The sequence below is a fragment of the Podarcis liolepis genome, assembly GCF_965112155.1.
Source record: "Podarcis liolepis genome assembly, chromosome: 1".
Lineage (NCBI taxonomy): Eukaryota > Metazoa > Chordata > Lepidosauria > Squamata > Lacertidae > Podarcis > Podarcis liolepis.
Window position 1 is genome coordinate 86,133,983 of NC_139554.1, and position 212,056 is coordinate 86,346,038.

Genomic DNA, 212,056 nt, shown 5'->3' on the forward strand with positions numbered 1-212,056 from the left:
AAATTAACATACCAAAAAGGCCATATTGTAAGAGATGTATTTAAGAGTACACTTGTTGTTTCTCTTACACCCTTCCTAATCTATATATCTTGCTCTGAACATTAAGGATGCTCAGAACAGATCACATGGGAAGCCAGAAGTAGCTCTCAAGTAGACATTATTACACTGGTCAATATCTGCTCAACTTTAACAATGGCACTTCATACCTTCCCAGCTATTCACTTTTATCTCTTTCTCAGATCACACTGGTCCATCTTCTGCAAACCAGAACATTCAAATTATTTAAAGATCTTGCTAAAAGTATGCCATGCTCCCTTTATGTCTGTGATGCAGTGAAGAATATTTTATTGTACTCTTTTTGTCATCTGCTTAAAACATTTTGTTAAGGCAACGCTATCCAGACATGTAGTTGTTTTGATCTCTTTTACTGTTCATTTTAATTATTTTAAAATGTTTTCAATGGTTTTAAATTTATCGATAATTTTAATATTTATTGAAAACCGCTTAGGGGTTTTATTGCACTCAAACGGTATATATATTTTGTTTAAAAAGTGACACTATACTCTTGAACCATGGTTCTCAAAATAAAGCAGAGTTGCCAAGCAGAAGCATGTGACTCCACCTTGGTTTACCAATATAGGCTATATGTGACACACACACACACACACACACACACACACGTTGTGAACTGCTACCCAGCATAGTGACACTCACTCCAACCCAACAGCTAAGGTCTCTCTGGGCAAAAAGCACAGCTCTCTCAACTGGAGGGAAATGCTATATTGCCCAGTGATAAAAGGCTTTGAGAGGACATTTTTGGTAATGTCTACAATGCTCCCTGCCATTCTTCCAAACCATTATTTTAAGTCAAAGAGGATCCAGATTCATTTGGCTTATTTTTTATTCAAGTTACAAAACAGAAAGCAGTTGGTAAAGTCCACTCAAGGCAGGGATGGATAAAACAAGGCTGTTATAAAACGGAGCCGCTGTAAGAGCAAAAGCAGTCCATGGAGAGGGAAGAGTTAAGACACCCTTGGCATGGCATGGCCAGCCATCAGCAAAGAAAAGAGAGGAAACGGAAGATAGGTTCCTACCCAAAACAGCAGCAGGTGCTGAGGCCAAGGGATCTGGCAAGGGACCAGAAGCCACCTGCTCCCGGCCTTGTTGTGCAACTGACAAACAGCTTGGATGATTTCCCCCTCCTTCCCCTTCTTTTTGTTTGCTTCTCTCATTTAGAGGGCAGGGGAGAAGATGTCTCTGCTGACTGCTTAATAGCTCCTCATCCATCGCAGACGCCAACAAACAGGAGCAGGTTCAAGGTGATAAATTGGATGCACTTAGCCTGGTAGCAAGGGAAGGATAAGATAAAGAGCATGAGAGCCCTTGCGTTTTGCAGCCATTATGCTTTCCAGCACTAGCCAGCAAGGCTGAAATACCTGCAGCCTTTACCGACTGCCTGAAATAGCTCTTGGTCCCTGTCTGTTTTGTTCACACTTAGAGTTAACCCTACCCTAACCAGAGGCATGGGCTGCTACAAAGTGGAAGGCCACATGGCTTGCCGGCCATGGCATCCATGCAACAACTTTCTCCTCTGGCACAGTTTGAATGCTGAAGGAATGTTTTGGTGGCATTCTGGATCTTACTGACTAGGTGGTGGAGGATCATCCATAGAGCATTTGACACTGGTTCAAATACAGTCACAGAGGCAGGGACTGTTCTAATGTGTGGCCAAAGGAATGGAGTCCAGGAAGTCTCTGCCTTCTGACATACCAGGAAAAATCCTTTAAGAACCTGTGGATATACTATGTTATTACCCCTCTCCCAATCCCCCCGAGATTGGGCTTCAGCCCCAAAGGCTGAACTTTTTTTTTTTTAAAGGATCAGTGGGGCTCCTCTTATGAAAGCGCAATTCCCAGCTGGGAAAAGGGAAACAGGCCTCCTCTGCTTAGAGCTAGATTCAGCTCAAAAGGTACGCCTAAGAGGGTCAAATGATCAGACCAACCTTTATTGAACTTACATGTAAACACTGAATAACAAAGAAACTGAGGAATACTTCCCAAGCCTGCCGCACTGAACCAGAAAGGTAGATACGCCATTGGTAGCAGCACTGCCCAGCTTGGTACTCAACTGATCATCGCAACAAAGCCCACACCCTAAAAGAGGGCTTCTCTGTCCCAACTGTGTTTGCTGGTGTCATAATCCTCAGAGGCATGGTGAATGTTGCTATAGAAAGGGCCTGCAGTCCAGGTAGCTACTGACAGTCCAAGGAGCTGCCCAACCATGCCTGACGGGATCTGGAAGAGGTCATTGGTTCCTGGCTCTCTGTAAACCTGAGCTGTTTCCTCCTGGGTTCTGCCACCTCCTTGGCTGTCACTGCGGAGGAAGGGGGATGCCCCTGGGGTCGGTGACTTGGCCTTCCTGCAGATTCTTGACCAGCTGTGCCAGCCAACGCTTGGTGGTAGTATCGTCTTTCAGAACCTGGGCAAAGGTGGTGTCTTTCAGCTGGTCAGGAAGGCACTGCCTGAGGGCTTCCCGTGCCCTACATCAGGAGACAAGAAAGAGGGGGGCCAACAAATAAACTCACATGGACAAGAGGGGAGCAAGCCCCCCTCTTGAATACTTAAGGCTACAATTGCTGTATCAGAAGCACTTTGTATCAGAAGCATCTACACATACCTGCAGGGTATAACCATATTCTTTATACCAGGGGTGGCTAAACTGTGACGCCACAGACATTTGCTGGACTACAACTCACAGCATCCCTGACCACTGGCTATGCTAACTGACACTGATGGAGGTTGGAGTCCAATGACATTTGGAGGCCACAGGATAGTCACTTCAACTCCATACGCTATCCTGCATCTTCTCCACCCTGACCAATGGAGTCAGAATGTGACTTATGAAGGAAGATTAATGACTTGCCTAATGTTAGGCATCCAGAGCAGTCAAGCACATGATGACTGCTGGCTGGCTGGCTTAATAAACACAGACATTTTTGCAGTTAAGAGATTGAAGAGGAAAAGATTATAAACTCTCTCATAATTACTGTCAATACATGTTCCTGAACAGTGAGAAGACTCTGGTGCTAAAACAAGTTTGCTTAAATAAGTATAATCTTGCTTCAGTCTTCAGAATCTTGATGAGGCGGTCAGAAAAAACTACTTGGACTTTAAGCTCCTGGCATTTATTGTAAGAATTGCCAGGTTATGTTGATTTGCTCTGGAGATACAGAAGGAGCTGGACCCCCATCCTGGCACTGCAAAGTGCAACTGTCCCTGGTTCTGCAGCACAACACCAACCTGCACCCCACCCCTATCAGGAGATCCCAAGAAACTTCTAAGGTGTCTACCTTGGATTATCAGAAAGGCGGAGGTAACAACGGACCACATGTTTCAGCAGCCTGGCAGAAGGCTCCTTGGAAAGCTGCAGGACCATTTTACCCTGGTTTAAAAACAGAGAATTTAGAACAAGGACATTTGCTGGTTAAGTATGTGTAACAGCATTTGTTCACGTTTATCCCTTGTTACCTTTTGCTACTCCTCATCCCCACCCTAGTTTAATTTAGATTATAAAGTATAAGCTCCTAAAAAGCAAGGCAAATGTCTGGAAAGCTAATTCTGTCTCTAATATGTCTCACCCCACGAAACACTGTCAAGCATTAGCAGTGACTTGCTCCTCAGGTGTTGGAGAACCAATCTCCTCAAAAATGGGAGTGCTTTCACACAGCCATAACACCATGAATTGTGTTGCTATGGAATGCTCTGGCATATTTCTTCCTTGAGATTAGAAGTATGAAGAGGTGGCCCTGTTGTTATGATTAGACGTGACTACTACAAAGATCCAAATTACATTCACTACACTTTCCACCAAAGAGCATTTAGCTCCTCTAAATGCAGGAGCAATGCTGAGTTACCAAGCCCTTTACAATCAAAGCCACATACCAATATCATTGCAACGTGAGAAAATCGTTCGTAAGTCTGACAGATATAAGCCAACCCCGTATCATCCAATAAGATCTTTTGTAGAATAAAAGTAGCAACCTGAAAGACAGAAAAGAATAGGGTTGAACAAACGCTTGAATTGCAGACTGTGCAGGATTAGGGTGGGATGTCGTATTACCAAAAACTCGGGAGAAGACCTATGAGAAGAGATTTTGCCCACTATGAAACCAAATCAAAACCTCATATAGCACTGACAAGAGGAGAAGCAGGTAATGAAATTATCTATCTTGGTGCTAGCAACTAAAATTTTATTGATCTTGTTGACCAGAGGAAGAAACCTGCTTAAGTTTTGCAGACAAATGGTGACAGGTTGGTGGCTAGATAAAATTAATAACCTAATGAAGAGTGACAGATGCATAAAGGTGTGACTAGGAATAAAGTGACTCGTGAGTGTGACATAAAAGATGCTAAGGATCTTGAGAAGCACACAGGCACCACCTGCAGGCTTCTCAAATAACTGATACTGGGACGGCACTTACACAATAATAGATCCTTTTCATACAGTTGCTGGAAAAAGTACAGCAGAGTTGCAGCAAGAAATGAGTACAAAAGCACCTTGGGTGAGAAACTGCACAAAAAGAGAATAAATGTCCTATCCAGCTTTCCTCTCATAATAGTGTTTTGAAAGAGGCAGCCAATCATGACAATTTGAAGTGGGTACATCTGCAATCACTCCTCAGAGAGAAACAGCCAGCTAACCTCAGATGGAGAAGTCTGCTGCATGTAGGAACATGATGCATTGGAAAGTAAAGAGAAAATAGTCAAGAAACTAGAACCACTTCATTACACTAAAAGCAATACCGTTTTGGAAAGTTCGCTGCCAGACTCCATGATGCGTAAGCACAAAGGGATAATTTCCGTTGTCAGTAAGAAGTTGATTACTTCTTGCTCATCTGTCTTCACCAGGGCCCCTTTGAAATATAAGCAAAAAAACCCAAACTGCTTCATATAACTTTGCAAAGGCCTAGCAGAAACATGCATATAGGAAACAGCCAGGGCTAACAGAAAATCAGTGCAGTCTGGAGAAGAAGTGGGAAATTACTGGATAAGCACATGGTTGAGCTCCCAAGAACCCAGGAGCAAATACTAAGGATTATTATTTTATTGAAGCAGCAGCCTTTTAACCTTTCCTCCACCAATCACAAATTCCTCCTTTAGCCAATGAAATATCTAAAGCCTTTTACACTCTTACCTATAGAACAGCAATTCCATCTGTCATGCTTGCCAAGGCAAGTACAGCACTACCTTGTGACAAGTATGACAAGCAGCCAGTCATGCTTTCCATTGTGAAGCTGCAGCGGCGGGCAGAGATTGCTCTGACAGTTGTGCTGTGATCTCTGCCTTCTCTCCAGCTCCAAGGTTCAGAGGAAAGGTGAGAGTTGTTGGACAGTGGCATGGCTGAATGTTACTGCTGCAAGATGCTCTGTGCATCTTACAATTGTGGTATCCAACTGGCTGCTCTTCTTACTGGTGCTCCACTCACAAAAGACAGATGGGGGGGCACTGTTCTGCAATGGTGCTAGGATGCTTTTAAGCAGTGGTACTCAAGCCAGAATACTCTCCTTGCACCGTGTGTGTGGTTTACCAGGGTAGGATGGGTGTGAGGGAGGTTGGGAACTACAAGTTTTGGATTGTCCAGCAAAGTTAATCATGAAGACCAGTGAACATAATACATTCAACTTTTTTAACTCATTGGGTTCAATCACCCAAAGAGATGCTGCTATGATCTTAATAGAGCTGCTAGCCCTGTCAGCTGGCTAGGAGCCTGTGCAGCTGCTTCTGCATTGGCTGACTATGTGGCTTCTCAACGCCAATAAAAAGGCAGCTTGTTGCATGCTGCACCAAATAAAGCTCCCTGAAAAATTTCTGATGAGGTTACAATACACAGTTGCAAGTACTAACCATTACATCTATGAGCACACTGAAGTTGTGATTGGAGAGATAGGATGTGCATCAGTAATGATCCTTTCAGTGTTCTAGGATCCCCAGCCCTGCTATTTCCATCTTTCCTTAAGGTAATTTGGGAGAATGGGACTGGAAATTTGTCATTCATCCGAGGATCACAGGGTGATTTACAATATAAAAACACAAATATACATAACTTTGAATTGGGCCCAGGACTGGTGTACTTCCCAGAATCCCAGATGTTAACAACAGTAAAGAGGAACAACATGGAAATTATTTCTAGAAATGAGAGTCTGCTACATGATTCTCTATTTCTCTGGAATGTTAGAATTCCCTCTTTTACAATGCATGGCTAAGTCTCAGAAGAGTTCAGATCAGATCAAAACCCTTTTCTGACCTACAAACTGATGAGGACCTACCATTCCCAGCATCACAGTCACTTACCAATTACTCCAAGACTTGTGAGTCGTAGGTACTCGAAGGGTCGAGTCTTGCTGACAGTGTGCAAGAAGGGATACAAGAAGAGAGGGATGTGAGCAGCAAGGAAGGCTGATCTAGACAAAGGAAGAAAAAAGCATTTAGAATGTGTCTTTTGGATATTTGCTTACACAGAGTTACTTTGTGAAGGCTAGGGAACTGAATTAGGACCTCACCTTTAGAAAGAGAAGAAATATGAGGAAATATGCCTGTAAAACTAGTTTTCTTACTGACAAACTGACCAGTAAGACAGGCAGCTTGACTGTTTTATTCACTGAGTTGGCTCAAGTCACTAATGCACTCTAAAAACGGTGTAAAAACTAGCAAGTTACAGATACGATGTGCTTCTAATGTATGGTGTGGATGTGACTGAGAATATAGTTCTGTTGACATACAGAGCCCTGCAGATAAAGAGGCTTGGCGGCAGCATATTTTCTCTAGTCTGGGCATATACCACACTAACCAAAAGTTATTTTTCCCAGAGATCCAATACACTCGAGTATATTAACCTTGTTTCTGGATGCGATGCAACACACTGCAGAAGTGCCAGAGCATTGCAGACTCTGTTGGACTGATGAGCTGTCAAAGTTGGTGGATTTATAGATGGATAGATATTTACAATTTCCTATGAAAGAAAGAAAACAGGAAATATTTGTGTGAAAATTTTTCCACACATTTAAGCATTCCAATATTCAGAGTCAAAATCCTCCCACTAATTATTTGTGATTGATGTCTCAGTTTGATAGAATTTCTGCCCCTACACTAAGAGCACAGAGCTAGCTACAAAAGCTGTAACATATCAGACAGGAACTAAAATACATATGCCCCAATAAGATGTCCTTACTTGGGTGGCTCAAGTTCTTCATTGCCATCTTCTATTGTCCCAAACTTTTATTAGGTCAAGAGACAGAATTTCAAAACCCTCAGTATCTCAAAACTTTCAGAAAGACATCTAGCAGATTGCTTGCAAGAGTCTAGCAAGCTATTTCAGTTAAAGGTAACATGCTACTCACCTGTAAGAGAGCTGCAATTGTACCAAAAGAGTGCCACAACATTGGTGCGAGATCAGGGACAGACTCTCGCTTTTTACTCAGCTCCAACAATGCATTCTCACGAGTCTCTGGGCTGGAAAGCTCATTGATCCACTGATAAATCTTCTCTCGATCAACCTGAGCCAGTGCCGTTGGCACAGGCTTTAAAGGAAGACAAAAGGTTCAAGTCAAGGCCTTTGGTCCCAAGTCAAATCAGTCTAAACAGTAATACAACCTTGTACAAAACTGGAAGGGTGATCAGGAGTGATTAGTAGACACTTCCAGGTAAACATAGTTGAGATTAAGTCCCACATATTTTAGTGGGACTTGCTTCTAGCCAAGGCACAGTAACAGCACAGGGGAAGGAATATGTCACAGCACAGGGGGGGGGGGGGGAGTTGCCGGATGATAGTTCCATTGGTTTGTGTGTACTCACTGCAGCTGTGCAATCATTTTACCATACTGCAGCAGCTGAATTATTAAAATCATCACTGTTAAATATAATAATAAATAAGTAAACAAAGTCGTTTGGGCACCAAACAAAAATAATATAGCAATTTTAAAATGACTGTCAACAAAACTGGTTAATACAGCACAAAAGGCTACAAATCCATGACAACAAAAACAAAGCAGAGAATCAATACCAATTCAACTTCAGCAACTATCATAAAGCAGTGGAGCATAAAAGCCTTCCATGCTCAAGATCTTGAGATATACTCCCTCTCTCATAGCTACCACTCTTTATCTCGGTCTGCTCCAGATTAATTAATCCAAAACACTTCTGTGTATGGCTCTGCCTCTGCCCATTGCTGCTGATACTTCTCACTCCCTCAATACCTGACAGAAAAAAGGTTGCCCACTCCTGCTTCAGGGGGGTGCAAAGTGATGATTAAAGTTAATAAATGAAATAGTCCTCTACTACTGCATCCAATGAGGAGTAGTAGTCCAAAGCATTGCACACTTTTTCATCAGCTGTGCAAAAAATCCCTTGTTCAAAACTCTAGGGCTGCTCCACAGCAAATGAATCCTCAGTGCTTTGTGTCTGCTTTGTTAACACATTCCTTCTATTATGGGACTCTGCTTTCTTTTGGGACTTTATTAAAGGCCCAACATCTCTTACCTAGAAAACTATTAGTGAAATAATTGTGTTTAAAATGGCTCATAGCGTCATCATGTTGAACAGTTGGCTCCAGTCACAGAACAATAGATTCAGGGACAAATACAGGAGTGGAAAGTTGCAGGAAAGAAAGGCTGATAACACCCCATGATCCAACTGTGGCAGTTCAACACGAAGATCAGAGCCTGAAAATATGCTTTATCCGAGCAGCAGCACAAGAGACGAGCTTATCTTTCCATTACTTACAGAAATTCAGGCAACCACAGTAATAAAAAATTGAATATAAGCGACCTTTTTCAGGATAATTGCTACAGTATTGCTTTTGTAAGCTAGACATTTCTAGTCACTTACTATTTCACTTGCCTTAAAGCATATGAAGGTACTTTGCAAAGGAAATTATTTTTATAGCCCTTCAAGAGGCCTCATTTCATAATTACCTTCATGGTAAATGGAAAGATCTTTAAAATCATTTTTCCAGTGACAGATGCTGTAGTGGTGTGCCTACCCTATCCACAGTTCCAGAACTTCAGCATAAATTTGATAAAAATAAATGCACTAATTAGACTAAAGTCTGCTATTAAGACTGTCAAGACCTGAAAAAGTCAATTGTGCACCATCTGAAGTAGCAGATCCACTTAAAACTACAGTAAGTATAATACAAGTAAGAAAATGCCTAAATATTATGTCAGACAGAAGTACTGCTTGTTAGTGGAGCTAGCAAAATTCTGTTTCACCTGAGTGAACTGTCAAAGACCAGAACTAGGTAAGACAAGAGCTGCCACAAAAATCAGCAAACCTGTGTGAAGGTCTCTCTACCCTCCTACATACCGTATTTTTCGCTCTATAACACGCACCTGACCATAACACGCACATCGTTTTTAGAGGAGGAAAACAAGGGAAAAAATATTCTGAATGAAACAGTGGACGTATCATTTTTGTGCTTCATGCTGTGGCCACAGACATGTGATCTGATGGTGAATTTGGGGTGACCCAATGCAAAAATCCTGAGAATCCCTGTGGATCCATGCTTTGTAACCACGTTTTTGCACCATTGCAGCCCCAGGCAACAGTGGGTGCGTGATTTTTTTGGGGGGGGGGACAGGCTGTAGCCATGGACATGCTATGTGCTCTGATGGTGAATTTTGGCTGACCCAATGCAAAGATCCTGAGGATCCATGTGGATCCATGCTTTGTAACCACGTTTTTGCACCATTGCAGCCCCAGGCAACAATGGGTGTGTGATTTTGGGGGGGCAGGCTGTAGCCATGGACATGCTGTGTGCTCTGATGGTGAATTTGGGGTGACCCAATGCAAAGATCCTGAGGATTCATGTGGATCCATGCTTTGTAACCACGTTTTAAGTGGGGAGGGAAGGAAAAACACAGAAGGCTAAGAATGCAGGAGAGGGCTATAACGTGAGGAAAGGAAGGCAAAAGTTTCCCCCCACCCACCCACACAAGCCAGCCACTGTTTAAGGATTTCATCCTTTTAAATGGAAGAAAGCATATTTGAATGCTGTGTGTCTCCAAAAACAAAAAGCAGGAAGTCAAATCAGAATTTTAAGCCGAACCTGTAATCTCTCTTCCCTTCACAAACATTGTTCCCTCCGGAGCAGGGACAGGATAGAGCGACGCTCTGCTTTCCTCTCTTCTTGCCTGGAGGGGAGGGGCTTTCCCTGCTCTTTGTTCCGTTTGAGCAAACACAGCAACGAAACAGAGCAGGGTGGGCAGTAAGACCCTGAGGCAGAATGCAGGAAAGCAACAGCTTCCTCTCTCACGGAGCTCCCTTCTCCCTGAAGCGCGGTTTGATTTTTGCCTTATTTTTCGGCTCCAGGGACCACACATTCGCTGCATAACACGCACAGACATTTCCCCTTCCTTTTTAGGAGAAAAAATCTGCGTGTTATAGAACGAAAAATACGGTAACATGATCAGTGATATGTATTGCAATATTATTCTATCCAAAGTTAGTCACACTCAGGACAGACACATTAAGGTTAGTGGACATGGCTAACTTATGCTCATAATTTTCAGTGGGTCTACTGAGTAGAACGTAGCTGGATACAATTCATTACATGTTTATTATTTTATTAATTTTATTTATTTAATTTCTATACCGTATTTCAATTTCTGTACAATATAGAAAAGATAAGGAGGGTTTTAAGATGAAACTGCAGTTTTTAGAAGCAATTCCATGTTCTTCGTTATGTACAGTTTCCCCCCAAGTTTATATAGTGTTTACTATATATGTTGAAAGCTGCCCAGAGTGGCTGGGACAACCCAGTCAGATGGGCAGGGCACAACTAATTAAATTGGTATTATTCTTATTATTATTATTACTACTACTACTGGTGATTTTTACTGGGCAAAACCCATAAATACGTACTGAGCCAGAAGAGACAAACTACCTAAGTCAGCCTAGCAAAATAAATCAAGATATTTACATATCTCTACTTAGCAAGCAGCCTTAGAGTATTAAACTCAAAGCATACAAGCAGGTGCTCAAACTAAATCATTCTGGATTCATTCCTCTACTGTTGTCTAGAAAGGAAACGTTGCACGGCAAGTCCTGTGAAGATGCTGCAAAGGGGTACCTAGTTTTCTAATATGGGGTTTTAAAAAAACTTATTGATAATTGCAATACTTACAAACACAAACCAGAACACTAAACAAACTTACTATACATAGATACATACAGCTCTCAACATAGATTACAAAAAAGAAAACAAACATACAAACTAAACATACAGACATAAATCTTGACTTCCCTCCACCTATGTTGCTTCCTTTGTTTCTTTTCTTCTTTTCGATGTTATCAGTATTATTTTTGACTATCTCATCTTATACCCATTTCTTCTTAATTTTTTACTCTGTAAGTTTCATCCATTGCATATCGATATATTAATACCAGAACAATGTTTTCCTTCACACAAGTCCACTCCTCTATAAGTTTTTGGTTTGATTGGCCTCTTACCACTGCTCTAAGTCTTGCTGAGTCTATATATTCACAAAATCTTATTTGCCATTCTCTTATTGAGGGAGCTTTTCTCCCTTTCATTTTTTTGCTATAATCATTCTGGTTGCAGCAGTTGCATATAAGAAAACTTTTTTCCTGGTGGCAGGAATGTCAGTCAATATAATTCCCAAGAGGTACGCCACTAACCAAGTTATTTTACTTCCCGTTATCATCACCACTTGTCTCATTACAAGCAACGCACATGAGCCATGCCACTGTTAAATCAAAACATGAATGTCCCACGTGGAATTTTTGCATTTTAAGGTTGCAATCGTAAACACAGAGAGAAAAATCGAATTCAACTCAGTGTGGGGGTTACTTTCACGCTAGCGCGGTTATAAATGGACTTCCCAGACAACAGATTAAAGAGAAGTAAAGCTGTTTTGTGGCGGCACATTATTGCAGACGTGAAACTCTAGAAGAGAGAAGCAAGCCTTGTTGAGAGGCGCTTGAATGAGAGTGGTCGGGGTGCGCCTGTCAGGATACGTGTCTGTCTATATGCATCTGCATCCAGCCTCTCGAGCCACTTTTTTATCCAGCAGCATTGAGCCATGGGCAATTAGGAACCCGCATAGATTAGCATATGGAAAACGCACACAAGTGACGCCTGGCTCATGCACAAGCACCTGAAGGGAGAAGCCTGCGGAGAAGCTCCCTTTGCCTCCCCTTAGAGGACAGCAAAGGCCGCCGCCTCGCGCAGGAGGAAAGGCCGTTAGGAGACGTCCGTTCCTTAGGAGGGCAATTTGGCGGGAAAATAGAGCCCCGCCGTTCTGTGCCCCCCTCCCCATATCTCTCCGACCAATGAGGAGAGAGAGAGGGAGAGAGAAGGGGGAGGGTGCCTCTCACGCTTCTCAGCCAAGGCCCTCATCGCCCTGCGTGGAAACGGCAAGCGACTTACCGCGGCCGTTGCCAAACTGTGCATGGTCGGAACTTCTGCGCGAAGTAGAGCTCAGGAGGCCTCTTCTACTTCAGCCGCCGCCATCATGGATCGAAGCAGAGGTCGCCGCCTCTTCCTCCTCCTCCTCCTGGCTCTGTCGCCGCCGCTGCTGCTGCTACCGCTGCGACCTCTGACCTCTCTCTGGGCCTCAGCGGTAGGCCCAAGGAGACTGGCCGGGCGCATGCGCCATGGTATCTTTAAGCGAACTAAAAAAAAAAAAAAAAGCACGAGTTTGCGCGTGCGCAGAAGTTACGAGCGTCGTCGTCACTTCTCGAGTAAAAGTTGCTTCTTTCGCTAAGGCTTGTCGACGGCGGAGAAAGCCAGCCAGCCGTCGCCGTGATGACGTAGGGATTCCCCCCTCGTCGCTCCTGTTCCTCCCCCCTCCTCCCGTCGCGCAGTTGTTTTTTTCTTTTTGCGTGCTGCGTGCTTGCGTCAGGCGGACCGTGGCGCGGCTGATCTGGTTCCCGCCATCTGCCCTTTCCACTAAGCTAAGAGGAGGCCGGGCCGCGGTGGGTCGAGCCAGGCCAGGCCGGCGCCGGGGCTAAAGTGGAGAATAACCCCGAAGTAGGAAGGAAGGAAGCGGCGGCGGCAGCAGCAGCAGCAGCAGGGAGACAACGTCCAGGCCGGGACTGGTCTGTGAGGAAGCGGGAGGTGGAAGGGAAAGCCGCCACCCGCCCGCCATCGCCGGTGAGTGCGCCCGGGCAGAGGCGGTGAGTCTTGGGGCTTCCTCGGAGCGGCTGACTGCGGGCGAGGGCACGAGGGAGCCCCATTGGTACTCGCGGAGCAGGGAAGGGTCGGGGGGCGGCTGTGCGTGGGCGGCGGCCGGTCGGCCGTGGAGGCGGAGGTGGGGTCTCCGTAGCTGCTGAGGGGGGGGGGTGTCGTTGCGCCTCAGCGTCTCTCTCTCTCTCTCTCTCTCTCTCTCTCTCTCTCTCTCTCTCCCCCCCCCCGCGCCCTTGACCTTAGCCTGGCCCCTTTCGCTTCCTCAGGCCCAGCCGGCTGGCCGCTCTCCGACTACGGTGCGGCTGCTCCAAAGCTGACCCTCGGCCCTCCTCCCTCTGTTGCCTTCCCCCCGCTGGTTTAGCTGCCTCTCCCAGGCGTACCCAAGGCCCCAAGACGTAGCGGCCGGTCGGGTAGCCAGCTAGCCAGATTACTAGCTTTGCCCCAGGCAGCACGTAGAGATAGGACGAGAGCTTCTCGTGAGGAATTTCTGCCTGCCGGGCTGTTCGCAAACACGACAAAGGTTAAAAACAACGCAGCGTCGGCAACTAGCGCCGTCCTCTTCTTCGGTTGCTTTCCCGCTCCTGCTCTGTTTCTCCTGGGATTGTTCACGTCTCCCTTCTGAATTGTAGACTTGGCTGGTTTTAACTTTGTCCCGCTGATCAGAAATTTACTTGCAAGGGTCCAGCAGCCACTTTCCAAGTCAGTGTACCAGATGCTGTACAGTATTCAGGTGACTGGGTTCCTGCTTGCTTTTCAGTGAAAGCATTCACAAATGCAACAAAGTTTGGTTAGGAAATGATAGTAGGGGCACAGATCTCCATTAGGGCTCCACCATGTCTTTCACCACTGTTTCTTTGTTTGCCTTGAACTCTTTGCTGAGGTGATATATGTGTTGAAAATCCACCCAACATTCTTTACTGTTGCCCTTGCACGTACACTGTTTGCCCTAAACAGTTGTTGTAGATTATGATCTGTATGGAACAAGTGGTTCCTATTTTGTGGAAATAGGCCGGGCTGAAAACTTCAATGTCTCTTGTACCTGTTAAAATAATGGATTGTAATGCTGTTATATTTAGAACATTAAGGCTCCTGATTGGCTTTTTGAATGCTGTGGAATGTAGGCACTTTTTGTGGATAGTTCTAGTGCATTTAAGGATTTACACTCCATTTTTTTCGGTATGTGCTCACTTATTGTGCAATTTTGTACATGCCTGCTCTGAAGTACCATAAGTCCCACTGAATTCAGTGATGCTTACTCCTAAGTAAGGATTGCAGCTTTAATTTTTCATTTTTATTTGTTAAATACACATATCAGGTTTTATGGTTCCAGAAGGCTCTCAAAGTAACTTGCAGAATTTACAATTAAATAAAATGCTAAAGAAACAGCTGTTTATAGTTCATGCTGATATACTCAAATTCTAATAATGAACCAGACAAGCAAGAAGACAGGACTTGGTACATGTTCCCTTAACATATTTTCACTGAACTTTATGTAGTTGGGTTTCAACTTGGGTGACTAAACATCTGGAAGTTGTCTCCCCCCCGAAATTGGGGATACACCCCTAACTTTTAGGGAACTGTCATCATTGAATTTTAAAACATTAATGGTATTTATAGGGCAGTCACATTTGTGCAACAAGGAATCAGTTCAGCTTTTGCAGCTTGAGAGCATGCAGTGGTTTTAACCACCATGGCGTGTGGCTAACAAGAGCTAGTAGGGAGTGGTGAATGCATCATTGCATCAGGAGAAATTTCCCACTGCCTTGAAGGATGCAATGTTATGAGCCGTGTAAAAGCCCTCTCTGGACTCCTTGTCAGTCACAAACCTTTTTGGGCAAGATGCCTGAGAGGGGGGTGGCCGCTCAGCTGCAAATGCTCATGAAAGAGACTGGTTATCTTGATCACTTTTAGTCTTGTTTCAGACCTGTTTGGGACTAAAATTGCTTTGGTCACCCTGATAGATTACCTCTCGAAGTGAGGCAGAGTAGTGTGACCTTGTTGAGTCTGCTGGATTTCTCAGTGGCTTTGGTTTAGTGGAGGATATGATTTTGCACTGGTTGTACTTCAACTTATGGGACAGTACTAGAGAGGTGCAGTGTTAGAAACTAAGATATGAAAGCCAGGAGCTAAATGGCACCTTAAACCTAGGTTATGGGCGCAACAACAGTATGTCAGGCGAGCTTTTTTAAAAACAAGAAAACAAAGCTGAAAATGAATGAACTGCAGCTAAAATATTATGTTCATTTTTCACATGGTCTTGTCCTTCCCCTGCCCACCCACTAATTATTAGCGTGTCTCTTCTCCAGTCTTCAGAGAGTAGCTGGAAGTGGGGAGGCAGAAAAAGTTCCTCCTTTCCTTCCACTCTGCAGTTTTAATCTGAAATCTTAGGCACAGTGCTGTGCCCAGAGCTCAGAAACTGCTCACACCAATGAAATTTCCTGTTGCAAAATGCGCCTAGAACAATGGGAGTTTCGAACACTGGAGGGGTGGTATTGCAATATGTTGCTCATCCGCATGGAAGTTAATCCATGGAGTTCTTCAGGAAATTGAGTGCCACCAATATGTGGATGACTTTGAGCTTTACTTACATTAGTCAGTTGGGGTTGCAAGTTCTGGACCCATTGCCTGTAATGGACTGGGTGAGGGCAAACTGAATTGAAGTTGAATCCTGCTAAGACATGAGATGCTGTGGCTTGTTGGTTCCAGGAATTAGGGGAATTACCTCTTGATGGGGTTTATACTGCCCTTGAAGGAGCAGGTGCATTGACTGGGCGTACCCTGGATATAAATCTCTCACTGGAGGCACAGGTATCTTCAATGGCATAGAGTGCCTTTGTTCAGCTGCAGTTGATGCAGCAAATACAACCAAAGGAGAGCTTGGCCACAGTGATTACGGTAGCAGTGTGACCTGCTGTACATGGAAACTTGAAGAGTTCCCAAGTTTCCCTAGAAAGATGTTGGTCTGTATGCCTGTTGCATCAACTTCAGCAGTGGCTAAAATGTGGGTGGTGCTAGTAAATTGACAAGTGTTATCAAGTTTAATTCCATACTCTATTGTGTCTTTTTTTGTGTGATACCTGTTCTCAATTACCTACTTCGATTTTTTAAAAAAAGACTTAAGTAACGTAGAGCAGATTTAATAATCTCTGGGAGACCAATACTCATATTTCAAAAAGTCCATGCACACTGAGTACATACCCTGAAAGATGAGATAACAATCTGTAAAAATAATATAACTCTTTGATTTAAAACAGTTGCTTAGTTTTGAAGATGGTTATTGAGAAGCTGCTAACTTCGTTCCTTTCTTTCTAAAACAGGATTTGTGTTTAAAAGCAAACTTCATTATTTTCATAGACTAGTTGTATGAAAACATGGCTCCACTGAAATTACGTGGGACTATTCGCTTGCGCAGCATACAGACTGGGACTACAAAATGGAAAGAAGGGACATTCGAAATAGTTGATAAGGATAGCAAAGTGACTCTGGCGGTTCACTACAATGCTGGAGGAATGCCAAAGATTTTTCAGGTACCTCAGAATCTCAAAGGCCTTTTGTTTTGAAGTTGTGCAGGAGCTGCATGCCTCTGAACAACTGTCCTTTTAAAGTCCATTTAGCTGTCACTTGAACTTTCCTTAGAGACTTATTCTTTTTTCTTCTTTCTAGAACACTGATCCTACTGTATTACACTGTGAATTATTGAGGTGTACTGTTCAATGTACAGTGGTACCTCGGGTTACATACGCTTCAGGTTACATATGCTTCATGTTACAGACTCCGCTAACCCAGAAATAGTACCTCGGGTTAAGAACTTTGCTTCAGAATGAGAACAGAAATCGTGCTCCGGCGGCGCGGCAGCAGCAGGAGGCCCCATTAGCTAAAGTGGTGCTTCAGGTTAAGAACAGTTTCAGGTTAAGAACGGACCTCCAGAACGAATTAAGTACTTAACCCGAGGTACCACTGTACTCGTAGAGCAAGGATGATTTTAAAAAACAACAACTAAACCTTGTGAGAAAATAATACCTAGATGTTTCATTATTTAGTTATTTAGAATATTTTAATCCTGTTTTGTGGCTCCTAGAGGCCCTCAAGCTGGCTTACAAAAGATTTTCAATGAGATAAAATATATTATGTATTAGGATACTACTGGCACTGGTAGTAAATAAAAGTTTATTTGTTGTCTGTTTCATTTTCTGCTGGTTATAATATTGAAAATTCTTAATGTAGATTCATTGTTAGATTATTTCTCTGTATACACTCTTCCCATAATTAGCTGTGAGTCATAGTGGCATTTTAGATTCATGGGGATTTTGTATCCAAGGCTACAGTCTTATCACACTAATCTGGGAGTAAGCCCCAATGGCCACAGTAGCTCCTGCATAAGATTTCACTTCATGTCTAGCTGGCTGCTGGTGCACAGCTCATCTCTTTTCTTCTATTTACAACGTTTATATGTAGTCTAGTCTGGAAAGATAACCAGCATTGCTGCTATTGCTTTTGGGGGGAAGAAATTCTAGAGACTAAAACAAATTTATTATGGTTTAAAAGTCCTTCATAAATGGAAACTAAAATTTTCTTTAGTAAGTGTTTTTTGTTATATTCACTATCCTTAATGTGTACATATAAGTGTTTCAAAATTGAAAAGATAGGAGCTGAGGGAATTGTTTTTAAAAGTGTACTGAGTAGGAATTGTTTACTGGTGTGGGATAGCATATGAACATACATAGTCTTTGTCAGTGTGAAGCATATTTAAATGTGTCTTTCTTAGTATGGAAATATGTATCTTTTAAACTATCCATATGATACTTACTGTTTTACAGCTAAACCATAATATAAAAAATGTGACTGTGCGACCAAGTAGAGGGAAACTGTGTTCCTTGATTATATCATTAAACGATAATAGTTACCTGACAGTGGATAAAATATCACCTAAGGATGCAGAGGAAATGAAGCAGTTTCTGGAAGCTGTTCAAAATGGAGTTCATACAGGTTAGTGTTAATTGTAGATTTAGAGTGTGGGGAAATGACTTCACTACTTGTTTAGGCTAAAATCAACTTTTATAAACAAAGTCTACTGTTAGTGAAAAAATAAAATGCTAGTAAAACTTCTTGTATATACATTTAAAAATCATAAAATGGTGTATTTTTGTTGTAGCTGTGAAATCATCCCAAGGGTCTGGCAGTTTTGGTGTTCTGGGCAGTAGAACCACACAGAAGGATTCTAATAGGCAATTCCCATATATTGAAAACCAGGTATTTTAATCTGTTTCCTTCTTTACTTATGCTCCTTTTTCTTTATCTGCTGTATACAATAAATACTATCTGTCCACATATTTAGTAGTGATAAATGGGGAAAAATTGAATTTGTGTATTTAATAATCTTTAATATCTCCTGATAAATTTCATTCCAAATAAAACAGCCTGTGGTCATTCCCACCAGATATGGAAAAAGTCCCTTTATTCCCACAGGTTGATGATTTCACTGATCTCAAAGGTTAAAACTATCTTATACAGAATACAGTAACTCTGCTTCCCGTCCTTCTGCCCCAAATTGTTGCACCTAAGAGAGATTAGGCAGAACCTTCTTGGTGTCTGTCGGGAAGAACAAAAGACTTTATTATTTCATTCATCTATTCAGGGAAGACATTTCTAAGTTCACCTTCAGTAGGTGGGTCTGTCAGCCTTGGCTACCAGTTTCAACTTCTTCCAATCCCAGAAGGTCTCTTGTCCTGCTCAGTGTGGGGAGCAGCCATATTGGTGGCCTCTGACACATATGCTTTCCTTTTCCTGAAGTTTCAGATCAATTTAGAATGTCACATGGGACACATTTGGGGCAATTGTTTCTAAATTTTGTCTTCGAACTAGAAGGAGACAGCCCCCCTGCCCACCAAGAGTGGAGATAGGAAGTTTAGTGTAGCCCTTCGTCTGGAGACTGATGGGTGGAGTCACTCGCAGGATGCTTTTCCATCTCCAAGGAGAAGGAACACTCACGATAAGTTCAAGGTTCCGTTTCAGGCCACTGTTCTTAAAGAATATATATTGCTTCTGACTCTGTAGCACTTGTAGTCTAGTCCGCCAAATAAAGGAATAGTAGTAAGAGGCTGATTGAGACTAAATCTGAATACCACACCTGTATCTTAACTTTATTTGGACGGTAAGGAGGTGCCTCCTAAGATCTTGTTCTTCAAACTGTTCTACTATTCTTTTTGCCTTTCATTTAAAATATGCAACCCGGCCAAAGAGGATTTCTGGTGTGAGGTGGTTACATACAGCCAGGCATCTAGTTAGCCTACACAGGTAGTCTAGCAGGTTGGGATCCTATGCGTGAATCAGTCACTGCAGTGAAGTCTGCTATCATGGCAAATTGAAATATGGCTACTGCAGTAAAATTATGGCAGCTGCTTATAAGTTCTGTATGAAAGTGCCAGTTACTACAGATGTAATCCATATGCAGTGTTTGCTGGGTTGCCAGGTGGCCTGCTGATTGCATATGTGCCACTGACTCTCTGAAATGGGTCCATGATTTGAAATGCAGTATGCTGTACTGATTACAGTGTTTCTGATTCTCATAGACTCCTTCAAAAAAAGGGATTGTAGAAAATAAAGATGAAACTCAACTTCGTAAGGTGCTGGGCAACCCAGGAAGGGCATCCATTAAGAATTCTTCAGTAACTGGAACGCCTGGCTACCGAGTTACCATTTCTAGTCCTTCTGCTGCTTCAACACCTCACAGAACAGGGCTGTTGGAAAACCGGTATGAAAATAAACTTTTAAGGCACTGCAGCCTTTGATATGCATTCATTAAAACATGAATAGCTTTGAGCCTAGTAAACTGCTTTTCCATGTCTTTATTAACACTCTTTGGAAAATGTACTAAAAGCTTTAACTCTAAACTAGCTGGAAGGCAGTTAATTTTTGCATTTTATGATAAGGTTTATGGAGGTTGGATGAGAATGTGAGTTGGGCTCACATTGTTTCCCTGTTGACTAAAGGATTTCTCCCCCTTAATAAAACAGTGAAAGAAGGAAAAGGACACCACCTACCTCCGAGATGAATGAAGATTACCCAAAAGAGAATGATTCATCAACGTATGTTGTTATGGTTCTTACTTTTTATTCCCCTCCCACCACATTAATTCTGTTGGAAAAAACTCCTTAATCTCTCTTCACTCTTATAATGCCTTGCAAACATGAAGCACTTGAAAATTGTAAGGATTCAGAAATATGGAATGTTGTATGTTTTTAATTTGGTATGCCAGTTAAAAATGTTCTTCATAGTTGCCCTTCATGGTGATTACTGAATGAGTGATTTGAATCTAATGGTCTTTTATAATTTTACTATTAAAATGTAAGTCTAGATTATTATTTTTTAGCATCAATGAGTGTAGTTATGGTATTTTTAACAATTTGTATTGCTGTGGTTGCCAGTGGAATCAGTGGCATCCTTGAGGACTTCCCCTGAGGCCCACAAAGTCTTTGTACCTTCTCCTCACTCTTGCAAACTATATAGAGCTTAAAATGAAGTTAGAAGAGCAACACCCTTTCCTTTTAATTTAAGCTCTCTGGTTTTTCAAAGTTATGAATAGGCACCTAAGCAGCTGAACAGAAAGAAGAGTGACTGAGTAGGATAAAGGGAGTGTTCTGTGAGAATATGAGTTGGAGAGAGCACAAATGGGGAAGAGTGCTGTTGCAGTCAGGTCCTGTTTGTGGACTTCTTAGAAGCATTTTGTTGGCCACTGTGAGACCAGAATGCTGGACCAGATGGATCATCGTTCTCATCCAGCAACACTTCCTATGCTTTTAAGTTCTAGATGGGAAGAAGAAAGTGGGATCCTATATGAGTCAGGAGGGAGAGCATGCCAAAGAGAAAAAGAATGGACGTTAGAAGTAATGTGCACGCACACACAAGATGGATCTACAGAAATGATTCTCTTGAAATTGTTTTATGATTTTTCAGGAGCCCCCCAAACCACAGGTATCTGTGTCCATTCACTAAAACATAAAAATCATGCAGATACAGTGGTGCCTCGCAAGACGAAAATAATTCGTTCCGCGAGTCTTTTCGTCTTGCGATGTTTTTCGTCTTGCGAAGCACTGTCCGTCGCAACTGCGCCTCTTCAAGTGGCTTTAAGAAAAAAGCGTAAGACGTTTTCGTCTTGCTAAGCAAGCCCATAGGGAAATTCGTCTAGCGAAGCAACGCAAAACCGAAAAACCCTTTCGTCTAGCGAGGCATTCGTCTTGCAAGGCATTCGTCTTGCGGGGCACCACTGTACGTTGCAAAAACGTGGATCAGAGGCACAGATCCTTATAAATCATAATTTTTACAATGTATCTCCTCAAAATTACAGTCATAGGTCACCGTAGTGTCCAGAGGTGTGTTTCATTTTTCGTTATCATATCCTATACACAAATCATAAATGTCTATGCATTGGGTCATTATTTTTGTGGTGCTAGCAGTTTCTGGATCTCTGACTTTAGTTTTTAATTGTGTGCTCTCCCATTGTAAACTGCAATTTGATGCTTTCTTTGGTAAAACCATGCAAATTCAAGAGGATCCGTTTTAGTTCCAGTAGGTCTGACATTTACTCAGACCCTACGGAAAAGCAGAAGTTTGTGTGTACACACCGTCTGTCTGAGGGAGTGGTGGGGAGACAAGTGAGCAGACAGGCTGGTGTACCCAGCACCCTCTCAAAATTCCATATGGGCCCCCAAAATTTGACAGCCCCCGAATAGTATACAGTGGTACCTCCGGTTATGAATTTACCGTATTTTTCGCCCCATAAGACGCACCTAGTTTTTAGAGGAGGAAAACAAGAAAAAAATATTCTGAACAAAACAGTGGGTGTATGCTTTTTGTGGTTCATGCTGTGGCCACAGACATGATATGTGATTTGATGGTGAGTTTGGGGTGACCCAATGCAAAAATCCTGAGGATCCATGTAGATCCGTGCTTTGTAACCACGTTTTTGCACCATTGCGGCCCCACGAAACAATGGATGTGTGGAATTTTGGTGCAGGCTGTAGCCATGGACATGCTATGTGATCTGATGGTGAATTTGGGGTGAGATTTTAGGGAACTTGTAATGGTGGTTAATAAATGTAAACCAAGGGAAGTGGTGTACAATATTGTTTTACATAACTTATTTAAAGTTATATGGGTTTATCTGCAGCAATAACAAAGCCATGACTGATCCAGCACGGAAATTCTTATATAGCAGCAGGGAAAAACAGATGAGCTTGAAACAGACTGAGGAGAATAGGACATCAGGTAAAAAAATGATACTGTTTTTGACCATCTTGTACAATGGCTAACTAGTTAAAACTAAACACATTTTGTTTTTATTTAGAAAACTGAGCTTCTAAAAGTCTCTGTATAATGAAATTATCTTTGTTCTCACTTGAGGAACATTAGAAGGGCAAAAATTAAAATGTAAACCATATGCTTGAGGATAGCTGAAAGCAAGGAAGTCCAAATGAGAGTTTTATCTTGATAATTCTTTAAATGGGGGATTAGGAGGAGGAGAGAGTGCTACGATTGCATATTACAGAAATGATTCTGCAATTTTTTTTCTGACTTCCCACTGACTTTCCTTATTATTCCACCATGGTGATCAATAAATTAATTCCCCCTGGAGATAGTAACTAAATTAGACATTCCGTATTTACATTGAAATTTAGGAGATAGCATTTTAAATTTATTTTGGTAAACAATGCACTGTGTATTTTCAGTAAAAAGTAATGCTAAAGTTGACTGTTCCAGGAGTATTATAATATCATCACTCAGTAGATGTTTGCTGGAAACTATGTTGGGGAAAGACATGCTTCTTTCTTCTTCTGGATTTAAATCTGAAGTTTCCAGATTAGCAAAGCAACCCTAATAGTCTACATTGTGCATCCACATATAATATAAAAGCACATATGTCCTGTCTTGGAGGGTTTTAAAATACTTTGTGTGTAATATAGTTACACAAACACCCACTTATATTGCATAAAACTAAGCTTTCTGGAGGTTAAGTGAAGCCATGACGTAGCTTATAAATCTCATTGCTGTAGCATAAGAGTTTTGAGACGTGATAAGGGCAAAAGATTCGCAAGGTTCATATGATATGAAATATCTGTATTTTGCCTAGCAGATATATCCATTGCAGTATTTTATAGCAGGGATGAAACCTTTGGCAGAAACTAATCACAGTTTAATTGTTGCATCTCCTTTGAAATGTTGACTGTTGGACAGTTGTATAGTTTACTTTCTAAGACAGTTCTTACAGAAATTGATTTCTTTTTCCTTTTAAGGAGTTTTGCCTTTACAATCCTCTTCATTTTATGGAAGCAGATCATCTTCAAAGGATTATTCAGCTGGGAGTTCTAATTTGGACAGGTAAGTACAGCATTCCTTAGCTATTTTCTTTCAAATTCTTGGTCATTGGAGTGCTCCATTCATCAAATGGTGTAGTTCGTTCATGAAAACATCTTCTTATGTTACTCTTAGCACCATTTCAAACGTTTTCTGCACAGGAGTAAACAAATCATAAAATGCTGGGTGCTGTGCTAATTGAATACATCTAGGTGATATAAGAGCTCATACCCTGTCCTGTATAAATGGGTAAATACACATATGCAGTTCAGCCTGATACTAGTCAGCAAGACATTTTGGCAGACCTTTGTACCCAAGCAAAAAAAACTGTGGCTCTTGAGTTGTTGCATCTTCCTCATCTACTAGCTGCGGCCAGGGAAGCTCCTTTTCTACGGTGACAGAAAACCTCTTGGTTGTTTAGTATGTACAAGACTAGAGTACCTAATGGTGCATATAGCTTATGGCTGCCATCTAATGCCTTGTCCAAAAGGTAGTAATCAGCCACTACAGTCAAGGAAAACCTTTATGTTAAACTTTCTTGGGTAGAGTAATACTAATTATAGTCTATAGAAATGTGCACAAAGGGAAACTTGGAATGGGTGGCCATAATTTATAAACTCCATGTTGCTGTAGCTAGGAGGAGATTAGAGCAGGGGTGGTAACCTGTGGCCTGCCAAAGGTGCAGCAATAAAACGGTTAGTACATTTGCAAAGCTAAGCAAGGTCCAGTATAGTTTCAGATTGGATGTGGGGGGAGCGTGTTGAGATTCCTGCATTGTAGGGGATTTGACTAGATGACCCTTGGGGTGCCTTCCGGCTCTACGATTCTATGACTAAAACTCCCTTCAGCCTCATCCAGTATGACCAGTAATCACATCCATGGGTTAAAGAGATAGAAAGCAGGTATTATTTTTGCTAAGACTGGTCTAGCCTGCTTCATCTAGTACCTGCTACAACTATGTATTATGCTTCAAACTCCCATGCCTGTGGGGTATTCAGCATGCTAGCCAAATTTTATTTCTGCTCATCTTCTGCTGGAGTATGTTTAGCACTGTGAGCAGCAATGGAAGTATACATATTTTAAGTGTTTGGGGAACAGATGGCATTTATTTACAGTGGTACCTCGGGTTACATACGCTTCAGGTTACATACGCTTCAGGTTACAGACTCTGCTAACCCAGAAATATTACCTCGGGTTAAGAACTTTGCTTCAGGATGAGAACAGAAATCATGCTCTGGTGACGCAGTAGCAGCAGGAGGTCCCATTAGCTAAAGTGCTTCAGGTTAAGAACAGTTTCAGGTTAAGAACGGACCTCCGGAATGAATTAAGTACTTAACCCAAGGTACCACTGTATTTTGGGGGAGGGGTATTGGTTTTTGTTTCATTATGTATTTTGTATTCTTCTGTTATGAACCACCCTGGGATCTTTGGATGAAAGGCGGTATACAAATATAACAACAACAACAACAACAACAACAATTTCATTTCACAATGCTTTATTTCAAAAGTGTGATTTTCAAGTGTAAAGTATTTTTAAGGAGAACTTGTTATACATACTTAAAAACCGTGCAAGTTGAAAAATGAATTTAGAATTCTTTTTACTTCTACTTCCAGCAAGTTTATCTACAACAGGGAGCTGGAAATGTGTTGCTCTTTAGTGGGGTCTGTGACTAATACTCAGAGGAGTCTTTGTAGGCTGTGTAAATGTGATTCGTAATCACATATGGCCCTTCTGTGGATGCAAAGCATCCTGCATGTGTGAGAGAAAGAGGAAGAATGAACAAACATTTTGGGAGGCTGTCCACCTTGTGATAACTTCCTAGTGATGCATCCGCATTCGAAGCATCCTCAATGCTCATGGAATATGACTGCTGCTATATCACTGGTGGCAGTAGCCGGCATTGTTATTCTTGAGATGGATTTGATGGCTATTTATCCATCTCGCCTTGTAGGACTAACCTGTTGAATCAGACTCCTTCTGCGAAAAGAAGCTTGGGGTTTCTCTCTCAGCCAGCCCCTCTCTCTGTTAAAAAAATGAGACCTAACCAGGATTACATGGGATGGAACAAGCCACGAGTCCCCCTTTCCACTCACCCACAGCAGCAACTGCAAGGGTAAGTTTTTAGATTTTCAGTATCTGTGTGTGGGCACACTGTGTGCTCAGTTTAGGTATTGGTTACATAGAAATAAATCCAACTTGTCAGCTTTTTCTAAAACTAGATATCCTTTCAGCACCATATCTCCATGTCTTCATTTTTAAAAACTTATTCTTCGTGTTTGTGCTGTGTGTTTAACATTAAGTTAGAGTCCCTTTGAGCAGGGGCTGCCACTTACGTTCATGCAAACTCAGTATTTAACAACTTAATAGCTTTGTAGATTGTTAAGACAGTGAGCAAGGGCGGACCAGAGTTACCATATTATTCTGTGTATAAGGCTAGATTTTTTTCCTTTAAAATAATGTCAAAAATTAGGGGGCGTCTTATACACGGATACATCTCCCCCCATTTTCTTAAATCCGAGTCCGCCAAAATAGGGGGCATCTTATACATGGGGGCATTTTATAGACAGAAAAATACGGAACTTACATTCTTACAACATGCCCTGTTTTACAAGTAGGGTTTTGAATGTATTTCCATCGTCCTAAATCTTTTCCTCTTCTATTTCCTTTTTTACCTCTGCAAATTAAACATGTGAAGTAATGATTCCTTGTATTGAGGATTGCCCATCAGGTTTCTAGAAAAAATCTGTGATAATAAGGAATCTCAGTGTGTGACAGATCTATTAGTTTCCCCCTCTTCTGCATTCCTTGCATGGTTCGTTTCAAGAGCCTTTTTGTAAAAAAGAATTTTTTTTTGTTATGTTTGAAGAAAATTAATAAATCTTCAGATGGATTTGTCACAAGCATCTTCTGGGTAGTTTGGATGATAGTTTATAAGATTATGCTTATAGACCTTACAAGTACAGGTCTACTACTTAAGAAGCCTAAATGGAATCTGGGATCTAATTGGTTCTTATCATACAAAGGTTTGTTTAGAAATCTTTCCACACTCTGAGGTGTATTGTTATTATTGTTTTTTATTGCATACTCCAAGCAGACAGACTCCTACTCCTAATCAGTGTGTGTATGCATGTGTGTGCACACTGTAGTCCATGAGCAGGCAAACTAAGGCCCGGGGGCCGGATCTGGCCCAATCGCCTTCTAAATCCAGCCCGCGTATGGTCCGGGAATCAGCGTGTTTTTACATGAGTAGAATGTGTCCTTTTATTTAAAATGCATCTCTGGGTTTTTTGTGGGGCCTAGGAATTCGTTCATTTATTTTTTCTCCTAAATATAGTCCGGCCCCCCACAAGGTCTGAGGGACAGTGGACCGGCCCCGTGCTGAAAAAGTTTGCTGACCTTCTGTAGTCAGTGTAAAATATCTGTGTTGGAAATGTTCCAATGTAACAACTTTGTCACCTTGTGCTTCTTCACAGGTTTACCAACTTGGGGAATACCTGTTACATGAATGCTATTTTACAATCTCTATTTTCAATTCAATCTTTTGCTAATGATCTTTTGAAACAAAATATCCCATGGAAAAAAGTTCCAAACAATGCACTTATCAGGTAAGCACCAGCTTTGTGAGTTACGTAAACATTTTTTCCTAGTACAGCTTCAAAAGAAGCATTCAGATTTGGCGTGCTATTTGTAACTCTTCTTGCATATATTTTTGATAAAGTCCTATATTTTCTAAGGTTGCTGCTTTTATTACTGCAGTTCCTCATTTATTGAGCCTCTGCTCTTTCCTCTTTCTTTGCTATGGTAATGAATAGATGTGTGCATTGTATTGAAAAAGGTTTTGCAAGCACAATAAATGGATGCTTAGAAAAACAGTAAGTCATAAGTTTCCTGGTTATGTGAAGAGGGGCATGTCAAAGTTTGAATAATACATTCCTATAAAAAGGGTATTGGGCCAGTCATTTTTTTACTGCTCATACAAGATCCTACTAATAAACATAACATATTTTATGTGAGTTGATTTTAAAATACATGCAATATAATGGAAGGGAGTGCGAACAAATTTCTAAGGGTATGTTAACTTTGCTGATATTTTTAGCATTAAACAATGCCTAACTTGCTTTTTGACATTTAAATGTCACTGCATTAATTTGTCCAGGCGCTTTACCCATCTACTTGCTAAAAAAGATGTTTGTAGCCCTGAAGTAAAGAAAGACCTACTTAAGAAGGTGAAAAATGCAATTTCAGCTACTGCGGAGAGATTCTCTGGTTACATGCAAAATGTAAGTATTTCACTTTCTAGCAAATTGCATGTTGATAGGTTAAAAGTTTGTATTTGACCAAAATATCAATATACAAATAAAAACACTGTAGAATCTAATAATATAATAATGTGGTGCAGAAAATATATCAAAGGCCTGAATACATCTCAGCTTCAAAAGGTGTTCATCCTCCTCCTCTGGTTTTTCTTAACAGGAGCTGGTGACTTGATTTAGGCACTACAGTGGTACCTCAGGTTAAGAACTTAATTTGTTCTGGAGGTCCGTTCTTAACCTGAAACTGTTCTTAACCTGAAGTACCACTTTAGCTAATGGGGCCTCCCGCTGGCACGCAATTTCTGTTCTCATCCTGAAGCAAAGTTCTTAACCTGAGGTACTGTTTCTGGGTTAGCGGAGTCTGTAACCTGAAGCTTCTGTAACCCGAGGTAACACTGTATAAATGTTACCAGACTTTTTACTTCTTGGATTTGGGTTTTTCAGTAATTTATGGGTTTGCTTTTTAAAAATTGTACAATTTCCCACTGAAAAATACCGTTTAAGCATGAGATGCATTTGGTCCCGTTTCTGTATACACATAATGCGTGTTTTGGTTTAGTAAAATGTTTGGTTTATTATTATTTTTTGTATTGTTTTTTCCTTTAGCCTCTCTCTTAATTTGCTTTTGTTTGGTTATAGCTAGATCTTTTTTTCTGTTTTGTTGTTCTTAAACTTAAATAAAGTTGTGATTATGTATTGGGGGGAAATGAAAACTACAAGTACGCAGAGCTAGTTAGGAGAATTTTAGGTTTTATTAAAACTATGTTTTAAAACTTAGTTATTTGGGATATTTATAATTCAAATTGAGTTGAGTGTGTGGATTCTGGTATGAATGTATTGTTTGGGACCTCACCCTCTTTAAGAAATTGAGGTAAATTTGGTTTATATATAAGATACATTTAAATGTATGAATGGGTCTTGAAAGTCACTATTCTAAGGAAATGTATACATGGTTTTAGGATGCTCATGAATTCTTAAGTCAGTGCTTGGATCAGCTGAAGGAGGATGTGGAGAAGCTGAACAAAACTTGGAAGACTGAGCCAATTTCTGGTGAAGACAGCTCTCTAGGACGTATATCTGATGACTTGTCAGCCACCAGAGTGTACACATGCCCAGTAATTGCAAACTTAGAATTTGAAGTTCAACATTCTATCATATGTAAAATGTAAGTATTTTAACAGTCCCCCCCTTGTTTCATTGTTCTACGCTTCTGTCTCCTCCCTTCTTTCCTTTTCCTCTGCTCCCCCAAAATCTGCTCCAGAGGTCAGGGTGGGTGGGAATTCCATCACATCCATTGGGGTGGTGCTGGATCTCATGCCTAGAGAGCTATACCATCTATGCTGCTGTCATGTAATACCCATTACTACTAGGCATTCCCTTTGTAATTCTAGCTCTTTTGCCCCAAATGATAAATACTTTTCTACTTTTCTCGCACCCTTCTTTTGTAATGTTAATGTTAGAAACAACTACTTCATTTTAATAAGTGCTATTGTTGTCAAAGAAGTTGCAGTTTGGACCTCTTTTGATATCCTATTCTATTTTTAATGTTTATTTTGGTTTTTATAATATTAAATAAAGTAACTGCAAAATACAGCAATATAGAATTCCTATCAGTATAAATTACATGTTTCATTGGTTCAATTACATATCCTCTTCTATCTTTGGTAGTTAATTCAGTGAGAATATTTCTCTTACCTCTTCCACTAAATATATGCCAAAATATGTATTTATTTATTTTACTTGGTTTTTTACAGACTGGTATTACATCTTTTTTGTAATGCTTATTCTTAAGGTATCTGAGTATGACTCATATACTCAGAAATTTGGATATATTCATGAGTTACTAATACAACTTGTAATGAATAGGGAATATGTGGGTAGACTAAAATACACGAGGACATTTCTTTTCAATGCAGGTGTGGTGAAACAGTTACCAAACGGGAGCAGTTTAATGACCTTTCAATTGACTTTCCAAGAAGAAAAAAACTTCATCCATCTCGATCTATCCAAGATTCCTTGGACCTCTTTTTTAGGGTATGCAATATATAAGGCTTTTTAATATCATTCAGCATATCTTTCATTAACAAATTTCCCCCCCTCATTTCACCATCGAAGTGTCTGAATACTTCTTGCTATCCATTCTTTTCTTCATGCAAAGCTAAGGATGAATGCGTAGATTTGCATGGGTTCCCCCATCAGCTCTAAGTGCAGACCTATGTCCTTTGTAGGAATCACTGTTTGGTCAGGTGCTGTGCTGGCACTAGTTGAACAAGACTCCAAATATTACAGAAGCCCAAGCTTCTGCAGCAATACTCTGTTCTATATGTTATGATTTATTTAAATATTTATAGGCCACAGTTTTCATAAAAGTACAACATGGTAGTATATACCACATACAAAGTTGCAATAAGATCAGTAAAAACATTAATAAAAACTGCTAGGGTGAAAGAATTTTGCATTTTGAAGGCCTGTCTGAATAGCACTGTTTTCAGGAAACACCTAAAAGTAGGCTGGGATGATTCCTGACAAGTCTTTACTAGCAAGGAAATCCATAGGGCCTGCCACATTAAAATCTTGGTTCCTAGTAAAGGCCAACTGAATCACAGGGGCATGGGGAGCCACCAGAAGTGCCCCATCAGAGGATCTCAGTGATCCAGGTAGAGCACGAGGAACTGGATGGTTTTTAAGTTACTTTGAATCTAAGTAATTTAGGCCTTTGTGAATTATGCACGGAGATGGGGAGTGGAATGAGAGAGAGAGAGTCAATGAAAATTGGTATATAAATCTACCTTTGACACTGGGTGCCCAAGTACAGGAGAAGTTGCCCTTGGTTAGGAATATTAGAATCGTCTGTCCAGTTTTTGTGTTTGAATCTCAGATAAGCGACACTTCTCCAAGTATATTGTAGTACTTACTTTGGGCAATAGTGCAGAGAACACATAATGAGAAGAAATAACTTGATTCTACACCGCTCAGCTTTGACCCCACACATGGCAAAGCCACCTTTCCAACACTAAGCTTATTTGTCCCACTATTATTCTAATTATTTATTGAATTTATATACCTCCCTATACCCGGGGGTCTCAGGGTGGTTCACAGAATAGCTAGTTGGAACGTACAAGGCAACTTATGTAACCATTTAGAGACCAGTAGCAAAATTCGAACCAACAATATCTAACACATATGCTGATCAGACCTCAGCAGTATCCAATCACATTAATGAAACCTATGCTGCACATTTACCTGGGAGTAAACCCCTCTCAAAGCAGAGCAACTGCTGAATGAAGATACATGGGATTGTACTGGTTGATAGAACAAAACACTTCTTTCAGTGCTGCCATACTGTTGGGTTTAGTCATATATCTGAGCTGATTATAGTTCCCATAAAGCTGGAGTCCATAGGGTAGCCTCTGCGCTAGACAGACACCAGCCTCCCGCAGAGCACTATAATCAATGTGAACCATACAATTTATTTGCCAATTGCATTCTGAAATAGAAAGTGGGTCTCTGCACTTCTGAGATAGAAAGTTACGTGTTCCTAAAATAAAGTTTGATAGATTACAATCCTTGTATTGTATTCATTGTTTGTATTATGTTTCTCAGGCAGAGGAGATAGAATATTCTTGCGAGAAATGCAATGGAAAATCTGCTCTTGTTACACACAAATTCAGTCGGTTGCCCAGGTAGGTATATGGGTTTGGTACAAAATTGTATGAAAATACTAGTAACTTTCAGGATATATAGATGAACAAAATGAATGATGTGTAAAAGTTTAATATTGGTTTAAAAGTCGCTGCCTTCCTCAACTGTAAATGTAGAACAAAATAATGTTAGCCCTCAAAATAGGAGTTCAGTAGATGACCTTGAGGATGCTTTATAGCATCACTGTTTGACAGAAGGGACTTGCAGCTGCAGAATTCTCATTCTAACAAAAATTGTGGCATACTTTGATGCTAGATGAAAAACTATATATTCTCATGACCTTTCCCACCCACACAGTTTTACTATGTATTGATAGCAAGCTGGGGAAAGAGCACCAGGTCTCTGTGTTGCGGGAGAAGTATTCTGTCTGGGAATGAACAACTCCTTTGTATCTTTGTTTAAAAGACATTTATGAAGTTTCCAACTGTTTTTGTGTCTTGAAGGGTCTTGATTCTTCACCTGAAACGGTACAGCTTCAATGTGGCACACTCCCTCAATCACAAAGTTGGACAGCAAGTGGTTATACCAAGATTTTTAACCCTGCAGTCACACTGTACAGAAAGCACAAGATCCCCACTTAATCTGGGGTGGAGTGCACAGTCAGCAATGTAAGCTATTCCTTTTATTCCTCCTTTACCTACAAGCCTACAAACATCTTTGAAATACTTCATGATAGATACTTTTCTTTAGGAAAAGGTTGTGATCATTTCCTTTTTATATTGCGTTTAACCAACTTGATCTTAGAGGTTTGACTCAGTTGTCCTGTTCTGCAGGTCGTTCTCGCTGGTCTATGACTTCCAGGGCATAACAAGGAACTTGAATAAAGTTAATTGAGGGTGCTAGTGGGGGGTTGCTCAAGAATGAGGATAACTATAAAGTGTAGATTTGGAAAAATTAGTTAGACAGGAACAGGCTTCAGCAGTGCCCATTGCAAAAAGTGTAAAGGGATAAGGTATTTTAACATATTTTGTAGCATTGTATTGTTAATCCAATGCAAAGGTCTCTTGTCACATTTCTTTAAAGATATAGACTAGAGTTTGGGGTCACCATCAGAATGGTCATGCATAGTAGGCTTTCAGATGTCATACCGTAAACATCTGCTTTTGTTTTAATTAGCTCTCGACCACTGAAAGTATCCCAAATGGTGAATTCCTGTTCCGCCAGCATTTTCACGCCCTGTCGGTAAGTAACAGGTTTACATGGCTATGGAACCTGCAGTGAATAAGTATACAAAAACAACCCTGATTCCCCTTACTTTTTTATTGTACATCCCTGCTTTTATAATCAGATTAATTCAGTGTGGGGATTAGCAAGCAGGCTGAAGCATGTTGGACATTTGGTAGCTGTATTTTCTCCACTTGGTTAAATTGTAGATAAAAGTAATATTTTACTGCTGTAGCTGTTTCAAGCTAAGACCCTGTCTGAAACAATCCCAGTCTGACAAATTGTTTCTCCTCTGTGTGGGAATGAGCCATGTTCCTGTGTGAGCCATGTTCCTTCCCAAATGCACCTGGCTTCAGCAAAACATTTTGGTTTCTTAATGCACAGCTTTCCAAGCCGACTGACCCAGCTCATTTCATATTCATAATGACAAGTGAAAAGGATGTGTCATGTATTTTATATGGATTACACTGAAGTAGTAAATTTTAGCATGAAGCATTCTATGAGCAGATCCACACCGTACACTTAAAGCATATTTACAGCGCATGGCTTCCCCCAACAATCCTGGGAACTGTAGTTTATTAAGGGTGCTTGGACTTTTAGCTCTGTTTGTGAGAGAGGAATTACAGTGGATTCTTTGGGGAAGGTCATGTGCTTTACACGTATGGTGTGGATTTGCCCTTTGTATATTATATCTGAACCAGTTAAAAATTGCTGAGCTGGTTACCAAACCATTTTTTAAAAAAGTTGTTGAGTGACCACCATCAACCATCAGTGACTTGGAAAATGCCATTGAACCAGACGGAAGTTTGTAATCTTGGTGCTCAAGAGCTGCAGGAATACTAATCCTTACCTTGTGCAGAACATTCTAAATGTGGATTAAGAAATTTTTAATATCTTATTGTTAAGAGTCAATGTTAACTGAACTGTAGAATTGCAGTAGGTTGATGGATTTATTTGAATTTGTGTATTAAAATTGTATAGCTGTTATGTGAAACCTCCTTTTTTAACCTGATGTTATTTGTCCCTGGCAGACTTTTTCAAAGGTAAGGAATAAAGGTTCTGTGTTTACTTTTCAGAAAGTACTCGTTCAAGTTTAAATGTCCTAATCTAAGCACCCTGGATTCAGACAGTGAAGATGAACCGCTGAAACGTCCTGTTGCAAACAGCCAAAAACAATGTGATTTCCAAAGCAGGGAACAGCAACGAGAAGAACTAGAGAAAGTAAGGAGAGGGTTAGGGGCAGGAGAAGTAAACATGCTTTGTTACCTGTCTTCCCCAATCTAGTGCTGTTCATATACTTTGGGCCACAACTTCCATCAGCCCCAGCCAGTATAGCCTAGTTGGGGGAGCTAGAAGTTGGAATACAAAACAACTAGAGGACATCAGGTTGAGGAAAGCTGCTTTATTGCCCATATGCAAAGCTGATGATTGAGAGGACAGGAATAGGGAAAAGTGCGCTCTCGCTCCTCCTGTCTTATCTGCCTGTCTCTGTGTGGGTGTGCACAACTGTGAAAAGCTATGGCCGGTGCCAGGCCAGTTGGGAGCAAGTGGCACTAAAGCCTGAAGAGGAATGAGCAATCCAGGTCCATAAAACATGGTTCACATTGCCAGACATCTCATTGCTGGTACCTTCTGGCTCTTTTACACATTCTTTTCATCTTGAGCTGCTTTGTGTGGAGAGATTTTCAAACATTTGAAGTGACTCATGGACTGGTGTAAATACTAGATTAGTTCCAAATAGGCATAAGTTGGTGTGGACATGCACTGAAAAGATACACTGCAGTGTATGCAGCAATGCATCAGGTGGTAACAAATGGAGAAGCCCTTCTCAGGGCATAACTGTGCCTCTTGAGTCCTGAAAACCCGACACTTGTAGATCTGGTGATCAGAGACAGCTTTGGCCCTCAAGAAAATGTCGCACTAGTTTTGTGAGTGGTTAGCTCAGCCTCTGTGGTAGCCATACATACCCAAACCATTGTGCCTTTATCACCTGCAGGGTTCAAAGAAAATCAAAACAGAGAGTGATAAGGCTTCAGAGCCAACAAATGCTGGCTTTGATGGAATGAGTGAGGAGGAACTTCTAGCAGCAGTCCTGGAAATCAGTAAGAGGGAAACATCACTGTCTCTGAGCCATGATGAAGACAAGCCCACAAATAGTCCAGACACTGGCTTTGGAGATGATGAACTGCAGGAATTGCCAGATCATATGGAACCTATGGATGTGGAGAAGCCAAAAGCCCTTGCAGAGCCAGGTAAAAGTAACATTTCAAACAGTTTTTCAAAAGTACTATATCATTTTCTACATTTCAAAAACATTTTACAAACTTTAAAATATCCAATGACTTCCCTTCTTTTCCTTCCATGGTTCATATTATATATAATACTTTCCTGCATATTTTACTATAACCATTAAAATCAATTTTCCACTTTTACATTGATCAAATATTGTTTGTTGAATTTATCTTCATGCTGCCAGCGTTTTCAGCTGTGTACAATTATTTTCCATATATTCAATAAACATTTTCCACTCTTCTTTAAATAAAATCCTTTATTATTTTATTCACATAATATACATTCTTTAGAGCAAACAACTCCAAAATAAGCAGACAACCTTTCTAAAACTTTTTTAACTGCTCATCCATGTTTTTGACCAACCTTTTGGTTTTGTCTGATTTTTTTAAAAAACCTGCCACTTCTCCAAACCTTTTAATTTCTTCCAGCAGTTTGGGAATGCTCTCCAATGGTTGTTTCAATGTTAACACCACATCATCAGCAAATGCCCTCAATTTATAGACTCTACATCCCACTTCAATATCTTTCATTTCTCCTTGTATTCTGAAGCAATATTTCTAACATCAAGAAAAATAACAACGGAGATAGGGGACAACTTTCTCTGGTTCTTTTCCTTACTTGACATTTGTCTGAGAGAATATTATTTACTAATACGATGAGAGTTACCTGTAGCTCCATAAATCTATTCTCTTGGTTTTCCCAACACTCTGGAGCAGATTTGGGCAGGGCACAGGGAGAGGAAGTAGGTTTTTTTTATGCACTAACAGAACCATTTTGGATACTGTCCTATGTTGATCCTTTCACATGTAAAAATATGGCTACCCATTTTAAGTTCCACTTTTATTATAAAAATAAGCATAGGTTACTTAACTGTGATGGCTTATAATTGGAAATGGAAAAGAAGACACAAAAAAGACAACCCATGTGGAGAATCATGCAAAAATTGCCTTCTATTTCTCTTCATTCTTAGAAACTTAATGTAAAAATAAAAAATGGGAATACCAAATTAAATCAGAAGTCCAGAAAGGCAAAGTTTAGGGTGAGCTTGGTCTCTCATGCTGCATACTTCAGGCACATAAGTGCAAATAATCTTTGCTCAGTGTGATTTTTTTAAAAGGTGTGCAATAAAATACTTAATACTACTCATTTTTAAAGGCTTGATCAAGTGGAGAAATGTTCTTCACTTCAGAAAACACTCCCCCCCCCCCCCCGCTTGATAGAATTCATCCTGAAATACCAGTAGATGTCACTCTGCTCCTGAGACTTGGGTAGAATGAAAAGGACTTAGCTGGTGACCACCAAGAAAAGTTCACCCTGCAACTGCTGCTAAAAACAAAATTAAAGCATCAACGTGGTATTTTTGTTTCCATAGGTTTTGCCAACTTCCCTGAGATAACTAAAGATTTTGATGAGAATAAGGAAAATAAAACTCCGGAAGGCACTCAAGGGGAGGTTGATTGGCTGCAACAGTATGACATGGAGCGAGAAAGAGAGGAACAGGAGCTACAGCAGGCTTTGGCTCAGAGCCTCCAAGAACAAGTAAGAGCCAATGCTCTTTCACAAGCACTTGGAAATCAAAGCAGCCAACCAGAGATTCCTTCTCTGGTGATAGGAAACCACAGGGCACAGTTAGTGTCTCCTTTAAGAAGACGTATGAGGGGTTATTTTAGCCTGCTCCATAACATGGTACAAGATACCTTTGTTTACTAATCTTTGGCGGGGAGTGGGGAGCATTGAAGAGCTTTTGTAAAGTTGGATTTGAAAGCTTTCATGAATACTTTCAAACTGGTGAGCTGAATAGGCATAGTAGTGTTTAGGGAAACTTTTAATGTTTGATGCATTACTGTATTTTAATATTTTGTTGGAAGCCGCCCATAGTGGCTGAGGAAGCACAGCCAGATGGGCGGGGTATAAATAATAAATTATTATTATTATAGTATTGGGAATTATTGTGAATTATGAGGGAAAATACTCTAAAATAAAAGGGTTTGTCTTATAACTGCCCTGATTGAAGTAAGTAAGAGGGCTTTTGGGGAATGTAGAGCCACTTACCGATGAAATCTGTTTTTTGTTAAGCTGCAAGCACTGATACTCTTAGAATTCTTCTTAAATGCAGCAGATTTTTCCATTCTTCATTAATGGCTTGTGTCCTCATTTAGCTTTAGGCAGAGAGTAGCATACGTTTTGCTACATTGTGGGAAATTTTGTTCAGAACTATTGTGCTTTGCAAGCAGTTCACATTCATTTCAAGACTTTTCAAAAGAAAAGCTGTAGAGAGCTTGTTGTGGCACTTGGGGACTTGCTGTGTTGCATACCAAACTTGAGCAACTTGAACAACCTTTTAATTAAGGCTGGCCCTGTGGAACATTTGGGCTCTGGCTGGTCTCAAACGTGCCTGCACAGGGAATTAGGTTTGTTGTAGAAACTAGAGTTGCATAGTTCTCAGTGGCAGTAACAGAGAACCTATAAAAAGAACAGGAAGTGTCTCAGTGAACTAAGTTTGGTTCTCTACCCCAGCAGGAGGCGCGGGAACAAAAAGAAGATGATGACCTTAAACGAGCCACTGAATTAAGTCTGCAAGGTGAGATGTACAGGAGAAAATAGGGATGAGTTTTCATATCATTCCACAATTGCTCACAGTACTTGAAAGGAAGCTGGTATTTTGTTCTTTGCCTCATTTGTATTACTTTGTGCTCCAGTCCTTCCAGTTTAGGTTCAATATAAAAGCACATTCAGCTGGTAAACTCTGAAACACAACATGCAGATCAGTGGAATTGTTTTATTATTCTTTCTTTTTTTCTTCCCTTGAAATTCCTCATTTTCTGTCAGAGAATCCTCATTAAGTTCATATTCCAGTTTCATTTTCTGCAAATTTTTGGCAGCAACTCTGCTTAAAAGCCTTTGTAAAAAGTAAATGGTTTAAGCTCTCCCCCAAGTGAGTTTTCTTCCAATGAATACAACGGGGGGAAATGTGTTTGTTTGGTAGACAGTTACAGGACATAAAGGAATTGACTCATATCATTGCTGCATGAAAGCACAGATAGTTAAGAGATGCAAAGTACTGGTTTTCTACTGAAGGCTTTTGCTACTAGAGAGAGGTAGATACAATGCTGGTAGGATTTGTGGGCGTAGCAGAATTCTCTATAGGCAATCATAGCTTGTTTTCTGTGGTTCCTTCTCCCTTTCAGTTTGTTCTGCTGACCAACTGTACTGTGCCTTGTATGTAGGCTGATCTGTGATCCACCAATCCTGACCTGTCTTACCGAGTCAGTGGTAAAAATGTGAATGTCAAATTTCCAAATCTGTAAAACTTAACAACATGGGGTTTAATCCTGGTTTAGGTGATCCACAGCAAAAGCTATGACAAGTGGCATAACTTTCATATGCAAGTAATTAACTCAAAGCAGAACTTTTTTATTTAGCAGTAAGCAGAGTTGGCTTCAGAGTATTATTATTGTGATGATGGTGGTGGTGGTGATAGTTCTGTGAAAACTAAAGCAGAAATGTTACAGAACCTCAAAGCTTAAAATTTCCCGCTACTTAAAAAAAGTTGCATGTATTTTGCTCAGTCCAGCAACTATTAAATTTCTATATTTTGATCACTTCTTGCCATGAGCGAAGAGGCAAGATGCTAACACCCTAGTTGCATTCCACCTTTTAACTGGAGCAGCAACATTTGAGAGCAGTACCTCAATGAAGCCTTAAAAGGATGTTTCCTTGCATAAAATTGAAAATACAGAAACTATTTGCAGTGTGTATATAGAATATTTACTTGATGCCCATTATTACAGTGCTTTATTTAGCAAAGGAGAGGGAAATATTTTGGATAAATGGTGTGCTGGTATATTGTCAGTTTTGTGATATGCTTATGATCAAGGGTCTTACACACTATCATTTTCATGGTGTTTAGAGTTTAACAGCTCTCTTCTGGACAGCCTTGGCTCTGATGAGGACTCTGGGAATGAGGATGTTCTGGACATGGAGTACTCAGAAGCAGAAGCTGAGGAATTGAAAAGAAATGCTGAGGTGATGGTCTGGGCTATTGGGACTAGCTCCCATTTTATTACTATACGTGGAGTAAAAGCATCTATAAATGCTTACGGGGAGCTTTTCTGTTTTGATGGTTCAGGTTGTTTGGTATGATATCCTTAGTTATCTTTGAGACTGTTTGTAAAGTTCTCTCAGTGGGTGGTGTTTGAGACTTGGGTTTAAATGCCTGCCTCATCATTTGGATGAGTTACTCTTCCTCTTGGAGCTGAGGGTGGAGAAATAGTGATTTCCCTTTAGAGAGAAGGATGGAGTGGGGGAAACGCACATCTTGATTTGTTGGCTAAGCAGGGGTGGGGGGACTTGTGGCCTTGTATAGATTGTTGAACTCCAGTTCCTATCAGCTCTAGCCAGCATGACAAGTGGTCAGAAACTAAGGGAGCTGTAGTGTAGCAATGTCTGGAGGACCACAGGCTCTGCTTCCCTGGGTTAATTAAGCTGGTATTTCACGCAGCACAGTAATTACATTATTGGTAAGAGAAGTTTCTTAATTGTGAAGTAATCATACAAGCACCTGTTTAGTATTGTGTTGAAGTTTTGTTTTGTTTGTTTGCTGTATAAATTGAAAAGGTTATTTTTATACTCAAAGGAAAAGGTTTTACAAGCCCTTCAACCTGCATTCCTAAAACCCAATTTTTAACATAGTGAAGTGTGACAGTAACTAGCCTTCCCTTTTAGAGAATGCAGGCAAACAATTATTTTTCCACTGTTCCTTCATATATCTTGAATATGGTTGTAGAGATGTTTGAGACAGTCTTCTTCCTCACAATTTTCTGGCTATTGTGCCTGTTGTATTCTGTTGATGTTTCAGAATAGTTTCTTTGTGCTGTCTCTCTTCCTGCTGGTTTACACATGCCCTCTAGGAAATCTTCCTGTTAGTGCATTGTAGGCTGTGACCTAGGTAACACCCAGTAAGGTCAGAGTTTCCGTACTGAGCCTTTTGGAGCTCTGCATTGGCACATTGACGGCATTCCAGTTTCTGGGGTTTTAACAATGATGAGAGCTAGTTTAAAAATGAAAGGAAGTTAAGGTGTATGTTCTCTGCTCCTGAGCTACCCGTAAGCTTTGACCTGAGCAAATTAGCAATATCTCAAAAGGTTTACTCCAGTGTTTGGTGCCATAAAGATTTTATGGTAGCTAAACCATAATCTACCTACCTTTCTCAGTCTGGTAGAAGAGCAAACTTAAACTAATAATTGACTTTTTCCTCAGACAGGAGAGCTGCCCAACTCCTATCGACTCATTAGTGTTGTCAGCCATATTGGAGACACTTCCTCCTCAGGTAAGGCAAAAATCACTTCCTTGATAGCTCTGCTCTCTACAGGAAAAGTGTGTCTCTTGTGTTTTTTCAGCAACCAAAACCACAAAGGAAAAAGAAGAAGATTGTTAATATTTCATTTTGTGTGTTTGGGGAAAAAAATCAGTTTTCCCAGAACCAACAGGGTTGTTGCCTAAATTCAGCAATTGAGTTAAGCTCACTGAAGCCCATAGAAATAATTATCCAAGAGAAACCAGCTATTTTAAGTGGAATTCATCTTGCTAATTTAAATCAATCATTTTCAAAATAGCAAAATGCAGTTTGTACTAGGGAGTGTTATTGTCTTTCAGTTTATTAATTAATAAACAAATTGGCTTGAAAATACTTCTGGCACTTAATGTAGTCTGGAAGCTACAGTCTATGGTGTTCTAATATTTTCTTTCTCTTTCTCCCCCATCATATTGAAGGTCACTATATTAGTGATGTGTATGACATTCGCAAGCAAGTATGGTTCACATACAATGACTTGGAAGTATCCAGAACTCAAGAAGCCTCTGTGCAGAGTGACAGAGACCGGAGTGGCTACATCTTCTTTTATATGCACAAGTAAATGTACTTTATGTGTCCTCCCCAAATGGTCCAATCCTTTTTTATTTGCATTTGCATTCTCTAAAATGGGCTCATGTGTTTCTAATTCCTGTTTTCCTAGTTGCTAGTTATAGTTATAGTATGGTCCTGAATAACTTATAAAAATTATTGGAACCTGTTTTATAGCCCCTTGACTGGGAAGGTGCAAAATAGCGAGGCTGTAAATCTGGAACCTGAGCAGATTCTCTTGCATGCATTTTGCCTGTCTTTTTCACCCTCTACATCAGGGGTGGGGAATCTCCAGTCGACAGGCCAATCTTGACCTGCCAGGAGGCCCAGTTTTTTCCTTGAGGCTATCCCCACTTATCAGCCAACTGATATCACTGTGTGATGGCAGCTGATGGATTGGGTGGAACGGGGTTCAATCCTACTGGATACTGCTTCACCAGCACATTGCCTGTAGTCCCCTGCAGAGAATATGATTGAACCCTACACTCAGCAGCTGGTGAGCAGAGAGTTCAGTCCTGCTAGGTGCTGCTTTGCTTGCAGGTTTCTTGTGGGAAAAGCAGACCTAACCCTGGCTGGCCAGCTTTGACTAGTAAATGGGACCTCTCACCTATCACTCATCTAATGTCATCAGGAAGTCAGCTGGTTGACAGGTGAGTGGCCCCACCTGTGGGGTACAGGAAGATAAACATCTGGCTCACTAGGCCCAGAAGGTTTCCTACCCCTGCTCTACATCTTTGCTTCCCCATTAAAAGCTTTCCTTCTTCTTTGACATGAACCTCTTTTGTGTTTCCCAGGGAGATATTTGATGAGTTGCTAGAAACGGAAAAGAATATGCAACTGCCTTGCACGGAGGTGGGGAAGCCAGTTCGGCAGCCCATTTGAAGCACGTTGCTTTAACTGAGCACAAGTGATTTCTGACCTTTTGCCTGACATGCAAGAGCCACAAACCCCCGAGAACTCAGGGCGTAGTTGAGACAACCCCATGGAATAGGAGGAATGGACCACTTCACGCCTTCCTTTTGAATTTCAACCATGCAGCTAAGCTTCTTTTACCTGGGATTTCCTTCTTATTCTTTTGTTTTAAATAGTCAAGGAATAATTGTGCCAGCAGCCATGGCGTTAATCAGGCCAGAGGATTGAATGGCTCCTTCAAAAACTCATAAAAGGATGGTGTGAGAAGCGACTGCAAGTTCGCCCATTTACCTCTCACAGGGAAACTGAGAAGATGCTACATATTGGGTGGTTTTCTATGCCTTCCCTACTCGAGAGCAAAATAAGCAATAGTCTCGAATCTGGTAAATATTGTGTACATAACGTGAATTGGAAAGTGCTGAAGGCTGACTCAGCTGAATGGAGTACCCTGGCATTGCTGAAACTGGGACACCCATGGTCTTTAATAAAGGATCACACAGATCCAGGAAACAAACTGTCGGTGCTTTGGAACCCATGGATTACATCTTCACATAGTTCACTTTCGTCCTTGTTTTTAAAGTTAAAATATATACTATATAAATATATATATATATAATTTTTAAAGTTTTTATTCTTTTTTGACTGTGTTCTTTTCTAAGTACTGCCATTTGCAGAAAGGTTTTATTTCTCTGTGAGCATTTGTGTGTATAATCTGTATTAGTCTGTGTATATATATCTAGATATATATTAGCTGTGTTTCACTGAAGACTGTCCCGGTTTGGCAATGAGAGAGGCAGCTAACTGGAAGTACAAGTCCTGGCTTTTGGCAGGCCTTTTTTTTACCAGTGCCCAGCTAGTGCTAATCAGTAAATGAAGCACGAACGAGAGTTCTGTTTTCCCTGTGTTTGTGTTGGCTTTCAGCCCTGAAAAACTGCACGTGCTTGAAAGGTGTGTGTGTGTGTGTGTGTGATATCTTTCCCAGCTTTACTCTGTTGGGCAAGAGTTGTATGCCAACAGATGAAATATTAAAATGTACCTGGATTTATTCTAGTTGTGTGGTAAGTGCAGTTAAATGAGTTGAAAAAATCAGAGAACTCTCAAAAGTGGTTATTTGATGTTTTCGAGACATTTCAGGGTGTAGATGTTAGGGTTTGGTTATTTAATAGTATTTGGATAACACGAAATTCATTTTGTAGCTTGTTTGACAAAAAGAACAAGAAAAATACTATCTAGAATTAATTTGTTTCAGTTCCTCATTTTAATACTGGAAATTTATTCCAGTTTTTTCACTTTTGCTTTTGTGGCAATAAAATTGCTAATTATTGAGGTGCCTCTTGGTTTGCCCCTAACTCAGACTTTTCTTTTGAAAAGGTTAACAGGTGTTGAGAGGGTTGTCGTCCCCCCTTCTTGGCAATTGTTTTTAATTACAGTTAGAACTTCCTAAGAAATATAATCCTTTGACTAGAAGACACAAACCATGGGCATTAGTAGGCAACAGGGATTACCTGTTGTGGAAGGATTTCCCTACAGGGCTTATAGAATTACAGGCTGTGTTAGGCAACTCTGAATGACATTTGCTGTGTCAAGGGTAGTAGTAGGGTGATAACTTTATTATTTGCTTGGCTAGTCTGCCAAACCAAACAAAAGTTCTCCCAAGTCATACTGCCAAAAGCATAGTGTTTAAATTTATTCTATCATTGTGATTTTGCACTGTTGACGGTCAGAGTTATTTGAATGCGCTTTTTAGTAAGGAATAAGGGGTTTTTCTTTAGGTGCAAAAGAGGAACCTCAAAACGAAATACTGTTCTGGAGTAAGGCTGTACATCTCTTACTGATTCTGAGGTAGTGCTGTCCATCTCTCTCCCCACCCACCTCTCCCTCGAAACTCCCAGATAAATGCATTAAGTAGTTGTCATGACACCTACAGGTTCATATTGATAGCATGGTCAAGATAAATTAACTCCCATTTTTACAGTCAAAATATTATAGGTAGGTGTCATAATAAGACAGTATACAGCATCTAGGTTCAGAGTCATCCGAATTGTCAGGAATGAGGACTCATTAGAGCAATCGTATGTTTTTGCTTCATCTAGTATTGAGAATGCAACTTAGCCAGAAGTGATTGTAAGCCAGTGATTATGTCAAGCTATGGCAACTTTCTAAATAGTTTTTTGCCCCCTAAGGTGAAATGTGCTGGCAAGGAAGGTACTATCTAGCGCTCCCTCTATATATGTAAATTTACATTTACATCCTTGTTGGCATTTGCAGTCCATTAAAATCTGTAGAATGTGTTGTGCGAGGGAGATTTTAAACTCAATCAGTTTTTATTGTCTACTGTTTTAACATGAAGTGCTGAAACTGTGCAAGAGTTTATGTTTGTACAGTTTTCTCGGCCATTCAGGATTACATTTAGAACCAAATTTCAAGTATGTGGTTTATAGCATTTTGTACTATAGGTCATCTTGAGAAATACAGAAACTTTGGGGACCTAAACAGCAGTGACTTCCTGCTGCTGTTTAGAATCCTATTGCCTGCTAAAGGGAAGGTTTGTTTTTAGAGCGGTGTGATATGTAACTTTCTGAGACATTATTCTTGGGTTCAAAAGAAGGAAGCAACTAAACATGAGTTCACCCAATAGAATTTATAGTTTGGTTCATGCCTGCATATTTTAAACCTCACTTTTCTACATTTGCCCTATTTTTGCTGTATTTTTCTGCTATATTTACTTTTGATAAAGAAAAATAGCCATATATGTGTTTGCACTAAGTAACTAAACTCTCCATAACCTCCACCCCTCCCCAACAAATCCTGTATATAGCTGGATTAATAAAATAGCTCAGGTTGTTTGCTAAAGAAAACTTTAGAAATCACCATGCACCTATTTTTAATGAAGATTTTTCCTTATATAAAAAAAGCTTGTTCTTTCTAGCCATGGACTAGAAATTGAAAACCTAAGCATGCAAATATAGCGCATTAGGCATCAGTGTTTCACTTAAAGTTAAATCTGTCCATCAGTTTTGCCCTCACTACTGGAAGATGAATGCTCAGTGTTTTATAAATGGAGTCTGTGGAAATAACCTTGAAGATACAGAGGATTCCAGTGATTTCTCTATCCTGGGCTCCCCGCCCCCTTCCACCATGGGGGAGTCAACAGCATAAGGTGTACTACTTGTTTCAGGCATGCAGGGTCTTTCAAGTACTAAATGGGTTAACAAAACCTGCTTGCCCTGCAGCTAATTAAAGCTGGATTAATTATAATTAAATAGTATTTCATTGGAAATCCATGGAATTTTTCAGATCCCTGTGATGGGAGTTTGGGGTAAGATGCGGAGCTGAGTTTCTGTACAAGAATTGGTGTTCTTTTTGAACCAGTGTAACATGGGGAGTGAACCGTCTCGGAATGAAAATGAAGTGGGTGGGTTGTTGCCCCTATGCTACTTCCCAGTGTTAACCTACTTCTTTGCTCCCCTGCTTCTTTAATAAGTTATTCTCTAAAAACTTAGGGGGAGTGAGTGAGTTGGGGCGAGAGTTCTTGTCATGTGTGTTTGAGGCAGTTGTCTTGGGGATTTTTTTTTAATGTTGGGAGTCACTTTGTGTCCCTTGACACTTAATGTGGAGCAGCACTTTTCTGTGTTTTAGCAGACTTGTTTCTATGTATTCTTTACTAAATTCTGCCTTCTTTTCTTCCTCTTTAAATGATGTGTAGATTGATTTCAGAGAAATTAAACACTCTTCATTAATGCTGAATCTCGTTTCTTTTTTTTAAAAAAAAGATTCAGGTGTCTTACAGCTTTGTTTAGCACAGAGTTACATTCTTCCCCTCCCTCTGCAGTGCATTGCACACCCTCAGAATATGCTTGAGAGGGTTGGGTGGTTCTCAGATTTCACTGCTGTTTATTGTTGTTGCAGTTGATACTCTCAATTTATGGCCGCCTATTTTTATGATTCTTCAAAACGTATTCCATTCCTTGGGGTTTGTATCCAACACAGCTGGTTTGTTAGTACAGCAGGCTTCCGCTTGCGTAATGGACTTTTCCCCTCCTCTCCCCTCTAGCCCCCCCCGCGGACCCTCAAAATCTGCTCCAGAGGTATGGAGGACTCTCAGAGCAGATTTTGAGAGCATATGGGGAGAGGAGAGGAAGGAGAAGTCCTGCTTGCATAAAAGCTTTTGATACAGTCCCTAGTGTGCTTGGCTTAGTTTCATTTGAAGCGTAAATCTATTAGAGAAGATACGTTTCGAAAAGCCATTTTGATCCATAGAGGAAAGAAATATGCATTAGAAAGCTGACTTTCTCAGAAAGTCACCAGGCCATCAAATGTGCAGTAGTTCTTGCATTTCCCTTCAGAGAAATGAAGCGCTACTTCTGCCAGTATGGAATAGGTATAAACCATTCTCTGAACAAAGTCTAGCTCCTTGAGACACAACAGCAACTGCCTGAGGAAAATCCATCCTAGTTCTGCTTTTGTCCTGTAAGGTAAGGTATGGTGAGTCGCTTCTCAAGTGGGGACAGGTCCTCATTTTGAAGACCTATGTATCTGCATTATAAAATGCATATGGTAAGCCATATGGAATACTTTTCATTAAGGAAACTTCAGCTTGCTCTTCTACTCATTGCTTAAAGCCTGATAAATGGAAGTAACTGCAGTTGCTAGTCCTGTTGTCAGCATTTTCATGTGTGATTATTGAATAATGGGAATTTGCAGTCATGAATTTTCTACAAAATTTATTTGAATTGCCTATGATTAGCCCTAGCCCACTAAATGTGATCAAAAACCACACTTCTGTGTGCAGGCAAATTGGAATTCACTCTGCACTTCTGGGTTCAGAGAAAAACCATGGAAAGTGGTGTGTATGTAAAGAAACAATTTAAAATTGTGTGGAAATGTAGTTGCATCAATTCCTGTTTCACAGGGGCAGGGTAGGGGGACTCCTCCCTATAGTATAATACTGGGGTTGGTATAACAAAACTGCAGAAATTTGTCAACACTGAGCATACATAATGTAGATCTTAGTGATGTCATTGCAGACATATTGGGGAAAACAATGTGGAAGTGCCAAAATTTATTCAGGAATTCAGAGAAGGGAAGATCAAGGGGGAAATGGGGTGATCAGCTACAAGACAGCCTGGTGTTGGTGACTCACTAGAATAAATCACTACCTTGTTTCATAGGTGGAGAAAGATGATACTCAAGTGGGCAGACACAAGTTTAAAGGCTCCCTTTTCCTGCCTGGGCTGCCCTGTGTTTCTGGTAACTCAGAATTTGACCACCTGTAGGGTTAATGAATAAAATCCCCTTTGTTGCTGCATATAATCCAGTGGCAGAAAATGCTTGATTGTTCATTCTGGGACACTCCAAACAAACTTGGAATTATTTTTATTTTAAGTAAAAATATCCACTTTGAGGCAATGACAGCAGAAAGTTTACATTTTTAGAAAAGTCCTTTTTCCTTCTTGAGAGTCTGTTGCTTCCATTGAGGAAGGGCAGCAAAGTTTTGTCGGGACATTCCAAAGACAGCAAGAAAATCTTCATCTGATATGTAGTCCTATGGGATGGGGGGAAAGGGCAAGGATGAGAGAGAGAGCAAGTCAAATCATAAAGGTAACACACTGTAGTGAAAACACTACGTCCAGATTTCCTGTGAGTATTTGGGGGCACAGCCTGATAACACTTAGACAAGATGGCATGCTCAGAACAAGTATAAGGAAACTGGAGATTGTTCTGTATTTTCCTCAAGTTGTTGCCACCTTATGCTGGAGCAGAATGAATGAACAGTGGGAGGTATTCAGCTAACTTTTTACGCCAGTGCAAAAATTAGCACTGGCACAAATTTTCTTCCTCCCCCTTCTCCCACACAATCTCCAAATCAGCTCTGGAGGATCGGGGGAACCACCAGAACAGATTAGGGGGGGAACACATGGGGAAAAGAGGGAGGGAATGCTCCATCTCTCACTCACAAATCCTTGTGCTGATGGTCTCCCAGCCTTAACACTATCTTGAATACAACCTAATATTAATTGGGGCAGATGGGGGTGGCTTTGGAAAGGAACTGTGCATATCAAATGCTTCAGCACATTAGCAAGCTTTTATTCCTACACCCATTAGATGTTTGTAGCCCTGATTTAGCATACGCTAGCCTATTCTGTATCTGGATTTGGTGATGTGAGATTAAGCTGTGCCAAGATCTGCATAAACCACCACTTTGAGCTCTTTGGAGGAAAGGCAGGATATAAATGCAATAAATAAACAGGAAAAATGTGAATGCAGCCCTGGGATCCTCACCTCCTTCCTGCTGGGGTTTACATCGCTGGGTAGTTCCTCTGCAGACACATTCATCAATTTCTCCAGAGGGTAGGTTGACATTGAGATACTACCCAAGGTTGTGTTGGCAGTGAAAACTGTTTTTGCATCAAGGATTTCCTGAAAGAGAAATTGGAAGGGGGAATCCCCAAAGCTCAAATATGTCTTGTATCTATTTAAACAAGAGTTGAGGAAAGGCTTTTTTTCAGCCTCAGCAGAATTCAGTTCCGGCACCCCTCAAGTGGGTGCCATTGCCATTATGGGAGAACAAGGGAGGTGTTCATGGTGAGTTCCAACACCTCTTTTTATAGAAAAATAGCACTGAGTTGAGGGAAGGTAAATTGGCATGGTAAGCTGAACTGTTTTAGATCAATAAATGCATTTATTGATCTAAAATGCAGTATTGTGGGTTCTGGTACACTTTGTAAGAAAGGAATTTAAAAATAAAAATTCTAGTGCCACCCAGAGGAATAAGAATGGTAGAGTTGAAAGGGACATGTTGGTCTGTTGCGGCAGAAACAGTCTAGTGCACAATCACTTGTGCCATAATGCTCTTGTCTTTAAGGTGCTGCCAAAAGGTCAACATCAGAGGAACAGTGAGGGAGGTGGAGAGGGCATGCTGTGGGCAATGTTCTCTACAAGCAGTTAACATCCTTAAAGAGGAATGCAACTGTTCATATTCAGCTGTGATCATACTTACTATCCCTCTAAAGGGAAGTTTTTCTGGAGTAAGTATTGCAGCCTTTTATACTGAAATGACTTTAAAAGAAGGCCTTACATCCCCCAATCAGATAGTACAGGCATGAAAAGCTACACAGCAGTTACTGCTATAAAATGAACTTGGGTCCTATTGTTCCTGGTTTCCTATAAATTAAATGGCAACTGTGCTACCTCCACTTACATATGATCAAACACGTGTTCAGTAATACTTACAGAAGTGATCTGGCCAAGGTTGTCCTCATTTACAAGTTCAGCTTTTAACTCTTCATAGGATTTCTTCTCCTGCATGAAAATAGACCACAAAAACCCTGGGAGTTACCAGACTACCCACACACACATGAACATTTTGATTTGACTGAAGGCTACAGAGTTAAAATAGGATTCCTTAAAGCGAAGTTTGCAGAATCTTAAGCCTGCTAACCTATGTTCTCATCATCATTTGCGGATACAGACAGTCTGGATGTACCTAGCTACACTTCAGCATGTTGAAAGTTCATGAAAGCTAATTCTGATGAAAATCTGTAGGTGGGGTGGGTAACGTGCTTCCAGCTCCCATCGTCTCCAGTCCACCTGGCCAAAGGTCAAGGATGATGGCAGCTGTAATCGAACAACATCTGGAAGGTTAGAGGAGAGCTCTAACAAGGCAGAGCAATTAGAGGGAAAGTAATGTTTTCTACACATTTCAAACATGTCTTTGAATTCACATGGGATTAACCTTTGTTGCACAACGTGGTGTTCTCAGCTGCCTTTTGTTAGAACTGAAAGAATAAGGGCCACTAGGTCACTTACTGTCCCTTTGAGGGGGTCCCATGCTAGGAACCAGCCAGTGAATGTCGGAGGCTCAAAGCCTTGCTTCACAATCACAATGGGAGTGTCAAGGTCACGTCCACCCGGGTGAGTTCGCAGGTACTCCTGCACCGTTACGGCTGCTGCCTCCTTCTCAGCCTCATTTGCATCTTTGCCGATCCAGAAGTAAACCTGGCCGGATAAAAAGCTCTTATGAATGGAAGCGGACATGCAGCTCATGTGCCGGAACTGGATCAAAAGGGAGAAAGGTTCAGGGAATTCTGCCCTTGCGTTTGTGTTTGTATATCTCTCAACCATAGACTTAAAGCTTCTGTGGCAGACCATAACCCCCTAAACCTTAGGGAACCTTAGCTAACAGTTTCTAGAAGGGTAGTGGTCATATTCATTTCTTACCCCAAAACCAACAAAATTGTGGTACTTTAAAGGCTAACCAGTTGGTTAAGACAAGGTTTCGTGGACTATAGTTCATATCATCAGCTGCATGGAGTGTTAATATAGCACAGTAATTATATCAGATGAGAAGTGTGTGTGTGCGAACAAAGCTGTAAAGAAATTCCAGCGTGCAATATTAGCCATGAAAGTAAAATTCAATAGCATTATTACGGGGGGGGGGGGCATTCATTGCCAATGTGCTTCATTGAGCAGCAAATGCTTCCTCTCCCTATTCATTCTTTACCCCCCACCTCAGACCCACCTGGTCCCAGGCATCCAGTAGGAACACATCATCTTCTTCCAAGTCATCTTGAGTAAAATTTGTGATCTCCATGGCAAGGAAGCGCCCCGTCTTATTGGAGCACTGAAAGAGCCGAGGTGTGATGGCAATTGTTTCCTCCTGTAATCTGCACAAAAAGAGGGAGAGAGACAGGCCAGGTGGCAGGTCAGCTCCCTATTTGCACACAAGCACATGGAGAAAAAGCCATATATCCAGCTTTTCTACCAGGCCACATCAGATGCAGCCGTTCTCAACCTGTGGGTCCCCAGATGTTGTTGGACTACAACTCCCATCATCCTTGAGCTCTGGCCTTGGGGTGATGGGAGTTGTAGTTCAACATCATCTGGGAACCCACAGGTTGAGAAAGGCTGGATTGGAGCAATCTAGAGTAGAGAAGCAGCCAGAAAGGGTGTGCGAGGGCTTCATTTCCCTCTGAAACTCCTTGCCAGTTGCCTCTAAAATAACCACCCTCTGCAAGTTGATTTGGAGGGAGGGAAACTGACACTTGAGGTTTTCTTGCACATGCCTTAAAAAGCCACCAGAGTCTTCCGATTTTGAGTGGAGATGGAGGCTGTGGCTTCTTCCATCCAGTTCAGACTTTGGCATTAGGAGACAGTGGCGTAGCGTGGGTTGTCAGCTCCCGGGGCAAGGCAAGTAATTTGCACCCCCTAACCCGTGGATTTGCGCCCCCTAACCAGTGGATTTGCGCCCCCTAACCCTAACCCTCAGATGTTGCGCCCGGTGCGGCCGGCCCCCCCTGCACCCCCCACGCTACGCCACTGTTAGGAGAGTAAGGATTGGCGTGTAAGAGTGCATTGCCTAGGCAGGACCGGCCCTGCCATTAGCCAGTGTGAAGTAGCCATTTCAGGCAATGGAGGCTGGGAGAGATGGCAACCACACTAAGAAAATTTAACTATGAACCCCCAAATTTGGAATCCTGTTCCAAACCTGTACCAAAGGTTTGCATGTCTTTTACAGCAAAATCCCAGCATTTTGCAGCACGCCATAAACTGAGCAATTGATACATCAAACACAGGCTTCATGCTTTATATTAACTATGAACCACAAATCAGTGCCAAACTGGTGGAGTTCTAGCCCCCCTGAGTGGAAGCCTCAGTAGCAGCTATGCTGCCTTGTTGGTGGCCTGGGCTGGTTGGCTTCCTTGCCTCACAGTATTCTGCAACCAGCATGCTGGAAAGGGCCCCTTGCCCAAGTGATCAGCTGTAAGGTAGTCAGTGGAGGCCATGCATTCTGGTAGCCATGGTGTGCACTGGTAGCTCTGATGATGTGATGCAGGCAGCTAGCACTGCCCTTGCAGAGCAGCACTTGCCCAGGTGCCAGATGTTACCTTTTGTTGTTGGCGTACTGGGACTTCCCGCCTAGTGCAATCCAGAACTCCGCAGGCTCCTGTCCTTCTGCGATCACTGCTTTCTCGGTCTTGGAGATCAGGTCAGCCACACTCCTGGCCATCTCCCTCTCATCCCCACTGCAACCCTTCAGGAAGGAAAACCAGACTGTGGTGTGGGGGTTGGGGGTTGGGCCAGCCTTTCAATTAACTAAATTCCACTCCCTCTTCCAGAGCTGAGGATGTTTGTTCTGGATCACACTTGCTAGTGCCCTCAGCCTCCAAATCACCCACCAGCTGTGCACTTCTCCTGGAAAGGATGCCTACCTTCCCATACCAGAGGTAGCAGCAACTCTGAGTCTTGAGGATAAAGACATCGTTGGAATTGAGGGAGGAGGCCTGGGGAGGCACCTCAAAGGCCTTGGTGTTGAACTCGTTGGTCCCATGCACCTGGAAAAGGCGGATGGTGGGCACTGGAGCTGTGCTGCCAGCTCGGGAGGTACCACCCTAGGTGTAAGGAGGAAGGGGAAAAAGAATTTAGACAGCTATAAGAGTCCAGGCATCACTCCAGGCTTCTAGGGCTTGGATACTACAAGAGCAAGAGAAATTATGCAAAATTCATGCACACTTTCTGAATGGGCGCTGTGTTGAGGAATTCCACAGCCTCTCAGCTATGCTTCTATAGAGCATGAGCATCACTGCACTCCAAAGCCCAGTGCACTGGTTATATCCCAAATAAAGGTCATAGGACTGCATGAAAGCAAGATCTATTCGTTAAGCCTCAACCCTCCCCCAGAGACATAAACTATTTTGTACAAGCTTTGTCCCATCCATTATTTCACCTTCCACTGCAGAACTATAGGAACTGGTCCCAAAAGGCCCCTTTCCTGACACAGGTGAGGTCAGGTCACTCTGTGACTGACGCATTCTAGGTTCCCCTTTGCCTTGATAGCTTCCCATTCCGCAGTAGCCTTTTCTGCCACTGGAACTTAAACCCGCTGCTCCTTGTTCTGTTCAGGGCATGGAATGAATGGGATATTTCCCCCTCCCCTTTCTGAAATCTGACAGGAGGGTCACATCCGCTCAATATACAAAGCGCCGCCACCAAAGGAAAAGGGATGAGGAAGCGGTAGAGTGCTCAACCACAAGCAGCTTACAAAGTGGCAACAAGAATACAGCCTGTCATAAAACTCCCTTGAAGTGGTATAACTCCAGATTAGGAAGCTTTGAGACCAAAAGACATGTGAAGTGGGAAAGATGTGTTTTGATTTCCCAGTGGGCTTTTAATATTATTATTTAAAGCCCCTCTGGGATCTCAGATTTTGATTGGAGAAGTACTGCTGGTAGAGCAAGTGTTCACTTCTCTGTGATTTTCCTAGTCTAAATTGCTCCCCAATCCCCAAAACTATGATTATCTCCACTGGGGGAGGGGAAACAAGGAAACCTGTATTGTGCCTGTTACACCCCCCCCAAAATACCTACTTGGATGCGAAACCTAAATCCTCCTTAGAACTATTGTTCTGATCAAAATTAGAGCCACCACTGGATACTCTAATGTTCTCTTTGGATTTCCTGTTTCGTATCTGTTTTGCTCCCCATTGTACATCTGGGAAATGGAAAGGGAGGCAATTTTAACCACCGAGTCTGTCCCTCTTGTGCTCACCGAATACACCACCATGCGTCCCTTGAAGATGGCCATAAGATGAGCAGGCTCCTTGCCCATGGTCACTCGCACCTGCACAGGTTCACCATTATACTGTTGGTCCAGAATGACAGCCTGGTAAGCAGAGGCAGTGATCTCATCGGGGCTGGCGTGGCGACCCTGGAAAGCAGCAACAGAGTAGGCTGACTTAAAAGGCTGGGGTACAGTTCCGACTGTCTCTCAGCTACAATTCAATGGAGAAAGGACTTCAAAACTCATGACAGTGTTGTGAGCAATGGAACACAGCATCTTACAACAGAATCCAGTGGCATCTTTAGGGTCCTGAGAACTTTAGACTCCTTTGGAAAGGCAAATTCCTAGTACTTGTTGTTGTTGTTCTGAACATGCAAATGGTTTCTACTGCTCCTTGGTGACATGTAGAAGGTCTTTCTTCTCTCTCCATCTCCTTGGCCTATACTCTGCTTCCTTTGCCGTAATCCCTCCTGCCCACCTCCAGCTGCTCACCTGCCAAATGTAGATCATGTAGTGCATTTTACTGGAGACTAGATACTTGTAGAGGATAAGGTAGCAGTCGCCGCTGTAGAAATGACCAAGCCAGCGACCCTCCACTGGTGCCAGTTCCAAGTCCTCAATTCGCCAGACCTGTCAAGGCAAGTGGAACATGAGCAACAGGGTAGTAGTAGATATTCAAGGGGTAGGCAGGGGTTGGTGGGTGGAGGTTTCCTCAGTATAGCCAGGAATATAGTGCTTGGCAAAGTTAGCTCAGTTAGCAGTTAGGTCCATCATAACTGGACACTGCAGATTCTGAGATTTCCTTGGAGAAAACAGGAGGGCAAATGGAAGTGTGAGCAAGCCCCTAGAGTAGTGGTGTATATCTGAATTTCTCAACTGTGTACATTTGGGGTGATGGTGGAAGGAAATGTGGCACTGGATACAGAATTCAGCCTTCTAAGGAACTCGATTCTCATTTAAAACACCACCAAAGCATCACTTTTCAAGTCCTTATGGCTATGGTGATATGCTTCAACTTTACTGTGTGATGCCTTGTGAAGTCCCAGAGAAAGAAGTAGTGATGAAGAAGATGGTCCTCAGTTCCCTTAGGTTCCTGCTGATGTTGTCCTTACAGGGTCTGTGGTGAGCCCAGGGCAAAGACCTTCCCGAGCCTACAAACCTAAGGAGCACCAAAGCATACCCCACAGCCCTACCAAAGTTATAATTGAATGGTATTGAATTTATATCCCACCCTTCCTCTCAAAAGTGTCCAGGGCCTTATGTTATGTGGCATTAATGCTGCTGTTCCCCAACTAGCCAAGTCACTGGCACTGGATATAATTTCGCAGCTTGTCCTCCTTTCAGAAAGGCAAATTTGGACAGCTGTAACCAAAGAGATTTTCAGTCCTTTTGTTGCCACAGGTTCAAAAGGTGTGGCTAGTTTGGGGCTGGTCCTGCTAGATTTATTGCAGTTGCTCACCTTTAACTCCAGCTCTACTTTCATAATGCTAGCATGGCAATTCATTTTGCATATTTGCAGAGCTGAGGCCAAGAGGAAGCCTTTGAGATAGACCTCTCTTGTGCTCTTGTGTCTCACAACAGGTTATCCCACTAAACTCAAAGCCAAAAGGGGGTGGGGACTTGGGTGGGCCTGGTTCTTACCCAGGGCTTTTTTACCCCAGCCGGTATGAGCTCAGTTCTGGCACCTCTCAGGTGGGCACCATTGCCATTACAAGAGAACAAGCATGTGGTGATTTCTGGCACCTCTTTTTCTAGAAAAATGGCACTGTCCTCACCTCTACTTCTCCAGAGCCGTCATCCACCATCTTGTGCAGGGCAGCCATCTCCGGCTTGGCATGGAGAGTGGTGGCATCAAACTTCACTTGCTCTACTTTGGCTGTTGGGCAGCCAGGGAAGAAAGTAGGTAGGTTTGGTCTTAACCAGCACATCTGCATCTGAGGGACCGTGTGGCCCCAAGGATGGGCAATTACAAGCTAAAGAATAAACTTTGATGGGATGGATGGAAACTGCATGTGTTACTCCTACAGGAAGGAGGCACCACCATGTATGGTTTCCACAGCAGAAAGCAGAGGATAGCAACCCACATGCTTATAAAACCCAACGTTTGGGATTCTGCTGAGAACTGCCCTGGGTTTGTCAGATGCAGGGCAGTATGCAAATTTTAACAACAGCAGCAACAATGACGTTTCATTCTAAAGGTGTGTTTGTTCATATACAACACAAACCCTCAGCAGCTCTTGTCAAGGATGCTGCCAATATTAAGGAGGGGGTTCACAATAAATGCTTCCTTCAACCCACATTCAAGGCCACAATTACCCAGTGTGGTGCTCTCCCATCATTCCTAACCATTACCGGCCATTCATTGTACACCTAGTGGATGGCAGGAACTGGAATCCCACAGCTAGAGGGCACCATGTTGGTTACCACTGCACTAGACCTCCGTAGTGGGGGTTTGTGTGTGTGTGTGTGTGTGTGTGTGTGTGTGTGTGTGTAAACAAGAGTGAGTCTGGCAGAACTTTAGCTCCAGAATTCCCAGAACAGTTTCACAACCAATTCCTCTTCCCAAAGGACTCTGGGAACTGCACCTCTGTGAGGGGAAGAGGGGTTGAATAAAAACAACTGTAAGCAGCCTTAATGAACTACAGTTCCCAGGATCCTTGGTGAAAAGCCATGACTCTCAAAGTGGTATAATAGTGTTTTTAAGGTATTGTGCAGATATGGCCCATATTAACTATGTACAGTGGTACCTCAGGTTAAGAACTTAATTCATTCCAGAGGTCCATTCTTAACCTGAAACGGTTCTTAACCCGAGGCGTGCTTTCGCTAATGGGGCCTCCTGCTGCCGCTGCGCCACTGGTGTGTGATTTCCATTCTTATCCTGGGACAAAGTTCTTAACCTGGAGCAACCACTTCCTGGTTAGTAGAGTTTGTAACCTGAAACGTCTGCAACCTGAAGCGTCTGTAACCTGAGGTACCACTGTACTTAAGTACATATTTAACTGTGGATTTTCAATTTTCTTTGCAAATTGAAACTGTGGGTTTTCAAATTTCTTTGCAAATTGATACAGAAACAGGAGAGAATGAATTGAGGAATGAACACAGAAACTGACACAGAACAGACTGATCTGCCTTTTCACAAAAGAAACAGGCCAAAACAACATTCTTTCCCACTTCTTCTTGTGCGGCCCATACCTGTCAGAAGCAGCCTCTAAACCATCAGCTCCACTAAGTTGATCAGGCTTCAGCACTTACCTATTTTCCCAACTGCGTTGGTCTTGCCAAAGCCAGTGCTTTGATGGGGGAGAGTCCATTTCTTAAAGAGCTGCCTAAAGACAGCAGATTCAGAACCGTCATTTTCAGTCTCCACGCTGGTGCTGGGTGGGTAGTTCTTTGCCTTCATGTAACCCTGAGATGACAAAGAGAAGACCAGAACAGAGCAACTTTCACAACAAGGTGAGGAAGGACTCCACAGAGACTTCATTAAGCAGAGCATATTTGGAAGTATCCTAGACTATCACCCTCAACAGGCCCAGTGTTATCTCTTTAACACCTGGGGCCTGCAACAAAAAATGATAAGTGTATTCCTCGCCTACTATAACAACAGTGCTCATGTACATGGTGCCAGCCAGCCAGCAATGCCCCCGGTAGAACGCTCCATTCCATCCCTCTGCCACCAGTTTTCTTTTTCAACTAACACTCAGCATTCTGTGGTTACTGAGCATGCTTAGTCCTCATTGGTCAGGATGTGGGTTTTTTGTGGGGGGGAGTGTTGCCTCTTACATTTTGTTGGTTTTTAAAGCTCTATTTTGTTGTATGGTATCTTCCTCTTGTTTCTCATTAGTCCTGTTGGCCCTCACCACCTGCTTTGGCTATTAGAGGGGCTAAAGATGGCTTTGGGTTCATCCAGGCTTTATGCTCTTACATTAACTTAGGCTAAAAAGGAAACAATGTAGAACACAAACTAGCTTGAGCTCCAGTCTTTTGCACCCCTGATTTCTAGTGTAGCAGATGCAATGCGAGACAGAATTGCTGCATTTTTAAATACTGTATATTCTTCAAACTGGAAAATGGAAGGTCTAAAAAAAAAAAAAAAAAGGATGAGTTTACTTGGGGTTTTTTTGCAAATGGTGTCCTGTTGAATAATATCCACCAAGAATTTACCGTAATTTATATGATTTATTGGGGCATTTGTCTGCATTGGTACAGTCATTTTTTTCTGTTGACGGAACATTAAACAAAGGACTGGTGGAAGAATTCCTTCGCAGAATTTGCTATCCACGATTTCACTTTGCTTCATTATAAGGACTGTGATTAAATTATTTTTTTTAAAGCCTGTAAAGTTTTTTCTGTTTTATATACTTGTTTCCCTGATACCCTCCTTAAGCCTATGAAATGGATGAGGCTAAAAGGAAGACAGGCAAGTAGGCAGAAGGTAATATCCAAGCCCTGGTCCAAAATCCAGACAGAGAATATAAAAGAGTTGGTAGCATTCATATTAGTCAAGATCTGGAATCATGGAGCCAAAAATGGCTTTGATCCCTTGAAATGGCAGAAGAGAGAGTGGGGGTACTTTGTTCCAGTATCTCCAAGAAGTTCTAGAACATTGCAAAAGGTCCTTGCCCAAATATGAGACTGTATGGGCTCAGCTTTGCCTTATCCTCTCACTCACCAGGGCCCGTGTCATCGCTTGCCGCTTTTCCTCCTTGCTTGAATTCCTACCCTTCCACACAAAGATCTTCACACCACCTTGGTCCAAGATGAAGCAGTCCTGAAAGGAGACAAAACAAGATCCAGTTGTTTCATTACAAAGAAGCTGTTTAGGCCAGTATAGCCTTCTTCCATTACCAGGCTCTCTCTTACAGCATAGGTGGGTAGCCAGTAATCCTCTAGATGTTGATGGACTCCAGCTCTCATCAACCTCAGCCACCATGGTCAGTGGTCAGGGATGATGGGCATTGTAGTCCAGCAACATCTGGAAGGCCACAGTCTCACTAGGCAGAACGGCTACAACTGTGTTAGATGACATTGGATTAATGTCTCCTCTGGTCTTCCCTTCTCTCCAACCCCCAACCTACGCTTTAAGCTTGTCATGGTGCAACCAATCCCCCAGGGATGAGTCTTACCTCATTCTTGAGAAGGTCCTGGGTGAGGGGCTGGATGGCAACTTCTTGGATAAGAAGGTTCCCTTCTATCTCAGAGACTCTGGGAGAGGAACAAGAGGGTAGTCATGGGACCAGCTCTCCAAAGTGATGTTGCTAGTCTACACTCTGGGATGAAGATTATGCAAAACTATAATGGTCTTAAAAGCTAAAAATCAGGACTGGGCCTATTCAATATATAAAACCTTGCAGAATTCAGTTTTCTAGAGAACCTCACAGCCAGTTCAGTTAACATAAAAGTGGGGTGGAAAATAATGATAAATTACTCCTGCTTCTTTTTTTCTGTATTTCTCCTATGATATCTGAAGCAGAACGTCTGCATCTCACCTGCAGTGACATCACTGAACCCCAAATTGCCTTGGTGCATTCACACACTAATTTTAAAAAGGGGAGGAAGAGCCAGGAAACTAGGAGGATATTTTCTTACCTTCATGGTTACAAGGAAATATTTGAAAATGGGGGCAGTGTTGGCCAAAACAGCCCAAAAGCCAAGGTGCCCAACTGTAGGGTCTCCTTCCCTTTTGAGATTTATCTCTAGTTTATTTTCTTTCCTTCATAGTTCCAGGCTCCTGCCCTATTCCTGAACTCCCATTGTCCTCCCTCATACATCCCTTCTGGATGCCTTTTGCTGTCACAGTTCTTTCCAAATCACTTTGAATCCACAAGAAAAAACCCAAACATGGCAAACAGAATTGTACTCATTAAGGAAGGTCACACAGGTGCTCTCAGGAGCAGTATTGATCCCATGAACAGAATAAATGGAACATTTGCTTTCTTGACCAGCGTGTGTACTTCCATCAGAGGCTTTCTCTCCTACATTCCCCTGTTCCTGCATCCATCAAAGAGATGTTTGCTCCTCTCTCCCGCAGCTGTGCATCTTTCCACACAACCTCTTTGCCTCACCGTAGTCCCCACTACCACACACCCCATGTCACTCACTGGTAGAGCTTGAGAGAAGATTTCAGCTTCTGGTCCACCACGGCATCTGGGATGGCAGGCTGAATGTTCCTCTTCTCCCCCAGCACATACTCCATGATCTTCATGAGAATAGGAGATGCAGCTTCATCCTCCCCATCCACCACACCTACCTGCGCTCGACCCCCACGCTCCCGGTCACGAATGTCCTTGGCTAGGGTCATCCCCTGCAGGAAACAGGTCACAACCACAAGCCAAGGTCAGGGGGTGGCAGGAGGAAGCCTGAATGGCATTAGAAGAATGAGAAAACCCACAAATAAGAGCATGGCGGGTGTGAACAAGAAACCCCATGCAGGATCAGGCCTAAGGCTTATCTAGTCCAGCATTCTAGTCTCACTTCAGCTATCACCCAATTCATTTATTTCCCTTTTTGTCTTAGCCAACTCAGACACAGAACCTAACACCTTGAAGCACCTTGTAGTCATGAATTATTCCTACCACCCTTCCTAGGAAGGGGAGATATACTAAAAAGAATGATGCCCAACAGCCATTTTAATATGCTGAATTTATTAATGGCTGCTGAACTACATGGAACTATGAGCTGATCATCACACAGTGAATCTATCAATGTAATATAATCCCAAGGCTATTAGGAAGGCCATTCAGTGTCATTAGCATGTCCCACCACTGGGTTGTTATATGATAAGTTGGTGGCTTCACTTGATCCTGATTCTCCCGTTTCCTCCCAATCCATATATTTTTTTTGGTCAGCAAAACAACCCTCCTTTTCTTACAATAGAAATGTTACATTTGGATTTCAAATGTCAGATGTCCCACCCAAGAAAGGACAGGCACCAAAACCCTCCTTCTTTGCACAACTCCTGTCTCTCCTGCTTCCCCACTTCCACCACCCATGGCAGACTTTGCACCTTCAGTCGCTCCAGGCGGTTGCTCTCTGGACCGTTCCATTGGATGATGAGCTTCCCCAGGTCTAGCAGAAACACATCGCCCAAGTTGAAACTGCTCCAACTCAGCTCCACCTTTGCAAGAGGGGAAAAAAACAGCTGGTGGGAAAACCTATGTGAGTTTACTGAAAGACAGTCATACCTGGACTCTATCAGTCTGGGGACCTCACACAAGATGATCCCTGTTGGATCAGGCCAAAAACCACATCTAGTTCTCATTATGGCCAACCAGATGCCCGTGGAAAATCTGGGAGCAGTGCAAGATATATGCACAAGCTAAGGAAGCTACAGATCAGGGCCTCAGATTGCAAAGGACCTCTAAATAAATTTAAAAAAACATATTTATTTCATAGATTGTTGGCTTGCTGTTTGTTGGTTTGTAACTATAAAAGTTATTTCCATTTCCACTGCGCTTTCTATTAAAAGAATACCTATAGTAATACAGGTGCAGAAACAGGATGGGCCGCCCCTGCCAGCAGCACACCGCCTCCAACAGTGGAAGTAGAAACATAGCCACTGTGGCTTCAGTAGCCACTGATGACCTCCACAAGCACATCATTAAAAGTGCATCTACTGTACTGCTCCAACAAAAGGTCAAAAGCACTGCAAAATGTTTGATTTTTGTAAGATCTGAGTGTGCCTTCATGGGCTGCAACACTGTGATGAACCTTGTCTTCATGATCACCCACAAGTGTTCAAAGACCCCAGTGTCTAGATCTGACAGTTTTACCAGGCGCTAAGCTACCAGCCCTGGCCAACCCTTTCCCAACATTGCCAGCCCATCTTTGACCCACCTCTCCTGCCATAACATTCTTCTTGCCCTTGACGTGCAGCAGGCGTCGTACATTGTACGTGTTGGTCTCCACGTGCTTCATGCCAGAAGCCACTCCACCCTTCTTATAGCTGCAGAGGAGAGGCAGGGTCAGGGTCTGGACTGTGGAGGAGAGCACCAACATTCCCAAACAGCTAAGTCTTCAGCTGCAGACACACTATGCATCTAAGGCACATATAAAGCACACAACATCCCCCAAGGAATCCTGGGAAGTGTAGATCGTTATGGGTGCTGGGCATTGCAGCTCTGTGAGGGGTAAATTACAGCTCCCAGGATTCTTAGGGGAAGCCACGTGCTTTAATATAGAGTGTGTATGCAGACCTCCCATAGAAGGAAGGGTTGACCTCTACCCAGTATGCCTCATAGAAGCATGGGGCAGAAAGGGGCGGGGGAAGAGCTTCTGCCTTCCACAGCCACTCTGCTTTAGTTTTTCCAGAGCCTCTGATGTTAAGAACATTACGTTAGTTACAACACACATTTCAGGCCCTTAAATGGACAGACCTCTGTGGGGTGGAGGACAACCTTCTGCTGAGCATTACATTCCCCCAAGTGTAATCTGTTGGGGGCTGCATATCAGCAGTGGGCATAGCTGAAGCCAAATGTGGGTTGGGACACCCCCACACACATTTAACTCCTCTTTGCTACTTGCATGAAACTAGGACTGAGGACCTCATGAAATTGGACCACAGGCTTCCAAGTTTCCTACCGCTCCTATAAGGTGTCAACTTTAGACATTTTTTTGTCCCCAAAGCAAAAACCAAAATGATGCCCTTTGCTTTGGAACCCATTTTTAAATTTTATTATATGTAGTCCTGGTTCAAACATAAGATGACGAGCCCCGCATATCTTCAGGCTCCCATTCCTCTCCCCCACCTGCCCTGGCTCTCCTTCATATGCAAGGCGGGAAAGATTGAAAGCTCCAGTTGTTGGTTTTGAACAAACCTCAGTTTATGTCTGCAGTTGGGACATATGGTTTATTTGCACTGTGGTTAGTTCAAACAAACCTAGATCAGAAACTACAGTTAGATCCTCATTTGAGCTCCCTAGCAGTTAGAATAAACAACAGTTTTCCAAGTTTAGAATAACATGAAACTATGGCTTATTCAAAACCAAAAAAAGGAAGCTTTCATTAACCTCTTACATACAAGGAGCAGAGGGCAACATACAAGGCCAAGTCTCAATGTGGTTTTTTTTTAATGCTAAACAAGGAGCGGCAAATCTCTTTCAGCTGAAGTCTGAAGTCTGAAGTTGGTCACCCCTCCAGTGACATGTGCCAGTGAGAAGTGTGGTCAAAGCACACTTACCACACGTACACACAGAGAGACCCACCATGCAAGCAGGGACATACACTCACATGCCCGGCAGAGGGGAAGAGACACACATACGGTATATTCAGGAAGGCAGGCAGGCAAATTTACTCAGCAGATGGAGGTCACACACGCAGGCAATCACGCCCACACTTTCAAGTAGACAGTCACATACAATTCACAGAGGAAGAACAGGCAGGATTGCTAAACCATGGTTAGTGTCATGTCCTCTGAACCTGGCCACACAGAGAAGAAAGGTAGTGCAATGGAGCCCTCTCTGGAATCTGCCACTTTGAAACAACTACTTTGTAGTAAGGACAGCACTGTTTCTGTCCCTGTCTATTTTTCCTTTTGACCATTTATCTCCAGTTCCTCCCAGCTGCCCCTTTTCCTCCAGCTGCTCACTTTAGGGAAATAGATTGCTTTGTGTTAGGCTGCCTGCAGGGATTCGTCAAAATCTGCTGGGCTTCATTCCCCAGCACTATCACTGAACTGGCTCTAAGCCCTGTCCCCTCGGCCCACATGGCCCCACCCAGATATCCAGATTTTTAATTTATTTCAAGAGTTGTCAAGTACCTATAGGAAACACTGGAAGGGCTGGTGTGTGTTTCTAAACACACAGTGGACATGGACCGGAGGAGCCATTGCCAATTGAGACTACCTAGCATGTGTCTCAGGCACAACACATAAAAATGTAGAGTGGCTCAAAGAATAAGAAGCTGTCATTGCCTGGATCAGCCACCAGAAGGCAATAAGGAGCATTACATACATTAGCCCCTGTTTGAAGTAGCTCCGGAAGGCGTCACTTTCGTAGCCCTGGACCTCACGATGCTGTACAGCTACTCCTCCCAGGTAGTCATCCATCTGGGTAGTGTAGATGGCAGCTGAGCCCTGCTCATCCTGAGATGATGAACTGCCCAGCCAGAAGTGGACGTCGTAGGTGAAGTTGTTCCCAGTCTTATGCGTCTAGTTGGAAAATTGAAGCTGGTTAGCAGGCCCACCAAAATTGCAGAGACCTCTCTGTCCTATGGCGCTTAGTCAATGCCACAATGCTGGGCATTTTGATTCACACACTCAGCTCTCCAAGTCCACCTACTAGAAAGGGACATTGACTCAGATCTCTACTCTCAAACACAAAAGGGTTTCCTCATGCATGGGCGGATCAGTATCACTATCCTATCCCCGGATCTGTGCTGAAAGTAAAAGCAATGGGGAAAGTAGCTAATTCTAAAACAAAAGCAAAAACATTAAGAAAAGTCACGCTGTGACATTTCAAGACCAGAAAGCAAGCAGACATCTTTGAGGATGGAGCTGTTCTGTTCTCTTAGAAACCTTGCAATGTTTATCCTCCTTCTGTAATATATATCACGCAGAGGAGCAGGGTTCTTGCAAGGAGTTCTGCTTTGATCTACCCACTCAGCTCATTCATCTACCCATGCCTTATCCTCATATCCAAACCGTATGCCATTATCCAGTTATCCAGAATACGTGCAGTACGACGATACAGGTGTTCACAAACAGGCAGGGCATGAGAACAGAGAAGGGTTGGGAATGGGAGGGTAGGATGTGAAATACAGTATTATTTATTGTTTTATATCGACCCTACCTTTTGACCAAAACCAGCTTTCAAGGCAGCTTCCAATACACAGAAATGCAAGAACAGCAATTAAAAAAACATGAAATTAAGTGACTGTGTTAAAGCAGCTAATATAAAAACAGCTCTGAAATGAAGCAAGCTTTAAAATAGATCAGCAACAAAATAAAAAAATACTTAGCATTTTATGTATCACTTGAGAATGAAGTGTACTTTATCTTGTTATCCCTGAGCTGAGAAGGAGTGACACTTAAGCCCACCTTATTATAAGATCATGGCAGAATGGAACTGGCGATGTTTTCATTCAGAGCTCCATGTCTTCTCTTACCTACCATGCAACATCAGCTCTCGAAAGGTATTTAAACCACCTGACTCTCCAACTAGGGTAATAACTGGTCCTGTTTATTAAATCAATAAAGCGGGTAATTGTTTAAAACCCCAAACTTGCCTTGCTTATGCTAATAGGTGATATTTGAGAGGTAAGCAAAGCCATTGCAACAGATGCTGAACAAATGAATACAGCAAACCCAGATATTTTTGGATTCACAAAGTGGCGTGAATCAAGGCCAGCTCAAGACCTTTGGTACCTAAGGCACCCCCTCCCCATTCTAGGTAAAGGTCCTAATTGGACTGGCAACTGAATATGACTTTAACGCTGGTCATGGGAGTGTGTTAGGGGAATGGCCATAGCGATAAAGCATCTGCTTTGCCTGCAAAAAGTCACAGGTTCAATCCCTGCCATCTTCAAGCAGGGATGGGAAAGATTCCTTGTTTGAAACCCTGGAGAGCCACTGCCAGTCAACATCAACAATATTTAGCTAGATGGACCATTGGTCTGACTCAATATAAAGCGGCTTCCTACGTCCTCTAACGCACCTAAGGCAGCAGACTACTGGTAGTTTAGAGGAGGCCGGGAAAGGAATCATTGCTGTCCTCTTACAGAAGAGAATGGTTAGTGAGGGGCAGAGGGGGTTGCTGCTGCTGTTCCCCAGCATCTGCTGCCTAAGATGGTCACTTTGCCCAATGGTAGGGCCAGCCCTGGTCTGAAGGCACATAATGCGGTCCTAATGCTGAAGACAGCCCATCTCTGGGAACTGCTCCTGACTTCAAAAATTATGTATTAATGTTGTTGCTACTGTTGTTAAAATCTAAGTAATAGCAACTTAGTGTGGCCTTTAGGGTGGTAGCCTACTGTATACGTAAGTTTGACAGGACTGGAGTACATTTACTCCTAGCCACATAGAACGTTCCCTTGAAGTATCCTTCTTTGGTCTCATCATGCTCCATGGTGCACCTCCCATACTTAACATGAGGCAAGTTCCTGCTTTTTTCTTGGGCTGAGCCTCGTCCTTTTCTCCAGCTGTTTTGTCCCATCAAGCGTAGTGACACAAAGGCCTCCACCATTCTTAATTCCTCTTACCGAGAGAATGATATAAGCATCTCCTTCGTAGAAGTTCCCATATGTTTTTGGTGGAATAGGCACCATCTCCATATTCTGGAAGGGAAGGGGGGTGGGGTGGAATTAGCTGGAATTATATACAGTACTAAAGATCATCACACACCCTTGTGTTGTGTAAAGAGCATTCTTCCTGCCTTTATCTTCATTTTAAAACATTTGTCCTGCCTTCCTTTCTTCAATAGTCTATTTTTTACCAAGTCCCATCACCTTAATTTTTTTTAGTTTTGCCAAATCCCATCACCTCAGTCTTCTGAGGAAAGGCCATAGGTCAAGGTAGAACCACAGATGAAGAGAAACAATAATTATCAGGATCAAAGAACAGGAGGGGAAGGGGGGGATTAACCCTATCCTCCCCTGTTGCGGTCTTGATGAAAATCCATCATCCAAAGCTGCTATTTGCATTGGGAGGAAATCCCCCCATTGATGGCCAGCTGTAACCCCTTCTTTTGCCCCAGCTCAGCTGGTGGAGGCTTCCCAGTGCTTACAGCAGCTTGTGAATCAGGGAGTATTTGGGTTTGGGACCATGGCTGTAAGTGAAAGGATTAACCCCCTTTCCCCTTGTGTGATCCTAATGCTGACCAGCCTCTCCCATAGCTGCTACTTCGTGCACATCAATTGCATTTATATAATTAATATCAATCTAGTTTGGCCCTCAGAATAGGAGATTCAATACAAGGACTCTGCACCACTGAGTTGGGAGTCTAGAGCAGGGCTAGGAAACCTTTTGCAGCCTGAGGGCCACAGCTGTTGCCAGTTGTGGGCAGGGCCAGAGACAAAAACCGGGTGGAGCAACAAATTTGTTTTTTCCTTTGCTAGTTTCTACACATTCACACAGACACACACCCCGCCTTTCCTCCCCACCAGGACAGGGACTGAAGGCTCCATATAGAACCACATACCCACACAGGCAAGGAAGCAGCATTATTCGAGTTCAAGAACACATTCCAGCCAGGCAAAAACACTCAGGGTGGAGAGCAGAACCACTGAGTAGTGTGGCCCATGGAGAGTTCTGAGGCCAGGTAGAGAAGCCATGGGGGCTACATTTGGCCCCCCAGGTCTGACATCCCCCCCCCACTCCTGATCTAGAGTGAATTGTGTTTCAGCTTCTCCTGTTTCTCCTTTAAAAGGCAGGAGATCCCAGGAGAAGGTGGAATCGTGGGAAGAGAAGAAACACATACAGAGACATGCCTCCAAATGCTGGTCTCTTTCTCACCTTTATACTACCACATACTTAAACAAACACTCACCTCAATTCTCCATATCTGAAGTCCGGGTGTGGTTTTGTTCAGAGTCCTGGTCACTTTGGCACTAAGTTCTGCTGACATGGTGATGGTCAATGTTTTGTGGGGAGATCTGCCCTTAGGAATGGGAAAGTTCATTAGCAATGCAGCCAGGTTACAACCAACCAATGTTTAAATATTGCAGAAGAATGGTCTATGCTCGGACCCCAAACTTCACATCGCTACTCCCCACCTCCACATTAATGTTGTTAAGAAAACCGGACTATTACTCCTTGCATTCATTCAGATCGCATTCCTAAAAGTTTGCTAAAGGGGGAAGTATTAAGATGGTTCACGCTGCTGTGCTTTAGGACTTTGCTCAACCTGAGCTGCTAGATAACTCCTAGATCTAATTTCTCCTCACAAGAATTTAGAGCGGAACTAAGCAATTGGTAGCTAGTTTAAAGGAAACTAGACATTTTAACTACCATGCAGATGAACTGAGATCTTGTGATGTCTGTGTCAAAAGCCCAAGGGCTTTGCTTAAGTCAAACTAATTCAGCTCTTGCCAAAAGACTTGTTATTACAAGGTTATTATTACCAAAAACATTGTTTGGGTTCACTCAAATGAAAGGTAAAGATTTTTACAGCTGGTGGGAAATCAGCCTTAAACCTGTGTCTCCTGAATGAGTAATTATGTATGTACACACATGCCTTCAATATTGCCAAGGATGTCACAGCTGATTTCCTTTAAGTTTATTTCCTATTTCCAGAAGAGAGAGTGAGAGAGCAAGTGTGTAGGTGTAGGAACAGAAACATTGGAAGTTTCTGAGTAAGATATTTGGTCCATCTAGCTCAGTATTGTCAACATTGACTAGAAGCAGCTCTCTGAGCGACATGGAGATGGTGGGAACTGAGCCTGGGCCCTTCCCCAAAGAGTATGTGAGAGAACGGTTGAGGGAGAGAGGGCATGAGCCCCAGCCCCCTTCATCCCCACAGTGAGTAGGATGGAGCCATGTGTCCTACTTTACACAGTAAAGAGTTATCATCTGAGGACAGGCCGGCCCAAGCCCAGTTTAAAGAGAAATAATCTCCAGAAGGGACAGCAGAATTGGACCTTGAAGTTGCCCATCCAAAGTGAGCACCTGGATGACAGACAGACTAAGCAGGCACACACAGGTCACCTGATCAAAGTTTTCTCCACTTTGGTGAGATGTACTTTATTTCAATTTAAATTGTAGTAATGGTTTCTAAATTTGAACCTATGCACATGAATTAACCTATGCAAATCTTATGGAAATTGGTGCCCTGGGAAAACAATTTGCTGTGATTCAAACCTAAACGTGCCTCTCATAACAAAATACATGCCCAGCTCTCCAGCTCCTCCTCACTTGAGCTCCAGGTATTTCCCTAGTCAGCTAAGTTTGGCTTTTAAGGGGTGAAAAAGGCAGCAGTGGCTTTCCACAGACCAGCTCAGGATATTAGGGAGTGCAGTGCAGTCTAGCTGTCCAGCTCAGGCACGCAAATCATAAAGTCCATAGAGGTGATGCACACCTGTAATTTCTCTGCCTGGTGCTAAAATTTGAATGCTTATAGGCAATTTATAGGCAGGCCTGTACGCACGCTGGCAGAAATGCAGAAAAGCCATTGGACATATCATTGGTCACAGAAGTCAGCTTCTGAAAGAATCTTAAGATTTGCTTAAGGGGAAAGCAGCTTTCAAAACCTTAAGATTGCAGAGCTATGCTTGGAAGTATGATGGAAAAAATGCTATGAAGATTAAAAGTTAGAAAATGGACTGAATTAGATTTTTAAGGGTCATTGGGGAGGAGGACTTCCGTGTGGGTTCCTTGCTCCTCTTCATGATTAGCAAAAGCAAAATAAATTATGCAAAACAAAACAAAACCCAGCAGTTTGCATAATTCAGCTTTCATCAGAATTTGGGATATCTTGGTTCAAACCCTTTTTATTTTTTTAAGTGCTATGCATGCAGACAGCTCTGGATTTGAGAACTTGAGAAGGCTTGGAAAAGGGATTTCCATTTATCCCTTCACTCTACATCACTGCCACAGATTTCACTTCCAGGCAATGGGTTTTAAGATGAATGTGTTAAATTGGGCAATGAACATGAAACGTGATTTCAGGTTTGCAGGAAGGGGCCATAGCTCAATGGCAGCACACATGGCCAAATGCCTGGCAGCCTCCAGTTGGAATCTCAAAGAGGAGAGCCTAGAAAGACTTGCCTAAGACCAAGAATCCTTATGCTCTCTAGCTGATGATGAGCTGCAGCTCCCATCAGCACCAGTCAGCATGGCCAATGACCAAGGGTGATGGGAGGTGTAATCCAGCAACATCTGAAGGACCACAAGTTTCCAATCCTGGTACAGCAAATACAGGACTAGATGGGCCAATAGTTTGATCAGGTATAAGGCAGATTTGTGTTTTTATCAATTAATTGATTGCATTTTTAAATCCCTGTTCCATTAAAAGGAGCTCAGAGGGATGTAAAATAAAAGTTTAAAAACAACAGAATCCAGTCAAAATAATTGAACTACTCACACAAGTACGTCAACATTTAAAAAACCATAGCACAATCACAAAACCAGCATTAGAATCATAGAACTGTAGAATTGGAAGGGACCCCAAGGGTCATCTAGTCCAACCCCCTGCAATGCAGGAATCCATAGCAGTCCCTGGGTGGGCTTGAACCACCAACCTTCTGGTTAACAGCCAGACACAATTAGCATGCCTTCATTCTGCTAAGGCTTAAGTAAACAGATGCATCTTTAACTGATGCTTAAATGTTAAACAAGGAGGAGAACCACAGCTCTAAGGGGAGGAGAGTGCCATAGTCAGGGTGCCACAGCGAAGAAGGCTCTGCCATGTGTCTTTAAGATAGGCAGGGGAAAGCATATCAGAGATTAATCCTAGCAAGGCACATGAGTGAGAGCTTCTCTTGCCTATCTTAAAGACTAGATCCGCTGATATAGAGGAACTCCTGTGGGTACTTGGGCCTTGAGCCATTTAAAGCTTCACAAGCTAATACAAAGCCTTGAATTGGGCCCAGTAGCTCACAGGCAGCCATTGGTGCCTTTCTAGGATCAATGTCTTATGTTCCCGTTTTGCTGCTCAACAACTGGGCACTCTCATGCAGTTCTTCACATTTCTTCAGCAATTTGCTCTGGATCCACAATGCCCCCTGGTTCCTATTAACATTTTTAAAAACCAGGAGAGGTCCTCTCTACCAGGAACAGGGGAGAAAATCAATTCGATTTTCATTTAAAACTGAACTGATCAGAATCACACTTTCTGAAATAATATGAGACGGAAACACCGCCACTCTTCAAAATCCACACTTTCCCAAATTTTGTAATGCAGTTCTCCAGCGTTTACCCAAACGTGTGCTAGGGGGAAATGAGCATAAAAATGAATATATTAGTGGAAATAAGATACAAGAAGGCATTACGTTAGGGGAAATTAGTTGCAAAAACAATGTGCACATTGGTGAAAACTGCATGTAAAAATGTGTTTCTTAGGAGAAATTCGCACAAAAATGCTGAATAATTTTCATGAGGATTTTTTTAAAGCACAAATTGCTGCAGAAATGTGAAGGACCAAATTTAATTTCCCCTAAAATGTTCCCACTCCCCCCCCCCCCAGTCTTCACACCTCTAACCTCATGCAGTGTGGAGTCCATAGAAAAATGAGTTCAGTCCAAGCAGGAGGCATAAGCATCATTTTTGCCTCAGGAGAAACCTTGAAATTTGGGTCCTAGACCCTAGCTTCACTATAAAGGCTCAGAACCTCTTCTCGCCCCTCAGAAACCTGAAATCATTTGACAAGAAAAGCCACCCAGACTAAGCAGGGGGGGGGGAGGAGGCTGCTTGCTATCTTCTCCTAGGATAGCCTTCTTCAAGCTGGTGCTCTCATCGTCTTTTAGACTACAGCTGCCATCTGCTTTCGCCTGCACATTCTGCTACCCCCAAAGATCTAGAAGGCACCAGCCTGGGGAAGGCTGCTCTGGGCAAGACAATGCTGGCATGAAGCCGAGGGCTAGAGCAAGGACAGATGGGAGTCCAAAGCAGGTTCTGGATCTCCCCGGAACCACCTCCTTACCTTTGCTGCGGTATCTGTTTGGTGGGCACACAGCACCTTGGAGACGGACTGTGCCTGAACAGAGCAAGCAGCGGGGTGACCTTTGGACCCTCCTTCCCTCGGCACGGAATGCTATCGCCACCTGCCTTCGCCATATAAGGGCAATCGTGTCTAAGAACGGAAGAATGGCAGAGTGAGCCCAAGGTCCTTTGGCACACGAGCATTGGCACACGAGCCTCATGTCACTCCCCATGTGTGCACACACCTGAGCGGAAATTGCTGAAATGTCCAGGTGCATGGCAGTCCATGTCGGTTTAGTACATTTCAGCAAAGTTCATTAAAAAAGCTCACTTTCACTTTTTGAAATATAGCAACCCTAGCCCAACCTCCTACAATGCAGGAATCTCAACGAAAGCATCCATGACCACCTAACCTCTGCTTAAAACCCTCCAAGGAAAGAGGGTCGACAAATAGAAACATTGGAAGAAAGAACTGGGCAAACCTTTGCAGTTTTGATTCTTAAAAATGACAGCTAGTTTTGGCAACAAATTAAGATGCAGGTAGAAATATATCACAATCAATGCACCAGGCTTGTAGATGTGGGGGACGGGGGTAGGGGAATAGTGGGAAAGTATTATTAACAGTGAGCCAGCAATCCGTTGACTTTTTGAACTGCACCCTTCTTCTAAACACATTCTATCTTTTACCCTCAACATCAGTCAGCACCAACTGTCCATTCTGCAGGGGAGCATATTGTGATCCTTGCACACAGTCATAAAAAAACCTGTAGGGTATGGCATGCTCATCTTAAATTTTCAAATTAAATTGTCCTTCAGCCAGTTAATGTTGCACATTAAGATGTATTTATAATTCATATACATTCTGAAGAGTCATAATTAAATTTATTTTCATAATCATGTTTCATCTCCAATCAGAAGGCATGTGATTGGATATTCTGTGTGGATGAGTTCTCTTATAAAACTTAGGGAACTTCCAGACCACCTGTTTGGTGAACATTCATCCTTGCGTGGGAGATTGTATGACATGGCTAACTCCTCCTGACCCTGGTGAACTGGAACACACACAAAACATGGAATGGGCTCCCCAGCTTTGTACACATTACATAGCAGCCCATCTGGAAGTGCCCTTCTACTCTTGGCAGAAGCAATATCTTCCTTTGCAGCCACACCTAGCTCCGAAAGTCTCCCTCAGTCATCCTACGCTCTAACCATGCGATTAACAGCTGTCAGTGACCCCTTGAAGGGCCAAAGGCCTTCTCTTACTCTGGCAGTGATCTTTTTATGGCTCTGGGGAAACGCTCCATTTATCTTATCTCTGCTGTTGAGCTAGCAGAAATAAATCTCTCTCCAATACAACTCCTGCTGTCAACCGCTCATTCCTATCTCCCTAATTGACAATGTACTAGAAGGGAAGGAGTTTTAACAACTTTCAATCCACAGTTCAAGCCACGATGAAGGCAGCTTACAACATGGAAAAGAAAGGTTAACTACAACATAACAAAAGTAAAAGGTAAAGGGAGCCCTGACCATTAGGTCCAGGCGTGGACGACTCTGGGGTTGCGGCGCTCATCTCACTTTATTGGCTGAGGGAGCCGGCGTATAGCTTCCGGGTCATGTGGCCAGCATGACTAAGCCGCTTCTGGAGAACCAGAGCAGCGCATGGAAATGCTGTTTACCTTCCCGCCGGAGCAGTACCTATTTATCTACTTGCAATTTGACGTGCTTTCAAACGTCTAGGTTGGCAGGAGAAGGGACCAAGCAATGGGAGCTCACCCCATCGTGGGGATTCGAACCACCAACCTTCTGATAGGCAAGCCCTAGGCTCTGTGGTTGTACCCACAGAGCCACCCACATCCCATAACAAAAGTAGTCATAAATAAATCTCAAGATCTAAAATAAAGATACAAAAAAACCAACAACACCCAAGAGCAACAATAACAAAAACCTACCATCAAAAAAACCAAACAGCACCCCAACCCCAGACTCTGTATTTGCTTATAAGGAAATGCCAAGCGATAAGCGATTGATGGTGGAAACAATCAGGACTCTCATAAGCAATGCTCAGAACAGCATTGTAGCTTAAAATAATTTCAGCCCTCTCTGGCCCAAACCAGCCCTGAAAGGGAAATCTACCATTAGGCTCTCCCATGGCTACTGTTTTGCTAACTGGCAACCCCACTGAGTGGTTCTGAAGATCAAGGACAAGGGTGTGGTGCCTGTTATCCTGTTGCTCCAGGACAGGGCATGTAACTCTTTCCTCCGTGTAAATTTCCCCACCTCCCCCACCTCCCAAGCTGCTATGAGTGGGAGGGGCATGGGAAAGAGAGGAGCAGATGAGCTTCGTGCATCTGCAGTGCTAATAGGTAGAGGGTGGGAGGAGGAAACAGCCTCTCCCAGAGCACAAAGTCCCAGTCTTCAAAGCAGCCACTGAAAATAAATCACCAGCACCACCGGACAGCAGAGTCACATTCAGAAAAGCACACTCTGGTAACCAGCAGCCTTGATTACCAAAATGTGTTATATGTGGGGATGCCTTTGAATACGTTTTAAGGAACTTCAGTTAGTTTAAATAAAGCAGCCATGCTGCTAACAGGCTCCTGCCCTAAGGAACATATCCTGCCCGTTTGGAAGTTGCTTCACTGGCTGCTTATTTGTTTCCATTGAGCTTCTTGTCAACTGCAGATTTCAACCCAGATCTTACTCCATGGTCAGCCCCACATTCTACCCCTGGCATCACTCCAGCTCATTGAACTATTGCATTAGCCTAACACAGACGAAAACATCATCTAGGCATCATTTGTAAGAACATGATTCCATGCAGGGCAAAGAGGAAGAATCTTACGGGACAGGTGACTGAATAGGCTTGCCATACTTCTGGGAAATCCTGGACGTGTCCTTTTTTGGGGGGCCAACAAGCCCATCTGGGGGAATTTTTACATTTTAAAGGGAATGTCCGGAATTTTTGTTTTTTTGTTGTTTTGGGGAGGCAGGGGTGGCTTGGGCCCTCGGGCATGGGCTGTCTGATTTTTTTGCTCTTAAGATATGGCAATCCTATGACTGAAACCTTTGGCCCTCTAGATCAGGGGTCAGCAACCCGCGGCTCCAGAGCCGCATGTGGCTCTTTTACACCTTTGCCGCGGCTCCGGGGCAGATACTAGCAAGGGGAGGAGGCGCATTGTGCGCCCCGACACTCCCCACTGTGGCGGGCGCTGTACTGGCTGTGACGTCGCATGGGGGCGGTGCGTGTGTTAGTCACACACCGTCCCGACGTCACCTTCCCGCCCGCCCGCCCGCTACATTGTAAGGGGCATGTACGCTGGTCACTGTTTTGAAGGGGAGTGAAGAACACACACAAAAAGGTAACTTGTAAATTTAACGTTTATTTCTATGAGGAGGAGTTATTCTGAGGGGTCAAACAAAGAAATAATAAAAAAGTGACAAAAAAGTTATTTTTATAATGATGAGTTTTGCGGCTCCCAGTTTTTTTTCCCTTTGGAAACGGGTCCAAGTGGCTCTTTTTGTCTTAAAGGTTGCAGACCCCTGCTCTAGATGGTGCTGAAGTACAACTCCCATCATCTTTGGCCATTGGCCCTCCTTGCTGGGGCTGATGGGAGTTGTAGTTCAGCAACATCTGGATGGCTGAAGGTTTGCCACATCTGGTTACTGACAAGGTTACTGACAGGAAGGCCAGGATCTAGGATACTTGTGGGTGAGGGGAAGATGCTGGAGTGGTCTTATTTAGGAGAATACCAGTGGTTTCAGATGGGAAGAAAGTCTGTTCCCCATTACCTAGCTGATCCTCAGCAGCTTATTCAAATATTAACAAGCAATTTCCTACTTTTATTACTTTTATCGCTTGAGGGAAAACAAACAGTGTATGGAGAAGAGAAACCATTTATGATGTCGACTCTGCCCCTGGCCTGTGGACTATCATCTTTTGCAGTGCCTTGGAAGGATAAAGGAATTAGAGCATGTGTAGTAATCTTAGGACACCCACACTAGAGACAGGATAAAATTTGAACTAAGATTTTTGGCTTATTAAAGGGACAGTGTGTACACGAAGGACTACTGATACTCACATTGGGGTCTTAAAAGTGTTGACTGTTTCTGAAGACTCAAGAGGCACGGTTGCTGCCACTACCCTCTGCCACTACTACAACTCAGTCTGGCTGCTAGGGGCAATATATCTCCGTACCAAATCTTCTCCAGTTGTACCTCTGGCTGCTTGGACAGTTTAGCCAGTTTAGATATTTATTCAGGGCACCCTCTCAGAGTAACTCAGCTAACCAGCTCCCTTCCTTCATCTTCTCTAGGTGAGTGTTGATAAAACACAGAGTATTAACATAAATCGTAGGTCTCAATTGCTGCCTGGAGCTAATGGGAAATGGAGTGCAAGACCATCCAAAGGGCCACAGGTTTCCCACCTCTGCTTCAAGGCCCGAATTAACCCAACTATATTTCTTAAGCAATTACTGTTGCTACAACTCCTGCTAGCAGTATTTTTTTAAAACAATTATGCAATAGCTCAGGAGTATGACTCATCAAACATCAGATAGTATCTTGGTTCCATAGGAATGCAGTCTCTATCCTTGAAGACAACCCTATCAGCCAACAACCTGGCAATTGCATCTACAGCTATGAATTGGCCTTTGTTACTCACAGTGCAGAACACTACATTACAATGATCAATTGTGAATGGTGGGGGGAATATTTTTTGCCATTTAAACATTACTGCGTTAGTTTAATCCTTTTGCATTATAGTAAATGAATGCATCGTCTAGTTTCCTCATTCTGCTCATGCTTCTTAGACCTTTAGAATATATTCCTGCCTTGGGGGTGGGTGGGGGTATTCCAGATAATGACTGTTGGGTCAAGCCTCCTCATTTAAGAAAATGGGTGATGGAGAAATCCCAGGGTGAAATGCTTTGCTGCATTTCCATTAATTTGAAGGCTGCACCTCCCTCAATCCATTGCAGAAAGTGCTGGAGCACAACTCTCAAATGGCATGCTGATGCTTCAGTGGCTACATTGAAGATATGGCATACCGGGGGCGCCAACTAGAATAACATATTGTGGGGGCCTAGGTAAGCCCCGCCCTGCATAAGCGATCACATGACATGGAGCACACACACCATTTGAATGACAATGCCCATCACCTTTGTGGGGACCCAGACCCCTGAAATATTTTATTGCAGGGGTCAAAGCCCCCATGGCCCCTAGGAGTTGGCTGCTATGTGGCATACAATGGAGCTGCTTCTACTTCAGTTGTTTCTGCAGTCAGGCCTGCCTGTCTCCTCTTTCCCCTGGCGGTCTGGACCGCTGTTTGGTCACCCACTCTTGTGATGATGGGCTTCACTTTAGCCTCACTCAGCTTTTCTCCCACATAAGAATCTTCTAAATACCTGCAACATCTCAACAAAAATGCATGTCCTCCAATGACCCCCATTTCCTGCTTGTTAAATCATAGTTCCTATTTGGGTGCTTTTCAAAATGCTGTCTGAATGAACTGCTTCTCCACCATCTCATCCCATAACTGTCTATTCAGATAAGTAATGGTGCTGATTATGTTTCTGAGTTGCCACTATTCTGTAATTAGCGCAACCAGAATAAATTTCTTTCTTTTTCTTTATCTTTTCTTTTCTTTCTTGCATAGGAAACACCACTTTAAACCTCTCAAGGATGAAAAAGTGAGGCATACATTAAAAATAAAAAGTAAAACTTATTATCCATGTACTAAGATGTCCACTTTCAGAAGTCAGTACAAGGTGAGTTGTCGGCTGTCAATATGATTTAATATTGCATAGTGAGCAAAGAGCCTCTAGCAATATGTGGTGGAAGGGCTGTAGTTTAGTGATAGAGCCTCTGCTTTGTATGCAGAAAGTTCCAGATTCAATTCCCAGCATCCCCAGAAAAGGCTGGTAATGTCCCCTGTCTGAAACCCTGGAGAGCTGCTGCCAATCGCCATCTCTTCAAAAGGCAGAAAATCATTGTTTCGCGCAAAATTCTGGTTTTCCAGTGATTGCCATCTGACCAACCCATTGGTTGCCAACTCACAAGTAAACACAAAACAGCCTGGCCTGCTCTTGTGATGTTAACAACAGCTTGATATGAAGAAATCAGAAGGTGAAGCTTTTCACAGCAAAGAGATAAATGTCACCACTGACTATCTGGATCCTAAGCTGTTTTCCAGAGAGACAGCTACAGTGGCCAGCAGATAAGTTGGCAATCCTACCTGCCCCACCTTGTGACATTCCAGTTCAAAGACAACAGCCTCACAGCTTACCTGATGCAGGAGCAGATGCCAAATGTTTTTAATACCCCCAAATTATTAATTCGGTTCTGTAGTTTGTTGCTGGTTGTTGTTGCTATGCCCTAGTCTGTGTGGGAGAAGCAGAACGGTCTGGGTGACGGAGGGTGGCAAAGCCAGCAGCCTAGGCATGGATTATTCCTGCTCCAGTAGACAGCCAGTTAACACCCCCCTTCGTGGCCCCCAGTGAGCTGAATTCCAGCAAACACTATTTAAAAGGCGGTGTGGGGAAGACAGAAGCTCATGCAGTGGGGGGGGGGGGAAGAGAACAGAGAAAACAAAGGCCAAGTCAAGCCTAACTAGGAGGAACAGAGCCAGAGACTGAGGAACAAACAAACAAGATGAAGAAAATTGGCCTTTCTGCAGCCTCTGGGTGGAACTAATGGGTTAGATCCAAAGCACAATAGAAAAGATGAACTGAATGTGCAGGGACAAAACTTCAGGGCTGAACCATCCCTCTTCACTTGACCGGCCCTATCATTAGGCAGAGGGAGGCATCTGCTTTAGGCAGCTGGTTTGTGGTGTCAGAAAAAAGCTACAGATTTTTTTATTTTCACTTTAGGTGCAAAAGTAACTTCTGTACTGGCCTTGGGTACTATGGCCCTTGATTAGGGGCAGCAAAATGCCTTGGTCCAGAACGTGGCTGATGTTGATTCCTGGTTCCGTATTCTGAGCATGGACTCTTCAGAGGCATGGTGGATTAAACCATTGCACCCAGACTCCCAAACAGGTGCAGAGAGGGACACTCAAGCTTGTAGGATTGTTGGGTCCAGACCCTCAGGCAGCTTCTGTAAATTAGAGAGTTACTTAGCAAGGGAAACCATGCATGACTTCTCTCATCATCATGAGAAAGGAATGTGCAACAGGTGAAATTCTCCCCACTAAGATGTATAGTGGTACCTCTGGTTACATACTTAATTCGTTCCGGAGGTCCGTTCTTAACCTGAAACTGTTCTTAACCTGAAGCACCGCTTTAGCTAATGGGGCCTCCTGCCGCACCGCTGCTGCACGATTTCTGTTCTCATCCTGAAGCAAAGTTCTTAACCCGAGGTATTATTTCTGGGTTAGCGGAGTCTGTAACCTGAAGCGTATGTAACCTGAAGCGTATGTAACCCGAGGTACCACTGTATGTGAAATGACACTTAGCCCTGTGACGAAAGAGGCCAACCCCACTTATCCTGGTGCTGGGCAATGGGCACAAACTCTCTCACAGAGAAGCAGTAACAACAACTTTGCAGTAAGCTGATGCGGGTGGCGCTGTGGTCTAAATCACTAAGCCTCTTGGGCTTGCTGATCAGAAGGTTGGTGGTTCGAATCTCTGAGACAGGGTGAGCTCCTGTTGCTCGGCCCCAGCTCCTGCCAACCTAGCAGTTTGAAAGCACGCCAAAAAAGTGCAAGTAGATAAATAGGTACTGCTCCGGCAGGAAGGTAAACGGCGTTTCTGTGCGCTGCTCTGGTTTCGGTGACCCGGAAAAACTGTCTGCAGAAAACACTGGCTCCCTTAGCCTGTAAAGCAAGATGAGCACCGCAACCCCAGAGTAGTCTGTCAGGGGTCCTTTACCTGTTGTTGTTTTTTTACTAACTTTATATATTAGTTAAATTTCTATCCCAGTCTTTCTCCCTGGCGTGGTTGTCAGGGACTGACTGGACACTGAGGGCTGGTGGCTGGATAGTGATGAGCGGGCATTGGGAGAAAGGGGGGTTGGAGACAGACTTTGAAGCAGGGATCAGTGAACTGGGGGAGCCTGTAACAGCCAAGAGATGAGAGTCAAGCAGCAGAAGCTGCTGCAGGACTGAACAGTGAAGAACAGGGGCAGGAGGAGGAAGAGATACCGTATTTTTCGCCCTATAGGGCGCATCGGCCCATAGGGCGCACCTAGTTTTTTTTTGGGGGGGGGAATAAAGAAAAAAAAATTATTTCCCCCCCAGGCGCAGGGCCCCTGACCCCAGCCCCCAGAACAGGCTGCTATCTGCAAGCCTGGGGAGCCCGGCGGGAACTCCCGCCGGGCTCCCCAGGCTTGCGGATATCAGCCCGAAGCCCGGGGCGTGCTCCGCTGCGCTCCCCGGGTTTCGGGCTGCAGGCTGCTGTCCACAAACCTTGGGAGCCCAGAGGGAAGTCGCGCCGGGCTCCCAAGGCTTGCGGATAGCTTCCTGAAGCCTGGAGAGCGAGAGGGGTCGGTGCACACTGACCCCTCTCGCTCTCCAGGCTTCAGCGAAAGCCTGCATTCGCCCCATATTTCCCCTTCATTTTTGGAGGGGAAAAAGTGCGTCCTATAGGGCGAAAAATACGGTAAGTCAGACTGGTGTGGAGTCAAGGGTTTCCACACCTCCCCCCACCTCTCCTGCTCCCCTGTCTCCCAGGACCAGAAGAGGATTGAAGAGGGAGGAGCAGAAACAGGTTACACGCAGGTGTAGTCTTCGCCTGCTTGCCTGCAGCTTTGGGTGGCGGAGATACATAAGCAGAAGGTTGGGGGTGGAGGTGGGGGCTCCCTGTTGCTGCAACTGCCTCATTGGGTACACACATAGGACTGATGGACATGCCTTTTCTTGCCCACCCACTTTCTGCAACAAATATTGCAACACCTTTCATATCAGCACCCCCAAACCACTTAGACACAGTCAAGGTGGAACCATGCCGCCTTTTGCAATGGTATTGGTTGTAAAGTCAGGGATAGGGAAATGTTGCTTCCCCAGTGGCTGTGTTCTGCCTCCACTGTCAGTGGCATTATGCCTCTGAATCCTAGTTGCTGAGAATGGCAGGTGGGCAGAGTGCTGTTGCGCTCAGGTGTAGCTTGCAAGCTTCCCACAGGCATCTGACTAGTCCACAGGATGCTGGACTAGATGGACCACTGGCCTGATCCAGCAGGGCTCTTCTGGTAAGTTCTTAAGGCTCCAGCTTCCTTCACCCATGACTATTGGTCATGCTGGTTGGGGCAGCTGCGAGTTGAGAGTCCAAAAATGTATGGGGGGTACATATTCCTCATCTATTTTTCTGAGAGACAGAAACCAACTAGGATATTTGGAGGCTGTGCGCATAGATGGGAGATGTAGAAGTAGCAGGGAACCCTCTTCTGTAATGGAGTAAAACTATTATCATTTTCTGGGAGGAGCATGTGTGTTTCCCTGTGTGCAAAATGGCCTGGCCCACATCAGTGGTTGTTTTCTTCTTTTGTAATCCAGTCCCATCCAGCACCCTTACCTCTTTGTTGCATAATTGGGTTACTTCTGTTGGCCAGTTGAGTCTTTTTGAAGGTCACCCCGAAGTCCAGTTCAAATTGAAAGCATATGCTCCACCACTGATCTACAGTCCCTCACCACCTCTAAATATATCAAGAAAATGGTTAAATATCCTGCCTGTAGTGAGTTTCAGATTCAGATTATCAGATAACTTGTCACTCGCTTTGTCAACGGTTTTAAGTTGTTACCTCCAGAACTTTCTACACACGTCAATTTGGATTTGGTTTGTTCAGTTCCAAAGTTGGGAAGCTCTGTCTCCACCACCAGATGTTGGTGGCTTCAGTTCTCATCATTCCCGACCGTTGGCCAATTATGCAGATGCGAAATGGGGTCTGGCAACACCTGGAGGGCCACAGGTTCTCCATCAGTATGTCATTCATTTTTATTTGATTTCTCACAAAAAAGGCATCCGGCAACTTTTTCATTCTTGTTGCTCTTTTGTGCATATTTTCCAGTTATAGTGAGAGATTTTTAAAAGATGAGGTGACTCTACACAACATTGCAAATGCAGTCACACCACAGGTTTATATAAAGATACTGATGATCCTGCCCTGTTCATTTGCAACCCCTTTTCTAAAAATTCCTAACATATAATTTGCCATTTTTTGCTGCTGAGCACTCAAGATGAATTTCAGACATCTTCCAAATATGACCCAAAGATCTTTCTCATCCTGCCACAGCCAATTTAGACCCTGTCTGTGTGTTCTCAGTTTCTTAGAGGGCTTCCAGTATTCAAATGTGGAGGGAATAGTTGGCCAACGAATGTTCAAGTGTGAGGAAACAAACCTTCATAACTGGCTTTATACTTTCAAACTGCTCAGAAGCCCTTTTGACAAGTAAGCGACATATAAATTAGACAGTAACTGTAACAACCCTAAATCATAATCCTGTTTTAAGGACTATTGCAGTAATAAAATGAAATTCCCTTACCTGTATTGCATTTCTTCTTATCACCCATGATCAGCAAAGAAACAACAGCTTATGCTTTGTTCCCCAACCTTGGGCCTCCAGCTGTTTTTGGACTACAATTCCCATCATCCTTGACCACTGGTCTTGCTAGCGAGGGATGATGGGAGTTGTAGTCCAAAAACAGCTGGAGGCCCAAGGTTGGGGAACACTGCTTTAGGTTACACAGAAAAAAAAAACCAAGAGACTGTTCTCATGAGTTTGTAATTTTTTTCCTTTAAAGATTATTTTACAGTTTGAATCACACAAAAAGGCACTTTTGATCTGGAATTGTGATTTTCTTACACTCTCTCTTCCATTTGTTAAAAAAGATCAGCTTGTGGTCAACAGAAGATACACAGCATGAGTCTGAACAGGTGTGAGTGGAGAGGATCTCCATCTCCTCCTCCAAAGGCAATCGCTCGTGCGGGGGGGGGGGGAGCTAGGCATTGTGGCAGGGATGGGGAAACCTGTTGGACTCCAACTACCATCAGCCTCAGCCAATAGCCAAGGATGATGGGAGTTGTAGTCTAGCAACATCTGAAGGGCCACATTCTACCCCTTGCCAACCTGCATTAAGGACCTTCCAGAGGGCAGTAAGGCATAGCTTCAATAAGAAGCTTGTGGCCTGAGAATCTGATGGGACAACTTTCTCTGTCACCCCAGAAAACTCAAGAGGGCAAAATGAGCCATAGTGACATGGCTAGTTGAAAACGTGTGGCTCTTTGTAGTTTCCAGGTTGGCACTGAAAAGGTTATCAGCTTTTACTTTTCCCAATAAAGCATGGAGTTTCCCCAATACTGCATTAAACTTGCTCGCTGTCACTGAATCTCTGCCCCAGGCATGAGGAACCTGTAATTCTCTCTTGCTGGACTCCAACTCCCATTGGCCCTAGCCAGCACTGCCGATGGTCAGGAATGATGGGAGTCGGAGTTCAGAAATGCCTGGAGGGCTTCAGGTTCCTCGGTACTCTTCTACTCTCTCTCCTTTGCTGCGAATAAAATAAACGAGAGGAGAGAGGGGTGCAATTTAATGGGAAAAGGAGAATAGCTTCACTCTTGAGCAAAAGCCATTCCCCTGTAAGGATGGGCTTGCTAGCTACTACCTCCGCAAGTATCATTTTTGGTGTAAATAGCTAGCATCCAGTGAGAAGGGGGTAGAGGTGGATGGACAGAAACAGAGAATGTGTCTGTAGTGAAACAGGGAAAGGGAGATGTGAACAGGTTTGGATCTTCCATAATCTGATGCAGGTGGAAAAACAAATTAAAGGTGGAATAAGTGTCTTATCCTAACTACTGGCGAACTACGCTTAATTAATGCTGAGCTTATTGATGTGTTAAAAATGAGGAAGGGGAAATCGGCAGGCGTTTGGAGAAGGGGGAGCATACTCTCTGACAGAGGTGTCCACTCATGGGCAAAGATCACTCGCACCTTTTACACCAAGAATAATGGCAACCAACCAAACAAAAACAATCACCATCTCCCAGGAACGTTGTTAAAAATACAGCTATAAAAATCCTCAGATGGTTTCCTTCCCCCCCCCCCAATCCCGTTTCATTGTTTTTTATTTTCCATTTTCCCTAAAATATATACACATTATACATATTTATATAATCTAAAAATGTGCCCAGTTAAAATTCTTCTTTCCACATTCTGTAAAAAATTAAAATATGTTTTTTCTGCGGGGGTGCACAGGGCAACTCCCCACACAGAGGGCTTGTCTGGATGAAGCTCAGACTAGGAGCATTTTGTCTGTTGGGCATTGCAGATCATGAGTGACTCACGGCCTCGAGCAAACGAGCACCTCAACACTGCCAGACTAGAACAATTGCTGAATGTTCTGTGCAGAAGGATGAAGAGTTTCTGCCATACCACGCTGCAAGAGACTGGAGAGGCCAGTGGAATTTGATGCAATTCGGATGGTACAAACTTGGCCAAATGTAGCTACTCCAATGGGAGAGCACTGGGTAGAGCAGGTGTTTGTGGCAACTTCAACTCAGAGTCAAAAACAAAGAGACATGTAGAGCAACTCCATGGAAGTTTAATCAGAGGCAAGCCCCAATGCATTAAATGGAACATGTCTCTCAAGAAAGGGTGCACTCAGTTACAGCCGCAATTCCCCCACAGCCCCAAGAGTGGTTTGCATCTTAGACTGTTGCTGTAAAAACAACAAAGTGTTAGCACCTAAGGTACCACCAAACTCTTTGTTGTTAATTTCACTTGACTTTGGTACAGATTAGATTAAAAGATATTATGCCTAGGAATCTATTTTGTTTTGTGCCACTTTGGCATGATTTTACCCTTGCATTTAAATAAAAAAGTCATTTGAAAGTTCACTATTTAAATACATATTTAAATGTGCATTTTCTCTCAAAATACCTATTTATACATTTAAAATGCTGAGAGAACTGTGCTGCACATTCAAAGAAGGGCTGTGGGGAGCTGTTTTGATCCATCTGTGAGCCTAGGAGGTGCAAATCAGGGCTTTTCATGTAAGAACCTGCAACCTTCCTCAGGCATCCTAAGGAGCGACTATGGATAATGGGTATCCTGCATCCTACTGGCATAAATGCTACAAATATGCAAGCAAGAAAAAGGAGGGATTTTTTTTTTTGTTTAAGAACATTTTCTTTCTAGGGAACGCTTGGGATTTCAATGGAGAGTGGAGGTGTATGTGTGTGTTGTGGTAGTCTTATTTTTACTGTTCCACTGGAAAAAAAGTTTATACACAAGAAACTTTTTCTGAAAAGATATTTCCCTCCTGCCTGCTCTCATTGCTTGGTTTTAAATTTGGCAATACTAAACACTGCACATTCCAGAGGGATAAATCCAGCAGCAGCTCAGGTGTGGGGAAGCTTTGGCTTTCCAGGTGCTGCAAGCATGGCCAGTGGCCAGGGATGCTGGGGGTTGTAGTTCAGCAACATTTAGAGGGACAAAGGCTCCCCACACCTGCAGTAGCTGCTAGAAGCAGGAACGGCCCTCCAGTTGTTGCTGGACTGCAACTCCCATCTACCTTGACCATTGGGCCAGGGCTGGTGGGAATTGAAGTCCAACAGCATTTGGAAGGGCAGAGGTTCCCAGCTGCTGTGTTAATGAATGCCACCCCATGCTCAAAGGTTTCTAAGCATCCAGTATCCCCCATAATGTCCAATCTGGCAGTGATGAGGTACTTCCACTATGTTACAACAGCAATTTAGTAAGACTTAAATAGAAGGTCATAGTTTGCTGCAAAGGACTGCTTGCTTGCACCCTGGCAGTGAGGTTCAGCAATGCGCTTTGCTCTGACTCAGCGGGCTACTCCAGGAGCCACTACTGAGAGCCAAATCCTGCCCCATTCCTGAAACATTCCATCCTGAATGGGCTGAGGCTCTGAAGAGCCCTGGCATCATGTCCTTTCTTAACAAAACAGCCAAGAACAATAGTAAAAAAAAAAAAAGGCACAAGGTTTTCTTGTATCCAAAAAACATTTTAAGGCAAATTCAGAGTGGCACTGGAAAGAAACCAAGGCAAATCCATTATCTTGCAGAACAGATTGGCAGAGGACCAAGGCAATTCTACTCTGACTTAAAGATTCTCTTTCCTTTTAAAAAACAGGCTTTCAAAGCTGCTGGGCAAAGTGGGGGGAAATATGGTTCAAAGGGAAGGAACGGCCAGCTTGATTTTGGCCAAAACCACCTTTGGGAACTTGAAGTGGCTGGACTGTCGGCAAAGCATTGGAAACAGAGGCGCCAGCCGCCAACACAACCCAGCATTGTGCGTCCATCCACTCTTGTCTCTTTAGGATACCAACAGGTCCATCACTTCCAAAAGGCACAATTTCCCCCACATGCCTCAAAAGTCCAGGAGGAGAATTCCAACCACAGCCCAAAGGCAAGAGTTGCACCTCAATGCCTTGTAAGGTTTGAAGGCACTACAGCATAAGAGGAAAACAAATAAACCCACAGCGGCAGAGAAAGAGATTGACCCCTCTCCCTGTATGGCCTATGCACATGTGATTTATGGTCACAGGAAGGGCTGAGTTGAAGGAGCTGAAGAATAGGCCTTGGAAAAGCCAGAGGCTGAAGGAAGAAAAGCTCAGGGCTGGCGTAGAATATAGAAAAGCATCAAGGAGGACAACTGAAGTGAGTCATACATGGGTACTGCAGGTCAGTGTCACCAACCCACACTCTTAAGCCTCAGAGTCTTTGAAGAATTTATTCTGGGTCAAACCTGATTGTTCAAGGTGGCGGCCTTCCTCCCTAGCACAGATCAACCAGCAGCACTTACTTTCCTCTCAGCCATCTTCACAAACCCATCTCTCATCTCAGACCCCTTCTCTACTAGCGATTGATATTGTGAACCATCTTTCTCTTGCTCCAAGAAATCAAAGCTTCAGGCATTCTCTCCAGATAGAATGAAGGATGGGGTTAAGGCAGGCGATCTGGGGCTGGTATAACCACTGGATTGGTCACTCCCTCCCCTCTCAAGGCACCTGTCACAGGGCCCTGTTGACAAAACTGACAGAGCTAGTTTTATCTTGCGTCTCAGCGGAGAAAAGCTTCTCCCCAAACACACCAATTTCTTCCCTCTCACTCCTCAAGTATCTCTTTTCCTCCTCTGTTGGGTTGCTACCAGTTCCAAAAAGTTAAGTAAAACTTGGGATTTTCCTCTCCAAATCAGGATTTTCTCCACCAAGGGGAGGGAGAAACAACTCCAATCCAGTATGCACCCCAAAGGAGAAAACTTATTCAACAATGGCAAGTAAGCTGCATCCAGTTTAGGACCCCTCAAACGTTCAGCCAAAACCCACCAGCTTTGCCTGTCTTTCTGAAGCAGAAATGCCCTCTCTCTTTGGCAAGATGCAACAGAGTCCCTCTAAATGTTCAATCCACTTTGTATTTCCCCACATCTTTCCAGCCCCCGCTTTATCCTGAGTCCTGCCTGTTCTCTTTCGTCTCCCCATCCCAACTTCTCTCAGATACTTCCCACCTGGGGTCTCTCCCTGCCTCCAGTCAAGTCAGTGGCCGCCACCACCACAAACAGAGCTGGGACACTTATAAGCCCAGAAACCTAGGCCTCAACACCTAATAAAGAAACAGGAGGAGAAGATGCAAACAGTGGTGAGATGCAGTGGGTACCTGGGACCGGTTCTTGTGTAGCACCCCCGACCTGGTGGCAGGGGAATGGGGTAGGGTTCTGGTTTCCCCCCCTTGATTAGAGGAGAAAGGACCACAGGTTTGGTCCCACTTGGTATGAGAGGGGCAGGGAAAACTGGGCTGAGGTCATAGTCTCCTCAGCCCATTATTCAAGGGGGCAAACCGTTAAAAACACAGCGTCAAAAGGGGTTTCCTCTCTTTGGAGATGAAGGTCACACTCGGACACTGAGAGAGAGGGGTCCTGTCCTGCTGCACCACCACGGAAACAAGCGCTCTCTGATGACGCCCCCTGCAGGGTTTCTTGTGCTCTGCACTGTGCGTTGAGGCTGCCAGGGGCTAGGCTGAGGGAAGGAGCAGGCTGTCCTGCTCAATGAAAGGGAAGCAGCTGAGACGGGCAAACGCCCCTCCTCTCCTCTCCCCTGCCCAAAGCTCCCCTGCGGTCACTAGCTGCTAGTCCGGTGCTGCTTTAGCACTGTATAGACGTCGTCCACTTTGCTGAGTCTCTCAAAGAACGGCAGCAGGTCCAGGAGCTCCGTGTCAGCCATGTTGTCAAACCACGAAGCCACAGGCACCTGCCACGGTGGGAGAAGGGAAGCGGTTAGGAGGCAAGTACGTAATGCATACAACAATGATAATGAGTTGTAGGTAGGCGTGCTTTGAGCCCAGAACACTGCTCTGGCTGCCACCAGTGTGCAAACAGTGAGAACAGTGGGGCCAAAACCAGGAAGCAGAGCCCCACTCTCCCCATCATGGTGCATTGTGGGAATGGAAGAATGCCAGCCTAGTGCAAGAGCAGCCCAGACACACAGAGTCTCCCTCCGCCTTTTGTTGAGGCAGCTCTGCATAAACTGTGTTTGCCCAAATGTAAGGGGAATCTTGTAGAGCTGCTTTTGCCAACCTGGCCCCCTCCAGCTCTTTCCGGAGCAATTTTAAAACATCCCTGTTTACCCCAGGCATGTGATATCTGAAAATATGCTGCTTCTGGCAACCGCTGGCTGAGAGTGTGTGGTTGTTCTTAGCTATTTTTAAAATGCTTTTCAATGAGGTTCTTACAGGTGTGTTTGCTACCCTGGGCTCCTGTGGGAGGAAGAGTGGGATATAAATTGAATAAATACGGTGATCCTAGTAATCCAACTCCCCTCGGCCGCAGCCAATGAGAGTTGTAGTCCAAAAGAGCTGGACGGAAGCAGCTTGGTGAAGAGGAAAAGGGAGAGTGCTGCAGCCAAGTGCAAGAGGTCATCCCAAAGAATGGGCACGTGCACCATCGCACTGAGGTCCCCCCCTTGCTCTGTTCTCCACCTGTATATTTTAAGCTTTGCTCTAGCATGCAGCTCTGTGCAGCAGGGTGGAGAAAGTGAGCCTGTACAGCTACACAACCCCCTCCTCCTGCTCCGCATTCCCAGCAAAAGCCAGGAAGCTGATGGCTACCTGGCCACTTACAGCATTATCTGGGTGGAAGACATAAGAAGCAGGCGAATTGTCCACTATGATGATCCGCGTCAGGTCGCGGCCCAGGCGGCTGAGGTCCTTGACGTAGTTTCCACGGTGGAAGACGCACGACTCGCGGAAGAGGCGGGCACGGAAGGCTCCCCACTTATCCAGCAGGTCAGCCACGGGGTCTGCATACTGGGGTTGGGAGGAGAAGGAGAGTCAGTTTGACCACACTCAGGTGTGTGTGCCTATTGCAAGGGATGGGACAGGATGGAACTGCTCCACTTGCATCCACGGAAGCCCGCATCACCTTCCTCTGATGATTAGATTTCTGTTTCTTCCATCCCAGCAGGTAAGTGTGCGTATTCCCTGGGTTCTCGGCCAGTTTCCCTTGCCCAGGTAGAAGAACGGGGGCTAGGTTAGAGGAAAAGAATCGCTGCAAACCCTTTCCTCAGAGTGCTCATGCTTTACATTCAAGCTCCTCCAAATGCTTTATTGCAACGCACTCACTTTAAAAAGTTGTCCTCTCCTGACGACTTAATCCAGCTCTAATCCTCGATGGGAGGCTAACCTCTCTACTCCAGTTTACAGTAGGGATGAAGGGCTCTGTATTTCTGTTTGACAATCCACTGCAGAAGAAAAACCAGTGCTTGCCTGCCCAATGCAGCTTGCTTTTTCTTCCCAGCGCCTCAAGTTTCCCCAATGAGCCCACTATCTGGGAGTGGTAGGAGCAGGGGAGGAGTCTGAAGTCAACAATCACCCTTTCCAGTGTGGAGGTGGGAGGAGGAGAATCTCACCTTTGCCAGACTAGCGGTGAAGAGCACACACTCGAAGAGCTCACCCATCCGTCGTAGAAACTCATCCACATGCGGTCGCTTCAGGACATACACCTGGGGAGGGGAAGGGAGAGTATGGAGGTGGGGTCGCAGGGCACAAATCTGCTCACTAGCTAGCTGAAGCATGGGGAGTTCCCACCCAGTCTTCCTGGCTAGCGAATACCACGGGTACCATGTTGTCCTTCTCTTCAGCAGGTTTAGGTTGAGCATCAGAAACCCCCACCCCCAAGAGTGGAAGAAGAGACTGGCTGGTGGAACAAGTTGCCCAAAGAGCACACAGAGATTTAGGAAGGTGTCTCTCATACCAGATCAGGCTATTTGTCCATTGAGCCCAGTGCTCCGTACTCTGACTGGCAGTGGCTTGGGGAGTGGGGTGTTTGTCACATTATCCTTCCAGACTTGAGATGATGGGGTCTGAATCTGGGGCAGGTGCTCTGTCCCCTAAGCGATGACTCAACCACAACATGCGGCTGTTCAGGTACAGACGCCTGAGTCCAAAACACATATGTCTGGCTGCAAGTGCGACAAAAAACAGCCAGTCTCCAAAGCTTCAGTGGGAAGAATTTGGAAAAGGAGGATACAACACAGATTTAATATTAGTTCTTAGTATTTGAGGACAGGTTGGCAACTGATGCGAACTATCAAGATGGCTTGTGGACATCAGAAAGGAATACAGGTTGGAGAAACTTCTGTGAAGGATAGTTTATCCAGGCCTACATGAAAGATTGGCTCTAGAGGTCCTTGTTAGCCTTTGGAATCCAACTCTAGGATCTCACACATCCCAAGACAAGATACTCTATGACTTTTCACCTAGTATCCTGATTCCACCCAGTATCCTTGGCCTGGCTCCCATGCACGGGCAACTTGGTACATCAGAACAAGAGGCTCCTTTACTTCCTACATTTCAACATGCAGCACTCCATGGTTAGATGTCCCCTCTGAGATACAAAGTGTGTGATAAGAAATGGTGTGGCTGGTCTAGATCACCCAGGAACCATTCAAAGCACCTGAAAAGTGTCTTCAGTGGATAAATTCCTCTTCAAAGGCTGATGGTACGGAGCTGTAGTATCCATCCTGGCTGGTGCTGCTGGCTGCCTCCAAGGCCAAGTAATCGAGAACAGGCTGACTGCAGTATTCACAGCCTATCCTGGATTACTTGAACCTGGCCACCGCCTTTCTAAGTAGGGATGGCAAATATGAACGAAAGGGGTGCAAAAGTTCAGCCCCATCCTCCACCACAACTGACCCCCAAGCGGTTTCCTTCCTTTTCCTGAGCGCTGCATACCAGCGCCTGCCACATAGTCACCTTTGGCGATTCAACATCAGCTATGAAATGCAGCAACCCCCTTTTGAGAATAGCACTGCCAATACCAGAACCCCTCTTTTTACCCATTAGGCTCTCCCGGCAGCATCCATACCTGGTGCATGACCCCGTCAATCTCCACTGGGATGATGAAATCTGCATTGTTCACCGGCTGGGAAAGGACAGAGTTGGGAAGTTAGACCTCCTCTGCTGGGTTCCTCTGCTCTTCACATCTTCCCCACTACCAGGGTTGATTCTCATAGCCGTACTCTCCCATCATATAAGATTAGGTTTCTGCAACAAGGCCATCTCTAGACTTTGGTGCTTCCTGCAAGTGAGCCATTTTGCTCCCTCACACCGTACATCCTCTCCACCTGCCACCGTCTCTCAGAGCAACTGGCACTAGCACACATCTTTGGCAGCAGGAACTGAAGATGGCTCCTCTCTTACAGAGTGGTAAATGGAGCCTTCTCCTGGCCAGCAGAGCTAATGGTCAGCGGTGGTGGGAGTCTGGCAGCATCTGGAGGGACAGGTTCCTCACCGCTGCCTTACCCACTGCTCCAGAAGAGCTGGTGGCAGCTGGTTAACCAGCAGCTGAAAGGCAGCACAAGGTCCGTACGGTGTAGCGAGGGCTGTTTCTGTGCAAAGCACAACCAGGGCTCTTGGGTTTGCCAGGAAAGGAATCCAGAGGCCTTTACTTCCAGGATTTATATGCTACCCAATAACAAAAGGTGGCTTACAACAAAGAGAAACTATTACATTTTTAAAAATGTTGTCATGGTAGGAGAATAGGTAATGGCAAAAAAAAAAAAAAAAAAAAAATCCCTCCAGATTTTGCAAACCTGAATGGCAGATTCCATTACCTGGAAAATATCAAATTGTGCAGCCTGGTTATATCATGAAACTAAAGACAGCTAGGTAGAAATGCACTTAAAATGCGGTGCAACTCAGGATGAGCAAACTGAGAAATGGAGCTACACATTCTGTAGGTGCTTCACCTAGCTCTGGTCCAGAAGGATGAGAATATTGGATTAGGGAAGAGAAAGGTGGGAGTGACACCTCTGGATTTTATTCCCAAACTTGGGAAGCGGAGGAAGGGGGGCGCGTGCGCTAGTCATTAAAGGGACGGAGGCAGGAGTTAAAAGTGTCTTGGATTCTGCACTAAGGAGAGGATAATCATGTGAACCTCCTTGATTTCCAAATAGTGGGGATGTGGATTATAAATTCTCTTAAAATTTATAAATAAAGCTGTCTGGATGGAGAGTCAACAAAGGCTAGAGCAGGCAGTGGGGTGTTTGTGTGCAAAACAGTTGAGAAAGGACTAACCTTAAAGGAGCTATGTACCAATGTCTCATCCAGGTCAATGACCACACAGATTTTGCTGGAATCTTGAGGCTTGGTTTCTGGCAGGAGGTATTTGACAGTAGCCTGCAGAAGCACATACACACACAGGAGAAAATATTGTGAGGAGGAGTGTAGGGCACAGAGTCATGCTGTAAGGGAAGCTGGCATCTAGCAGGGCAGTGGAGATGGTGGGCTCAGAACCTGTGTTGACTCCCAAGTCTTCAAATCAGTATTTAGGGATGCTGTGGCTGGTATAAAGACCTTGGACACAGTTCTCCTGGAAAGCAATGATGAAGTCCAAGGTAGCACCAAGATAAAGGGACTGGGGACTGGAGCATCTTTTTTAAAAAAATCTCCAATCCATTCCCCATCTTGTGAACCTGCAGTTACAAATTCTACTTTGGGGAGGACATTGCGTTGGGGTGACATTGGGGTGGGAGTAGGATCTGCTCTGAAACAAAGCACAGACATTTGCAATTACACAACTGGGCACCAGAGGGCACTAGTGACAAGGATCAAGATGCTCTAGTATAGAATCCACTGGACTTTTGACTACCTGTTTGAAAGGAGCTGGTAGCTCAGCAGAGCTGGCTAACAAAGCCCCCAGTGCTCTTCCTAACTTGGCTGGCAACCTAACCCAAGCATCCTGCCATGTGTTTAGGCCCCCGGCTTCATGAAAAGAGGAAATCTAACCCAGCAACAAACCTGGAAAGGACAAACAAGAAGAGGGCTTAAATAGTACATAACCAAGGGGGTGGGCTCTCTTTCATTAGAGGTTTTTAAACAGAGGTTGGATGGCCATATGCTAGGGATTCTTTAGCAGTGATTCCTGCATTGCAGGGGGTTGGACTAGATGAACCTTGGAGCTCCTTCCAAATACCATGACTCTATAAATGCAAAAGCTCCATGTTGTACCAATAGTTAAGAATCCTTAAAACATCAGAGCACTACAAAGATTAAAAACAGACAAAAGCTAGTCATGGATTTGCCTAAGAGAGCCACCAAATGTTGCTTGTTTCACATGCAGAATATTGTGTTTATTCCTTTGGGGGTGGCTCATTGGTTATTTGTCTGTTTTCATACTCCATAGTTATAAAATGTCTGCACAGTGTTTGTGTAACTGGAGAGCTCTGCATTTCTTAATCATTAGCCCTACACACACACACACACACACACACACACACACTTACTTTTCTTGCTTCTCCTTTTTTTTAATTCAAGGCAGCTGCATCTGGGGCTCTCATCCATTTCCTTCTCCCCCCATCCTGTCACTTGCCCCCCTCTCCCTTACCTGTCATGTGGCACATTGGAGGTCCTGCTGAGCTCAGCAAGGGAGTGCAGAGGGCATGTGACAGGGCCAGCAGGGGGGTGGAAATGGGCAAGAGGAGCTCAGCCTGCTTCAGCTCCTACAGCAAAGGAAAATGTAAAGGTCTATTGCCCCGATGCCTGGGGTACCAAGGTGGAAACCTTGCCTCTGTAGAAGTGCCCTCGCTGCAAGGACGAGAGGCCAGTTAATGTGTGGAAAAGGGTAACTAATGCATATTAAATGATCTGTAATGTGCACTCCAAGTCTCTTGTGAGGTGCACAGGGGCTTCATCTTGCCACATGACCAAGCCCATTAAGATTTCTAAGCACTCTCCTAGCTGCAGCCTGGCCTGAATGGTTTTGACACTGAAAATATTTGCATCCATTCAAAAGGCTTGGGAATTTTGCCCAAAATGAAATTTAAAAAAGCATCACGACTATGAATGGATGGGGAGAAGCAGAGCCTGGGAGTTGGAGGGGAAAGGGAGGCAATGTTCCTTTTTGTAAAATCTTGGAACTCCTGTAATCAACCAAGTTTGCTGCCCTAAGGGAGGGGTGAGCAGAAGGCAGATCAGGATTGAATGGTAGATCTTTGGGTCATCTGCAGAGGATCGACAAGGGTTCTTACTCCCCAAATGTTTATCAGCGAGAACAGCAAAATGGCAACATCTAAATTAGGCTGCTAAAACGAAGGAAGCTAACCAGAAACGAACTTTTGTGCGAAAGGGCTATGAGGTCCGTTCACTTCTGGTGCTGAAAACTAATTCCTAGGCTCAAAGGCCCCCTGCTCTTTAATTCCAAAGCTGTCTTTTGCACCCAGCTTTGGTTGGTAGTTCTTGGGGTTGCGGTTAAACACACACACACACACACACACACACACACACACACACACACAAACACACATACACAAAAACCGAAAGTAGATCCAGCAAAAGTCTAAAATGTCAGTTCACCCAAGAAACCAGCCCTGGCCTGCCCCACTAGATACTTAACCCTTCCCTTGGTCATTTCAAGCAAGTGATCTGCCAGCCAGCTGGGGCCTACCTTGGGCACCGATCCATTTTCCTCCACCAGGAGTGGGGCGTTGTTGTTGACAGGGATAGGCTCCGAGTTGTCATGGCAAAGGCAGCAGAAGAGGGACTGGAAGATGCTGCGGTTCCTGGGCTTCTTGGAAGGTGATGGGTTCTGAGCACCTGCATGAGAAGGAGGGGAGGGGGATGAAGGGGGGGGGGGGAGACAGAGATAAGTATAAATAAGAAGGGAGTGCTGTCTTGTCAAACCCTCGTCTTTATTCTCCCCGCTCCCAGGCCTGGCTGCTTCAGAGGTATTTTTCCACAGCCCTGCCCATAAGACTCAATCTTGCAGGTGAGACATGGTACAGATTGGGTCACTGTTGAATATACTCTGCACTTTGTCCATCTTATCCCTTTGGCCCTTTGCAGAAGTGCCCTAAACACAGTTGGAAAACTCCTGCAAGTGTCTTAAAATCTCAACAGGGGGCGCTAACAACAAGAGCTTCCTGGCCCAAGGGATATTTGCTTTCCCTCCCCTTTGTGGGTCGTAGTTTTAAGGTGCACACCAAATAAACACTTTGCACGTTCACAGAGCAGGTGTGTTTTCAACCGTGTGTATGAGAAGGACACATCTGCCATGGAACCAGTACTGGCTGTGGCTTCCTGCACAAGGCCAAGAACGTACACTTGCCATTCTGAGAGAGAAAAGAATAAACCATGGGAAGTAGAATCAGCCACAGGTCCTTGGAAGACATCCAAATCAACCCATCACCAAAAGCAGGCCACAGTTCTGTCAGCTAGAGAGGTCCATGCATCTGGCCAATTAGAGAGGAAGATGGAAGGCGGGAGGTGCCAAATATAGCCAGGCCAACTGCTCTGACACAGATGGGGAGCTTGCAGCCCTCCAGATGTGACTCCAAAACTCCCATCAGCCCTGAACCAGAATGGTCAATGGATGAAAGCAGCTAAGGAAAAGGTGAATTTTATGCTAGGGAGCACTAGGAAAGGAAAACAAAAGTGCCAATATCATAATGCCATGGTAGAAATCTATGGTGCAACCGGACTTGGAATACTGCATCCAGTTCAGGTTGCGTCACCTCAAAATGGAGTGCAGAGAATTTGAAAAGGTTCAAAAAAGGGGCAGCTAAAATGATCGAGGGCATGGAGCACGAGGAAAGTTTGCAGTATTTGGAGACGTTTGGTTTAGAGAAAAGGTGACCACAGAGATCTATGAAATTATGCATAGTATGGAGAAAGCAGATCGAGAAGAGTTTTGTGCACTCTCTCGTCATCCGACACCTCATAGACATCCAGTGAAGATGAACTATGGAAGATTCAGGACACATAAAATAAAGCACTGCTTCACAGAGAGAACAGTTAAACTATGGAACTCACTCCTCAGGAAACAGCGATAGCCGCCAACTTAGATGGATTTGAAAGAGGATTAGGCAAATTTGTGGAGAAGGCTCTTGATGGCTACTAGCCACGATGGCTATGCTCTGCCTCCACAACCAGAGGCAAGCATGCTGCATGCTGGAAGCCACAAGAGGGGAGAGGCTCTTGCGCTCGGTTTCTGCTTGAGGGCTTCTTCCCCCAGGCATCTGGTTGGCCACTGTGAGAACAGGATGCTAGACCAGAGGGGCCGCCGGGTGGGATGTTGATACCATCTAGGTAAGGGAGGAGGGTTTGCCGGTGGGATGGGCAGTGAAGGAACAAACCAACTAAAAAGGCTCAAATCCTACCTGGTAAAAGACCTGCCAGGATTCAAATATTTGCTATTATTTCCAAGGTTTTGGCTTTTTCAGTAGAACGGATGTGCTGCAGGGGCCCCTTCCTTTTGCCTATCAGAACAACAACAACAACAACAAAACACACAAACCACTCCATCTTCTCTTCCTACTTCTCACACAAACATCCTCTTCTGGGTCTAGGCAGATGGGAAATATGGTCTCGCTTTTCCTGCCACCTGCCAATCTCTCTCCTGTCACACACATGCTCCAGGCACCTGGAGTACTTGAGGAGTTTTTAATCACATGCCATTGCCAAGGTTCTGGATTAAATTCACTTTCACATCTAATCCCTTTGCTTGTGAGCAGCTCCCGCTCCATAATCCGGGCCCCAGATAATGAGATTCTCCTCTTGGAACGGCCTGGATCTTAAGACGCCAAAGCTGTGGGCTGGGAGCGAGCGGCCAAGGAGGTGCAAGGGGGCGGGGAGTTGGCAGGCCCTCCTGCAATCCCCATCTCTGCAGGCGCTGCCTTTTCAGCTCCCTGCTGTTCCAGGTCCCCAATTCTGCCAGTCCCAACCAACAGAGCTCTTGCTATTCCGGAAACATCCAAGATGCAACGGAAGAGCCATAGCTTACTGGCAGGGCGCCTGCCTTGAGCGTAGAAGGTCCTGGGCTCAATTATTGTCACCTTCGGTTTTATAAAGAAAAGAGGCAGCAGCAGGTGATGGGAAAGGGTCCCCTTGGCTTGAGATCCTGGAGGACTGTGGGCTGCTAGTCTCAATAGCTATGTTCTACCTTTAGTGTCAAGAGGCAGTATTGCCCCCCGAATTCCAGTTGCTGGGAATCACAAGCGGGGAGAGATGTCCTGCTTGTGGGCTTTCCATAGGCATCTGGTTGGCCACTGTGGGAACAGGATGCTGGATTAGATGGGCTGTTGGCCTGATTCAGGAGGGCTCTTCTTATGGTCATCAGTGGGGAAGAAATCTGAGCTGGATGGACAAGGGCAGAACTGGCATCTGAACCAGCTATTTAGCCTGCTATATGGAAGCCGCAATGAAGGCTCATGCAACCCTGCGTCAAGGTGGGTTCCTCTGCCTTTACTTTGAACGACTGCCTCAACACTATGTGAAAAACAAAAACAGGTATTCTCCAAAAATTAGTCAGTAGCCATGAGGGAGAGGTTGAAGAGGGTGCAAGCGGGCGAAGTGTAGGCAAAGAGGGGGACAGCCTTTCAAATCCTGCAAGATCAGAGAACCAAGAACCTGCACAAGACACGGCTTCAGATATCTAGAGTTGCCGTCGGCCCTACGTTGCTGCATGTAAGATGATGTGCGGAGCTCTTTTAGCGAGTAAGGTCATAAATTGATGTGCACAAACAAAAATTGGAGGGAAGGACTAGCCAGAGGTAACACACGTCTTGCAGTTTTATCTCTTGCTGGTTGCGCTCACATACATTATCTTTCATGTGTGAAGGAGGAAAAGGGTATTGCTTCTCTGCATCTCAGAGCTCTCACTAAGGGGACGCAGCTGGGGTGCAGAGATGTACCACTTCAGGCTGTAGGTGGAGGCTTACATGACTAAGCGTTCATCTCTTTGTGTGTGTGTGTGTGTGTGTGTGTGTGTGTGTGTGTGTGTGGAAATATATGTCCAGAAAGACAACTAAATGTCAAGGTGAAGAGTTCCAGCCTACACTTCTCTCAGACAAGCTAGCTTTCCAGGCACAATGATTGATTGATTTGCTTTCAAGTTACAGTGGTACCTCAGGTTACATAGGCTTCAGGTTACATACGCTTCAGGTTACAGACTCCGCTAACCCAGAAATAGTGCTTCAAGTTAAGAACTTTGCTTCCGGATGAGAACAGAAATCGTGCTCCGGCGGCACAGCAGCAGCAGGAGGCCCCATTAGCTAAAGTGGTGCTTCAGGTTAAGAACAGTTTCAGGTTAAGTATGGACCTCTGGAACGAATTAAGTACTTAACCTGAGGTACCACTGTATATTAGCTCCCATGTGCACGCTAATGGAGCACAGTTCAGTTGCAGGTTTACCACCACAGTGAGGGCCAAAACGGATGTAAAAGCAGCAGGGGCACAAACTCCAGGGGGTTGAGCTCTTTTGGCCTCTCCAATAATTTTTTTTTGGGGGGGGGCTAGAATCCCCCCCAATGTTCCCAAATGTCAGGAGACAGAGGAGGCCGAATGCGGTGCCAAGCGTAGCTTCAAGGTCTGGCTGCCAAGTGTGAGAGAGGAGGAGCTGCCGGCTACTGCATTCAGCTCCGCCCTCTGGTTGCCCGTTGCGTGCATGGTGTCATGCGCGTGATCTGGGCCCCTCAATCTTTGGCACAGCTTGGCACCCCTGAAAAGCAGCAAACCTGTGTGCAGAGTAGCGGCTTGCCACCTAAATCCCATAAAGCAGTGGGGGCACATATGCATGAGGTTTGGCTTTAGGTTCACTTGCAGCAAGTGTCTTTAACTGGGGGGGGGGGAGTACAGAAATACAGAAAGAACAGCAGTAGGGGAAGAACAGCATCAGGCTACCCTAGTGACTTATGCATTAATGCCCACTTGTAGTTTGCAGGTTATGCAAATGGTGTTTCAGGACAAGCAGTGAGATGTCAGAAGGCAGAATGGCAATATTGGACATGTTGATCCAGAGGTGACACATTGTTCCTATGCCAGCGTATTTGCAATCTCGAGAACTGTTTGTCTTGTATACTTAATCACCATCCCTGCATTGGGCATATTTTATTAGGTACACCATGTTCTTTGGTTGGCAGATATACATTGTAAATATGCAGCAAGGGGGAGGGCTATCCCTCTTCCTGTTTGGTCCTCATTTTCGCAACAACACGGTTGTTGTTCTTTTTACTGTCAAGGGCAACCGGAAGGAAACAGCACAACCTTTTTAGCCCCTGCTGTTGGGGAATTTTTGTTAAAAGCACATTTCTGTATTTAAACCAGAAGGCCGAGTAAAGCAGTTTCAGCTAACCACCTATACAGCCTTTTAAAAAAGAAAGGAAAAAGAGAGACCTGGGACGCGTAACATGAATACAAAACACCACCTGAATATTTGCTGGGGCTTCAAAGCCTGAATACTGAGCAGCTGCTGAAGCATAAATGCAAGGCAATGTGTCAGTCACTGGCCAGACACTTGTGAAACAGTCACACACACCCCACAAAAAGAAAAGCACAGCTCCACCGCCTCCCCACGGCCTGCCATCCTGGTTGAGAAACAACATCCCAACTCAGAATCTGCTGTAACATCTGATCCTTACCAAAAAAAATAAAAAATCCCCAGGGAGAAATCACTTCTGATTTCCCAATGCAAACCAGAATACTGCTATTGTAAGAGGATGGTGTGGATGCTATACATTGAGTTTCCCTAGGCAGGATAACAAAATGATGCATAGGAAGCTGCTTCATACAGAGTGAGATCACTGGTCCATCTAGAGTAGCATTGTCTACACTGATTGACACTGGGACCTTCTGAATGCAAGCCTGGTGCTCCACTCCTGAGCTACAGCCCCTTTCCTCTCTTCGTTTTGTTTTTGTTGTTCCACATCTGGCTCATGGCCACTCTTTTCAGCAGATGCCACAGATTTGTTTCTGGGGGGAAGAAATCAAAAGAAAAGGTGGCACCGCCACAGAGAACTATGTCAAATTATGTCCCCATAGGGAAATATGCAAATCTAAAGCAATATCCCATTAAGAGCAGAACGCAAAGCAGGTGACCATAATGATTCCTTAGAAGACAAAAGCCTGTGCACTCGAAAGAAAACAAAATCTTTATCATTTACACTTCAGACATAAAAGCAGGCAAGCCCAGTTTCTGACCCAACAAGCTGTGTTTTATCATTGAATTTATTTATTTTTTATAATTGTACGTTCAATTGTTGTAACGTACCACATTATGCTGAAGGGCGGGGTAAGAAATTTTATAAATAAATCAATAAGCAAATGGATGCAGCTTACTAGGCCTCCGACCATTCCACTGCAGCAACCATTCCGTCAAGAAACCCTGAGAATTCATGCTCCAGTCAGAATTCTTAGCAGGGTAGAGAAGCAGTGTGTGTGTGTGTGTGTGTGTGTGAGAGAGAGAGAGAGAGAGAGAGAGAGAGAGAGAGAGAGAGAGAGAGAAAGAAAGAAAGAAAGAAAGAAAGAAAGAAAGAAAGGAAGGAAGGAAGGAAGGAAGAAAGAAAGTGCCAGTGTTATTTAATGGATGTATAGAGAGTCTCTCTCCTTTGCTACTTATTAAATTGGGAAAATAAAAGAGTCTCACTCTCTCAATATTCTGGGTGACAGTCAAGTCCTTGGACGTGCTGGTGAACAAAATCTTGAGTTTGTCATTTGTGACATTTGGGAAACCAAAAGGCTGAATTACTGAGGGATGAGATTAAAGAGTGCTGAAAGACTCACAGGAATGTGGAGTTTGTTGATGCCTCACAAGATTCCTGCTGCTCTACTTATGTCTAATAATAGTGGTACTAAATATTTTAATAGCATACTTCAAGTTTTCAAAGGGTTTCAAACAAACCCTCTAAGTAATTCTCACAACAGCCCTGTAAGGCAGGGCAATATTATCATTCCCACCTTCAGTATGAGTCAGATGGAATAGCAGTTTGCCTTTAGCCACCCTCAAATGTTAAAAAATTATTGTCTGAAATCCTGGACACCCACTGCCTGTCAGTGTAGACAATGCTGAGCTATGAATGTGAGAATGAGTCTCGTATTCAGTTCTCATCTCACAGTGCTGGGCGCACAAACAAAAAACTGTGCAGGGTGTCCTGCTGACCACTGTGTGCCAATGAGCAGAGCCATTCCCAACAGTCCACCATGTACCCAGGTAGTCTGCAAATTTCCCCTAAGCAACAAAGACTCCATTTATATACGATGCAATTCGTGTGAGTGGAGTGGCGTGTCATAAGCTGTACATAAGCCGAGACCCAGTGTGGTGTACCGGTTAGAATACTGGACTAGGACCTGGGAGACCAGGGTTCTAATTGACCTTGGGCCAATCCCTAGCTCTCAGACTATCTGAGGTCACAGGCTTGTTGTGAGGGTGAAATGGGGAGTAGGAAAACCATGTGTGTCACCTCGAGCTTGGAGGAAAAAGTGGAATATCTTCTTTTTTAAAAAAAGAAATGAAGGATGAAAATAATTTCTAAAAGCAACTCCTTGTGTGGCAGACCTCTAAGTTTTTAACCCATGCAATCTGTGTGGAGGCTTACAAAAGGTTTATCGCATGGAGCACTGTCCATTTGGTTGCTTTGCAGATACCCACATGGACCATTGCACCTATTAACTGTTCATTACTATCAATAGAATTGGTAGTAATCTTGGGTGTTATCCAGTTCAATTCCTTGGCCTTAGGCAATCGCCCCTACAATTATACTGTGCCTGAAAGGCACTGATCCAGATTCTTAATAAAAATCCCCATAGAAGGAGATGCAAATATCATTTTCCCTGGAATGCAATAATCAGAGAGTGGCTGGATGTAAACAAGTCTGGAAGATCATTTAATCCTTTGCCAGCCCAGTTCCTTCCAGATGTTTTGGACTACAATTCCCATCACCCCCGGCCAGCCCTGGAATGAGGTTGGCAAAGGCAGCTTAAGATAGAGAGAAGCAACTGTCTTTTGACAGCTTTTCTGCCTCACATAAGCATGCATGACCCTTGAAAAGGTCCCTTCAAGGACACACGTCCTTCCCCCAGCCCATCACTTAACCTGGTTGGCTTGAGAAAGGAGGAGGAGACCAAATTACCATGATCAAGGGGATAGGAGTTACCCTACGCGAGTCCAAGTCCAGGACAAAGCCCTGGCCATCCCAATCAGAGATACAAAGCATCTGAAAATTTGGAAGGCATGACAGTGGTGGCAGGTAGGGGTAGTATATTGTGGGGAAAGGGAAATATTTGCCATACTAATGAACTGAATTATGAAATACAAAATGTACTACTTTGAGAATGTGAGAAGCACTTACTACTATTTAGTAAACAGCACATAAAATTGTGCTTCTGCTATTTGGTATATTTTGATGGAGAGACAGAGAGACACAGCCACACACACACACACACACAGAGAGAGAGAGAGAGAGAGAGAGAGAGAGAGAGAGAACACATTCCTTCACTTTAATGGAAACAGAAACCTTCAATGCTCTGGTAAACAAAAGTGAAAGTTATACTTTGGGCTTAGAAATACAGCAGCCTTGCCCAACCAAGTACAGTACTTTTCTGACACTGTGTAGGACTTCAGCCTTGGCCAACACAACCAATGGTGAGTGACTGTGTGAGCTGTAGTCTGTAGAGCTGTAGTTCATAGGTAATGATAATGATAATAATATTATTGTACCCCAGCCACTTTGGACAACGTCCAACAGGATATCAAAGAACACACCAAAATATCAAACATTAAAAGCTTCCTGAAACAGAGCTGCCTTCAGATGTCTGCAAAAAGTCATGTAATTGTTTATCTCTGACATCTGATGGGAGGGTTTGCCACAGGGTACACAGAACTACCGAGAAGGCCCTCTGCCTGATTCCCTGTAACTTCACCAGAAGGGCCTCGGAGCTGGACCTCAGGTTCTTCAACTCGGACCTAAACAGACCTAGAAGAATGCTGAACTCTCTGTCTTAGCCAGCCCTCCTCAACCTGATGCCCTCTAGATCAGGGGCCAGCAACCTTTTTCAGCAGGGGGCCGGTCCACTGTCCCTCAGACCACGTGGTGGGCCAGTTATATTTTGAAAAAAATAATAATGAACTAATTCCTATGCCCCACAAATAACCCAGAGATGCATTTTAAATAAAAGGACACATTCTACTCATGTAAAAACATGCTGATTCCCGGACCGTCCATGGGCCGGATTGAGAAGGTTGCCTATACCTGCTCTAGATGTTTTGACATACCACCCCCATCAGCCTTGGGCTCAGCATGGACATGCTGATTGGGACTGATGGGGCCATAGTCCCAAACATCTGCCATGTACCGAGCTGGGAGATGCCCATACATAGTATGCCAACCGCTGCATTATCACGTATCTCCCAACAACATTTCTATTTTTTCCATATTGGACTTTGGGGCTGGAAAAATGGCACACTCTCAATGAAATCTGCCACTGTGCAGATAATCATCTTCTGCAGGTTGGGCTGAGACAAGGAGGTTAATTCAATCAGTTAAGGGTTCCAACATCAACTTGCCTAGGACATTAGTACTTAGCGGGAGGGTTGTTGTTGTTATTTGTTGAATTTATGTACCACCCTATACTCACGGGTCTCTGGGCTGCTCACAGGTTTTTATTATCCTTACACACTTTGCGTAGAATGAAGCTGCAGACTGAGGTGGTGGGACTCTGGGGTGCTTGCTTCAGAATGTAGATGAGGAGCTTGTAGCTTAATGCCCTTTCACATTTAAAACGGCATGTGATAAACTAGCATATCGTGGTGGAAGGTTAAGAGCAGCTTCCTCCACCCCATCTGATAATTTATTAAAATAATATTTAACATAGTGCTTTCAACGTACATCGCATTCTCTGCTCAGTTGTAACCCTTTCAGCACCCCTGCAAGGTTAATTCAGTATTATGCTATTCACTGTTGCAGGTAGGGAGAGACCCTGAGGGGCTGAGAGGCCTTTCCCAAAGGCCCTCTAGTGACTTTGTGGCAGAGGCCAGACTCAAACTGGGGACTTCCTTGACTTGCAGCTCAGCCTGCAGTGCAACAGCACAGAATTCTGCCACAACTCATAAGTCAGCATAATAGGCAGAGCTACTCGGAGAGCTAGATTTGTGTGGTGTGGGAAGAGAGGCTACAGAAGCTCATCCAGAGGCTTGAAAGTTGGCTGAGACACAGAAAGAGAATGTCTTATGGAGCCTACAGAAAAGCAGGTAAAAGAGCTGTACTGAATGATTAATCACCTTTTAGAGAAGGTGGGAGACAGAACTGGGCATTAAACAACTTTCTGGTCAAGCAAGAGGAAACAGAACAGGAATTGAGTGGGAGTTACAAACATGGGCACTTCCCCATTAAAATTCATAAAGTACTTTTTAAAACACACATACACACACACACACAGAGAGAGAGAGAGAGAGAGAGAGAGAGAGAACGAGAGACAGACAAACACTAGTGGAGGAAGAGGGGTGCGGGGGGAGCGCACCGCCCCCGGCAGCGCAATCCTAGTGGGGTGCCATCGCTGCTGTCCCCCCTGCCCGTGCTGGGCGCCACACCCCCCAGGACGCCCCCCAGCCCCGCCTCCGCCCCCGCCCCCGCCTGCTCTCCACCCCCTGTGCCAGAGCATGAAGCTCCGCCACTGGACACCCCCCCCCCCCCGCTTTGGAACAGGCTCCTTAAGGGGCAACCTACAAAAAGAGTCTCTTTGGTCAGCTACTGTTCCACTCACAAAACGCAGCCAGCTCCGCTTGGATGGACAGTGTGGCCTCTTGGGCGTCTCTTCTGATCTCATTACTACAGACTTTGTGTGGCACTTTTGGAAACCAGAATCGCATTGGCAGGTCCAGATTCAAGAACAAGGGGACTGTATGTGGGCAATAAGAGAAGTCTGCTATATTCTGTGTTCATGTGACATTTAGATTTACAGCCAATCCTCTAAAATAGGGCAAAGCTTTTAAATAAAGAACGTTTGGGCTATCAGGAGGTGAATTAACACACATACCATCTGCCACCAGCAGTGTCTGCACTGGAAGCAGAACCATCCTTTGAGCCCTTTACTGAAGATCCTGTGTCTAGACATGACTCTGCAGGACACTGCTTCATACAGGACCAGTACTGCACACTTTAACTGGGAACAGCGCTCCAGGGCCTCTGGAACCACCTGCTCTCCGCTACTCTTTTAACTGGAGAAGCTGGTAAAATGTGGGCTGGATGAGGTAACTGTTAGGTGGATTTGTAGCTGGTTGACTGCCCGAACCCAAATACTGCTCACGAATGGTTCCTCGTCATCCTGGAAAAAGTGACAAGTGGGGTGCCGCAGGGTTTTGTCCTGAGCCGGTTGTTGTTCAACGTCTTTATAAATGACTTGGATGAAGGAATTGAGGGGATGCTCATCAAATTTGCAGACGACACCAAACTGAGGTTAGCTAATGTTGCAAAAGACAGAATCATGATTCAGTATGATCTTAACAGATTGGAGAACTAGGCCAAAACTAATAAAAATGAATTTCAGTAAGAACAAATGTAAGCTTCTACACTTGGGCAGGAAAAACCAAATATAAGATGGGGGACACTTTGCTTGCCAGTAGTACATGTGAAAAGGTGGTCTTAGTAGACCACAAGCTTAACAGGAGTCAACGTTGTGATGCAGCAGCAAAGAAAGCTAATGCAATTCCAGGCTGCATCAACAGATGTATAGCTTCCAGATCAAGGGAAGTAATAGTACCGCTCCATTCTGCCTTGATCAAACCACACCTGGAATACTGTGTCCAATTCTGGGCACCACGTTTAGGAAGGATATATTGACAAGCTGGAACATGTGCAGAGGAGGGTGACCAAGATGATCAAGGGTCTGGAAAGCAAGCCTTATGAGGAACAGTTGAGGGAACTGGGTATGTTTAGCCTGGATAAGAAGAAACTGAGAGGATATATGACAGCAATCTTCAAATATCTAAAAGTCTTTCACTTGGAAGATGGAGCAAACTTGTTTTCTCCTGCTCTGGAGGATAGAACCCGAACTAAACATCAGGAAGAACTTTCTGACAGTAAGAAATGTTTGACAGTGCAATGGACTCCCTCAGAAAGTGGTGGACTCTCCTTCACTGGAGGCTTTTAAGCAGAGGCTGAGTGGCCGTTTGTCAAGGATGCTTTAGCTGAGATTCAGAACTGGACTAGATGACCCTCGGTGTCCCAACCTTACAATTCTATGGTTCTCTGATTCTATGCCAGGAATTGAATCTAGGAAGTTGCTCTATACTGAGTTAGACCATTGACCCATCTAACTCAGCATTGTCTACACTGACAGGCAGTGGCTCTCCCAGCCTTGTGGGGATTCCCAGCCCTACGTGGAGATGCTGGGGATTCGACCTGCAACCTTTTGTATGCAAAGCAGATGCTCTACCACTGAGCTACAGCCTCTTCCCTCTCTTTGTTTTGTTCCACATCAGGTTCATGGGCAATCCTTTAGGGAAGAAGAACAGCTCAAGGGCAGAAGGCATGTTTTGCATCAGAGAGAGTTCAGATTCAACCCTTGACCTCTCAAAAAAAGGCTGGAGAAAATCTCTTTCTGAAATTCTGGGACTGTTGCTAGACAGTGTAGACCTAGGGTAGCCAAAATGATGCCCTCCATATGTTTTTGGACTACAACTCCCATCAGCCCTGACCAATGGTCATGCAGGCTGGTGTGATGAATGCTTAAGGACCCACCAATATTCAGAGGGGACCACGTTGACCACCCCTGTAAACACACCATTGAGCCAAATGGACCAGTGGTTTAACTCAGTATACGGCAGCTACAGTGCTAGGACTCAGTACCTCACAGATTGTAGTGTGGCCCAAGCTAAACACAACTGGCCAGCCACATATAGTGGCAAGATAAAGCCCTCATTTTGGTTGTCTGCTCAGAACAGTTAACACGAGAAGAGCCTAGGTGCATCAGGCCAAAAGCCCATCTCATCTTCTCCCAGTGGCCAGCCAGAAACCCATAGGAAGCCTGCAAACAAGACCTGAGCACCACAGCAGTCTCCCAACCTGCAATTACCATAAACTATCCCACAAATACATGTCTTCCAGGGTGCATTTTTTTGTCCCATCCCTGTTGTGCATAAACCGCCAGCTTTAGGCTTTACCTTCTTGCTTCAGACAGAGAGTTTGCAAAATATCACCAATGAAAAGGAAGGCTGATAGCACCCCAGAACCCTGTCACACAGGCCTGCTCATGCCCAAACTCTCACCCATCAAACCATACACACAACACCAGCCATTTATCATCCCCTACCAAGTACATGCCAATCAGAAGGTCGGCGGTTCGAATCCCCGTGACAGGGTGAGCTCCCATTGCTCGGTCCCTGCTCCTGCCAACCTAGCAGTTTGAAAGCACATCAAAGTGCAAGTAGATAACTAGGTACCGCTCCGGTGGGAAGGTAAACGGCATTTCCATGCGCTGCTCTGGTTCGCCAGAAGCGGCTTTGTCATGCTGGCCACATGTGTATGCTGGCTCCCTCGGCCAATAAAGCGAGATGAGCACCACAACCCCAGAGTCGGCCACGACTGAACCTAATGGTCAAGCGTCCCTTAACCTTTACCAAGTACATAATCACACACCCCCACTCATTTTGGGAGCTGCAGGCAAACAGCATTTACTGAGCCCCTAGTGGGGCTTTAATATGTGATTGGGTGAAAAGTTGGCTGAGGGAGTTACACGTTGCTGCAGACCCTTTTGTGCACCACCACTACCCGCTGTCAGATATCTTAGTAGCCCAAGAGAAATTCCTGTGCCTCCCCCATTCAGAACAAATGTTGTCTTGCACCAAGGTCAGCTCACTGCCCACCTCTCTCAGCACTCTCTACTAAATGGCATTGGCTCTACCCAACTCACCCCACCTACCTTCAGCCAGAAGGCATTTTTGTTGTTGTGTTTTTAAAGATGGCCGAAAGCAGATGGGTCCAAGTGGGCACATGAACATGGGGGAGCAGCATCCCCTTTCTCACCCGCCACCAACACATCTGACCCAAGAAATGCCCCAATTTCTTAGTGAAAAGGCCTCAGGATTTCTTAACCTTGCCAGCCAGCTTCCTTTCCGACAGAGCCAAGATCACCAGGAAGCAGTGGGAGAAAAGCTAAAAGCAGCTAGCAAAACACCACACCACACTCACACCATCTTGGGCTATTCCACTCCCCCCACCTTCCACCAGCAATGTTTACAACTCACCCAGCACCAAGAGAGGGTGCTAGGAATGGCATCTTTCCTCAGCCCTATCAGAGCAACTCCTTCATAATCGCCTATCTAGTGAGCCCACGTGTGCCTCACCTAGAATGGAAAAAGGGAGGTGTAAGCTAACACCCAGGGTCAAGAAAATGCTGCTCTTGCTGGTAAGTCAGGCAAAATCTCTGGATCTCCAGGAAGTTAGAGAGAGCCACCCTGAGTCTCAATCCTGAAATAATGTTGAATTGGGAACAGCTCCCTATCTAACATCTCTGGCGCCATCAAACAAGACTCCTCCTACAGACGTGTGTTTACTAACACCTGGCACAAATCTGGGTGCAGCCCGCCCCACACCTGCTCAAAGGGGGCTTTCCCCTGCTCAAAATCTCCCATAGCAGCAAACAGCTGAACCAAAAAAACCTCACCGGTGAAAAACGCACTTTCGCTTTAAAATCCTCTAAAGCAACAACTGCCCCATAACACGCAAAGGGAAAGATGGAGGGAGATGCATCCAGGATATAGGGTGTGGGGGTTTTTTTTGTTTGTAAAAAATCAATAAGAGGATACCTTATACGCCTCCCTAATGAAGCCTGTTGCCGAAGCACAGCTTCCTCTTCGCTCAATAATGCCACACACAGTGAGGAAATCGGGGTGGGGGGAAGGAAAGCTATAGGATCCAGAATATAAAAGGGAAGGGAAGTAGGACCCCGCCAAAAAAACACACCCAGTTTTTCTCCTCACCCCACAAAGCCCTTAAAGAAATAAAAACTCGAAGGAGCTGCTGCGCCAATCCAGCATTTCAGGGCACCCTCCAACCCCACGGGGCGAGGCGGTGATTTCGAGAGCCAATACACACAGACAACACATACACGTGTGCAACGCGCCGCGCTCGCTACCTCGGTGCCTCCGTGTCCAGGGCGCAGAGGTGGACTGGACGCAACAAATCGGACAGGTTTCCTGCCTCTTGGGCCGACCACGCACCAGGGCGTTGCACTGTGGATCGATATATCAGCGCAAGAGAATGGGGAGACGGGGGGGGACGCAGCCGGAGGCAGCGCGCGTCGCCAGAAAAGCGGCTTGGCCACTCTTCTTTTCCTGCCACCGGAACCTGAGGCCGGCGTGGATTGATTTGCTCGTTCGAGAAGGGCGCGCAGGCTCCCTCAACACCCCGCTACACCCGCTTATAGACGCGCGCAAGGCGATCCTAAGCTCCCTTGTCACCGATCTGTCAAGCTGAAGAGGTGGCGCGTTATGGGAACAAGTGGCCCCCAGCCCCGTTTCTTGGCGATCTGGAGGTGGGCACCGAGAAGATGCCCTCCCGGCCCCGTCTTTGACCTCTGCCCCTCGGGGAGGGCAGTTCGCGCGGGTCTCTTTACCTTTCTCCTGCAGAGGCGTGTTCACCTCTTCCTTGCTAACCTGGGTGATAATGGACCCGCTGTCCATTAGACCAGAAGGGCAGGGCGCTCTCTCTCTTCCTCTCTCTTCCCTCCTTCCAATTGTGTCTCCGCCGCTTTGAGGAATTTTCCAGGAGTTAACAGATTGTTGTTGAGGTGGTGGGGTATTTTTTTTTGGTGGCGGGGAGCTTTTTTAAAAAAGAAAAGGAAATGAAAACGGAAGGGGAAAATAAAAGGGTGGGGGAGGGGCGGGGGGAGATGGGGAAAGGGGAAAAACAAAACAAAAAAGGGGGGAAAAGAAAAAGGCAGCGGCGGAGGAAACTTTGTTACAACATGGAGTTCCCTCTTCACGATTTTCTGATACAAACATGGAGCCCAGGCGCGGTTTCAAGCTACCCCTTAAAAGGGCAATGGCTGCGGGCCGCCCGGGATAGCCGGTGGCGGCGGCCTCCGGAGCGACCCCTCTTGGCCACCATCCGAGGGGAGGGGAGGGATTTTGTCCCCCTCCGGTCCTGGGGAGGTGGGAGGGATCCGTTTGATCCGAGTTTGAGATCGACCCGGATCGGACCACAAAGCCGCTTTCATCCTGGTGTTTCGTCTGTTTCCGTTTTGCAAGGCGACGCTCGCGGGCCCCGCCACCGGGATTAGTCGTCGTAGTAAAAACCGCTGATTTCTCCAAGGATCTTTCCCTGCCCTCGTCGCTGTGACGCCGCCACCTCTGCGCCTCTGTAAAGAGACCCGCCGCCTTCCTCCTGAGAGGGGGTCGTTTTAATGAAAGAGACACTGGATGGATACCATCGATCCAGTTGCAAGCACAAACCCCTTGCCCCGTATAGAGCAGGGTTACTCTGGACCAGATGCACCAGAGAGAGATGCAATTGTGAAGTGATGCAGCCATTTCCTCTTTGCTCACTCCTGCTCAGATAATATGAGACCCATGCAGGACCCTGCGTATCTAGGGCAGCGTGGGGGGGGGGGAGAGGCATAAAGCTGGTTGTCCCTATAGAGATCCGTAATCCTCTGCAAAGATGGGCTCCAGAAGAATAGTCATGTCAGTCTGTGGGAGCCCTGATATTTGGGTGTGACCCTCTACCAGGCAATGTTTTCAGATTATCAAATTGGAATTCCTGGAACCAGAGACAAAGCCTCAAAATCCTCCCTGGGGAGGGAAGCTTGAAACCAATCACCAGGAACCTGAAGTGTACAGTCCAGGACAAACTTTACTTGAGTCTGACCCTTAAAAGCTCAAAGAGGTTTGTCAAAGCAGGAGCTTTCATAACAGGTGCTTACATTACGTGATACCTGAAATAGGTATCTAGATATTGTTACTGGTCACCCCAATGTCTGAGCAGTGTGAGATCCCAGGGTCTGGGCACTCACCTAGGGGCCGTGTTTCCTTGGGAAATGAGGTGCAGATAGAGACCACGATGTTTTTATGACATGTGGTTTATTTATACATACAGTATATACAACCTGAGCCTACAATGGAGGGGCTCAAAGCATTGACACCCCAAGAGGTTCTTGCTTCTCCCTATAGCCACAGCAGCCTTGGATTCAAATAGAAATCAAGCATGCTCCAGAACGTGGCTCTGACCCTCTCTCCAGCTTGCTGACTTTAACAGAGTGACACTTTTTCTCACATCGCAGCAAAAACTCTTAAAATTCTACTGCATAGGCTTTTGTCTTTCTAACTATTTTTGGGTTGAGGGAGGGGTCCCTCTCTTGCCCTCTGGGGCACAGAGCCACTCCCTTTGTCCCCTAAAGAGCCATTTTAGCAGGCCATTACCAGGCTGACCTGGCAATCCAACATTTGAATCTGTGCTGGATCCAGGAATTAGAAGAGGAACAAGGCATTCAGCCTAACCCCTTCCTCTGAACATGATTTCCTGAACATGGGAAGCCAGCCTGGCTTCTTTTTTAACATGCAAAATCCAGTACCTGGCACCCAGGAATTAGAAAGAGAGGGTCCAGGCACCCCACAATACACATAATAGAGGGTAGATAGAATTGTGTATTGCACAGTGTATAAAACCCAGGAGATCCTTCTGCGTCCTCATATGTGTGCTTGTTTCTGGGGTTGAGAGAACTGTTCTGCTGCTGTGGTGAAGTGTAGGTGGTTTCAGAGCGGTCTTGCAACCAGCCTTCCCTCCAGGCTGTGTAGGTTGGACCGTTTCAGAATTCCATCCTTGGCAGCAAAATTAAAAGCATAGGAATTACGCTGTAAAACCTTGTTTTGAGCAAGTCCAGCTATGAAGTAAGCTGGCGTCCCCCTTCTTCCTTCACTTAACAGAGAATCAGGCAACAACTTGTAAATTTGAAAACAAGATTTACTTACTTTGTTCTCATGCACTGGTTCACAGCAATGGCACCAGTAAAAACGATGGAGGCAAAATACTTATATTTACAGTATAACCAGCTTCAGGCATGTGCCTAAAGCTGGAGGAAGTGAAGGCATGTCTGCATCCCACACTGGTCAAAGTAAGAGAGAGAAGAACAAGAAATGCTATACGCTCCTTCCTCTCCAGGAAAGCAGCAGAAGTGACACCACACAGAGCCCCCTTCCATGGTCTGAGTATCTGCCCATTAGCAATACAGCTCTGTGGACTTGGCCCCTTCTCATGCTGACTAGTAAGAATATGTATTTGTTAGGTTTGGCTGCTGATCACATACAGTACAGTGGTACCTCGGGTTACATACACTTCAGGTTACATATGCTTCAGGTTACAGACTCCGCTAACCAGTCTATTAAATTGCCTCGCTTTATCTTAAGACTAAGACCAAGGCAAGCTTCAACATCAAGCCAGATTCCCCTCCCGCAAAAAGAATTCCGTTTCGTTTGCCATCTTGTAGCCTGATGAAGGGCTCTGTAGGACTCTGAAGCTTGCTCACTATTTTGTGACATTGTGTTTGTCTGAATAAAGGTATGGCCCTACTATGGATTTGGGTTTTTCTTCTTTTTCTTATCTCCTTTTTGCACTGGCGCCCACGCGAGGACACACCAGAAACGCTTTTGCCGAGTTCGACCTCGCCGCCGACCGGCCCCTAGCGCAACAGAGCCATTGCCCTTTTAAGGAAGAAGAAATTCTTCGCATAAACAAGCTTTTGGGCCTGGAAGCTGGGTGCCCCGTCCTCGCAAAATTCCGGAGCGATGGGGAAGGCAGCGGTGCGGGGGTCGCTGGGTGCTGGGAGCGCGGGAAACTTTATCTTCCCAGAGAGAGCCGGCGGCGTAAGAGGAGCAAATCCGGGCGCCTTTGGAAGTTGATCGGGAAGGGGAGGGAACCGGAGGGGGGGCGCAGGGGAAGACTTGAAACGGGCAAGGGAGCGTCGGGCAAGAGCGAACCCCGGCCGTGGGCGAAGCGGCTCTTTTGGGTGGGGAGGAGCAACGGCCCAGGCCGGGAAAGTGGGACGCCCCTGGGCGCAAGAGTGCGTTTCTCAGCCAGACGGTCCCTACGAAACCCGAAAGGCCTTTCCTCCGCGCCCAGCTGGCGCCAGTTCCGCGCGCCTCCGCTCTATTTTCTCTTGGGAAGGTGCCAGGCGCGGGTCTCGCTCAAGTTTCCCCGCTCGAAAGGAAGAAGAAGGCAGGTTTCCCCCCGACGTGATCGAGGGTGGAAAAGCAAGAATCCCTTTGCGCCCTTTGGAAGCCTTGATGTCCCGGAGTTAGCAAAAAGCAGGAACAGGAGGGAAGGGTTTTACAACCACAGGAATGACGTCTTTTGAAAAAAGGGAAAGTGGGTGGGGGGAGGAGAGAGAGAGAGAGAGAGAGAGAGACCTCGCAATCCTATCAAAGTTCCCTATTATGCCTTAATGGCGCCCTCTACCGGCGAGTCCAGGTACAGCAAGGTCCCTTGCGGGGCCCGCGCTTCTTTTTGCCTGGAGTTTACTTGGTCGTATCCCATCCTGCTTGTCTCCACGTAGAGGTTTTTGGTTTTTTTTTCCACCGTAAGGGACCGGTTAAAAGTTCCTTTCCTGATTCTGGAGCGCAGAAGTGCTAGATTCCCGGGTTAGCTGTCGCTGCCCCGCTAGAGGGTGATACGTTTTTAATTTTTCCTTTTCGAGATCCCCTTTTCCCCGAATCTCAGAGGCACTTGGAAGAAATCCAAGCGTGGGCGAGCGGGGACTAGCCTGTGTTTACAACCCATCCGACCCGACGCGATCCAATAAGCTTCTATGGCTGTGCGCAACGCTAGCCCGGAAAGTCTGGGTTCCTCACTTCGGCTATGATCAAAGAAGGCCTCCAGCAGCCGGTCCCTGAATATCAGGGTTATGCTGTACATGGCCGCTCCTGCTCCGGTTGTGACCCAAGGCAGAGGAACACGCCCCTGGGTGGGGCATAATTGGGCTGTTGCGGATGTCCCCAAGGGCTTTGCCGCTTTAATTGCGCCCACGCTTAATTCTAGCGCTGCTCTTCCCAAACCGCTTGCATGATTGCCTCTTATAGCGAGCACATCCCACGCGCGTCTTAAGGAGCAGTTTTCTTCTAAACGGTTCAGCGGGCTGTTGTAGGAACGCTGCTTTATACTGAGTCAGCCCATCATCCATGAAGCTGATATTGCCTGCACTGACTGGCAGTGGCTCTCCGGGGTCCGGAAACCCACCCAGACGGGCGGGGTATTGATAATAATGATAATTCTCAGACAGGAAACTTTCCCACCCCGACCTGGAGATGCTGGGAGTCGCATTTTACATGCAAAGCAGATGGTCTAGTTACAGCAGAAATTGGCAGGATAAATGGGAACCAAGCTGGTATTTAAAGAAAAATCGGTGCCCCCTCCCCCCTTCAGAATGCATTCTTATTTGTTGTTGTTATTCTGTATCATCTAAAAGGGGGGAAATCAGGCTCCAAACTGCTCCACTCAGGTTGCAGACTATTTGGTGGCTTGGGGTGGATCAATGGTCAGTTTCTACTGCTTCCCTTTACATGCCCACTACTTCCTTCGTGCTTTCATTTCTTTCCTGGCTGTGCTTGTAACTTTTCAGTGCACTCCTGAAGGATTTCCTGCCCGTTCTTTTGATTCCTCAGATTTGCACAAAACCAGAAAACCGCACAAGCTAGTTTACAATTGCCTGACTGTGTGCTTTTGCACACTTCTTGTATGAGATTTAAACAAAAATAACAACATGTGCATGCAGCTACCTGCATGTATCCCGTGCTAGTTCTTGATTGGCATAATGGAATAAACAAATTAGGAGGCAGAGACAAACACCAAAGGGGACTCCTACTGGTATGAATAGGAAATATCAAGTTGCTCTTCATATACGACTTCAAATATGCACAGCTGTGGACTACTTAGGTCTAATTGGAATATGGAGGGGGAGTGGATTAATGCTCAAATGTGGACAAGCGTTAAGTGTAATTAACTTAGTCTGGATACAACACACCCTCTTTTATGTTTTAGTTATTGAAGGGCATTGATTTAACACAGTATAATAAAACACAGTTTTAAGAATTCTCTGTCACATTTAACTGTAGCTGCTGAACACTGGTTCTACTGTACTCCGGCCACAGTCTGCTACCCGGTACTATTCATGAAGACACCTTTTGATTGAAGACAATTGCTGGCTATCTTTCCCTCTTTGGAGCTCCAGCAGACAGCAAAACTGTAGTTTACAGGACCTCAGGACGCAGCCTGCAAGTGATACTTTGTGCGATTAGATTCCATTTTGTTTCTATCACTCCCGTTGTTTGTGAGGTCAGCTGGGTTGTCCTGCACAACTTCCTGATTCTTCCCAATGCTAACAATGCCTTTCTGCTTCTCACAATCAGCTGATTTTATCCACCCCCTTATTTCACTACTACTAATGAAAATGTTGAATAGATTGCTCATGAGCTCTTAGCAAATTCTAGACTTTTTTTGCTTGCCTTATCCAGCTTTTGCTGCTTCTTAGTTCTTACAATACCTATATTGACACCTGTCTCTGTTCTGTTTAAGTTGTCGTAATTTTACTGTGTTGGGTCTGAATACTTTTGAAACGGTGCAAACACATGAAACAATCTGCACATTTTTCCTACGCCTGGAAAAATCATTTTATACATTCAATAGAAACAAGTGGTAAAGTTTTTCCTGAACTTTAGCATCATTTTAGGCTATAAGTGTGTCATATATTTAAATGATTTTCCATGTGAAACCACTCCCACCCCTAATAATAATAATAATAATAATAATAATAATAATGGCCAAACTTATCCTTTAAAAAGATATTTCCTGGCAGGTAGTTATGTCACTTTCCCAGCTTCAGCTTAATTTCCCTGATGACCATCTGCAATGTGGGGCTGGTGATACTTGACTTTACAAGGCTGCTGTAAGGCTTTGCTGAGACAATGTACAAAAATGATTTCAAATATTTGAAATGCTGGTGCCAAACATATTGCTTTGCTCTACTTTGGACCACATCAGTGAGACCGAGAGCAGGGTCTTGTCGTCTGGACAGCCCAGGACCTCCAGACACACTGCCCAGGCTTGCGCCCTAGAGAGGTCACTTTGGCACACTCCATTGTCTCCCCAGACAGACAGATACCAACAACTCTATAAGTGCTGCTGCTGCTATTAGTAGTAGTAGTGGTAGTCATAGTATTAGGAAAACTGGTTGACACAACTGCACACAGCCTTTCCATGCTTTTTGGATTGCTATAGGTGTTCAGTCTTTGACTCTCTCTCTGTCCTGGGATTGACTTTTGGGTTTCCTTTTGGTTCAGAGAGGATTGGGATATATCCCTTAACTGTGTTTCTTTACACGGCTACATTTACCACTGGGAGTGAGGAGTAGCAACTGTAATTTGGTGCCCGTTCAGCTAAGGAGGGTAGACAGCAGGTTTAGTGGAAAGCTTAGCCCTTAGAGACACTCTGAGACACAAACTAATTGGGACGGGATCATCTCTGGAGGCGGCTAATTCACTTAGACCTGAGCTGGAGTAGCTATGGTGAGGGCCAAGAGGGATTCACAAGTTGCTTGCCTGGAGGACACTTAAGAATGAGCATTGTTCTTGCCAGAAAAGGCTAGGAAAGTGTCCAGAGAGGGTGTGTGTATGTGGTCTCAGGGACAATAGACAGGAAGGGAATCCTGTGAAAGCAATTAGCAGGCACATCCCCCCCCCCCACTGTAAATAGGAGTAGCCTGAGCACCTCTGGGAGCAGAGCTTCACTTTCCCTCCAAAGATGCTACTTGGTGATTCCCTTGAAATGCAACGTATAGGTATTGGTGGGTAGAGCAATCCAAATTTGGGAGCGAACGACGTGATGGACAGCTTGACACTTCAGAGGTGGCTCACATTGGCATGGGCATGAAGTGTGTGTGTGTATGGGGGGCGTTGGTTCTCATTCCCAACTTGTTTCCAGTGTGGGGGATAATTTACACTGCTAACTTTGAGGTACAGTTGATGGGCCCAATCCTGGGGCCTAGCTGGGGAGCTTTGGAGACAGTGGATCCTAAGCCAACTCCGTCCCACCCAGCCCATTTCAGACCCTACAGCTGGTGAAAAGAAGCATAGGTGGTAAATTTATCCCTGCAAAGTTGTTTATGGGTTTATTACTGGTGGAGCCTGTTTCCTCCAGCTGAGGGGCCACTTCTGCCCTACCCTAACTTCCTGCAGGCAGTGGCTGTGGGGATAAGGACTGCTCTGTAAAGTGCCGGTCATATTATTGTTGATTGACAATGCAAGCCTTGTAAGCCGGATGCTGAATTTGGGCATGACAAGCCTTATCAGGTTCAACTCTCTACTCAGTTAATTACGTTTTGATTTCCTTAAGGTAGGCTGCCTGTATAGTGGCACCTTGGTTCTCAAACGCCTTGGTACTGAAACAACTTGGAACCCAAACACTGCAAACTTGGAAGTAAGTGTTCTGGTTTGTGAACTTTTTTCAGAAGCCAAACCTGCTCCGTTTTGAGTGTTACGCTTCTGATTTGAGTGCCACTCTTCCATTTTGAATGCCACACTTCTGTTTTGAGTGATACGCTGAGGTCTGTCTATTTTTGCTATTTATTCTGTGTTGTTGTTGTTGTTTTGCGGCTTTTTCGTTTTGTTTTTGTGACTGTGTGGAACCCAGTTCAGCTACTGATTGATTGATTGTGTGACTGCAGTACATTGTTTATTGCTTTTATTTTATGGATCAGTGGTGTCGTTAGATAGTAAAATTCATGTTAAATTGCTGTTTTAGGGGTTGTTTTTAAAAGTCTGGAACAGATTAATCCATTTTGCATTATTTTCTATGGGAAAGCACACCTTGGTTTTGGAACGCTTTGGTTCCGGAACAGATTAAATTTGAGAACCAAGGTACCACTGTACTTGCTGAACCTGTTGTAAAGATGAAGGGAAGTAAATACAAGGCACTTAGTATACTGGAACTTTCTGTAGAATTTATAACCAATCTTTAATTTGACTTTAATTAAAGGGTGCTCCCTCTGAATGTTTCATTTATGCAATTGTTTTCAGCAGACCCATTAGCACAGAATACACAATCCAATCTCTTTTGGTATGAGCAAAGCATTTTATTGTCTTTTCCTCCAAACAGCCAACTATTTATTTATCTTATTTACTTTAAGAAGAAGCTCACCCCCCCGCCCTAAGTAGCTATAAAATCCTTCTTACACTGAAATGGTCATATTTATTTCCATTACTTCACCCATCAGTTAAAGAGTGAGGCAGTTAACAGAACTGAAGACAAGATGTAATCAGTTCACCAGCCCAGAGATAAAACCAGAAGTGCAGGGAAACATGAATATGCTTAGGCTCTTTAAATCAGCCTTCCCCAACATGGTGCCCTCCAGATGTTTTGGACCACAACTCTCCTCAGCTGCCAGCCACCACAGCCTTTGGGGAAGACTGCTATAGACTAACCCAGTGTTTCCCAACCTTTTTTGGGCAAAGGCACACTTGTTTCATGAAAAAAATCTCGAGGCACACCACCATGCCAGATGGGGAAAGGTCACTTTTTACTTATGTAAAAAAAAAATAAAAAAATAGTAACAGCATAGAAGGTAATGGTTAGGCTAGCATCCCTCTTCCAAATATGCTAGGTTTTTATTTGCAGGGACTGTTCTACATGGGAAAGCATTCAGCACTGTCATTCTCCCATCTGCCATCTGAATTGGTACTATTCTGGGTCAACTTACTCTGCTGCATGTGTAGATGAAAATGGCACCAAGTGTGGGGGAGGGGGCAGAACAGGTTTCAGATACAGGATATTAAGCATACACGTACTTCAGATTGAACTGGTTGCTTGCTTTGCAAGTTTTCATTTCCCAAATGACTGCCTTGGCAAGCGCAATACCTACCAGGCTCAACGCCGGTCTCGCGCTGCCGCTTCCCGCGCTCTCAAGGACCCGGGAGGAGGAAGGCATGAAGGGAATCCCGAAGGCGCGAAAACCTCGCGCATGCGCAGGCCTTCCGCCTGCGACAGCCCAGTAGGCCGGCCGAAGTGAGCGGCAATGGGATGTGGGAGGGAACTCGCTCGCCGCCCCGCGTGTGCCTATGTGGGGCACGTTACAGCCCCGTGACGTCAGCGCCACGCAGGCAGCCAGGCAGGCAGACAGCGAGAGCCCCGCGCTGGGCGGCCTCTCCTCGCCGCCGCCCCCCGCCTCTCGCCGCCCGACTCGCCCGCCTCCCTCCCACGGCACACCAGGCAACGTCTCGCGGCACACTAGTGTGCCGCGGAACACCGGTTGGGAAACACTGGACTAACCTTCTGGTGAATGGCAGTTGTCTTCAGCAGGTATCAAAGGGACAGCTATCCACCTAGACCCCTCCCCCAAATTTAATTGGCTCTTACGCTTCTGTCAGTCAAAATCAGCAGGTGAAAGTTATTTGCAGTAGGAGATAAAATCTACCACCTACTAATATCGGCACATAAAGCTGCTGTTAGAGGCACAAGAGCAGAGTCAAGTATAAAAGCAGGCAATCCTAAATGGTGACAACTTTAGGTGCTGGCATTCTGCTCTCTCACAAATGAGCAAAGGGACCTTTAACAGCCGTACAGCTAATTTCAACAAGTGTAGTTTTTCGTATCCTAGGACGATGACAACTTGTACATACTTTGCCAGATTTTCCTCTTCCGTGCAATTATTAAAGGCACACCAGCTCCACCAGCCTTTCAACCTAGTAATTCTGCTTTTCAGGCCATGAAACGTTCAGCTTTTGCCCCAAACGACAACTTTTTGTCTCTAATTCCCCATTTCCTCTCTTCTGTAACACTACGGGCAACCTACCTGTGTCCTGCTGCCATTGCATGATGCAAAAATAACGCAGAGTCTTGTGGCGCCTTTAACAAACACCATTTGTTAGAGGTGCCACAAAGACTGCTTTTGCTTGCTATGGCAGACTTAACGCGGCAGCCCACGAAGGGCAAGAGGCCTCAAAAAACCCTGCAAGGAGGGTTGCAGCTGCATCAGCTGCTCCTTCAAATAAAGTTGAATAGGCCACTGTGCAGGAGCAGCCGGCAAGTAGGGGCAGTGCCCAACTTCCTGGCAGTGTCCTTGCTGGGACACTTTCAGAGGAGGAACACTACTGAATGGAGGTTGCCGAAAACTGCAGGGGGGAAGAATGCTGTTGCGCTCAGGTGTGGGCTTTCCCTGGGTATCTGGCTGGCCACAGAGAGAGCAGGATGCTGGACCAGATGGGCTACTGGCCGGATCCCGCTGGGCTCTTCTCATGTTCTTATGGCAATGCAGGAGTGGGGCAGTGAGGTTGGGGCAGGGTGCACACACCAACCGGGCCCGATGCCACCACCACCTTGCAGCTGGTGCTTACTGTCTCAGTAAGCAGCAGTGATGCCCCTGTTGGAGGTCAGTGCCACAGCACCTCCCTGCTCCCATCACTATATGTAGCTTGGAGTAGGGGGTAGCGTAGGGAGCCAACAAAAGAGTTTATTCGTTGGACTGTCTTCCCAAGAGAGTTTATTCCAGCTAAAATACAAACAGCCATCTTGTGCTGAATCTGGGCATTGGCCTGTCAAGTCCAGGCCCACCTGCATGGGGGCGCTGACCACAGCTCTTTCGCAGAGTCTGAAGATTCCTTGCAGGATACCGGAGATGAACCCCGGAACCTTCTGCACGCAAAGCAGTTGCTCCACCGTGGATTGCTAGCTACCAGTACTTAAGTTCATCTCTTGCCGGTGGACACCAGTGTCCTGGAGCCTCTGCCTTTCAGCAGATCCAGAGGGGCAGCTGCTTCCAGTCCAGGAAGGAGGAGGATGATGATTTAGCAGCCTCTGGCATGTGTGAGAGAGGGATGGCCTATCACTGCAGCCCATAACCGAATCGAGTGTGGGGCCCACGGGCCAGGAAATGAGCTCCATGCGAGATGAGACATGTCCAAATCTAGAACGGAGAAAGAGCAAGACGAGGATCCAGCATCAAACTTGGGGTCTTCACAACCATACCAAAGAGCCTTCAGGTTTTCCTCCTACCTGCAATAACAGCCCGATCATTCTCCCCGATCTGCCTCAACCAGACCCCCCCCCCATGTTTTTTCATGACTCTGTTAAGTCATCCAGCAGTGGTTCCTCACTGTCCTTTGGGAGACACTCACTTCAGGGGCTGCCCCTTCACTATCCAGGGGCTAATGGTCTGTGCACCTCCATCAGGATGCTATGGCAGCTCTATGCTTTATAAATACCTTCCCAACCCTCATGTGGCTACACCATTGATGGTTATGGAAATAGCATTTTCTATGATATTCAGTGGATCGTCAGGGCTTGCAAAGCACCATGGGCAGGCAAAAATGGGTCACATGGTGTCACTATAATGTCAGTTGACAGGCAGTCCCACCCACCCCATCCGTGGGGTGGGGGAGATAAGGATCTAGCCCAGACCTAGTTCTGCAGGTGTTCCTCATAACAAGCTTGCAATATAATCCTAGGGCTAGGATATGGGAAATGATGAGTATCTTTTTTGGGGATTTTTCTTCAATTGTTTTCAGTTTCTTCCCCTTTAAAGCTAAGAATGAGGAGCAACCTTATCAGATCAATGATCTACTAGTCCTTGTATCATCAACCGTAATTTGGGAGGGGCCTCCAGCCCAGCCCTACAGATGGTGCCCCGTTTTATCTATGATCTTCATACCAGGTAGCAGACGAAGGCCACGTATGCAGCTAGCGCCAATGATATGGCGATGTAGTATGCCAGATGATTCAGGCCCATTATAGCTGTCACCACAAAGTACAGGTTGATTGCACAGATCAGTCCAGTGATGAGGATCATAATGATCTTGCTAATGCTAAGAAGACCAGAGAGGGAGAGGGAGTTAAAAAAGAAGAAGAATATTCAAGATCATGACTATAAAGATGGAACAATCCTGATAGTCAATTCACAGATTTTTACATCCACATCTGTCCCAATCATTGTCTGGGGGCAGATGGTCCTGTTTAAAGAACTAAACGAATATGAGGAGTGTTGCAGTCCTCCCTCTGCTTGTGTAGGTTTTTATAGTATGTATGTATGTATGTATGTATGTATGTATGTATGTACAAACCACATTTCTTATATGAAAAGTTACGGGAGTTCATCGGAAAGTTACAGAGTAGGCCCTGAGTGAAGCAGTAGCAGTATGACTGTGCCAAAACATTTGCAGGCACAAATAAGACTGAAAGCCGGATTGTGTGACCACCCTGATAGCATCATGAGCACAAATCATCATCTATGCACAATGAAAAGGACACTTGGGAGGGTCCTGATGCCACTTTCCAGTATGTTTGCTCCTCACTTTCCTTACTGCAAAAGCTATCTTTTGGGGGAAGCAGGTTTGTTGTGCAAGACCTTCTGGGCAATTATAACTGTCTGACCTGTGTTTGCCAGTATGACATTGAATCCCAACCAACATTAGTCTGGAAGTGCCCTGGGTGGCAGATGCAGCAAAATCAGGTCATGGATATTGTAGAGTGCATTGCATGTGCTAAGAATGTTCCAAATCAAACATTGGCAATAGGAGCATACACATCCTTCCTTAGGGAAATAACTCCTCACAAAACGAGCTTCTCTGTGGAGCAACTTACATCCCATTGACAAAGTCCTGCATGAGAGGCTGCATGCTGGTGAAGGTGAGAACAGGTATGACAGCAAAAGGTAGCTGGAAATGGAAGGAGAAACAGGGGTGAGTGTGGAGGCATATTTTCAAAATGAATACTTCTGTCTGTTCTTTCTTCACCACTTATTTTGTCACCACTTATTTTCACTCGAGGACCACAAAAATGTTTGCTGCCTGTTTGGTCATTCCTACTCCTTTCCCAACCCATGCCGGTCCTATATTCATTTTATTCCATTAATATCCCAGCTTCTCCAAGGTGGCGTACGTGGTTCTCCCCCTCCTCATTTAATCCCCACAACGACCTTGTGAGGTAGGTTAGGCTGAGAGGCAGTGACAGGCCCCCAAATCACCCAATGAGTTTCATGGCTGAGTGGGGATTCAAACTCTGGCCTCCCAGGTCCTGGTCCAACATTCCAACCACCATACCATACTAGCCCAGCCCTTGGAACCTGAAGGTATCTTGCCTTTCCCTGTGACACTTCTACATGCACAGGAGCTACTCAACAGGCCAGTATGAAATAATAGATTTCTAGAACGACAGAGATGGAGGGGGTTTCACAGGGCAGATTCCTGAGGCCCCTGCCTCACTGCCTAATGGCAGTTTCGGTCCTAGTAAGGAAGAGAGGTATGGGCAATTGACATGGGGCTCCTCAGCCGGTCATGTCTCATGCAACCCACTGCTTACAGAGCGCTGCAGTGTGTGTGTGTTTCGGACATCTCACCAGGATGCTCTGCAGCACATTGAGAACGTCATTCAGGCTCGTCAAATCTTCTATCCTCCTGAAAGCAGCAACGAAGACCGTGGGAAGGATAGCGAAGGCGCGAGTGAAGACCACCCGGGCAAAGCGAGACCAGCGAAGCTTCAAGAAGCCCTGAGAGGGGAGGGGGGAAAGCAGCTCCTGGGTTTACAGAAGTCAACACACAATCACCCATTGAAACACATGCTATTCATCAAAGATCCTCTCCTCTCTGCTTGACACATTGGTCTTGAAAGAGGCTGCCACCTGGTGGCCAATATAAGTCACTAGAAAAAGGTGAAGAACTGAGGAAAACGGCTCCAGGCTCTACATGCCTCTCTACTGGGGAAGATGACCTCCCTTTGAACAAACATACCCCCTGAACAGTAACTGTAAAACTTGACATTACTAGTATACTGAATCATCCACACTCTGAAAGCATGGGCTAATATTTTTTAAGCAGGTGGCCCTCACTGCTATCTTTCTGAACTTCTAAGTTGAGGGAATAAATGCATTTCCTCACTTCTGTCTGGTGCCCATAGTGCAACTACACATTTGTGCTGGACCAGAGCAGTTAAGTAGGAGAAATTAACTGAAGATGATGGTGGATGCAGTGGGCAAGCCTCCATGTAAAAGAAGCAGCATGCCTCTAAATACCACTTCCTGGGGAACAAAGAGACTGTTGGCTTCGTGCCTTGCTTTTGGTGAGCTTCCTGGAGGCATCTGGTTGGCTATTGTGGATGCAGAAGTCTGGACTAGTTGGACCTTAGGGGTGCTTCCAGTCCAGGCATTTAGTGTGGAATTTTCATGCTTTGTCCACTCATCCACACAACACTGTGATCCAATCATTAGCATGCATTTTCCCTGTGGTTTTCCCATCTTTTCTCAGATCACAGAAAGACACTTTGTAAAAAAGAGAGTAGCACAGTGTCTACAAGTGCCTTTAACATGACTCTTGCATATTATTATTATTTTTTAAAGGACAGGATTTTAAAATAGGCCATGATCTATCATTAACCATCATGCTGCTGATTATTTTTTTTAAGGAACATTCTGTTTAAATAAATTGTTTTATGGTTGTGTATCACTATAACTTTTTTCATTTAAAAATTATGGCATCTTGGCAGAAATTAGGAGACTGGTATTAAAAATTAAGGAGGATCATCCAATGGCAATCACTGGATCTTTGTAAATGTGTGCTGAGCTTCAGATTCAAGTTCTGACCCCCTGAGAGGAAGTATGTCACACCCACCTGTGTGTACACAAAGAAAAAAATGAAATACTCCTGGAAGTCAACTGCACTTCTGCTTGTGGTTTAGAATGTGAAACTATAACTGGCTAGCTCTAGGATCCACCTGCCTCAAAACAGCCTCAGCCATCGGATCCAGGAAGCCTCTTCCTATGGGTAGACTTGCAGGTGGAGCAGCTTCCCGCTAGATGTCAGCACTACAACTGTAGAGTGCATGACCCACAACCTATTTACCACATGAGTGTGGGTTGTTTCACAATAAAAATGCAGCTATGCCTTCAGCCTGCTTTGGCTTGACTTAGAGACTACAGTTTTGCAATAAGGTCCTGCCCTGCCTTGCAAAAGAGGCACATTTTCTTAACCATCATACAGAAAGCCTTTTGGAAACATAGCGTTTCTGGCCTTTCGTGAATAGTGGGACAGCAAAAAACGGATCAGTTACGGCTCAAAACTTTGCTGCTCAAGCAGAGGGTCTTGATATTGCACAATAACGGCTCCCATGACAAGGCACACAGATGCAGGCAAAACGTACTGACAGGATGTGGTCAGTCGTGGTGAGGAAAAGTTACTCTGTACGTTCACAGAGAAGTCTTGTCTTTATCATTGCTTGTTACCTTCTTGGACTAAGCAGTGGCACTGCAGCCTAATACTCATCTTGCTCTAAGCCCAGCAAGCAAGATCCTCACCCCAGCCTCCACATGCCAAATTTGACAGTTGAGCAAGGTTGCCCACCTGTCAATCAACTGGTGCCGCTATGACATCAGGTGATGACCATCAGGACTTCAGGTGCTTTTCAGTGCTGCCAATCAGCTGAGACTTTAAGCCACCCCACCCCACCCCAAACCAGGGAAGCAGCACTCACACTGCTTCCTGGAGCCCTGCATCCAAGTGAGCCAAATGTTGGCTGCAGGATTGCATCACATCATCATCCTAATAACAACACGAATAATACTAACAATAACTATTGCTTTTCCTTTTTCAGCACACGCCACAATAATATCGACAACCGCTTCTTTCCGTTTGAGCAGCACGTAGCAGAGCCACACCTTTGAACTTGCCTGCAAGGTTCTATCAAAATCAGGATTAACCAGCCCCACAGAAGACAGCCCCACATAGTTTCTCACCTCCATCACAAACTGCCCGGCGTATGTCCCTGTCATGGTTGAACTTTGGCCTGCAGCAAGGATCCCAATGGCCCAAATGTAGAGAGCAATGGAGCCAAAGTAGCATCCCAGGATGAGTCCCTGGGCAGGAAAAGACACAGATAAATAGGATGCAGATAGTTAAGCCAGGGTGACCAGGTGTCCTACATTACAGAGTACAGTTCTTTATTTGGAAGACAGTTCATTTTGTTTTGGGAAGGTGTTCTCTGTCTGAAGGGCTGCCCAGTCCAAGTCCAGTCTAAAGTGCAGTAAAGAACCCTGAGATGGGAGAGCAGCAAAGGGGGCCTAGAAGCAGCCCATCCATACTGAGCAGCTGGACAGCAGACTGGGCACAGGTTACCTGGCCAGTCTTCCCCACTGCAGTGATATGTGTCATATTTCCATCTAAATTATAGTAATTATGTTTGCATTGGGAACTCCATATATTACATAGCACATGCAAATCATTGGTTTGCCTTTTTGTTTTGGGATGGGGGTAAGTGGCTACCCTAAGCGAAGCACCGATACTCTTAAAAGCTAGACACCATCTTTTTCCTATATTTATGTGCAAGCTTATCTTTTTTTAACTTCTTTCAAGCTGGGGAAATGACATCATTCCGCCAAAAACTTACCCCCTGGTAGATGTCCACGGAGACAGTTTCATTGTTGTCAGGAAAGTTTGGGAAGAGGCTGCCATTGGCGAAAATGCTGGCATTGGCACAGATTTCATGCTGTCATACATGGGCGGAATAAAATGAAGATAATTTTTTAAAGGACATCCATTGGGGCCTCAGAAAGGTCACATCCTTTGCACTAGAAGGTCAGGGCAAAATATTTCCACGCGCTGATGGCCCATAGAGACAAGTCTACAAGGAAGAATGCCTCAGAGCACAGCCACCAGGAATGGCTGCCTATACACCATAAGTTTAAAGCACATCTCTCCCCTGAAAGACCAATAATGGGAAGTGTAGTTTGTTATGTGTACTGTTAATTTTAACTCTGCGGAGTAAATGACAGTTCCCAGGATTCTTTGGGAGGAATGTGCTTTAAATATATGGTGTATATGCAGCCAAATATGCCTTAAACAGCTAAACACTTGGGTCCTGTCCCTCTTTATTCAAAGCTATTCCCCTCTTTCTTGAATGAATGCACTGCCCCAGAGCAGATGACAACTCAGAGACACAAACCGGGAGGTTTCTTAACTCTGGAAGAATAATCCCAGCTGGTTCATAGCAGGAGTTTCCAAATCAAAAGTCCACAAGGGGAAAACACTAGGCCTATGCTGCATGTAATACAAAGTGTATATCCCTTAAAATAAAGGCACACATCATTTTTAGTGACGAATACTGCACTCATAGGCACTCACGAATGAGACTAGCTGGGCCACAAGGCCACTGCCTCAATTAGGAGAAGAGTGGCAGTCCAAATGGGTATTCCTAGCCTTTTACAGACCTCGTCTGTTTCCTCCAAATGGAGAAAGCAAGCCCCTTTGGTTGCCCTAAAAAGTTTCCAATGGGAAACTGATTAGTGCAGTTGCTTCCTAGCATTGACAGGGACTCCCACGTGCAAAGGAACAATCAAAAACTCCACTTAAGTTCCCAATTGTTCCTTTGCAGCTCAGTCTGTACCTGCCCCACACATGACACTAGGCAGCTGTGGTTTTTGTGGAATAGCCTCTCAGGCCAAATTGGGACCTGTGCTAAGCCTTGTTCAGTCTGCAGCTCAGAGGTTTCCCACTGCTGCCCTAATTTATCACCATAGTGGTATCACTGCTAAGAAAGTGAGCTCCACCCTTGGAAGTTTGATGGAATGAGCAAAGAGGAAGAAGTTGGCCAATCCCTGACTGGCTAAAGAGAAACATCACTCTTCCTTTCCAACCACACGCCGTCCACTCATGGGTAATGTAGTGAAATAAGAACTCTGAAGTGATAGAGGAGGAACTATGGGACCTTAAGTCCCAACCACTCTCAAGTGAGCAGGGCCTGGGGGCAACGCAACGCTATGTCACTCACCACATCATGGTTCTGTTTACGAAAGAAGGCCTCTCCAAACACAGACATAACGAAGAGGTTTATGAGGAAGGAAACGAAGAGAGCAATGGTCGACTCAACCAGAAAGTACATGTTGGCCTCCTTCACTGCCTTTTTGTCAGCGCGGTCAACGTCTCGGGTCTGCGGAGAAAGCAGACAGTGTCTCATAGCTCTATCACATGAGTACTCCTTAACCCCCCACTCCCAAAGGTACTGGAGCCAGGAAACATTGTGGCTGGGGCTGTTCTTGTGGCTGCATGGATGGTTTTTCCTAAATTCCTATCATATAACCTCAGGCTGTGAGCTCACCTTAATAAGAGAAATAAGGAGAACCCTCCCTTCAGATGGCGTTTGTTTTCCCCTTTCCATTGTTATGGGCTGGCTCAAAATTCCCTCATTGGGCAACATTCAAGACCTCCCTTCAGCGGAGGCAATGTGCTTTCGAAACAACTGTTTGCTTGTTCTGGTTAAAAATATTGCCTGTTATTTATTCCAACACAGAAGAAATGAAATAAACCATCCCTAAAGTATTATTAAAAAAAACCAAACCAAAACCTAATTAAGGTACTACATGTTCCAAGGAAAACACAGGACTCCAATCTCATGCTTAGAAACATAGCCAGCTGCCTTCGTCAGACCATTGATCCCTCTGGCTCAGTACTGTCCACACTGACTGGCAGCAGCTCTACAGGATTTCTGGCAGGAGCTTTTCTCAACCTTATCTGGGAAGATAAGGCCCTTCCATAGTTAACAGGAGGGGCATTTGCAGGGGAGGATCAGCAGGTCTGTGCAGAATTCTTTCCCTCCCCTCCCTTTCTTTCTAATGCAAGATGTAGGTACAGTTCAGACTCTTCTCTCCTGTGCTTCCATGGCTGGGATAGCCTAGCCTTTGGCCAGTGGGGCAGGGCTTGCTTGCTCCAAGACGCAAATGTCCTTGCTGTTTTATTTGTTTGTGCTGCACTGCTTCAGCCAGGACCCACTTCTAAACCTCTGCCACTATGTTAGAAATAGTGTTTGCAACCACTTATAACAATGTCTTTTATGAAACAAATGGACTTCCTCATGCTCCATGTCTATGTGCTGTTTGCTGAGTCAGATCGTCTCAATCTGTGCTTTTGCTCTGTGCTGTGGAGTTACACTTTCTGTCAGCTACCCCACTCTCTTACCTAGTTCCACATACATTAAGGGGGGTGGGGTTTAATCTTTTCTCCACCAACTGATTCTTCCTTGCAAATGTTCCTTTACAGATAGTAATATTTAGCCTTTCCCCGCAGCAAAAGCACCAAATTACAAGTAAAATTAGATGAGGGGACAGCCTTAACAGCAGCAACAACCGCAGCAGCAACATTGTTATTTATACCCTGCCCATCTGGCTGGGTCACCCCAGCTACTCTGTGTACCTTTCAACACACATAAAAACATAATCAAACATCAAACACCAAAAACACCAATACAGAGCTGCTTTCAGATGCCTTCTAAAACTTATATAGTTCTTTATCTCTTTGGCATCTGCTTGGAGGTCATTCCACAGAGAGGGTGCCACTGGCAAGAAGGCCCTCTGCCTGGTTCCCTGTAACTTCACTTCTCGCAGTGAGGGAACCACCAGAAGGCCCTTCAACGGAAGAATGGGTAACCAAGGGAAGGACTGGCCACTTTCCCTTCTCATTTGTCAATTCTTCCCTGCAAGGTCTCCCTTCCTCTGTATTTGTAATCATTGTTGTGAGTTTGGGAATACATGTTTGTTGAGACTGAGCACATGCCTCCCCCATGAATGAATGGGAAGACAGGTCTGAAGACAGCCAAGAAACCTTATCCAAGACTAGGAGTTTCCTACGACTGACCTTCACGAGGGAAGAGTGCAAGTAGATGTTATGGGGCATGATGATGGCTCCAACCAGTCCCACGGCCTGTAGAAGTTCGTTGTGTCCACAGCCCTTGCAAATGGGGAGAAACATCCCCTTCATCACCTTTCCCTGGTCAGGACGCACTACCACATACTGCAGAAGGGAAAAGGAAGGAAGGGTCAGGCCGCGCGCTCTGAAGGCGGTCTGCAAAGCTAAAACAGCAAGGTTGATGAGGAGTGGGGCAAATCTGTCACTTTTGGTTTTTCTCTGTTTCCCAGCCTTGTTTATTTCACCACATTTCTGCACCAATTTGCAATTATTATTTTTAAAGTTCATCATGAAGATTTATCAGCGTTTTAGCGTACACTTTTCCTAATTTTTATATGTAATTTTGCACAATATACTTAATTTTGCAAGCAATTTCACCCAGTATATTTTTGTAGCTCATTTTCACTAACATATGCATTCTGTATGCACATTTTCACCCGTTGTTATAAGTAATTGTTTTGTTGCAGAATGGCACTGCAAAATTCAGAGAAGTGCGAATTTCCAGGGATCAGTGTACTGTATTTCAGATTGTGTATTATTTCGGGAAGTGTGAAAATCTCACCCTCTCATCCCTATTTGCAATGGGGTTAGGTTTCCTTTTACACTCCAGCCTGTAATTCTTGCATGTTTAAAATGGGAGTCACTCAAGGAACAGGAGGGGGCAGAGCCATGTAAAGGTTCCTGGGAAAATCCCTTTTGAATGCGGAGCGAAGTCCAGGTAAACATGCTCAGGTTTAACTTAGCTCCACTGTTTGAGTGCTATTTGGAAATCAGAGTACACACAAAAATCTTTTCCAACACTTGTAGTTTGAGTGTACTGTTAACTTAGGTATTCATTGCTACTTAGTGTTGGTGTGTTCATTACCCTGGATTGATTTTTTAAAAAACTATTAAACAAATCCAGAGCTTCTTTCCAGCTGGAACTCTAAGGTGGACGCCATTGTGTTCATTTGCATTCTGGTAACTCTTTTTCTAGAAAAATAGCACTAGACAAATCCATAGAGCATAACTATGTAAATGTTTGTGTAGCCATGACAGGTAATTGGAACCTCTGCATTCAGAGACAACACTAGAGTACCTCAGAATACCAAATACTGTGGACAAATAATATTGGCTGCAGTGTGTGGGTGTGTTGCTGCCTTCATATTGTTCTTATGAGCTTCCTGGAGGAATCCAGTTTTCCAAAACCACCAATTAGATCAGCCTTGAGATGTTCTGGACTACAACTCCCATCAGCCCTAGCCAATATAGCCTTGGTAGCTGGGACTAATGGGAACTGCAGTTCCAAATATCTTGAGGGCTTAGATGTTTGGGGAGGCTTAGATGGACCACTGAGGTGACCTGACAGTGCTCTTCTCAGATAGAAAGGGTCAGGCCCTGGCCAGAATGGAGGAGAGTGGATGAAGGCATTGTTTGCAGTGGAGCCTGGGGGGGTGGGGGCTTACCTCATAGCCAAATGTTAGTGCCATGATAGTGATGAGGAGACCAAAAAAGGCTTCCAGCTTTCTGAGACCTGGGAAGGAACAGAAGAGGCCAAAGCAAGCTCATTAGGGGAGGTGTTGGGATTCAAACCTGCTTCAGAAATCATTAACTTTTAGCTTGAGTGCTCTTTGTTATGCAACAAGCACATTTCCTCAAGAAATCCCCTCGTAACCTTTGAAACACTTCACTAGCTGACTGAGTCACACATTCAACTATTTCCCCCTGTACAGATACATACCATATTTATCTAAGAAGAGGAAAAAGAAAGTGTCCACAATGGTGATCAAGACTCCACCCCACAAAGGGATACTGCAAAGGAAAACCAGAAGTTACCAACCTGATAGAGGGAGAGAGGACACTACGCCCTCTTCCCCCTGAACACAGTTAGCTTCTTAGGGCGCAATGACTACTCAACATCTTGCTGCCACAAGCAATATCTCTGTCTGAAGGGAAGAGGAGACCTGTGCTTTTTTGGGGGGGGGCAGACTATGGGTTACCAATTCATTTCTTCTCTGATGGGCCTCTTCTACTTGTTAGTAGTTCTATATGGGCAGAAATCTAATAGATGTACATCTGTTAAAAGGTTCTGCTTTGCGAGAAAAGAGATGGCAACCTTAACAAGGTATCCCAAGAGCGGAGAAAAGCTTCTAGGCTTCCTGTAGTAAATTCTTACATTTAAGAGATTATAGGAGGCTGTGGAACCAGATTGCTGACCCACCTAGCTCTGTATTGTCTACACAAGCCTTTGACTTGCTGCTCTCCCTGGTGTTTTGAACTACATCTCCCATCGTTCCTGAGCTTTAGTCATGACATCTGTAGGGTACCATGTTGGGAAAGGCTGGTCTGCACTGACTGCCACTGGTTCTCTGAAAGAAGCCTTGGTGATGCCAGTGGTCAAACCCGGGACTTTTCATATGTAGAGCATGAACTGTTTCACTGAGTTGTTTTCTTTCCCCCAAGGATTATCCCTTATTCAAGGTCACTATAGCTTTACAGCTTTACAGCAGGGTTTCTCAAATGTGGGTCTCCAGCTGTTTTTGGACTACAACTCCCATCATCCCTAGCTAGCAAGACCAGTGGTCAGAGGTGATGGGAAATGTAGTCCAAAAACAGCTGGAGACCCAAGTTTGGGAAACATTGCTTTATAGGATCCTTTGTTTCTATAATTTTCCTTTAGCGACTCAGAGAGACATCTAATAATCAGTTAGAGGAAGCAGGCATCTGCACTATTAGTACCTTATCCCAACCAGTTTATGAGGAAGGTTGTTCACTATTAACTGGGGAAAGATTATACCTGATGTAAAAAGAATAAGAGAAAAGTCAAAACTGCTGTCATTGTGTTGTATTTCAATATCTGCCAGCATCATCTAGTCTGAGGAATCTAATTGCTTAACCCAGTGCAATATGGTTGTGGTGCAAAAATGGTCAACATCATCTTGGAGACCTGCCCACTCACACATGGCCACAGAAGAATGGGGAACTTACCGTCCAGCTGACAGAAGGTTGAAGGCAATGGCTGTGCCTATCACTTCCTGCATGTCAGAGCCAATGATGGCAATTTCTATCATGATCCAGAGCAGCACACGAGGAACCTGCACCAAACAGAATGGGAGTCTGTCAGATACAACATGGACAGGAGCTGGTACCCCCAAACTGCTCTATGGCCAGGTTTAAGCAGAAGCTCCCTATGCCTCTAACAATGATCACAACTCCAGAAGCTTCACATGTGGCATGTACACCACTCGATATCGTACCACTTGTTCAACCCTTTTCAGCGCAGAAATTGGCATCTTTAAAATCAGACAGCCCTCAATCAGAGCATGCCTTCAGATAGAGGTAAAGCTGATTCCATGTTCAGATTGAGAAATGGTTGGGCTGCGTGGTTCAATTCACAAAGCCCTCCCTTCCTTGCTAGCTAATTCATACTGGATATTTCATTCATTCATTCATTCATTCATTCATTCATTCATTCATTCTTGACTTTGAGGTAATCAGAGAAATGGAGGATATTTAGTTATGCCTCTAACGACAGTGGCATGGCAGACCAGAGTCCCTTCCACCAACTCACAGGAAAGGGGGATGCCGTAGCCAGTGTTTAGTACCTAATCATGCAGTTCACAGCCTGATTCTTCATTCATACTCACCTTGGGATAGTAGAAATGGCATATCTCTCCCAAATCTTTGCCTGTAACGACCCCGAGCCGGATGGCCAGTCTTTGGCAGAGCAAGCCCAGGATTGTGGACCAGAGCAGAACCCAGAGCAGCTGTGTAGGGAGCAAGGGCACATGGCGTCACTAGGTATTTGGGGGCTTCTGCAGCAATACAGCAAGAGCACAAGCCCAACCTCAAAGCTTTTGCTTAGCCTCAGGCTTATAATTCAGTGGTGGATAATACTCAGATGCTATTGCAGCATGGGATGGATGGAATAGTGCCAACTCTACTAACCCCTGCTGAACCAAGAAGAGGACAATTGCAGATTGCAGCAGTGCAGGTCCTATCCCACCCCCACTCTTGGCTGAGCGATGATGTTCCTAAAATGGGGTGGGAAAAGGCTGCAAATACTGAGTATTTAGAATTGCCCCAGCAGAACCCCAAGAAGACAAGGAGATGGGTGTGTGAAGCCCAAGGGCCTTATATTGTCCAGGCACACCCTACAACAAATGCCTGTTCTCTCCCGTGCTCACCTGAAAGCCGGCAACAGCTCCACACTGCAGATCTGATTCAATGTTTCCTGGGTCCAGGAAGGCAATGCTCATGAGGAAGCCAGGCCCGGTGAATGCCCAGAGCTTCCTAAAACTGAAACCATACTGGGGAGGAAAAGGTGTAGCAGAGTCAATGAAAAGGGACAGGAGAGAAGAGAGAGAGATTGGAGGTCACCTTAGCTCTACTACACTGATTCACACTTTGCTCTTCATTCTGTATCAGGTCTTTATTTAGGGGCAGCTGCTCTGAATGCTGCTATTTTTCACACAGTTTAGGAGAGCAAGTACCATAGACACCATTGCTTTCAACCAGCCAGCCAGAGCAGGGCAGGGCCACTGGTAGGGGGGCACAAGGGGCACACATGGACCATGCTCTGAGTCAACATGAGCCCCGACCTCTGAGCTTGCTTTTTTTTAAAAAAAAAAGTAAATTAATCAGACATTTAGAAAAAAAAGTTAGAAAGCAAAACCTGGAGGTAAGATAAACAAATAATAATATATTCTATGGTGCAAATATATAAAATCCACACAATTCTTTCTGAAAGTAACATTTTGGAATAAGCTGTACTCAGCATTTCTGTTTAGTTTTTGTAAATATGGAAGCTCTGTTCTTCTCAAACAACCTGTTAAATGAGGCTGAATTAAGGTTGGGGAATTGAGGCTGCAATCTTGTAGCCTCTTTCCGAGGAGTAAACCCCATTGAGGAGTAAACTTAATGGGACTTACTTTTGAGTGAAGATGCAAAGGATTGCATGCTAATGGTTGCAATCATATGCAGAATTGGGTGCCATAGTTCATCTGTGATGATTGCACAATTGAGCTGTAAGGTTGCAATGCCACACACATTCCTGCTGAACAATCACTCTTAGGGGAGCTGGCTGATAGCGTCACAGAAATTCTGTCTTGCTCTTCTTCTCACACTGCCCCACAGGGGCCTGGGACTTGTATGTCACAGAAAACACATGATTGCATTGGAACTAAACACTTGTTGCAAAACCACTTCCTCAGTGTGAGAAAGGAACTGAAATGTCCTACTGTTCACCCCAGATAATGACTCCTCTTTCTATTCCTTCAGCAATTCATTCAGTTCCAGTAGCCCTCTATCCTCTCCCCCCACCATGGAAGGAGAGTAGCCTTACAGCAGGGGAATAGCCATTTACCATGCTTTTTAAAAAAATCATCATGGAAGATGCATGCTCCAGCACTGGAGTGGAAGAGTATACCGACATCAGATGATGGGCAAAGCAAACTTCCACTATACTATATCCACATTATGCCAGGATTGGAGATACCTTGCCAGCTGAATGCCCACTGTATCCAATGTGTGCTCAGCCCAGAAGGAGGAAACCACATCAGAGAAAATACAAAATGGCAGGAAAGCAATAGAGATGCTCACAGGATCCCTTGAAACTCTGCTGGTGCTGTCTGCATGGAACAGGCCAATGAACTCACAGGGACACCCACACTCCACATGAACACACTACACCAGATGTTTTCAACCATTTTGAGTCCATGGCTCCTTTGACCAGCTACATTTTTCCTACGGCACCCCTGTGGGGGTCAGGTGCCCAGTTATGTCACCCCTTGCCTGCGGAGCTGACAGGCTCTCACGCTTTTTCAAACACCCTCCCTTCTGGAGTGTTCCCTCAGCCTCCACTTCTCTTCTTGGGAGTCCTCTGGGCAGTCGCCACCACCACCTCGGTCTCTGAGCTGGCCCCCCCCCCAGCCCCAAAGGGAGGGGTGTCTTCTCACACTGCCCCACAGGGGCCTGGGACTTGTGTGTCCATTCCCAACAGCAAGGGCTGGTAGACTGGCTGGCTGGGCTCCCTTGCCTGCCTGCCTGCCTGCCTGCCTGCCTGCTTACTCTGAGGCTGCCTCAGCTCCTGGCAACTAGTGCCCCCTGACCAGCCCCAGAGGCACCATTTGCCTGCAGAGCTTGTAGCCAAGGCTGCTGCAACAAACAGCTGCACAAGCCTTTGGGAGGCAGAGATGCAAGAGGGCATCAGAGGAAGGGAGGGAATGAAAGAGGGACAGAGGTCAGTGTTGCCCGCTGCAACCCTAACCATCATTCAAGGCACCCCAGGTTGCCCCACACACTGGTCGAAAACCACCGCACTAGACCATTTTACACGGCATTGATATTTATTAAAAGGATCCATCTATCGCTCTCAGTTCCCCATAACAGGCCAACAGTCCAACCCCAAGAGAACGAGCCATGTGTTAACCATCTGACCAATGATTTACTTCACTCGTCAGGATGGATGAATCTCTCAATTTCAGCTTCCCTTAGCTCCTGATTTTTCCAGTCGTAAACATTTTGCATGCAGTTTTGACTAATACACACATTTCTGCAAGCCACTTCCCCCATAGAATGCATTTGTGTATGTTATTTTCACTAATATATGCATTCTGTATATACCGGTACTTCCGCCTAATATATGCATGTTTGTACACGTTGGCTGGAGAAATTAGAAGTGTGAATTTAAAAGGGGTGACTGTGTTTCGGTTTGCATGAAAATTGGGACATTTCTCATTAAAATACAAACAAAGTCAAATTCCCTCTCCAACTCCACTTACTCCAGCAACATCTGGAATGGCAATCTTTTCATCCAAGTAGGTTTGATCTCCGGCCTCCTGCTGATTATTTGGTACCAGTGAATTAGTGGCGCCATATCTTGGTTTCCTTCTGATTTCACCGTCTGTGAAGAGCCCAAAGAAAAGAGAGGGAGCTTGTAGCAGGCATTAAAAGAAGGAGAGAATCTTAAAGAGAGACTGCTTAGTGACTGAAATGATACAGCATTATTATGATAATCAGTGAAAATAATACTTAGCATTTTGCAACACATTTGAAGTGCCTTGAGTAGTCCTCAAAAAAACTTTGCAAGGAAGGCAAGTATTATTCTTCTCACACTGCAAATGATGGGAGTGAGATGGGAGCCCTATATTGTCCATGATGCTGCTGAAACCTCTCCGCACTCACCGTTATATCTAACAGCACTTACCTGATGACGTAATATCATTACACTGCAAATTTCACTGACCCTGCCAGCAGCCACAGCCAATGATTTGAAAGGGGGTGGTGGTGGAGCCACTCGCAACAAGGTAACCATTAGAAGAGCCCTGGTGGATCAGACTCAAAGGACAATCCAATCCAGCAAGCTGCTTCACACAGGATCAAACCAGATTCCTCTGGGAAGCCCACAAGTAGGATGCAAGGACAATATCCCTCTCTGGTTGTTGTTCCAAGTGACTGGCATTCAGATGCATGCCGATTCTGATCCTGGAGGTAATCTAGGAAGCTGCCATATGCTGAGTTGGACTTCTGACCCATCTAATTCAGTATTATCCACACTGATTGCCAGTGTCTCTCCAGGCAGTAGATATTCCCAGTCCTACCTGGAGGTGCCAGGGATTGAACCTGGGATGTTCTGCATGCAAGGCAGATGCTCTACTACTGAGCTATGGTCCTTCTCAAGGGTCGTAGGAACATGCAAGCCCACTCACCACGACAAGGTGATGATCAGTGTACTGCATAAAGCAAAGATCACCAGTGTTGAAGCAATGATTCTTCAACATCAACTTCACTGGACTGGTCATGTTGTGCGGATGCCTGATGATCGTCTTCTAAAGCAACTACTCTATTCCGAACTTAAAAATGGAAAGCATAATGCTGGTGGTCAACAAAAGAGGTTTAAAGACTGTCTCAAGGCAAATCTTTAAAAATGTAGTATAAACACCGACAACTGGGAAACACTGACCTGCGAGCGCTCCAGTTGGAGAACAGCCTTTACCAAAGGTGTCATGGACTTTGAAGATACTCGAACTCAGAACGCAAGGGAGAAATGTGCTAAGAGGAAGGCACGCCTGGCAAATCCACACTGTGATCAACTCCCACTTGGGAACCAATATCCCCACTGTGGAAGGACGTGTGGGTCCAGAATTGGCCTCTACAGTTACTTATGGACTCATTGTTAAAACCGTGTTTATGGAAGACAATCTTATTCGACTGCGAGTGATCGCCGAAGAAGAAGAAGAAGAAGAAGAAGAAGAAGGGTCCTTTCTCACTCATATAATGCCATCATGACTATATCCTCTTTGTCTAATTCCATCACAAGGCAGCACTGTCCCATCATTATATTATAACTCTTACCTACTCCTGAGATAACAGTGGTTTTGCCCCAAGGATATCTGACAAAGGTGAAAATTGAACAAGGGGATTCTGTCTAACGGTACAATTCCAGTCCAAATTCAATGGCGCTTACTCCCAGGTATGTTGAGGTTCAGATTACAACCCAAACCACTACACTGTACCAATGAGTCGCCACCATTGGGACTCAAGCTCACAGCCCCGTTTGGCTCAGTGACTTGGCTTGCAGTCTTCTCATCCATGTTCTCAAGGGACAGGCCCATACAAGTGAACCATGCTCTTGGAGGAAAAAGCGATGCTACAGCGACTCTGTAGGAGCTGCTACTTGCATGAATTCCTGCAGTGCCTGTCACAGCTATTATACACCCAACAGCCTATCTCTTGGAGCTGTGCATTAAAAGAAACTTGAGACAGAAGCTCTCTGTCATTCTGGGACCACTGCTTTTATGAAGTTGTGTTTACGGATGCCAGTTCTGCTGAGAAGAGAGACATGCAGAATTGCATTAAACAGAAACAGGAAATAATTCATAACTCACAGGTTCAGAGAAGCATACAATAGATTTGCAGGTGACGCTGTAACAATGCTGATGTTTCTAAAGTCAGTTCTACGCTAGAAAATACTTTGGCAAATGTCAATATCCTACCACAATATTACCCATGCCGTCTATCTGTCCTGCATGTGCTTTCCAAGCTGAGCTCCTGCGCAGCCCAGATGAGATGCTCTGCTTGCCGCTCAGATGCATATAAGCCAAAGTTCTGTTTTCTGATGAGACTGAACAATCTGGAGAAACCAGTCTAGTGAGTCCTCACTCCCTTTTTCACTGCTCCATGAGGCGAAATCTCATTTGCATAGTCAGCTAGGGATACATACCAGCAGGTCTTACTGCCAGATCTAAGATGGAAAAAAACACCCCTACCCTGACACAGGGCTTGCACTTATCCTGACACTTAGGCTTAAAATCATCATTGGAGGCCAATCTTCGTGTGCCTTCTCCAGAAGAGGTCTGGAGGGCAGCACACAAGAGGGGGCCTTTTCTGCAATGGCTCCCTATTTGTGGAATGCTCTTCCCAGGGAGGCTTATCTGGCAACATCATCATATATTTTTAGGCACCAGGCAAAAACTTTCCTCTGTAACCAGTCCTTTGACCTTTAACTATCTGTGGCCTTTTAGAAGTGGGTGAGATGCTTTTGAATGTTTTTCTCTTTCCTCTTGGTTTTAATAGATCCATGTGAGATTTGTTGTCTCTTTGTTGGCTGTGCTTTGGGTTGCCCTGGGCAAGACTGGCAAATTTAATGAATAAATGAATGAACAACAACAACAACAAAACTATTTTAAAATGAGTAGATTTCCAGTCATTTTTGCACCATTCCAGGAAACTCCTTAAAATTGCTGTCAAAATAAAGCAGCTGTCTGTATTCCTATGAAACTGCAAGCTTCTGCATGCAAAGCAGATGCTCTACCATTGAGCTATGGCTCTGCTAATTTCTTCAGGACAAAAAACAAAATGTATGGGCAAATGTTAAATGAGGGAATTTGAATGTTGCTTTTGCAGGTGTTGGTAGATTATGTATCATGGCAAAACAAACAAATCCCTGCGTGCATTTTCTTATATATGGACTATGACGATGCCTGGAAATCTAAATTCCTCTCAGCATCAAAGGCTGCATGCACAGCATACATTTAAAGCACATTGCTTCTCCCTAAGAATCCTGGATACTGTAGCTTACCCATAACAGAGCTACTTTTCGCAGCACCCTCAACAAACTACAGTTCCCAGGATTCTTTGGGGAAGTCATGTGCTTTGAATGGGTTTTGAATGTATGGCATGTATCAGAGGCTCCAACTTCCAAGGAAGAATGGGGGGGGGTGTTTTGAGGTCACATGGTGTGTGGCGTTGCACATGTGATGTTGGGGTGTCCGAGGAGCTGGAGGCAGAGCTGAACGCAGAGGCAGTGTGGTTTCAATGACTGGCAGCTCCTTCTCTTCCTCCTCAGAGGCCAGGGGCTGCTTCCCATCCACGGCAGAAAGAGGAGGAGAAGGAACTGGCCACTGAAGCCATGCCACATTCAGCTCTGTGCTTGGTCTCCTCCGTCCCTTTTGAACATTGCGGGGGCAACCCCCTCCCCAAAATTATTGGGAGGCCCCAAAGGTCTTGTCCCCTAGAAGATGGCATCCCTGGTATGTACGCAGACTCAAAACTGCAGGAGGTACTAAACTTTTTCAAACTGTCCCTTTACTTTTACAATAAAAATAAAAGACTAACCATCTGCTGCCCTTCCATGATGCCCCTCTTCCTCAGCTGACTGAGGCAGCTGCCTCACTCTGCCTAATGATAGGGCTGGCGCTGAATATTTGGTACATGGCATTCAGATACAAAAAAGCGTTAAGTGCAGAAAAATGGAGGGGCCACAGTCTTCCCCATTACTAACTAAACTATAGTCATTATTTCTAAATTTGCACTTATACAAATACCTTATTCATTTTTATTTATTTCGCAAAATTATTTTATTTCTTGATTGTAAAAAACCCCAAACAAACCTCAAAGAGGTTTACAAAAAGAATAAAAGAGAGAAATTATCATTAAAATAAAAGCCCAGTTAGAAACGACTATTTAAAACTTCCAAAAATAATTAAAATCCACAATAAGCTAAAAAGCAGATTAAAACACACATCAGCATTCTATGTGTCTGGCTAGGGTTTGCCTAAGCAAATTTTTAGCATGTGCCAGAGAGAGAACTGTGAAGGTGCCAGCCTGATATCAAAGGCAGGGAGTTCCCTAATTACAAACTGAAAGTCTTAAGCAAATTTGTTCTCCCCCCCGCCATCCCTTTCTTGCTGAGGAATTTCCTGTCTTTTGTGTGATTCATCAGCATTTATTTAATTATAAACCACCCTTGATATAACCATACATTTTAGGGTGGTATCAACTTCAGTTTATAGGCTCTCATTCAGACAGTGGTGCAGTAGCACCTTAGCTGAAGTTCAGTAATAGCTCTCCAAAAACCATTACAGTTGTACCTCGGGTTAAGAACTTAATTCGTTCTGGAGGTCTGTTCTTAACCTGAAATGGTTCTTAACCTGAGGTACCACTTTAGCTAATGGGGCCTCCCACTGCCGCTGTGCCGCTGCTGCTGCACAATTTCTGTTCTCATCCTGAAGCAAAGTTCTTAAGCTGAGGTACTATTGCTGGGTTAGAGGAGTCTTTAACCTGAAGCATCTGTAACCTGAAGCATCTGTAACCTGAGGTACCACTGTATATAGTTTCCTCCTATCCTGCTTCTTGCATGATTTACCAACCCGTTTTCCTCTCTTATGGTGCTAACCAGATAGTTTGCCCAGGCTTTGCATATGGCAGAGACAATTCAGCATCCTTTGAACGAAAGACCAACTTAGACTTGATGTTACATCTTTAGCCCAAGCTATGCATGCTGACATTCTCTTTTCCCACACAACTATTAAAGGTGCAAGAGTCCTCTCTCCTCTTTTTCAAGCACTCAACGTCTGCCCTCCACCAGTTCTGGATTCATAAATAATCCAGAATAAACATAGACATCAATCATGCCCTTACATGTGGATCACAACTCCACAGAGGGTGTCACAGACTTCAGATGAACCAGCTCAAAGCCTGCCATGAAGGATTAGGTTGCTGACACAAAGCAATGTGGTTAACATGTAGAAAAAGGCAAGATTTCCCCACACTGTCAAGTTCCTGGAATGTTTACACAATGCTATAGCAATCTCTGCTATTTACTGTACTGTATATAACAGTAATTGTATTCATTTACAGTTGTCACAGTTGTTTTTAGCAGAGCCCCTGTGATAGGCAGACACTAAAAGATACATATATTTCCTTGGCTGGAGATGCAGCGAAGAGGAAAGTTGTGCTTCTTTTCCATTAAGCAGCCAGTTGGAGGCACAGGAAAAAAAACAAAGTTGCAGGACTGCAGCACCAACAGTACTTAGCCATCTCATGGACAAACAATGTAAGCTACCATGGTAAGGGATATTTATATTTTCATATGTCCTTTTTGTTAAAGTCACATGGATTTGAAAAAAGGGGCAGTAAATCAGATGAGGACAGGCAGTGTCAAAAAAGATCCATGCTTAAAAAAAAAATGTTATCGTCACAACAGAGGGAAGAAGTAGAATGAAACTTACCTGGTTCCTGTGATCCCATTGAGAATTTCTTTCTTTCTTTCTTTCTTTCTTTCTTTCTTTCTTTCTTTCTTTCTTTCTTTCTTTTCTTTCTTTCTTCAGAACTGATGTAAAACTGGGTATCTACAGATCATGGGCACCAAATTAAAGCAGTCCACATGTCTAAAGAACACAGAGTGATCAGAGGAGGGCAATTCTTGAGAGTGAGCTCAGTTTAGTCAGTCCGGGATTTTCATAAGGAAGCAAAAGAAGGAAGTCCTCCCCTGACCGTAAAAAGTAATAATGGTAATACAAATCTCTGCCCCTTTCTCCTATCTACCCATGTACAACCCTGGGTATCTTTGCCTATCCAAGGAAGAAGGTATGTTAGATACACTGCTGGTTTTAGTACCACAAAGAAACCTTTCTGAAATATGTAGTGGACGTGGGGAGGGAAGGTTGGCACACAATGTCAGAGTCTAGGGCTTATCCACACTTACTTTTTGCTCCACTCTTTCCAGGCAGAGTTCCACATTTTAACACTTTGTATCAGCAAAAGCGTGGTTTCTTACATGTTTGTGTATCGGGCTGCTTTTAAAAGGACCAGCTGAAAATGTGGTCATCCTAAAGCAAGTGCATCCTATAATCGTGGATAATCTGATAAATTTGAGAAACTAAGTAACCTGAAGATGTTTCATTAATTTTTAGAGCCAGTTTGTGCTGCCCTTGATTAAATCTGAAAGTATGCAAACACCCACACTCCTCTTTCTTTTTCTTTCTCTCTCTCTTTCTGCCACACACACATACACCACTTTTGCAACTGGGATTCTAATAGCTGCATGACATCATCAAGAGCTCCATCAAGTGCAGCTTTCATAGTTATCCAGCTAAATATACTATTAGATCACAGCATTTATCCTCAGTTTATGCTGGCTCTCTTGTTTCCCATCGAAGTTTTAACAACCTGTCAGGGGACTGCCATTGGAACAAGGGAGGGAGGCAGGGGGATACAGAGAGCCTCCCTGAGGAACAGCTCCTTGTCCAGCAGTGGGGAAAGCCACACCTCCAGTGGAGCAGAGGGGGAAGGGGACAGCCAAGCGAGGGGAGGGCTCGAAGATGCTACGGAGAGCCCAAGCGCCTCACCTAGCCCGGCTGGCCAGGAGGCAGACACGCCGTTTCTGTCACCCAGCTTGCGCAGAGGGGTGAAACGTAAGGAGGGGAGGCGGAAATTTGGGGTGTCTAAGTTCTTATGTTGGGGGAGAAACCAGAAGGGGCCACTCCCGGAATCTGCAAGTGGCTAAGACGGACGTGAATTTTATGCTTCTGCACTGTAAATAGTTTGCACCAATAAAACCTGTTAAAGACAGGTCAGAGTGCTGCCTGGTTACTCACGAGCAACCACCACCAGCACCCAGTGGCATAGCGTGGGTTGTCAGCACCCGGGGCAAGGCAAGTAATTTGCGCCCCCTAACCCATGGATTTGCGCCCCCTAACCCTAACCCCCAGATGGTGCGCCCGGTGCGGCCGGCCCCCCTGCACCCCCCACGCTACGCCACTGCCAGCACCTGACACAACCCTATTTGAATTGCTCCTCCATACACCCCACAGTCCAATACAAACAAGAGCTGTGAGCTTTATAACCTGACCTGGTTGTGGTATATGGAATAGCTTCAAGGACACCTTGCCATAAATATTTAGCAACTTGCAGAGTCCCCCTGGAAACCTGCATTTCCTGCTAACACAAAGCAGCCCACCCAGCCCACCTCCTGAGCTGTGCTAGCATGTCTGAAACCACTCAGTCACACAACACAGAACCAAGCATCACCTTCTGTTGCCTGCTCTCCACTCCAATGGCAAGAAACTGAGGCCAGCATTGTAAAACCAAAGATGTGCCAATGATCCTGTTTTTTAGTTAGTGTATTTGGAAGATTATACATTTGGTAGTTTGTCACACATACATATTGTTGCAGGCCACCCCAACCTCTGAGTGGTGCCAGATTCCAGGTTCTGGTTTTCTTGAAATGAGGGACAGTGGAGACTGTGGTGTCTTTATGATATATGGTTTATTTACACATATATAAAATCTGAGCCCACGATGGGGGGCTCACAGCATTAACACCCCTAGAGGGTCTTGCTTCTCTCAGAGCCAGAGCCTTGGATTCTAGCAGAAATCAAGCATGACTCTCTGGCTTCTGTCTGCTTCTAGCCCAGCTCACGCACTTTCAACTCTGGCTATTGTTATTTGCACTACCAGCCAAAGGAGCAGAGGTGGATTTAGGGCAGCACAACCTAGCTCATTTGGTTAGAACATGGTGCTCCTAATGCCAAGGTTTCAGGTTTGATCCCTATATGGGACAGCAGCCTATTTCTGTGTTGCAGGAGGTTGAGAAATGTCATAAAACAGAGAATGTCTAAGATAGGGATAACGACCCTGTGGCCTTCCAGAGGTCACTGAACGTCAGCTACCATCACCCCTGCCCTTTAGTCACACTGGCTGGGGGCTGATGGGAATTGTAGTTCTACAACATCAGCAAGGTCACAGTGCTTTCCCACACTAGCGTAGGAAGTGAGATCTCCTGCCCACCCCCTGTGGCCTATGCTCCAGTGTTGAAACAGTGAACAGCTTCTGCATTCTGATACAAAATTCTTATTCAGGTTCTTGTCATCCTTATTTAGCTACTTTACTTCCCACTGTGCAATGAATAAACTCCAAGATTCTGCACGATCTTTTGAGGAAGTGGGGGGAGGGGAGACTCTTGGTTTCATTCATCCCTTTGCGCTACTTGCTTTACCATCATTTTTCTCTAGGTTTGAACTATGCCTTGTAACTGTCATCAACTGGCCGAATGCACAGGGATAGTGGAAGGCACTAGCTGAGGAACCCCCAAGGGAAGAAGGCTCAGAGTGGTGGTGGGACGACGATGAAGGAGAAGAGGGAGAAGACTGGGAGGAGAAGGCGTTGGAAGCTGAAGAGGCAACAGGATTTAGTGAGAAGGGAGAGTCTGGGGCAGAGAGAAGTACAAAGTCAGAAATGGAAGCAGGAGAGGAGGAAGGCCAAGAGGCAGAGATGAGTCAGGCTGGTGAAGAAGCCAGGGTGTCTCTCCCTCCTGCTGCAAAAAGCTCCCCATCCCCCAAGTCTCCCAGAACCAGGAGAGGCATGAAGTGGGAGGAGCAAAGGCAGGCATGCTGGTGTAGTCTCAGATAGCTCCGACTGGGAAAATCCCTGGAAAGGAGGGGATTTAGGCAGCTGTGGGAAGGCTGTGGGAGATTTTTGTCTCTGCCACTGCCTTATAGAGGCAAGACCTACAGAAAAAGTGTTGTGTGCTCATCTATCATTAGTCCTAGCATTCCTGTGCAAATTCTGTTTTTATAATAAAGATTTAACTTCACCTGCTCCATTGAGCTGTCCTGAACCTTCCAACTTTCAGCTTCATGTCCATGAATTATAGCTTTATGAGAGAGGGAGAAAAAAATCTTTATCCTCTTTCCCCGTGACTCACAAATTGTGCTTTTATCATGTCACCTCTTACTTGTCTATTCTCTAAACTAAAAAGCCCCAAATGCTGCAACTTCTCGCACGGGAGTTGTGCCATCTGCTGGAAAATTTTGGCTGCCTGCATTTGGCTTTCACATTTTTGCAAACCAGTCTTGCAGAGGGGGTCCCTCTTGTTGTGGTCCTCTTTCCCACAGAGGCGTGAGGGTAACACAATGACACAAATGTAAACGCACATGAAAATGGAACATGAATGTTCAGTAACGTAACCGGCCTTAGTGAATGAAGTTATCCTATTCTTTTGATCTTTGTGTGATCATTGCTTGCATTTTGCATTCTATGAGTTTTGTAAACCACTCGGAAAGTTTGGTTGGAAGGTAAATCTGACAACATAGAATAGTGCTTTGTTTGCAAAAGAGGAATTATTTTGTTACATGGAAGATGGAGCAAGCTTTTCTTCTGCTCCAGAGGCTACAACCCAAACCAATGGCTTCAAGTTACAAGAAAGGAGATTCCAACTGAACAAGAGGAAGAACTTTCTGACAGTAAGAGCTGTTCAACAGAGTGGAATGCAGTCTCTCAGAAGGCAGTGGACTTTTCTTTCTTGAAAGTTTCTAAGCAGAGGCTGGATGGCCATCTGTCATGTGCAATTAGTTGAGATTACAGTGGTACCTCAGGTTAAGTACTTAATTCGTTCCGGAGGTCCGTACTTAACCTGAAACTGTTCTTAACCTGAAGCACCACTTTAGCTAATGGGGCCTCCCGCTTGCGTGCAATTTCTGTTCTCATCCTGAAGCAAAGTTCTTAACCCAAGGTAATATTTCTGGGTTAGCGGAGTCTGTAACCTGAAGCGTATGTAACCTGAAGCATATGTAACCCGAGGTACCACTGTATTGGATTGCAGGGGATTGGACTAGATGACCCTCAGGTTCCCTACCAATTCTACAATTCTACGATTCCAGGATCCTGCTCCTGTAACTTTCCAAGCAGTTTGATTTGTGGACATTTGGAGCTGTTGGCATTTACCTCTGCACAATGAAAAGTTTTACCTGATTTATTTTTGCCCATAAAGCTGTTCACAGAAAAGACAGAGAGTTCACCAAGGAGGTGCTTTCCTCCCTGGCCAGCTGATAACGTTTGTAGGTAGAATAAGTCATGTGATTTCCAAGCTGAAGAACTGAGGGATTTTATGGTGTTTGTGTGGTGGAGGAATTATCCAGATTTCGCCACACTTTGAGACACACAACTGCATTAGTCATCCATGAACAAACCTCATATTCCTGGCACTCAACGAGTGCTCACCTCAATAGGAACAGTCGCTTCTTTGTTTGAAAGCAAACTTTCCCTGCCATGCCGCTACTCTCCATTAAGGCACCAGGCCAAATTGAAAGCAAGCAGCCCCCATAATTAAATCATTATCTCTGTACTTGTGTTTTTCCTGTTTGTGGAGAGAGATCGAGAGAGAGAGAGAGATCCCTGTATGCAGATATAAGTGGGGAAACATTTACCTATTGAATTTCTGCTTGTCTCACAGGTGTTAAAAGGCCCAGGCACAACCTTAAAATGCTAGGAATGATTGAGAGGATGGTTAAAGAAGGGAGGATGAAATAAACATTGGGCTAGAAAAATGGTGGGTTGAGGAGCTGGAGGAAAAAGAGGTTGAGTGGAGAATGTGAGATGTGCCCCAAAGGTTGCATAGTTCCCAGTGACAGTGGGACTGAAAGGCTGTGTGCAATAGGCTGGGAAGAAGTGGATTAGCAAGGGATCTTTTGAAATCTGTGGACTATGGGGCAGAAAGCCAAAAGAAATTATTACCAACTGTAGGTCCTAAAATAGGGTTGCCATATTTCAAGCAGTGAAAATCCAGACAGAAAAGTTGTTGAGCTTTAAAATTGCAGTTTTTGAGCTATAGTCGCTTGTACATTGGAAGTCGAACAGTATCCGTTCCAGAAGTTTGTTTGACTTCCAAAACATTTGAAAACTCCAGCACGGCTTCTGATTGGCTGCAGGAAGCTCCTGCAGCCAATTGGAAGCTGCGGAAGCCCCGACGGACATTTGGCTCCCAAAAATCATTCGAAAACTGGAACACTCACTTCACGATCCAAGGTATGACTGTATTTTTATGGGAAATTGACAAAAATGGCACTGCCAACATGAGCTGCCATACTGCCATATGTCCAGATTTTCCCGGACATTTTGCTGATTTCCGCCCAGACACTGCTGCCAACTGCAGTATTCCGGATATGTCCAGGAAATTCCGGACGTATGACAAAAAGGAGTCCTATACTTTTAGGCATAGGAGACTTCTGCCGATGGTGAAAAAGCTCAAAAAGGTTCAGAAAAGGCTGATTAAGAAACTTATTAAGAAGCAGGAGTAACTCTGGGGAGGCTATAAAGTTTTGGGATTCTTAGTTCCGAAAAAGTTGAGCAAGGGGCAGACACCTTAGAGGTTTATAAAAATGATGCATAGTATGGTGAGAAGGTGGATGAAGAGTAGTTTTTCTCCTTCGCTCATAAAGCTAGAATGAAAAGTTACCCAATAAAGTTGAATGATGGGAGATTAAGAACAGACAAAACAGCATTTCTTCATACAGTGCAGTTAAATAATGCAGATTTCACTTCTACTCAGTGTGACAATGGCTATAAATTAATATGGCTTCAAAAGGAGATCAGGCTAACCATGACTATTAGTAATTATGGCTGTATACTACCTCTAGTATCAGAGGCAGCATGCCTCAAAATACCAGTCGCTGAGGAACACCACTGGACTGGGAGAGGGACCCGCCCCCTCATGTCCTCTCTGTGAGCTTCTGAGAGGCATCTGGTTGGCCCTCTGGGAAGCAGGATGCTGTACAAGATCCAGGAAGGCTCTTCTGAAGACAATGAATTCCTTACAGAGGGGCAGTGAGGACCATGACATAAAGCGAATGTCAAGTTCCTTGGGGAAGAGACCAGCCTTTTTTTGGTTCTCTGTAAAGCACCATGTACATTGATGGGTGTGATGATAGTGGGTTTTGGTAACAGCTGCTTGCTGTTCATATAATGACTTCAGTGCTGCATTTTTATTGTGCAAAAGATTGTCTTGTATTACTGATTGCTTCAATTTTTGCAAGCTACTTTGGATGCATGCTACAGAAAAGTGGGTATAAATAATAAATATAATTTTTAAAGTATTCTTATGATTTTTTAAAATTCACTATTTAGACAGTTCTTTGGCTGCAGGCAGGCTACCAACTATGTACAGCTACGCTAAGCTTCAGCATATGGCTGTATGTAAATGCACATATACTTTTATAGCTCATATAAACACAAACATTGATAGGGTTTGACAGGCCCTAGGCAGTCACTGACCCCTTTTCTTTGTTCTCATATTACACAAGGCCTTCACTGATGCAAACCTAAAGATCACATGACAATAACCTCTATTGAAATGAATTCCTTTTTGTTGAGTAACTATAATTGAAGTTTGGGGGTGTTAATTTTCTTAAACCACAAGTATCCATTCCATCTGTACAAGAGCGTTATCTTTGATTCCAGAGAGCCCTGTTTCCTCCTTTGAAGAAACATAAATGGTTGCAAATTGTCTTTATCACATTGAGCTTATTTGTGAAGGACGTTGAACACTGGCCTCACATGATGCTGAGTCATCATCTCAGTCACATCCCCAGTTCTCAGAACCTGTCCGCCTCCTGTTTAAGGGGACAAGCTACACTCCAAGCTCCCTGTGGAAAACAGATGGCAAGCATGCCATCCTTGTACCCGCCATCTTACTATTGACTGGTTTTGATGAAGGCGGGCAGCTAAGTACTCCTCAGCAGGTTGGATTTGGCACCTGGACCATTCCTGGCCTAGGAGTACAAATATAGGTGAGCAAAAGAGCTATGTTTCGTTTTGCTGTGAACATTGGTTCTTCTCATATCTCCCAACTGATCTCCTTTATTCTTCAAAGGGATCTTTCTTGGTTTATTATTGCTCCCTTCACAGCAGGTGTGGGGAACCTGTGGCCCTCCAGACGTCACTGAACGACAGCTCCCATCAGCCCCAGCAAGCATGGCCAATTGCCAGGGACAATGGGAGTTGTGGTCCAGCAACATCTGGAGGACCAATGGTTCCCCATGCCCACTAAAAGAGGTTACTACAATGGTGTGGGAGGTATGTTTCCATAGTTTCATCCCACAACATTGGTGTAATGTTTAAAGGCCCAGCACAACAAGGGCATGTGCAGTTCTTTCCCACAGAATTGTTGCCCATCTGGGACCAGAGTGGCCACTGAGTTGAATCATTCAAAACGCTGAATGATTATCAAGCTTGAGGGACTGACTGTATGAAGGCCGTGATTCTTACTAATATGCTGCTTTCTTTCGCAGCTGGAAAGGTTCTGGTTTCTCAATAGGCAAGAGAGATGGAGGAAGGAGGCTAGTAAGTTCAAAAGCAGCTGGTTTGCCCCCTGGAGTACAGATGTAAAGGCCTGGGGGAAAAGGCAAAAAACCCACCCCTGCCTCATAACTCTCATCCAGGGTGACTCAGTCAGAGCCCTGACACTGGAGCAAGATGAAATGGGTATCTGCCCTGTAATTTTGAGGAGCAAAGAAGAGTTGCCCAACACAAAGGGGATCAGAGGGACTCATAGCAATGTTTTCAGGAAAGCTTTTCATTTTCCTGTTTTGTTTTTTAAACAGCATGGTGGCCAGTGCTGAAATGGCACCCCTGCTTCAAAAATGCAAAACCAAAGGAAAATGTGAGAAATGAGTTACAACGCACTGTAAGAATCCCTGTTAGCTATGGGTTACTGCGCTTATGGAATTGAATATCCCCATTAGTAGTATCATCATTTATCTATGGATGGCTGAAGGCTATCCCTGTACACTGCTTTTCCTATGCAGACATAATATTTTTGTACAGAAAACATTTTCAGTCAGTGAGCAAACAAACAAACAAACAAACAAACAAATATCCCTTTATGGAACAATTACCAAGGGGGATGAGATACTGTGCTAAAAGAACTGTGTTAAGAATATGCTGTACTTTCATAGTTTGATAATAGGCACAACATTTCTTTTTAAAAAAACCCACATTTCCTGTGTTCTCTTTCCCAAGACAAAAACGGCCCATGTAAACATCGCCCTTCTCCTAAGTAAGTACAAAAAAATTATCTGCCAGCTCTAGCTACATGAAGAGAACATAACTGGTGCTCTGTAAAATGTTGAACTTTCAGGCGGGGTATTGCGAGAGAATAGCTGAGGACAATTTCAATTTTAAATGTTTTAAGGTTTTGGTGCATGTTTAAATGTTGTAACTTCTAATATTGATTTAGACAAAACAACAAAATTGTGTTTGATGGGGATCTTGCTATTTACATGTTTCAAATGTAAAGGCTGGGTCCCTACAGGTGTAACTGGAAAAAAGGACCTGCCTGAGTGAGAATGACTGGCTCTTAATGTTGACAGATATACTAGAAACAGAGCTGACGCCACCTTTTCCATCTCCTTCCATTCTTCAGAAAGGATGTCTACTTCTTGAATTTTTTTTAGAACACTTGCAGATTTATCTGAATTAACGTTTGTTTGATACCTTATTCAAGGTTTGATTCAAATATAACAATGCGCAGGTATGAGCCATCGGTTTGTACAGTCACACCTACCTTTCTCACCTCCTCCCCCTCCTGTGGGAGGAGAGGAGATGCTAAGTTTCTAGCTGCAATAAACAGTAGCTTCCCACTTTTGACCATAGTTTTCAGTTACATCTGAATCAAGCCAGTGCATCTTCTTCCACAGCCATTAGCTGTTCCTCCACACAGAAGTCTACATATTTGGACGCACCTTTTAAACTCATTGTTTTCAATAATAGGGGAAAAAACTTTATTTGGTCTCACTTTTTGTAAATTTTCTATCAATTGATTCAATTATTTATTGGCTGAGCTTTCGTCTCTAAAGCCAAAAATTTAAATTCAGAGAAGTCTGTTATAAAGTTTAACTCCTGCCTTCTTCTTTTTTCTTTTTTAAGGATACATTTGATCCAAAATGTCACATTCTGGAGGTTTTCCACCACTTCCCACTTTGCAGAGTCGCCAGCTCTGTGCTGGGTGTGGAAATGCTAGCGGTTTCAGTTCCTACTCCCTGCAGCACTCCTAACACCCTTTGGGAAGCAGCGTACCTCAGGACTGAGCCTCTGCCCTGGACACAGCAGTAGTCATCATGCACCCCTCTCGGCAGGGCATGCCCCCAGCAACTTCCAAAAACAGTTTCCGCAAACCCCAGCGTCATTCTCTGGGTCTTTATTCTTCTGCTGGAATAGTTTAGACGTGGTTGCGAAAGGGGCTGGGCTTGTCGGATGACCGAAACGACCTGCAGGGCGGGCGCTCCGCTGAAAAGGGGGCAAAGAACTCCGCAGCAAAGGTGACCACATCATCAGGCTTGCGAAGGAGCAGCAGCTGTAAGAAATCTGCCAACAGTGCACGGAGCTCTGGGTGGCGACGCACATAGGTGGCATGGCTTGCTTGCAGCTCCTCCTGAAGGGAGGAAACCAAACCCCCGTTAGAGGAGGGTCTCTCAGGTTGTTGCTCTATCCAGTTTGGTGCCAAGTACTTCAGGTAGAACTATATGTATTTGGAGGCCCACTAATTGACCCTTGGCAAGAGCTGGCACATTTTAAGGGTGTAGGCAAGACTCTAGCTGCCACACAACTCACCTTTCTGTCTAAGAACTGGGAATACAGCTGCACATCCTCTTCCCAATCCAGCGGGATTTTCTCGAAGACTGGACGAGGGTCTGGTTCATCTGGGAAGAGGTGGAAATTGAAGCAGAGTTAGGAACATGGGAATTAGAGATTGATGTCCATCACATACTAGAAATCCATGGCTCTTAAAAATAAATAGTGCAATTAAATTTCAATCCATGCCCAAATGAAAGAGAATGCATTTCTGCATTTTGCCCAAGTTAGTTGATTCACTCCCAGATGCTGTCCCCAGTGGAGGCCAGCACAGATTCTGGGCCTCTCCAGACTGGTGTTTTGTTGTGGGTGTATCCTGCAACGCGTTCTCGACACAATAATAGTGTGTTAATGGTGGATTTAGTCTACTTTAGTTTGCTTTGAGATACTTCCCCAATTAAGGGACGCGGGTGGCACTGTGGGTTCAACCACAGAGCCTAGGACTTGTTGATCAGGAGGTTGGCGGTTCGAATCCCTGCAACGGGATGAGCTCCCATTGTTCGGTCCTAGCTCCTGCCAACCTAGCAGTTCGAAAGCACGTCAAAGTGCAAGTAGGTACCACTCTAGCGGGAAGGTAAACGGTGTTTCCATGTGCTGCTCTGGTTCGCCAGAAGCAGCTTAGTCATGCTGGCCACATGACCCAGAAGCTGTCTGCGGACAAAGACTGGCTCCCTCGTCCTATAGAGTGAGATGAGCGCGCAACCCCAGAGTCGGTCACAACTGGACCTAATGGTCAGGGGTCCCTTTACCTTTACTTACTTCCCCAATTGCTATCATATTTTTGCTTTCCAAAGGGGCAATAGCACAACAGAACTGAAACAAAAATTAACTAGAACATTTGTAGTATAAAAAAGGTAAGAAACTTCAGCAGGAGGTTATGGGAGATACACTGCATGGAAATGAAGCAGCGTGACCACCCCAAAAACTTTTGCAGGCACTAACAGTATGGAAAGCTGATGTGACCACCTCAATTGCAAATGATCACAAATGTCCAATGAAGAAAGGATGTCTGGAGGGGGTTCAACTACCAAATGCCCCAATTGCCTCTGGTGACCATTCCCAACCGCTGACGGGGTGGAGGGAGGGAAATTTCACAGACTCCTGCCTTTTACCTGTGTCGATCAGAATGGGCATCTGAAGGATCACCATGGTGGCCGGGGATCCAACCTGGACACGGCGAGATAAATGCCTGGGTGGAGGAGGCAAGAAGGAAAACTAGCCAGCTGGACCCTCCCATATTTGCCTGGGAACTGTAAGAGATTGGCAGGAGCCCTGCAGGACTGTAGCTGCAGGCGACTCTGGTGCCTTCATGATGTGCTGTGAATGGATCATCATGAGGCATGCCAGGCCTAGGAACGGGAAGTTCTCCTGCCATTATCAATGCGTTTCTTTTAGTTAATCAACTGACAAATGTATCTTGGTGGATACCGAAGATGCAAACATCTTCTGTATCCTCTTCTCCTCCCCACATTTTGCACGTCATTTTGCATACAGAATGCAACTGATTTGTTTCATTTATGGTTCTTAGGGTGGAATAAGGGAGGGAGAGATGGGGAATTTAGTACACACAACCTGTGTATTGTACTCAATGTATTTGTAATAATAATAATAATAGTAGGGTTTTTTTAAAGTACTGGCATTCAAAGGAAACCAGGCTGTGCTAGGAAACCTACAGTAAGAATGCTGTCAATAAGACTGTCAGAAGCTATTCTAGGTCAGAGGGAGGGAGCCATGTTGCCTGCAAGGAAGGGCTGGGCACAAGCGATTGCACTGGAGCCTCCTTACCCATCCGACAGGAAGTAGAACTGCCAGCACAGGGGGACCTCATCCATGGAGTGCACAACTCTCTCAATGACAAACACCTCCACCTCCTCTTTGCCCACTTTCTGCTTCTGGATGCCCAGGGAACTCTGGGAAGTGAAGTGAAGAACGAGAAAGGTGAGTTAAAACGGTGCTGCTGGTGAGGCAGCAAAGCCTTGTTCTCTCCTGCCAGCATATAGTTAACTTTAGACAGTCAGCTGGCCTACATGTTTTGGTCAAATCTTCACGTGGAAATCTTTGCCAATCTACCAAGGGCTGGGCCTACGTAGCTGGATAGGTCAGCACAATATGTGCTGTAACACTGGTCTACTGCCCTTCCTGAGACAAACTTCCTCATGCATTGATAACACCTGCAGGGGGCCCCACTAAGACACACTCACATAGGTGCAGGGGCAGATGTGATGGTCAATGCCAAATGCAAGGAAAATGGCATCCTGTGGTACGGCTTGCCTCCTGGCCATCACCCGCATCACCAGGAAGTTGGCAGACTCTGAGACTAGACCATGAAGCTGTGCACGTTTGTAAGAAAATGTGTCAACGTGGATCTCTTCCTGTGAGAGAGAATAGAGGAAAGACATTTTCACCAAATCCAAGACAACAACAGGTCATTCTGGGGAAATCGTTTTGGGACTTATAGATGCCACTCCTTGGTGCTTCAAGACAGGCTTAGCCATTCGTGGGACAAGAATGGGAAACTGTGATCTTGCTGCCCTTTGTCATCTGACTGTTATGAGGGCTTGTGCAGCATAGTGGTGAAGACTATGACTTGGGAAGTCCTCAGTTCAAATCAGATCTCAGCTGCAAATTAACTAGGTGGCATTTGGTACTAAGCATGACTCCTTTGGCCTCAGACCAGCTCATATCTGCAACATGAGGACAATGCTGTTCTTCTTAGTGGGCTGGTGTAAGTACTGAGATAATGAAGGTGGAGGGTTTGGAAATGTGCAATAGAAATGTTGTTCCGGGACATGATCTGAAGGCACATGCTCAGGAGATCTGGGTCTGTTTGGTGTCTGGAGATCACCTGCCTTGAATTCCATCATGGAAGAAAGAAGGGGTATAAAGGTAATACATAAGTATAGTATGCCATATTGCTGTTTGTCTATTTAGAATACTTAACAGGGTGCAAATTACTTTACAAGCCTTGCAACAAGGCTGGACTCCAAGGTAGTTAGACTACAAGATAGTGGAAAGTAACAGTCTCATAGTCTGTTAATCCCTGATGACAACCAGTGGAACAAGTTATTATAGATAACATTCAAGGACAGTAGCTAGGAATGCTTGAGGGATACAGTATTTGCGAAACTAAGTATGAACTAACCAGATTCAGACCTTCCAGTGCTGTGAATAATCTGCACCACAGGGACATTGTGTTATTTCTGTTCCTGAACCTAGATTTGACTGTAATCTTTATTTCAGGATCTTTTGTAAACTGCTTATAAAGTGGGAAATAAATATTCTAAATGAATAAGTAATGTGTGAGTCAGAACTCACTTCTTGATTGTTCCCATGTAGTTCTCATTCAACAACAGCCACAATCAAAATGCATTTTAAAACACGTTATTTCAAGAGAAAATGCAGTTAGAAACTTGTATTTTGAGGGAGGGGGGATGTTTAAAAATAAGTATTACGTAAAATAAAATTTTGGTTGTGTGGATTTAATAGGGATATCGCGCTGGAATGAACTTACAGGTGAACAGACATGAAAGTTACATGGATTTGAATTACTAGTGTGATTATTTCCCTTAACCTAGAGAGGGAGGGAGTTGGGCTTGACTTTCCAAATCCTTTAAGAAGGATCAGAATTTACTCACATCTCTTTCCACCACAGTTTTGCTCACAAAAAGCTGGTCTTGGCGTCTCACCACATGGGTCCTGGTTTCCACTGGGTGCTCTCTGAACTGTAGAAAAGAGTAAGTACCACAAGATGATACATCCATGCCAGACAGATGCACTTAAAAAACAATTATTATTTTTTTACTCAGGAGTACTTATGTCTAAGCCCTTTGTCCCTCTAGTGCAGAGGTGGGGAATCTCTGGCCCAAGGCCTAATTATGGGTCCCAGTTTGGCCTGCAAGACCAGTTCCCAAAAGCAAATCAGGATGAAGGCTTATTCTGATTTAAAGTGTTGCTTTAAATCCCAGTCCCCACAGGGGGAAGGTGGGCTGACAACTGCATTTCCAACAGCCTGTTTTTGAATGGGCTGGATATTCCACTGATTTCAAAGCGACCTAAGGTAAGGTTACCAGATTTTTTTCAATGAAGCCGGGGACACTTTTCAACTTTCTACTAAATAGACGGATTTTGTCAGGGAACAGATTTGTAAATCCGGGGTCTGTCCCTGGGAAATGGGGACGTCGGGTAACCTTAACCTAAGGCCAACTATCCTAGTAAGTTTACCCAGGAGAGCAGAAAATGGAGATCATGAAGGAAACCTGCAAAAGGGGGGCGGGACTGAAAAGATTTCCCCTACCCCCATGCTTCAATGTGAAGAGGAGAAATCTTGTCAGGAATACAGATGTTTAGAACAAACTTAGTTGGTCTCTAAGGTGCTACTGGAGAATTTCCTTATTTATTCATTCATTTCAGGTGTTTAGATGTTATCTTGCATCCAGGTAGCCATGGTGAAGGGGACACAAACAAGATATTTACCCTCACACTTTCCTTTGTGTGCTGCTCCACAGTTTCCAATTTCTTTGTTACATATCCTGATAAAGAAATAGATAAAGGTTTAAAAAACAAACGTTAAAGGTTATGCCACCTAAACACTCCCTGTAAGCCCAGGTCGCCTCTTTATTACCCTTGGAAATACTCCAGTTTTTACCAAGAGTTCCTGAAGCTGCCTACCTTTCTCGGAATTTTCCTGAAGTTGTGTCTGATAGCTGCTAGAAACCACTGTGACGGCTGCCAAACTTACTGTGACTGGGTTGATTCCACACTAGCTGTTTTCTCTGGAATGGATATCATTTGTTCACTCTGTTTTTATGGAGGATCCAGATGAATTCTCTTCCAAAATGTTGCATTCCAGTGTTTTCTGTGCTATCAGCCCAACCTAATTTGTGCCATTTCTTTGTTTGCTTAAGATGCAATAGCAACACCACTCTGTCCAATGCCATGAAATGGCAAAGCACTACTGAGGCATCTCAGGGAAGAGGGGTCTGTTTATGGTGAAGCCTCACTTTTCTTCATTCTCTGCCTAGTTGCTTTTCCAGCGAGACAAGCAGCTCAACTGAGGTGTTTGAAGGAGAGCAGAAGGTTCTAAGCATCAGCCTTGTATTAACTCTCAGATCCAAACAAAACATATTTACACAAGAAAAGCAGAATGACTAGTATTGTGCATGAACTACTTAAATCTCATTCGTTTCAATGGGTTTTAGGCAGCCTACCAAAACACGTGATTGCTCGGGTGGGTGGGAATGCACAAATAATATTCCATGGCTTTTATTCAACATATACCAGCTGCATTAAGGAGATAAAATAAAAATTAAACGCATATTGTTAGCGACAAGGGAATAGCTGAGAGAAGGAACAGCAGTGTGGTGTAGTGGTTAGAGTGCCTGGGGAACTGGGGTTCTGGTCCCCACTTAGCTGTGAAGCATGCAGAGTGACCTCGGGCCAGTCACTGTCTCTGAGCCTAACGAACCTCACATGGTTGCTGTGATGATAAAATGGGAAGAGGGAAGACCATGTATGCCACCTTGAGCTCCTTCAAGGGAAGGTGGGAAAGAAATGTACTAAATAAGTACATCACAAAATTAGGAGGTCTTTGCTGATTGAAGGCTGCAATTCTGAACAAGCTTCATAGCCCATGAGTCCCATTAAATGAAGTGGGAATAATTTTAAACATAGTAGAGTCTTGCTTATAGTACGGTTGCCATATTTCAAAAAGTGAAAATCCGGACAGAAAAGTTGTTTAGCTTTTTTGGCAAAATCTCAAAAGAATAAATAAAAATGAAGTTTTAGAGCTATTTTTAAGGAAAATCACACAAACCGACACTGCTGACATGGGTTGCCATATGTCAAGATTTTCCTGGAGGCTTCAGCGGATTCCGCCATGACACTGCTTCCGACAGCCAATCGCCGGTTATGTCCGGGAAATTCCGGACGTATGACAACCTTAGCTTATAGGAACTGGAATTGTAGGGCCTTATACAGCAGAATATTAAGTGCTATGTCCACACTGTGTGGCTGGAACCTTGCTCAACTTTTTCTTTCCTTGGGTCTAAAACAGTTATCAGACTAAGGAAGTGTAGCACTAGGAATCAAAAAATGCCTATATTCACTTGCTACAAATACTCTACGGTTAAATCTCTTCTCCTCATGCTATAGCTCCATCTCTGCATCCATAGTTTCAAGGTCCCATATCGCCAGTTGTATAATCTGAGGCCTGAAGGCTGTTATTTGGACACAGGAGTAGTCTGACTCTCTCCCTTCTCCATAACACCACCCTCCTCCTGCCAAATTATCACAGTGAGGTTACCTGTAATGGACGTTGTGCAAGGGATGCCATCAATGGTCCCCTTGCTGCTGGCACGGACCAGGTACAGGTCTTCTTCGTCCCAGTCGTCTGGTGAATAGCTGGTCTCCTCCACTGAGATGGTGAATGTCCCTGTAGTCTCTCCGCTCTCTGAGATGGCAACCAGTGATTCCCCAAAAATGCAGTACTTTATCTCTTTCAGTTCTGTAAGATGAGAGAGTAGAACATTATCATTTGGGGGAAACAGAGAGAGAAAAGCCTGTTTCCACACAGAATGGGAAAATATTCCCCAAGAACAGAAACCAGTTGTTGGTGGTGGATGCAGAGTATTTTGACGACAAGGGTAGATCCAACCCTAAAACTCATGAGCAGAGACCTAATATCAAACCATGTTCTATATGGAAGTGTTTAACTGAAAAACTGAAGGAATGAGTCCACTAAGTTTGGAGTCATCTGGGTCACATTGACCTCCTTTCTCCCTGGCTTCTTCCCAAGGCCTGCCAGTTGCTTGCCTATGATTTGCCTGGTGTTTTGTCCATGATTCATTACAGCATTTGAAAGGATGGTCAGTCAGGGAAAGGCGTGGGGAAAATGGGCTGCATTCCAGGTTAATAAACAATAGATCCTCTCCTGCCACCCTGAACATTCCCATATTGTCTGAGGCTGAGGACACGTTACAGTGAGGGAAAAGCTCTCAAGGAGGGTGCAGTCCAGGGCTGGTGAGGCATGTGGCCTGGAGAGGGTGGAAAGGGCTCTGGGAAAAGTCCTGAGGGTCAGACAGAGAAGCCTGCATTTGGCCCTGAAGTTTCCCCATCCCAGCCCTGGGACATACCATCTTGCAAGTCAATCTGGCAAAGCCTTGTACTAGGTCTAAAAGGTGGCTCACAAAATTGGCTGTTGAAGATAGGAAACTTGGTTTTGCCTTAGGAATTAGCATCAAACCTGCTGATACAATCATGCCCACGCTGACCAATAGTGTTCCTTAATGGTTTGGAACTGAGGAAACTAGACACGACATTACACTGAGAATATTCCTATTCCATTTCATTTTTTAATAATAGCAGGTGCAGGGGGACCCTCCCATTTTCATTGAGACTGCAGCATGCAGGCAGGGGATCTTTTACTCCCCCCTATTGAAATCCCAATGAAAATGCCCCCAGTGTGGAGTGGAGTAGGGAAATTCATTAGAAAGCAGCTGGGTGGCAGGATGAGGAGAGGTTTAAACCTCCTCTATGTCTGCTGCAACACCAATACCCCCGCCCCTCAGTGCCTGCTATGAAGAAAAAGAAAAAAGGTTTTCCCAGTGGTGCTTTTAGTGTCAGACTACTTTGGCCCTAAGACTCCTATATCTTCAAAGGTTGATAGTGAAAAAGCTCCTGGCTGTCAGCACCCCTCCCTTACATGGGGGAGAACAGGGTAGGAGAGCCGCCTCCCTCCTCAAAAGGGGCACCCACCAATGAGCGAGAGGAATTCCACTGCCCCTTTGTTGGCAGCTGGGACTTTCGGTATTGGCACCTCCTTCGCCACCTCGTCTGAGGTCTTCTTTTGCATTGTGGAGAAATGAGGACTTAAAGCCTTGGAACAGGTGGGTGTAGAAGAGGACACTTCCCAGAGATCCGCTGTGAGGAAATCTGGAAGAAGAAGTGGGGGGGGGGGAAGGATATGGATGATGAAAGCAGACTGGATGCAAACCCTGCCTGCAATACATTAGCTGGAGTGGACATAGCTCTAGCCACATACGGTGTGAGATAAGGGGAATAGTCCCAGCCTGCCATACTGTTTGAATTTATTTTGACAATATATACAAGGGGGAGTCACAGTGAAGAATTCAGCATGAAACCAACACCAGAAAGAACTGAGCTAACGTGTCCAAGACATGGGGATCTGCCATTTGCGCATTCAGGTGCTGTGAGCCCACCACCCCACAGGGCATCGCTGACCAAAAGACCACTCGTGACGACACTGTATGGTTTGAATTTAGGCCACAATGTTATTGATTACAGCTGTAAGGAGTTTGGTGAAGGCATTGGGTGGTAACCGACCTCAACCAACCTGTCTGCTGGATTATCAACCAAGGGGTCGAACCAAAGTTGAGGAGACCCTATGGCTTGCATCAAATCAGGGCTACTCCACAAGGAGTACTATGGCCCTAGCCCCTTCCATGGGCATCCAGACCAAAGCACCTCCTCATGGACCGCCTTAACAGGATTGCCATATTCCCTCGGAGGCAATGCACATTTCCCATTATTCCCACCAACCTCCCAGGCTATAAACACTACAAACTTTTTGAAACTGAAAACTAGGAATCAGGACCAGCTAATGGGCCCTGCATGTCTAAAAGTCAGATATCCAGGCAAAGCGATGGCTCTTATTGTGCTGTGCTTCGTGCCATCTCCTTGGTGGGTGCTAAGATAGATCTCTATGGTCAAGCTTTTTGCAGGCTCTTCCCAGAGAATAGGAGGAAGGATGAGGGCCATCTTCCCTCTTCCCATGGAACTCTGAGAAAGGTAGTCCTTCAAAGGGTCTGTAACAGCTACAATTTTCAGGATTCTTTAGGGGAAGCCTGTTCTGCACAAGTAAGGAATCGGTCTTGCAATGGGGCAGTCCCTATGCTGCAACTCCCTGCACACTGGTATTTGACAGACACCTTTGCTGTATTGTTTGTAGCGCCTTCTGAAATGTTTTTGCTTAGGCAAGCCTAAGCCAGATAGGTAGGGTCAGCATTTTAATTGGTAATTCCCTTTTATATTTCATAACATATATTTTTAACCAGTGATTTTATAAATACTTTTTAATGGATCAACTCATTTTTAACTTCTGAGGATTTTAATGTCTATCTTATGTTTTATGCAAACCATCTACAGTGCAGGTTTTGATGATTAAGTGGTAGACAAAATTTAAAATTTAAAAATAAATAAATGACACTTAAATTGAGATAAGGTATGTGCTATCTCTGTCTTTTTCTCATTGAAACGGCCTCCTTTTATTTTATTGGATGGCTCCCAGCCCGGCAATCAATTAATTAGTAAAGCATTTGTATAAATTTGGGAGAATATTGGCTGCAAAGACCCCCTATTTCCTTCCACTCACTTGTCCTCTGTCCTTCTGTACAGCATCCTGATGTAGCAACAAAGCCCCTCCACCCTCATCAATGAATGCCTCAAATGCTAACCCCAGTTGCATCCATCCCAGTTATTTCCTCCCCACCCATGCAGCTTCCCAGGATGGGGATAAATTTAGAGAAATGAGTGGAAGTCAGCTTCATGTTAGACCTGAAGCCTCCCACTGTAGACTCACTGCGTTTTTTTCCTGTCCTTCCACAGTGAGGTTGCAATGTATTCACTGGTTTCCGCAGCAACAGCCTTCCTCCCCGCCTCTTAAAGTGACAGAATGAGTTGGTAGCATTGAGAGAAGCTTTTCACAGGATTCTAGCATGCACGGAATTGTAACAGGGAAGAACACAAAGGGAGAGGAGGGCATGAGCTGGGAATTAGGAACAGGTGATCAGAATATAAAAGGTATAGTCGTGGAGTTCTGTTTTCAATGGTTTGCGCAACCAAACAAGGCACGTCTACATACACCATCCTTTGCACAATATTCTCATACTTCCTGATCCAATGACAGTATAATGACTGCATGTAATGGCTGAGGAGGAAGAATAGCTCGGCAACAGGAAAGACCTTGCTGAACATTGATTCCAAATGTTGCTTCAGAAAAGCAAAATTAAATTAGTGGTGTTTTACACACACACACACCCAGACTGTGGGTTACGGATAGTTCTTCTCCATTTATTGCTGGCTAAGTACCCCTGCATTGGGGTCACACAATTAGTGAATTCAAAGCCACCAAAGGAATACCTTAACAAGGAAGCTCACAAAATACCGTGGGCCTGTTCTGTTACTGTAGTAGAAAAATGGTGCAATGGTGCAAATGGTACCCCTGGCATGCATGTAGTAACATTCCATAAAGCCATCACAGTAGCAAAGGACTCAACATCTGATGGCGTTTGTGTCTTAGTTGAATCAAACAAAATCTTATGGCTACAAAATCTTATGGGGGAAATATCACATTTTCCTAAGTGCAAAACATGGCACTTTTGAGGACTTAGGACATGCAGAGTCCCAGCCACAGATGTTACACAAGAATATATCATACAGAGAAGTTCTAAGTAGAAGAGTAACTCATCACTGTGACTAATGAAAGAGTTCTATGAATAAACTGGCTCTTCTTTGGGAGTAGGACATTTCAGTGATGAACTTTTAACAGCATCATGTCCGTCTCTCTGTCATCTTAAACATTTTTTTTAATGGTTAACAAATCTGGCTTTTCTTGCAACATTATTCAATGCTAACCCAGTATTTTAGGGGAGCCCCTTGGGCTTGCTGATGCAAAGGTCGGTGGTTCAAATCCATACAATGGGGTGAGCTCCTGTTGCTCTGTTCCAGCTTCTGCAAACCTAGCAGTTCGAAAGCATGCCAGTGCAAGTAGATAAATGGATACAGCTACGGTGGGAAGGTAAATGGCGTTTCTCTGCACTCTGGCACTCGTCATGGTGTCTTGTCGTGCCAGAAGTGATTTAGTCATGCTGGCCACATGACCCGGAAAGCTGTCTGTGGACAAATGCCAGCTCCCTTGGCCTGAGAAATGAGCGCTGCAACCCCATAATCGTGTTTTACTGGACAACAGTCCAGGGGTCCTTTACCTTTACCATTTACCTAATCCAGTATTGTAAACTTTTTCAGAATTTCAGTTCATCCTTATGAATGGAAAGTTATTAGGGCCAACGCAAGAGAACTAGTATCCTATTTTAAAAAATGGTACAGCTGGAGGATACTTCTAGCATTACACAGATAGTTAATATATATAAACAGCTGGTTGTTATACATACTGTTCGTTAAGTTACTTTAGATGCAGTTGGTGGGAGAAAGTTGTCCTGAAACATCAGACGCTGCATCCTCACATGGACATTTCTACATCCATCTTTATATATTCAGTCTCCTTTTTTCCATACCTGTACTTTCCTTTCCTTTCTGTCTCTCCATCTTTTATTCTTTATGTTGTGTCCACTATGTCCCAAAGCAAAAATCTAACTACGTACAGTCAGTTCAACCATGTCCTCTCTGCCTTCAGGCAAGATTGGATTATTACCAACACTGCAAGTTAAGCACATGCCTGGAGGCACCTTAGTTAAATGAGGGAGGAAGAAGCTCTAAGCTTTCAGTAAAATGATAGCTCTTTTGTTGATTTAGGGTATTCAGCTACATTTTATTCAGAGCAGACCCACTGAAATGAATGGACCTATTTATTAAGTGCCTATTTATTAACTGTCAACGTTTCCCTTTTTTAAAGGGAAATTCCCTTATTCCAAATAGGATTTCCCTTAAAAAAGGGGGAAAGTTGACAGCTATGAATGGGTCTACTCTGCTCAACACCACTCAGTAAGGGCAATCCTAGATACATCTACCCAGAAGTAACTTGCAAGAGACAGGGCAAAAGACTGCATTCCTCAACCCCTCCCCCAGCTTCAAACAGATGCACATGACAGATTCCCATACTGAAGTTGCATGCAGGCCATACATTTCAAGCACAAAGAATTCTGCAAACTGTAGTTTACCCCGGACAGAACTACATCTTTAGCAAACTACTGTTCCCAGGGCTCTTTGGGGGGAACTTGTGTGCTTTAAATGTATGGCGTGTCATTCCTTCACTCCATCCTCCTGAAAACAGAAAGATGAGATTGCCGGGGCTCAGCTGGCACTGTCAAGATTATGAGCAGCTGTCAGGATGAATGTGGGTCATTGCAGGGATGGAGTTGGCCTGGAGTATGCGTATGCAATGGTGAGGGGAGAGAAGGAACTGAGTGATGAAACGTTTAAGGAAGCAAATGTTGAATCTATCTGTTTTGTCCCTCACTCATTTACAGAGATGCAGAAAGGCACCACGCTAGTTAAGGCACTGCACTGCTCTAAATATATTGTGCACAGCTTTAAAGGCAGTGTTCTAGGTGTCAGCAATGCCAAACCCTACTAGAGATCCTTAATTGTCTGATGTCTTGTGCGGCTGTCACTAAACTCTAAAACCATCTTCATGATATTGGTGTTGCCATAGAAACAGACAGGCTTCCCAAGGGGGGAGGGGAGCACAGAGTAGATTATAAGGGCGACAACAAAATAGAACGAAAGCAAATGAAGCTGAAAAATGGGATGTGAGCCGCAGATGAAGGTGATCTTGAAGAAGCATCTTTTGAGAATAAGCATAAAAGCTTGCAAGTATTTATTGGGCAAACCATTCATTAAGCCTGACTACTCCCTCCTGCTCTGTGCATATTTATTTCGACCTTGTGCATCTTCCCTGAGATATCAGCGAACACCAGCATACGGGCGAGTCCCGCCTTTGCAGAGAGCTCTGAGCAAATGATGTCAGGATACAGTTTCCAGGAAGCAACTCAGCTCCCAGAGTTTTCTTCGTAGAAGCAAATTCTGCTCACAGTTGGCACTGGAAATTCTGCATCACAAAAAACAAATCCAACAGTATAAGTTGCATTAAAAATGAATAAAAATGGTGTGTACGCAGTTTGTTCATTCATGGAGACAGAAACAAACTTTATTGCCACTGTACTGCTGCTCCATCTGGTGGCTCAGGCTAGTACAACAGTCAAGGAATGAGGGGGATATTTCTTAATATGCCTGAAAGAATTTCTGTAATTCTGGTTCTTTTGATTTGCCATTTTCCTCAATAAGCAAACAAAGAAGTGCTTTTAGATGTGCCTGAGAGTCAATCCTACAATCAGGCAGGGTGAGATGTCCCCGTTCTGTGCTTATATCGTCTCCTTCCTCTGCCCAGCCTACTTTGTAAGAATCTGAAAGGATCTGTCTTCTATGAAAGCCTTTCCAAACCTGGCCCTCTCCACCTGATTAGGACTACACTCATCAGCTCCAGCCAGCATGACCTATTTACTCTGCAGAGTAGGGCTAATGAGAATTGCAGAAGAAACAGGTGGAGGGCACCCAGTTAGGAAGGCTGGGGTCAGTCTCTAAGCCAGTGAGCTGTGAGCCAGCAGCATGGAGATTGAGATAAATGCAAAACAGGTGAGAGATCAGCAAAGGAAGGGGGGGGGGGGAGGTAGAAACAACTGGGTATCATTAGCATACATATTATTGGTAGTACTGAAAGACTAAGTAAGAGGAACTAATGGATAGAGATAAATAATGAAAAGGAAAAAAGATAATCCAGTGATCTCCAGGATGATGAAATAATATGAAAAATAGTATTGGATAGATAAGCATGCCACAATCATATGAATATCAAGTTCAAGATAATTGTAGCAAACCATTCAATTCTTGGCATGCTCATGGCATTTAGTGATCCTATATATATATATATATATATATATATATATATATATATGCTTGAATTTATACACAAACAATTCTTTAGAGGCTGAGTTCGCCTCTATGGTTATACCCAAGTGAATGAATGCGCATACAGCACCTTAAAAATAAAATAAAAAGATACCGGTAAAAAACAACAATCACCCAAGGTTACTCTTCTCTCCAGAGCAATGCTCTGCCATTTGGTGAGTTTGGTTTTTTTAAAAAATAAAGTCTACTAACTGAGCTGTCCCTGTCCATAAATTGATTAATTATTGCTATGCATTAAGTACATTAAGGGCTTCCATCAGAAAGTAAATATATGCTTCAACACTTGGATAGGCAAAGTAAGTATGGCTTCCCTTGGTTATGGTAGTTGTCCTCATGGGCGTAGCCAGGATTTATGTTGGGGGGGGGCAGGACACCCACCTGTCATCATCCTCTGTCTGGCTCTATCTAGCAGATTAAGAATTACCGGTAGATGTCTCAACAACAGTTGTTTTAAATTAATTTCTTTTGACTCCAAATGCTCAGAAAAATATGTCAAAATCTTTCTACAATTTCTATTTTAGTTAAGTATTTTTTATTTACTTGATTTAGGGGGGCAGCTGCCCAACCCGACTATGTCCATGGTCATCCTTAGAGTAGACATGTGGCTGTAGACTACATACATTGTTTTAAATGTGCATTTTATATTTGGCTTCCTTTAGTAATGTTGTCATTTGAAATGCTTATGATAACTTTGTTGTTGTTGACTTTGCTGCTTTAAGTGTGCATTCTGTGGTTGACCTCCTTTGCAATGCTTTATTTTAAAATTTTAAGATAATATTTTTGTTTCCTGTTAATTATGTTGCTTTGAATGTATACTTTATATTTGACTTTCTTCTGTAATGTTTTCCTCAGGATTGTTTTGTTTGATGCTTTAGCGTAGGTTGAAAACCACTTTGAGATTGTTTTCTTAAAAATATAAAGCTGTATGGAAATGAAATTAATAATAATAATAACAATAATGTATGCAACAGTCTTGGGAAGGAAAGGACTTCAAAAACCTAGCTATATTTACTTTAGCGTAAATACCGTTCAGAGGGCATTACTGTTCTGCAAACGTGCACCGTGACTCAGAATTAGTGCAATGATTAAACTCACAGGTGTTTGCAAAAACAGCAACAAATCTCTTTTTAAAAATGAAGTGGTGCAGCAGAAAGCAGTGTCCTAACAAGTGCAATCCTGTTTACTCAGAAGTAAGGTTTGTTCTATTCAATGGGCTTAACTCTCAGGTAAGTATGCATAGACTTGCAGCCTAAGTTATCAATGCATTGTATTTACTGGGTAAACTCTGTTTTACATGCTCAAAAATGAGAAGGAAATTTGATGCTATTGACTCTAATCAGTAGGTGCCACAGTGCACACACTGCCTTTCGAAACTAAAACAAACACACTTGTGTGGAGTCAGGGAACTGTAGGAAAATATTACATTGCTCTTTGTGCACCAGGGAAATGCCACTGACTTCTTTACAGGGGAGGAAAGCCCCGACATTAAAGAGGCTGGGGCAGTAGGTTCAACTTGTCTTTTCAAAGATAATCAGCTGTTTTTATACGCCTTGTCTGATTTGGCTGCACTTTTCATTGTTTTATGATACAGCTGTTCTGTGTTCTTAATTGCGGGTATATTGCAGTTATCTTGGGGAAGAAGGGATTCTCCAACCTGACGTCCTCCAGTTTGTTTGACCACAGCTTCCATCTTTCTTGGCCATTAAGCCACGCTGGCAGTGATTGGTGGGAGCAGTGGCCCAATACATCTGGAGAAAACAACAGGTTGAAAGCAGGTCAAGGCTGCACATTTATGATGTAATAGGGCAGGATTATAAAGAGACACAGGGAGAGAAAAAAGTTTACTTAATCCAGTTTCGCTGTTGTGGAAATGAACCAGATTTGTCATCATATTTTTGCGTTTTTATACTGTGATTCTTGAAGGTTGGTATATAAATTTAATAAAATTATTGTTAATACTAATACCAATGCTTTTTTCGGGGGGAAATGCAGGGGTACACATACCCCTAAACATACTATGAATCTCTGTACTTTTGTCCATTTTCTGTCTTTATTTTTCTTGATTTGAACTAAAAAATGGTGATTTTCTTGAGTCAAAATGAGAATACCCCTAAGCATTTTTTTAGATAAAAAGCACTGACTAATACTATTATCTCAACACATTTATAAAGACACACACACACACACACACACACACACACACACACACACACACACACAGTAGTATACTTTTAAAATGACCATAATGCAATTAATGGTTCTTGTTTTTGTATTTGTTTAGAAACCAATGAAAAAATGTTTTGTTTTGAAATCCCGATGCCTTGGGCTTCTTCATTTACCAGTGCCCTACGCGTCCCGCTAGGGTACCACCGCTGGCATTTACGGCCAGATTCCTCAGGGGGCACTGCATCCCAAGCCGCGCAGGAAGCGGCTCCGGCTCCGGGCCAGACGGCGCTCCGAGGGGGCGGGCCCGGCTGCGTGCTTGGCGCTGGAGGTGGGAGGGCTGTTTTAAAGGCAGGGGCGGGGGGCGGGTCCGATGCTTGCCGCGCTCCCTCCGCAGAGCATGGCTTGGCTGGGCTGGCTGCTGCGGATCCGAGCGCTGCTTGCAACCTTCGCCGCTTCTTCTTGCAGGGCCCTGAGCGGCGCTTTCCATCGGTGCGCGGCCAGGCAGCGCTTTCCCCGAATGCCCATGGCTCTGGCGGGTCCCCTCCTGTTCCGTATCGGGTGAGTTTGGAGACCCGGAGAGGACTCTGCGGCTGGATCCTTCTGATCCGAGGACGAGGAGATCATTTCTCTGATCCGACGGGTGCTGCAAATGGGGAAGTCTTGCCGAGGTTACTAGGGGGAGGCCTGGTGTTTTTTTAAGGGGTCCTAACGGTTGTATTGTAGCAGGAGGAGATGTCTAGAGCAAAGGTTGCATGCGGGGGGGGGCATCGGGTTGGGGGGATCTGTTTGCCTGCTTAGATCTTGCTTTATAATGGAGTGGGAAGAGGATCTGTTAAGATGGGGCGGGGGGAAAGAGCTGGTATGTGCGTGCGCGCGCCGCGCGCTCCTAGATATAACGATGAATTTTGCAAGTGGAATGTCAGTATGATTTGGTGGCGATGTTAACGGGCAGCGAGAGTTATGCGGTTTTTAAGATAAGGCAGGTTGCTTTTGGTACGAAGGGAAGCCGGGCTGTACGGATCCGGGGCGGCGTCTGTCGGTTTGGGGGACTAGATAGAACAGTCGTGGACCAAAGTGCCATTAGCCCAGGTATAAGAGTGTAGTGTGTGAAGGAGTTTCCTGTGCGATTCTGTGGGAGGTTAATGAAGAGCAGTGGCGTAGCGTGGGGGGTGCAGGGGGGGCCGGCCGCACCGGGCGCAACATCTGGGGGTTAGGGTTAGGGGGCGCAAATCCACGGGTTAGGGGGCGCAAATTACTTGCCTTGCCCCGGGTGCTGACAACCCACGCTACGCCACTGATGAAGAGAAGCTTTGAAGCACTAGAGTTAAAAGTCCCGTCGAGAGGCGACGAGTATTTGCATTGGCTGTAGGAGAAGCGTGGATCGGTGCCTGCCTCTCTGGAACCCGGTAAATTAATTGGTTTTGGAAGAGAGAGATTTCAGTTGCATGCATTTCATCAGAGGAATATCTACGGAGCCTTAATATGCATGCATGCACGTGTGCACTAAGAAATCGCCCTGCAGAAATATATACTGTATTGAAATTGGTGAGAGTGCGCGGAAGGTAGATTTGAGATCTACTGGTAGATCTCTGTGATTTGCAGTAGATTGACTATAGCAGCAACAACAAAAATGTTTTTCCCACCCAAATTGGACTGCTGAAGTGAAGAAAGCTAGCCAGGGGTGGACTTTGTGTGTGAAAGGACTGTGAACAGAGTTCACTTCTGGAACAGAAAACAAATGCTTTGGCTGAGAATGTTCTCTGAGGGGCCTTTTTAATTCTAATGGGGCAGATCCAAATGTGCACATGCAATGCACATTTAAATAGCATGACTTCCCTCAAGGAATTCTGGGAACTTTAGTAAAGGGTTTGAAAGCTGTTGAGAACTGTAGCTTTGTGATGCGGCAACTATAGTTTCCAATATTCTTTGGGGGAAATAATGTGCTGCAAATGTGCACTGTATGTACTTTAAACGTGTACTGTAGATCTCCCTAAGGTATATCTTTTGCACCTGGGTTTAGCAGGTAAATCTTGGAGCACTATTTAAAAAGCAGAGCCTTACTTAGTGACGCCAGGGGTTGAACTTTGCTTCAGGATGAGAACAGAAATCGTGCTCCGGTGGCGCGGCAGCAGCAGCAGGAGGCCCCATTAGCTAAAGTGGTGCTTCAGGTTAAGAACAGTTTCAGGTTAAGAACGAACCTCCAGAACGAATTAAGTACTTAACCTGAGGTACCACTGTAAACAATGATCTGACTTTTAGAAGACATCTGAAGTCAGCCCTGTTTAGGGATGTTTTTAATGATTGATGTTTTATCGCTTTGTTATTATTATGAATAATCTGTTGGGAGCTGCCCAGAGTGACTGGGGTATAAATAATAAATTATTATTATTATTATTATTATTATTATTATTATTATTATTATGGATTATTGCTAATATGAGCTGACATCCCCTCCTTTCTGCTACATTGGCAATAAACTTTTTTTTTTAATGGAACAATAAGTAGTTTGGATAACTGGTTTTCAGGGATTACATCTAAGATTACTTTGGGGGTGGACAGAAGCAGTTGCATCTATGCATGTTGGGGATTGGGGAACAGCCACAGCTCAGTGGTAGAGCACCTGCTTTTCATTCAGAAGCTCTTAGGTTCAATCCCTGGTAGCTCCAGGTAGGTCTGGGGTTGTCCCCCCATCTAAAACCCAGGAGAGCTGCTGGCAGTCGTCGTAAACAAAATTGAGCTAGATGGGTCAGTGGTCCAACTTGGAATGGCACCTTCCTTGATTCCCAAAGAATGTCTGAGTTCTGCGAAGCTCTGATCACTTACCTTTAGCTTGCTATAGAACACTTAATGGACCGTGAAGTTTTTCTTTTGTTCTGCATCCTAGTAGATAAAAATGAACAGAGCCTTCCACTGCCACAGCTGCATTTTGCCTGCTTTTCTTGGGAATGGTCAGCTGTTTGCAACATCTGACATGTGCATGATATCCAGAAAGCTCCCTGCTGTTCACAAGAGAATGACAGTGGCTGTAGCTTTCTGGGCCCATACAATGCTTGACATGAATGCATATCCCGCACCTTCTGGAGATTCCCATTCATTCGCTATTGGAAATGCTCTGCCTGTGTTTGTGTGTGTGTGTATTCATTGTTTACAAATCTTTCCATTCTGCCAAATATGGAATTATAGAATGGGCCAGAAACTGCAGTCTGTAGGAAGAGAAAGGGTGAGGGGTGATGGTGAGGAAGTGGCACATTAACCAGAAAGGTAGGAAGGGAGAGCCCAGAGGCAGAAGGAAAGACTCTTTAGGTTGCTTGAGGAAAAGAACCATGTGCTTTTAGAAACAAAAAGAAGAAAAGGCTTGCAACATCCACCATGTGAGATGACTATAACACAGAAAAAAGAGGCTTTCCTTTTTCCTATATCTAATAGTAGGTCTTCCAAGTCCTACACTGCTTAGATATGCTGGTTGAGTCCCCCTCTCTTCACAATTTTCTAATGCACACCAAGGATGGAGAACCTGGCTCCTTCTGATTGTTGTTGGACTCCCAACTCCCAGCATGGCGACGTTCAAGGGATGACAGATGTTGTTGTCCAGCAATATGTGGAGGCCACAGGTTCTTCATCCCTGATGTAAAAAGGTAAAGGTACCCCTGCCCGTATGGGCCAGTCTTGCCAGACGCTAGGGTTCTGCGCTCATCTCACGCTAGAGGCCGGGAGCCAGCGCTGTCCGCAGACACTTCCGGGTCACGTGGCCAGCGTGACGAAGCTACTCTGGCGAGCCAGAGCCGCACACGGAAACGCCGTTTACCTTCCCGCTAGTAAGTGGTCCCTATTTATCTACTTGCACCCGAGGGTGCTATCGAACTGCTATGTTGGCAGGCGCTGGGATTGAGCAACGGGAGCGCACTCCGCCGCGGGGATTCGAACTGCCGACCATACGATCGGCAAGTCCTAGGTGCTGAGGTTTTACTCGGTGCTAAAAGGTTCTTGCACTGTGAGCAGTGGCGTAGCAAGGTCAGGTGGTACCCGGTGCAGAAAATTTCTTGTCACAACCCCCCCCCCCGAAATTATTAAAAGAAGGAAAAATAAGATACTTGAGGATCGTGGCAAGCAAGCAGCAGAGTCTTAGAGCCATGCAGAATTCTTTTAAGATATCTGACATATTTTTTAACTGAGCCAAAGGCTGTTGGCCCATCCATCTCAATGGTGTCTACAGCTGGCAGCTGCTACCCAGTGTTTCAGATGAAGGTGCTTCCACACCCTGCTTGGTAGAGTCTGGGATTGGTGTCAGGGACTGTTTGCATGCAATGCATGTGCTCTGCCACTGAACAACAGCCCTTCCCCTTAGATACTTCCTCATCCATATCCAAATTTGGCACCCTCTCAAAGGAGATGATTTTACTAAAAGTGTTTGAGGGGTTGGTGATGTGTGACTCGGTAGTAACGGAACAGAGGTCAGCCCTGGAACATGTAAGGAAAAGGCGTTGTGAATATGAGAATGCCATCGGCTGAATGGGGATGGCAGAATGCTTCTGGAAAGAAGATTTAATTCCAGGCAAGGACTTTCTCGCTTCTGGCTTCCTACCTCCTCCTGTACTGATTCAAGTAAATGTGAAGTACCTTTTGTGAACCAGAAAAAAGATGCTATCATTAAGGGACACTTGAATTGTGCTGTGGTGACATATGCATGTCTCACAGAACTGATGCACCTAATTCTTTGTTGTTGCATCAAAACTCTGAAGCTAGCTGCTAAATGTTATTGTGAAGGCTTTGTTAAAATCCTGGACCTGTAATCAAAATATCTCGTACAAACATAGGAAACTGCCTTACACAGAGTCGGACCAGAAGTGCATATTGCTCAGTATTGCCTACACAGACTCGCAGCAGCTCTCCAGGGTTTCAGACAGGAAGCCTATCCCAGCCCTTCTTGGAATGAACCCGGGGTCTTCTGTACGTGCAAAGTAGATGTTCTACCACTGAGCTGTGGCTCTTCCCTTTTCACGATAAGGTACCATTTTTGTGTGCAAGTAGCAGGTACTTCAGAAAATAAATAAATCCACAGGCATCTAGAAATGTAATGCTCTGCCCGGGTGATCAGTTATCAGAAGTATAAGTGAGATCTGCAACAAAATGTTGCGGTATGGGGTGGTGGTGTTTAGGTTTCCATTCACTTCATTCCTCACCTGCAAATTTGTACTTATGCAAATCTTGAGGTTCCTCCAAGCTGGCTGATGCCTTTCTCTATTTTGTGTGGGTGGCTTTGGCTGCCTAAGCAATTATACCCTCAGCTTTCACATCATAATAGTAGGAATGATGCATATACTGTATCACTTTTCCTTTGACCACTTCATGGTATCTTAGTAATCTTTATGATGCTATAAGGCAGGGCAATGTTATTAATACTCATACTACAAGTATTAAGGGGAGTTTAAGACTGTGATGGACTTATCTTGGCATTCTTCCAACAAAAACCTACATTGGGGGGGGGGGTGAGGGGATCACTGGAGCCAGAGTAAGTGGTAATGTGTATGCAACCTTGATTTTATTTAAAAATAAAAACCCAATCTGTTGCATTCCAGAGACAGAGCATACATAAACCCCTTGGAAGAAGGTTTGCTCCCAGGCAGTATAGGATTGTAGTAAAAAAGAGAAGGTCACATGATTATGAATATTTCATTAGATTTAACTCAAAAGTTTTCATTAAAGTTAGCTAGACTTGCATCATCTTTTGCTTCCTTGATGAAATTGTGCACAACCCTGCTAATGAATTTCTCAAATGCAATGCTTTCATTTTCAGCCAAATCTTGAATGCCTGGCAGTTCTAGTTCTTCATTTCATATACTAATTAGTTTATCCACATGATCAGGCAGAAGGCATGACCTTTCAGAACATAGCATTCTATTCAGCGATGACAAAGAGTGCTGAACTATATGGTGCTTGTGTTGGGAAATTGCCAGATAAGAAGCCCTACTTGGTTCATTCCGGGAAACACAGCACTAAGACAGAGTCAGAATGTTCCCCAAACTGGAAAAAAAGACACCGCTGTATCTGACAGATGGATTTGAGAATCTCCTGCTGCTGTAAAGAGATGCCGATTGGAAAGCCTTGGCCTTGCACGTTAATGCAATGAATTATATGGAGTGGCAGGACAGGTTGTGCCTGCCTGCTCTTAAAGGAGGGTGTGTGCACATGTGGTCCTAGAGACGTTCACACAGGCCCACAAACTGACTTATTCAGTACTGGGGATCAGTGTAATAAAGCCTGGCCTTGAGCCACTATAATAGATGCCTGCTCATTTCTGAACCTGCCCAGCAGCTGAGATCATCACCAGTGAACCTACTTGGGATGCCCCTTACTTTAGAGAGAACCAGTGGTGTAGTGGTCCAGGAGGGTTGCATAGGGCCAAAGACCTATTACTGTTTCTGCAGCAGAGTCCCTGCCTCCATCACCCTATCAGCATGATAGGAGAGAAGATATTGGAGCACGCCAAATCATTTCCCAAGCATAGGCACAGAAAATAGTAGATCTAGCTGATCATGGAGACTTGCGTGCCATTGCTTGTTACGGTGCTTGTTTATTACGATTGTACAATGAGAAGATCATTGTATAATCTTTCAAGGTTGTGACTGTCATAAAGAGACCCTGTGGTTTTGTCACTAAACTACTAGAGGAAAGACTTTTGTCACTGTCCCCTTACTTGTAGAACTTCCTCCAAGAGGAGATCTCCTTGCCATCTTTGTTTAAGAACCAGGTGAGGCCTATCTTGTTTACTGGGGCTTTTGCTCAATTAAATTGTTCTTGTTGAACTTTTACTTCTGGTTTTTCTTTTGGGCTAGGGTTGGTCAGCCAACTGCTGAGTCACTGCTCCTTTTATTGGTCTCTTTGTCTTCTGGCATGCTTTTGGAATTCACCTCTTGCTTGATTTATTTCTTTTTGATTATACTGGTGTCGTTAGGAGGCTTTATTAAGCTGCCTTGGATGCCAGCTTAGGGCAGTAAAAGTGGTATACAATTCCTCTCCACCCCAGCAAATCAGTCATTCAACAGGTGACTATTTACACAAGCATGTTCTTGATTGCGGCCAAATAATGAGCTGTCATTTGATTGGTGACTCAAGCCTACTTAATTTAATTATAAATATGCTGCATGATGGGAAAGCATAGAAGTACTCTAGGCACCTGGTATTATCTGAGCAGGCTTGGGATGAAGATGTTGCTGTACACTTCACAACAGTGAGAAGTCCTAGGAATGACACCCCCGAGGAAAAAAGTTTTCCCAAGCAGTTTTATCAAGAAGCACTGGGTTAAGCGTTCCTCAAAAAGCCTTAGGAATCATTTTTTATTTGTATGGTTGCTTTTCCTTTCTTCATTTTCCTCTTTAGCAAAGTTTCCCCAATCATGTTTATGCCACAGAAGAAAATAGACAGGTATTTGCATGTTTTCTGCTGTGGAGCAGATTGCAACTTGTGGGGGGTGAGGGTGGCTGGGGAATTTAGACTGGAGAAAATCAGTGTTCTGGGATGGAGTGTTAAATCCCACTTAGAATCATAGAATAGAATCATAGAGTTGGAAGAGACCACAAGGGCCATCGAGTCCAACCCCCTGCCAAGCAGGAAACACCATCAGAGCACTCCTGACATGTGGTTGTCAAGCCTCTGCTTAAAGACCTCCAAAGAAGGAGACTCCACCACACTCCTTGGCAGCAAATTCCACTGTCGAACAGCTCTTACTGTCAGGAAGTTCTTCCTAATGTTTAGGTGGAATCTTCTTTCTTGTAGTTTGGATCCATTGCTCCGTGTCTGCTTCTCTGGAGCAGCAGAAAGCAACCTTTCTCCCTCCTCTATGTGACATCCTTTTATATATTTGAACATGGCTATCATATCACCCCTTAACCTCCTCTTCTCCAGGCTAAACATGCCCAGCTCCCTTAGCCGTTCCTCATAAGGCAATCCAATTTGGGTAGGGTAGCCAGATTTGAGAGGACAGTTCCTATCCCTTTGTGTGTAGTAGAGGAAATGTAAGCACGTTGTAGCTTCTACACCTGCTGAAATTTTCCTCTTCTATAGAACTCTTAAAAGTGCAGAAGTCCTGTCCTCTCTTTTCGCCCCTTACTCTGGCCGTTCAAAACATTTGCAGCCCTCTGGGTGCTTTTAGGTTACAATTAAAACAGCCAGGGATCCAACTGCAGATGGTTTGTGTCCTTGTTTCAGTCCTGACAAAGCCCTGGAAATCAGTCTTTCCTTGTAGTTGATAACATTCTGGATTTTGCAACTCTGCTCCATAGCATAGTTTTTTTAATCTGAACCACCAATGCTCTGCTTTGCAAATACTGTATCTTGTTGTCTGCAGCTATTATACTAGGGGGCCCAACTACTTGTTGCAAATGCTTCTGATGAAGCACCCTGACTGAGTACTTTAATATGAAGCAGCCTTAGGAAATTATAGTTTTAAGAAGTGGTGTGACAGTAGAGTACCCTAAGGTGCTTTTCTTCTGTGGGATTCCAGATGTGAATTTATTTACAAGGCTAAATCACATGGCTAAAACAAGGAGGCAGGTGTTAGGCACCTTACAATATATTCATACACTCCCGGATGCACAATTTGCAGCCCAGTCTGAAATCTGTTTACCAAAAGTAAGACTGACTGGGTTCCTTCCAGCTTTCTTTGTAGAACGTATACTTAGGATGTCACTTTTACTTCTGCAGTTTTTGTTTTATTTTAATGTGAACTTTTCACTTTTAATTGGTGCAGCGGAAAGTCTAAAAATCTATAGATGAAGCAAACATAGAAAAAGCCTGGGGTAAGTTTTCTCGGGGGTTTCCAGACTGTCACAATTTTTGGTTGAGATTCAGTCAACATACCAGCTAATTAGGATTGTGCAATTACAGTTGATAGGAAGGTCTTGCACAACAAATCGGCTTCCCCAAAAGATCTAACTTCCTGCAATAAGGCATGTGGCGAGAAAATTCCCTGGAAAGCGTGGGATAGCACTGACTTTGACACACCACCATATAACCTCCCCACAAACAAATCACGAGGGACGCTCACTATAATAGCCAACATTGCATAAAACCTCCCTGCATAAAAACAGGGTGACTGTTCAGTGAACACTTCATTCAGAAGCACCCCAAGTTGCCCGAAAGGCACCGTTTCTATAAAACATTGCTGCAGGAAGGAAAGGCATCCAGTCTGCATGTTTTGCTTGTGCCTCCATGACCTGAAAAACTGAATTGTCTGAACAAGCCTCCTCAGCAGGCCATTGTGTATCTCCCCTACCTTTACCCTCCCTGGCCTCCTAGTTCTCTCTTCCACTCTTCCCCTTCTCCCTTTCCATGATTAAAGCCTGAAATATTATTAGTAGTGTGGACTCTTGAGTCTTTGAAGTTAGGCACAGTGAGTGCCTTGGGCTGATGTAAATAACTCTGAATCCAAAACTTGAGCCTCTGTGACATTTAAGTCCTTGGAAATAGGGCTTAGCTCTGGGGTGTATGAAGTAAGGATAGCTTTTGAGCATGTATACGGTGCTTTCCTCCCCGTCTCACAACCATAGCTACTATGGTATAGTAGTGGACAGAATGGTCAACTGAAGCTTCATACAGATTACAATTTACTCTGGCTCCAGTGTGCTTCCACCGCTGTTGTTTGAAGCCAGGTACACATTATGTTAGCCATAGCCACAAGCCTTAAGTATCCTGTAGTTTCTGCTCCTGTCTGATGCACTGTGGTGTGTTTTAAGCCGCTAATGTGTGCTTAGCCTTAGATCACAGGGAGAGGGGCAGGGTCAAAAAGCTGATTTTGGGCTCTCCATATCTCAGGATGCTGTGCTCACACAGGGTTGTTTGAAGGATGGCTAACCTTTGCCTCTTCCTGATGTTGTTGGACTACAACTCAGACTTTCCAAACCACTGGCACGCTGGCTGGGGCTGATGAGAGCTGGCGTCCGAAACATGTGGAGGAAACAGCTTGCCTGTTTTCAACTTAATAAAAGGGCTAGGGGGAAGACTATATGTACTGCCGTATTCAGTGTTGCAACCACCACCTCCTCAACTTGTCCTTGGAGGAAGCGCAGGATTAAAGGGGGGGTAGGGCAGGGAGAATTATTTGCTGCCTTGTAACTCAGTTGACAGGGTAGATTGCAAGAAGAAGAAGAAGAAGAAGAAGAAGAAGAAGAAGAAGAAGAAGAAGAAGAAGAAGAAGAAACACATCGAAATACAGTAAAGCAGATCCTTAATAACACATAAAAGCAGTATAAAAACGATGTCAAACATTAAACAAATTAGACCTGGAGCACATAAAAGGGTCTTTGGGGGGGATGTACTTTTAATGTGCCTCAAAGTGTGTACACTTAAGAGCTCCTTCCTTCAGTAATATAGAACCAACACTTGAACCGCTTGCAGCATCACTTACTCTGGAATTTACGCACTGGTGAGACCTTGGACTGCTAGCCGTCTTTCTCTAAAAAAAACAAAACTCCAAAACATTAGAAAGCATATTTCAGTGTGTCTTGTTGCCAAGGTACCCAGCTTGCGTTGTTGGTTGTCTGCCAGGCTGCTGGAATTTCATCTAATGCTTTTAAATGCTTAACGTGGAGGGACTTTGCTCCTTCTGACTCGTCTTTCTCTAAAGTCAATAAGGTGTGAGGGGGGAGGAGAGAATGAGCCTTTTGATCCTAATCTTCTCTGTGTTTGGACTTTTGGAGGTGCAGTGCTAAGACCTCAGGCAGTGAGGGGGAAATAGAGTGGAACAAAACATTATCCCTAGTGTGCTAGAAACATTTCCAGGGGCCAATTTTGATTTGTGCTCTGTGCAGGACAGTCGGGCTGAAGAAAGATAAGCCCAAGCTTGTCATCAGTGCAGTTTCCAGGCCGGATGGTTTGAAGCTGCAGTGTTGGCTGATCAAGATGCTGACTGTGTCGCTGTCACCTGCTTAATTGCTGTCAAATGCCATTGCACTGCAGTGAACAGGCTCCTTGAGGGTGGCTATTGCTGGCAGTTCTCGGGTGCTGCATTATTCTTTATTATTATTGAATCGAGGGGGGAGGGAGATTACAGTTCTTATGCTATGTTATACAAAAATATACGCTAATCAAACAAAAATACTAAATAATAACAAAAGAGATATTACACCCAAGTGACTTCCCTCCCCCACTACTCTACATTCTTTATTCTTTAACATCTTATTGACATTGCGTCTTATAGATCTTATCCCTGATATTCCTAGTATATTAATTTTATTTATTTCTACTTTACATACTTAGTCTATGCATATCAACATGTTATCCTTAGAGCAGTGTTTTTTCATATAATCCTCAAAACATTGCCATTCCGACTTTAGTTTCTGATTTGTCTGATGTCTTATGGCTGCTGTTAACTTCGCCATTTCTATAAATTCACATAATTTACATATCCAGTCTTCCTTTGTGGGGATACTATCTCCTTTCCAATTTTTTCCAAGTAATAGTCTGGCTGCAGCTGTGGCATATAAAAATAGTATTTTCTTATCCTGTGGGATATCCTTTCCTACAATACCCAATAAGTACGCCTCTGGCTTCTTTTCTATAGAATGTTTTAAACATCTTTTTTAACTCTTCATGAATACATCCCCAGAATATTTTGACTTTTTCACAGCCCTACCATACATGAATCATAGACCCCTCCATGTTATTACATTTCCAACATTGATTTTAACTTATATATCTTGGCGAGTTTGGAAGGCGTCATGTACCACCTATAAAACATTTTCATTAGTTTTTCTTTAATGGTATAACAGTCGGTAACCTAATATCCAACCTCAAGAGCCTTTCCCACTGATCTGTCTGTATTGTATGGCCAGTGTCTTGGGCCCATTTGACTATTACTTCTTTTATTTCTTCTTTTAGGTCCTATCCCAATATCAAATCATAAGTTCTGGATAATACTTTCTTATTGTTTATTAATAATACTTTTTGTAGTTAAGATTCTTCTTTCCCAAAACTTGTTTTTTTATCCGAGTTAAAAGCATTATTCTTGCCATGCTGTTTCGTGTGTTTAAGCAGCTCTTGAGTTTTAACAGTGCAGAGACTGTGTTTCCTCAGCGCAGGTGGGGGCTTTTTAATTCTACAAAGGGCTTTGCTTTGGTTTTTCTCCCACCCACCTGCTTAAGCTGCCTTCCCATCTGCATGTACTCCGTACTATTAAACATTGCAGCTTCTGTCACTTTGGGGAAATGTACGTCTTAGAAATGCAACCTTTGCTTTGAGAGTCAGGGGTTCAAGTTTCAGATATTGGGTGAAGAGGGAGACACCTGTAACAGTGGAGCAAGATTCTCAGCACTCTTGGATGTAGTCACGATCAAATTAAATGGCAAGATAGTATTTTTTGAGGCCATACGTTTTTATACTTCGTAATAGCCATAGCAATGTTTTAACATGGATCCAATAGCAAATCTCCCACTGTTTCATTTTAAACGCAGGGTGTTATGTCTTTCACATGCTTATAATAGCTTAGATTTAATAGTTTATAATGGCGGTCACCTTGTGATGCAGCCAGTGAGTTGGTTATAAATATAGATGTTCCTGAGAAATAATTGCAGAGGGCAGTGCCCACCCCACCCTAAATGGCTCCATTAGTGTAAAGTACTAATTCAAAATTAGAGGCCAGGTGGTGATGGTGACAGACATTGCAGTTTCAGTCCTCCCTCCCTGGCTGTAGGGCTCAAAGCACTATGATGTTTGGGCTCCCCACAATTTGGTGCTGGGTTTTTAATTACTTTCTTGCCTCTGTAGAGGGCCTCATGCCTTTAACACTTGAGGCTAGTAACCAGTCTATTGTTAATGCTGTGTAAGTGCAAAAAAAAAAAAAAGGTATTCAGTTTAAAAATGGATTGTGAGAAAGTGCAGTTCCATTGAAATGGGTGGGTCATAAGCACACTTACTTTTCATTTTATGTATTTTAAAAACAGATTCATACCCCACCTTTCCGGACAAAAGGAGGGCTTACAAGAATTCTGGTGCATCTAACGGCTGCTCATGCATCCAGTTTCATCACGCTGCCCACATCATGTTGTCACCATCATCAAAATGCCAGCCTGTACTTTTTAAAATCCCCATTTCCTCTTTTTGCAGAAAACTCTTATAGTGAACATGACCTGCTGGACATCTGAGGCCACTGCTGGAAACACGCTAAGGCATTTTTGCGGGTGGGCAGATCTGTGGTGGTGATTTAGTGGGTGGTTTCTATCACCACACTCAAAACTTTTGTTTGCTCCTCACCTGAACAAAACCTTGCAATTCTGTATCTGATAGCCTTAAAGATACGAGTGCGTCTTTTCTCACCCATTGGTGCATGCTAAAGCACCCAGTTCAGAGGAACTATACTGCAACCTTGTATGACCAATATGAGGAGAGTTTGTGCATACTTAATTTTGGTTCACTGGTGTCAGTTGACTGCCTGTTGTTTTAGCACTGGCCTGATTTTCACACACAAACAAATTGCACAGTGGTAAAGATTAGGCGTGGAAAATTTTGCTTTGGGTTTTGAGAAGGAGAAAATTCTGCGGAAATCAGTATCACAAGTCCCACTAGAAGCTGCTGCAGCAGTTGGCACAAACTTCCGTAGATTGTTAAATGCTGGTTTCAGCTTGCCTCCTAAAGGCAGTTATTTATTCTTGCCTCTTTCCTTTTGGTGAAGAGGTTTCTGTTCTGGCAAATGGTACACATTTCAATGATCTTGGCCTAAGAATTATTACTATTATTTAATCTCTTTTTAGCCTCTGTTTTGTTTGCAGTATGCAAAGAATGTGTTGGCATTATCCCTTGATTGCAGTGTAGCATAAGTGCACAGTTTACATTCCTCCCATTGGACATAGCTTAGGAGATGGTGTTTAAATCCACCCTTCTGGCTGTCATCAGACATATGAAGAAAGACACACTGACATGGTAATCCCAGAGCGAACTGTGCATTCTTATATATTTACCATGGCTTGATGTATGTTCTGCCCTGCCCACTTGCATTGATCTGGCCTTCATTTCCACCTTCGGTTTCTGCTCAAGCCTGGGGGGGGTGGTGGAGGTGGGTGGCAGCCCTTCACAGCAGGGACACAGTGCTCACTTTATAATCCTACATCTAGTTAGCCATCTGTTTCATTAGCATCATGCGTAAGTTCCTCCCTCCCAGCCTGTTCTGCTACGTCTGTTTTCTGTGCTACAGAAAGGGACTTGGTTAGGAACATAAGTGGAGCTCTGCTGCATCAGACCAAGGGTCCATCTAGGTTTAGCCTCTTGTTTCCAACAGAGGTCTGCCAAGGGCTTCTAACAAGCTCTTAAGCAGGGCATGAGGGCAATAAGGAGCTCCCTCCACCTTCGTTGCTCCCTAACAGCTGATAGCCAGTGATATTCTGTCTCTGAAATGGAGGTCTTGTTTAGCTATCATTTGACAAATCTTTTAAACCCACCTAATCCATGGCCCATCACTTATGCCATAAGACAGTAAGTTATAATAATCCTGCTAAAAACTGTAACGGTAAAGGATCCCTGACAGTTAAGTCCAGTCACAGATGACTCTGGGGTTGTGGCGCTCATCTTGCTTTACAGGCTGAGGGAGCCGGCGTTTGTCCACTCTGCAGACAGTTTTTCCAGGTCATGTGGCCAGCATGACTAAGCCGCTTCTGGCTCAACGAACACCGAAACCAGAGCAGTGCACGGAAACGCCGTTTACCTTCTCACCAGAGTGGTACCTATTTATTTACTTTCACTTTTTGGCATGCTTTTGAACTGCTAGGTTGGCAGGAGCAGGGACCGAGCAATGGGAGCTCATCCCATCGCTGGGATTCGAACCGCCGACCTTCTGATCGGCAAGCCCAAGGGCTCAGTGGTTTAGACCACAGCGCCACCCTTTCTTCCAAGGGAGCATACATAGGATTCCTAGGAGGTTTCCCCTCTATGCACACACCAGACCCACAACACCTTGTTGTTCTAACCGCTGCCTACAGACCCTTCAATGAATAACTTCCTTCTTCCACCATGTTGACATCCATCTGTCTCAAGAGACAATGGCATGTGCCTCTTGGGGTGACATCAAACCACTGGAGAATCACAGTGCCTTAAATTTATCCCAACAATAGCAGCAAGTAAAAATAATGCAGTAATGCATAGTAATCATATTGTATCAATAGTGGTGTTTAGATCAGCACGGATATGAGTGATTTATTTGGGTATAACAGATGTGGATTGCTAAGTGATCAATACAGTTGTCATTGTGATCTTCATGAAGGAAGCCCCCGCCCCGCCTCCCGCCTATCACTCAAAGCAGTTCTGCTGCCTTTGCAGACTCGGTGGTGGAAGAAACATGTCTTTTTCTCTCCTTCCATCTCTGTGGAAGGGTAGGCTGTGTAATGAGTTCTAGACCCTGCTCAGTGTCACGGGAATGTTATTTGCTTCCAGAAAAAAAGCAGTTTGCAGAAATAATAATAATAATAATAATAATAATAATAATAATAATAATAATTTATTATTTGTACCCCGCCCATCTGGGGAAACCCAGCCACTCTGGGCGGCTTCCACAGAAACCAAAAAAACACTAAAATATCATACATTAAAAACTTCCCTGAAGATGTCTTCTGAAGGTCAGGTAGTTGTTTATCGTTTTGACATCTGATGGGAGGGCGTTCCACAGGGCGAGCACCACTACCAAGAAGGACCTCTGCCTGGTTCCCTGTAGCTTTGCATCTCGCAATGAGGGAACCGCCAGAAGGCCCTCGGCGCTGGACCTCAGCGCCCGGGCAGAACGATGCGGGTGGAGACGCTCCTTCAGGTAATACAGATAATACAGAAATGAGCACTAAACCTGCACTATGATCCATTATTGTTCTGGAAGTGACTTTTACGGCACGTGAAAGCTCAAATATAACGTAGAAATCAACAGTTAGGGAAACGTCAGGAATAAACTGCATTAAACTGCAGCCTTATGTTTCCTTTGGATAAGGAATACTGGAGACTTATGCTGCCCTCTCATCAGTGTTTGTGTTATTTACAATTGCATAAGCAGAGCACACGGGCTCTCCTACAGTGCAGGAGGTCTTCTCAGAGTGAGAGAGACGCTTCACTTTCAGTCGACTTGCAACTCTCCCTGTCCTTCTCTAAATTTAAAATACTATCAAGCTTTCTTTCTCGCACACCATCTGCCAAGCACTTGGCTTGGATCCAGTCCCTCCAGATGTGCTTCATATGTAGGGAACCATCCACAGCCATTAAAGCAAGGCTAGGGAACCTGTAGCCATCCAGATGTGGTTGGACTCCCTGACCACTGAGCATGCTGGCTGTGGCGACTGATAGGAATCTAACAGCACCCGGAGGGCCATCAGTTCCCATCCCCTGCATTAAGGTAATGATAACATTGGTGTTCACTATTTGACAAAACAACCAGGCCTGTAGTCAAGCGAAAAATATGGTGATTCAAAGGAATTGAGCCTGGGCAAGTTCATAAAAGAAGCTTGTTTTCAGAAAGGTTGTCTTGGACTCCAGTCTAGGTCCAGGCAGCTTGTAGCTCTTCCTGGAGAAGAGGGCAAGTTGACAGGTTATTGACAGGTTACCAAAACAAAAAGACTATGTGGGTGGAAGATAAGTGGGGGTGGTGGATATATGCCAAGATTGCACTGGCTTTCTATTGAGCTTGCTTAGTGTCCTCCTCTTTGGTGGGACATAATACTTCCTGTGAATCAGCCACTGTTGACGTTAAAGAAAAAAGAATCCACTAAGATGAGGAAACCTCATGGAATGATGGGGCTGCAGCAGTTTTAACCCTGTCTCTCCTCTCCCCAAATATAAAAGGCTTGTGAGTAAATTCATATCAATTTGATTTGCCAGACAGGTGGAACCAGCATAGTTTGTTATATAAAGCTATTCTGACAACTGAATTGAAATCAAATACTGAGCAGATGTTTTTAATGCTGAAGTGTGCTTTTACCGATCCTTCATTTGCAGTGTGCCATCTTCAATAGTGTGGCACAGTGGCTGAATTGTGAAGCCTCTGCCCCAGATTTGCTAGGTGGTTTTAGGCAAGCCACTATTTCTTAGCCTTGGTCTGCCTTATCTGTGGAATGGGGATAATACACTGATCAATCACCCTCATTCACACATTGTGCCAAGCCAGTATTTCATGCTAGTGCATGTTTTTGGATTTTTCCTACTTTTGTCCCCGCCCCCCGGTGTGACTGGGAGAAAGGAAGCCACAGTTAAGCATGATCTCGCTTAACCTGGTATTTTCCAGGTGATTTGGAGCTCAACTCCTATCTCCCCTGACCAGGATTGGAGTTGTAATCAAGAACAGCTGAAGAGTACTAGGTTGATGCCACCAGTAATGTTACGAATGCTAAACTAGATAGACCAATGTAGTGACACATCATAAAGTAGCCTTCTATGTTCCTGTGACTTTGCCCTAAGGAGCTGTGTTTTTGCAATTTGCAGTTGTCTAACCTTTGCTGATTTGTTAGGGTTCTGCTTTGGCAAAATTAGTTTGAATATGTGGGTCAGGGATGGGGAATGATCCTGAACCCAGGATTTTTCTTTCCACGCGTGCTGGTCCAAATTTGACAGGTGATGCTGTGTGTTGAAGCTTCAACACTGGGCTTAAAGCTGCAGTATGGGGCTGCTTGAAATTCCTTCTGCAAATAGCCCCCTACTGCTCTTTCAACACTGCTTGGAAAAATGCTTTCAGACAGTCAGGTATGATAGGTGGGCATGGTTTGCCCAGAATTGCCTTGCATAGCAAATGGGGAGGCCTGGTGGGCCGTGTTTGACCTGCAGGCTCGAGGTTTCACATCCCTAATCTACAGCTTCTGCTCTAGATGTGCACCGAAGGCATGCAATAACTTCCATTATTTCAGTTGGAACTAGCTCATCCTAAATAATAGCTGACAGTTCATGGAGATTTTGATTTGCTGGAGGAAGTTACTGTGGACACAGCTTGAAGATGGGTCTTTCTTCCAGGAAATGGCTCTGGGGGAGAGAAGCTAGCTGGATTTCAAAGTGTTCTGAAGATAATACTCTGTAAGGCCCTGCTTTTCTAAGATAAAGCAACTGGACAAAGTGTAGCTCTGTGTAACACACTGTACAGTTCTGACGGAACAGTCTCTGCTGGTGCAATTGGCTGACATGCTGGAGAGAACGTTGGCTCTGCAATGCAAAGTGCTTGGTTTTTCTGTCTTGGCAGTAGAGGATGTTGGTTAATGCAGAGGCAGATCCCAGCCTGTAGGGCCTGAAATTTTATTCAGAGAGTCTGCTGGATGAACCTGTGTTCATCTCTACCAGGTAAGGTAAAGGTAAAGGACCCCTGGACAGTTAAGTCCAGTCAAAGGCAACTATGGGGTGTGGTGCTCATCTCACTTCAGGCCGAGGGAGCCAGCATCTGTCCACAGACAGCTTTCGGCAAGTCCCACTCGCATAGCTTTACCTCACAGTGCTTCTCTGATCTTTCTTCTCTCCCCCCCCCAACTCTGCCCACTCACTGCGATCATAAACTGTAGCTGCCTCTTGCTGTCTCTACAACAGCACATCAGAGAAAATGCTGGCATGTTTCTCTGGAAGCTGATGTGTTGAGGAGAGAACCGCTGGGAGTTAGAAGTCACTTCTGGGTAAATTCCTGAGAATCTGAGATACTCAGGAAAAATGCAGCGTTGAAGAGCAATTAATGGTTTCACTTCAGCCGTGTTGTGTATACGCCAAAGGGAAACACTGCACTGCTGGGACTCTTTAATCAAAGGAACAGATGTCAATAATGGATTTGTGAAGAAAATATCACCTCTCTTCTGATGACTCTGTGAGCCCCCTGCTCAGCCTAAATAAGCCTGCAGGCCTGAGCATGGACTATACATTTCTATACAGTGGTACCTTGGGTTACAGACGCTTCAGGTTACAGACTCTGCTAACCCAGAAATAGTACCTCGGGTTAAGAACTTTGCTTCAGGATGAGAACAGAAATCGTGCTCCGGCAGCGTGGTGGCAGCGGGAGGCCCCATTAGCTGAAGTGGTACCTCAGGTTAAGAACAGTTTCAGGTTAAGAACGGACCTCCAGAATGAATTAAGTTCTTAACCCGAGGCACCACTGTAACCTGTTGGGAGTGAAAGTAGAACTGGGACCCCTTTCTTGGCAGTACTTTTCTCAGGTCACTTTGACACATTCTAGCACATTCTTTGAAACATTACAACAGTTTATATCATTCCACGTCCATTGTTATGCTACTTGCATGTGATGGTATTGCGTTGTCTTGTAATCTTACAAGGTTTCCATCATCTAAGATACCAAGGTCTCATGTGATGTGTGACTAGGCATCAGCAAGAACTTCCAAGCAGCTTGCACAAAATAGCAAGCTTGATTCTTTCTGCTGCTGCTTCTTTTTCCTCCTCATTTTGGACCATGGCGGTTTCTGAAGTTGATGGTCCTGGAGGCATAGCGGAGTCCAGAGCAACAGTGATACCCACTGACTCCTTCAGATTGCTTAATGTGTGTGTGGCCCACAAATCATCTTGAGACAACTGGGCTTCTGAAATTCATGTGTAATACTTGCAATAGTATTACTCAGACTTTTGGCTGAAAAGTCTAAAGGGTTTATGAGAGCATCCAATCTTTTGTGTGTTTTTTTAATTATAAGCTTTAAGCCCTCATGGCTATGGAGCAAAGCTTGGAAATATGTGGGGAGTGTCTACAGGTTCAGAAATAATTAGAGCTTTTGCATGGCCTTCAAAATGGTGGGTGTGAAGTGCATTATAGAAAAATATACCAAATGTAACAAATAAAAAAATGTCAGGAAAGAAAAGTATGTAGCAGGTAGCTTGGCATAACAAGAATTTTCTTACACTGTTCTGCAGTGCACTTGTTTTGTCCTGTATATTAACCAAAGCAGCTGGTTTTTTTGGTCCCTTTTCAATTCCATGTAACTGCCTATTTACTTTCGTAGCTCAGCAGATTTTACTAGTGCTTGACAGTACTCTACCCTGCCTGTGATAAGAGACACAATATTCCACAGTAGAGCAACAGAGAATCCATAGCAGACTTTGAAGATCCTACAATTGTAGTTTAGACTGTCCTGAGAGTTATGCCATTTCAGTTACCTCAGTTTTGTGGAGGCCAGCTCACATAGTAGGAAGGAAAGGGCACTTTGCTCATGCTCAGATGCACTCTTCCATATTACCAAACCTGCTCTGAATGTAAAAGTTTTGTGCTGAAAGCAACTTTGCAGGGCTGAGCACTGGCTGAAATGAAGCCCTGTTCTCCTGGCATTCACACTTGAGAGTGGTAGGGGAGAACATTTAACGAGTTAACCGCTTGGTTAGGTGACAGTTTGTGACAAAGTGCAAAGCAAAATACTGCTATCATAATTTTATTTAAATATTATTTGAAAAGAATTAATAATGCAGGAGGGTGAGAGAGACCTGGCATATTCCAAGTACAAGCCATTAATCTGAAGCAGCATCGCCAGCATGGCTGGGTGGATCTGTGCTGTGATAGATTCCCAGGGTTTTAATCCCTGTAGCCTGCAGCTGTCTATAGAAATTTACTTGGCTTTGCTATAGAAGCTAGACAAAAACAGCTATTAACTCTCTACATGGTTAAGCATACTCTTGATGGAAGGAATGATGTCAATGATGTTTATGAACATGTTCAGGCTCAGCTCACTATTGGTCTTTCCTGTCCCTCAGGTATAATCTCTATGCCCACACTCGGCTGGGCTACCTGTTCTACAAGCGTCAGGTGAAGAAAGCGCGGGAGCGTTACCCGCAAGGGCACTCTGTTCCTCAGCCTGTGGTGTTCAGTGGTGAGTGCCCAGTCTTTTTGCCAATGCATTTCCGATTAGCCTGTGTGCTTTGCTGCTTCGAGGTGCATTGCTTGACTATTTCTTTTGATTAAATTTCCAGGCGATTAATGGTCAGAGGCAACACCTGCAGAGTGGTGTGTGCAGAGTGCAAAATCTTGACTCCTTTATGGAATCCAGCTGCTTGAGATGCTTCCCCCATGAACCCCTCCTGAAAATCCAGACATTTGAGGCCCGAAATTAATTACACACCACACCTGAAATTGGAAGAACTGGGGCTTTCTGTTTCGAGTTTAGGTTTTCTTTTTTAACACGTGCAAGACTCTAAAAACTGTTCCTTGTGCCTAAGCTCTTGCAAGGGGCAAAAGCAAGTTTGATTTCTGAAGTAAGATGAACATGCAGCAGCAAGCTAATGTCTGGGGTTTTATTTTTTTATTATTTCACTTTCTCTTTCTCTCTCTCCCGCCCCACTTCTGCTATTTCAGAGGGGGAAATACCTCAATTGCTTAAATAAACTTGTTTGTTAACTGCCACCACTCCTGCTCCAGAGTACCCAAAATGCTTTGAACAGTTTTGTTTAACTCTTGTTTTGTGTTTGTACTTGCATTTATATTATGCAGAGGTTTATTTACCAGCATAAGAAACAAGCAAGTGTTTGGGGCCATTTTTATTCTCTGTTTGCACACCCAACCCTTTAAAAAGGAAAACCCCCAACAAACCGCCCTAACAGACTCTCCACAATCCTCCCACACAGTGATCACCCACATGAACTTCAAGCCTTGTTCTCACACGGTTACTTAGTCCTATGTTTGGTCTGTACCATTCAGACGGCAGTGGGGGGGTGTTGCTAAATGCTCCTCCATTCAGAATAATTTCCTCCATGTAGGAAACTAGTATGTCAAAGAAAAGCCTGAGGGTGCTGGTTTTCTGTGTGGAGGGAACACCTTTGTATGGAGGAGCATTCACTCCTATGAACGCCTTCCAGCAGTCTGAAGTGGTATTATTTAGTGCTTCTTTGTCCTTTTAAAAGTATATTTTATTCATTTATTAAGTTTATATCCCACCCTTCCTCCCAAAGGAGCTCAGGGTGTGTATATATATAAGCTGCCTGTCTGCTGCACCACTGAAGGCACTTCATGTCATTTTGCTATAATATTGCAATTTTATTAATACTTTAGCATCTATTGATAATAGATAATTTTGTCTGTATTGTGTGACATTAGATGATATTATATGTCTTTAAAAAAAATAAGGTGATTTTACAAGAGATAGTATTAAGAAAATAAATGCTAACATAAAAATTGCAGCATTTGCTAAGGTCGGTTGTGTTGACTTTCCTGCTTTCCTTTGCTCTATGTCTGCCTCTCATCCTAGGAGTGAAGATTCTTCCCATCCCTGTCCTATCCAATAACTACAGCTATCTTGTTATTGATACTGGCTCAAACTGTGCTGCAGCTGTAGACCCCTCTGACCCACTGGCGGTACAGGTGAGAGAGACAAAATGTGACACCTATCGCCCCTCCTCTCTCCCTGTGGAGCAAGACTAGCATGTCCTTTCTTATTTGATTCTTCAGATTTAAAGGGGGAGGGCTGTACCTCAGTGGTAGAGCTACTGTCTTGCACGCAGAAGGTCCTGGCAGATATCCCTATATCTGGGATATCTGGACTTGGTCCAGGAAGGCATCTTATAAACATTTATATTATTATTAATAATATAGCATTGAAGGCATCTGCATGTTTGGTTATCATCTGGTTCAGCCAGTGCACTTGCAGAAGAGGCTTTAGTATCCCAAATACATGGGTGGCTCTTTTTATGCATAGGAACGACACTTCCAACAGAGCAGGTGGAGCAGCTACGCTGTAGATTTTTTTGCTAATATGGCAGCAATTTGCTTTCTGCAGGGAACTCTAGTATAGGTGGATGGGAGGGGGTAGAAATCTAGAGAGCTCCTGGTGTCATCAGCAGGTTATAATTCCTGGGATTCTTTGCAAGTTAAACCAAGAGCTAGCGTAGCACAGTGGCTAACTGGCTGTGCTGCAAGTCAGGAAGTATGGCATAATAGAATTGGAGAGTTGGAAGGGACTCAAAGGGTCTTATCTGGTCCAACCCCCTTGCAATGCAGGAATCATTTGCTACAGAGAGCAAATCTCTCAGCACCCATTCCCAGTATGGGAATGTGGCAGAGAGGCCCATGGCCCACCTGACTTCTCAAAGATAAAGCAGGTAGGGAGGCATTGTGTGTGTTAATCCTCAAATGCCACTACCTCCCATTTCCCCTCCTTGTTCCCATACTGGGAGGTGCCTGGAGCTGTGGAGGATTAATATGAGAGGAGAGGATTCCTCGTAGTAAGCCCCTTGATATGGCCAGACAAGTCCTCCATCTGTCCTTTCCACTCCCCTCTCTTTACAAGCTTAGAGCCGGAGGGAATTGCATGCTAGGTAATGCAAGTAATCCAGTTCCCTCAGATAGACAAAAAAGGTAAGCAACTTCAAGGTTAAAATATAAAAGGAACAGATTTTATTTAAAGCAGAAGAAAAGGGAGCAGAAGAAAAAGGAAGCTGCATTAAAAGAAAGAAACCGCATTCACTAAATCAGTTGTAAACTAAGCCAGGTTTAGCCTTTTACAAAATACTAGGGGTTGCTGCCCCTGCTCATGTTCGTCTCCAACCCACAGCCTCCTTCCCAACCCTCCCCCTTCAGATGCCACTCTTTCAAAGCTCCCTCAACCCCTCATAGCTCACCCCAGTCCCAAGATCTTGCTGTCACTCACAGAGGGGAATAAATATGTTGAGGGGCGAGTTCTGGGCAAACTGGGGGGCAGCAATAGGAAGCCTGTTAAGGTCTGCTTGGCCACCCACCCAGCTGCCTTCCTGCTCGCTCAGCTGGGCCTCCCGCTCATTCAGACCCCAAACTTCCCTCACGTGGTTGCGCATGCATCACCCATTCCCTGGCTGAGACCTCATCTGTGTTGGGGAGTGGCTGGGGGAACTGCCAGTAGAGTGCCCCCCTGCTGCAGGGGCAAGTGCTGTTAAAGCAGAGACTGAAAACTGATAATGCAATTTGTACTGTTGCCTTGGCATGTGGAGCCCTGTTTACATTGAGTTGGGGCCAGCCGCCCTGCCCAGAGATGCACATGTTTGACTTCCTTCAGTGGTATTAGTTGCTGCTTTCAGATACTTTTAAATCTGTGATTGACCCCTCCCCAGAGCCTGCTTCTCACTGCCTCTTGCCTGAGGCTTTGGTTCCTGCCACCCTGCTTTCCTGACCATCTGCAATTGGCTACGTAGGAGCTGGCCACGGCCAAGGTCATTCCAAGTTTAGAGCGGCAGCCTCACATGATGCGCACCATCCCTCCTGCTTGGGGCTTGTTTCGTGTTTTCCCTTCAAAGGCTCCCGTCCGGCTGGCTCTTCCTGTTATACTTGAGAAGCGGCTGTGCGGCTTTGTTCAGATGCAGCCGGCGGAGACATGCCGGGTGGCCGGATGAGACAGCCAGACCAGTGACCTGGAGAGGAAAAGCTGGGGATCCAGATTCGGAACTGGAGGGTGAGGGGCTGCTGGAAGCAATTCCTCCCTCCTTGACCCAGTTCAGGGGCTTTGTCTAGGTGCTGTTCTGATAGAGAGCGATGCCGTGTGAATTGCAGTTGAAGTAACAGCTTAATGCTGAAGCAGAAGCAACAAAATATGCCCGTACCTGCAAGGAAATTCCACAAAGACAAACCGGAAGGAATCCTAGCCAAGGAGCAGCATTGCCTGTACGCACTCTGGGAGGCGAGTGTAATGCACAAACTTAGTGCTCTGTTGCTCCAGTTCCAGTTACCTCTTTATAGCTGAACAGAGTGGATGGAAGACAGATGGCCTGGGAATATGTAACTCTGATGGGGGAAGGTGGCACTGCCAAGTAGCTGAAGGCTTGGGCATTAAACCTTACACTGGCCCTTTAATGTATTGTACATTGCCCAGAGGAGGAGACATTGAGTGACCAACAAATTTAGATGATGCATGGGATCCTTTGGGGGAAATGGGTCTGTCAAGAATAGTGACACAGTGGATGGAAGTGCCCTTGCTGCCTTGGGACCAAGAGACAGTCAATTATGCATCTGGGCATAATGGAGTAACTCCCAGTTTAAATGCAATTTAAATTGCAAATACTACTAAACTCTCATCAGTAAGCCCTCTCCTTATCCCCTAATTCCTATGTGGTAACAGGAGTCTGCATGATTAGAGGGCCAAGCCAAGAGCCATGATAAGTTTTGCAGTCTCTCTTCTACCCCCACCCTCCGGATTAATGCAGGCTTGGAGGTTTCAGTTTGTGTGATAAAACACATGTGCCTGCACCACCAACCCGCTTTCTTGCGTAGAAATGCAGGTGGGGATTTTGATCACAAAAACAGCGCGGCATCCCTTTTGCCCAGTGCCCCTGCCAAGAGATCAATTGCAGATCCCTCAGTGCAGCTTGGCCTGAATGCTTTCTTGTATGCTGGCATGAGACTTATTGTTAATCAGTTTGTGTTGTCACTTCATGTGTTGCTTCTCTCTCTCTCTCTCTCTCTCTCTCTCTCTCTGTGTGTGTGTGTGTGAGAGAGAGAGAGAGAGAGAGAGAAAGAATGAATGTTCAGGCCACGGGGAGACGTGTGGTTTAATAATTGTTTTCCACATATGTCCCAAAGTGATGTACAAAATGTAATAAAAACATTTACAAAACAGTTTATTTATATTGTTTATTAACAATATAATAGGACAGTAATCTCCTTTCTGTGCTAGTCACAGCAGCTGCTATGGAGAAATTATATTACTGCTTTATATTGAAGTATACCCTGTGGATGTGAGCTTAATTTTTAATGTAAATGATTTTCGAAGTCTGTTTTGATGCCATGTGGATGTCTGCATACAAGACTTCATACCTGTACATACATTACTTCTGGAAGACAGCACTTTATGCATAAAATTGTTTTTTAAAAACATTTGCATGCGTAGTTTTTTTTTAAAAGAATCAATTTAGAAATTTCATTGTTGATATTTCCAAGCCTCTTTGCTCTTCACATTTGCTTGTGATGCTATTGTGCGTTTGTCGCTTTCCAGACTGCTCTCTCCTGCCCTGTTGAGTCACATATCTTATCGGAATGGCCTTCTGCTAGACTTATCTAAGCCCTGAAATAGGGATCAGCTGCCTTGCCTTTCTCAGTCCCTCTGGCTGTGCTGTGTGACTCTGGTTCCTGCCTTTGCCATTCAGAACCTGTTTCTCTTATACAGAGCAGGAGGATGTTCCTCTGTTTCAGGCTAGCTTTCTTTCCTGCCTTTTCTTGGGATGCAGGACATGAGCCTCTCCTATAAACCTTTCTCTCTCTCTCTCTCTCTCTCTGCAGTCGGTCATTGAGAAAGAAGGGGTGACGCTGGAGGCCATCCTGTGCACTCACAAGCATTGGTAAGGGGGCTCCCTCCTTCCCTTTCCCTCGATGGGCCCTAGAAGGCCTCAAAATACAGGTGTGCTGAGCAAATGCTCTGCAGCCATCTTTGGGTGCCATCCATGCAGACATTTGCGGAGGGGGGCAGGGAAAGAATATAATATTTGGGACTCTTCATTCTCTGTGACCCTGCCGGGAGGGAATTGCCCCCATCATGCCTTGTTTGGGAACACATCTCTGGTTCTGGGCACTGAAATCCGGTAGGTGAAATGAGGACTGGTAGGTAGATGAGCTTTTTTTTTTACACTGTGGCTTTATAACAAGCGTGTTTTCTCTCATAGGGATCACAGCGGAGGCAATGCAGCGCTGAGGCGGCGGCACAGCTCTTGCCGAGTCTATGGCAGCAGCTATGACGACATCCCAGAATTGACAGAGTAAGTGACCTTTTTATTTCTCCTCCCCTGTGGATAAGTGTTGGATAAAATGTTCCCCTGCTGAGCCTGGAATGTAAAGGCAAATCCTCCCATTAGCTGGGGATCTGTCGGGAGGCTGTAAAGAATAATCCGAAGTTTTCTAATATCTGCTAAAAAGGTTCCTGGGGAGCAGCAGGCATCTGCAGAATTTGCTAGTGTTCCTGACTCCTCCTCCTCCTCCAAAGCAGGGATGGGCAATCTGTGGCCCCTCAGCCTGTGGTCCTCATGAAGGCTGGAAGGTCCCAGATAGAGAGTGAGGGGGAGTGGAAATACGGGGTGGGATCACTAAATGGATGGAGCAATGGAAGCCAATCAGAAGGTTGGCGGTTCGAATCCCCGCAACGGGGTGAGCTCCCATTCCTCAGTCCTTGCTCCTGCCCACCTAGCAGTTCGAAAGCACGTCAAAGTGCAAGTAGATAAATAGGTACCGCTCCAGTGGGAAGGTAAATGGCGTTTCCATGCGCTGCTCTGGCTTTGCCAGAAGTGGCTTAGTCATGCTGGCCACATGACCTGGAAGCTGTACGCCGGCTCCCTCAGCCAGTAAAGCGAGATGAGCGCCACAACTCCAGAGTCGTCAGGGGTCTCTTTACCTTTACCTTTAAACAGCCCATTGGGCAGAGGGGAGAAAAAAGAGAGAGAGAAAGAGAGGAAAAAAGGTGTGGCATCTGATAGATTATCGTGGCCCTTGACAGGGCAAACGTCCCCGCCACCCTCGCTCTATGGCAAGTTGCTATGACATTTTCGATAGGAAGCATTTGGCCAGTCAAGAACTGGGGTCCAAGTCTCCTCTGTGCAGAGGCATACCTAGGCTCTTTTGCACCATTGGTAAGGAGCTATATCGGCGCCCCCTCCAACGCTTGTGGCCCAGCCGCCCAGAGCAGAGGAGGAGCATGCAGACAGGCGGGCAGCCTCCTAGCCACGGAGGTATGATTTCTGCGCCCTTGGTGGGGGCCAACATCTAGGTTGGCCTATGGACCATGCTAAGGTCTTCCAGGCTGGCAATATGGTTTTCCTTCCTCCTCATGATCACAAACCCAACTGTTGCATTCCAGTCCCCTCTCAGATAAAGAGACCATTGTGATAGGACGTCTGAACTTCAAGGCCCTCTTCACGCCGGGACACACTGTGGGGCATATGGTGTACGTGCTGGATGGCAAACCTTTCGAAGGGCCAGCCTCTCTCTTCTCAGGAGACCTCCTTTTCCTCTCCGGCTGTGGTAAGTCCATGGGGAAGGGGGATATAGGACAGCCATTGCTTCCTGGAACATATGGAAGCTTCCCCTAGGCACTAGAAGGCAGCAGCTGCACTTGTGCTCCCAGTGCTTAATTTGTGTGGAGACATCTACAACAAGCTCCAAGATAGTTGGTGGAAAGAGGAGAGAGGGGATTTGGTCCTCGTTTCTGGGAGGTGTGCAGTGTCTGTGAGAGAGGAGACACTCAAGGGGGGGTGGGGGAAGGTGTCAGAGGAAGGGTTGTAGCTCAGCAGTAGAACATCTGCTTTGCTTGCAAATGTCCCAAGTTCAATCCCTGTCTGAAATCATGGAAAGCCACCATCAGTCAGTAGAGACAATGTTGAGCTAGACAGATCAGTGGTCTGTTTTGGTATAAAGCAACTCTCCCTATGTTTCTGTCCGGCTGTGAGGAAGAACTTTATTTTTGTGCTTCTTCCCTGTAGAAATTAACTCCTTGTTCCTTAACCGTCCAGGTCGGATATTTGAAGGGACGCCAGAAACAATGCTGGCATCGCTGGACACGGCAGCTGATCTTTCTGAAGACACACTGCTTTGGCCAGGTAGGAGCTGGAAGAGCTGCACGGGCAGAAACAATGCCCATCTCCTTCTACGCTGGTCCTGAAGTAGGGCAATGGCTGGTTGGGAATTAGAGGAGGTGAAGGCACTAGAGGGTCACTGGGAGTGAAACTTAGCAGGATGAATTCCTGCATCAGCGCAGCCCCTGTTGACTGCCTGCTCCTTTTCTTTTTTGAATAGGGCACGAGTATGCTGCAGAGTGCTTAATGTTTGCACGCCTTCTGGAGCTGGAGAATCCTGTCCTGGAGCAGAAGCTACAGTGGGTGAATCAACAGCGGGTTGAGAAGAGAAGCACGGTGAGAGGGGTGGGTGCATGCATGCATGCATGAGCTGGTTCTTTCAGATCAGCTGTGGTCCCTGTAGAATCAAGAGAGAATTGGAGAAATGTGGCCGGGGTGCGGGGTGGAATTGATGGATCTTGGAGTGTTCTTATAGATAAGAGACTCAACCTGCTGGTGCTGTGTGTGTGTGTGTGTGTGTGTGTGTGTGTGTTTCTTTGTTTCCGTCCATTCCCCTTCAGTTCCTGTGCATCGGGCACATGCCCACTTCTCCAAGGCCCTCTTTGTCCAGCCGCCTCCATCCACTGCAGATGCCATGGCATTCATCCAAGAGCAGCTTCCTGGCTCTCTTGCGCAGCTGGGTAACACCTGTCCAGGGAGTTTCCTGCCTCTGTCTTCTTAACTGCAGGCATCTGGTTTCTGATTTTGGTTTCTCCCTTCTGGACGTCTGGAGTGGGGTGGTTGTCTGGTGCAGAACCGGCCTGGGGAATGTGGCAGGTGGTCCTTTCTTAGCTGGGATCTGCTTATCTGGGAGGTTGTGGGTCTCTTGGCAAATTCTTGCATGCTGTGGTCTCGCTGCCTCAGTTGCTTGCTATTCGCTTTGCCTTCCTTTCTGTAAGATATAAATAGGTTGCTTTTCAGGTATCGCCAATGCATTAGACCTGGGGGAATTAACCACACCCAACCAAGTGTGCAAGTACACAGGCAAGCATGTGGGTGGAAACTCCATCCACAGTTTTGCTGGGCCCCACTGTCCCCTGCCCCCCCACCTCAGTCTCTCTTTCCTTGCGATGTTCCTGTGCCTGTAATTGCTGCCCATTTTCATCATTGTTGCTTACCTAACTTTTAAATTCCTTCTGGGTTCATTTCTGTTGCAGAGCTTGGCCCAGTTTCACCAGACTTTGTATAGTATCTCTCTCTGCAGTTATCTGAACCTCACCTTCATCTACTTGTCTACTCCTTCCATTGTTCCACTTACCCAGATTGTGAGAACAGGCCTTTTCGGTGGTGGCGCCCCATTTTTTGAATGCTCTTCCCAGGGAGGCTAACCTGGTGCCACCATTGCATATCTTTGGCCGCCAGGCAAAAACATTCCTTTTTGACCAGGCCTTTGGCTTTTAACTATCTATGGCCTTTTAGAGTGGGCGGAATGTTCCATGGTTTTAAGGTACGTCTGTTCTTTTGGTAAGTCATTTTGAGTTGCCATGACAAAAAAAGGTGACTAATAAATTTAATAAATGATAATAATAAATGTGGGCCATCTGTGCAGAGAGCAGTGGTGGCCTTTGCAGTGCCATAACCTAACACCGAATTAAATTACATTTTTGAGTAGCAATACTGGTATAGTGGAACCTCTGTTTTCGGGCGTAATCTGTTCCAGAAGACCGTTCGACTTTCAAAACATTCGAAAACCGAGGATCAATGGGCGGTTGGCAAAATCCATTGGAAAAATGGAAAAACATGCAGTGCAAGCCGTTCTACTTCCAGGTTTCCGGGTTTTCGGCGTTCAGTTCCGAATCTTTTGTCAATGGAGACGTTTGAGAACCGAGGCTCCATTGCAATAGTTTGGTTGGGATCTATGCAAAACATCACCAAGGCCAAAGCTGGCATGGCCCGATGGGGAGCTTTATGTTGTCTGTACTGCTTTCACATCCTGCAAAAAGCAACTCACAGGCCAAGATCAAAAGCGTTTAAGGTCAAATTCGAAAGAGCAAAAAGGGCCAGGTATAAAGTTGAGGTGGTCCAATTTGCCCAACATGCCAAAGTCCTGGCCTCCCCTCCCCTTCATTCAAAGGAAAGCAGCAAACGCGAAAGCAGCTAGGAGGAGTTACTGCTTTGTGCTGCCCATTGTCCATGCTCACAGTGTGTGCCTGTCTCGTTCTCTCCCCTAAAGTGCCCTTCTACCATCGGTGAGGAGAAGCAGTACAATCCCTTCCTGCGGACGCACTGCCCGGAGGTGCAAGAAGCCGTGGGGATGAAGCGCCAAAGCGACGAGGACTGGGACAGCTTCCGGGCCCGGGTGCTGAAGGAAGTGCGGCTGCGGAAGGACGTCTTCAAAGCAAACTAGCAATCTTGGGTGGTGTCAGGCTGGAGCCACATGCAGGGTGTACCCACAGGCAGGGGCCAGGCAGGGCCTCTCTGCAAGGAGGAGCCTGATCACATAACGGGCTCTACTATGCTGATGAGGAGGGATCTACTTGGATGCTGATCTCTCACACAGTGCAAAGTGAAATGGCAAAAAAACGGAGGGGTTCAGGCTCGTTTCTTGAGCTCCCCGTCCACCAGAAGGTTTTGCTGGTGCTGCTGTTTATCCATGAGGCATGGCGAGTGGGACTTGCAGCCTTTCACCTGCAAAGGTGTTTGGTGGTGGATCCAGGTGTGCTTGGGTGGCTCCCTATCCCCTGCTGTTTTCAAAACACCTGCTGTGGGGGGTGGGAGGGAAAAGTGATGGAGCAGTAGAAGGCAGCGCCTGGGATGATGAGATGCTGAAACGTGCACCTTTATTTTCAGAATGTGTGTATTTGTTTTTGAGTGTGGCAGCCTATTTCTAGCTCAGGGGGGTCTCTTAGGTCATCTTGTAAGCACAATCCTGTCACTTTGTCCCCTCATCTGGAGAGGCAGGTGTACACATGTGAAACGGTCTTCCATCTCTTATCGAGCACATCAGGAGGAACTTTTGCCTCCCCAGTATTCCTACTCCCCAAAACCAAAATCTTGGGCAGCTGAGCACTTTTTACAAATCATCTACATCCAAGGAGAGAAGGTGTCCTGCCATTTGGCCTCTTCAACTTGTTCCTTCTCTTCTGACTCCTGTTAATATAAAAATGTTTTAAATTTTCTCTCCAGTTGAGCCAGGTGGGCATATAAGCTCTTGCAGCCGGGCCAAGCTTGGATTTGTGCTCCATGTACTTGCAAGGCAGGTTTCCAGGCTTGTGGTGCACCTAGTGTTTCTCCAAGCTGCCTCTCAAAGCACAAGCTGTTACCAGGAATGCATAGAGTTCAGGCCGACAATGGCTGTGCTTCCCACGGGAGCAGGAGAACAAAGCCAGGGAGGCATGCCACCACCTCCTCCCTCTGAGAGTATGTTGCCAGTCCCCCATGGCATACATGGCTTTCTTCCACCGGCACCACATGCAAGATGTTCTCAAGGGAGATTGTACATTAATGACTGTGAGGGTGTTTTTAACTGAAGCTCAGCACTGTGGCCATATGGTTGGTATTTATCTGTATATAGTTGAGTTTGGCTCCTGCTAGCTGAGTTTCTGCTGTCTGTGAGTTTTATAGCGCAGGGTTGTTCTAATGAGAGGCTCAAAAGAGTGTAATCTCTTTTTTTTAATTCATTGGCGATGAAATAAAATAGCACGATAGATTATTTTGGAATCCTTTTTTTGGTCCACTTCACATTTTAATGTATTCTCTATTGTGGACACTACATATGTTTGCAAAGACATGAAACAGTGGGTGGGTGTGTTTTTAAAAGTGACTGCTGTGAAATTTTAAGAGAACTGCTGTTTCACTTTGCACCTTTAGTTCTTCTGTCAAATGCTGAGGCTTTGTGGTGTCAGTAAAACAAAGCTGAGAATGGAGGCTTACAATGCTGCACACGCAGTGTGCTTAACCTCAGGTGGGTGAAAAATGTGTTTCTTTTGCAGAGCCTCTCAAAGATCAGTAATAACTTTGAAAAAAATATTATTTGCACTGCGAAGTGAACACCTACACAGTCTTAACTCTGCGGAAGGAGGATAAAGTGTGAGTAGCTGATGACTGGGTCACTGAGCCATCACGTTTAGGCTGCAATCCTTAACAAAGTGACAAGGGAGTAAGGCCTATTGAACACAGAGGGACTTCCATCTGAGTAAACATGCCAAGGATTGCTCTGTATTGAAACATGAAAGCAAAGTATTGGCAGGAGAAGGCATTACCTGCAGGAAACCAGGTGTAGCAACAGATCTTGGAAGAATGGTGTCTTGGGAGCCTCATTTGAATGAAAATTGGTTCTCAAGACCTACCCAAGTTCGATTACAGCAGATGGGTAATCTTTTTCAGCCCAAGGGCCACATTCCCTTAAGGTGCAACCTTCTGGGGGCCACCTTCCTTTTATGGGTGGGAGCAGAGGCAAAATTATGTAGAGCATTAGATCTTATTCTTTCACCTTTGTACAGTAGGCTGCATTCTAGCCAGGCACAACCAGAATTCTCTACATTCGCTCTCCTCCCCCACCTGCTTCATCCTGGCAAGAAAGAAGCAACACCACCATTTAAAAACACATTCCAGCCAGGGGGAGAAATGCGAAGGAATGGAGGAGGTTGCTGATCAGGGCCAGCGAGGGGTATGGCCTTTGGAAGGTGGGTGGCCTGCAAAGAGCCTTGAGGAACAGATGGAGAGGCTGGAAGGGCTGCATTTGGCCCCCAGGCCTAAGGTTCCCAACTCTATCCAAGTCCCTAGCAGAGGGGCTGGGACAACCAGAACACAGGATAGCTCTGCCTTCTCTCTGTGTAGGCTAATGTCCCTGTATTCAGTGGAGAAGAATGTACAGGCCAGTCGGAAATAAGTCATACTGAGTTCAATGGGGCCTACTCCCAAGTTAGCGTGTGTAGGACTACAATGGAAGGAAAAGCTGATGATGGGTGGTGCAAAACCTTGGCTTCGCCAGGGTCTTTTACTTGGAGAAAAGAAATTTTATGCTCCTGGATTACACTTCATTCCTCTAAGCTTGCTGCTGTAACAAGGGCAGGTGCATAAGCTAGTTCACCCTCACTCTTTGCACGACAAGAGGCAGCATGAGGCCTATGAGTTTTGCTTAGTAATCCACTCTGGGGTGGGGAAAGTGGCTTTGGTCACACAACCTTCTTGTCACACCCAGGAGCCGCTGTTATCTTGCCTTCCTAGAGGAAGCCCATGTAAGGGGACTGATAATTCTAATACCAAACTCTCTGGAGATGCACTGAGATATGAAGCCAAGGAGAGGGTCTGGCTTGCCGAGGGGCGTGTAGCTGTCAGCTCAGTCAGGGATGCTGCTGGGCAACAAGGTGGTTGATGGAGCAGCAGCATCCCTAATGTTCTGTCTGGCTGAACTCCCAAGTGCAGACTTTCCAAGCCTATCCCAATATTAAGAGTTTTTCTGGTAAAGGGGATGTTGGTACTGTGGACATAGCAACACGCAGGCGCTCTGCCCCCATGCAATGTACCTTTGTGCTGTGCCAAGTGCCCATTTGGGCACAGCTGAGGTAGGTCGTGCCTCCTAACTCATCCAGCCAAGTCTCAGCAAGTCTTTAATGAGCTTTCCTTCTGATTTGTTTATTGTGGAGGGCAGGTCATATGGCAATGAGCATTTGTCCTGAATTCATCCCAATTTCCTTGCAGCGTGTTTACATTTCTTTCCCTTTATTTATTTGTTCATCAGTGCATTTCCTGTCACTTTCCAACCGTGTCCTTTGTCTTTTTCAAAAAGTGGACTTGTTGCACTAGGACGATGATTGATTTAACCACTTTAAATGCTAAATAAAGCCTAATGTTTTGGTATGCAGCTGAACTATTCCCTCAAAATGCTGACAGTCTGGTGGCTCTGAATGTGATAATCAAAGGCAGGTGTGGGGAACCCTTTGCCCCCCAGATGTTGCTGAATTAAAACTCCCACCATTGGCCATGCTTTCTGGGGCTGATGGGAGTTGTAGTTTAGCAACATCTGGAGGGCCAAAGGTTCCCTACACCTGATATAAGGGATAGGGCCCAAGATTTATGTAGCACACACTGTGATATTTGTTTGGATTTGAATCTCCCAATAAATTTTGGGCTTTTCTTGCGTTTTACATTGGTTTTTGCTTGGTTTCTTGAAAGAAATGTCATCTAACAAGCCTTTAAAATGCTGCTTTGGAGCGGGGAGAGGAATTGATACAATCAAGCTTGTAGGAACTGGTAGGCAACCCTATGGGTTTACTTGCCAATGCCCCTATTTACCCTGCGTTATCTTGAGAAGTGCGCAGTGCCCCCCCCCCCCATTGCACAACCTCCCCCAAAAGTCCTAATTCATTCTCCATTCTCCACAATGCAGGATATAGAATACGTTCTGAAAAGGTATGTCAGTTTTACCCCAGAGTCTCTTTTTTCCTTCCTTTTTTAAAAAACATGTTTCCGAGACATGGGCATTGCAGCAGTGTATCCAGCCTTCCAAAAGTAATCCACAAAACACCGGGGACATTTCAGTACACAAGAGAGGGTAGATTTGTTAAAAGATCAAGGATGGCGAAGAAATGCTCTGCTGCTGAAGATCCAAAAATAAAACTGCACCAAAAGGCATAGGGGTGTGTGTGTGTTGGATGTCACTGTTTCCATGCACACCAGCTGATAAGAGTCTTACAGCATGTGTAGCACATCTTTGATGCAAGCAGCATTCTGAATTGCAATGAAAAGGTTAGCATTACACAAAACAGCATAAAGGGGTGGGGAGCTTTGAGTGTCTTTTTCTCTTCTTAACAACAGAAGTTCAAACTTCAGAAAATGTGTCAGTCTCCCATGGCAGCTGATTTAAGAACTGCATTAATTTGAGAAAAAGCCATTTGGATACTTTATGACAGGACAAATTTAACGTGCGTGAATCAATGTGAGATGGTCTTGCCCTTCCTCAGCTGTACACATTTCCATAAGGCAGGTGGCAAAATGGCATGTTTGAATGGGCTGCTGTCTGTGAAAAGCTCTCACAGCAGGGAGAAGACTGAGCAACACTCCTGCACATATGCTAGATTTTTTTGCAACACGGTGAAGCGTTCAGATATGTCCCCCTCCCTTTCTGCAAAATGACTTGGTACAGTCCAAGAGATATTTAAAATACTACTTCTGAGTAACACTTACACCATAAAAGGTATTGTCTGAAAGTCCTGTGTTGCTACACTCTGACTGAGTTTCCTAGTTCGGAGGCTTCTCGGTCTTTTGTCTTGATTACAGGAACTTACAAAACTGGCTGCTTCATACTGGGTTAGACCATTGGTCCATTAGTATTGTCTACAGGGACTGGCAGCAGTACTCCAAAATTTCAGGCATGGGCCTTCCCAGCCCTATCTGGAGATGCCAGGGATCAAGAAGAGACCATCTTGGTCAGACCAAATACCTGACTAGTCCAGGGTCCTGCTCTCACAGTGGCCAACCAGATGTGTATGAGAACCCCAAAAGCAATCCTGAACACACCCCAACACTCTTACTTCTTGTGATTCCTAGCCACTGGCTTTCAGAGGCATAGTGCCTGGACTCTGGAGATATAACTGTGATGACCTTGAGATTTTCTGTATGCAAATCCAGTGCCCTACATCTGAGCTGCAGCCAGCCTTTCCTGATCCTTGCTTCTGTATTTCCCACCTACATTGATCCCTCCCATCTTTCCTCCAGGGCGGGAGAGGACATGAAACTTATTATATTCTTGGCTCCTGCTGGGGAGAGATCAATGAACTCTCTTGAGGCAAGAAGCCTCTCTCTAGAGGCCAAAACAGTTGCCAAGTTTCCTCATTTTCTCTCCCAGATGCTTCCCTCTTATATAAGCTGCTGACAACTGAGCTAAGAAGCCCTTCTCCGTAGGAATTTTGCAAAATGGTGTCTTTATGGATGCAGCAACCACTGTTGACCTGGATTTCACTGTACAGTGGTACCTCAAGTTACATACATTTCAGGTTACAGACTCCGCTAACCCAGAAATAGTACCTCGGGTTAAGAACTTTGCTTCAGGACGAGAACAGAAATCGTGTTCTGGCAGCGTGGTGGCAGCAGGAGGCCCTATTAGCTAAAGTGGTGCTTCAGGTTAAGAACAGTTTCAGGTTAAGAACGGACCTCCGGAACGAATTAAGTACTTAACCTGACGTACCACTGTATGTAGGCCAGAGGTGGCAAACCTGCTAAACTACAACTCCCATCAGCCTTAAGCATTGCCTGTGCTGGGGCTGATGGGTAGTATAGCTCCAGCAACATCTAGAGGGGTCACAGGTTTCCGATCCCTGGCACAAGCAAAGATTTATGAAAATGTACCGATTTTCAGGAAACTGCTCTGTTAGGTAAGTGAGTATCAGCTCTTTGATTCAGACTGATCTTCACAGCGACCCTTCAGAGTAGGCATGGCAGTTTTCTAGCAGAACTAAGAGAGAAAGGGATGTGGGTGGCGCTGTGGGTTAAACCACAGAGCCTAGGTCTTGCCGATCAGAAGGTCGGTGGTTCGAATCCCTGCGACAGGGTGAGCTCCAGTTGCTTGGTCCCTGCTCCTGCCAACCTAGCAGTTCAAAAGCACCTCAAAGTGCAAGTAGATAAATAGGTGCCACTCTGGCGGGAAGGTAAACTGCGTTTCCGTGCGCTGCTCTGGTTTGCCAGAAGTGGCTTAGTCATGCTGGCCACATGACCCGGAAGCTGTACGCCGGCTCCCTCGGCCAATAAAGCGAGATGAGCGCTGCAACCCCAGAGTCGGTCACGACTGGACCTAATGGTCAGGGGTCCCTGTACCTTTACCTTTATATGAGAGAGAGAGAGGGAAAGAGAAGCAAAACGGAAATGTTTTGCCAACAGGGAGATACTGTGCTTTGCCTGAAGAATTTCCTTCCAGTCATTCCACAGTCTGGGGGGCGGAGGGCTTTGTTAGAATAATGGCTTGTAACCATAAAGGCATCTCACTACCCATTTCCATTTTATATAAAAGAAACTCAGGCTCAAAATATGCTACTTGGCTCTTCCATTCTGTGGAAAGTTGATAAGGGCTTTCATTCAGCTACAATAGTTTCTTTCCTCAGTTCTCCCATCGCCACCCAGGCACCAGAAACACAAACAAATGTATGAGAGGGAGAATTCTAGAAAGTGCAGCTTCTCCCCTCGCAAGGTACAGGAGAAGCTAACTCGGGTGGATTCCTGGTTTCCAAGCATCTCTCAAAGGTTATATAGCAGCTCTTTTGCAGTCATCCTGACAATCTTGGGAGGGCCAAAACCTGGGTCCCTTTGTGGTGGGTGCTCAATCTCAGGGAGCAGCGAACTTTGATTTATCATATACCTGGTAGTACATTTCTCAAAGAGATCAGTTTTCTTGAAAGGAACTTGAAATTGTACCAAAATCCTCCTTACAAGATGTTGATGGGGAGAGAATGCCACCGTGTGGCGGTTTAGTGCCTCTGCAGTCTTGGAAATGCATCAGATGGAATGAGTCAGCACCAGCCTTGGGGAAGGAGAGGAGCTGGGATGTACATTTTCTTGGGCAAGAGCTTGATACTCCTTTCAAAACTTTGAAGGCTGAGGGTTAGGCTCTCCCTTCTTCCCCTAATCCTGGCTATTTTAAAATCTCAGTGAGTCAGGTGGCAAGGAAGCTACAGTGGTACCCCGCAAGACGAACGCCTCGCAAGACGGAAAACCCGCTAGACGAAAGGGTTTTCCGTTTTGGAGGCGCTTCGCAAAACGAATTTCCCTATGGGCTTCCTTCGCAAGACGAAAGCCCATAGGGAAATCTCCGGGGACCTCTTTTAAATGCTAGCGGTGGGGAGCAAAGCCTTTCCACCCCCTCCGGCCTTCAGAAGAGGTCCAGGAAGGCTGGCGGGGGCCGAAAGGCTTTGCTCCCCAGCGCCAGCATTTTAAAAGCAGTCCGGGATAGCAGGGAAGCGCTTCCCGCTATCCCGGACGGCTTTTGAAGGCAGGAGAGATCCGCGAAGCCTGGGCGCGCTGATGTCAGCGCGCGCAGGCTTTGGCATGCCGGCAACTCTCCGCCAGCAGCGGCAGCGCTGCCGCTGCTTGCGGAGAGGTCCGCGAAGCCTTGGCCGGACAGCTTTTGAAGGCAGGCGGGGGAGAGCAAAGACTTTCGCCCCCGCCAGCCTTCAGAAGAGGTCCAGGACCTCTTCTGAAGGCTGGCGGGGGGCAAAAGTCTTTGTCCCCCCTGCCTGCCTTCCCAGGGGCTTTTAAATCGCCCCGGACAGCGGAGAAGTCCTCTGTTGTCCCGGGGCGATTTTAAAATGCCGCCCGCCAGCATTTTAAGATCACCCCGGACAGCGGAGAAGCCCTCCGCTGTCCCGGGGTTTTTTAAAATCCTGGGGGTGGGAAGAAAAGCCCTTGTCCCCCCCCCAGCCTTCAGAAGAGGTCGGGGGACAGACTGTCCCCGGACCTGGTCTGAAGTCGGTTTCCCTAGGAATGCATTAATTGATTTTCAATGCATTCCTATGGGAAACCGTGCATCGCAAGACGAAAAACTCGCAAGAAGAAAAAACTTGCGGAACGAATTAATTTCGTCTTGCGAGGCACCACTGTACTAGAATTTGAGGTTTCCCTACATGTCCTAAGGCAGCTCGCCCTTCCCCAAGTTATCTTCAGGCAAAAAACAACAACAAATGAATAAAAATGTCACAACCTATGATGGATCTGATAATGTTGGCATTCATTTGAACTGCATTCCTAAATGTACAGCAATGGGGCAGTATGGCTTGTTTATCAGTTTCCAACCTCTCTGGCTTGCCATTGATCTCTTGTAAAGCACAGCTTTTATATTATAGGGCTATATAAGAACATCGTGCTCTTCTGTTTTAGTGGCTTGGCAGCCCATGGCAAACGATTAATGGAAAACAATCCCAGCTTAAAATGGAAGTTGGATCATACATGTCCAGCTGTGGACAGTGTGTGCCACAAAGGGGAGGCGGGTGGGGGGAGATTCCATTTTAAATTTGGCAGGGGGGAAAGAGGGACTGATCTCCTGCAGCTGTCTCCAAGAAGTAGCCTTCAGGAGCTGCAAAGATGTCCTTTTGCTGTTTTTGCCAGAGGGTGGGTGAGTGGGAATTGGATGTGTTGACACTAACATGGTCAGCCTGCCAGCCGGCCCTTGCTCTACCTTTTGTTTGTAAATTAAATCTATATGATTAGAATCACAATTTTGTCTCCAGCTTTCTTTTCCTGCAAAGAAACTCACGCTAAGGTGCTTTATTGAAGTTACCAGCAGCTTGCAGATGTCATATTATAGAAGCATAGAATTATAGAGTTGGAAGGGACCCCAAGGGTCATCTAGTCCAACCTCCTGCAATGCAGGCATCTCTACTAAAGCATCAGTGACTGAAGACCATCCAGCCTCTGCTTTAAAAACCTCCAAAGAAGGAGACTCCACCACTTTCTGAGGGAGTCCATTCCACTGTGGAACAACTCTTGCCACCATAAAGTTCTTGCTGATGTTAAGTTGGAATCTCATTTCTTGTAACTTGAAGCCACTGGTTGCAAGTCCTACCTTCTAGAGCAGGAGAAAACGAGCTTGCTCCATCTTCCATATGACAGCCCTTTAGATATTTAAAGGTGGCCATCATATCACCTCTTTAGCAGACTAAATATATCCAGCTATCTCTCAACTGTTCATCATAAGGCTTGGTCATCTTGGTCACCCTCCTCTGCAGATCTTCCAGCTTGTCAATATCCTCCTTAAATCACAGCACCCTGTACTCCAGGTGTGGTCTGACCAAGGCAGAATAGAGTGGTACTAATACTCCCCTTGATCAGGACACTATCCTGTTGCTGCAGTCTAGAATAGCATTAGTTCTTTTTGCTGCTGCATCACACTGTTGACTCACATTAAGCTTGTGGTCTATTAAGACCCCTAGATCCTTTTCATATATATTACTGGCAAGACAGGTAGTATCAATTTTACTTAGGGATAAACTACCAGAGGGATCCCGTACAGGCATTTTTTTAACAGGAGGGGGAAAGTCAAAGCAGCTGTGGAGACCCTGAATCAGATTTGGGCCATGACTTGTATGGCAAGTGCATGTATGCCCTGTTGGACAAATAGCAGTGGTGGTGTGAGCAAGGGAGGAGGAGGATTTCAGCTGGGGAAATGGCAATGTCCGTGTTTATAGCAGCCTTCATCAACCTGGTGCCCTCCAGAAATTTTGGACTACAACTCCCACATGCTGGCTGGGGCTGATGCGAGTTGTACTCCAAAATTTCTGGAGGCACCAGGTTGGTGGAGGCTAGTGTAAAGGATTAACTTCCTCTTTGGCAACTCCATAGCCCTGCTCTGTTTCAGGTTTCCCTGCAGCCACTTTAAGAAAAGAAAAAACAACAACTTCAAGAAAGCCAGTGGAAGGACTTATCATAATAGGGGCTTTGGCTATGATTAGTGGAGTGGTTTTAGAAGGAGTTTAGGTATGACTCAATTGCTCGCTCTTGTGATACCTTTCTGGCAACTGTTAAAAGACATCGTTTAGGAAAGTTTCCATGAAGAAACTTGCAATTGAACTGAGTAGAAGCCAAAATAAAGGCAAAGTGTGAGACACTAGACCAGTGTTTCCCAACCACTGTTCCGCGGCACACTAGTGTGCCGCGAGATGTTGTCTGGTGTGCCGCGGGAAAAATAAAAAAATTCGAAAGATTTTTTTTTTTAAGTCAAATTTTCGATTGGGGCGCCGTCACTAGATGACCCCTGGGGTTCCCTCCCTCCCGCTCTGCGCCTCCCTCCTCCTCCTCCTCCTCCGGGGAGGCCCTTCCTGGCTCTCGGCCAAGGCTTGGCGGCTGCCACTCACTCGCTCGCTCGCCCACCCGTCCCTCCATCCCTGCACCCGGCCTCTCCCCCTCCGTCCCCGGCGCGGGGGCTGCCGGGATCCGTAGTCCCCTCGCCCTTGGGCTCCGCGCCCGTGCGGGGTGCACAAACTACGTTTCCCAGCGTGGCCTGGCGGGCCGGGCGTTTTGTTTGAAGCGCTCTTCTCCCGGCCATGGAATGAGCGCAGCGGCGGCGGCCGGGCGGGCAGGGGCTCTTCCGCGCAGACCCTGCGCAGCCTGCCTGCGCCCCCGCGGAGATCGGGCGGCAGGATGGAGCCCGGGGATCCCCGCGGAGGTGGAGCGGCGGAGGCGGAGGCTGCCCCCCAGGTAGGGCTGCATCGGGGGGGGTTTATTTTTGCAATGCTGCATCCGCGCCGGAGGGGACGCATCGGACCGCGGGGAGACCCCTTGGCGGGCGTGCAAGGCAATGCATGCGTGCAGGCGTTGCATGGAGTGCAGTGCAATGCAATGGCAACGCGGCGCCCTGCACACATGCATGCAACTTCCACCGGCGCTCCGGACTTGGCAGGTGAGGGGGGTCCCCAGTGGGCGGCAGAGAGAGCCGGGAGGGTGAAGGGGAGCCGGGGGGGAGCAGCGCTGCTCCCCGAGCCGAGCCCGGGGGGAAACTTCGGCGTCATTGCGCCGGGTGTTGGAAGCGGAGGCTGGCGGGGGCCCCTCACCTGCAAAACCTGGTCGCCTCTCATATATTTCGTGCATTGCATTCATCGCCCGCTTTCTCCTCCAAGGAGCTCCCGGGGGCGCGCGTGGTTCTCCCCGTGTTATCCTCGCAACAACAGCCCTGCGAGGTGGGTCAGGCGAGTGGCCCAAGGGAGCACCCAGGGATTGTCCTGGCCAGGTGGTGTGATTTGAACCCTGCTCTCTGCCCGGTCTTCGTCCTCATTTAGCCCCCACATGTGCATGACTGTGCATGACTGAGGTTTTCCCCCCTCGTCTTGGCTATGGTGTGAGTCTGTCCTGTTAATTAATGGGGTTCTGCCTTCGGAGAAGATGACCCAGCCCTCAAGGAGGTGATTATGTAATTTGCTAGCAATTCATGTCCCTCCCAGCGTGACGCTGCGCGCTGACGTCACGGGGCTGTAATGGTGGTGTGCCTCGAGATTTTTTTCATGAAACAAGTGTGCCTTTGCCCAAAAAAGGTTGGGAAACACTGCACTAGACCCTTGACGGGTAAACATCAATAGTTGACTCTCAGCATTAGTGTTCCTAAACATGTTTCTGGACAGAAATTTAGATCTTAATTACAAAGAGCTGTTGAGTCATTTATTTTTGGCTGCACTAGCAGCTGTTGAACTGGAAGACACGTAAATGTTGACCAGTGGTACCAAAATGCTTTTGATGTGATCTTTTGGAGAAATTAACACACAAACTAAGGGTAGGCAGGGGCCGGCAGACAAAGGACTCATTCAATAAAAAATGGAAAGCATTTACTGATTACACAAGTATAAAGGTTATTGCCTGTCCTCCAGCCTTGCTATAGGTTACACTATGGATCTTTTGAAGTTACTTTCTCTTTTCATTTTGAAACCCTGTAAAGGAGAAAAAGAATAAAGATTATCAGTATGTATAATAATCGAGCTATCTTAAGCCTCATGTTAGTATTCACCTTTTGCATTTATTTATTTACTGCTTCAATTTGTATTTTCAAAAATGTTCAGTCAAGAAATGTAAAATAATTACCGTAGTTGACTTTTACCAAGTCTAAAACTCTTTTGGGAAGGAGCTTAAATGTTAAAAGAATTGCAAATGAAAGAGGCTCAGGCTCAATCCAATGCAATGAGTATACACCAAAGGAACCCAATAGCTTACCCTCCTGACGCTGGACTACAGTTCCCATCTTTAGCTGGCATGACCAGCAGTCAAGGATGTTGGGAGTTGTAGTATAACATAAGAAGGCAAACCTATTCCCTATTCCTGGTTTACATGGCAGCATGCTTATCTGTGATTAAGTTCCACTGAAGTCAATAGCTTTACTGCAGAGTAGACTTGCATAGGATTGCATTGCAGAAGCAGTTCAAGTGCTGAGTGCTCAGAAACTACTCAAATGAATAACTACTGTTCAGCTTAGGAACAAAATAGTGGGGTAAGGTGGGTGGGCATTAAAAACACTTATAATGGCCAGTAGGATCATTCAGATGAGCTTCTGAATTTTTCTACCAAATTAATGGTTATCATTATTTTTATTATATATTTATACCTCACCTTTTCCTCTGGCAGGACTCAAGATGGCTTAAAGATAAAAACAAGAATTGCTAAAAACATTCAAAAAATCAATAATTAAAAATGATTAAACATTGAAAGTATTAAAACTACATACATATAAACAATCTATATAAAACTTACAAATAATTATGATAAAAACAGTGTGGCGTCAGCCCTTTCATTAAAAGCAGACAGTTCCCAAAAGCCTGTTGGAACAACAAAGTCTTCCCCTGCCGGCAGAAGGACAGCAAGGAGGGAGCCAGTCTGGCTTCTCCATGGAGGGGATTCCAGAACCTGGGAGCTGCAACTGAGAAGGCCCTTTCCTGCATCCCCACGGCGTTTGTGGGATCCCCCAAGAGGAGCTCTTTAACACCTTGGCAGATCTTGAACAGCACGCGAATGTTTGTATACAATGTGTTGACTGTTTAATTCCAAAAACCAAAACCATCCATTTTAGTATTGGATGGAGATTGCCTGGGACTCTTGAACCACCCCTTGTCAGGCCAACCCTGCTGTGCAGAACTTGAAAGAGCCCATTCCTGGCTGGAAGGTAGTCTACTTCACTAAGGGAAGCGTTTGTACAATTCATTTCTTCTGCCCAGTTTTGCTTTAGCCCCCCACTCAATGCTATGTGGCCCTTGGAAGGTTGCCTAGTGGGGAATGTGGCCCTCAGCCTGAAAAAAGACACCCCCCCAGATATAAACAAGTTTCTCACACACCCTTCAAAACTTCACCCCTAGACCAGAGGTTTTCAGCCTATTTGGGTCCCTGTCTCCCTTGACCAACTACATTCTTTCTGTGGCACCCTTGTGGGGCTCAGGAGCCCAGTTATGTCACCCCTTGCCTGCAGAGCTGGCAGCTCCTTACCCCTTTTCAAACACCCTCCTCTCAGGAGTGATCCCTCAGTCTCCCCTCTTCTCCTCTCTCCTTGGGAATCTTCTGGTCTCTAAGCTGCCCCTCCCCTCCCCACGCCGCCCCGCCCCAAAGAGAGGTGCCTCCTCACATTGCCCACAGGGCCCTGGGAAGCACCCCCTGGCCAACCCTAGAGGCACCATTGAGTTTATATCCAGGGCTGCTGCAACAAACAGCTGTGCAATCCTTTGGGAGGAGCGATGCTAGAGGCCATAAGAGGAGGCCATTGCAAGGGAGGGAA

The 212,056-nt window shown here is 44.8% G+C and overlaps 7 protein-coding genes and 1 long non-coding RNA gene across 23 annotated transcripts; 2 read left to right on the forward strand and 6 right to left on the reverse strand.

The window, feature by feature from the left end:
* Positions 1-883: 883 nt before the first annotated feature.
* On the reverse strand, positions 884-12,584 carry CNOT9 (CCR4-NOT transcription complex subunit 9). Of its 7 annotated transcripts, none has more exons than XM_083490947.1 (8): positions 12,445-12,584; positions 7,397-7,576; positions 6,893-7,008; positions 6,351-6,460; positions 4,803-4,912; positions 3,942-4,040; positions 3,350-3,441; positions 884-2,539 (listed from the first exon to the last, which is right to left on the reverse strand). In XM_083490947.1, the coding sequence occupies exons 1-8, from the start codon at positions 12,466-12,468 to the stop codon at positions 2,371-2,373; spliced, it is 900 nt and encodes a 299-aa protein (XP_083347073.1). In that variant the 5' UTR covers positions 12,469-12,584; the 3' UTR covers positions 884-2,370. The 7 variants fall into 7 exon arrangements, with proteins under 7 accessions (XP_083347073.1, XP_083347072.1, XP_083347069.1 ...); XM_083490946.1 differs by having other exon boundaries at positions 884-2,545; XM_083490943.1 differs by lacking the exon at positions 12,445-12,584 and adding an exon at positions 12,173-12,349.
* Positions 12,585-12,969: 385 nt separating this feature from the next.
* Positions 12,970-45,586, forward strand: USP37 (ubiquitin specific peptidase 37). Of its 3 annotated transcripts, none has more exons than XM_083489014.1 (24): positions 12,970-13,170; positions 16,521-16,730; positions 18,021-18,189; positions 18,356-18,453; positions 19,773-19,954; positions 20,217-20,288; positions 22,370-22,467; positions 23,493-23,577; positions 25,506-25,667; positions 27,028-27,159; positions 27,711-27,834; positions 28,827-29,032; positions 29,784-29,901; positions 31,471-31,550; positions 32,013-32,177; positions 32,686-32,751; positions 33,810-33,954; positions 34,730-34,985; positions 36,398-36,564; positions 37,543-37,606; positions 38,936-39,051; positions 40,285-40,354; positions 40,798-40,936; positions 41,722-45,586. In XM_083489014.1, exons 2-24 carry the CDS (start codon positions 16,575-16,577, stop codon positions 41,807-41,809), a joined length of 2,958 nt encoding a protein of 985 aa, XP_083345140.1. In that variant the 5' UTR covers positions 12,970-13,170; positions 16,521-16,574; the 3' UTR covers positions 41,810-45,586. The 3 variants fall into 3 exon arrangements, with proteins under 3 accessions (XP_083345140.1, XP_083345142.1, XP_083345141.1); XM_083489016.1 differs by having other exon boundaries at positions 37,546-37,606; XM_083489015.1 differs by having other exon boundaries at positions 16,558-16,730.
* A 1,614-nt stretch (positions 45,587-47,200) lies between these two features.
* VIL1 (villin 1) lies at positions 47,201-77,373 on the reverse strand. 2 transcript variants are annotated; one of them, XM_083489233.1, is made up of 21 exons: positions 77,248-77,373; positions 70,966-71,115; positions 66,877-66,982; positions 65,591-65,665; positions 63,346-63,542; positions 61,232-61,340; positions 60,402-60,512; positions 59,497-59,699; positions 58,522-58,600; positions 58,068-58,166; positions 56,651-56,804; positions 55,174-55,274; positions 53,891-54,028; positions 53,387-53,545; positions 52,051-52,230; positions 51,727-51,872; positions 50,361-50,505; positions 49,649-49,837; positions 49,073-49,141; positions 48,122-48,259; positions 47,201-47,384 (listed from the first exon to the last, which is right to left on the reverse strand). In XM_083489233.1, exons 2-21 carry the CDS (start codon positions 71,097-71,099, stop codon positions 47,271-47,273), a joined length of 2,646 nt encoding a protein of 881 aa, XP_083345359.1. In that variant the 5' UTR covers positions 71,100-71,115; positions 77,248-77,373; the 3' UTR covers positions 47,201-47,270. The 2 variants fall into 2 exon arrangements, with proteins under 2 accessions (XP_083345359.1, XP_083345360.1); XM_083489234.1 differs by lacking the exon at positions 77,248-77,373 and having other exon boundaries at positions 66,877-66,987; positions 70,966-71,028.
* A 4,297-nt stretch (positions 77,374-81,670) lies between these two features.
* On the reverse strand, positions 81,671-109,256 carry CTDSP1 (CTD small phosphatase 1). The gene is made up of 7 exons (XM_083491390.1): positions 108,789-109,256; positions 93,853-94,001; positions 91,485-91,586; positions 90,274-90,330; positions 88,817-88,909; positions 88,029-88,214; positions 81,671-87,160 (listed from the first exon to the last, which is right to left on the reverse strand). The coding sequence occupies exons 1-7, from the start codon at positions 108,853-108,855 to the stop codon at positions 87,032-87,034; spliced, it is 783 nt and encodes a 260-aa protein (XP_083347516.1). The 5' UTR covers positions 108,856-109,256; the 3' UTR covers positions 81,671-87,031.
* Positions 109,257-119,676: 10,420 nt separating this feature from the next.
* Positions 119,677-141,825, reverse strand: SLC11A1 (solute carrier family 11 member 1). Of its 2 annotated transcripts, none has more exons than XM_083490339.1 (15): positions 141,363-141,825; positions 135,633-135,754; positions 133,038-133,160; positions 132,498-132,617; positions 131,839-131,945; positions 130,592-130,662; positions 130,317-130,384; positions 128,821-128,976; positions 126,962-127,120; positions 125,582-125,680; positions 124,932-125,051; positions 122,544-122,693; positions 121,790-121,863; positions 120,861-121,014; positions 119,677-120,116 (listed from the first exon to the last, which is right to left on the reverse strand). In XM_083490339.1, the coding sequence occupies exons 1-15, from the start codon at positions 141,379-141,381 to the stop codon at positions 120,036-120,038; spliced, it is 1,623 nt and encodes a 540-aa protein (XP_083346465.1). In that variant the 5' UTR covers positions 141,382-141,825; the 3' UTR covers positions 119,677-120,035. The 2 variants fall into 2 exon arrangements, with proteins under 2 accessions (XP_083346465.1, XP_083346466.1); XM_083490340.1 differs by lacking the exon at positions 141,363-141,825 and adding an exon at positions 137,858-138,054.
* A 9,264-nt stretch (positions 141,826-151,089) lies between these two features.
* On the reverse strand, positions 151,090-161,281 carry CATIP (ciliogenesis associated TTC17 interacting protein). 2 transcript variants are annotated; one of them, XM_083490873.1, is made up of 10 exons: positions 161,135-161,281; positions 159,292-159,468; positions 157,841-158,041; positions 156,013-156,068; positions 155,175-155,261; positions 153,741-153,911; positions 153,325-153,449; positions 152,652-152,728; positions 151,519-151,607; positions 151,090-151,339 (listed from the first exon to the last, which is right to left on the reverse strand). In XM_083490873.1, exons 2-10 carry the CDS (start codon positions 159,386-159,388, stop codon positions 151,127-151,129), a joined length of 1,116 nt encoding a protein of 371 aa, XP_083346999.1. In that variant the 5' UTR covers positions 159,389-159,468; positions 161,135-161,281; the 3' UTR covers positions 151,090-151,126. The 2 variants fall into 2 exon arrangements, with proteins under 2 accessions (XP_083346999.1, XP_083347000.1); XM_083490874.1 differs by having other exon boundaries at positions 160,928-161,148.
* A 2,797-nt stretch (positions 161,282-164,078) lies between these two features.
* LOC310701317 lies at positions 164,079-172,820 on the reverse strand. Its single transcript, XR_014523000.1, has 2 exons — positions 172,605-172,820; positions 164,079-164,341 (listed from the first exon to the last, which is right to left on the reverse strand). It is a non-coding gene; the product is annotated as an uncharacterized lncRNA (long non-coding RNA).
* On the forward strand, positions 167,163-201,977 carry LOC310700938 (putative hydrolase PNKD). Of its 5 annotated transcripts, none has more exons than XM_083490894.1 (10): positions 167,163-167,181; positions 167,890-167,982; positions 188,092-188,207; positions 189,579-189,691; positions 193,571-193,629; positions 193,951-194,043; positions 195,135-195,298; positions 195,787-195,873; positions 196,070-196,185; positions 198,062-201,977. In XM_083490894.1, exons 2-10 carry the CDS (start codon positions 167,942-167,944, stop codon positions 198,233-198,235), a joined length of 963 nt encoding a protein of 320 aa, XP_083347020.1. In that variant the 5' UTR covers positions 167,163-167,181; positions 167,890-167,941; the 3' UTR covers positions 198,236-201,977. The 5 variants fall into 5 exon arrangements, with proteins under 5 accessions (XP_083347020.1, XP_083347019.1, XP_083347017.1 ...); XM_083490893.1 differs by lacking the exon at positions 167,163-167,181 and adding an exon at positions 167,734-167,752; XM_083490891.1 differs by lacking the exon at positions 167,163-167,181 and having other exon boundaries at positions 167,760-167,982.
* The last annotated feature ends 10,079 nt before the right edge of the window (positions 201,978-212,056 follow it).

Excerpts from the sequence above, each read along its gene's own strand:
- VIL1 (XM_083489233.1), bottom strand. The coding sequence starts at position 71,099 with ATGGCGAAGGCAGGTGGCGATAGCATTCCGTGCCGAGGGAAGGAGGGT. Across the intron at positions 54,029-55,173 it reads ACGGCTCTGGAGAAGTAGAG|GTCTGGCGAATTGAGGACTT; the intron begins GTGAGGACAGTG and ends TTGCCTTGACAG. Across the intron at positions 50,506-51,726 it reads CAGTACGCCAACAACAAAAG|ATTACAGGAGGAAACAATTG; the intron begins GTAACATCTGGC and ends CTTTTTGTGCAG.
- SLC11A1 (XM_083490340.1), bottom strand. The coding sequence starts at position 137,945 with ATGCATCTGAGCGGCAAGCAGAGCATCTCATCTGGGCTGCGCAGGAGC. Across the intron at positions 135,755-137,857 it reads AGGACAGATAGACGGCATGG|ACGGTGAAATCAGAAGGAAA; the intron begins GTAATATTGTGG and ends GGCTCTTCACAG. Across the intron at positions 120,117-120,860 it reads TGGCCTTCGTCTGCTACCTG|ATTTGGACATGTCTCATCTC; the intron begins GTATGAAGATCA and ends TCTCCGTTCTAG.
- CTDSP1 (XM_083491390.1), bottom strand. The coding sequence starts at position 108,855 with ATGGACAGCGGGTCCATTATCACCCAGGTTAGCAAGGAAGAGGTGAAC. Across the intron at positions 90,331-91,484 it reads TGGTACATAGCTCCTTTAAG|CCGGTGAACAATGCAGATTT; the intron begins GTTAGTCCTTTC and ends GTCCTTTCCCAG. Across the intron at positions 87,161-88,028 it reads TCTTCCACCCAGATAATGCT|GTGCCTGTGGCTTCGTGGTT; the intron begins GTAAGTGGCCAG and ends CCACCGTGGCAG.
- USP37 (XM_083489014.1), top strand. The coding sequence starts at position 16,575 with ATGGCTCCACTGAAATTACGTGGGACTATTCGCTTGCGCAGCATACAG. Across the intron at positions 16,731-18,020 it reads GAATGCCAAAGATTTTTCAG|CTAAACCATAATATAAAAAA; the intron begins GTACCTCAGAAT and ends ACTGTTTTACAG. Across the intron at positions 18,454-19,772 it reads TCCCATATATTGAAAACCAG|ACTCCTTCAAAAAAAGGGAT; the intron begins GTATTTTAATCT and ends TGATTCTCATAG.
- CNOT9 (XM_083490942.1), bottom strand. The coding sequence starts at position 12,334 with ATGGGGAGGGGGGCACAGAACGGCGGGGCTCTATTTTCCCGCCAAATT. Across the intron at positions 4,041-4,802 it reads GCAGCGAACTTTCCAAAACG|GTTGCTACTTTTATTCTACA; the intron begins GTATTGCTTTTA and ends TCTGTCTTTCAG. Across the intron at positions 2,540-3,349 it reads CGCCTTTCTGATAATCCAAG|GGCACGGGAAGCCCTCAGGC; the intron begins GTAGACACCTTA and ends CTCCTGATGTAG.
- CATIP (XM_083490873.1), bottom strand. The coding sequence starts at position 159,388 with ATGCAAAAGAAGACCTCAGACGAGGTGGCGAAGGAGGTGCCAATACCG. Across the intron at positions 158,042-159,291 it reads GGAATTCCTCTCGCTCATTG|AACTGAAAGAGATAAAGTAC; the intron begins GTGGGTGCCCCT and ends CTCATCTTACAG. Across the intron at positions 153,450-153,740 it reads ACATCTGCCCCTGCACCTAT|AGTTCCCTGGGCATCCAGAA; the intron begins GTGAGTGTGTCT and ends TTCACTTCCCAG.
- LOC310700938 (XM_083490891.1), top strand. The coding sequence starts at position 167,795 with ATGCTTGCCGCGCTCCCTCCGCAGAGCATGGCTTGGCTGGGCTGGCTG. Across the intron at positions 188,208-189,578 it reads TCAGCCTGTGGTGTTCAGTG|GAGTGAAGATTCTTCCCATC; the intron begins GTGAGTGCCCAG and ends CTCTCATCCTAG. Across the intron at positions 193,630-193,950 it reads CTGTGCACTCACAAGCATTG|GGATCACAGCGGAGGCAATG; the intron begins GTAAGGGGGCTC and ends TTTCTCTCATAG.